This window comes from Pogona vitticeps, chromosome 1, assembly GCF_051106095.1.
Source record: "Pogona vitticeps strain Pit_001003342236 chromosome 1, PviZW2.1, whole genome shotgun sequence".
NCBI lineage: Eukaryota > Metazoa > Chordata > Lepidosauria > Squamata > Agamidae > Pogona > Pogona vitticeps.
In genome coordinates this window covers 344,634,102-344,922,459 of record NC_135783.1, presented here as the reverse complement: position 1 = coordinate 344,922,459, position 288,358 = coordinate 344,634,102, and the positions used below count along the sequence as shown (strand labels likewise).

The following is a 288,358-nucleotide window of genomic DNA, read 5'->3' as shown; positions in this document are numbered from 1 at the left end:
CCTTGCTTGCCATCTGTGAGTGATAGTAAGCACAAGAGGGGATTCTGTTGACTATCTTGATTGCTAACATTGATGATGTTGTAATTCAAGTTGGCCTTTGCTATGTAAACCTTGATATTTTTTCCTCCTCTGCTTGGAGTTTAGGCACAAATGATGAACATGGAAGTAATATGTCATGTTCATAAACCAGAGGTTTGTTGAAGGATTTATTGTTTTGCTGTTATTCTCAATGATATGGCTGATGCGGGGTTTTTTACAAGTTCTTGCTTGCATTGTGTTATGCCTAAATATGTAAGAGGCTGAGGCAAACAGGATTGCCAGCAGCAGTAGGGATAAAATTCCTGTATGTTTAATGAATGAGCTGGAATTGTTCTCAGTATGGTAGTTCTTCTCATTCTGGTACCACAGAGGCACAGCAGGTTGATATACAATGATTAGAAGTAGAAATAGATTATTTGACTAGAACTTCAACTCTACTTATTTTTCTAGAATCTTTAAATCTAGAAAAAGGTAGAACAAAAATGACAGATTTATCCATCCCTAATTACTTTAAATGAGTTAATTGCTTAAGTTGTGGGGGTAAATTTTACTCAACAAATGAGGTGAAAACAAAACAAAAAACGTAAAAAAGACAAAAACTTTGTGGCACCTTAAAGACCAACTGCTGTTTTTTAATGAGCTTTCATGGATATGTCTGCTCCCTCAGACCCTACCTGCAAGTGGACTTGTCCATGAAAGCTTACATTAAAATATATCAGTTAGTTTTTTAAGGAGCCACAGTGTTTTTGTCATTTAAAAAAACCTCTTTTGTTCTGGCCTGATCTACTAGCACAGACTATGACAGCTATGTCTTCTAAATAAATTTGCAAAATGCCAGTCCTGCGCACAACCTCATTTTGTGAATTTGCTGCTGTTTGCTTCCTTGACTTATACAATTTCACTTACTCTGGAGTAAAATCTTAAAATGATTCTAGCCCATCTCTTGTATTCTTATTGGCCTTCTAGCTAGGAAATGAAAAGAGAGCGTGCTTCTGAGCCTCATCAAACTTTCTTTCTGTCTCTAATTCTCCCTGTGCCCCTCTGCAAGCCACCGGTCCTTCTCCCATCTGGCATTGATTCATTCCTTTCCTCACTCTTTATAGTCTTTGCCAAGATATTCTAAATTAAACAATTGTAGTTCATGCATTCATTTTCAACTCTATTTGTGTGCTGCTTTTTCTGCCAAATGCATGGTATCCAAAGAAGTTTCCAACAAAAAACACAATAGTAGAGGTATGTGGAACGCCTCCCTCCTCACACAAGCCAGTCCATCCCCAAATAAGGTCTCAAAGATAAGTCTTCAGCCTGTCCTGCACCCTTTTGGTGACACACCAACCTGGTTCCTTATTGAAATCTGTGACAGTTTTTGTGCATTTCTGAAACTCTGTTAAAATACATTTGTGTGAATGGAGGGACACAAATAACTAGTACCTGGAATGGGGCTCGATAAGCACTGTCGTTTTAGAGGACATGATAGACAAGTGAATTTGACTTCTGACCATAGGCACCATTCTAGCATTTGTGCACTAGCAATTGCTCAAAAGCAATTTTAGCTTTTTGTGCAAAAGCAATTGCCCAAACGCAAATCATAGGATTTGCACCAATACAAATGGGAGTATATACAACTAATGTGCTGTACTAATGGTTAGTTGTGGCTTTTTTGTTTTGTTTTCCAGAACGGGATTTCAAAGATTTGGGACTTCATGAGGTCACATGACAGGTAAATTTCACAAGTGGTGTCTGATAAATAAACATTCCTTTTTTTCAAGTGATCCATCCCACTCCTTCCTCCATCTTTTTAATATATGTATGAAACAGCTTTTAACATTATGATGCATCTAAACATGTAGGCTGTGAAGTTTGTGCCAATAGAAATTTATTATTGCTTAAAGTACCATATGACTCTTGGTTTAACAGTGAATTGACATTTATACGTGGCACTTTTTGGTATTGTCTTACATCTTGATATAATCCTTATTCCAACTCTGGGTAGTGTGTATTATCCTCATATCTGGACTTGAACTGAAGCTGAGAGAGAGAGAAGATGAAAGCCTTGCAGCAATATATCTGCTTTGGAATGTTCTTGCTGGTAAGCCTGTTCCACACATGCTCAGTTTATTACAAAGCCACTGTTTTTCTTTTTTGAATCAATACTTCAGCCATTGCAGCCTGAACTCTTTCTAAATTAACAAGAGCAGGTTGGACCAGATATTGTTTTTGAAGATAAGCAAGACTGGTCTTTTCAATTTAAATGAGCTATTTTAAACCTGGAGACATTTTAGGGTTACTTGTTTCTACATGGGCAGGGGAACAGTTTTACTTTAAAAAATTCATAACTTGAAAACTTTCCCAGACTTCCCCAAATTTGTCACAGAGCAAGAACAAATTATCTGCTGCATCTTTGCCAGCTTTGGTGCTGATCCAAAGTCCAGTTTCAGACTTGTTTAAATTTTTGTTTGGGTTGTCCCATTTTTAGAATTGCCTTGTAGAATGTTGATTTCCTCTGCTAGTGCAAGATCATTGATGCACACTCATGCAACAATAATAAGAGTTTCAGAATGAGCGTTTGTTTTGTTTTGTTTTGATGCAGTCTCTTTTTCAAAGGGCTTCTTCATAGGACATTTTTAAAATAGCTGGGAACATGATTGCATAAGGTGCACATGTCATGCCAGTCAACTCTGGTCACACAACATTTGTTGTCTTTACATGTACTGCAGCTGTCATCCTGTAACTTTTTTAGTGACTGCAGAGCAGAGCTTTGAGGAGAGAGCGTGCCAAGCCATCTTGCTGTAAGCTACAGAAGCCAGGAGCCAGAAAGGTTTTTTTCACTACAAGCACACCCCTAATTTGTCATCTGGAAAAGTTAATGTTAGATGAATTTTGTATTCAGCCAAACCCTGCTGTAAATGTCTCCTACACTGGAAGCCTCCTATGTTTTTTCTTAGTTTGTTGGATTACATTTGTACCCTGCCCGTCCTCAAAGAGTGCACAGGCTTATCTTTTAGTGTGCATGGGCTCATCCTGTTTTATCCTTGCAACATAGAGTTAAGAAATTTCAGGGTGAGATGAAGAATGAGATTGCAAGCAATCCCGAATAACTTGCGAATACTGTTCTGATGTATCATGTGAACCTAGATATCCTAGATCTGAATGCAGTGCTGTACTACTACAGATGTTCTGTACTCACTTGGGACCAAGAATATTCAGAGTAGTAGACCTGAGATATCTCAGTTCATGTGATACATTAAAACAATACTTAACGAGTGACTCTGGATTACTTACGATCTCATTTCTCTTCTCACTCTAACGTTTTGAGGCAGAACACTCCTGGCTCTTCTCTGGTGATGAAGCTACCTGTGCTTTATCCACTGTGCCATACTGGTGCACAGTTTTATTGTATGTTATATAGAACTGTACAGTTAAAAGGTATCATTGTGACCTGCTCCATGCATGGAAGTTGCAAAGCCAATCTCGTGGTAGCCAATGAATCACTCCATTTTTCCACCATGTTACTGTACTGCTCAGATAGTCTTGACATTGTTTTATGGCACGTCCTCCTGTACCTCACATTTTGGCCACAGTGCAGATTGTGATTGACAGAGGTAGCATCATGTGCCAGTGTTAGAGATGAGCCAGTGTTGAACCCTCCAGTGTGTGATCTGGGCAGGCCTCATTTGAAATAACTGCTTCCCTTACAAAGCTTGGAAACATGCCATTTATGAGCTCTAGCTACCAGAATCCTATAGCTGTGGATTCTGGGAGTTATAGTCTTTAATGTATATGCAGCATAGCATACACTGAAATTATCCACATCCAGAGATCTAAGCAGTCTATTGGATAGGGAAGGACTCTCCTTGCCTCCAAGTATAGCTGCTGTGCACACTAAACAGATAAGATTGTGTCCATATGATCATTGAAGTCCTTATATTATAGGATTGTATAGTTACAACTGCATTTCATTAGGAACTCATATTTGTTCCACTTCACCTTACACAAAATATATTGATGATGGATGGTGCCCTTAGCCAAATCAGCTGTGGCAGTGATGTTTTAGAGGTCAGTGGCCAAAAACATTGTTCTGAATTTTTATAGATTCATTCATGAGTCTTTCCTACTCTTCTTTTTCTTTTCCTTCTTTTCTACAACTGGAGGTTGGTTGCTGACAGGGAATTATTTAGTGGTTGTTTCTGCCTTTTTGGTCTTAGTTGTGACGCAGTGTATGTTAAGCTGTGGGTCCCTGTTGAAAGAAAGTTTCCTTTTTTAGTAATGATCCATTAAGATGGCAGTGAGTTATTTTGACAGTGCCTGTAGCATTCTGAATTTGAATAACGAAGCTATACCATATCATGTACTCATTTCTTTCACTCGTGCCCTAAAACACATAGCTCTATTCCTATAAGATGATAAGTTCAAATAACTTTGCTTCTTCAAAATGTTTCAGAAAGGTTGTCCATCTCGTGTCAGAGATGGACACGAACCATAGTTCAGCGGTTCAGCCTGGTTTGGCATCACGCCCGTACAGGTGTTTCACAGACATTGCATGCTTCTCTTCTCCTCTTCCTCCATATGATCGCCTACTCACTGGCAGCAGCATGATTCCATGCTCTGCTTTCTCTGCATGATTCTTCACTCAGATGAGGAGGTGGGGAAGAAAAGCCTGCAGCGCTACCGATGGGTGGGCAATCACATGGAGAAGGCAGGGGAGAGAAGTGTGCTGCTGATAGTCAGTGGCTGATCATGGGGGAGGGACGTGTGCTGCGTCTGCGGAACACCTGTGTGGACACCATGGTGAACCAGACCGAACCGCCAAATCACAGTTCGTGCCCATCTCTACATTGGAGGTGCTTTGCCTGTGGATTTCTTGCAGTGCAAAGGGGGTTGAATTAAATGATCCTCGGGATCTCTTCTAACAGTTATGACTATAGAATTAATAGCAAACCTCAAACTGGTGTAAGACTAAGGATATTCGTACTTAAAACCACGAAAAATAGAAAAATCTCAATAAAAATTAAGTTTCAGACTAGGGCTTTTTCTTTCTAGAATTGTTTAGGAATCTTTATCTGGAAGTTTCCTCACACTTATATATTTGAAATGACACCTGTAGGCTTTTGCATCCTAAACTGTTCACAGAGTTAAACAGGGACTACAGTAGTCATGGCAGTCCTATGTTTCATGTTCATCCCCCCCCCCGGCATCTTTGTGGGCCTCAGGGTTATCATGTGATTCAGCTCAAGCTCCCCTCCCATGCACAAAAAATTCTATTGTAAGAAGAGTTTTGGCATCCTGTTTTATGAAGCAAGTTGATAAAATGTTTGCATCTTTGAGTAACTCAAAATATTTTCAGTGTGTTTCACAGTGTAGAGGTCTAAAGGACAACAGCAACGATACAACAACAACAAAAGTTGAGTTGTTGCAAGGCACAACTGGCTGGCTGGTCAGCATGTCGGGTATCTAACTATGGAGCCAGAGGCTAGGAGTTCAATTCCCCACTATGCTTCCAGGGAGAAGAGCCAGTCTGTGTGGCCTTGGGCAAGCTGCACACAGTCCCAGGATGCCCTCTGAAGAAGGAAACGGTAAACTACTTCTGAGTATTCTCTACCTGGAAAATCCTGAAAAGGTTCACTGTAAGTCAGAATTGACTTAATGGCACATTACTATTAAGACATGTTCATACTTGGGTAGTAAAGGCTTAAGGGGAGAAGAGAATACTTTTAGTAAACATGTAAAGGAGTCTTTAAAAGAGGCAGATATCAATTATCTTCCTTGGGCATTAAGTATAGAACAAGTAGACATCTAAACCTAAAGACAGAACATTTCAGTTTAAGCATTAAGGAATTACTTTTAAAACAAGCTGTGAGAGGATGTTGTGCAAGCAGCATTATTGATGCTAATTGAGTCTAGACGTGACACCTCTTTGTTAATGAATCTTACTCTGCCTTTGTGAGTGAAGCTACCCATCAACATTTTCTTTCAGTTCAGATAATTATCTGATCTATTTGAGCATCCTAGTCACAACTGTCATTGGGAAAAGACTTTTGATTCAATTTTGATTGCCCATTCCGTAAGCAGGTTGCTTTTCCTTCAGGTATCCTGTTTGACTGGGAGCAGAAATAGGTGAATTTAGGTACGGGTTTATGAGTTGCAGTGTGGCCTTACCCGAGCTGATCACCTTCTAATCTGGTGAATGACAACTCCCATCACCCCTAGTCAGCACAGTGAAGGGCGAGGGACAACGGTGGTGATGTCCAATGCACTGAGGTTCCATGTGGGAATTATCCATTCCAGGGTTTGATGCAATGGTGAGAACTGATCATTTTTATATAAAGGTGGGGCTTGGCAGGGGCATATTGATTTGAAAATTCCTATGTTTTAAAAAAGAGCTCCTTTTAAATTTGAATTGTAGCACAGGAATAGTTATGCCCTGTTATGTTACCTGTTCTTTAGGATTTTCGAAACCAGGCATTGGCTAACTGGGGAGAACACTGATTTTCCTTTTGTTTTGTTTTATCTTTCAAGATTATCTCCTGTGGAGAGCCAAACTGTATAGTCTGATTAATTAAAGTGAGTGGCTTAGAGATGTAGGTATCGGGTTTACAAAGGGTCAGTGTGGTGTAGAGACCATCATGTTTAACTGGGACTTTGGAGATGTAAGTTCTAGTCTACCCACAACCATGAGACTCCCTGGCTGACCTTAAGTCAGTAACCCACTCTTAGTATGACGACCTCAGAGAGTTGTTGTGAAAGCTTACCAGGCACCAAGCCAAAGCAAGGTATGTATTTGCGAAGGCAAGGTAATTTACAGTTTGCAGAGCCAAGAAACTGCACTAGAATAAACGGACAGATTTAACTTCTGAAGGGAGTTAAACTTTTGGTGAGAGGCTCACTAAAATAACCATCACATTAAAATAGTTTGGAAACAGTTTTAAAGCACATGGTATAGTAAAATGTAAGAGCCCCTTTCTTAGTAACTGCTAGTCCATTGCCAAAAGCCACTCTGGTGGAAGGAAAGCAAAGGGAGGCTGGCCAAGCCTTTCTCTGCAGGGAGCTCCACAGCCTGGGAGCAAGCACTGGGAAGGCCCTTGCTTCCATACACATCAGACATGCCTGGAACGGCAACGGACCTCCCTGAAGTATTCAAGTCTAGGGAATCATGTATGGGGAGATACAGTCCTTTCAATAGCCTGGACCCACACTGAATTTTCACAGTACACAATTCAAGAATTGCTGGGGTGGGATTTAGGTTGTTGCACTGACATACCATCTTAGGAGCATTTCCAGTTCTGCAGAATTCCCTGAGCTTTAAGTATTCACGACTGCAACCCAGCAGGCAATGGATCAGATTAGCCAACGCAGCAGCAGCCATGGAAGCTGTATTCTGTAACCCAGCTTTGAATTCCTAAAAGGTTAGGATGTTTGTGTAATATCTTTAGGTAGAAAGCACGTTTGACAAATAATTAAGGGCCATTACAAAATATGTTGCAAACATCACCCTCAGGGAGCTTAGCGAGACTATAAACACAATAGGTTTCAAATTTATTTAAAATCCCCCTGTGGAGCAGTTTTGAATTGTAAGGTCTCCTTGCCTTGTGGATCCTGGGATATGGGCCAAGGTATCTCATGAACACAAGCACAGAGAGTATATTGTACTTTAAAATGCTCTGACTAATGCAGTGAATTGTATACCAAATGTTGGCTCGACAGTTCATTTCCTTTTGTTGTTGTTGTTGAATTTTTTACACTCTATATTTTATCCATTATTACATGTTGCTGAGCATCTGTTTATTTAAAATTTTCTCTGGCACCTCATTCTTTTCTGTGCTGATTAAATAAAACACTGTAGGCAGCTCAAGCCACTGTAATAATAAGTAGCTGTAGTTTATATTTCAAAGATAGATGCTTATAGGATTGTTAACATCTCTTAAAATTTATTGTTACTTCTTGCAAGCCTGATTGTTAAAACAGCGGGATTTGTTGCTTGCGGTGTCAGAAGGAATTTCCTGCTACTGTAGCTTTTCCTACCAAAAAAAAGTGGATTAAAAAAAAGCCTTCCTATGCCATTGATTCCTGACTCCGGGCACAGCACAACTGACAAATAAAGCTAAAGGCAGACCCAGGGAGCTCGCAACCAGACCTCACGAACAAGAGAGTGAACAGGGAGTTTGCTGCGAGAGTTCGGCAGGGGAGGCCAAGTGGGAGGCCCCTAACAAATTTTTGGGTTCCTTGGTTATACATACGTACAATTAGATTTAAACTAACAAAACAAGAGGGACAGGTATCCTAAACAAACAGCTGAAAGTAAAAAAAAAACCTAGAAGGGATTGTGAAATATGGAGACAGCTCAGTTGTTGTTACCTGCAAAGTTTGTGCTATGTTTGTCTTTCTTCCTGAGTGCAAAATGCTATATACATGTAACAAGTGTAAACTGATGGCACTGTTAGAAGAGAAAGTCAGAGACCTGAAGCAGTAAGTAGCCACACTCAAGAGTATAAGGGAAAATAAAGCCTACATTGATAGAACTCTTGAGCAGCAGTAGCTGTCAGAGGGGGCACTGCTGATGGAAGGAAACCAAAACATTGCAGTGGAGGAAAATGCTATAGATGACCTGGCAGCGGTCCACGGCCTATCTTAGACCAGGCTGTGGACACAGATCTACCATCCCCGCAAGCACCCCCCGTGAGCGTTGTCACACACATTCATGTGAGCATGTTCCACCTCTGCGAGCGAGATGTGTGCATGTGTGTGTAGGCCCCCCTGTGAGCGCGACGTGCGCATGTATGCAAGCGCGCTCCACCCCCTGCGAGCGTGACATGCGCATGCATGTGAGCGCACTCCACGCCTCCTGCGGGTGCGCCACACACACCCAACCAGTCCACGGTTGGGAAAAGGTTGGGGACCACTGCTGTAGAAGCTAGAAACATAGTGGAGGAACCGCCATGGAAAAGAATCACACTTAGGAGCAAAAGAAGGAGAAGACACTCTTTCCCGGTGGAATTACAAAACCGCTTTCAATTACTTGAAGAAGAGTCTGTTGGACAGGACGCAGAGGAGACCAAACAGGACATGAGTACAGCTGAAGCACAGCAGAATACAGTCCCTGAAGGCACACTCTACAAAAAGAAGAGGAGAGTAGTTGTAGTAGGGGACTCCCTGCTACGTGGAATTTAGAGTGAAATTTCTAGGGAGGATCCATGGACTCACCAGGTGTGCTGTGTCCCTGGAGGACAGATAAGAGATGTGATGGAAGGATTGCCATCACTCATAAAACCTACAGATACATATCCCTTTCTTCTTGTCCATGTGGGAACAAACAACACAGCCAAGAGGAGCTATCGAGAAATCACATCTGACTTTGAAGCTCCGGGAAGGAAACTCAAGGACTTTGGGGCCCAGATAGTTTTTTTCTTCCATCCTACCAGTGCTCAGAAGAGGAATCGAAAGAGAAAGGAAAATCCTCTGGGTTAATGACTGGCTACGAAGGTGGTGTCGACGAGACGGATTTGGTTTTTGGGACCATGGGCTAAGTTTCCTGGAAGAAGGAATGTTAGCAAGAGACGTCTTGCATCTGACAAGGACTGGTCAGAATGTGTTTGGCCACAGCATGAGTAACTTCATCAGGAGGGCTTTAAACTGAATTGGAAGGGGGAGGGAGACGCAAGTGCAGAGTTAAGGGTAGATGAAGCCTTATACACAATAAGAGGAATCTTTGAAAGGCTGTCATACAGAGGAGGGGCAAGATCTGTTCTCGATCATCCCAGAGTGCAGGACATGCAACAATGGGCTCAAGTAAAAGGAAGCCAGATTTTGGTTGAACATCAGGAAAAACATCCTAACTGTTAGAGCAGTACAACAGTGGAACCAGTGACCTCGGGAGTTGGTGAGTGCTCCCAACACTGGAAGCATTCAAGAAGAACTTAGATAATCACCTGGCAGATAATGCTTTGATTGTATTCCTGCATTAAGCAGGGGGTTGTACTTGATGGCCTTGTAGGCCCCTTCCACCTTCAGTTTTCTATGATTCTGTGATTGGGATCAGAAGTTTTCCTCTAACCCATGCAGTTTATATTTCATGACTTGTCCTTCAGAAAAGAGGTTTATTATGTTTTTGAATATGTGTGCGCGCGCAAATGTACACACATGCACATGTGTGTGTAGACACACTTTGTGTTTATATGCATGTTTTATAAAAGCAAGCATGAGCATTTAACTAAAAGGTCTCTAGAGTCAAGTTCCAGTAATAATGAATAAGGAAGCGGAAAGAGACTATAACCCAAAATAATGGAAATCTAAATGAAAATTTCTGATTTAGCTATTTCTACTTTATGTGAAAATTCAGAAAGCGAGGCTTTGAACTTGCAGTTCTTTTTTATTCATACATCCAGGATACTTTGAAGAGAAGGAAAAATTACATGAAACAAGATACAATATAAAGAGTATGTGACCCAGTTCCGATGTGAAAGCAATCAAGGGCTACTTTATTTCCTTTCTTCTTTGCAAGCATAGTTTCAAATCTTAACTTTTTAACTAATTATGGTGTGAACAAGCCACAGTTTCCCCTTTCGGAAAACTAGGAAACTATGATTTATTACAAACTGTAAGGAGTTTAAATTTGCTGTCCTACAAGAAGGGAGGGCAGAGCCAGGCCTATGAAATACTACATAAATTAGTATTGGGGGGTCACTGAAGACTTCAGATACAGTATAATCACTGTATTGTATTGCTGTACTTTAAACAATTATCCTTTACACAATTTCATGTCATTTACATTAAATATGAATATAAATGTATCTTGCATTCCTTGGTATGCAAGTATAAGTATAACTTCAACTATTATTTAACAGGGCATTTGACTACAATAAATGATTGGTCGTGTGCTTTTTAATAGCATGGGTTTCTAAAGATACATTTTGATCATTTCTCTTTTTTTAATTCCACCTCAAAGTTTATTTAACATTAAAGTGCATTTTTAAAAAATATGTCAGGGCAGTGCAACAAAAAAGTGTTTTAGACCTCTCTAATTATCTTTCCCCTCCATTTTTATGTCAAATCCACTTTATCTGTGATTAATATGAAAGGCTGAGTGTTTTTGTCAAGAGCTTATGGCTTTGCTTTTGTGATGGGCTGCATCTTAAGTAGCCATTTGGTATGGTGTTAGCCTTGGGCGGGGGGGGGGGAGAAATGCAGTGTGCTTTGAAGGAGCTCAGAGTGAGCCAATAAAGAGTGTGCAAGCACGCACACATTTAATCTTGGGCCTGCCCGCATTATAGTTAATGCTCTGGGAAAGTAAAGGAGTTATACCAGAGAATAATCAAAGGCTGTAGCTTTAGTACATCTGCCCTGGAATTGAGCGGCTGTGTTTTCTCCAGCATAAGCTACTTGATATGTCTTGTCTGATAAAAGGAAGTAGTGCTGCTCCATTTATCACACAGTCAGTACATTTGGAAGGTGTCATTCTTAGTGTTCTTCAGAAAGTAGCATTGATTTTGACTTGATGAGTTAATTTATAGATCTCTGTTCGGGTTCTCTACAGTCCCCTCCCCTTTTTCCTATTACAGTTGTCATTCTTAGGAGGTGGAGTCATATGCAACACCAGTGCTGTCATATGACAACTACTTGGTGAGTAAAGATGGAAGCCAGGCAGAGCAATGGAAATTGTGTTAGGTCAAAGCAGACAGGAGTTTTAGTCATGTTTTTAGTTTACCCTAGCAAAGTTTCCCAGCTCCACATGTTGCAAATTACCCAGCTTTTGTTTGGTGCCCAGTGAACTTTTATTTGCAAGCTGATTATTATGCAGGTGCACAGTTTTGAAGGGCTAAGTCTCTAGAGGGAAAAACATGTTATCACCTTCTGATTGCAAAGTTGGCATGTTGTCTAGTTTGATCCTTAGCCTGAAGGAGTAAGAGTTCTGTATCAAGCTCTGGCATCCCTGACAGCAACTCAGGGAATTCAAGAGGCTTTATAAATACTCTTTTTTTAAAAAAAAAATGTAACAAACAGCAATAAAAGGAATATAAATACAGGGGGGGGGGAAGGAAGATAGAACACAACACAACATAAACATAGGGAAGTGTTTGCAATAATGCAATATCTAGCTAATATATGTTATGGATTTTTGTATTGTAACACAGCCATGGAGTCACGATTATACTAGGTATTTTATAAACACTCTTCATGCACATAAAGATCTGACTTTACAGGATTCATGGGGGGAGGGGCAGGTCAAAAGACTGAGTACAGAAATCCTGATTCTTGGCAGATGAGTGGCCTCTGCGTGCAAATTAGAACAGGAACATCAGGGAAAGAGTTTCGCCCTTCCCCCACCTCAGCGCCTCCACTCCAAAATGATTCATGATTTCTCAGTATCCAGTTGCACCCAAAACAAAGTTTTGTTGACTGTATTCTCCAGGGAGGGAGAGGGAAAAATAAATTGTAAGCACTTCTGGCATGTTTGCACATGAGACCTATTGTTTAGGGCCTTTTGATGTCAATTTCAGATTAAATTCTTGTATGGGCCTTGAACATTCCAAGGAAAAGGTACTCTTTTCCTCCTCTTGTGTTCTGTTTTAGCATAATACTTTGTGAAGATGTAATCTTTCATGCATTACGCTGCCAAATATGTTGCCACTAGTGTAAGAGGGAAAATATCAAGTCACTTATTTGGTTTTAATACATTTGACCTATGGGTACGTGGGTGGATTCCAGTGGTAGAACCAGTGGTGGATTTCCAGTGAAGAAATCCATGCAATACCATGCTGGTTATTTTGTTACAAGAAAGGATGACTGAAGACTTTAACTGCAGTGGGGAATCTTAAAATGTGGATAGCCTCCTTTCACAAAGTCTAGATATGTTCATAATTTAGTTGCATAAGTTAATTTTATTTGTATTATTTAAAATACTTCCGCCCCGCCTTTCTCCTTAAAAAAGGACCCAAGGTGGCTTACATCATTAAAAAAGTGCATAGATAGATAGATAGATAGATAGATAGATAGACAGACAGACAGACAGACAGACAGACAGACAGACAGACAGACAGACAGATCAATCGATCAGTCGATCAATCTGAGATTACCTATTGTACACCACCCTAAGACTGATTGATGTAGGGTGGCTTACAGATACTTGAGTCAAAGAATTAATCTGTTCCACCCTCTGCATTTTCAACTCCGATATACATTCTCACCCCACTTCTTGTCGCTACCCAACTTGTCACATTTGTTTCCTCTTCCCAGCTTTCTCAAGCAAAGCAAAACAAAACACAGTGGCATTTTTAGGTAATACTTGGTTGGAAGGACTTCCTGTCAAATAAAATAAGCAGCACAAATCCTCCAAACACGAATTACAGGGGGGAAAGGGGGTTGCAAATCTTTTCCTCTCTTATGGTGTTTGGGTGGTGGATATGTTGTTTTTTTATTTTAGTTTTGGTTTTGGTTTCTTGAAATAAGCCTAGTAAGCAGGGTAACTTAGCAATTTTAAAAAAAAATTAATGTGAAACCAAAAAAAACCAATAGTTCCTTTCAGGGCAAGCTAATGGCAGCTATGATATTTGCTTTCTCAGTTGCCTGAGATTCTATGCAATATATCACATTTCAAAATTTTAAAAGAGTATACAGAAATGTTTATCACAGACTACAATTTCCAGCACCCCCAGTCCAATCGGACCTGTGGTTTTTCCAGGTCCTGACTTTATAATGGAATATCTCATTATTGATCTTTGTAAGCTGATCTGGAAGCCTTTTTCTTCTGAAGAATGGGATGAAAATGACTCAAACAAATAAAAAACAAAATTTGTATGATACACATATATAAGTGACTTTATAAAAATAGAAGCAAATTGTGTTAATTTTTAGATGTTTAAGGTAGCTCTAGTAATTAGAGAACAAATTATACATTTATATTTAGAATATGTTCAGATAGAGAGAGAGAAAATCCCTTTGAGCTGCTTTCATTAGTTCTCAGGAAAACTAAAGAACTAATTGAAATAAGGAATAATTTGGAGTTTTTACAGATAATTTTATAAGTTTCATAAATCTAACATTCCAGTGTTCCCTATTGTCTCAAGATGGCACAAAAAGAAGACAGCTATGATAAAAACACAATTTAATTCAAGTTTGACTTGATCTTGTTCCTTAACTTTGACAGCTTGGTTCTGATTGTTCCATCTGTTCGATGCATGTCTTTAAGTGAGTGAATCTTAGGAAGCAAAATAATAACCCATTTTTCACTGAGTTGACACATTCATTGTTTTCAAGTAATCCTTATTCTTGCTCTCTTCGTTGGAACATACATTCTGTTTGCATGAGCTTTTTTGAATCAATTACTACTGAAGTCATGATGGTCATGGTACAGAGGGGTAACCTCTTTTAAAAGCCCCTAGGTGGGATAACCTCTTCTCCATGGGATTAGATGTGCAGTCTCTGGGAAATTTGAAGCCATATGGGTGTGTTATGCCCCAATTTTTCATTTTCTTCCATTAACACAGACATTATAGCTCATAATTTATGTATTCTTACCAGACACAGAATTACGAAGAGACATTGTTATTGCTCTCTGATAGATGAGGAATTAAACATAAGAAAAATATGTGAGTGAATCCATGATTAAACATATTCCCCCAAATTTGTGTCCTCTATCCACAGATCTATGCTGATACTCAGTTATAACCCTTCAGCCATCTGTACACATTCCCAGGTTTTTGGTGCACGACAAGGTATCAATCAAAATTAATGTAAGATAGTCAGCAAGCTATCATAGAAATCTGAAATATACGCCAATTAACAAACATGGTTGTCAGGATGTTGGCATTAACATTGGCTGAAAAACAAAGGAGGATAAAATATCTTCCATATTAAAAAAGGGGGAAATATCTTCTAATGTATTTCCCTCACCATTTGTAAGAACCTTTTTACCATAGTAAAATGGTGAAGAATATGCATGTGAAGGTACAGTTCCTATTACTAGTGGCCCAGGAGGCTCACGTCTACCCTGTTTTCCCGAAAATAAGAACTAACCTGAAAATAAGCCCTAGTATGATTTTTCAGGATGCTCATAATATAAGCCCTACCCCAAAAATAGCCTCCAGTTAAGTGAAACCCCACCATTGTGCAGCAACCAGAAGATACAGTAACATGACTGTATTTGAATAAATGTAGATACAGTAGTTGTACGAGGGACATGATGCTGCTGTGAATGCAAGGTCAGAAGACCAGCAATTGTAAGATCGAATCCACGCGATGGAATGAGCTCCCGTTGCTTGTCCCAGCTCCTGCCATCCTAGAAGTTTGAAAGCATTCAAATGCAAGTAGATAAACAGGTACCATCCCAGTGGGAAGGTAACAGTGTTCTGTGTCTAGTTGCGCTGGCCACATGGCCATGGAAACTGTCTATCGTCAAAACGCTGGGTCTACGGCTTGGAAACGGGAATGAGCACCATGCCCTAGAGTCGGACACGACTGGACTAAATGTCAAGGGGAACCTTTACCTAGATAGTTTGTACATGAAAAAAATAAAACATCCCCTGAAAATAAGCCCTAGTGCATTTTGGGAGCAAAAATTAATATAAGAATCTTATTTTCAGGGAAACATGGTAGTTTTTGAGGGCACCTTCACTCTATCTGTATGTGTGTGACATCAAGGAACACCCAACTTATAGGGACCCTAATAGGGTTTTCAAGGTGGGTGAGATATTTAAGGTGTGGCTTTACCAGTGCCACTCAGCAAGTTTCCATGGCCAAGTGGGGATTTGAACCCAAGTTTGATGGATTGATTTATTAATTGACTGATTGACTGATTTTTATACCACCCATCTGGCAGCCAAGGCCACTCAGGGCAGTTTACAGCAAAGTTAGCAGTAAGAGTAACATCATGATGAGGATATATAACAACAGACTAAATGAAATATTTAAAAATACAAAATGAATAACAGTAAAAATCCACAGTTAAAACATCATAAAGTAAAATTTTAATGGAAACATGGTGGATATTAAATTATTGAGGCACTATTGTATCATGTTGTTTTAAGATCCAAGAAGGGGTGTGTGAATAGCCACGTTTTAATAGTTTTTTGAAGGTTCCCAATGAGGGGAGTCCTATTATGTTACTCTGTATATTGCAACACACTGGGTAGCCCATCATTTTGTGCCAGTTGTGCTTTGGTCTGTCTCTTCTGGAACGTAGGACTCCTTTCACAAGATCTGGAATGAGAGGAGTCACATTTGTCTCATTCCCAGTGATGTGCACTATTGGGAGTGTCTTAATACACAAGTGTGCTAAAATTCACATTTCTCAATATTATGAAAGCATCAAGTAAATCAAGCACCTCCAGAAATGACCTAAGTCAGTTTCTTTTCTGAGTTGTTAGATAGAATGGAGCTTCCTCCTGGCTAAACTGACTGTTAAAAAGTACTTCATTATTAGCTATGCAATAGTGCCTTCTACTATGCCAGTATCCTTTCCTTTGAAAACAAAAGTATGCATACAAACAGAGGGGACAAAGAATGGCTGGCTAATTGTTTAAAAAGATACAAACAACCCATCTAGTGTTTCAGGTTTTTGACTACAGCATCAATCATCCTAATTTTGAGCAATTCACATAATTACTGCAAAAGACACACAAATCAACATTTTTTTGCAAAACATAATTCTCATTAATGGGAATGATCCTGTCAAATGCCCTAAGAAATTTCTCAGCACTGAAGGACAAAAGTTAAAATTCTTTACCCTTGCCTGTGCAGGTGAAGAATTTGGGCTCTCCCTCCTTTCAATCCCTGCTATATACTAAATGTGAGTGTGATCCTGTAGCCCAAAGATTACAGTCCACGCACAAGAGGGAGCTATCACTAGAGTTGCCCAAGTACAAATCTTAACCAGGGACTCCAGAATAGTCCAGTGAGTCCAGGACTCAGCATCAATTGTTGATGGTCTCTTGGAAGTGGAAAAAAGGAGAACAAGAGAAATGGAATTGAGTATTCTGGGAGAAAGCCTGACTAGTTGGCTAGTTGGAGCCCGGCCCACATGTGTTCATTCTAATTACTTTACCATATGAACCTGCCCAAATGGTATTGCATACTTGATAAGATGATTCCAACTCAACATAGAAGCCCCCTTTAAAACCCTGGCTGGTATTGTCTTTCTGGTTTGGTGAAGGGGTATAGGGGGGCACTCCTTATATGTGACAGTTCCAAAAAGCAGCTGCTTTTGAGCATTTGACTGCTTTCAAAATCAGGTCTTGACTTTCATAATTATGGTCGCAGCTCTTAACACTTGTGGCCTCCTTCTCCACCTAAAGTCATTAAACTTATGCCTACATAAGTTACATTACATTGCTTTCTTACATTGACCTGTGTTTTTCCCCCTTTGTTCCTTCCCTAGTGTGTCCATTTTGATCTTTAATACTTCTCGTCAGTGCTTTGTTGTGGTGAAGCAGTTCCGTCCAGGTAATCCTCTTCCTTTGCTTTACTTTTTACTCTTTCCTGAAGCAAAGCAGTTAGAGGTTTTGTGGCAAAATACAGGTGGGCTCATGAATAGTTGTGGTGTTAATATTTTCTTCTGCAGCTGGAAGAATTTGCACTTAGCCTCCTGGTAAATTATCATGCACTAATATTCCCAACCAGCTGTTGCCATCCTGAGCCCTTTTAACTTCACTGTCTGTGTTATGCTCTTTAATTTCAAGAGGAGGGGCTGGTTTTCGTTCAAAAAGAATACCTGTCATAGTTTTATCCTAGATATAAATCTAATTGTTAATCCCAACTAAAGTAGATTGATTAAATGAATGGGAACTTGGTAAGACAAAACTTGTGGTTGTTCTATTGATTCAGTTGGTCTCTGCTAATCTAACAATGAGATGTAGACCTTACACTTCTTTTGAAGCAGAGTGGGTTGAGAAACAGTGATTCACTTTAAGTCACTGAGTGGGCTTCATTTGATTATTTAATGATTGTACACATTTAAGGATCGTACACCTATTGTGTGGTGGTGTCTTCTATTTACAGAGGACAGTTTTAGGTAAGAACCCATATTAAGGACATTGAAGTTGTCCATCTATACTTTGCATTTGCGAGAAATTCGTAGGCTTTGGGAACCTGTGATAGATTGTGACTGCCCAAAGATCTAGGAAGATACTGAGGAAGAAAGAGAGAACGTGGCCAGGAACAGCAGAAATAGCGGGCAAAGATTTAGAAAAGATTTAGAGAAAATCTCAGGGGGGGGGGAGGAGATCATTGGGAACTACCCTGTTTCCCCAAAAATAAGACCTAACCTGAAAATAAGCCCTAGTATGATTTTTCAGGATGCTCGTAATATAAGCCCTACCCCCAAAAGTAAGCCCCAGTTAAGTGAAACCCCGCCCTCCACCATTTTGCAGCAATATGCAGCAACCAGAAGAATATGACATGACTGTATTTGAATAAAAGTAGATTCTTGTACCTGAAAAAAATAAAACATCCCCTGAAAATACCCCCTACCTTGGTTTTTGGAGCAAAATTTAATATAAAACCCTGTCTTATTTTGGGGGGAACATGGTAGAAGCTATAAAACTGGGCTTAGAGGCTGCAAAGGGAGGAGGAACCAATGGAAGAAGAAAAGAACTATACAGGTCTGTCCAGATTTCCCCCAAATTGGGTGAATGGGTTGATGCTGTCGCAGTTCCCGTGATGGAGTTTCATCAGTTGGCCATAGAGAGCCTGAAGGAACCTGAAACTCCCAGGGACTGGGAGTATGTATTTAAAGAAGGCCCGTAGACTGAGGAATTGGTTCCATCTGAGGGTTCCCTGGGAGGAGGCAGAGAGGCATACTCAGAGTCACTCTACAAACCATCTCACTGGGCAAAGAAGAAAAAGACATGGCCAAGCCAGGAGGGATTTCCTGAGGAATCAGCAATACCTCAAGCTAAGTCTGGCAAAGTCAAAGCAGATAACCCAAGTGTTCTCAACTCAAGGCCCTTGTGAAGCCAGATCCACAAGGAGCAGGATCCACCTATCAATTAGCAAGCTGTCAATGTGGGGTTACAAGCCATCCCTGCTATGCCACCCCATGCACCAGCCTACAAAGATATACCCCCTCACAGACTCAGGAGTAAGTCTTCCTCATCTGGAGTCACTGGTGGGAAACCCTTGAGAGAGGAGGAGAAACAAGACTTTATGATCAAGCAGTGACAGGAACTAGCTTGAACTCATTAGACATTGTTAAAGCTATTCAGCATTCTCCTTGTTCAATCAATCCTGTTATGTTCAAAAAGGCATTCATTTCTAGATCTTAGAACAAAAGACCAGAAACTGACTGATTTGCCTATGTACATTTTATGCAAATTTCTGTCCTGTTTTAGTTACTGCAGAAGTGTCCCAACTATCCTGCTTTTCCTGTGACTTGGTTTTTAAAACCTTCAAAGCAGCATAGCATGATTTAAAAAAAATAATGCAGAAATAAAATAGGTTGAAACAAGAATACACAGAAAGTGGCCAGGATCTATGCATTTGCAATAGGAACCATGGACTTTGCCCCAGCTAATTTATAGTGTGCCAGTCTTATGACTGTTGCATACCTGACACCTTGAAAATTAGTTGCAGCAACTTCCAGAATTCCTAGTAAGTACATATATATCCAAAAGATGTTGGCTGGTGTAGTTTGAAAATAAAACAACAAACTGTAGAAATAAAAATAAGAGTCCATAGAAAGATACAAACGCTAATTTTTAAAAAGCTATAGGATAGCCTATAGGATAGTCTTAGTTTACTCCAGGCAAATGTCCCTAGAGAAGCAGTTCCAGTTTTGTTTGTTTGTTTGTATATTTTTTTTGTTTCCTGACCTATATCATAGGATCTTAGGGTGGATTACAAAGCTGTATAAAACAATATTTTTAACTAAGATATTTGAAAAACTACACAAAATTAAAAAATTTAAACATTAACATTGCACTAAAATCTGCGCAGACCATGATCCTCAGTTCCCAAAGTTTCTCATAAATAAGTACTTCCTGACTTCCCACCAAAAGGATGCCAATGTCGGTGCTAATCGTGCCTTCAAAAGGAGGGCATTCTTCTGTTGTAGTGCTATGGCAGAAAAAGCCCCATGTCTCCATGTAACGAACTGTTCTCAATGGTGGGACACAGAAAAGAGCCCTCTCAGTAAAATTTAATAATTGGGTGTGTTTATAAAGGGAAAGGCACTCCTTCAAATAGCTAGTTCTCACAGTGGAAGCATATTGACAACCAGTGCAAATCCTTCAGAACTGGTGTCATATAGTTTCTGAAGGATGTTCCTGTTAGCAGTCTAGCTGCTGCATGTTGCACTTGCTGCAGCATCCATGTCATCTTCAGTGGTAGCCCCATGCGGAATCCATTGCAGTAGCCTAACTGGGAGGGTATCGGGTCATGGATTATTGAGGCCAAATTGTCCCTGTCCAGGCATGGTCATAGCTGGCAGACCATTTGAAGCTGACTGTGGGCACTCCGAGCCACTGAGCTCGTATGAGTTTCCAGTGACAAAAGTGAATCCAGGACCACAGAACTATCCACTTGCTTTTTCAGAGGGGAGTGCAATTTCATGCAGGACAGGTCTCTTACCCATCTCCTGGACATGGGAACCACTGAGCCACAGAGCGTCCATCTTGTCCAGATTCAGCTTCAATTTATTGGCCCTTATCCAGCCCGTTTCAGCTTCCAGACGTAGACGCAGCATCTGCACAGCTGAGCCGATCCTGATGATAAGGCCATGTAGAGCTGAGCGTTGTCAGCATATGGATGGCACCCAACCCCAGAACTTCTAATGACTTCTCCCAGTGGCTTCATATAAATATTAAACAGCATGGGAGATAGAATGGAACCCTGTGCGTAAGAGGGTTACCCACAGGATTCCGCCGTGGGGCTGAGCAGAAGTCCCCCAGTGCCACTCTTTGGAACTGGTTCCAAAGATAGGAACGGAACTACTGTGGCACAGTGCCTCCCATTCCCATTCTTTGGAGCCTGTGACAGAGGATGTCATGATCAATGGGAACAAAAGCTGCAGAGAAGGTCAGGAGAATTTACAGGGCTGCTCTCCCCCTGTCGTTAGGCCGGAGCAGATCACGCCAGTCAGGGCAGCTAAGATTATTTCAGTACCAAATTCTGCTTGAACCAAACTGAAATAGGTCCGGATAATCGGTTTTGTTGAAGAACGCCTGATGCTGCCCAGCCATCACATGCCCCAAAAGGGGATATTTGCAATGGGACAGTAGTTGCCGCATGCCTTGTGGTCTAGGAGTCCTCTTCTGGAGAGGGTGCACCACCGCTTCTTTCAAGGCAGAAGGCACCATCCCCTGCTATAGTAAGACATTTACTACTACCTCATTGACAATGTCACCACAGAAGAGGCTCTCTCTTGAGTAGACCCTAGGTTCTGATGACAGGGGCACCTATAGACAGGGTTTGACTATAGTTTCTGTATACATACTGTATGATAGATGGATTCTGTGAGAGAGGATAGCCCTTTATATTTCCAGTCATTTCAGTTTGATGTCCACTACTTTACCCTGGGATTACAAGGTACAGGTACTACTTTTAGGTTACTACTTTTAAGAGAATTTTTTGTTGTTCTTCCTGTTTGCCAGGGACTGCCACACATCCAGTTTTCTTGCCAAAAATTTAAAAGGCACACCACAAAGTGAGATTGTGACCGCCTTTGCTGGACATATTTCTATGCTTTTTAACAGCATTCACATAAGTCTTACAAGCTTGGCAGGTGATATTTTTCCTTCCACTTGCTTCCATGTCATCTGCTTAATTTGCACATGTTTAAGGCAGCTGTTAAAAACATAGGAGCAAGGGCAGTAATAATGATGGCAGTCTAGAACAAAAGCTTCTAGTAACGGTAACCCAGACTGGTTAGGAGCTTTCACAGTAACATATAAACCAAATCAATAGTACAGATAGAATCTATTCTTTTGATGTCCATATGTGGCTGTGGGCATTTCCTTCAGGAGAGTATTACCACAACAGCTGCCTCTAGATTAATGCAAAGGATCTTTTGCAAATTCCACCCAGCAATCTGCGCAAGGGGGTAGTGTATGTTCAAAGGGGCAGGGGGGTGATCAAACAAATATGCATGCTTTTCATAACTCCGCTGAAAGAGCAGCTGAGTTGACAGGCTGAAAGACTCATCATTGTTCACATGGTACATCATGTACAGTCCAGCATCCCAGCGGGTAGCGTGAATCCTGTGAAATATGCATGTTGGCTGACAAGTGAAAGTTGCCTTGAAACAGAAGTTGCTCCCGAAGTAGAAGAAACAGTGGGAGAGAAGACTCACAAAAATCACATTTTGTATAATATTCTCCTCCAATTTTCTAAATGACATTGATTCATCTTCCACTTAACTTCCAACATACTAAGTGGTCTTTTGCGTTCTAAATGCAGCAGTGATGTCTTACTAAAACTTCATATTGTAGAAATGACATTAAATTGGTTCTAATTATTTATATGTATGCCCCAAAGATTCTTTAAAATCCTTCTGAAATCTGAAAGCAAGGGATTGAGTGTTACTAAACTATATTTATTTCACGTATTGTACCATTTGGGTTAGTTTGCATTAGCGTTAGATTTCAGAGAAAGTGATGGATAAATGCCTTATACGGTGGCTGTATTTTTACCTGTTCCTGTACGCCTTTTGGTTCACCACCACCAAGAAACTGAAGTGCTTAGCCATCAGTCTGGGTAGAGCCAATTATCTCATTAACAGATCTGTTTTTACCTTTTTGTTTTAAGACCAGCAGAACAGTTGCTAAGTGAAGAAAACTTAAGACCTACATTTATGTTATCTTACCTAGGAAAGAAAACATAGAAGCGTTTGAAAAATCCAATTAGACTAAGGTATCAATGAAAGGTTAGGATCACTTTGACGAGTGCAGTTAGTTCGATGTCACAGGATCTGCCTTGTTCTTTCTCAACTTGAGAAATTGGATATGAGATGGGTACAATAGTTTGGGTTGGATTGTTTGTTTTGTATTGTTTTGTTTAATGCAGAGCTCAATGAGCCTGTTTCTGATCCTATGAATGCCATGTTCACCCAAGCTCTGCTCCACTGATGTTGTTCTCAGTGCTGGCCCTAGCATTAGGGGGAGTGAGGCAGCTGTCTCAGCCTGATATTCTCAAGCATTAGGCTTTCTCAAAAAAACAGGATCAAGTTTTAGTTAAGGACTTTGGTATTATTATACCGCCAGGAATGGAAGAGTCATGCTGTTGATTTGCATTTCATTGTAAAATGTACAGTTGGATTTTCTGATTTGGCTTTACGATCTTTGAATTGCTATTGACCAAAAATGGGAAAACTGCCATAAAATTGGGCAAATGGGTTGAGAAATTAAATCAGAAAGCTAGAGTGACCCCTGTAGAGATGGTGCATAGGCAACAAAATACCTTGTATCGGACCTCATCTTTATTTCATTTGTTTCATTTTGCATTAATATAAGAGCAGCGTGCCGGTGTATGCAAAAGATAATGGTGATTAACAAAGGTTTCCTTTTCACTTTTCTTTCAGCTGTCTACATGTGTGAGATGGAGCAAAAGTGTCCCCAAAACTTTGAGAGGAAGAAACAAGAAACCTGGAATCCACTGCCAAATTCATTGCCTGCCTCAGTGGGAGTAACCTATGAACTCTGTGCTGGTATTGTAGACAAGCCTGAGCTCTCTTTGGAAGAGATTGCTTGCAGAGAAATTTTGGAAGAGTGTGGCTATGAAGTCCCTTTAGCTACCCTGAAGAGAATTACTTCATACAGGTAAGTAGGTCAAATTGAATTTAGCCCAGACATGTGTTACACTCTGCTACTATTTGGAAAGCCATCCATTTCAGGCAGAGAAATAAAATCAAAAGAGCTACTTATTGTGTTCTGTTTTCTGTCCATTGGTAGAACTGTAAGAAGCCATACTGAATGAAAAGAATTGACTGTTTTCCATTAAAGCCCTGATGGACTGCCATTACTTTGGCTTGTAAGCTATGGTTCCCTGGGTTTCTAGGTCTGTGTTAAAAGGCCTTCCTTTACTTCATGGAGGGGTGAGTTTAGTGGCTCTTAGCACTATTTTTTTGCCAATGGGACCACTAGGACCACGAAAAAGAAATGAAAAACCTGAACATGTATAGGCTCTACACCAGGGGTCTCAAACTGTGGCCCTCCAGATGTTCTTGGACTTCAACTCCCAGAAATCCTGGCCAGCAGAGGTGGTGCTGAAGGCTTCTGGGAGCTGTAGGCTAAGAACATCTGGAGGGCCACAGTTTGAGACCCCTGCTCTACACAAAAGTAGAAACCCTGATTTTTTCAGGATTCTGGCTCCCATGTAGAGTCTAAATATATGTGGGAATATCTTGCTATAGGCATGTTCCTTTCCATGTGTAGAAAGTGGCAGTAGAGAAAAGAGGGGCTAGTTGACCGCCGTCAAGTCTGACAAGCTTATAAACTCAAGACAGACTTTAAAAATAAGAATATATTAAATGTGTTTAATATTTGATTAATATCACAAAAACATCATTTTAAGACTATGAGCAAGTTTCTTGTTACTTAAATATTTATCTTTTTATTCAGAATAACTACTGTAAATCATGGAGAGAGTCAATTATTGTGTGCTGCCTTTCTCAAGTGTACTGTTTAGAAAAGAAGGTTATAAATCTGTGGTCAAAATCCCACTGCTTAGCTTTTCTCTGGCAATTAACTAATCAGTGCTTAGATCTGGAGGGGGGGGGGAGGTTACATGCTGGCTTTGCTTATGCCCAAAAATCAAAACAGAGATTCATGGCTTGCCAGCCAGAAGCCACTGCAGATTGTGCTGTTTGCCCTCCACTGGCATAACTAAGCAACAGGATAATATCCCTCTTTTGTAAATAGGGTACGATGAAGGCAGTATGTAGTAACTATGACAGCAGTCATCGTGCTGATCGTGTGAAGCCATCCTACCTATATTAAATCAGACTGCTGGGCTGCGTAGCCCGGGACAACAATAGCCTAAAAAAGGAAAGTTATCACCTTTCTTTATCTGTTACTTTTACGTAACTGATAAACACCTTTAGTTTTCTGCCTCACAGAGAAATAAACCCTCTTCCTGCAATTACTTTACAACCTAACCATTATAAATTCCATTTGGTGCCATTCATTCTTTATTATTATTTTTTTCTAAAATATAAACTACAATATAAAGTACATAAAACAAAATACAAATCAATTGTGTCCCCCACCACCCTAGTTGGGAGTTCTTGCAATAATCTTCTTCTTCCATTGTCTTTATTCTTCTTCCTTTCTTGTCTTCTTCTCCAGAACTACATTGATTCCTGATTTGGAATTTTCCCTTTCCTTTTGTTAGCAGATATTCAATAAATCTACCCCATATATCATAAAAATTATTATTATCTCCCCTTTCTTAGCCTTTAAATTACAAGTTATCATTTATAGCAATGTTCCATATTCTATTATACCATTCTTCCATTTGAAATTCAAATTCTGACTTCCAATTCCTAGCTATTATTAATCTAGCTGCTGTTAATAAATTGGTAATCAACTCTCTAGTCATCATATCATCTTCCACATTTACAAATATTGATAACGAAGCTATCTCAGGATTAAGTTCTATATCTCTTTCACATATATCAGTTAATTCCTTAAAGATTAGTTTCCAAAATCTTTGTACTTTTTCACATTCCCACCATATATGAAAGTATGTACCAATTTCCTTCTCACATGTCCAACAGACATTCAGATAAACAGAGTTAATTTTATTCAATTTTGGGGGACGTGGTGGCGCTGCGGGCTAAACCACAGAAGCCTTTGTTTGCTGCAAGGTCAGAAGACCAGCAGTCGTAAGATTGAATCCACGCGACGGAGTGACGTCCCCTCGCTTTGTCCCAGCTCCTCGACAGCCTAGCAGTTTGAAAGCATGTAAATGCGAGTAGATAAATAGGTACCACCTCTGTGGGAAGATAAATAGCATTCCGTGTATAGCCGTGCTGGCCACGTGACAACGGAAACTGTCTTCGGACAAACGCTGGCTCTACAGCTTGGAAACAGGGATGAGCACCGCCCCCTAGAGTCAAACATGACTGACTAAAATGTCAAGGGGAACCCTTACCTTTACCTTTATTCAATTTTATCGGGGTCAAATACCATCTTAAACTTAGTTTTAAAATTTCTTCTTTTATTCTCACAGACATAAATTGTGAAACCCTCATTTTGGTGTCATTTATTCTTAACACTGTGTGTGTGTGTGTGTGTGTGTGTGTGTGTGTGTGTGTGTGTGTGTGTGTGTGTGTGTGTGTGTGTGTGTGTGTGTGTGTGTGTGTGTGTGTGTGTCTCTTCCAAACACCTTCAAGACAATATAACTCAGCAGCATGAGGCACAGTAGTTGAATCACATGATATTCCTCTTTCACCAGGTAATGAGGTAACATCACTACAATGGTATAGTTGTATTGCAGTGAAAGGACATTATCCACTTGCTTGGCCGTAAATGCATTGTAACCTAGGGATACCTTACTGGCTGGGAATAGAGATGGGCATGAACCACCAGTTCCATGATTTGTGCTGGTTCATTCTTTGGCCGAATGGTGGTTCCCAACCCCGCCTTCTCCGGTGGGCACCCATCTAGAGACAGCATTCCGGGCTCTCTGCCCTACCTCCTCCAGGTGCTGCCTCTGAATGGGCACCTGCTGGAGGAAGCAAGCCTGGAAAGCGCTGAACACCTGTTCGGCTGAAAAACAAACCAGCACGAACTGCAAAAACCAGCAGTTCATGCCCACCTCTAGTTGGAAAGAAGAACAAATTACAAGTAACAAATTCTTTTTACCTTGTTACTTCCAGGCTCTGGCCATGATGTCAATGCATTGTGTGCTTCCCTTCCAACAGCATCCATGGATGCTGAGCACGGATGGGGAAACATACAGTGGAATGGCATCATTTTACAAGTAAGTGGGGAAACACAGTATTGAAATACTATTTTCAGTAACATTCCCTCTCTGATGATGGCATACTGTACCCCTCCATGGGCTGTATTTCCCTTGTCCTTCTTTGAAATTAAAAACCAGAGGCCACTCTAGTTGCACTCTATGCAGATCCATGCCTGAAATACTTGCCTCTTCCACAGCTGATCAATGTGAGACAGTGTCAGACCACTCAGTTATGTAGGCACATAACAGGCAAACTCTTTTAAGAATAAATACATTGCGCTCCCCGAAGATTTGTCTTTTTAAAAACTAATTTGTTTCTCACAGCACACCTATGAACACCAATATTAATCAAGAATTACTGGAGTCGATATTTTTCCACGGAGCATTGCAGGATGATTTAACACATAATTTATTGCATGCAGTTTGGGATAATCTTTTTAAAATTTTTCATCATTGCTGTTTTAATGAGAAGGCCTTTAAAAAGAATTTAATTTTTTTGTTTTGTTTTTTAAAGTTGAAATCGAGTCAAGATTGAAAACAGAAGCCAACTCTGTGTGTTTGTGTGTGTGCACACGCATGTGTGTAGTTTGTGTGTGTGTGTGTAGTATTTGGATTTAAGGAAATGTCAAAAATTAAATAATCTAAAATGAAAATGTGCTCCTAGCCTTCTGCCTCCCCAGATTGTAGCCTTGTAAAAAAAAAAGCATCTGTTCTCATACTTAGAAATGCATATTGAAGTGAATGGAGAAGTGGGGACTTTAAAAGAAAAAAAACTTTCTTTGGCTTTCCTCTTGACAACTCTATTGAAGTGGACACTGACATGCATTTAAGAGAAGAAGAAAAAGTTTTTTATTTAAAAAAAAGCACTTGGAATTAAATACGCATCCACAGCTGTCAATCCTGGCAAATGTCGTTTCCTGCTGGATTAAGGAGCTTTTGCTAGAAGGAGGGGCTTGGAACAGAGGAGATGTCTCTTGCTACTCCTTGGAGTCAGATTAGAGGAAGTGGCTTGCTGGATGAAAAGGTGCTTTCTTCAGCCTGAAACAAAGACTGCAGTCCTAGGCATGCTTACTTGGGAATAATCCTCACTGAACTCAGCAGGATTTGCTTCTGAGTAAACATACACAGCATCAGGCTGAAAGTTGTCCCTAATATTTTTGTCATCGTTCTGCCAATGGGCCTTTGTTGCCTGCTTGTTGAAGGAACACATGATACTAGTTTAATCATGAATGTTTGTGTCTGGTCTCTCCATTATAGCAAAAGGAGGGGACGTGAAGGAGGTTTGTGCATCTTTGGAGTTATTGAAAATCACCTTGGGGTTCTGATAATTCTTTTGAAAAGTGGGCTAGGGTTCTGAAACTCTGAACAATGAAGAAATATACTTGAGGTCCAATGAATATTTGTTCTCCCTCTTCCCATATCCTTCTTACCTTCTCTGCTATACCATGTAATCTGCCTTCACTCTGTGACGTGTTCTGTGAATGTATAGGACAGTGATCACCAAGTAATGACCAAATGACATGACATCACTGACATGAAAAAGGGAATATGAAACCGCAGTTCTAAAGAGGAACTGTGTTACAAACTAAATGCATTTGAATGCCAGAAATAATTAGAGGCTGAAAGCATTCACTTTTCCAGAGTACAGGTCCAGACTAGAACTCCTAAATCTCTCAGTCATCATTTTTTATTTATTTATTTATTTATTTATTTATTTATTTATTTATTTATTTATTTAATATCCCGCCTAACTGGTCGGTTCAGGACCACTCATCATGACCTTGCTCACTGGAGGATTCTAGAAGTTGTAATCCAAAAAAGTAATATTTCCAACCTCTAGGGATAATTTCTTTCTTGAAATGTGGCACTGTTATTTTAGGCTCTGCTAGCGTTCAGATTCTGAAGAAAACTGAGAAAACAGTAATCATATACTTCAGAGAACCTTAGATTTGGTAGCCCACTTTAAGATTCAGTCCAGAACCATGCCAGTAAGTATCTCCTACAAGTGAATCCACCAAACTGTTACCTTGAGACTGTATTGTAATAACCTGGTTGCAGAACAGTAGTCTCACATCACTGAGGCAGGTCAACCTGGACAGAAATAGATCTTGACTGGATGATTGGGATGATGCAAGAGGAGTGCACAGTCCTAGGGGTATCAAAGAATTCAACATGAGATTATACTGGCTGTGGTCGTACTTCACCTGGAGTATGATTCTGGGAACCCTAGTTTAAGAAGGTTGTTGGCAAGCCAGAACATCCAGAGGAGGGCAGTCAAGATGTTGAAGTATCTAGAAACCAAGGCAAAGGAGCCATGATTGAGAGATGTGCATTTTTAGCACGGAGAAGAGGAGACTAAAAGGTGGTATGGTAAAAGTCTTCTAATATCCTAATTAGAGATGGGGGTATGGGTGGACATAACAAGGGTCCAGTCCTCTAGGGCTGGACCATCCACTCACCTTCCGCTGTTGCCACGGGCTCCGCGCTCCCGTCCTATCACTCTGAAGCTCACAGTCTATGAGCCACTCTCCGACCTTGCAGCAAGGCTTGTCCTTCCGCCTCCTGCCAGGAGTGGCTCGCAGACCATGAGCTCTAGAGCGATAGGAAGGGAGTACGGAGCAACAGCGGAAGGTGAGTGGACAGTCCCTCCCCGGGGGGCTGGACCCTCGTTATGTCCACCTGTGCGGAGGTATTCATGTACGAATACCGCCATCTCTAATCTTAATGGCTGTTGCATGGAGGATGGAGCAAGCTTGCTCCCTGTTTCTGCAGAGGATTGGGATTTTATTTATTTATTTATTTAATTTATATCCCGCCTATCTAGTCAATAGACCACTCTAGGCGGCTGACAACATGGGATACCACAGTAAAAACAACAGAATTACATAACCAGTGGATTCAAAAGACATGAAAAGAAGTTCTGACTAAACATGTGAAAGAACTTCCTGAAGCAGAAAAGGCTGTTTGACAGAAAAGGCTATCTTAGAAAGCAATGGATTCTTTGCTGGAGGTTTGTAAGATGGAGATCAGGTAGCTATCTCTCAGGACACTTTAGCTGTAGATTCCTCCTTTGTCAGACATTGGATTAGATGGAGAGATTGTGAAATTAGTGAAACATTGTGGAATGCTAAGTTATTGGTTCATGAGCTTTTAGAACTAATTACATTAGTTTTACATTGAAAAGGGGATGGTTTTTATATGGATGCTGATGATAGTTGCATCTACATTACTACATTAAAATCTTATCAGTCCAGAATGAAGATGAAAAGTCTCATTTGTGGATTTTACTTTCCTTCTCTCATTTTAAGCTTTAGTGGAGAAAACAGCTGCATGAACTTTTGAAAGCCCTCTTCTCTTCCACTCCAGCAAACTCTTTCTTTCCCAAACAAACAAATACGCACACAATTTTTTTCTCATTGATTAATGAATTTCAGTTTCTAAAAAACAGCCTTTCATCCTTTAACCTGTCATCACCACACCTCACTTCCTCACTTGCAGCATCTTCAGCAGAGACAAAACATACCTGCACTCACATCAGAAATAATTGGTCTCCCCCCCCCCCCCTTCTACCCACATAAACTGGTTTGGCAACATTCCACCGCTAACTCTTTTCATGCAGGACTCCCTGGGAGCAACAGGAGGATATTTCTTTATTCATATAACTAGCTAGCTGCTTTTTATTGTGGACTGCACCATTCATTTGCTTCCATTTTTGTTGTCTTGACAACAGCCTTTCCTACACCTCCCCTTCCTTGACTATCACTTTATCTAAGTTATTACTGAAGAAATATTCATGCAAAAAACAGACTTAAGTCATGCATTTTCATTTTAAAAATACATTGCCACTTACGTTGGCTAATGTCCTAACTTAATTGAATTTAGTAGGTTAACAGTAATGTCCAGTTCGATGTCCCAACCACCCCTGTAACAAGTTAGACTGTTGGACGATCATCTTGGTTGTTGTGACCCAGGATACCGGATAAATATAAATTATGATATTAAAAATAGAATTAAATAGTTTATTATGTTAGAACAACCACATTTAAAAACAATTTAATAATAACTTCTTAAGCACATGGGGAGAAGCCAAAGTCCAGCACTCACTCCTGACAAAATCCCCTTTCCCAACAGGCCCTATCTGACTGGAAGAGTGCTTGCTGGCAGGAGGAGAAAAAGGAAAAGCCAGCCCTCTTGATCTGCTGCCAGTTTTGGCCAGTGGAGAATCCTGGGTAAAGTAATTTTCCAACCGCTGCATTGTATGAACAGTAACCTAACTAAGGCCTTCTTGGATCAGGTTAAAGATCCACCGAATTCAGCATCCTGCTTCTTACAGCATCCAGCCAGATGGTTCTGAGAAGCCTACAAGTGGCTGGAAAAGTAGGAGTCCTGGCTTGTTACTGCTCTACAGTCAAGTCCGTTCAGTGGCATAACACTGTTAGGAAAAGACAACTCTGTTTTTCTCTCATTTCACGGGATAGAAATATTTTAAACACTAATGATAACTCTGTTCCATTGAATTTCTGCATCATCCTGCACCTTCATTGGCATTTAGTTGTGTAAAACATTCATAAATATACTCATTTTGTAGACAATTTCCCTCAGTATATCCATATTTTATGCAGTTTATGAAATGAGAACTATATTTTAAAACTTGGAGAAGTCCGGGAGGTTGACTGAAAAATGCAGACCAAAGGAGAGCTTCCTCAAATTCTGACTCTGGAGATTTCAGATTCATTAATCATAAGGCCAGCATGACTAACAATCTTTAATAGAGCTCTCTCCCTACATGAATTTGTCTAATCCTCTCTTAAAGCCCTCTAAGCTAATGGCAAGCATCACATCTTATGGCAGCAAATTCGATATATTTAATTATGTATTGTATGAAGAATTACTTCCTCTTATCTGTCCTGAATCTTTGGTCAATTAATATTGTTGGCTGACCTAGTATTACAGGGGAGGGAGAGAAATCTGGCAACCTGTAGTATTCGAAGGTTTTATTAACATCTTAATGTCATCATTTTTGGGAAACAAGAAAGTAAGGCATTGGCTGAATCCTGTTCACATGGCTATGCCATGTAACATTGATGGCATCATCAGCCACTACAGCTTTTTAGAAATTAAAAATCCCCAATACAGTGGTGCCTCGCTTTACGATTGCCCCGCATTACGACAAATCTGCTTTACGACGATCTTATTGTGTTTGCAATTGTGATCGCAAAACGATGGTCTAAATGGGGGAATTTCACTTTGTGATGATCGGTTCCCTGCTTCGGGAACCAATTCTTTGCAAAACAATGATTTTTAAACAGCTGATTGACGGTTTCAAAATGGCTGCCGGGTAACTAAAATGGCTCCCTGCTGTGTTTAGGGACGGATTCCTCGCTATACAGGCAGCGAAAATGGCTGCTGTATGGAGGATCTTCACTGGAAGGTGAGTTTTAAGCCCATTGGAACGCATTGAAAGGTTTTCAATGCGTTTCAATGGGCTTTTTATTTTCGCTTTATGATGTTTTCTCTTAACAGCGATTTTCCTGGAATGGATTATCGCCGTTAAGCGAGGCACCACTGTACTCTCTATCTGAATGTCTCAAAGCTCCTATAGAATCCATTTTGTTGTGCGGAAGTCATTGTGCGTAGATGGAATGGGGAGAAATCTTTTTTAATTTCTGAAAATCACTGTCAGTGGGGTTACTTGACCACCAACAGCAGTTTTTGAAAGACTAACCATCACCCCATCCTGCTGGATAGCTCAGTGGTTTAGGCCTCTGGCTGCAGATCCAGAGGTTGGGAGTTAAGTTTCCCACTGTGCCTCCTTGATAAGGGAGCCTCAATGATCCATAGGGTCCCTTCAAGTTCTGCAGTTCTCAAATTATGATGATGATCCTGTGACCCCCAACACCTTCCCCATGACAACAGGGATTCCATTGGAGCCACAAGACCTTCAGGGGAGAAATCTGAATTTTTTTATTTCTGAAAATTTGGTCTGGAGCATTGAAGTGTGTGTTTACGCAATGCCAAGGAGGAAATATATCAGTAATGATCACAGAGAAACATCAGTTCTCATCTATCTGGGAAGGGTTATAAGGCCATTTCCAAACAATTTAAATTCCATCATTCTACAGTAAGGAAGATTATTCACAAGTGGAAAACATTCAAGACTGTTGCCAGTGTTCCCAGGAGTGGACATCAAGCAAATCAACCCCAAGGTCAGACCATGCAATGCTCAGAGAAATTGCAAAAAACCCAAGAGTTATATCTCAGGCTCTACAGGTCTCAGTTAGCATGTTAAATGTTAAAGTTCATGACAATACAATTAGAATAACACCAAACGAGTATGGTTGGTGTGGGAGGGTTGCCAGGAAAATGCCTCTTCTCTTTAAAAAGAACATGGCAGTACAGCTTAGATTTGCCAAGTAACATCTGGACAAACCAAAAAACTTTTGGAACAATGTCCTTTGGACAGAGAAGATCAAAGTGAAGCTGTTTGACCATAATTCACTGTGACACCTTTGGTGAAAACCAAACACAGCGTATCAGCACAAACACCTCATGCCAACTGTCAAGTATGGTGGTGGAGGGCTGATGATTTGGGCTTGTTTTGCAGCCACAGGCCCTGGGCACCTTACAGTCATTGAGCCGACCAGAAACTCCTCTGTATACCAACTTACTTTAGAGTCAAATGTGAGGCCATCTGTCCAATAGGTAAGGCTTGACCGAAAGTGGGTCATGCAACAGAACAGTGATCCCAAGTGTACCAGCAAATCTACAACAGAATGGCTGAAAATGAAAGAATCACAATGTTGCAATGGCCTAGTCAAAGATCTCAATCTGATTGAAATGCTGTGGCAGGACCTTAAGAGAGATGTGTATGAACAAATGCCCGTAAACCTCAATGAACTGAAGCAACACTGTAAAGAAGACTGGGCCAAAATTCCTCCACAATGACGTGGGAGACTGATAAAGTCATACAGAAAGGTTATTGCTGCTGAAAGTGGTTCTAAAATCTATGTAATCATAAGATGTACTTACATTTTATGTCAGATGAAGTGGACTTGTCCATGAAAGCTCACATTAAAAAAATATAAAAGTTCATGTTTGAAGTGCCACCATGTTTTTGTCTCTCTTTTTAACTATTTTTATTTTAAAGGTGTACTTAGTTTTTCACACATGGCGTCTCCATTTTTGGCTTTATTTTTGTAAATTAAATAATGAGATGACATAATAATGTCATGTGTTGTTCATCTAAGGTTGTAGCCACCTAATTTTCAGACCTACTAAGAACCAGATGATTTTTATTATGTCCTGATACGTAAAACCATAGAATTCAAAGAGAGTGTACTTTTTCACGTGACTGTATATGTATGCAGAGGACATAGATGGTGCTCCATTTGCTTTTAGCCATAAGAATAAAACACAATATTAGTGATCTAATAGCAGACTACAGATTATATATCTTCAATAATGTCAGGATAGGGGAAATTCTAAAGAAGTCTCTACCTTGTCAACTTCATGATGATTTGATAATAAATTTATGCAGAATTTTAAATTTTATTTACCTATGCTAGAAATTTAGGTTTGTCAGTGTTAATTTTTAGTCTACAGATATGTAGTATCCTTTATTAAATGTTTTGTACTGATCTGATGAATGCATAGAGTCAGTCTAGATCAAAATTCTATATATATTCACTGTGCATCTATATCTATATATTGATCTTTCTTTTTCTTCTTTCTTTGTTTTACATCTGTGAAGATCTGGAGTTGGTGTGACAGGCTCAAAGCAGACATTATTTTATGCTGAAGTGACGGATGAGATGAAAGCCAGTGAAGGAGGTGGTCAGCCAGAAGAAGGCGAGCTGATTGAAGTTGTAGAAATACCTCTTAAGGATTCCATGGACTTTGCATATAACGAATCCTTCCCTAAAACCATGGGTGTGATCTTCAGTTTCATGTGGTTTCAGACCAATGTTGCTCCAAATCTTCTGGAAAATTAGGGAGAGGAACTGAAGTATATTGTGAACATGAAAAATAATAATAAAAGGGGGGAGAAGGGCGAGAATTAACCATCTATATGAAACCTTTTGGGATTTATATACTTCAGAAACATATTTTGGCAAGAGTTAAGCATTTGTCAGCATTTGCGGCTGTTGGCCTTACACACACACACAAACATACAGATTTCATTGGCAGTGAGTTTCAACGGACTTCATTTTATTATTGACTATCCGCAATACCTGGCTTCATTCAGGTTGAAATAGATCTTGCACACTGAAGTCTTCAGAGTTATACAGCTGTCAGAGTGAAACTACATGAGATGTCCATCGTGACTAGATAGGCGGGATATAAATTAAATAAAATAAAAAAAAATTCCTTCGGAGAGGAAGTTCTTGCCAGTGACAGTCATATTTGCATATCAAGGGTTTGCCTCCTGATGGCCAATACAAAAAAAAATTTAAATGAATTTGCATTGTGCAGAACAGAGGAAACCTCATCTTAGCTAAGCACACATCTTTTAGTACTTAAGGGAGCTCCACTTCTAATAACATGCTAACTGTATTGCATTATTTAACCCTCACAATTTGGTACATTGTGGCTCCTTCCCCCAATCTGAGTGCATCTATGGCCAGAAGGACCCTTTGGCCTGCCCATATTTTGCCCCTCCACCCTCTGAAGAAGGGTTCTGCCCATGCCATGCTGCTGAGGAAGGACTGCCCTAAATATCTGTCCCTTAGACTGTTTTCCGTTTATTTCAGACTACTCTAATGACAAAACTATAATTAGAGGCCTGGACAGCCAGCAACTACAAGTGATATCGCACTTTCAAACAAATGGGCACATTTCAATGAGTTAATCTGTTTTAAAAACCAAGCAGTCTCCATCAACACCTCCTGCCCCCTTTCAATTTTCTCCCACATCTCAGCTTTCATGATCTTGGAACTCTTTAACTCCACCAGAAATACTCGTTCCTTTTCTGTTTTTCTAGATCAGTTAGAACTAAAGGAGGAATGTAGTATATAAACAGATAGACCCTGGACAACATGGAAGCTTTTAACGCTTTGAATAGTGGCTACCTGGTAAAGACATCAGCCAGACACATAATGCCAGTCTTAAAAGGTTTGCCCTATGACAGACTAGGAAAAATCCCAGGGGGGGGTACTCTTGCAGTAACTGAAAACTACCTTTCCTGCCCCAGCCAGAAAAGCTGTTTTCCTCACGGTGTATCTCAACATTCTATGCAAGTGTGCAGCAAAGCATGAAAAGACTTGAAAAATGAAAGTGAGAGTGGGGAAGAAAGTCACTCTGGGAAGAGGCAATTTAAAGAAGAGAAATGCCAAAAGCAACAAGGTGCTTAATTCTTTCCCTTCCTTGCCACTTGAAGGCTTCCTCAACACTGCAGAGTTCTGAACATGCATTTGCAGGTTCAAGGCAGCAGAAAAAGGCATTCAGGAAGGGCAATTCAGAATGGTGAAACAGCAAAGAGGGAAGGCTGCTGTTCACACATCCTTCTCATATTCTCTGCTGCTAAACGTTAACACTCACATACAAAGCCCACATGCTGGATGAGCATACTGAAAGACAGACCAATTAAAACTGGAGTCGCTGTTCAGTCTTACAGAAAGTTTACTTTTATGCTGTGTTAAGACTAGGAATTGCCAGCCTTCAGATAAACAAAGGCCTTTATCTCTCCCCTCTCCATATTTTGACCGTGGATCTTTGATTCATACGAAGCCACCCCACTATCAGAGACTCACACATAGATACAGCAAAGAGTCTCCATGGACAGCCGGTTCTACAACATTTGTGGAATGATTATGCAAACCGTCAATCTCAAGGGAAACTCGCCCAATCATACAAGTGGTCAGGGAAGTATGGCCTCTCCAAGTGGAGATACTTTGGCATCCCTTTAAGTTAAGTTAAGTGTTCTGGTCAGAGGTTGGATGCTACAAGAAGTGCTATTCTGTGCTCTAGAGCAGGAGTCCCCAACCCCCGGTCCGCAGCCCTGTACCAAGCCGTGGCCTTGGCAGGACTGGGCCATGGAGACAGATTCCCCCATGCAGACACGCACATCCCCCCCACATGCATGCCCCACAGACATGCATGGACGCACACCCACCCATGAAAGCACACAGTGCCTCCCCATGCACGCACACACTCCAGCCCCCAGGCATGCACAGACACCCCTTGCACGCATGCTAAACTGGTCTGCGGTGCCAAAAAGGTTTGGGACCACTACTTTAGAGGTTGATTTCTGCCTACTGTATGTTCCCCCTTTCCCAGTGTTTTCAAGCTTCAATGACTTTCTTATGAGCTTCTCCATAAAAACTGATTTCTTTTTATTTATGTTCATGTGAATGCTGCCTTTCTCCTAATTAAGGGACCCAATGTGGCTCATGAGTTATTAAAAAAAATAAACCAAGTATTAAATTTAATCCTACTTTTAAAATGTTTCCTGTTATGAAAAACTTCCTTGGATTTGATCATGATTCTCACTTTTTTTTGGAAACACCTGATTTCTTCCCTGAAAAAAAAAAAATCTGTTCCTCTGTACCTGTTACTCATTTTAGGAAAAAAGTGTAGTTCAATCCAAATCTGCACAGACTTCCAGTTCAAGTCTGCAAAATTTGCGCAGGGTGGTTAGTACAGGACCTTTTAGATCTCATTCACACATGGTGTCTCCAGAAACTGGAAGTTACCTCACAACATATGCATACTTCATTGACAGGTTGCATGTTTGACAAAGGCTCTACGTCAAATCCTTGGCATCTCCAGGTAGATCAGGAAGGAGGTGCTTGGATCAATTCTGCTGCCAACCCAAAGGATCTATTGTTAATCCAAGTGGACAGTACTGTCTTGAACTGATACATAGGTCAGAAGCAGATACAATAGATAGCTCATGCATGTTTATTTTATTTCTTTATTTCTTTGGCTTTTGTACCGCCCATCTAGATAAATCTACTCTGGGTGGTTTACAATCCAAAAAAGCAATAAAATTTAAAACCATCAATAAAACAAGCAAACATAATCCAAGATGGAAAAACTAGGGGAAGAAATTTAATGTCAGGACGGAAGGCCTGCCTGAAGAGCCAGGTCTTCAGTTTATTCTTATTCTTGTTTGTTTGACTTTGATACCACCCAGCTGGCCACTCTGGGCAGTTTACATGTTAAACAGCTATAACATCAAACAACAGTTTTAAAAAACATAATAATTATAGAATCAAAATTAAACACATATACACAGGCAAATTTAACCAAAAACAATTAAAATGAAATTTTAACACGCGTTTAGCATAGAGTGTGTGGCAGATGTAGTGGTGCTGCAGGTTAAACCGCAGCAGCTTCGGTGCTGTACGGTCAGAAAACTAGCTGTCGTAAGATCGAATCCACACAATGGAGTTAGCTTCCCTCGCTTGTCCCAGCCCCTGCCAACCTAGCAGTTCTAAAGCATGTAAAAATGCAAGTAGATAAATAGGTACCACCTCGCTGAGAAGATAATGGCATTCCGTGTCTAGTCGCACTGGCCACGTGACCACGGAAACTCTTTGGACAAACACTGGCTCTACGGCTTGGAGACGGGGATGAGCACCACCTCCTAGAGTCGGACACGACGGGACTAAATGTCAAGGGGAACCTTTACCTTTACCTAAAGGTATGTTAGCATGGGTTAGACTGGACTGAGGCAGTCTTCTGTGTTTGAAAAATCAGACTTCAGAGGAACCCTGTGCTAAAGTTCCAAACACCAGTCACAAAACAAAGTGAAACCTCTTGCTGTGCACTCATATTTTCAGCGGTTAAGGAACTCCTTCTGATCATGGGCTGCCTGTAAGGTCTGTTTTTCCGCTCCATAGTCTTAGCTAGAATACAGTTCAGTGAGTTACAATTACTATGCTACATAATTCCATCAACTTCAAGAACTGGCATAAAGAACATATTAGGATTATGAACATACTGTATTTTTAAATAGTAAACACATTTTATAGAAGAAGCAACAGTTAAGTACCATGATCTAGTACATAGACCCAACATTGCTGCTATCTCAGGCTTGTATTGGGATCTACATGCAGGATTTGCTTCCTTTTCCAAATAGTTGTATTTTACAGTTTCATCTTTATGTTAATATTTAGTAATTGTTGTATTTTATTCAGAGCATATATAAATCACCTTTTTGGACTGTAATTCCCAGAATCACTTAGCCAGCATGACTACTATAGAGATGGGAGTTGCAGTCCAAAATAACTAACTTTCCTCACCTCTGTTTTCACTGTCAGGCCTGCTTCTTCCATTTCTTTTATAAAGCACTTTTGTCATCGCGCTAGGTAGACGATAAAAATTCGAAGGAAGACCCCCCAGAAAGACCCCAGAAGTGCAACAGGCCTAGAGTAGCTGAAGAAACTAGAAGAGAGTCTGAGATTGTTTTAAACTAGATTGTAAGCCTCTTATTCCTAAGGGTGCAGAAAACAAGAATAATCCCAGAAAAGCTGGGATTGGAAGGGGGTTGACAGGAATGTCTGGACTGGGTTTGCAGTTGCCAGACAATATGAATATCTTTTCTATATGGAATTTCCTACCCGTGTCTGTTTTCCTCTGCTGCTCCCTATTCCACGTACAGTATGTCTGGCTTCTCTTCCTCTGGGATTGCTCTCAAGCATCTTCTTGACATACCTCTGTTCACCCTCATAATCTGTTCCTGACTGGCCTTCATTTTCTCTCTCCTTCCCTTCCCAAAGATAAATCAGGTCTGTCCTCTTTGCTTTTCTCTCACACTACTTTCTCTCCCGTACAATGCAAAACAAAAATAACTTCTTGTTGTTTTTGAATGGAAGATTTAATGAATGGTCACCAGCAGCAGTCATAACAATTTCCACCCTTTGATCAACAGAAGCAAATTAAAGAAATCAAGATGGACCAATTTGTTTAATGTATAGAATTCACCATTTCCTGATGCTGAAGTTGGCTGATTTTTATGTTGAGTGTTTAGTCTTGGAGTGCCCAGTGTTGTTTTGGTACCGAGAAACTACTTAAAAGTAATGTTGCCTTCCAAAATAGCCCGTTTGTTTTGATTTCTCCCTGTGGGTGTTGCCAACTTTGGAGGTTAGATATGTGACTATTTATTTATTTATTTATTTATTTAGTTATTTAGTTATTTATTTAGTTAGTTAGTTAGTTAGTTAGTTAGTTAGTTAGTGTCATTTGAATACCGCTTTTCTCTTGATGCTGTATTATATTATTCTATTACAGTATATTTTTTATAAACAGCTCCCAAGGATGCTATATGATCAGCTCTGTTCTGTTGTGGCACCAGTTCTGTAAATTTCTATCACTTTATTTTACCAGTTATATTTATATTGATTTTATTCTGTCTTATGCTATTTACTCTTTTATTTGGTATCCTGATTTGATTTTCAATCATACCATTTTTAAAATTTTGATTGGTCAGCCACTTGGATAACTTGATGTCTTTGAAAAGTGTAAGATACAAGGTCTGCATATAAGTAAAACAAAAGATCGCCAGAATTGTGCTTGCACATTTTGAACAAGTTATATCTTGTTCCTTGTTCTTTCTAAAGGAAGCCTCTGTGATTGTTAGACTTTTACTTAAAATCACATTTCAGCCCTAGATTTGCAGCCTTTAGAAATCTGACAAGAAGCGCCAGCACTGTAGGCCCTGAGTTAAGCAATCATCCTTCAGAACACTGGAAATTCAAAATGATCTATCTGCAAATGGAAGAAAAATCTTCTCCCATCTTAAGTGTGCTGTTCATTCACAGCATTAGCATTAATTACCATGGCAATGCTATCTGTGTCAGTGGGGCGATTTAAAATGCATGTTCCAAAGGAACTAATCTGGTAGGATGCACTGCCAGCTAAGGCCATGCATTTGGGACCTTATTCTGCAGCTACAGGGAAGGCTGCGACATAGGACTGAATGAAATCTTACATGCCTCATCATATATTCCCATCAAACCTATAGACGGCACATGTCAGCCAAGTCCTGTACAAACAGTGTCTTATACAAATGGATTGTGCAGTGGAAACAGTATTTTGTTATGCAATCTGACAAAGCCCCCATCTTCCCTAGGCCTGTGATCACTGGTTTATTTTCAATCAGGTGCTCCAACCTGGAGGAAGGTGGGTGGTCGCACAGATCAGTGGCTCAGCAGATGTTTAAGCAGTCTTTTGGGGAATTATAGTTTAGGGTCAAACCATGCATTAAAAAGAGCATGTCACTGGAAGAAGGAATTCCTTAAGTGTTGAAAGACAGCTGATTATCACAGCATGATCTTTTTCACACCTTTAGTTTGCAAATTAGCTTGCTTTGCTTTGTGATTGGTTATGGAATGGTGAGCACATACGACGTGTATCTACATCTTTGATATGGTCCTACCAGAGGATAACAGGTAATCTGGCACCCACAATTCTGTCTGAGAGTTTGCTGCCATTCCCTCATTTCACAGGAGCTACTTGCCTGGGGGAACTGCTTCATTTTCAGCCACCTATGAATGATACCTGGATATGATTACTGTATACGTTTGTTCCTCTTATTCCATCCCTCCCAATACATACATAGGCCTGCCAAAGAGTAAATTATAAAATGCAGGCTTAGGTATGCTTTCCTAGGAATAAGGCACACTCTGCTAAGGCCTGCGTTGCACTTTACTTTGCTTCTAACCCATACATTTACATACTTCACAGATGGAAATCAGAAATGCTTATGTTGCTGTCAGTTACTGCTGTTGTGAGTGGTCCCCGATCTTGTTTTGCATACACTGATGCTTTTTAATTGAATCCTTGCTCCCCGTTGGCATTTGACTCTGCTGTTCATAATTTGTTTCACAACATCCCGCCAACGTGTTAAGTGTATGATCCTGAAGTGGACTTTAATCCGCAAAAGCGTATGCCATACTAGCCCTTTAATATGCTACGCAAACATAAAGCTGTGTGTTTTTGCTGACACCCAGCCTACTATGGCTACTTGCCATCTGGAAGGGTTGTAACACAAACACGCATGTTCTGTAATTATTACTCAGTGCAAGCCCACCCACAGTATTGCTGTCCAGTCATTTTCTCAAGCAGCAGCTGGACACTGTATCCATTATCAATGGCAGTGCAGCCTACCTAGAGCATTTTGTTTACCGGTACTTTTAGAGATTTCTCTCTTTTTTGTTTACTTTTAGAGATTTGTGAATTTTCCAAAATTCACAAATTCCTGCAAATTCCAAATGAAAAAAGCTCGATTTTTAAAAAGCTTTTAAAAAAATCTCCCAACACTCAATTGGAGTGGATGCCCCCTGGTTTTGGTATTGCGTGAGAGGGAAAAGAGCTTCCCTCTATCAACTTTATCCACCCCCCTGCATCATTATATATGTCTCAATCATGTCCCCCCTCAGGCGCCTTTTTTCTAGACTAAAGAGCCCCAAACGCTGTAGCCTTTCCTCATAAGGGAGGTGCCCCCAGCCCAGTTATCATTTTAGTCGCTCTCTTTTGCGCCTTTTTCAGTTCCACAATGTCTTTTTTTTTTTAGGTGCGGCAACCAGAACTGTACGTAATCCTCCAGGTGCAGCCTTACCAGCGTTTTCTACATTGGCATTATAATGTTGACTGTTTCATTTTCAATCACCTTTTTAATGGTCCCCTATCGCTCTCCCATGATGAAAGGGATTCCACAAGGGCCTCAGGACTTTCAAGGATGGGGGGGAGAATTGGAAGTGTTTTCTCCCCGCCCCCCAAAAAATCATTGCAGCTGATGATATCATCCATCTTATGCAGCGCAGCTTATGGAACAGGATATCAGCCACTTTGCGAAACTCAATATATACTTTTTTTTCATGTAGCAATAATTCCTTTTTTTAAAAAATCAATTGTTCTTATTACAAAATAACATTTCTGGTTTTAAAAAAACAACAACCTCTAACTCTCACCTGTAGAATCTGGCTACTGTTGGCATTCTCTAAAGTGCCCTGGTTCTGAGCTTACCTCTGGAGCCATATTTTGTCTGCACTGGTGGCTTTGGGGCCAGATGGAGCGACAGCACTCATTCTTCCCAGGATTCACTGGGTTGCAGAGAGATGCTCCCACCCAGGTGTTAAATCAGCCAATGAGTGGGAGCAGTTTTCCAGATAGACCAGGTTTCTGGGCTGTGACATCTGGTCAGCTGGGGAAAACTGAAGTTATCCTTAGTGAATAAAGATATTGGCTCAAATCCTGTTGTGAGTTATGGAAAGGGTGTAAATTTTCAAGGTGAATCATAAATGTTAAGAGATCTCCATAGACATGACTCAGCATGCAAAAGATAAAGTATAGTTTCTTAACGTATGTCAATTTGCTTTGAATAGGTACGCCATTTGTGTACATAGAAGGATTCTAGGCATTAGCTGATAATTTTTTAAAAAATTAAATAAAATGGATGGTTTGGAAATACACGGGCCGAGGGGTTTTTCATTATTTAATCAAGATGAATCATGTCGTGTATAAAAATACATGTTAAAATCCTTGCATACAGAGTCTCAAATTAGCATTCTTTTAAGAGTGTGTAATTAGTTCTAATTAGATTTTAATCTGCTGGATGTGAGAAGAGGAGCAAGAGCACAGAGCACTATTAATGCAGTCCTCCCTCATACTGGTAAACATGTTCTTCTTCATGGCCTCTCTGAATCACACCCTGGGTGATCCGCACCTGCGCGGAGCTTCATCAGAAAGTTTTAGAGCTTCTGTGGTAGCAAAATTAATATTAAAATAAGGCCCCTCCCCCCTCGTATAAATACCTTGGTGCCAAGGCTCCCCTTTCAGTTTCTTTCAACCGCCACATTGAGAGCCTCATAGTTCTGCTTCTGTGAGTAAAGAGAAAGAGAATTTATTCTTGATTCCTTCCTGTTATTAATCTTTTTTCCCTTTAAACCTTTAGATCAAACTCATTTTCTTCAGAGATTTTTCCTATTGGCTTCGCTCGGCCTCTGGCGACAGCCCCCCACACACACACTCATTGCTTTTTTTCTCCTCAAATTATTTTTCTCCTATTCATGGCCCTTTTGGACCTGTTTAAATATTGTGTGGTCTGTGATAACAAAATACCACTTTCCAACGGCCATGCCAAGTGTCTTTTTTGCTTGGGAGAGTCACACCAGATGTCCTCCTGCCAGCATTGTAGGAACTTCAAGCGTGGAGTTCTCCGCTCTCACTTATCCAGATTAAAACTCAGTCTTTGGGAACAATCCCTTCAACCAACCAAAATGGCCAAACCTCCTTGTAAGGCCACCTCACAAACCAAAACAATGGAAAAGGATCTTTTTCAAGCCTCAAAACAACGTCCATCAACCACACCATCCCACTCTGACGCTCCATCCACTTTGTCTAAAACTTCAAAAACTCATAAATTGAAGCGCTCGATACTGAACTCCTCGATATTGAAGACCTCCACTAAACATCAAATGTCTCGACCTCTTCGCATCCCACATAAATCAGAAGTGCAAACGATACTGCTCTAGAGCCGGCATTGGCAAACACCCCGAAAGAGATGCATTCATCGGCCAATGACCCAAGACCCTCACTGACCTTTTCCCACCGCTCCTGCTTTTCCACAAAGTCATGGTTCGTCTACAACAAGACAAACCTGATGCCATTGTTATAGTCCCTTGGTGGCCGAGACAACCCTGGTTTCCAGTCCATCACAATCTCTCAACAGACATTTACCACCTCCTTCGCCTGCCCCACCTCCTCACTCAGAACAACGCCCAAGTACTCCACCCAGATTTACCTGTTCTGCACCTGGCAGCGTGGAGGATTCTGCCTTGTTAATGAACGCCCTCCGTCAATCAAATAAGCCCTCCACTAGAAAGGCTTACCTGTATAAATGGAACAGATTCAAATCTTTCACTGAAGCTTCTTCATTGCCTTCTATCAACCCATCATTTGCTACTATACTGCGTTTTTGCTTCATCTCAAATCTAGCAGCCTTTCCCTCTCTTCCTTGAGAGTTTACCTCGCTGCCATAGTTTCTTATCAGTCCCCTAACTCTCTGGCAACTGATTTCTTCAAACATCCAACATTGCAACGTTTTCTTAAGGGTCTGTCTCATATCTACCTAGATACACACCCGCCTTCCCCACAATTGTCACTAACACTAGTACTGCAACAATTTACTAAAGCCCTTTTCAAACCTTTAGCTTCAACTGATGTACGGCTACTTACCTTTAAAATGGTTTTCCTTGTCGCCATCACCTCGGCTCAACGAGCTAGTGATTTAGCGGCCTTACAGCACGACTATTCTTATTTACAGTTTTTTCCAGACAAAGTCAAACTATCCATGGATATTTCTTTCCTCCCCAAAGTCATATATCAATTCCATCTCTCTCAGCCGTTTATCCTTCCTTCCTTCTTCCTTCCTTCTTTCCATCACCATCCACAACTCAAGAAAGAATCCTCCATAGTTTAGATGTAAGGCAAGCTTTTGCCTTTTATGTCCAACGCACCCAACCGTTCAGGTGTTCACCTCGACTTTTCATAAGTCACCCACCACCTACTAAAGGTTGCCAGGTGATGTCTCAAACTATATCTAGATGGGTGCCTTCAACCGTTCACCTCACGTATCAGCTGGCATGCAAACCAGTCCTGAAGGAGATTCGCCCTCACTCCACCAGAGCAGTGGCGACCTCTACGGCATTCCTATGCAGGGTACCTCTTCCAGATGTCTGCACCTCTGCCACCTGGGCAGAGCCGTCCACTTTCATCCAACATTATAGACTTGATCTCCGGCAAAAGTCCTATGCGGCCTTTGGACGTGATATTCTAGCCTCTGCCTTGGCGTGACACCCTGCCTCTGGGTAAGACAGCTTTTTAGTCACCCAGGGTGTGATTCACAGAGGCCACGAAGAAGAATGACAGGTTACCCACCTGTAATTGTAGTTCTTCAAATGGACCTCTGTGATTCACACATTGGATGATCCGCACCTGCGCGGAGCCTCATCGGAAAGTTCTAGAGCTTCTGTGGTAGCAAAAAAACACATTAGAATAAGGCTCCTCCCCTCTCGTATAAGTACCTTGTCACCAAGGCTCCCCTTTCAGTTGTGTCAACTGCTGCTACATTAAGCAGAATGGCGTGACAGTGGGGAGGACAGGCGGGATGTGTGACAGGTTAACCTGTCATTTCAACCTCAACTTTCTGCAAGGCTGCGACACATGCCACGTAAAACTCTGGAGAGTTAGATGTTTATGATGATTGACTTGTTTGGCAAATTCCTTTCTCAATCCGGTGCTGGTTTCTGCAATGCAAGGAAAAGCTGCAGCGCCAGCAAAGGGAAAGAATGAATGCCCATTAACTCCATTCATTATTTTTTAATTAGCTCTTCAAATTTTCCATATTGCACTTTCTTTTGCATAACTAATCTGATCTCCAGATCACACTCTTGCCAGCTATAATTCTTTAATAAGGCTGAATATCCTTCCCAGTCTCATTAGCATCCCAACTGGGTTCATCTTGAAGTATCTTTAATATTTATGGCCATCCCCTTGAAAATAAGTCCAATTTTGCAAGGCTTTACAAATAAGAATGCAGAGTGATCCATTGAGTCGTCTTCCCACAAACAGATTACTAATATTACTCTCATATCTGACACTCTAACCATTGCACCACAATGTTATATTCCATCACGTCACCTCTGACTTATTCCCCTTGACTTTTGATCCAGTAGTGTCCGACTCTAGGGGGCGGTGCTCATCCCCGTTTCCAAGCCGTAGAGCCAGCGTTTGTCCGTAGACAGTTCCTGTGGTCACATGGCCAGCACGGCTAGACATGGAATGCCGTGACCTTCCCACCGAGGTGGTACTCACATTTTTACCTGATTTCGAACTGCTAGTTTGGCGAGGAGCTGGGACAAGCCGATGAGAGCTCACTCCATTGCATGGATTCAATCTTACGACAGCTGGTCTTCTGACCTTGCAGCACAGAGGCTTCTGCGGTTTAACCCGCAGCGCCACCACATCCCTCTGACTTATAGAGACCCTATAAATGAGGGATCTCCAAAACACCCAGCCCTCAACAGCCCTGTCCAGCTTTTGTAAACTCAAACCTGTGGCTTTCTTTGGGGAGTCAGTACATCTCTTCCTCTTCTTTCCCCGCTGCCTTCAAACTTTCCCAGCATTATTGCCTTTTACATAATCTTGCCTTCTCATGATGGGCCCAAAGTAGAACAGCGTCAATGTTGTCATTTTTGGCTCCAAAACAAGTTCAGGCTGGATTTGACCTGGGATCCACTTGTTCATCTTTCTGGCAGTCCGGAGTATTCACAAGCTTTCCTCCAGCAACATATTTCAAATAAATATTTTTTTTCCTGTCAGCCTTCTTCACTGTCCAATTTTGACACTTACAGATAATGATAGGGAATAAAATAGTGTGAATGGTCTTGGTCTCCAGTGGCACATCTTTTCATCTGTCAGGCAAAAACAAAGCAAAAATAAAAATAAAATAAAGAAGTGACACCTTAAAGACTAATTACTGCATTTTAATGCAAGCTTTTGTGGACAAGTCCACTTCTTCAGCTAGCACAGTCTAACAAGGTTACCTCTTCTAATTCTTATACTTCTTTTTCTAATTCTTTTATTATTGCCCTTCCAAGCCTCAATCTCCTTTTTTAACAATTTCAATTTCTTCTTAATCAACATTAAACATGAGTGTAATTCTTCTGTAGTCATAATTCTTGTTTCCTGAATGTTCAACTGCAGCCCTGCTTTGGTAATTTTTTTCACTTTGGCTAAAAGTTACAAGATGGGGGACGCCTGGGTCAGCAAAACTATGACCGAGAAGGATATTGGAATTGTCGTAGATCACAAGCTAAATGTGAGCCAACAGTGTGATGTGGCTACAAAAAAGGCAAATGCTATTTTAGGCTGCATTAAAAGAAGTATAGTTTCCAAATCCCTCAAGGTGCTAGACCCCCTCTATTCAGCACTGGTTAGGCCTCACCTTGAGTATTGTGTCCTGTTCTGGACATCACACTTCAAGAAGGATGCTGACAAATTGGAACAAGTTCAGAGGAGGGCAAAAAGGATGATCAGGGGGCTGGAAACCAAGCCTTATGAGGAAAGGCTGAAAGAATTGAGCATGTTTAGCCCTGAGAAAAGAAGACTGAGGGGTGATATGATAGCACTTTTCAAATCTTTGAAGGGCTGTCATACAGAGGAGGGGCAGGATCTATTCTCCAACATCCCAGCATGCAGGACACGCAACAATGGGCTCAAATTACAGGAAACCAGATTTCATTTGAATATCTGGAAAAACTTCGTAACTGTTAGAGCAGTACAACAGTGGAATCAGTTACCTCGGGAGCTGGTGAGTGCTCCAAAACTGGAGGCATTCAAGAAAAACTTAGATAATCACCTGGCAGATATGTTTTGATGGTATTCCTGCACTGAGCAGGGGATTGGACTTGATGGCCTTGTAGGCCCCTTTCAACTTCACTTTTCTATGATTCTATGATCTCTTTTCCACAGGTCTTCAGTATACTGTGTCCAGTTTATTTTCTCCCAGATGGTCTTTCAACATTCCTAATCTGGGATTAAATTTCTCATTGATTTTTTGGATCTTTTGGAGATGTCTTGTTTTTCCTCTATTTTTCTCCTTTATTTCTTTGTACTGATTACTGTAATAGTCCCCTTTGTCCTTATGTGACAGCACTGGAAAACTCCTTTCAGGGTTCTGACCCTATTTCTGTCACCTTTCACTTTTGCTTCTCGCCTCTCGATTTTAAATGTTTCTTCCATCATCCATCTAGGTTTTTCTTTTCTTTTTGCTACAGGAATTGTATTTTTCCATTCTTCCCTAATAATATCTCCAGTTTTAATCCACAGTTCTTCTCATTCCTAGTCAATTAAGTTTGGTAATGAAAATATGTACCATATGTGGACTTTAATTTCATAAAGAATATTATTTGAATTATATTTTGGCACTACAATTCTTTCAGTATTCTTTTTCAGCCTTACTCTGTGTTGGATAGTAACAGTCCATTATCAGTATCAACATCCATTCCTGGCCTTGTTTTGTCAGAGGGAATACAGCTTCTCCATCTCCTGTTCCAATTATGTAGTATACAGTGGTGCCTCGCACAACAAGCGCCCCGTAGAGCGATCGCAGAGCGATGCCCCCAATGGGCAAAAATCGCAAGGGGTAAGGAAGGGGAGGGCGCGAAAACGCTGCCGGAACAGCCGAAATGGCTGCGCGCAGCGTTTTCGCGCCCTCCCCTCACTTACCAAGGGCGCGAAAACGCTGCAGCCGGCCATTTTGGCTGTTCCGGCGGCCATTTTCGACCTGCCGGACAGCTGATCGCAGCCATTTTCGCGCCCTCGTTCAGCGAGGGGAGGGCGCGAAAATGGCTGCCGGCCATCGGAGAAACATCGCTGAACAGTGAGTACAGCAGCTGATTGGAACGCATTAAACACTGTTTAATGCATTCCAATGGGCTTTTCTGCCCTGCTCAGCGACGTTTCACACAGCGAGGGTTAATCCAGGACAGATTAACCTCGCTGTGCGAGGCACCACTGTATTTGATTTCTATATTGACCATATAGTCCACATGTATAATATCTGTTTGGTTGCTTGAAGCACATGTTTGCAATAAACAGATTGTTGACTTCACAGAACTGTACGAAAGAAGTGAAAGGAAAGTTTGATGCTGGATGAGACAAGAGAATTGGAATATGGAATGTGAGAAGTATGTATCTGGAAACTGGAAACCATAAAGCAAGAAATTGAACATATAAACATGGTAGTGCTTGGGGTGCTTGGGGTAAGTGAATTCAAGTAGACTGGAATAGGAGATTTTCAGTCAAAGAACTACTACTAAGTGTTTTCCTCTGGAAATGACAAACTCAAAAGAAATTGAGTGGTTCTAATACTGTGGGAGCACTTCCAAAACAGGGCTGTAGGACACACAATCGCCCTAACATAGGCATCCTCCAGTCTCGAGAGACTATGGCAATGTGCTCTGTATGGAGGACTTTGATGCTGTATGCGAAGCTGGAGTGTCCTCTCCAGAGCACAAAGCCTGGGTCGAATAATATGGAGGATAGGCTGTTACCCAAGCAGCAAATCCCTCCTCTCCACGTTGCTGAAATAGTCCAACAGAAAGGCAAGAGCCAATACAACTGGTTCCAGCGACTGCCATTACTTTTCAAACCCCACCCAAACAACCACCTCATACACATTTTAAAAAGGTGTGCACGGCTATTTGATTAGTTTCACAATGCTCAAATTATTTATGGATATACTTACCAGCTTTTGTCTCATTATCCCAATCCCAGGCTTCTATTATCAATGCGAATGCTCTCGAACCTTTCCCTCTTTTCATAATGCAGTTCCTTTATCAGCATGATTTTGTTGCTTGGTCATGCTACAGCATGATGGAACTCTAGCAGGAAAGGGCAGAATCCTGGAATCTAGACTTTTATACATTGCTATGACTCAGCCCGCCAGGGGCAATTCACTTCCATGCCATCTGGTAGCTTAAGCACAATGCATGGGTGGATAAGAGTGCATAGCACATCGTTCCCAACATAGGTATTCTCATCACCATCACTCAGTACTCATCCACTCAGCATGCTATCCCTCCTGCACAATGTATAGTCATGCACTTTTAAATTATATCAGTCTGATCATACCAATCATAAATGTTTGCTCTGTCTAGACTTAATATCCTGATGTGGAAATTTTGTGGAAATTTTGACTAATTAGGAAAAATTAGTCCTATGATTTTATGATTTTGCAAGTAGTTATAAAGAGGCACTTGTGTCACATACCCCGGTGCCCCTAAAAACTACACCAGTAGAAGGAACCCATTTAAAGAAAAAAGAAAACATTCAAAGCATTAAATCTATTTCAAAATACATCATTGGAGTTTGCCAGCAAAATTAAGTAACAAAAAGGGGGTGGGAGGAACGAAAGAATCCAGAATCCAATTGTATTTGAATCTTAAAACCAAAACTATGTAAGTACTGTAGTGAATCTTTCTTACTTTAAAATGAGACAATGCAAAATGAAAAAGAGATAGTGCTAGAAGATGAAACTCCTGTAGCAGAATCTACAATCATTCTACCTAGCTATCATGGGCTTGGACACACCCAGCTTGTGCTCTCTGTTGTGAGCCCAACTACATGACAACTGGCTTGAAAACTGCAAAAACCACTTTCACAGTTTCTCCTTCCAGTACTTGTGCTGCATTTTGCAATACAATTCTGATCCCCAAATGCTCACTTTAAATGGGTTATCGTCCTTTGCTGTCATAAGGTAAAGGCGAAAGTTCCCCTTGACATTTAGTCCAGTTGTGTTCGACTCTAGTGCGCGGTGCTCATCCCCGTTTCCAAGCCGTAAAGCCAGCATTTGTCTGAAAACAGTTTCCATGGTCATGTGGCCAGCGCGACTAGACATGGAACACCATTACAGTACCTTCCCACTGTGGTAGTACCTATTTATCTACTCGCATTTACATGCTATCGAATGGCTAGGTTGGCAGGAGCTGGGACAAGCGATGGGAGCTTACTCCGTCATGTGGATTCGATCTTACGACGGCTGGTCTTCTGACCTTGCAGCACAGAGGCTTCTACGGTTTAACCCATAGCGCCGCCACGTCCCCATTTTGCTGCTATATTTCAATAGCAAATCCCTACAATGCAATGAAAGTAAGCAAATGGATTTCTTAAATCTCAGCCCCCTCTATCCATCTCCCAGGGTCATCACAAAATTTCAGGAGTGGAGCTGCACCCACTGTCGGCACTGGTTGCCCAGCCTACCGCGAATGATCAAATGGTTTCCTGGCTGCACGAATCACCTTGGGGCCTCATGTCTGCAACTGTAGAATCAAGTCATTTTCTCCCTACAAGCAAAGAGTGCCTTCTCTGCCTTCTTCTTCTTCTTTTCTCTAGGCTGTAAGACCATCCTACCTATCGACCCGGGTGTGAAAATGTTTGGCAAGATCTCCCGCAACAACGGGAGCATATGCTGCGCATTTGAGGAATATTACTCTGGATTCACTGGTGACTCTGTGCTTCTAAAAATACTTTTGCGACACACCCAGCAATAAAAGTTGTCTAAAACAGCACACCTGGTGCTGTCTACCATCTGCTCCCAAGCAGTTGGAAGGTGTGACTCAGCCGCTGCCGCCGTACACCAGACACACTGGCCTTGAAAAAGGGCTTGTTTAGCCCTTCTTATCATGATGGATAAATTTGGCCCTTAATAAGCTGGAGCATGCAGCATGTATATGTTTTGTTTACTTTGCATACACAAAAAACATACATGTGTATGTGCCCCCACGTGTGCATGCTGTTAAAAGCACGGGAAATAAGCATTCAAGGAAAGAAAGAAATAACAGCAGAGGCTCGCTGGGTTTCCAGCTAGAACCAGAAATGGGAAAACTTTGGGTTTATATGGGAGAAAGGAAGTGCTTTGATGTTCTCATCAGAGATGGGAAAATGTCTGGAGTGGGCGTGGAGTCATTCGTCATTGCAGCGGTGTAATTCTTGGGAGTTGTAGTCCAAAAAGAACCGAGCAGTTTTGTGGGAAAACTGCTAGGAAATCCAGCAAGACTCTGCTGTTATTTCTTGGATCTAGGGTGAAAAAGGGAAAAAAAACGTAATACTTGGTTGTGACTAGAGATGGGCACGATGGGTACATTCAGAGTCTATGTGCTTTCTCTTCAGCAAGAAAAACAACTGGATCCATCTGGCAGCTGGTGCCCCAACTCCCAATGAAGGGCGTGCAGGTGGAAAAGGCCACCTGCTGCCTTCAGAAAGCTTTCTCTTGACCCTCTGGCAGGTGTGCCACCATCACAAGCACCACAGCTATCCCTGCGTTTGGCACTGAAGCCCTGGCCAGTTGTTTTTGGGAGGGGTGTTCTTTCTTGACCTCCTTCTGTTGCTTTGAACAGAGAGCGGCTGCTACGCCGATTCTCCATGGGAAAAGATGAGTTCCAACTGGCTGTCTCCTCGCAAAGCCGCAGCTGCTACACCTGCTCCTATGAGGAAGAGAGGGGGTGAGGAAACTCCAGAGCTGTCCACGGAACTGCAATGAACTTGGCAAAAGGGTACAGAATCCAAAGGGGCAGGCAACTGGCATGGAAGAAGCTGGAACGCGATTCTGATTGACCAGTTCACAAAGAGGAATGAACTCGCTCCTCTTCCCGCTTTCAGTCCACAGCTTTGCACTCCAGCTCTCCCTGTTTAGCAAGGAAAATGCAGTGTAACTGAGTGCCGCTATTAAAAGAAAGAAAAGTTTGTGATGATTGTTGCCGTTACTGCTGCTGCTGAATTGCTGTGTGAGTTATTAGAGTTGTCACTCGTCAGAGTTCAGTTCCCACCCAGGAGCTGCAATCATTCAGCAGGGTAAGACAGCCACCTCAGACACCTGAAAGGTATATTTTATATCAGTGGTTCTCAACGTTGGGTCTCCAGATGTTCTTGGACTACAACTCCCAAAAAACTTGGCAAGCAAAGCTAATGGTGAAGGCTTCAGGTAGTATTAACCCAAGAACATCTGGGGGCCAAGAGTAGGGGGAAAAAATTCCGGATCTTACCATTCTATAAATTGTGTCATGCATTTCTGGCCCTAAAATGTATAAAAATGTACTAAAGACTCTCTCTCTCTCTCTCTCTCTCTCTCTCTCTCTCTCTCTCTCTCTCTCTCTCTGTGTGTGTGTGTGTGTGTGTGTGTGTGTGTGTGTGTGTGTGTGTGTGTGTGAGAGAGAGAGAGAGAGAGAGAGAGAGAGAGAGATTGGAAAACCTTTGAATGCAAACCCATTTCAAAATTTTTATATTGTGAACAAACACATTCAAAAAATACATACATCCTGAAGTGCACATTTCCAATGCAAATGTTCAAATCTTATTAAATACTTGCAAGGATGGCGAGAACTACCTTTTTGGCACTTGGAATTATAGCTGTAACTATCTACAGAGGAACTAGAGATGGAATTGCTAACATGCGCTAGATTATGGAGAAAGCCAGAGAGTTCCAGAAAAACATCTACTTCGGCTTCATTGACTACACAAAAGCCTTTGACTGTGTGGACCACAGCAAACTATGGCAAGTCCTTAAAGAAGCCTGACCACCTTATCTATCTTCTGAGAAATCTACATGTGGGACAGGAAGCAACAATTAGAACTGGATATGGAACAACTGATTGGTTCAAAAATGGGAAAGGAGTACATCAAGGCTGTATATTGTTTCCCTGTTTATTTAAATTATATGCAGAATACATCATGCGAAAGGCCAGACTGGAGGAATCCCAAGCCGGAATGAAGATTGCCGGAAGAAATATCAACAACTTCTGATACGCAGATGATACCACTCTGACGGCAGAAAGTGAGGAGGAATTAAAGAACCTTGTAATGAGGGTGAAAGAGGAGGATGCAAAAAACGGTCTGAAGCTCAACATCGAAAAAACTAAGATCATGGCCACTGGTCCCATCACCTCCTGGCAAATAGAAGGGGAAGAGATGGAGGTAGTGACAGATTTTACTTTCTTGGGCTCCATGATCACTGCAGATGGTGACAGCAGCCACGAAATTAAGACATCTGCTTCTGGGAGGAAAGCGATGACAGCGACAGCATCTTAAAAAGCAGAGACATCACATTGCTGACAAAGTTCTGCATAGTCAAAGCTATAGTTTTTCCAGTAGTGATGTGTGGAAGTGAGAGCTGGACCATAAAGAAGGCGGACCACTGAAGAATTGACTGTAGCGTTCACCCTTATTATGTTAAGTAGTTATGAATATTCATATTGCAGGCTAATGTTGCTAGCAGGCAGAGCCGAGAGAAATGTAATAAAGAGTCAGAGTCAGAGAGTGAAAGCAGTCGGTCAGAGTGGAGTGAGAGAGAGTAGAGAGATAGGGTGTGTATTTGGGAGATCTGAGGTGTGATAAGAGTGAAAAGTGAATAAGAACTGTAATGACAAATAGAAGGTTGAGACTGATGATAATAAAAGTAACCTCTGATTAATATTCAGATATCTGTAATCAATAAAAACGTTTCTGGAAAACCTTTTCAGTAGCAAAGGTATAGCTAACCTACATTATAACTGAACTACAGCCATGTACTGTTTTCAAACAAATGAGTGAAAATAAACCAAATCTCTACCCAGCCACAAGGACCAGGGATCACTACACACAAAAAAACAGCTAATGACACCCATCAACCACAGTGACAGATAATTTCTCCTTCTAATCACAACAATACATCCACAACAAGACACACTAATCACCCATATACAGAAAAAGACAAAAGCCCGTCTCACAGCCATTAATACTCCATTCCCAAGCCAACTACACCAGAGCACAGAGTGCTGTCCTCTGAAGATGCCGGCCACAGAGACTGGCGAAACGTTAGGAAGAACAACCTTCAGAACACGGCCAAAGAGCCCGAAAAACCCACAACAACCATCAAATCAGGTTTGTTTCTGGAATGAAATATTTCTGGGACAACCATGAGGCACTGCAAAGAGGCCATAGACAGAGAGAACAGGTCACAGCAGCACCCTCGCCGATCTCTCACGTTAATTCTGTTGTTCAGATGTTATAATTAGAAGTGGAGAAAAGGAAAAGAAAAACTCAGGAAGATGAAGGAGGTCATGTTCTTTGTTTTAGAAATAAACCTACATTGCGTTCCCTGCTGTGATGTCAGTAAACATCAAATTATTCTAATCATAGCACCATTGATTTAATATCCAACAAACAGAAATGGTGGGGGCACAAAGAAAAAAATGGGAAGTTCAGAATAGTAGCCTATATTGCCCTTTTAAGACAGGATGAAAGAATGCTGTGCCCGTTGCCTTTTAAAGGCCCTTCCTGACTCCCTTCTGGGCGACTGCCTTAGGATGCTAATAGGGGACTATCTTCTGGCAGCCAGAAGAAAAAGAAAAAGAAATCAGAACACTCCACTCTGCAGACTTCCACTTTTGTCCTGCCTGCACCATTCAGTCCATGATCTGTCCTTGTTGTGTGTATTTTCCCATTTGTAGTAATGGCGTCTTCACGCAGGAACCATACAAACACCATAATGGATGCAGATAAGGCTCAAGACTTTCATCAAAATGATACAGAGCAAGTCAACCCAAATCTAGTATCTGATATGCTGGCATGGACCAGCTCAAGGGGTTCTTTTGCACCGCCTTGATTCTAACTTAACAGGAGATAACTTTGCGCATTTGAGAGCATAATTATAACCTTATGTATATATGTATATATGTATATATGTATATATGTATATATATGTATATATATGTGTATATATGTATATATATACACATTTAAAATATATATATATATTTTAAAAAGCCCTTACTGTTATGGAGGTATGGTCTCACTAAACAGCAGAAGAGGTTAACCATGTGAAAAAGAGGATGAGACTCCTTTGTCTTTAATAGCTGTAAGGAAGAAGGAACTTTAGCAGATGTAACTTGTCTTGCAAGTGATACCTGCACCAACTCCCTCTTTGGCATAACTACTAAAGAGACAGGAAGCCAGTTCTCCATTTCATGTGGCCATTTTGAGAAGGAATATTGCACGGACACCAGTGCTGTCTCCTGCTGTCATGTAAGTGATTCAGGAAACAAGGAGGGAACCAGGATAAGCGTATCTCTTTGACAACAGCCTAGAAGGTTATAGCATTCAGATTTTTTTTCTTTTAGAAAGTAGTAGTAATTTCAATTACTTTTGAGAAATGGGGAAAATATACTGGTGTTTTTTTTAATTGTAACTTAGTTAATTAGTTAGTTAGTTAGGCATCCTTTAGTCTTGAAAAACTATGGTAACTTGCTCTGTATGGAGGACTTGGAACAGCATCTAGTGTGGCTGAGAAGGCCAATTCGAGGGTGGCCATCCCTTCTACACTGAAGACAAATCCAATCTGTCCCCTGTCCAGCTCCCTGATTTTGCTGGTTTCGGGACTGCCTCTTTGCCTCAGCCTGCTGGACAAGGGTCTCTTCAAATTGGGAGAGGCCATGATGCAGATGGTAATTAATTTTCTGGCTTTTTTAGTAATGAATGAATTATCTTCCACCAGGGATTTTTCCAAGCTCCTGTTAGGTAAAGGTAAAGATTCCCCTTGACATTTAGTCCAGTCGTGTCCGACTCTAGGGGGCGGTGCTCATCCCCATTTCCAAGCCGTAGAGCCAGTGTTTGTCCGTAGACAGTTTCCGTGGTCACGTCGCCAGCGCGATTAGACACGGAATGCTGTTACCTTCCCACCGTGGTGGTACCTATTTATCTACTCGCATTTGCATGCTTTTGAACTGCTAGGTTGGCAGGAGCTGGAACAAGTGACGGGCGCTCACTCCGTCGCGTGGATTCGATCTTACGACTGTTGATCTTCTGACCTTGCAGCACAGAGGCTTCTGCAGTTTAACCTGCAGCGCCACCACGTCCCTGTTAGCTCATGTTACCTCTGCCTAAACTCCAGAACTTCAGAGCAGAACCCATGACAATGATCTCTGGAATTTTCTGGGCTCATTCAGGGTAATCATACCAGGAGGGCAAGGTTCTCATGTTCTTTGAGGATTTATGTTCTGCCCTTATACAATGGTTCCCAACCTTGGGTTTCCAGACATTCTTGAACTTCAACTCCCAGATATCTTGACCAGCACAGCTAGCGCTGAAGGCTTGTAAGAATTTTAGTCCAAGAACATTTGGGGACCTAAGGTTGGGAACCACTGTTGCTTCTGCCTTGAAGAGGACATTGAAATCAGCATCTCTAAGAATAGGAGGAAAGGGATCAAAGTGAACAATGGATTTCCTGTGGGTTCCTTCCTTCCTTCCACCAAACATTTCTGATTTGCTTTTAATGGGGGGGGGGCATGAAAGGAGTCCTCCCAACAAATGTGAGGACTCTGAATACATTCAGGTATTCCCAAGACAATTGTAGCATGCTGTTGGCTGATCCTTCCACTCTGGAACCACCAATGGATCACTTCTGACACAATGAGAAAAGTAATAAACTAGAGAACATGATTTTATGCCCCTTTCTCCCAATGCTACAATTGTCATAGTTAATACATGACAGTGATCACATGGATTAAAAAAAAGGAGTGCTATAGAGTGGGCTCTAAATCCTCCAAGTTTCATCCAATTTTTGGAAAATATGCAAGATTGGAATTGGTTAGTAATTAAATGGGGGACCATGAGGGATCTCCAAACAGGGCTTGAAAAGAATTCTTCCCAGAGCTGCTGCCAGCCAGAGTTGACAACACTGGGTTAACTGGATCCATTTCAATATATAACCAGCTTTCCATCTCCTTATGTTCTCTCAGCGCTCTCGATTACTGGTCAAACTGTGGAAGGAAGTTTGACACACAATATCAGGACCCCTTCACTGTAGACTACATACATACATACATACATACATACATACATACATACATACATACATACACACACACACACACACACATACACACACACACACACGCACGCACGCACGCACGCACGCACGCACGCGCACACACACACACACACACACACACACACACACTGGTGACCCTGTGGATAGAGCCAGCTGCTGCTATGGGATTGAGTGAAGGAGGAGAAAGAACATGGCTGGCAACTGAAAAAAAACAGGTGGGCCCCCTTCCCTGCCAACAAGCGGAATGTCTTGTTTTAGCCTAAGGGTGCCAATTACTGGCCGCTACTTTATGTCTTGCACTGTATCTGTGGAGAAAAAGTGAACATTTGTTCTTCTCTTTCCTTCTCTATTGTATTATTTTTTTTTCCAATTCAGTGTTTGGTCTGGCTCCGTTTATTGGCTCTTCTCTGCAAGGCTGCTGTTGTTGTAAAACTCCATCTTGCTTGCGTGGCTGTCAGCCTGCCTTCGTAGCAACATTTATTCAATAAGCGCAGGGGGGATAACAACAGGCGAGGGGGGAAAAAGAGGAGATTTAAACTGTCCTGCTGCCAGGTGGCGATTCATAGCTTATCCTCAGGCCTGGACCTCTGTCCGACCTCAAGATGGATCGGGAAAGCTTTTTAATTCAAGTCTGTAAGCAGGATGATCAGCGTTTACTTAGCTAGCCGGTGGCTCCCACGGCAGCAGTCTGCTGTGCCACGAGATATCATCGGAAAGGCCAAACCGCCTTAGAGGAGATAAAGAAACCAAGATACCCGCACAGCCTCCTTCGACCTTCTAAGAGTCCTCCAAGAATCTTATTTCTCTCGCAGTTTCCTAAGAGCACGACAGCAAATAACCGTGTTTCATGCTATAGCATGAGTGATCATGGATACAAGCCACTTTCTCCGACTGGTTACCTTACTTCACCAGGCACTGTGGGTACAACATGTAGAACAGCCCAGGTTTCTTGGTACGGGGAGACTGGATACCCACAGAGCCTCCGTGCCAGTTCCCTGAGATGCTGGCTTCCTAGATCCATGTTTGCTTTCTCATAGAGAAGGAACACAAAGGCAAGCAAGCAGACCAACAACCACTCACACCTACATCCTAGTAAGGAAAAGAGGGGTAGCTAAAATGGCTCTCAGTTGTGTGGAGGTGGGTGGGGGCGCTGTCCCACTTGGTCCAATCCGAAAGAAGGAAGGGCTTCTCTAATACTGGGCGCTGTCCTCAGCCTCCTCCAGGCTATGCTCTGTGATTCCATTCATTTTTATAACCAACCCTGGAAAGTAGAAGTGAGGAGGAGATTTGGGTGTTGAACAACCCCGGCAATCATCTGCTCCAAGGTTTAAGTGCAATAATCTCATGTGTCACTTATAATTGGCTTAACGGTCATTATTATTATTTTCAGCTCTCCATGTTTTGAACAATGGATGAAATCCGGTAGGAAGTCGCAACTAGAGTAGGCCCATTGGATCAGTGGGACTTACACAGCTGTTGACTTACCCACTGATTCAATGGGTCTACTCTAGCTGGGACTCACTGCTGGATTTCAGCAATGACTACGGAAGAAAGTAAAGATGGATGCAGCCTCGTTTGGGGACAGCAAGACGATGGGATTCCGATTCTGATCTGTTTTTGAAATTTTATTCCTGTCTGGGATCATGTTGTCCCCCCTCACTCCATAGAAATATGCACAAAAAAATTTATTTTATTTTATTTGTTTAGAATTATACCCCGCCTATTTAGTGGGCGGCTTCCCAAAAAATAAGAATATAAATAGAATTTTTTAAAACGAACTTATAAAACATAAAAAACTCTTATAAAACTTCTAGTCTAGCAAATAGTCCAAGACTCAGATTACGGGCCTGAACCTTCAAAATGTCAGCAGAAGATGTATACACATAAATACCCTCAGTAACACACCTATGTCTGAATGTGCATTTGTGCAATATAAATAGGCTTCTTTGCCCTGTCTCATGACTGGTACAGTGAAACCAAGGAAAGGCAGGTGCATCTGAACAGGTTACAGCTGTCTTTCTCCCTCCTTTTGAGACAAATCAGGTTCACAACCTGAAGAACAATATTTTAAAGGCAACATGGAGGCATCCCACTGTAGTGCACCTGCAGTGGCATGTGATAAAATCCTGCACCGAGGTATTTGGTGTCATGAAGCAATACACTTCTTAGCATATCCGTTGGCCATCTGTATGCAGATTAGCAAGACCTCCAATCAGATTAGCCACTGCATATATCCCATAATTTTTAAATAGTTGAATGTATGTAGGAATGAGGGGCAAGGAATCAGCAATTCTGAAGCACTGTTAATTGAAAATTTGAAAGATGAGATTTTAAAAGGCCAGAAATGCATTCCCTGTCATCTGAAGCAGGCATTCTTAATTATAGGTTATGTGTTTCACTCTTTTTCCCTTTATTTCCCTGTATTTTTTTTTCTTTTTAATAGAACATTCTCCCTGGCAGAATAAAACTGCTGGAGCACTTGAAGAATTTATATGCACTGGTAGGAATGAAAGCTTTATTTTGAAATATCCATTTTTTTTTTAAATCAAGGCTGATCTTGAATCATGGCGAGAGCTTGAAAACTGCCCTCTGTAAACAGTTCTGGCGAAAATAATATTCTGTCGTGTGACGTGTTTTTTGTGCTGTTTTGCACATTGATCCTTCTGCCAAAACACCCAAAATGTCGTGCACATATCAAATCCAAGAACATATTCTGCAAATGCGCCTTATTAAACTGGTCTGATTTCTGGTACTAAGAAAGCTGCTTATCTCGTTCTTGAGGCTTAGACAACTCAAATGCTTTTTAATTATTAAAGGAACTGAATGATTGTTTGCTCTCGACCCAAAGAAATCTCAGGAGCCCATGAAGCATCTTTCTTTTTGATGCTGACTGAGTGCAAGAATGCTATTTAACTGATAAGTTTCTGTTGATGTTTTTGGAAAGAAAGCAATTCTACCTTTAAAAAAATTACTTAATTGTTATTTTAATGGTAATCCATTGTTAATCACAGTGCACAGTCCTTGGCTAGACAGAATAATGATCTGACTTACAGCTACCAGATCAGCTGTTTCCTAGACCATGAAATTTTAGGATCAAAATCTAGATCCAGTGGGGACTCAGTAGTGTCACAGAGCTGTGCAGGTAAGAGAATGCAGGTGGGTAGGAACTGTTTCTGGGCCGTCTGAGCATGGAACTGTGCATGAAGGGATTCTGGTCAAATGGGATCCGAATCCAGGTTCCATTTGATGTGGCAACCCAGAGCCCAATTAGGGGAAAACAGTTTTAGGTGAACGAACTTGGATTCTAGCTGGGAAATGGTAGAGGTAAGGACCCCAGATTTAAAGCCACTCCCCCCCCAACTTTATCCTCCTCCTATGTCACTTGCTTTAAGATTTTCCTCCCTAGCTCGACAACGGGAGAAGCTCAGCAGTTCCTGGGACTTTAGCCGGTGGCCAGGCTAGGAAGAAGAGGGCAGGAAAATCCATTGAGTGAGTTGCCTTCAACTTTTTGCAAAATATTGGATTTCAGCTTTAAGAAAACTTGTTGATTGATTACTGATGCAGTCATGAGCATAGACACACATTATTACGCAGTTCTTTTTTTAAAATTATTCTTAGCAAGAAGTTATTCCATTCCTGAAACGAACAGAGCACAGGATGCCTCTTCTACAAACGTACCTGCTGGGACACAAATGTTTATCACAAAGGAAACAGCATCATAAGAGTTCCTTTTTCATTGCAACTCTGTTTCCCACCCCTGATGTGGAAAAAGATGTAGATAACTTGTTTAATTCCAAATTCATGACTCCTCCAGATACATAGTGCAAAGAATTCTCTGATACCATGCAAGTTCTGATTTTCACACGGAGAGACTTCTCAAGAGACATGGATCCAACCCAAGGCAGTTTGCTGCCTGAAACAAAACAGCAAATGGTACCTTCCGCTTCAAGTCGGAGGGCTTAGAAACAAGGCCAGCCAAGTTATTTTGGCACATGAAAGACAAAATGGCCCATCCCTAGCTAACCATTTCACAGTCTTTTATGGGGGTCACAGAAGGAGCCTCTCCAAAGAATGTGAGGATAAGCATCCAAGTTTTGAAACCATTCACACACAAAGATGACAGCGCCTTGTCAGCTGATCCTTCCACTCTAGAAGCCCCATTGGACTGCTTCTGGCACAAATGAAGAAGATGGCCCTTTGTGATGTGTCGATTATGCTGCCAGAGGTAGAGACGTCATTCTGCCTAATAGGAGGGCTGGCCCTGCATATACAGTTAAACTGCTCTTAGATACTTGAAGCCCTTGTGGCAAGATTCTCTACAAAGGCAGAAGGCAGCAGGAAATGAGGAAGACCAAATACAAGATGGACTGACTCGCTAAAGGAAGCCACAGGCTTGAGTTTACAAGAAATGAGGGCAGTTGAGGATAGGACCATTTTGAAGGTCATTAATTCATAGGGTCATCATAGGTTGGAGGTGGCTTGACAGCATATAACAAGAGTATGATACAGGCAGACCAAAGCAAAGAGTTCTCATCTTTCTGTCTTTAGACTTTAGAAGTGCGCCATTAGCAGTTCATTATATAGCAGCAGAAAGCCTGTCTCAACCCCTTCCATTGATTTTTTTTCCCACCAAACTTCACCATCATCACTTTGCCATAGTGTAGCAGAAAAGCAGCCACGGTGTTGTCGCATCATCAACCCTTTCCCACTGCTCAGGACTCCTAAGTCTTTCCACTTTGCTCACCAAGCCAAGCAAGTGTCATCATTCCCCCCCACACACTCTGCTGCTTCCTGGCATTGCTCTCTCTTTGAACTTCATTATTTGAGTGCTTCTCTCTCCTACATGCTGAAACAAACCAATATGCCTGTTTGGAATGGTTTTCCAGAGCCGTCTTGCCAGAATAGCAAATACCTGATGAAACCAAGTATGGCACGGTAGTAACCTAATTCATTATTGATGTGCAAAGGGAAACTGACCCTACAATGCTCCAGACTCGACACCTCCAAGAAAGTAAGCTGTCAATGGCCATAGTCGCTGCCCATCCATGCAGGTCTCCCATGTGCTACCTTGGCTTTGTGTCATGCCTCCGCCCTCCCCCAAGATTCGCCAAGATCAAACAGCACCTCCTGCTTTTGGATGGCTTTGTTGTTGTTGTTGTTTAGTTGTTAAGTTGTGTCCGACTCTTTGTGACCCCATGGACCAGAGCACGCCAGGCTCTCCTGTCTTCCACTGCCTCCTGGAGTTTGCTCAGATTCATGTTGGTTGCTTCGATGACACTGTCCGGCCATCTCATCCTCTGTCGTCCCCTTCTCCTCTTGCCTTCACACTTTCCTAACATCAAGGTCTTTCCAAGGAGTCTTCTCTTCTCATGAGATGGCCAAAGTATTAGAGACTCAGCTTCAGGATCTGTCCTTCCAGTGAACACTCAAGGTTTGTTTCCTTCAAAATGGATAGGTTTGTTCTCCTTGTGCTCCAGGGGACTTTACACACACATTATAAAGGAAACAGAAAGGCCTTCAGGAGCATCCTTGCTGGCACTGACCCATGTCTCAAATAGAGTAAGTGATTAGGCAAAGCAAGCTACAGATTAGGGGTATTGAATGTCCTTCTCAAAGCCTGTAGGATCCAGGGAGAGGTGGTAACCAGGCAGCACGGGAACAGCTCTCTGCAAGAGAAGAAAACCAAGTGGCTTTAACAGCAGGCAACAGCCTTCCTTTCCGAGTTTCTAGTGATGGTTGACAGATGGCAAGGCGTGCCCAGCTCATGGGGTGATGGTGGAAGAGAAGCTGAAAGTTGCAGAGGACACCATGATGAGTAGAAACTGGCTCACTGGAATGGGAGCAGAGCCTGTCTCTCAAGTAAGGCCACTCAGCTCCCCTGTGCCCTAGGATCCATGTAAGTTGGCAGAGTAAGTATGCAGTGGCACAGGGACGACATTTAACTTGTGGCTCCATCCCTCTGAAGCATGGAGTGAAGCACACTTGCTCCTTTGTAAAGGAACCACAGTCAGATGACTTTGCAAGAAAATAAGAAAGAAAATAAGAAAGAAAGGGGTCAGCTTTGGGGTGCCTTTTTTTAATCATTGGATTAGGTTTTTGAAGGGTTTTCCATAACACAGAGTTCTGACTCCTGTCCTCTGAAGATGCTGGCCACAGAGACTGGCGAAACGTTAGGAAGAAATATCTCCAGAACAGGGCCAAAGAGCCTGAAAAACCTACAACAACGATCGGATCCCGGCCGTGAAAGCCTTTGAGAATACATTGCTGTTTTTAAAATTATTATTTTAACATGTGATTGTATGGTTTGTTTTATGCTATGTAAACCACACTGAATAGTGATTTCACTTAGTCAGGTGATCTATAAGCCGAATGAATGAATGAATGAATGAATGAATGAATGAATGAGAATAGCTTTAGAGAATATCACTTCCATTAAAAGGGCCATTTCCGTGCAATCAGGTATCTACTTTTGGAGCTGTCTGGTTGCATCCTAAATTGAAGAAGCCCTGGCTGCCTCTTTCATGTCTAGAGAAAAAAGCCAAGATGTCACCTCCTGGAAGGGAGGATGAGAGAAAGATGTGAGAAGGAATAATGTGACATCAGAGACCCTAAGAAGGAAGATTAACATTCGGCAAAGCATGACACCTAGCAAGTCTTCCTTCTAAAATTTCCCCAAAGGGGAAAATGTGCATCTTCTTGAATGTAAGCTGAGTTGCACCATCATTTCCAACACTTACTAGGATCCTTCCCCACACAGCATCCAGGGCAAGTGGCTGCCAGTGAGCAGAACAGGGATGGAAGTGGCCTTGGCAGCCATTTTCCTTGTAGAGAGGTGGTTCCCAGCCTTGGGTCACCCAGGAATTCTTGGACTATAACTCCCAGAAACCCCGCCAGCACAGCTGATGGTGAAGGCTTCTGGGAACTGCAGCCCAAGAACACCTGGGTGACCCTAGGTTGTGAACTACTATCGTAGAGGATCCAGTGAGGGGTGCCAGTTGAAGAAGGAATGCCTGACTCATGAGGGAGGAAGGCAAAAGGCCTATGGCTAAGCCCACCTCATTATTCCCTTATCTCCCTTGATCCATGCAAGCACACAAGCCAGACAACAAGTACCCATATGCTGGGGAGGGGGGAGGTGAGCTGCATTGCCTCCTCAAAAGGAACTTGTCAATATGAGCTCCCTTGGAGCAGGCTAGTGTAGGCGGGCTAGTGTAGGCTAAACAGGGTTGCTTGGGGTCGGATGGAAGTCCGGTTCGCCATTTGGTACTGTAACATACAGCCCCGCCCTCACCTGTCCGTCACAGCTGGGCAGTGGAACATCAGCCAATGAGGGGACGGAGGGTGGTGCAGAAGGGGGAGGAGCTGAAATATAAAAGGGGTGTGTGAGGTGTGAGAGGAGAGATGGAGAGATTGAGAGTTAGTGATTAGCATGTTAGTAGGCCTGTGAGCCAAATAGTCAGTGAGGGGAAAGTCTGTGTGTGATTTAATGAATGAGAAACAGTGATTTACAACTTGATTATCTACCTGTGATTTACTCAGTTTATTTTATTATATCAATAAACAAGTTTTGTTTTGGAAGAAACACTTGTCCTTTTTGAATATTGATTATAATTGGTGGCAGCAGTTGAAGAGGAAGAGTAGTGAGCGCTCCTGGAGGCCTGAGTGGATAGAGGCTTCAGAGAGGCCTGCTGCAGGTACAATCCTTATAAGCAATCCTGTTTGGTCTGCCACTTTCCACTGTCGATTTCCCATATCATGGAATGGCTTAAGAAGACAGCTATTTCAGGGAATTGGCAAATTAAACATTGCTTCTGCTCTGCATCTAGAGTCGGACACGACTGGACAAAATTGTCAACGGGAACCTTTACCTTTTACCTTTACCTCTGCTCTGCAGAGGGGCAGAGGAAGTGAAGACATTTTAAAAGATTGTTTTAGGGCAGCTGTGGTGCACTGCATCACTTTAAAAAAAATGAAAAATCCAGAACTTCCTCCTCAAAGCTGGAGGAGACATGAATAGGCAGGGATGGGATTTCCCCCTTTTCTTGTGAGTTTTCTTAAAGGTCACATTGAGAACCTTCGTGCTGTCAAATCCACCACCAAATAACATCCACTGACCCAGACAAGGATCAGGTTGATGAGTCCCCAGAAGGGCATAAAATTGATTGGCCCAGATCTCCGTACTCTTTATTTGGGCTTAGAGCGAGTTGGAAGGGGAGATCCTGTACATATATGTTGACTGGACATTTTTGAAAGGCATGCCAAGAATTACAGAAGAGTAAAAATCTTCAACACCATCAAAAACATTAATTAAAAAGGGTTTCAGCTCAGCTTTAGTCTGTTTATAAATGCGGCAGCAGCATAACATGGATTTAGCAGATATCACACAGAATGCTGTTGATAAGGGAAAGGATTTACTTCATTCCACTCAAAGTCACTCATCCACCCCATTTCCAGTTTAAAGACTGCGGTTTTACCCAATTTCAATCTGCTTACCAAATCTGATCTCATGTGCTAATGTAATCCTAACAGATCCTGACATCTAAGGTAATCATTTCACTTATAAGCTTGAGAATTCTTGCTGTGGAAGAGCTTCAGATTTTGGGCTGATTTTTTCCTTGCCTTCTTTTCTTTCTAGTTTCATTTTTTTACCCCTGCCAGGCTGGAAAGATCCAAACTGCTTAAGGTTAAAAGGCAACCCACCCAGCAGGCCTTACGAGACAACAGTGGACCGCATTAGCTGATTTATGCTTGTCTGCTGTGTGGTGGGTGTTCTTCATCATGTCTACCATTGTAAGTGCTGTGTGTTTGACAGCAGAAATCAAGGATGCATAGAAATGAAAATCACAAGACAAACTGAACTGCCTGGACTTCGTTTATCTTAAGCAGCAGTTTTACTTGCCCTGTACTCTTTATTAGCACAGAAATTAACCATAAAAGAATAAGAAAGACAGAGATCAACTGCAGAGAGAACAAAACCAAACAGGCCTGTTTAGAAACATTTGTAAGATGTACATCTGTGCCTCTATTTTAACTTGTGGTGAGAGGAAAGTTTGGCATAAGAGATTCTGAGATCTGGTATATGTTTATCTCCTGCCCTGTTCCCATATTCTCTGTTTGTCTGTCTGTTTTCCATCCACCCATCCCTCCATCCCACTGAGGCATAATATCAGAAGTCAGAAAATCACCTTTTGCAAACTACAGTCTAAATGCCCAGTCAACATTCATTACTATGGGTTCCCTGCTTTCTATACGTCATTTACAGGTAGCTGTTCAAGGACCAAGAATTCAGAGAAGTTGGAAGGGGCCTATAAGACCATCAAGTCCAGCTCTCTGGTGGTCAGTGTCTATAAGGACCTCTATGAGCATAGCGGATGACGTCACTCATTGGCGAAGTACACAGAGAGCCTAGCTTCTTCTTGCAAAACAACTGGCTCAAGGAGTGATTGCATATTCAAAGTGCTTACTTTGACATATAAAGCCCTAAACAGCTTAGGACCTGGTTACCTAAAGGACCGCCTTCTTCCATACGAGCCCGCCTGTCCTCTAAGATCAGGCCAGGAAGCCCTTCTGACGGTGCCATCCCTGTAAGGGGTGAGGGGGATGGCATGCCAAAATAGGACCCTCTCGGCTGTTGCCCCCCAACTTTGGAACGCCCTCCCTATGGAGATCCGCCTGACTCCAACACTTTTGGCCTTTCGATGCCAGGCAAAGACCTTTATGTTTAGCCAGCATTTTAATTAAATACTATAGTATTCTTTAGGATTTATTAATATTAATGTATAATGACTGTTTTTAATATAGGGTATTATTATAATATTGCCTATTTTTAATGTTTTTAAAGTTTTAATATTGTTGTATGCCACTCAGAGACAATTGGTAATGGTGTGGCTAAAAATCTTGTAAATAAATAAATAAATAAATAAATAAATAAATAAATAAATAAATAAATAAATAAATAAATAAATAAATATTTTACCTTTTATCGCTGGTTCTAATAAGGGATGGGTGTCCAGTGTAGTGCAGGGGATAAGAGTGTTGGAGACCTGGTTTCTAATCCCTGCTCAGCCATGGAAACTAACTGGAGGATGTGTGCGGACCTGGTCCAACCACTCCTTACATGTCTCATTTAACTTGAAAATCATAATTGGGTCACTATAAGTTAGTTTTGACTTGATGTCATGCAACCCTTATTAAATATCGGTTTAGCCCAAAGGGGTGGGGCTGTGAGTAAGAGATTTGAATCTCAAAGAGCAGGAGAACTAAAGAGACTGGAGCTGCTGCTCCCACTTAAACTGCTAAGGGCCTTGCCAACTTGGTCTAGGTATAATTCCTATATGTTTGTATGGAAGGGGTGAATCCACCTAGTGAATTCATGTACAGTGGTGCCTCGCTTAACGAGTGCACCGTACAACGAAGAATCCGTATAGCGATCCCTTTTTGGGGATCGCTATACGGAGCTGCCCCAATCGCCGCACTCGCTTTGCGACGATTGGGGCGTCCGGCGGCCATTTTGGAGCTGCCGATCAGCTGATCGGCGGCTCCAAAATGGCCGCCGGATGACCCGAAATGGCCCCCGTCAGTGTTTTCGCGCCCTCCCCTTGCTTACCGAGGTCGCGAAAACGCTGCGGGGCGCCATTTCGGGTCATCCGCGGCCATTAAAATGGCTTTCTTTCTTTAAACAGATTACACGCCTTGTTTTAAATTTGAAGTATTACTGGTTTTGCCACTGCAACAAATTTGGTGATGGTGGCATCAACAAAGAGTAGGCACATGATCACACACCCTCTCTTCAGAAGGCAACAGACATTGCCCAGACCAAACCAAGACAATGCAAACATAGTTTTAAAACTGTAAAAGTACAATGAAAAATAGACTAAGAAACATCTCTCCTGTTAACATTTATTTCACAAAGCCCCTCAGCGATGGAAGCAGGACCATCCCCATTCTCTCTCCTCTCTCCCCTCCTTTTCTGTTACTTTCCCTTTTAAAATTTTTATTTTTGTTTGTTGATTTGTTTCTTTTTACCTATCTACGTTGATAACAGCGACATGGGGATTCTGTTCCGGTCTAATCACTCTGCCACGCCTCTTATAAGAAAGAAATCCACACCTGGAAGGTACAGATTGAGGACCATTTCAAAACTATGTCCCTCTTTTCATGGAAAACCTGACCCAACATCTCCCCTTGCATTTCTCTGAAACATTCTTACTCACCAGGAGCAGACGTGCCTTCAACTTCCTGTTCAAACATGCCCTTTACCAGCCCAATCTTCACATTCCTGGCTAGGTAGGAACACATGCCAGGAGATGTTCGGATTGACAAGTTTAACTGTCTCCATCCATCCTTTCATTCTCTCCTTCCTCCACATTCTCCAACCCTCCTTAATGAATCATCTGTTGCGTATGCACTTAAATCCTTATCCCTCCAAGGTGTGTTTTCCCCCTCCTTTTCTCTAGTGCATTCTTTTCTTGGAAATGTTTTGCCTGAGCGGTGGTACGGGAGAAATCTGTGCCACTTTCCTTTGCCATCCTTCACCTCTCTAATGCATTATGACAATTGTCCAGAGGAAAACTCACAGCAAAAAGGTAAAATCTGCACCACGAATATATAGCCAAGGTATGGTTGATAATAAACTAGGAAGATTCTTTTTAGGATATGAAGCAAATCCTTGTAGGGAAATGGCAATGATATAAACAAGAAGCAAGGATAGACCAGGGAAATTAAATTTTGTCACAAAGGTAAAGGTAAAGGTTCCCCTTGACAATTTGTCCAGTCGTGTCCGACTCTAGGGGGTGGTGCTCATCTCTGTTTCCAACCCATAGAACTAGCGTTTTGCCCGCAGACAATCCTCCATGGCACGTGGCCAGTCCGGCTAGCCACGGAACACCATTTACCTTCCTACCGAGGTGGTACCTATTTGTCTATTCACATTTTTGCATTTTTGCATGCTTTCGAACCGCTAGGTTGGCGGGAGCTGGGACAAGCAACAGGGGCTCACTCCGTCGTGTGGATTTGATCTTACGACTGCAGTTCTTCTGACCTTGCAGCACAGAGGCTTCTGCAGCACCACCACGTCCCTAACCCTAACCCTAAATTTGTCATAGTCAGAGGTAAATATTCCAGACTTTTGGAAACTCACAGGATACTGGAAGTTGTAGTCCAAAAAAGGAACCTTTCCAAATGATGTTACTCTAACAGTAAGGCTCAACCAAAGAAATTGTCTCACCAGTTCAGATTATGTACCCATGGATTATCTGTTTGTCTAGGGCAGTAGTTCTCACGCTTGGGCCCCCAGTTGTTCTTATACTACAGCCCCCAGAAAGCCTGGCCAGCACAGCTAGTGTTGAAGGCTTCTCGGAGTTTTTCATTTATTTATTTATTTATTTATTTATTTATTTATTTATTTATTTATTTATTTATTCATTCATTCATTCATTCATTCATTCATTCATGCATTCATGCATTCATTCATTCATTTATATCCCGCCTATCTGGTCAGTTATGACCACTCTAGGCAGCTTACAACATAAAATACATGAATAAATTTAAAAAGGATTATTATACAGTAGACACATTAACAAGATCTCGGCGGCCTTTGATACCGTTGACCACGGTATTCTCCTGGGGAGGCTCTCTGAGTTGGAAATTGGTGGCTCGGCACTCGCCTGGCTCCATTCCTTCTTGGGGGACCATCCCCAAAGAGTTCAGCTTGGGGAGAGCGTCTCGGCCCTTGGAGTATCAGTTGTGGGGTTCCACAGGGGTCGATTATCTCCCCAATGCTAACATCTATATGAGGCTGCTGGGTGGGGTCATCAGGGGGTGTGGAGCGCTGTGTCATCAGTATGCCGATGACACCCAGCTCTACATCTCCTTTTCACCAACTGCAGGTGATGCTGTCCTTTCCCTTCAGCGTTGCCTGGGGGCCGTACTGCAATGGATGCAGGAGAACAGACTGAGGCTGAATCTGGATAAGACGGAAGTTCTGAGGGTGGGTGCCCCCGTGGTAGGTGGCTTGGGTGGCTCTCTCACATTTGGGGGGACCACCTTGGCCGCGAAGAGTGGGGTCCGCAGCCTCGGCATATATTTGGACCCGACGCTCACCATGGAAACTCAGGTGGCGTCGGTAGTCCGCACCACATTTTTCCATCTTTGGCGGATTGCCCTATCTCGACATGGGGGCGCTCACTACCTTGGTGCATGCGCTCGTAATCTCAAGATTAGATCACTGTAACGCGCTCTACGTGGGGCTGCCTTTGAGGCTGATGCGGAAACTTCAGGTGGTGCAGAATGCGGCGGCCAGGCTCCTTACAGGAGTGAGAAAATATCAACACATCTCTCCAACGCTGGCCGCATTGCATTGGCTGCCCATCTGTTTCCGTGTCAACTTCAAAGTTTTAATGCTTACTTATAAGGCCCTAAACGGTTTAGGACCTCGATATTTTGCGGAACGCCTCCTCCCACCAAGGTCTACCCGGATCACCCGCGCGAGTCAGGAGGTGAGGCTGAGGAGCCTGACGCCGAGAGAGGCCCGGAAGGAGAAGACACGAAACCGGGCCTTCTCGGCGGTGGCTCCTTGCCTCTGGAACAATCTCCCTCCGGCGATTCGCGCGGCTCCCACGCTGGGCACCTTTAAAACCCAATTAAAAACATGGCTGTTTATTCAGGCCTTCCCTCCAGCCAACTCTTGATTTTTTCTTACTTTTCCTTTTTATCTTTACTGCTGCTGTTGTTTGATTATTATGTATTTGTCTATGTTTTATTATTTGATTTTATATTTGGAAGCTGCCTAGAGTAGTCCGGTGGGCCAGATAGGCGGGTTATAAATTAAATAAATAAATAAGATGGAGAGCAAACAAAGTGAGTCACGATAGAAAAAAACAAGGAAAACATTAGGAATTAGCTGGAGGGAAGGCCTGCCGAAACATCCATGTTTTTAATTGGTTCTTAAAGATACCCAGCGAGGGGGCCGCGCGAATCTCCGGAGGTAGCTTATTCCAGAGACGAGGAGCCACCACTGAGAAGGCTCGGTTTCTTGTTTTTTCTTTCCGGGCCTCCCTCGGCGTCAGGCTCCTCAACCTCACCTCCTGACTCGCACGAGTGACACAGGTAGAACTTGGTGGGGGTAGGCGCTCCACGAGGTATCGAGGCCCTAAACCGTTTAGGGTTTATACGTAAGCATCAAAATTTTGAAGTCAACGTGGAACTGAATGGGCAGCCAATGCAACGCAGCCAGAATTGGAGAAATGTGGTGGAATTTTCTCGCTCCACTAAGGAGTCTGGCCACCACATTCTGCACCACTTGGAGTTTCTGCACAACCTCAAAGGTAGCCCTACATAGAGCGCATTGCAGTGGTCTAATCTGAAGATTACGAGCGCATGGACCAAGGTGGTGAGCACCCCAGTATCGAGGTAGGGTCGCAGCTGGGCAATCTGCCAAAAATGGAAAAAGGCGGAACGGACCACCAACGCCACCTAAGTTTCCATGGTGAGCGCCGGGTCCAGATGGACCCCAGGCTGCGAACCCCACTCTTTGCGGCAAGGGTAACCCCCCCCCAAATGAGAGAGAGTCACCCAAGCCAGCAAAAATGGGGGCACCCACCCTCAGAACCTCTGTCTTTTCCGGGTTCAGCCTCAGCCCATTTTCCTGCATCCATTGCAGTACAACCTCCAGGCAGTGCTGGAGGGACAGGACGGCATCTCCTGCAGTAGGTGGAAAGGAGATGTAGAGCTGGATGTCATCAGCGTACTGAGTGGGGTCATCAGGGGGTGTGTCAATGCCCCACACCCCCTGATGACCCCACCCAGTGGCCTCATATAGAAGTTAAACAGCATTGGGGAGATAATCGACCCCTGTGGAACCCCACCATTGAGACTCCACGGGGCCGAAACACTCTCCCCAAGCTGTACTCTCTGGGGGCGGTCCTCCAAGAAGGAACGGAGCCAGGCAAGTGCCAGGCCACCAATTCCCAGCTCAGAGAGCCTCCCCAGGAGGATACCATGGTCGACGGTATCAAAGGCCACCGAGATGTCAAGGAGGACCAACAGAAATATTTTACCCCTGTCAGCCTCCCTCAGCAGGTCATCATGCAGGGCAACCAATGCCGTTTCTATACCATGGCACGGCCTGAAGCCCGACTGAAACAGATCCAGGGCATCTGTTTCATCTAAGAGAGCCTGAAGCTGGTCGGCCACCACCCTCTCCACCACTTTGCTCATGAAAGAAACATTGGCGACGGGCCTGTAATTGCCAATCTCGTCCGCCGCCAAATTAGGTTTCTTTCTTATAGGCCTAATGAGTGTCTCCTTGAGGGCAGGAGGAACCCTCCCCACAAGGAAAGACCCATTAATTATCGCTGTGGCCCATTCTGTTGTTATCGGCCTGGCTGCTTTGAAGAGCCAGGCTGGGCAAGTCCAAGAACGCCTGGGGACCCAAGGTTAGGAATATACATGGGCATGAATTGTTGGTTTGGTGGTTCGTGCCAGTTCAGCGGAGACGGCTGAACTGGTTTTCCATGGTTCAGCACCTCACCCGCTCCATTGGGAGCCCACTCAGAAGCAGCGCCCAGAGGAGGCAGGGCCGGGAAGCTGGGACACTGCTTTGGAGTAGACGCCCACCAGAAGGGGGTGGGATGCCAAACCACAGAACTCCTGTTCAGCTGTTTGCCAAACTGGCAAAGACCACCAAACTGGTGATTCGTGCCCGGTCTAAGGCAGTAGTTTTTCCCTGATTGTCAGTAGTTCTTCGATTTTCATTGTATCTGCCCATGACTTTTCCTATCACCTGCCACCCCTCTGAAGATTTCAGCAACTGGACCAGAAACTGCCTGCATATAAACAATGGACTCTCTAGCTGAGCTATTTTTCCTTCACTGAGACTTTGTTTGATTTATTTCCATTCTTTGGTGCATGTCACATTTGTGTTTATTGGCCTTTCCCACAAAGTGGAATGGCGTTACCCTCTTCCCATTGGCTAGCCTCAGTAGGACTGAACTCCACTGGAAAAAAATCCTTGGGGATGTGCCTTAAAGCTAGCAAAACTGCTCGAAGCTCATATGGCCCCAATGGCTATCCACAGAGTGGCCTCTTTGGAGGAGAAGAATCCTCTGTTTAAAGATGTGCCAGATGACAATCCCTGTCATCCAGACTTCAGGCACGTAGGTGCCACCTTGTTTTTTTCTGTTGCAATAATCCAGTAGCCGCCAACCATGTGTGTGTGTTCTGTGTTCCATCAGGTCAGAATTTATAGTAACCCTAATAGGGCTTTCTAGGGACGTGGTGGCGCTGTGGGCTAAACCGCAGAAGCCTGTGCTGCAGGGTCAGAAGACCAGCAGTTGTAAGATCGAATCCACGCGACAGAATGAGCACCCGTCGCCTGTCCCAGCTCCCGCCAACCTAGCGGTTCGAAAGCATGCAAATGCGAGTAGATAAATAGGGACCACCTAGGTGGGAAGGTAACAGCGTTCCATGTCTAAGTCGCAGTGGCCATGTGACCATGGAAGATTGTCTTCGGACAAAACGTTGGCTCTATGGCTTGGAAACGGGGATGAGCACCGCCCCCTAGAGTCGAACACTACTGGACAAAAATTGTCAAGGGGAACCTTTACCTAATAGAGCTTTCTAGGTAAGTGAGATATTTAAGGAATGGTTTTAACAGTTTCATTCCTCCACCGAGTTTCCATGGCCGAGCGGGGATTTGAACCTTGTTCTCCAGGGTCCTTATCCATCACTCTGTATACTACACCACACTGGGAATCCTCCAGCCCTAACTAGGTGCAAAATGGTGGCTGAGAAAGAGACTACAAGGTACAAAATCACAAACCTCCAGCATCCTTATAGGCCATGGTGTGGCTGAGGATGGTGGGAATTGTGGTCCTATACAACTGGAGGGCATCAGGTTGAGGAAGGCTGACCTACTACAGCTCCCAAGTAGAGAGGAGCACGAATTGCTGGTTCATCAGTTCGTACCTGTTCGTTTTTTTGGCCGAACAAATGTTCAGGGCTCCCCAGTCCCGCCTCCTCTGATGGGTGCCCACTTAGAGGCAGCACCCTGGGTCCCACCTCCTCTTGGTGCTGCCTCTGAGTGGACGCTCACTGGAGGAAACAGGGCTGGGAAGTGCCACCTATTCGGCTGAAAAACAAACCAGGATAAACCAGAAAAACCAGACGTTCAGGCCTGTCTCTATTGACGAGTCCCTTCCTGGGAGTGTGTGAAGGTCCAAACTGCATCTAAAGGCCTGTTTAAAGGGAACATCTTTTCAGACCAGGAAGACGGAGGCTGCAAGATGAATGATGGCCACAAGCCATGGGAAAGATTTTACTAAATGCTGCAGCAAGTGCAACATGCAGCAGCTAGACTCCTAAGAGGAACGGCTTTCAGAAACCCACATGATTCCAATTCTGAAGAATTTGCACTGACTGCCAATACATTTCCGGTCTTACTTCAAGCTGTTGACAATGACTTATACAATGGTTTGGAACCTAGATATTTGAAGAAGCACCTCTCCGTATATACACCTACCTGATCATTAGGGTCTACTGAGGAGGTCCTTTTCCACGTCCAACCAAAGACAATACTTCCTGTGGAGACACCAGGAAGGGCTTTTTCTGCCATAGCACCCCAACTGTGGAATGACTGGCAACCAACATTGTCATAATTTTAGTGCCAAATCAAAATGTACTTATTTATTAGAGCATCGTTTTCAACCTTTGGTAACCCATTCTTGGACTTCAACTCCCAGAAACTCTGACCAGCACAGCTGGTTTAGTTGCATTCATTCTCCCATTTTCTTTTCCAGACCTGCATCTATACATCATTTTGTGCCCAAGATGGTGGTGGCAGACGCAGCAGTAGCAACAACAGTGTAGCTGATTGAGCTCTATGATTCCCAACTGTGGGTCCCCAGAGGTTCTTGGACTACAACTCCCAAATATCTTGGCCAGCACAGCTGGTGCTGAAGGCTTCTAGGAGTTTTAGTCCAAGAAATTCTGGGGACCCAAGGTTGGAAACCAATGTCCTTGGGGATGCTGAGCATGCAATCAAATGAAGCAGCCAACATTTGGTGAGAGAGATCGTTAGCTGCCCCTTACTTCCACTGACTGATTCAGAAGCAGAACGCAGACACAGATCTTCAAAAACTTTAAGCAAAAGAAAAGAAAAGAAAAGAAAAGAAAAGAAAGAAAGAAAGAAAGAAAGAAAGAAAGAAAGAAAGAAAGAAAGAAAGAAAGAAAGAAAGAAAGAAAGAAAGAAAGAAAGAAAGAAAGAAAGAAAGAAAGAAAGAAATTATCATAAATTTAAAAAATATATGCTATGAGTTTTTCTGGACACAAAAAGCTAACAACAATTTAGCTTAAGATAGGAGAAACAAAACAATTTAGTATTATCAGGACTCTTGCTGCGTCTTACAGTCTCATGCACCCGCTTTAATGTTTTCCATGCCCCTCCCCTGGTTTGGGAACCAGTGCTTTAGAGCTTTAAAGCTCCTGATGAGGCAGGACAGAAGGTAATGCAGATGCAGCTTTTTCTGGCAGTTCACCTACGCAAAACTGTACTGATTGATCAGGGCTCTAGGTATCCCCCCTGGCAAGCAGAGAAAGAGGCATAATTTTTTTAACATATATATATTTGGAGGTGGTGGTGGGGAGACTAAAACTCCCTGAAGACTGCCCATGCTGGCTGGTGTACTCTGATAGATAAAATATGGGTGGGGGGATTTCTGAAAAGGTTGAACAACTGACTGTGAAAGAAGGAGCAAGAGGCACACAGATAACTCAATGGGAGATTTTAAGGTGCACAATTCTTGTGCAGGTTATATCTACAGCTTGTCTCACATATTCTTATTTATGAGGGTCCCTGAACAGGTCAGGGTGATAGTTACACTAATCTATCTTAATCACATAGAAAGCAGGAAAAGTAGGAATACGTAAAAGCACACATGCATTTAATTTGTGCAGACTAAATGTTACAAGGCACATGTCAGAATTCCCAGTTTGATTTAATTTCTACTAGTCTAGGATCTGTGTGCAAAGCGTGCTGGGCCAGTTCTGGTCCTAAATTCTGTACTTCACTCGTAGAGGTCATAAGGGTTGGAGTTTTTTTACAATCTTGCATGCTGCCCATGGTTTCAGTGACTGGGAGGGACTTCTCTGGGCTGGGGTGACTGTCAGTCTATACAGCACTAACTAATAATTCCCTCCCACCTCTGAATTTAAAAAAAGAGTCCCGCCTCTCTGCTGAATGTTTCTTTCCCTCTCTTTAATCTGTTGGATGTCAGTGTGTTTGCTGTTGATCTGTTCACAAATGTAGGTAACGAACCATTTTTATCCTTTCTGCTACAAATTTCTCAGACTGAGTTACTGAGACCTAGTGCCACTTAATAAGAAAGAGGTGGACTACCAGGGAACCTGGAGCTATTCTCCTCTGTGAATCTCTATACTTCTACTTCTAAAGGAATTTTAACCGGAAATTCAAAATTCTGCAACGGTAAGTATGGAAGAACATTAGACAGCCATCCTCCTTGGATATATAACAGCTGAGGCCAGCATTCAAGAGAGCGATGGCACAGAGGTACAGTGCCTGCATCGTCTGTTTAAATTCCTGTTTAATTTTCAGCACTTAAAATCGTAGGAGCCTTTCCAAAATAGAAGCTGGATCCTTTTCTCTAGGCTTTCATTCCTGCCGGATCTCCAGGTCTAAATGATTATGTTTGCATTCTCCTCCTGCACCAATTACAGGGCAGCATCAAACAGGCAAACAGCAAACCCCATCGTTGTTCCACAAGAGAGAATCAGAGGAAGAGTTAATGACACAACTCTATGAAATCTTGCTTATAAAGGACGATGTTTGGCTCAGCCCACCCAGGCACACGGCTGCCCCCACCCTTGTCCTGTCTGTTAGTCTGTCAGCGTCTTTGCAGCTGCTGCTGTGCAGCCAGCTTGTTTTAAAGCAAGGTCATGAAGTGCGCCCCCCACCCAAGCCAGGTTTCTCAGAAAGTGCTTTAAAAAAAATGCATGCAAAGTGGCTGTCGTGCAGCCACACTATGAGAAGAGAGAGAAGCCAGTGTAACAGCATCAAGAAGCTGAACCACTGAGAAGCACACTCTGGCTCATAGAAAATCAGGTCATAAAAACTATTCAACATCATTTGAGCAGTCTGAATTAGTGCCACGTTCAGCAAGAATCTTGACAGACCATCACCTGCTATGAAGCTCTCTCTTTGCATCATTGTCTCACATAGATGCATAGCTAGAAGCCACCGATATTTAGAGGAAGACCAAACTGGGATGGATATACCTGGTGTTTTAAGTTAGTTGGGGTGGGGGAGATAGAATGTTAGCACTCCTACGGGTTCGTCTTGCAGTCATTCACCACCTAGCCACCAGACTTTTACATAACAAGTAGTTTACCTAATCAGGCCATTTGCTACAGGGCTGGTCCAATATGTTCCACCACCCCAAGATTATTTCAGAGAGCCCAGCTACATACTTAAGGAAAATGAACAAGAATGAGGGTGTGACTAGATGGCCAAACTATTCCGGCCTGGATTAAGCTAAACAGATTGAGCTAAACAGAGTCACTTTGAGGTGTGGAGTGTCGTTTAGGATGATCCTTGCACTCAGTGCAATCATCAACCATGCTGTGCCTCAAGTGAACCATCTCTCTTTGTTCGCTCCTTTGTCCTTCTGTTTTGCTTCTTTCATGATTTCGGGAAATGAAAGTTTCCTCCCACTCCCCCATTAAGAGGAGCGAGGAAGCTTTCAATTTTCCCTCTAAGTGGCATATCATATCAGTGCTACCTTACAAGGGTTTTAAAAAGAAACAACCTATCTCTGGGACGAAGGTTTCAATTTTCCAGGATTTGAATATCCTAAACAATGGAACAGCTTAACTCATCCACTTTGGTTCAATCCCAGCAATCACACATGCTGGAACCAAACCAAAAATAGAACAATCCTACCAGCACTACAGAAAAAACACCAGCCCCTGACAGGGAACTAAAAAGGTGTAAAAAAAAGCATGGATCAGGGATAAGCTGGTTTATGATGCCTGCATATCATGTGGCCACAGGAAAAAGTAGAAAACCAGCCAGTCTCCATCAATTTACATCCTTAGACACAGCAATCAATCAATCTGAGCTGGCAGAAATGTGCTCAGTACCTAAAATACAGTCAATGAATGAATAGCAAAAAAAAACTTTATTGCTTAAATATGTATTACAGCTATGTCAGGGACAACACAAAACATATATGACACTGACATGATGATAGATAGATAGATAGATAGATAGATAGATAGATAGATAGATAGATAGATAGATAGATAGATAGATAGATAGATAGATAGATAGATAGATAGATAGATAGATAGATAGATAGATAGATAGATAGACAGACAGACAGACAGACAGGGAATGTTTTTTTTCTTAAGGTGCTGTATTCAGACTGATGAAATAATTCTCCAAACCAAATGACAGAAGATACCAACAAGAGGACACCGACAAGAATAGCAAAATTGTGAGACAGCACAACGATCGGTCCACTTAAAGACATATTTATTTTCTTTAACCAACTGCTTACCTCTATAAGAGGCAAAGGTGGGCAAGGACTCTGTTTTAATGCCTTAGCTCTGTAAAATGGGTCTAACTGAGTTTCCCTAGAACTCTCAGGAAGGGTTCTGGAGTTGTGGTTTATAGCACTTCTTTCGAAGGTGAGAATGGTTCATACAGGCCAATTTCAGCCAAAACATAGGAAGGGCAATGTGGGAAAGTGTTTTGATCGGGTTTAATCTCAATGCAGACCATAAGTATGCAGCAGGTGTGCAACAGGGGACAGTTAGGAGAAATTGTATGAAAATGTTTTGAGCCAATTCTTGAGTGAGGGGTCTTTGTCAGAGATGGGCATGAACTGCTGGTTGGGCGGTTCATGATGGTTGGCCCTCCCAACAAGATACCCAGTGCTTCCTAGCCCCTCCTCATCACCGAGGCGCCCACTCAGAGACAGTGCCTGAAGGAGGAGGGGCAGGAAAGCTGGGGCACTGCCTCTGAATGGGTACTCTCTGGAGGAGGCAGTATTGGGAACTGCCAAACATCTGTCTGTCTGAAAGATGAAACAGCATGAACCTCCTAATTGGCAGTCCATGCTCATCTCTAGCCTTTGTATATTTTTATATCTCTGCCCCATATGTTGTTTGGGGAAATACTGCGTTCTTCCAACTATGTTCTTCCACCGATGGAACAGACATTGCTGGTGGAAAAGAAGCCCATCGTCACCCTTCATCCCTCCTCCAACCTGGTCCATAGATGGACCACCTGATGCATATTGGAAAACACATGGGGGGGAGGAGTTGGGAAACTTGTTAGCACAGTATTGGAAGCTATCTTTCACAGATGGAAACAAAACTTTGTGTTGGCTTCCAGTTTCTGTAAGTTTTCAATGGCTAAAATGCAATAGTAAGTCGCAACTAGACTAGACCCGTTGAATCAATGGGATTCATGGAGAAGCTGATTGAATGGGCCTACTCTAGTTGTTACTTACTAATGGATTTCAGCCACCACCTGCTGTTGCAGCTTTCAACTCTCTTTTTAAAAAATCATGATTTACTCTTTTTTACATGTTCTCAATTTGTACCGTTTGATGCTGCTTTGAAGCTGTACAATGTTGCCTCTGTGTTGTAAGCCACTGTGAGTGTTCTTTGATCAGAAAAGATAAGACAAAATGTTGAACAACAGCAATATTGGAAAGACAGGTGGAGGAATGTTACACTCACTCATTCTGGGCACTGATGAGACATCTATAAACAGTTGCCACAAGGAAGAGAGCAATAATTTATATGGATCTTCAGCAAGATACTTGTTATGTTTCGGTTTCTGTATATAATATTTTGATTTCCTTGGTCTATATATCTACAGATTAGATTGTTTATGCTTCATAGTTTTGATCTTTTTGTTTTGTTTTTTAGCATTACAGAAAAGCTTCTAAAACACTGCAGAAAATGAATCCAGTAATGACAAGCTGGTAGTGTGTGTGTGTGTGTGTGTGTGTGTTTTCAGAGTGCATGGCTGTAAAAGTGACATTGCATGCCGTGAGAAACCATGTGTAACAGAGCCTCCAGCAAGAATGCTTAGCTGTACTATTTTGGTTTCCTCATCTGTTGCATCACACCTGACCAAGTATTCTATTTCATAGCTGTCATTGTTCATCAGCAACTGAAATTCATACCGCCATAATGCATTCGGATTTCGCTTCTCTGTCATTTCAGTGCTCTAGGATGCTAACGTAAAAGCATATCTCAGCAGTATTATTTTTTAAAATAGATATTTCATATCCTGCTTTTGGTAAGCTGGGCTTTAAAGGCAGACAGAGATTTCTACCATGACTTTGATGCAGTTGGCTCTTTTCAGTATCTCAGTCCTGGCTTTAGAAGCAGCCTGAAACAAATACGAGGGGGGAAATTATAACTTAATGATGTTAATTCGTTCCAGCGAAATGACTGTAGAGCGAAAACGTCGTAAAGCGAAATTTAAAAAAAACCATTGAAACGCATTAAAACCCGGTTAATGTGTTCCAATGGGCTAAAAACTCACCGTCCAGAGAAGATCCTCCATAAGGTGGAAACATATGCAGCACTCATTCTTCAAGTTAAACAAACACACACAGAGAGAGAGAGAGACTGAGAGAGAGAGAAAGAGAGCATTTGTTGTGTGATGAGATATTTACTGACTTCCAAAGCATTGAGGGTTAGCAGTAGAGTTAAGCATCGGATGTATACATCTATTTCCTTAACCCGATGGCAATTCCATCATCCACCCTAAATGAGGCCAATCTACTGATAATGACAGTATGTCTCATGTTTGTGTTCAACACCATGATTCAGCAAAAAAATAAAAATAAAAAAAGGCATAGGAGATTTTTTTCCCCTCCTGGCTCCATATATTTCAATTCCAGCTGTTCTTTGTTTTATTTTCTTTTGTTTCTCTAAAAACAATTTACATGGAAAGTGGATGAAACTATGAAGAATCCTGCTAGTGATTTACGCATGCATTAGGTTAATTGCATAATTGTGAGAAGTTGCTGCTAACTAACAAGATGCCAGTCATGTTGTGCACCTCATAATATAACCAGCACCCCATTAAACAACAATAATTCATCAAGAAATCACAATACTTTTTTTCTTGCAGTTTTTGAGGGCTCTCAGAACAACATCTTGGCACCCCTAGACTGATGATTAATCTGTCCAGGCAAATACTGTTGTGATTAATGGTAGGCCTCCCTGAGCTGAGACTATTTCCTAGTCCTGCTTATCTGGGGTTATTCTAACTGAGCTTAACCTTATGTATTCGAGTGATGTGTTCTGCCCAAGAAGATGTTGGTCTAAATGCCTGGATGCCAATGCAAAAATGGAACTCGCACATTGGGTCTTTGCGAGCTCTGATGGCCTCGGTCAGGTTCCTGCCTTCCATCTCTGAATCTACACAACCAAGAATAAAATTCAACAGGATTTCCCGGTGGGAAGGTAATGGCGTTCCGTGTCTAGTCACGCTGGCCACGTGACCACAGAAACTATCTACGGACAAACGCTGGCTCTATGGCTTGGAGACGGGGATGAGCACTGCGCCCAAGAGTCGGGCACAACTGGACTAAAAATGTCAAGGGAAACCTTTACCTTTACCTTGCCAATATGGTTTAGTAAATGGGGTACTGGAGCACGGCCTGAGAGATGCAGTTTCTAGTACCCACTGAACTACAAAACTCACTCAGTGACCTTGAGCCAACCGTTCTCCCCCCCCCCCAACTTACTCAAAAAGGTTGTTGTGAGGATAAACATGGAGGACAGCTGCCTTGAGATCAGTGGAAGAATGGCAGGATGTAAATATAACTAATGAATAAGCAACAATTTAATTGCTATTATTAAACTAAATCCTATTTTTAATCCCAGCTAGATTTATTGGATGTACTTGTGCTGCTTAGCACAGTAAGTTGCACTAGAGTAGGCCTACTGAATCAGTGGCTATTTTGGCCAGTCATCTCCTCCATAAGTTACACTTGTTTAAACAGGCTTACTCTGGTTGTGGTTTAATACGTTTAAGACTTACGTACTACACAGCTTACACAATTCATTAGGAACATAAGCACATCCATGGTGTGTTTGCATGGAGGGAATCAGGGACCTCGTCTGACTTCCACTTGAATGTGTAACTCCTTCTTATCTTTATGAGAGGAAATTTCCTTCCATGCCACCACCCTACTTCCAAAATTATGCACACGTGCATGGAGTATGTTTCTCTGAAACCCCCTCCATTTAATTAGTTTTGGGGTTGTTTTTAAAGCCTGTGTGAACGCAACAACCTAACATAACATCTGGCATGATCTGACTTTGCATCAGCAATTCTGGCAGCAGGCGCTACGAAGTCAACATCCTGCACAAAAGCCATATCTGAAAAATTAATAAAGGAAAAGCAAAAAAGTGTGGGGTTTGGTTTCAAAAAAAGAGAAAACAATAACAGCATAATCACAGTGTGTGTTTTTTTTTTAAAAAAAAAGTTCTTAAAAGCCAGCGAAAGAGGTACTTTAGGGGAAGAATCAATGATACAGCTGAATTTTCAAATTAGTCATCGCAAGATGTGGCGAGTAATGGAGATTTCATTGATTTTCAGACACTCTCCCCAGTGCCACTGCATTTCCATTTACTGTAAAGTAACCTGGAGAAGGATTGTAACAGGAAACTTACAAATGCTCTTCATGGGAGCTATATTTAGGCAGACACACTGACATGATACTGCAGAATAAAATAAACATGCAGGAGACGGCCGCTCCTCAGGGACTTGCAGCTTCGTCCTCCTGACACACTAGGAATGAACAAACGATTCTGCAGCCTTTGATGTGACCTTTGCAATCCCAACCTGTACAAATTAAGGCTCTTGCAAAGAGAGAGAGAGAGAGAAACATAAATTGGACCCTGCCTCTGGCCAGCCAAAATCTTGGAATAAATGCATCAATTTGCTCTGATGAAAATTTTAGGAAGATGGCATTAGCAAGCTCTATGCAGGGCAGGGCAGGCACAGCAAAAACATCCAAGGCATTGTTCTACGAATATGCCTGCACTTCATTTTCAAAACAAACTTCTGACGGATGGATGTCATTGGCACCACTTCCTGCCTTGGGACAATCTGAACTGTAGACTGATGACTTACTCTGAGCACCTCTATAATTCACATACACTTACACAGAGATAACTTGGTACCCCTTAAGCTCTCATGGCGCTACCCGAGTGAATTTTGGGATGCGTAGCGTTAAAATTCTCTGCTCTAGTTTATTAGGGAAGTACACTGGAGTGCTCTAGCACACAATTCTAAGCACTTCACCAAGCCACCAATCCCAGTTCTCAAAACTGCTGCAATCCAGCAGTTGCTAAAATTTATAGCAGGGACCTTGAAAGTTAAAACAAACTTAATTAAAACAAACAAAATTAAACAGTTTAATTTCCCACTGTAGATGGAACTGTCCCTTCCGAACAGCAGGCAGCGAGGACAAATTTAACATTTTATATGTATTTAACAAACAAACATGTTCAGTGCCTAGCTTCCCTGTGAGTGGTCTCCCCCAAAAAAACTGAAATTACATCTCCCAGAATCCCTCTAAACCAGCATACTGATTCTTGGACATATAATGCAAAAGAAGTAAATTTTCAGGTTGTAAGTGAAGATGGGACGCAAGCAACGTGAATTTCCATGAAAGGTGCTGCTCCTTGCAAGAATGGAAGAGGTAAAAGCAGGAGACCAATTTTCTAAATCAATCTACTCATGTTGGCCATCTTTGCCTTATAGCAAACCATTCCGTTTTCCCATGTTTTTCCTAACAGTAGCTTCTTGTCCAGAGTACAGGTTGTGCAATCTGGCAACCCAGTTCTTTTAGCATGATCTGTAGCTTTTTATGATATACACAATCAAAGGCCTTATTATAATGTATAAAGCCCAAATGGATTTTCTTTGGAAATTTCCTGATACACTTCAGTAGCCAATGACCAAATTCTTGTTGCATAATACTCCTGAGGATGTCACAGTTAGGAGATTTTTTTATTTTTATTTTTGTAATTAAACTCTTCCTCATTCTTTTGCGTGGCTTGTTTGACTTGCATACATGGAAGCCATGGGAATTGTGGGACAGAAGGAAGAAGTCTTGAACTAGCAATATTTTCTCTCTGCTGGAAATATAATCTGAGGAAGGAGATTTTCAGTAACTAAACCTTTCCATCTTCTACCCTGTGGCTCCTATAGCTTCTACGCAGTGATACAGATTATTCATGAATGAGGCAAGTTGTGGGACAGAAAGAGGAAATATTTAACGACCCAAAATCTGCACCACCAGATTTTGAAGGTTTAATTAATGCAACAGGATTTTGACCAATGTATATTTCCCATAAGATCTCTAGTGCCCCTTGCTTTTTTTTTAACCCAGATTAAACATTTGGCATTTCTAGCTCCATATATAGTAGCACATGCTGTAAAATATTAAGCACCAATTTACTCACATGGCAAATTAATGCAATGATCCTTTAGTTACAGCAGTCTTTAGTATCTCATTTATTTAGGATTGTGATGTATACTGTACATGTTCAGTCTGTGGACCAGTGTTTAGTCTTCCATATATGTTAACTTATTCTTGTTAGGATTTTGATAGATTTAGTTTCAGTAGCTTCAAATACCTCTGCTGGTATCCCATGCATTCTTGTGATTTCTTCCAATTGCTTGAAAGACGTTTTCACTTCACTTTCTAAAACAGCAGTGTTTTCAACAAAGAATTATTTGAAGAGCAAGATTTTTGATGTGGTAGCAAGGCTGTAACAAAGTTACATTTGAAAAGTAATATTATAAGTGGGAAGTCACTTTATTTGACTAATATGTAACATTTTGTTATACTATATTACTCATAAAAGACATTTTAAAACACTTGTAGAGACATATTGGTGGAATTTTTCACTTTATGCAATTATTTTATGATTCCTCAGGTTTTTACTGTAAAAAAAAAGGAACAGAAAGGAGCGAGAAAATAATGGGGAGCCCATCAAGAAAAACGAGCTGTTTTCTTACATTTCTAACAAGTAATAACAACAGATTGTTTTGGAAGCGCTGGAATGAGGAACAGGAATTGCTTTTGAAAGTAACTTTCCAAGCTTTGAGGAAAGCCAGTCCAAACAAGTTTAGGGCAGGAAGACACAGCAGTGGGCACGTACCAAAGCTGATCAGATTAACATCCTCTGGGAAACTGTTGCCTTCAAGGGACAGCAGAAAATCTACTCCAGCAGTTCAAAGCCTAGCTGACTCTTGAGGTATCCTGCATTCCTGATGACTGCCAGAGGCATATTACACACAAGTAAAGTGCAGCTGCAAGGGGTTTAAAGAAGTACCACAAAAGTATGACACTCTTGGATTGGGTCATGCTTTATCTTCTTTAATCTTGGACCTTTAAAAGACTAAACTGTTTTGGGCCGTTGAAACATAGCTTCCAGAACGCTGAAGAGAGTTGTTCCACAAAAAGAAATTGATTGTCATTATGGTTCTGGGTCCTCAAAAGTACTTCGTTCCTGTTACAGTTGCAATTTTTGAAAGCGAAAGTCTTTTTCTGTTCCTTTCCTTTTCGAAAAACAACATCTGAATGTTTTTCTGACACACTGTGATCTAGAACCTTTGGACCATGGGATGTTCTCCCTCCATCGCGTATCAAGGTCACAACTGAAATGTGCTTTGAAGTAGCATTCGAATGATTAAGATTATTTGCAACAGGAGTGAAGTTATCCCTCATTAGATTAAAAACACAAGGTAAATGTAGTTAAACCTTAGTTGCCAGGGAAGGAAGGGCATTTATTAACAAATTACTAGATATTTGTAGGAAGCTATTTCCAAACTGTTATTGATGTTAACTCTTCATCTGCACACACAGCCTCTACCTCATTTAGAGTTGGAACTTCTAGCATGTCTTCCTCCTCTGCCAGGAGTTCCTCTTTTGTAAGTTAAGGTGCAATCAGTGGATCATTGAGTCCAGTCCCTCTCAAGGAGGCCCTCTCCTAACCTCTGGTTCTGCAGCCAGATGCCTAAACCACAAGAGCTATCCAGCTGTTCTTGCTAGGAGCCAGTCAGGAGAAAGGGCCCAAGACAGCTCACAGGTGATTTTTAAAAGGTTTGGGCTAAAAACACATTAAATTACAGTGGTGCCTCGCTTAACGACGTTAATTCGTTCCAGAGAAATCACTGTAGAGCGAAAACGTCGTAAAGCAAAATTAAAAAAACCATTGAAATGCATTAAAACCCAGTTAATGTGTTCCAATGGGCTAAAAACTCACCATCCAGTGAAGATCTTCCATACGGCGGCCATGTTCAGCGCCTGTATAGCAAGGAATCCGTCCCTAAGCACAGCAGGGAGCCATTTTGAGCACCCAGTGGCCATTTTGAAAACCCGGCGATCAGCTGTTTGATTGTCGTAATGCAAAGAATCGGTTCCTGAAGCAGGGAACTGATCTTCGCAAAGCGAAAAAACTCATTTAGACCATCGTTTTGCGATCGCAATTGCAATTGCAAAAACATCGTGAAGCAGTTTCATCATGATGTAGGGTAATCGTTAAGCAGGGCATGACTGTACGTTTAAAAAACAATTGAACATATAATAAGGATTAAAAACGACGATCTCAAACTTTTAAAAACTTAAAAACCAGACTCAAAAGGAATGTATGTAAGAGAGACTAAACCTTGTAAACTAAATCTTGTAGAATGCATCTAAGAGAGACTAAATCTTGCCCAAGTTAGTTATTAAAAGTCTACCTAACAAGGCAGGTACTGCATTTAACTGCTACTGAAAGGACAAGAGGTGGGGGGGGCAACCTAACCTCCCAAGGAAGAGCAGTCCACAACCTGGAAGCAACCACAGAGAAGGCATTTTCTCATATCTCCATTAAACATGCCTGTGGAGGCAACAGGACTGAGAAAACAGTATCCTCTGAAAACTGTAGGAGCTGAGCAGAGAAATACAGTATTTCAGACAGCCCTTGTCTAGTGGATTCTGTATGCTTGATTGTCGGAGAGATCCCCAAAGCCTTCTAAGGTATGGTGTTGGTATTGGTGATGATGATGGGGAACGAATAATAATAATATAATAATAATAATATTTATTTATATTGCGCTCTATACCAGAGCGCATTCCAATAGTCAAAAGCAATTAAAGTACAACCATAACATAATTACAATGATAAAACATACAGTGAGCAATTATCATTCAATAAGACAACAATCAAAAGAACTATGATAACAATATAATGATTAAAATACAGTAATTCTATCACAATAATTGCCTATTTCCATGGGCTGAGATGCACATGTCAGGATTCATCAGATATCTGCTCTCAGTGATTGGGTGCTCACAATGAACATGGTCCATGACTATGGCCCCAGGGGCCCCAAAGAGCAAGGACATATTCCAAAGAAGCCCAATGAACGGTTATGTGATGAAGGAGGAAATGTGTGCCTGCTGTACCTCTTGTACACTCCTGTACTGCAATGAGTCCTGGACCCTTTGTGCACGGCAGGAGAGGAAGCTGAACACCTTCCATATGTGTTGTCTCCGACGCATTTTTGGTATCGCCTGGCAGAACAAAGTTCCAAATAGAGTAGTCCTAGAATGAGCTGGAATTTTTAGCATGTATAAATTACTAAAAGAGCAACGTCTACATTGGCTCAGGCATGTCGTGAGAATGGCTGATGGTCAGATTCCAAAAGATCTCCTGTATGGAGAATTAGTGCAGGGAAATCGCCGCAGAGGGAGACCACGGCTGCGATACAAGGATATCTGCAAGCAGGATCTGAAGGCCTTAGGAATGGACTTCAAAAGATGGGAAACCCTGACATCTGAGCATTCAGCCTGGAGGCAGGTGTTGCATCATGGCCTCTCCCAATTTGAAGAGACCCTTGTTCAGCAGGCCGAGGCAAAGAGGCAGTCCCGAAACCAGTCAAATCAGGGAGCTGGACAGGGGACAGGTTGGATTTGGCTTCAGTGTGGAAGGGATTGTCACTCTTGAATTGGCCTTCTCAGCCACACTAGACACTGTTCCAAGTCCTCCATTCAGACCATGTTACCATAGCCTCTCGAGACTGAAGGATGCCTACTGTACCTCTTTGTAGCAACCCATGTAGTGCTAAAGCTATGTAGCACTTCATAGACCTGAATGAACCAGAGCTAGCTTTGGGGCGGGTGTGTGTTTGTGTGTCACAGCTTGAAGGCAGTATGGATGGTGCCTTTGCACACAGTCAGGTTTGCAGGAGACAAGGGTTACCTCAACACATTTTGCTGACTGAAACCGAGCCACAAATGTTGCACACCAGCTTCCCAAGTCCAAGCCCACGGTGAGAAAGGCCATGCTACGTTGAGTTCCACACACTCCTCTTCCTAGCAGTAAAAATGAACAATCATAAACTAAATTATTATCAGTTTGCTGACCTTCCATGACAACCAAAATCAGATGCCTAAGGAGGCTGCCATGAATAGACTGTGGATTTTAAAAAAAACGTGTACAGCTTCTATGATTTTAAATGGTTTTAATTGTCTTACATTTATACTGTTCACATTTTTAACAATGAGCAGTCACACATCTTTGGGGAGTTAACATAAACAGCCCAGCCGTCTTGAGTTTAAAAAAAAAATCCAGAAAGAACTTTTAGATGCTCTTCAGTTCAGATAAACATACTTGCTAATTTTTGTTGTTCTCTGCTTCTCATTTTCTCATTCAATTTTGCCTCAACCTCGTTTCCACATCAGTTTTTGACTTTCTATTTTACAGTACCAACATTCTTGCGCATGTTCACAGCTTTTTCTCATGCACATATTTGTCTTTAAAATTCTGCCAAATACTCATTTTTACCTTTTTCTTCACATATGATTTTGCTCATTTTTTAAACCACAATCTATATATTTTTCCTGCACATTTCCCTTCTATATGAACTTTGTATGAAGTCTCTGGGTTCCAAAAACTGCATTGCAAAATCTTATGTATTGGGAAAATCAAACCATGGCTGAAATCTTGTTACTTAGGGTATTAATTCATAAGTATTACAGGCCCAGACTGGCTAGATGGCTCAGTGGTTTAGGTATCCAGCCATGGAGCCAAAGGTTGGATGTTTGATTCCCTGCTGTGCCTCTTCTGAGTATTTTATACTCAGAAAACTCTAGAAAGGGTGATTAGTTGGAATCAACTTGATGGTGTGCAATTATTGTAGGGCCAGTGAATCATTTGGGATTTGGCAAAACAACTCCTCTGCAAGTTCCATTGATTCAGTAGGTCTACTCTGGTTGCAACTCACTATGCTAAGCAAGAGGATTTCAGTCACTGTATGTATTCCAGTTTGCACAGTAACTCAAGAAGCATACATTTTCTACACCCTAATGTGCATGGAACAGTACTTCCACTCATCCATACCTCTTAGGAGTAACTACACATGGCTTGAAACACAGATTTTCCAGTATAAATTATTCGTTTCAAATCAAATGAATCAAAATATATGCATATATGTTTCTTTTAAAATATCACTTTAAAAACAGCATCTGCTTTTTCCCCAGATCCATAGATGAAACATTAATTGTACCACCACATCCAGATCTTGGAAAAATTATTTTTTTGCTCAAAAGCACCTATTGGTCATGCTGACTGGGGGATTCTGGGAAAGAAGTCCTAAAAATAACAAAACAGAACATCTCCTTGGCTTTTTACAGAATTTCACAGGAGGTCCAGAGATGCTGCCTTCTAGTTAGAGCTTTCCAATATTTCCCCAAAACTTCTCCCATTTTGTTTCTTACTGGGGAAAATAAATAAATCTGAAGTTAAAAATAAAGATGGCATAGATGCTCAGTGCCTTTTGAGTCTCACCAGTAAGACGCCTCTGCCTGGGATTACCTGGGAATATGAGTGTTAGTCTTCTGGTTTAAACCTTACTTGCCTGAAACGGATAGGGAGAAATAATTTTAAAACCACAGCCCTTGTCACAGCACCTAATTAGTTAAGTGCTAAAGAAAAAACACAAAACTCAAGGAAGAGTTAATGTCCCATTTTCTTCATTGTGAAAGGAACAGAGCCTGTGGAGAGAGGGAGGTCGAAAGCATGAACCTTCTGTTTAAAATTATAGCTGTAAGCAAAGGGTACATCGACCAAGCCTTATTAGGCAAAGTGCAACCTTTTCTTGTAAAAAGTCTGGAAAAAAGGAGCTCTGTTGACCCTACTTGTAATCAGCCCACTTGAATATCTGGAATAAGGGAAGCAAGCGGCAACGTGAGGCGAGGAGAGCCTTTTTTGTTTGGCTGCATCTCCCACAGGCCACACGAAAGTAACCCAGGCGGCATGATTCGAAAGGCTGTTGCAAAGTGGCAGGAGACCCTCATGCCAGGCCATCAATTTACATGTATTCAATTTAATCCCCTTTGCAGTTCTAATTCCAGAGACACGAGGAGAGTTATTTTTGCACTACATCTCCCAGAATCCCCCAGGGTGATTTTTTTTTTCCCACCATGAAGGATTCTGACTGGCTCAGGGTTCCCGTCGCAACGGCCTCACTGGCTGGGGGATTCTATCGTCCCCCAGTTAAAAACAAAACAAAACTCCCACCTTTGGTTTCTAAAGGCTCACAGCAACAAAAGAGAATTTCAAATATTTTTTTAAAATATTCTTTAAAAGAGAAAAGAATGAAGAGAGGAAACAACACTCATCATGATCATCCCTGACAGACCGGCTGGGTGGGTGGGAATCCCTCACCGTTCAGTCCCTTAGCAACACCATGGAAAACCAAAATGTTTTGAACTGGCAACAACATACATATCCTAAAGAGAAGCCAAGGGAAGCTCCTTCAACAGGTCACTTTAAAAAAATAAATAAATAGGGATCCTCCTTCTATTGTCCTCTTCTTTTAATCCTCTCCATTGTGGAAGTGGAGCTCTAGGGCCGGCCCTAACTTTAGGCAGAGTGAGGCCGTGGGAGGGAGTTACAGAATCTGGGAGCAGCAACAGAGAAGGCCCTCTTCCTTGTCCACACCAAATGTGCCTGTGATGGTGATGGGACCAAGAAAAAGGCCTCTCCTGATGATCTTAATACCCAGGCAGGCTCATAAAGGGAGATACAGTCTTTTACATAAAGATAGCTCAGTGGTTTGGGTGTCTGGCTGTGGAGCCAGAGGTTGGGAGTTTCTGTTCCTCACGGCGCCTCCTTGAGAGGGGCTGGACCTGATTATCCACAGAGTCTCTTCCAGCTCTGCAGTTCTAAGATGATGATTATTAAAGAGAATAAATTTGCTTCAGCAAGTTCACCGAGTACATGAAGGCCACAATTCCACAATACGTATTGCCAGGTATAAAGCAATATTATTTTTCCATAGTTTTGAAAATAAGGAACACCAAATCATGAGAGAAAGAGGCTCAAAGACTTTTCAACATGCCCTCGTACAATAACTAGCTGTCTCAAATGTCCGTCCATCTGTTTGTCTCTCTCCTTTCTTGGAACTGTTTGCCAAAACAAGTGGGAAAAAAAATACTGTGTACAAGTTGAGGAGATGTCGTTGTGGTCAGCTTTCTTGGCACAGAACCTACCATTTTTCTGCTGCAGAAATAAGAACAATCTCCCAGGCTCTCAGCCTCTTTAGGAAGTAAATGGCTGACTAGGTTGTGAGAAGAGGCCCTGGAAACAGAGGTGAAAATAGTCTGGTCCACACCTGTTCTCCTCACTTTCATGGAGAATGCAGGGCTGCAATAGATGCATTGTGTATGAAGAGGGTGTGGATGTGAGAAGGTGAGTAGACTGAGAGTCTAAGGGTGTTTGATGCTTATGCTAGCCAAGTGCAATGTGTGTTTATAGCTATTAAACACAAGTAATTATGCTAGAAAGTGTGTGTGAATTGCTTCAGGAAACCCATTCCAGGGGGCGCTCACTACCTTCGTGCATGAGCTCGTAATCTCAAGATTAGACCACTGTAATGCGCTCTACATGGGGCTACCTTTGAGGCGGCTGCGGAAACTACAGGTGGTGCAGAATGCGGCGGCCAGATTACTTAGTGGAGTGAAAAAATACCAACATATCTCACCCACTCTGGCCGCACTGCATTGGCTGCCCATCCAATTCCGCATCGACTTCAAAGTGTTGATGCTTACGTACAAAGCCCTAAACGCTTTAGGGCCTCGATACTTGGCGGAACGCCTACTCCCACCAAGATCTACCCGAGTCACTCGTGCGAGCCAGGAGGTGAGGCTGAGGAGCCTAATGCCGAGGGATGCCCAGAAGGAAAAGACAAGAAATCGGGCCTTCTCGGTGGTGACTCCTCGCCTCTGGAACAACCTACCTCCTGAGATTCGCGTGGCTCCCTCGCTGGGTATTTTCAAGAATCAGTTAAAAACATGGATGTTTCGGCAGGCCTTCCCAGCAGATAATTCCTGATGCCCTTTTCTTCCCTCTCCTATAGTTTTTCCCATCTTGTTTAATGTTTTTGCTATGTAAAAATTGTTTTATATATATATATCTATTGTACTTCCCTCTCCTATAGTTTTTCCCATCTTGTTTAATGTTTCTGCTATGTAAAAATTGTTTTATATATATATATCTATTGTACTATTTTATGTTGTTAGCCGCCTAGAGTGGTCCTGATCCGACCAGATAGGCAGGATATTAAATAAATAAATAAATAAATAAATAAATAAATAAATAAATAAATAAATAAATAAATAAATAAAATACTGCAGGAAAAAGAACCCCAAACCTGGTTAGAGAAGCCCTCAAAGGTGATCTCTATGTCTTCAGTTATGCTTAGTCATGATGCTTGCCTCGCTCTAGCTAGAAGGGAAAAGCAGGAAGTAAGCTCAGAGAGAAATGGAGGAAGGCAATCTGTGGATCTAGCAAAAACAAGAGAGAATAAATACCTGGGCTGACTTACCTATCTATCACCACCACTACACCATACATTAGAGCAGTGGTTCTTAACCTTTGTTACTCGGATGTTTTTGAACTGCAACTCCCAGAAACCCCAGCCAGCACAGTTGGTGGTGAAGGCTTCTGGGAGTTGCAGTCCAAAACTCCTGAGAAACCCAAGGTTAAGAACCAGTGCATTAGAGTATTGTCATGGCTTAATGGGGGAAGGCAGGGGATTGCCTCTGTGGAAGTACCAGATATGACATTAACTGCCACGGACTTTGCTGACCTATTTCTATGTCTAGCAACCAAGGGCCAAAGGTCATTTATATCAGCAACTCTGAGTAAAGAATAAATGTGCACACACATAGGTGAGTTGACTGGGCATAACAAATAGAAGTCCTTCTTTTGCGTGCTTAAAAAACCAGCCCTTCTGTGGAAATGACCTACAATTTATACTTGACTTTTCCCGTCTGTCCATCTGCCAGCGATTCTTGAGAGCTTCACATGCAATACATTACAAGTGTGCTATTGTACCACAGGAATAAACAATCGCTGCCGCCTGTTCTTTATCCACCCAGCATTTGCTCTCGAGCATGTCCCTCTTCAGTCAGCCTCGAATGTACCATAGCACATTAAAAAGTGACTGCATAAACAAAAAGTAAGCAGCCTTCTCCGGGATGAGGGTGGGGAAAAAAAAAACATAAATTATCAGGCTTTTAAACAAATGGTAAAGACTTTCCTTATTAGGCTTGAGGGTCGTGTGTTCTACATACACATGCCTTTAAAAAAAGTCATTCCAAAGCCTGCTGAATTATGCATTTTTAAATATTTTCTTGCCCAGATACAAGCAGCCATGGCTTAGAATCCCTCAGGACTGCCAGCTGTCTGTCAGAGTATGACCTGGATTGATCTGTAGAATGATTGTCTGAAAGAACTGATTTGTTCCTGGATCGTATATCAAATTTCTCCTGGGGACAGCATAGATGGAAAAAGATTATGTGGTGTATCCATTGACCACCACCACCACCACTGTAGACCAAAGGTTCACAGACTAGAGTCCAGAACTTGACCAGTTACTTTTTAAAAGTAATTTGTGTCTGTTGCTTGTTACAGTGTTGGATAATAATTGAATATAATAATGAGACTATCAGGAGGTGAGGCTGAGGAGCCTAACGCCGAGGGAGGCCCGGAAAGAAAATACAAGAAATCGGGCCTTCTCGGCGGTGGCTCCTCGCCTCTGGAATAACCTTCCCCCTGACATTCGTGTGGCTCCCTCACTGGGTACTTTTAAAAAACAACTAAAAACTTTGATGTACCGGCAGGCCTTCCCGTTTATCAACTCCTGACCCCCCTTCCTCCTTCTTCCTTAGTTCTGTCCCATTTTGTCGTAACCTTTCCTTTGTATAATTATTTTAACTGTACAGTGGTGCCTCGCACAACGGGCGCCTCGTAGAGCGATGAATTCGCTCTACGAGGCCGTTTTTGCAATCGCAAATGCAATCGCAAAACGATGCCCGTATAGGCTGTGATTCACAGAGCGAAGGTCGGTAAGCTGCTCGATTACCGACCTTCGCTTTGCGACCCGCCGATCAGCTGTCCGGCGGGTCCAAAATGGCCGCCGGAACAGCCGAAAGGGGCTGGGGCACAGCGTTTTCGCGCCCTTGGTAAGCAAGAGGAGCGCGCGAAAACGCTGCGGAAGCCCCGAAATGGCTGCGCGCAACCATTTCGGGGCTTCCAGCAGCGTTTTCGCGCGCTCCCCTTGCTTACCAAGGGCGCGAAAACGCTGCGCCCCGGCCCCTTTCGGCTGTTCCGGCGGCCATTTTGGACCCGCCGGACAGCTGATGGCAGCCATTCTGGCGCCCTCGTTGTGCGAGGGGAGGGCGCGAAAATGGCTGCCGGCCCCTGGGAAACATCGCACTACGGTGAGTATTCTATGGCATTGGAACGCATTAAACGCTGTTTAATGCGTTCCAATGCCTTTTGGTGTTCCGTAGTGCAATGTTTCCCACAGCGAAGGTTAATCCGGAACGGATTAACCTCGCTGTGCGGGGCACCACTGTATTGTTGTTGTTTTATTGTTGTAAGCCGCCTAGAGTAATCTTAATTGATTAGATAGGCGGGATATAAATAAATAAATAAATAAATAAATAAATAAATAAATAAATAAATAAATAAATAAATAAATAAATAAATAAATAAATAAATAAATAAATATAAAGACGACCCATGGAGGTGGGTGTTGGTACCGTTGAGAATCCACAAGGAGAAGGGTTTGAGAAATTCAAGAACCCAAAAGGCCCCATACCACCTTGGTACTGGGGGAAATGAGAAAGGAGAGAGCCCAGGAAGGCAGGAAAGCTGGGTCCCAGTCCTCAATGACCCTGGCATAGCAAAGGGACTCAGGAGTCATAATGCTGGGGGAAAGAGCAGACTCTGAACCCCATAAGTCAAGCTCAGATGGGTCTACAATCAGAAGACCATTCAGAAATCTGTCCACCTTGTGGGCATACCGCTTCTTCTCACAGGATACACCCAAGTAGTGTAACAGCACCAGCTATTGTTTCACAGGGATTTGGGGAGAGAACTGTGCCCATCTCTGTGGAGGGAACAGAGGTGTTAAGAGGCAGTTTACGGGAAACCAAGAGCAGTGATGGGAACTGGAGACCAGGCTGATGGACTGAGTGCTAATTCTGTTGGTGTTCCTTCATTACCTAGTTAAAAAAAAACCCTGTTGTGCATATTCGCAAAGGCTTTCACGACCGGGATCTAATGGTTGTTGTGGGTTTTTTTGGGCTCTTTGACCGTGTTCTGAAAGTTGCTCTCCCTAACGTTTCGCCAGTCTCTGTGGCCGGCATCTTCAGAGGACTGTGCTCTGGTGCAGTTTGTTTGGGAGTTGAATATTTATGACTGTGAGATCAGTTTTTGTCCTTTTCAGGAGATGGGTGATTATGGTGATCAGTGTGTTCTGGTTCTACCCATTGGAGTGGTTTATATGGACTCTGGAATGGAGGAGGGGGTCCTCTACATCCCAAGTGGGAGCTGCAGGCAGTCACAGGTACACATGTATTTGGATGTCAATATGGGGGAAAGCAGTGGTGAGGGATATGGGTTGGCAGGGGAAAGTGTTTTTAATTCATTTGTTTGAAGCACATTTTCCCTCCATGCTTCAAAGGGAAAGACTCTCAAAGAGGGTTAACCATAGTAATTAGCTGCCATCAAGTCTTTTCCAACTTACTGCAATCCTTTGAGGATTTTCTACTCAGTACTCAGATGGAAATTCACCATTCCTTTCTTCTGGGGGCGCTCTGACCCTGTGTAGCCTTGCCCAAGACCACATAGACTGATTCTTCTTCTGCTAGGCACCCCGGGGAATGAAATTTCTACCCCCTTCTCCTTCTCCCTGGGCCACCGAGCCAAGCTAAATAGCTCAGTGACAAAAAGAAGCACTTGGCTGAAGATCCAGGAGTCGGGATTTGACTTCCCACTTCTTCCTGGAAGAAGAGCAAGTCTATGTCATTTTGGCCAAGCTACACAGCCACAGAACATCCCCAGAAGGGAGGAGGGAATGAATGGCAAATCACGTCTGAGTACTCTCCACCTAGAAACATCTGAGAAAGATTGTCAGAAATCAGAATTGACTTCTAGGCCCAGACTTATAATCTAGAAGACAGGACACAGAAGGGAGAAATGATGGGAAAGGAGGAGGGAAAAGCAAATGGAGGCCCAAATTCCCTAGAACAACCAGCTGGATAGAAACAGCGCAGGCAACCCGATGCAAGGACAGGAAAGACAATTTATCAAAGCTCACTGACTCACCTTTTAGCCCTCTGCTGTAGCCTGATGGAGTACCTCCTTCCAGTAAAAAATACCCCTTCTTTCCATCACCTCTTCTGCTCAGAACTGCAGTCCTATTCAGGACTGCTGCTTTTCTCTTTTTTAAAATATATATTTTTATTTTCTATAACTGTAACATAAACAAAAACACATACATACAGTGGACCCTTGACTTACAGATGGCTCGACTTACAGACTTTTCGAGTTACAGACTTCTCTGGCCGCAAAATTTAGGTTCGACTTGCAGCCGGAGATTTGACCTACAGACCAGAAAAAAACCAAAACAAAATGGAACAAAAATGGAACAAAAACGGCCGGTTACGGGGTTAATCAGTTTTCAATGCATTGTAAGTCAATGGAGACTCGACCTACAGACTTTTTGACCTGCAGCCACCGTTCCAATACGGAATAATTCTGTAAGTAGAGGGTCAACTGTATACACTCAAATACAATAACTGTGTTCCCCACCACCATGTACGGGACCTCCTGCCATATTCTTCCTCCTCCTCCTTCTATTGTCATCTTCTCCAAAACTGCACTGATTCTTGATTTGGAGCTTTCCCTTTCCCCCTTATTAACACATATTCCAAAAATCTACCCCATATTTCATAAAAATTATTCTTTTTCAACTCTATTCAGTACTGCTGCCTTTCAGTAAAAGAGAAAAAACTTTATTCTGTCCATTAGCATGGGACATGTGGTTTGATCCCATGTATTGCAAACACTAAGGTTATCCAGTTTCAAATAATTGTGCCTACAAATGGCCAGACATTAACAGAGGCTCCCTTTATTGACAGATTAAACATAGCCTTGTTTTACGTCTTGATCTGGTAAAATATAAATTTCTCCTTCTCTGGGAGAGGCATATCTAAGTGCTAATCTGAGGGGTTCTACTATTTTCTGCTACGTGGGTCTGCCTGCTGTCATGCTCTGAACACACACACACACACACACACACACACACACACACACACACACACACACAAATGCCATCTGACACTAAACAGGCGAAGACTAGGAAGGGGGCCTTTTTGGTTGTGGCACCCCATTGGTGGAATGTTTTACCAGAAACAGCTGACCTAGTGCTACTTTTTATGTCAAAAGTTTTCAATTTGCCCAAGAATTTCAGAATGTAATAGTGAATTTTCTACACTGGTATTCAGTGATGAGTCATGAGAATGGCTGATGGTTGGATTCCAAAAGATCTCCTATATGGAGAATTAGTGCAGGGAAAGCGCCCCAGAGGGAGACCACAGCTGCGATACAAGGACATCTGCAAGCGGGATCTGAAGGTCTTAGGAATGGACCTCCACAGATGGGAAACCTTGACGTCTAAGCGTTCAGCCTGGAGGCAGCCGTTGCATCACAGCCTCTCCCATTTTGAAGAGACCCTTCAGGGCCGAGGCAAAGAAGCACTCCCAGAAAGCAGCAAAATCGGGGAGCTGGACAGGGGACAGATTGTTTTTGTCTTCAGTGTGGAAGGGATTCTCACTCTCGAATTGGCCATGTCAGCCACACTAGACACTGTTCCAAGTCCTCTATTCAGAGCACATTACCATATTCTCTAGAGACTGAAGAATGCCTAATCTATTCATTGATTTATTTGATTTTACACTGCTGTTATATAGATAGGTAAAAGTAAAGGTTCCCCTTGACAATTTGTCCAGTCGTGTCCAACTCTAGGGCACGGTGCTCATCCCTCTTTCCAAGCCATAGAGCCGGCTTTTGTCTGAGGACAGTTTCTGTGGTCACGTGGCCAACACAACTAGACACGGAACGCTGCTACCTTCCCACCAAGGTGGTACCTATTTATCTACTCGCATTTTTACATGCTTTTGAACTGCTATGTTGGCAGGAGCTGGGACAAGCGACAGGAGCTCACTCCGTTGCGTGGATTTGAACAGCTGGTCTTTCAACCTTGCAGCCCAGAGGCTTGGCAGTTTAATCTGCAGCGCCACCACATCCCATGTTATATAAATAGACATGCACAAATACATAAAAGGCAACATAGACATTTTCCAACTAAAATAAATCCCCAGCCGGTCTCTTCACACCTTCCTTCCCACACCTATGTTTAGCATGTGTTAATCTGTATTACCCCTTTCTTCTAGAACCACTTCAGTGTCATGGGTAGGAAAAAGTTTATACAGCTGTCAGGCCATGTTTAGAGAGTTGCTGAGCCAAAATTTAGTAGGAGAGATTTTCTAGCAAAGAAAGAAAAAAATCTGAAATATTCCTGGAAAATAAATACTCTTTTCCCAGAATTTCTCTGATTAGTCCCTAAATTCTCCAGTAGGTGGTAACTCCCATTTTAAAAATCCCTCACAATATTCCAAAACAACTCTAAGTCTGGGTATTGTTGTAGAAGATACAAAATGGTGGCCAACCTGTTGATACAGCTGCTGTCACCTGAGTGAGTTTTGCACCAGTATCAGATAAATAAGATCTCCTTTAGCAACAAGAAAAACAGTACTACTTCCACTGCTAAAGATGGAAAACTAATAAGAAACAGGTTTCCCTCACAGGCAGAGCTTGGAAAATTCATTATTCAAAAGTAATGTTTCAGTTACTTTCTAAGAGCGTTGTAAGCAGCTGGCTTAAGTAGGCAGGACACTCTCCATAATTATAAGAAGTAACAATGATAGTTCAAGATGCAGAGTAGCATAGTGGATAAAATGGCATATTAAGATTAAGGAGACCAGAGTTCAAATCCTTGGTTGGCCATGGACACTCACTAGGTTTGGTGGTGGCAACAGTAAAGCCTTCTTTGAACATCTCCTATACTTCAAACATCCAATTAGAGTCACCATAAATCAGAAGCAGTGTAACAACAACAAGACAGTAACAGTTACACAGTGAAAGGAGGGATATATTATCCACCATTATATTACTGTCGTAATGTAGATTAGATATGCCTTAGTTTTATCCACAATTACCGCATTTTTCCGTGTATAAGACTATACTTTTGTCTAATATCTTTAGACTAAAAATTGAGGGTCGTCTTATACACGGAAATAAGCTGAGGAGAGAACAAAAACAAGTGGAGGGGAAAGCAGGGATCAAAGCGATCCTGCACCACTTTGATCCCTCTCCCCTGCACTTGCTAAGCCTCACTTAGCTTTCTTAATTTTGGATTAGAAAACTGGGTGTGTGTGTGTCTTATACATGGGGCGTCTTATACACGGAAAAATACGGTAACGTTACTTCTAATGAACTACTTCCATGATCTCTCCCTAGACCAGTGGTTCCCAACATTGAGTTCTGAGATTATCTTGGACTAAAACTCCCAGAAATCTTCACCACTAGCTGTGCTGGCCAGGATTTCTGGTGAGCCGCAGTCCAAGAACATTTGACGACCAAGGTTGGGAACAACTGACCTAGAGAATAATACTGAACCTCCTCTTGCAACTTCTCTGTCCACAGAAAGCCTGACCATTTTTAAAAGACCATTGACAGAGAATAATTCAGTGATTCCATGGGCTTTCTGGTTCTTGCCCAAAAGTGGTATTTATATTTTAACATCCCAACTTCTGCACTGGCCTTTGGGCTTATTCCTTTGTCAGTCCTCTCTTATCTGCTCTTCTTTGTCCTCTGATCCATGCAGTTCATAGTGAGGTAAGTTTCCACCTGCAACATATGAAGACACATGTCAGTTATGAAGAAAGAAAGGAGGAGGGGGAGAGACCAACAAGTCCTCTTCATTTTACAGGCACCATGTTCCAACTTCAGGAAATAGTTTATGAACTACAAACACAGAGGTTTATCTTGTGTTAAATAATTCCTTAGTTAAGTACCGAGAGAGGCACTGAAGTTCCCATTATTGACAGACTAAACATTGTCTTAATTCATGCTTTAATCCCATTATACTTGGCAGAACAATGCAGCTGAATAGTTTCCCATGTGGTTTCCCACACATCTTAGCAAGAGTGGCAGAAGGGCATACATCTGAGTGAGAGAACAACTTTCCTCTTCTAGTAGATATGTAGGAATTGCCCAACTGAACTGCCCTGTAATTTTTCATCAAGTAGAACAAGTCCTTACGCATCTGAAGTCCTTACAGATGATGGCACATAATGGTAGCACCCGTTTCCTCCTCAGGCATCAGGTGACTTTCCAAGCCAGAAGGATCATGAGCTGTGAATGGACTAGAATGGCCTAATGACAAAAGCCATTGTTAACAGTCAAGCCCTCAGATACAATCGCATCTGCTTGGACCCACAAAACAGAGATTCCAAACTACTGTATACAAAATGCATTTCTCAGACTATAATACCCATCTACACTGAAGGAGGCAAGGAAATCATCTACCAGAAGCAGGGCCTTCTTTGCAGTGGCACCAATGTTATGGAAACATCTCCTGGTGGAGCTGCACCTGACCCCCTTCTTCCCAATGTTTAAAGGATGCCTAAAACACTGCTTTTAGATAGGCCTTTTCTCTGTAACCCGTCTTTTAAATATGCCTTGCATTCCATGTTTAAATCTGTAGATTATGCGTCCTTGAGTTTATAGCTATTCTGTGTGCTTTTATTGTAATGTGCTTTAAAACATTAGGGTCACTGAAAATTGGTTCCAACGTTAATGACACATAATACACATAAAGTGTTGTAAAAGAGGAGAAAAAAATTCCACAAGTTTGTGTCTGCTTTTCCTTCTGTAAGAAATCTAGCTTTCTCGTATTATTTATTGAAGATACATTCACAAGTATCCTAATTCTTTCGCCTTCTCTGGGATCTAAACTAAAGTAAATTTGGGCAAAATTCAAATGAACAGTCAATTGGATACAATAGATAAAAGAGAAGTGTTGTTCTATTGGCTCAGATATTAGCCAAATAGCTGGGACTGGGCAGGTAGGAGCCTGCCTTACTCTAAGTCCCTGGGTTTAATTACTGAGGTTTGCTTTTTGTTAAATTAGCACTTCCATCCTTCATCCATAAGGCTAAGGATCATTTAACCACCCTCTTTCTTCCATAATCCCGTTGTTCTGATATCTGGATTTTGTCTGTCTGAGGATTCCTTCCCTATTTAAAAGTTCAGGCATACCACTGTAGTTGTGATTATTTCTTGTTTAAATGTTGTCACACTATAATATGAACTGCCTCTGCAGGAAGTAAAAGCCTATTTTTGGCCATGCTTTTTTTCATTCATGAAGTTATTATTATTATTATTATTATTATTATTATTATTATTATTATTATTATTATTATTATTATTATTATTATTATTATTATTATTATTATTATTATTATTATTATTATTATTATTATTATTATTTTTATTTATTTATTTATTTATTTATTTATTTATTTATTTATTTATTTATTTATTTATTTATTTATTTATTTACTGGCCAGGTATGTAAACCATACCCAGAATTTAATATGGCTGCCGGCCACACTTAAAAATACTACACACGGCCACACTTAAAAACACTACACACACACACACACACCATAAACAGTGAATACACAAGACAATAAGAGCAAATTTCTACAAAAAACCAATTGCCTCAACTCCCAGTTGCATCAGATAGTTACAAATTCAACAATTTGATGGCACAGGGAAAAAAGCTATTTTTGTGCCTCGATGTTTTAGTATATAGCGTCTTGTATCGCTGACCAGAGGGGAGAAGATTAAACAAGTTGTGACCAGGATGCCGTGGATCTGCTGCAATCTTTTCCGCTCTCTTTTTAACCCGTGCAATGTACAACTATTCCATTGATGGCAAATCAGCTCTGATTATTTTTCCAGCAATTCTGACAGTCCTTTGAAGCCTGTTCTTGTCCAGTTTGGTTGCCGAACCGAACCAAACAGTTATGGAAGAACAGAGGACAGATTCGATAATGCCTCTGTAAAACTGGACAAGCAGCTCCTGAGGCAGATTGAATTTCCGAAGTTGTCGTAGGAAGTACAGACGCTGGTGAGCTTTTTTGATGATGCCATCAATGTTAATTGACCATTTCAGATCCCGAGAGAGTACAGAGCCCAGGAACCTGAACGACTCTACTGCAGAGACCGTGCTGCCTAAGATGGAAAGTGGGAGTATACAAGGGGGGTGTTTACGAAAGTCCACTACCATCTCCACCGTTTTCTGTGGGTTGAGCACTAAGCTATTACTGTTGCACCATGCGACAAGATGCTCAACTTCCTGTCTATATGCCGACTCGTCACCGTTCTTAATAAGTCAATGACCGTCGTATCATCTGCAAACTTTAGAATCTTAACAGAGGGATTTGTAGAAATACAATCGTTCGTATATAAAGAGAAAAGCAATGGGGAAAGTACACACCCTTGGGGGGCTCCCATACTAACTGTACGGATATCGGATGTTGTTTTCCCCAGTCTCACTTGCTGTTTCCTATTTATCAGAAAGCTATGTATCCATTTACAAACAGAGATGGGTACCTTTAGTTGAATCAATTTAAGATACAATTTAAATGGTACAATTGTATTAAACGCGGAACTGAAGTCGACAAAAAGAACCCGTGCATAAGACCCTGAGGAATCCAGATGTTGTAGGATATAGTGCATAACCATATTGACAGCATCATCTGCTGATCTGTTGGGCCGATATGCAAACTGAAGAGGGTCTAACAAAGGGTCTAACAGAGGGTCTAACAAAGGATCAGTGATGTCCTTCAAGTGGGTCAGCACCAATCTCTCAAAGACTTTCATCACTACAGATGTTAAGGCGATGGGTCTGTAGTCGTTCAGTCCGCTAATAGAAGCTTTCTTAGGTACTGGGATAATGGTGGAAGTTTTAAGACATATAGGGACACTACACAGCTCCAACTAGCTGTTGAAAATCCGTGTTAGGACAGGCGCTAATTGTGCAGCGCACACTTTCAAACAAAAGGGAGTCACCCCATCTGCTCCCGGAGCTTTCCTGACCTTGATGGCAGAGAAGGGGTGGGGACTGATGATGTGCTAAAAAGTAGTTCAACCTTTGAAAATAAACCTTTCATTATTTCTGAATGACAAAGCTGTTGGGGGGTGGAAAGGGTGCCCTAAATTCTGCTTTTGCCCATGACGAGTTAATAAAATCATTTTCAGGCAAGTGGAGTATTTTCTCAGGTCATTATGGCTCTATCCCAGCCCCCATATTGATTAGTAATGTAGAGGTAATATCCATTTTTGCGAAACTGACTTTGTAACCCCTTTAGATATGACGAAATGTTCAACTTTCAAGCTTGTGGTAAAAGGTACAAAGCACAAGCTATGGGTGCTAAATTGTGGAAGGAAGCATAGTGGAACATGACACTGGCAAGAACTCTCCCCTATTGTGTAAAAATGAACTGCATGCATTGCCTCAAAGCTTTCAGTAAGGAGTAGGGAAAATCTGAGCCTCCTGATATTTTGGATCATGACTCTTACCATCACTAACCAGTAGCAGGGAATATTGACAGCTGATATCTCAAGGCCCCAAGGTTCAACCTCCATACTTGACTATCATCATTAATCAGTTTAAGTAACTTACTTTTTTGGATGACGACTCCCCCACCCTGATCCCCTAACCAGGATGCCCAGAGCACACTGTGTCATTCCAAAAAAGTAACCTTTCCAAGGTTTGCGAGTGACTCTACGTGAAGACGTAACTCTTTCATGATCTGTGGATCCATCCCCAGCTACTGGTTGGTTCCTGGCCTTCCAGAATAGCCACAGTGCCTTGTTTTCTGCAATTGGTTTGCATGACCCATTCGTTTCCTCCTTGGTGCTTCTGAGTCCTACACACCCAGTTCCTTGCTTTAGCTTTTAGCATAGCTCCTTGTCCCTTGCCTACCAGAACTTGACAGTAGCCCCCATTCTGGTGTGGCTCCGAGGCTACATAATCGCCGCCAAGATAGCAAGGTTCAGTGGTACATCTGCTTATCACAGAAGCAGCAACCGTTTGCGAAAGCATCTTTGCCATGACAGATTTGTCTCTCCAAAAGTAGCGCTGACAAATGCAAATGAAGGCTAATTAATGTTTTCCTGCAGTCATGTTGGCAATGATAGCCCCATATTCATGTCATTTCATTGCTAGTGACAGTGTTGCTAATGGAACCGAGTACAGATGGGTGGAATGTTTAGCAGACCCACGTGATAATCATTAAAAAAAAAGTCATTCATTGAACTGAGAGGGTTGGGTTTGTTTGTTGCTGTGAAATAGATGCATTGCACATGCCGGGTGAGGAGAGGGCATACAAAGCAGAGAAGGGTGATACAATTAGATTTGCATGAAACAGAGCACATGAGAGCTTGTCTCTGATAAGACACCTTGTTTTATAGGACACCTCTACTGATTAAACAGAATTCCCCGTAAAAATCTGTGCCAAAGAGAACACCTGCTCTATCATAAAAAGGACATATTATTGGCTCTTCTTGTATCCTCTTCAGTCTGTTTTGTGCTTTGTTGCCACCTAAAACTATTGTATCACCCATGTCTCATTCAAAAGGGTTCACTGTAGTTCAAACCAATGATGGCAAAATCTGTTGTTTCCAACCTCCTACAAATTCAGCTAAAGGTCCATTCTATGTGGCTTTCATATCCGTCTGAGATTCAGACACAACTTCACACAAATCTCATTTGTTCATGTCCAGTTTTCCCCACATGCATTTTGTATTGAACTTTCCCGAATATGGATATTATTATAGAGAGATACATTCCTTAAGATAAGGGTTTTTAATGCAATATTTGAGCCAACAGCATTACAAAGTATGGAGAAATGTACCACCTGAAGGATCAATGGTTTGGGATCAGTAAATTAGAAAGGAAGCACAAATTTATCAATTTTGCCAAAAATCTGCAGACCCAACCTTATTCTCACCCATCTCTATTCCATACTACCAGGAGAGCTTGCAAAAGTTACTCTTTGGACTACAAGTCCCAAAATCCCCAAACTAGCATGGAGGATTAAAAGAGATGTCATCCAAAAGAATGCATTCTCTAAGCTCTGACCAGCAGTCATTTTTAAATAATTATTCATATTTACTGCTCCACAGTCTTAACCAAGGATCAGTATTTTTGGCCAAACAAAAAATAGTGTTAGTGCTTCCAAAATTTGCAGATGACACAACATTGGGTGGAATAACGAAAACCCTGGAAGACAGAAACAAAATTCAAAATGACCTTGACAGGATGGAACATTGGGCCGAAAAGCAATGAAATTAAATTCAACAGGGATAAGTGCTGCATCTCGGAAAAAGAAACCAAACACACAGTTACAAAATAGGAGATACCTGGCTGAGCAACACTATGAGTGGGGAAGGATCTTGGAGTCATTGTACATCACAAGCTGAATATGAGCCATCAGTGTGATGTGGCTACAAAAAAGGCAAATGCTATTTTAGGATGCATTAACAGAATTATAGCCTCCAAATCACTAATTCCCCTCTATTAGACAATGGTTAGGCCACACCTTGAGTATTGTGTCCAGTTCTGGATACCACACTTCAAGAAGGATGATAACAAATTGGAACAAGTACATAGTATTCACATAAATTAAAATTAAGTTATATTGCACTTCAAAAAGAATGTCAACAAACTGGAACACGTTCAGAGGAGGGCGACAAGGATGATCAGGGGACTGGAAACCAAGCATTATGAAGAAAGACTGAAAGAAATGGGCATCTTTAGCCTTGAGAAAAATGATTGAGGGGAGATACGAGAGCACTTTTCAAACACTTGAAAGACTGTCATACAGAGGAGAGGCAGGATCTGTTCTTGATCATCCCAGAGTGCAGGATGCATAACAATAAGCTCACGTTATAGGGAGCCAGAGTTCAGTTGAATATGAGGCAAAACCTCATAACTTTTAGAGCAGTACGCCAATGGAATCAATTACCTCGAGAGCTGGTGAGTGCTCCAAGACTGGAGGCATTCAAGAGAAACTTAGACAACCACCTGGCAGACAGCCTTTGATTTGTATTCCTGCACTGAGCAGGGGGGTTGGACTTCATGGCCTTGTAGGCCCCTTCTAACTTCATGATTCTATGAAAGACAACTCCTGGTTGTTGTGGGTTTTTCAGGCTTTTTGGCCATGTTCTGAAGGTTATTCTTCCTAACGTTTTGCCAGTCTCTGTGGCCGGACAACTCCTCTTGAGATACCCACAGACACTGAACATAGTGCGTCAAACCATTCTTTACCATTGCCTACAGTGGCTCTCCAGATTTCTCAGTCTTTCAGTCTTGCAGCTTTACCTGGAGATGCCCGGAACTGACCCCTGGGACATTGTTTGTGCAAAGTAGATGCTGAAACACTGGAGATGGCCCGGTCCTCGTGGGCAGTCCAAACTCAGAATTCTGACACCAGAGACCATTGGTAATGACACAGCAAACAAACAAACAAACAAACAAATAAACAAACAAATAAATAAATCTCAGAGAGTTGGGCTAAAGGAACAGCCAAGTTCCTTCCAAGTTTATGAGTCAACAGAAGAACCTATAATGATTGTCAAATTTCATTCAAAGGCAATGAAATTTTCAGGGACCCCTTGCTGGTTTCCACCTGCAACTCATGGCCACCAAAAACAGCTGGGAGTGTTTTAGAATGGATTTCAACTCCTTGGTTGGCATCCATACTCATTTATTACCTATTGGCCAGGCAGTGGATTATTTCAACCATATCAGTTCTTCTTGCTAATTTCACACAGGAAATGCAAAATGTAGCAATATATATTGAGCAAAGGAAACCATTTATGATGATGCCATAAGCTTTATGATGATGCCATAAGCTTTTGTGGACTGTGGCCCACTTCACCAGATGCTTGCGATAAACCTATTATCCCATAATGCTCCAGATGACTGGTGTCTTTTCCAGAACAGATTAAGATGGCTACCTTTTGTAAATCTAACATTTTTTCTTCTGGAGGTAAAAAAAAAACAACCCATCATAGTCTGCCTCTTTTCCTGGAACAATTTGAATAGAGCATTAGTCATGGCATATGAATTATGAGCCCATCATCAAAACAAGGTTAGATGGGAGAGAGAGAGCTATTAAAGTGGAAACTACTGCTGCTGTAATTCTGTTACAGAACATGGTTGCAGTTAAAAGCCTTTTAAAAGTAGGTCTTTTTACATCTTTCCCCTTGATAAGGAGCTGCCTTTGATTCCGAGCTGGATGCAAATGACTGTTGGATAACAAAGTCAAGTCGCATGCAAGTCTGATCACTGGCACACTGGCCTTTTAAAGGAGACATTATTATTTTTAATTGCATCTCTCTGAGCATTCTTGTGCTGAAAAGAACTATAAAAAGCATAAAACATTCCAATAGATCATTTTAATATCCATACCTAGTATGATATCAATCTACTCATCAAAAATACACAAGGCAGATACATAGTCAAACACACCCAATCATTGCATCACATCTGAGATAAAATCAATGAACAGTTAATTAAAGCATTCACAAATTCACACTTGACCCAGTCCCTGTCTTCTTCCTCTAGTTTCAATTCTGTTTTCCTAGTATTCAAGAGGCTCTTTAGCCCTCTTTTTTTCAGGACATCTATTTGGTTCTACATTGTATAGCCAGCCTGTTCTCTCAACCAGGTTTCCCCAGTTTCCCCCTCAGAGATGACAGCTATGCTGGCTGGGGCCAATGGAAGTAGCAGTCCAACCTCAGGAGGCCACATTTTGCCCGGACCTGAGGCTTTTTCTCCCCTTCACGGATTGCTGCTGGAGGAGGCTCTTGAGAGTCCCCTGGACTAGAAGGAGAACAAACCTATCCATTCTGAAGGAAATCAACCCTGAGTGCTCACTGGAAGGACAGATCCTGAAGCTGAGGCTCCAATACTTTGGCCATCTCATGAGAAGAGAAGACTCCCTGGAAAAGACCCTGTTGTTGGGAAAGCGTGAGGGCAAGAGGAGAAGGGGGACAACATATGGCTCTTGTTGAGAATGCCTGGTTTGGAGGGCTACCCTCTGCTCACTCCAGCTACAAGCAGACTCATAGATGGGTTCTTCTGAAGGAGGCACATGATGCCCACGTGGACTAAAAGCAGAACATACCATCAAGGGCAGCATGGCAGAGTTAACCCCAAAGAACACGAAGACCTCTTTCCTCATGAGCAAAATGTCCAGAATGGAGAATCACACCGAGCAGCCAACCTCTATAGGACCAGCTGTCTGGATCTCTATCAGTGTTTCCCCTCAAGCCGGACGGCACTGTGTCCCAGCACAATTCCTCCTACGAAATATATATTAAAAGGAAGAGGGAAATATATATTAAAAGGAGGAGGGAGATATAGATAGATATATCTCTGCTGGCGAATGTGGGCTGTGCAAAATGTCATCAGATGACTCGATGCTGGGCTGTAACTAGGGTGGAACAACGGGGGAAGGTGTGCCATAATTTAAAGGGTACATGAATTTAGAGGTAAATAAACTGGTATATCTTGGAAGAATAAATGTCAGCACTAGTGATATCTAGTGAATATATATATGCTCTCTCTCTCTCTCTTTTTAAAAGGGAAGTCAAATATGTTCCTTTCACATGACATCCTCGCACCCCCACTGCCCCATTGGAGTGTTTGTTCACATGTTGAGCATGCAAGTGGAGCCGAACTTGCCAATCCAGCTTCAGGTCCCCAATGGAGACAAGAAATTCCCCAGGGTAACCTTGGGCTAGTCACTCTCTCCCCGTCTGCTCACCTTACAGGATTGTTGAGGAGAGAGTGGACAAGAAGGGGGTCATGGACTCTGTCTTCAGCTCCTCCAAGGAAAGCAAGGTGGGAATGTAGCTAATTGCATAATGAAATGGTGGCTACTGTTGTATGGCCATTGCTGGGACATCAGCCTAGCATAAGCTTCACAACTAAGTCCCAGAAACAGAGAGTACAGCTTGAAAGAATGTTGTACATTGCAGAAGGGCGACTGAAGCTGTCTTTTCATGTTTATGAAATCAGACTTCGGAGGAATGCCACGGTTAAACCCTGAAGACCAATCACCAAAGCAAGGTAATTTGCACATTTCTGGAGGTCCTTCTCTAACACTAAAATGCTTTCATTAGTTACAGAATTTCGTCTTCTAATCATAAGTGATCTCTAATGTTTCTTTTCTAGCCTGAGACAAAGTAAAGAGGGAGAATCTTCTCTGCCTTTTCCACAATACTAGAGCCTGTGGCTATCCAGTGAATGGTGGCAGATTCAGGACAGATGAAAGGATTTCTTCCTGCAGTGCATGGCTATCCTGTGGAATTCACTGCCACATGATGAAATTATGAGATGACAGTCAATGAGGATGAGATTAAAAGACAATAACATAAATTCTTGGAGGCAAAGGTCAACACTGTATATATATGATGTCCACTATTGGAGACAGACTGCTGCTATGTATCGGTTGCTGGGGTACGTGAGGCAGTAAGTACAGTTACATTCACAACCTGCTTGTGAGTTTCCCATAAGGAATTGATTCGTGACTGTATGAATTGTGTATATGGGCTAGATAGGCCTTTGAACTGATATGACATGATGCTTCTTACATTCCTCTTCTTTTGATGAATTATGTGGACTTTTCACATCCAACCCTATAGGGCTACTAATGAATGGGTGGACCTTGCCATGGCAGAGAAGTACAGTATTGAGAAATCTTGCAGGGATCTGTTGCAAATCATGTCAGGCTCCCTGCTGAAACAAATGCAGGAATGCCTGGAGAATTCTAACCTTGCTAAGTATAAGGGGTGGGGGGTGGGGGGGTGTCCCTGCAGAGCTGACCCAGCACAGCTGCTCCTTCAGATCAATGGTAGGTCATTCCTTTGGAAACCCTGTTCCTACCGCTCAGAGTGACTTCCTTGCATGCCTGTCACATATATTGTCTGCCTGCTTGAAAGGAAGAAGAGATAAAGATGATTTCTAAAGGCCTCTGGACATAACGGCTGGCCTCGAGGAATAGAAAGCTCCCTGCAGTGCACAGCCTTCTGAAACAGGAGCAGTTACAATGGTAGGTAGGTCATTTGAAATGAAACTCAGGCACTGATCTGGCCTGGTGCTTGTACAAGGCAATTAGGGAGGGCAATCTGAGATCTGAATGTGGCCCTTGGCTAAATTCAAAAAGTTTCTGCAAGCAACACTGGAGGCATTCAAGAGAAAAATGGACAACCCTCTGTTAGATCTGTTTTGACCTGGATTCCTGCATTATGCAGGGGGTTGATCTCGATGAACTTGGAGGTCCCTTCCAACTCTGTTATTCTATAATTCTGTGCTTCAGTCAGATCTCCGTACCAATGACCTGTCCTTCCCCAAGAGAGGAAGGAGGTGAAGAAGGAGAGAGAAGTGGGGAGGAGAGACAAGGAGAGGCAGCGAGAAAAAGCAACGGGTTCAACTGCAGCAGCTTCTGATCCCAGATACAAGAAAGCTTATTTTGACCAGTGGACTTCCCTGAATACCCCAGCCAGGATGAGAATTATGAGACTTGTACTCTGCAAGAATCATTTTCCCCATCATCCTCTTCCACCGCCACTTCATCTCGGTCACAAGCAGCATGTGACTCCCCAGCAGTTTACCTCCAAGGAAAGGTACTCCTCAAGAGTTGGGGGAAAAACCCCACCAAAAGCCATCAAAGGTAATGGGCTTGAGAGGAGCCAAGCAAAAAAACCTTGGCTTGCTCAAGGCATGAAGCACAGGGTGCTCTCTCCCTCATTCTCTCCCTTGTTCCTGCAGGTCTTCACATACTAACCACCAACACCCATTGGCATCAAAGAGGAAAATGGAATTAATTATACTAGCTCTGGAGTTGCCTAACTAAGAGGATCGATCCATCCCTGATTCAAGTGTGGTCTTCTCCATTTTGAAGCACAAGCTGCAGGCAAAAACAATGGCAGGTGGGCGATCTATGACCAGAGAACTTGCTAGCAACAGGACCTAACAGGTACAAACATTCCCAATGTTCATGAGGCTCTTCTCCCTAAGCAGGGCAATCCCTCCACCCTTCCCTATCCAACCCCTCTCCTAACAACCTTACCCAGCCAAAGGCTCTGGGGTTTAGGAGAAATGGTCTGCTAGCCATTTTTAAGAATGATGGGAGGAATGATACGTTTGTACTTTATCTCTGACCTAGTTAACCTACAGACACTTTACTATTCTACTTATTGCATCTTCTTCGTTTTGTTCAAACTTCATAATGAATTAATTAACGTTTTCCTGAATGGTAATTATCAATGCTTGGGGGAAAAATTAATTTTTTGCACTGGAGTGCCCAGAATCTTCCAGCCACTGATCCTGCTAAATGGAAAGATGATCCATTAGAAAAGCCTTATGGGCACCCATATTGGAAGGAAGCTGAATTCTAGAGATGACTCTACTGGTGAGTGATAGGAAACGAGGCAGCAATGGCTCCTGGCTCTATTCACATTCCTCTTTTTTGGAAAATAGAAATGTTCTGCTTTTTGAAAACAGAAACTTTGGGGATAGGGAAGGCACTGGATTCTATTTATTCTATTTCTTTTTACACCAACTTTCGCCTTTAAAGAAAACCCAGCACTGCTTACATCAGTAAAAGACAATGTTTAAAAGCTAAAACCAGTAAGTGTACAAATGTTACAATCAAACACCCCCCTAAAATGTTAAAGTCAACACCAAAACACATTCAATGCAATAAGGCACAAAAATCCATTTATAAAACCCTACTCAGCCTCCAATCACTCAGTGAAAAGACTGCCTGAAGAGAAAGCTCTTTGCCTGCTTGCGGAAGGACAGCAAAGATGGGGCCAAGCTGGCCTCCGGTGGGAGGGAGTTCCAAAGTCTGGGAGCAGCAACAGAGAAGGTCCCTCTCAAATGAACCCACCAAACACACTTGTGAGGGTGGTGAAACCAAGAGAAAGGTCTCTCCTCGTGATCTCAATATCCAGCCAGGCTCACAAAGGGAGATGTAATCCTTGAGATATCTTGAGATACCCCAAGCCATTTGGGGCTTTGTAGGTTAAAATCGGCACTTTGGATCATGCCTGGAAATGGAAACAGATCAGCAGCCAGTGGAGCTGCTGTAATGGGGGCCAGGATGGTGGCTATGTGACACCTGTAGCCAGCCCTAGTTAACACTCTGACGACAGCATTTTGGAGCAGCAAAGTTTCCTGACATTTTCCATCGGCAGCCCCACACAGAGCGCATTACTGTAATCCAGCCCAGATATAACTAAGGCAAGAGTCACCGTGGCCAGATCAGACCTCTCCAGGAACGGAGACATTAGCACACTAGTTTTAATCTTGTTACTTACTATATTAAGTCACAAGTATTATAGACCCAGGCTGGTTGGTTAGCTATCCGATTTAATTATCTGGCTGCGCAGCCTAACGTTGGGAGTTTGATTCCCCACTGTGCCTTTTCAGAGTACTCTACCTAGAAAACCCTAGAAAGAGTCACCCTAAGTTGGAACTGAGTTAGTTTTTTGGTGCCGTGTTTTCCCGAAAATAAGAGAGAGTCTTATATTAATTTTTGCTCAAAAAAATGTATTAGGACTTATTTTCAGAGGATGTTTTATTTTTCTTCATGTACAACAATCTATATTTATTCAAATTCAGTCATGTCTTCTTCTGATTGCTATACAATGGTGGAGGGTGGCGTCTCACTTAACTGGGGCTTGTTTTTTGAGTAGGAGTTATATTATGAGCATCCTGAAAAATCATACTAGGGCTTATTTTCAGGTTAGGTCTTATTTTCGGGGGAAACAGGGTATAACAGCCAATATTTTGATAGTTTTGATTGACTGTGTCTGGTGTTTTTTACTACTACTACTACTACTTAACAACAACAAAACAACAACAACAAAACAACAACAACAACAACAACAATAATAATAATACAGTGGTGCCTCGCACAACGGGCGCCTCGTAGAGCGATGAATTCGCTCTACGAGGCCGGTTTTGCGATCGCAAATGCGATCGCAAAACGGTGCCCGCATAGGGCGAAAATCGCTTTGTGACCTGCCAATCAGCTGTTCGGCGGCTACAAAATGGCCGCCGGAAGCCCCAAAATGGCCATGCGCAGCATTTTCGCGCCCTCGTTAAGCGAGGGGAGGGCGCGAAAATGGCTGCCAGCCATAGGGAAGCATCACTGAACAGTGAGTATTTGGCCCAATTGGAACGCATTAAACCATGTTTAATGCATTCCAATGGCTTTTCCTGCCCCGTTCAACGATGCTTTCACACAGCGAGGGTTAATCCGGAACGGATTAACCTCGCTGTGCAAGGCACCACTGTAGTAGTAGTAGTAGTAGTAGTAGTAGTAGTAGTAGTAGTAGTAGTAGTAGTAGTAGTAGTAGTAATAATAATAATAATAATAATAATAATAATAATAATAATAATAATAATAATAATAATAATAATAATAATAATAATAATAATAATAATAATAATAATAGCACCAGGCTGGAAAAGATCTGGGCAATTTAAATTTATATACTGTAAGTGTATTTAAAATGAACAAATGTTTCATTGCTTTATTCCTAGAATGTTCTCACATATGGAATAAAGGCAGTTTCAGTCTCATCCTTTGAAATTGTAGAGGTAGGAGGGTTGTTCCAGGTATTGCAGTACAGCACAGAAAATCTCACCATAGCAACTATATGAGTATTGTCAGAATTTTTCTACTGGTACAAACAAAACAAAAGCAGCATTCTCCCCCCCCCTCCCCAAGCAGGCTGTTTGCTTACCTTAGAGATGGATGGGGGGGGGAGATGCCTAAGTTGCTAGTGGTCGCTGTTGGGCTTTAAATTGACAACTTGGTTCTAATACCTCTGAGCACAGTTATTGCCTTTTGCAAGGCAACACAGGCAGGCCACCTTATACCATTAGCTGTGTATACCTATATACTGTACGTATATAACCTATACCTTCAGCAGGCACTGTATTCTCCCGCCCAAGGAAGCCTTGGAAATCAGAAGTGGCCATATTCCTTTCATTTAGTAGTAAGTGCTTTCCAGGGATGGAGTTCAGGCATAATGTAATGTATTATCATGCAATATTCCTCATCCAAGCAGATGAGACATTGTATGAAATCATGCTTCGTTGCAGAATTTGCACAGGGCTGCAGATGAGCAGTCGTTGCAGTTTGGCACTTCGGCAAGTTGGGCCCACAAGTGCCACATGGTTGGTCCAGATTCTGCACCCTGCCTCCTCCTGTAGATGCCCCATTAAAAACAGTGTATCCCTGCCCCACCTCCTCACAGGAGGAAATGGAGCATGAAATCCAGGGTGCCTGCGCAACACCTGTGGGCCCTGATCTGCCTAATTGCACCAAAGCGCCAAAGTGCGGTAAGTGTAAGCCTCTCTACACAAGAATAGAGATGGGCATGAACTGTCAGTTCAGTGGTCCGTCCTGGTTCATTTACTGGCCAAACAGGTGTTGGGTGCTTCAATGCCTGCCCCCTCTGGCAGGAGCCCAACTCAGAGGAAGTGCCCAGAGGAGGCGGGGCTGGGAAGCCAGGGCACTGCCTCTGAGTGGGTGTCCACCAGAGGGGGCGGGGCACTAAACCAGTGGTTCTTAACCTTCGTTACTCTGTTGTTTTTGAACTGCAACTCCCAGAAACCCCAGCCAGCAAAGTTGGTGGTGAAGGCTTCTGGGAGTTGCAGTCCAAAACTCCTGGGTAACCCAAGGTTAAGAACCAGTGCACTAAACCATGGAACATCTTTCCGACTGGTAAACGAACCTGGACGAACAGCCGAACCGGCAGTTCATGCCTGTCTCTACACAGGATTAGACCTGCAAGGCATTTTAGAACATTGTTGTTGGCAAGGAAGCACAGACCAGTACAGGAACAAAACTAACTTATGGTTTCAGCCCTTTCAAACTTAGAATTATTATCTGAACACACTTTCCTCTCGGTAAAGAAATCAAGTCCCTACTTCTTTTCGGGGAAAATCAGAAAGTTTGTGTTTATGAGAAAAATACCCTTGGGAAAGACAACAGAAGCCCTAAGTTGGAGATGGCAGGAACCAGCCTTTCAGATCTAGAGAACAATGGCAAGATGCATCCACTTTGGAGGAGAAAGAGAAGGAAGGAAGTGACATCAGCAGCCCTAAGAATAGCAATCTAAGGTTGAAGGAAGGTCAACACAAGTCAGAGTAGGTGAAGGGCAATCTAGGAAACCTGAGGAAGTCCTCTATTTTTCCACATGCAAAGACATATACTGTATCTTCTTGAGCCAAGCAGAGTTGCACTTGATCACTTCAAACAATTCTTATTGGAAGAGCTGTAAACTATGCCCCCAGTTTCTAGACATCTGTCATGTATAAATTTAGTATGTTTTTCAGGTGTTCAGGTTTTAATTTTAAAAAGACACTAGTAAGTGGTTGTAACAACAAAAACTGTTCTAACAAATCTAGAGTATTTTGGCATTAGAGTTGTTGGGTTTTTTTTTTTAAAAAAAAATATTTCAGCCAATGTAACGTGTTGATACAAAAATATGTCCTATGCTGTTTTTGGCAAGTGATTCAGAGAAGCAAGAGTGGTATATGCACCTCCTTTTAGATTTTTTTAAAATGGGCTCAGAAAGTAATTTCTTGGGAGAGGCTTAGGGGTAGAGATGGGGACGAACGGCCAAAATGGTGGCTCGTCCTGGTTTGTGGTCCATCAAATTTCATGAACCACGAATCTCCTCCCCATGAACTGACTTCTGCTCGCTGTGATGGCCTCCACCGCTATGGCCTGTCTAAAGGGAATCTAGGCTGCCCTTTGCAAAGATGGCGGCTTCAGCTTCCTAAGAGAATGGATGGCGGTGGCAGCAGGTGGTGGCAGATGGCGGCAATGGATAAAGTAGGGAGGGGAAAGGGGTGGGGTACAGGCTTTGGGGCTGGCTGGCTACCTATGGGCCCACTAATCAGCGGGCCCATAGGCAGAGTGAGAAAGCCATGGGCAGTTCTCTTGCTCTCTTCTCTTTTCTTTGTGGTTTATTTTTCATTTATTCCCCATCTTGAAGCTTTTACTATTCAATGTAATAACTCTTTTCTTTTTTTAAAATTATTATTATTATTATTATTATTATTATTATTATTATTATTATTATTATTATTATTATTATTATTATTATTATTATTGTACTACTGTATTATGATTTTGTAAGCCACCTAGAGTGGTCATATTGACCAGATAGGCGGGATAGTAAGTAAGTAAGTAAGTAAGTAAGTAAGTAAGTAAGTAAGTAAGTAAGTAAGTAAGTAAGTAAGTAAGTAAATAAATAAATAAATAAATAAATAAATAAATAAATAAATAAATAAATTCCTATGGGGGAACGAATAAAAATGGGGCAATATTCATCCCATCATATTCGTCGGACTCTCTGGAACTCACAAATACAAAGAGATGAATATTTAACGAATCAGCAATTTTTAACAAATATCACAATTTGTTTTTTTAATTCATCCCTATGTCTATTTAGGGGCAATTTTGCCATGTCTTGAGGGCCCCCCAGCCCCTTTAGAACCCACCAAACACCTCCATTGTTAATATATATATCTTGGCCACTTGAGGGTGCATGGGACCTTTTTTTAACATTTAAAAGGAAGGGGGAAATGTAGGGCTGAAGGCCACAGGAGTGGGTGCAACCTTCAAAAATCCAGGGATGGCTGTGTACACTCCCCAGACATCTGAAGATTGCTGCTTCCCCCCCCCCCCCTTAACCCCATCCCTTCTGCTAATTCTCAATCTTCATGGAATTCCCTTGAGGTCAGAAAATTCTCCAGACATCACAGTGTTGTGAATAAGGTTAAAAAGAAACAGGAGTAATTGATGCTGGTTCAAGATAGTATGCTGTCTGAGACAGAGCAGGTAATTGTGCTTCCCCCCTCTCCCTAAGTATCTAAAGCCAGACAAACTATTTTGGCCCATGAAGCAAAAAAGACCTAGAAGCGCCTCTTTCCATTCATGGAAGTAAAAACACTGCAGAAACAAATTAAATAACTAACAATTTGCTGCCTTTTTATAGTGCCCCAAATCTGCTGCCTTGAGCAGTCACGTCACTCTGCCAAATGATAGGGCCAACCCTGCAAGTGATGTCATGTACAGGAGATCTCTGTTTCTTGCAACTTAATAGCAGTGTTGTTTTTTCTTAGAGAGGAGGGCAAGGTTTTCCCAGACCTTGGTTAAAGCTAGAGATGCCGCCAAAGCTTGTAACCAGCTACTATGAAACCTGTACACTTATGGTGTCCAGCAGCATGTCTACACAAGGATTTAAAGGATCTGGTTCAGAATGACGAATCAGATTCTGCCTGTGTGCTGTCAGCATTCAGCAGATCATATCCGTAGTGTGAATACTTTGTAGACGTATGGGCACAGATGTTCTCATATGCCAACATTTAATGACTATTATGAATTGCAAAGGCAAAATCACTCAGCCAAGCAGCTTTTATTGCTGGTTATAGCGAAAGAGAACCTTTGGCCCTCCAGATGTTCTTTGGCATACAGTTCCCATCAACTCCAACATACAATGGCGTAGTGGTTAAACTACAGTACTGCAAGCAAAACTCTGTTCATGACCAAGGGTTCAATCCTAGGTAACCGGCTCAAGGTTCACTCAATCTTCCATCCTTCCAAGGTCAGTAACAATGACCTTGCAACGGGGTGAATAAAATCAGTAAAGTGAGTACCCAGTTTCCTGGTGTGTAGCATGTATAATTGAATTGTAAATCACCCAGAAAGTGCTTTAAGCGCTATAGGACAGTACACAAGAAGCCTGCTTTGCTTTTTTTCTTTTCTTTTTTTCTTTTTTTTCTTTTTCTTTTTTCTTTTGCTTACACTTGAACAGGAAGATCTCCTCTGTTGTTCGCATGGAGAAAGCAAGGAGCAGTCTCTCACTTCCAACTGAGATGACAACACCAGATGCCACAATGATCTTGTCCTCTTTAGTTTTAATTTTCATTTTTTTATTTTTTATTTTTTGCCTGATATGCTAGCACAGACTCACACAGCCACCTCTTCTAAAACATAATATACAAGCTTCTGAGAGGCTTCCCCCTTTCCTTTCTAAAAGCCTGCGAACAAGCAGAGAGCCTTACATTGCATAAAACTGCACGCGCAGAAACGTCCACATGCCGGGACTGACAGATGCTCACCATTGAGAGCAAACTACTTCTACATATGGACTGGAAGCTCATATCCAAGCACAGCTTGCCTTCAGGGGGGTGGGGAAATCCTTATGCGTGGTGCAAATGAACTGAGTATGAATCACTGAATGGCTCCCTCTCTTGTGAGTTGTTATGTTTTCCCTCTTGGGCCTCTGCCATCAATTTATGGAGGCTTTTTGGGAGGATGGGGGTCCTTGGCAGATGAAGGGACCTGTTTCTCACTCCGCAACTGCCTGCTTCTCCCATGGTGCTGCACTGTTAATGTTTTCTCTAACCACATGCTGACATTCTCCCAGCAATCTGGCCTTGTGTAAACACCTTCACGAGACTGTTATCCATCTTATAGGAGAAATCAGAAGAACAGATAGGGCACAGTTCTTCAGGTGTACATGCACCGAATCTAGTGGAGCTTACATATAAGTAAAAAGTGCACAAGACAGCAGCCAGAAACACGGTTTCTACCTGTCCGGTGTTGTGCTGGTTGTAGGATACATATGCACCACATTGATGAATGAACCACAGTCTTGCCCTGTCCTTATTAAAGTATGTGTCTTCATTCTTCCCAGAAGCAAAGTTCTTCCCAGAGCCTGTTCTATCTGTTTAGTCTTTCTAGAGGAGGCAGAACATTAAAAAAAAAATCCAAGTCTTAAGCCCTATGGAGAGTCTATATAACTTTTCTTTTCTTCATGTCTTGGTGAAGAACAATAGTTTAGCTCTCATATATCATGCAATTGATATCTGAAGATAAATATCTTCATTTTCCCCCTTGTAAGTAAGAATTTCTCACGTGGATTGCGAGGTTTCACCCATTTTTTACTCTTTAGGAATTTTGTAGCAAACAATAACAAAAAACAGTTTTTGTGCAAAATCTCTGCTTTTTGCACACAGAGTTACTTATTTGCTAATTCACACAAAAAGGTGTTTATCTTGTGCTTTCATCCGGGAGTGCAAAAATCTCGCAGGCGCTGACAGTTTTAATGTGTCCACTTGTTCAACTAGACAAGAAAATCAGCCTGTTTGTTATAGGCATGATACATAGCTAAAAAGGTAAAGGTTCCCCTTGACAATTAAGTCCAGTGACTCTAGAGGCCAGTGCTCATCCCCATTTGTCAGCTGAAGAGCCAACATTTATCTGTAGACACTTTCCGTGGTCATGTGGCCCATGCAACTAGACATGGAACACCATTACCTTCCCACCGAGGTGGTACCCATTCATCTACTTGCATTTGCTTGCTTTCGAACTGCTAGGTTGGCAGGCGCTGGGACAAGCAACGGGAGCTCACCCCGTTGCATGGATTCAAACTGCCAACCTTTCGATCAACAGCCCATAGGAACCCCTACCCAAGATGAGACAGTTGCAGTGAGGTACCTACTGTGGGTGTGAAGCCTAGTAGAATGTCAGGGACCACTGGAACAGGGGCATAACTGAATAAAAACTTCATTAGATGGACTCGGAAAAGTGTACTGGGAGTGGTATTATGCCATGTTCTACATCAAAGAGGGCACAAGGGCACAGAAATATCAAAAGGGACAGGTTCGTCTATAATCCCAGGTCGAGGGACGTGGTGGCGCTGTGGGCTAAACCGCAGAAGCCTGTGCTGCAGGGTCAGAAGACCAAGCAGTCGTAAGATCGAATCCACGCAACGGAATGGGCAGTCGTAAGATCGAATCCACGCGATGGAGTGAGCGCCCGTCGCTTGTCCCAGCTCCCGCCAACCTAGCGGTTCGAAAGCATGCAAATGCGAGTAGATAAATAGGGACCACCTCGGTGGGAAGGTAAACAGCGTTCCGTGTCTAAATCACACTGGCCATGTGACCACGGAAAGATTGTCTTCGGACAAAAAAACGCTGGCTCTATGGCTTGAAGAGCGGGATGAGCGCTGCCCCCTAGAGTCGGACACGACTGGACAAAAATTGTCAAGGGGAACCTTTAAAAAAAAAAATCCCAGGTCGAGGAAATCTTGCAAGGTTTTGGAAGTAAATCCTGTTTCACTAACCATTTTTCCAGTTCTTTGTGACTTTTAGTCACAGATATTGTCATCGTTTAGTCATGTCCAACTCTTCATGTCCCCATGGACCAGAGCATGCCAGGCCCTCCTATCTTCCACTGACTCCCAGAGTTGTGTCAAATTCATGTTGGTTGCTTCGATGACATTGTCCGACTATCTCATCCTCTGTCATCCCCTTCTCTTGCCCTCACACCTTCCTAACATCAAGGTCTTTTCCAAGGAGTCTTCTCTTCTCATGAGATGGCCAAAGTATTGGAGCCTCAGCTTCAGGATCTGTCTTTCCAGTGAGCACTCAGGGTTGATTTCCTTTAGAATTGATAGGTTTGTTCTCCTTGTAGTCCAGGGGACTCTCAAAATCCTCCTCCAGCACCACAATTCAAGGCAGCAATCCCCTTCACGGATTACTGCCTTATCTTGGGAAGAGGCTTGAGTAACTCAGAGAAACTATGGGCTCTGACGTGCAGGGACACCGAAGACGGACAGGTCCTAGTGGAGAGTTCCAACTAAACGCAATCCACCTGGAGTAGGAATTGGCAATGCCACTCCAGTATCTTTGCCAAGAATGCCCCATGATTAGAAACAAAAGGCTAAAAGTCACAGATATAACTACAATGATAAACAATATTCAATGTGCAGTAATTGTTTCCAAATGAACATCGTACAAGCAAGATACCATGGACGAGAAGGCTATCTCTATCTCTGGTCAATGCCTGTGTTAACTCAGAAGACATGGGCACAAGGAAGAGTGCCCCCAAGATTATAATAGTGTATGGACAGGTTGACATCAGCATTTAGAAGTGGACAGGGAACCAGTGGAACTCCTTCCTGCATGATGAAATGGTCTACCACTAGTTGGAAGCACATGTATCGGGCTGCATTTTCTTCCAGGTAGTGGTCAAAGGCACTCTCAGAAACACACGTTGTAGCAGTATAACTATGAGGCTGCTAGAGAATATACGACACCTGTCCATGAGGGGTGTCAGATATTTGGCAGACACACATAATGCTATTGAGATGATTTGAGCCTATAATGACAAAACTAAATGTGATTCCCCACAAACTGTAACACTATTTTTAGCAGTGTTGGGCAAATTTTAGAATGTGGTAAGATATGTCCCACTTCTCTCTTTCTCTCTCTCTCTCTCTCTCTCTCACACACACACACACACATATCCCTTCTTACTCACTGGTCCCCAACCTTTTTGCCTCCACAAACCTGTTTAGCATGCGGGGGGGATCCGTGTGTGTGTGTGTGTGTGAGGGGCCGTAGGAGGTGCTGTGCGTGGATGGGAGGAGCGTACACGTGTTTGTGCATGCAGGGGGGCAGGAGATTTGTCTCCGTGGTCCAGTCCTGGCAAGGACCGGGCCACAGACCAGGGGTTGGGGACCCCTGTTCTAACGAATGTAAAACTAAATAAATAAATGGAGAAAATAAGAAGAATTGTGCTCCTTGTGCCTTTAAGAAAAGCAGGAGGATTTGCTTTGCTGAAAATATATGGTCTGGGCTTTTAAAGATGAAATTGAAGTGAATGTCTAGCCGCTTCCAGTTTTTAAAAATGGGAATAATGGTGCTTTTGAAAATGCGTAGTATGCAGCTGACTGCATGTGTATATATGTAAACGATGCCTGAAGGTCCCCATACCTTTTTTAGCGGGGGTTCGATACCATTTAGGACAAGCTGAACCCTACTTCTTTTGACAGGCAAACTATTCTCCCACAGAAGCCTCACCCAGTCAAGATGAAGCTTTAGTTTCTTGGCCCTCATCCAGTCCATTACTGCCTCCAGGCATTTAACAAGAGGCACAGAACCCGACTGCAAAGCAAGTCTTGTGGAGACTGTAGACTTCCCTCCAGATGACTTAGTGATTGATTTTTAGCGCGTAGCAGAGAATGTTGGCTCCAGGCAACTTATGCCAAAGCATCTGATAAAAAATAAATAAATAAAACTGACAAAAGTGAAATCAAAAATAAGTTACAAACAACTTTTATATAAGACAGTAGAAAACAGGACTTCTTGAAGCCAGAAAAGTCTTCATTCATCACCTAGATAGAACACAATTTTGCTTCCATGAGGTGGAAGAAATACAGACCATTAGCTCTTTCTACTAGAAGTCTAAATATCACTCTTAAATGTTCCTTAGGTTGTATCTGCTCTCTCTGCTGCAATAAAAATTAGGGGTCAAAATCTTACTGCCTTTTTATGACAATAGAATACTATTGGCATAAATCTCAATGCTGCAATTGAGGAAATCAGTGTAGGCATTTCCTGTGGCATGTGAAGTCAGCACACAACAGAAAAGGCTGACACTGACTTTTTAATTTGTAGAAATTCAACAATGAGATTTATATTCATTGCACTACACAAATGGACGCATTTAACAGGATTTGGGCCAATAATGTTATTTTTTAAAAGTGGGTACATCAGAGTTTGAGGCCTCCTCTCCTCCTGACACACTTCCAGCCCCATAGATCTTTTTGAACAAAAGAACACTGAAGTGAGATAGTTAAATCCCCCAGCTCATTCTAGTTTCGTCTGTAGATGCTGCAAAATGAAGTGGAATCTTATGTACCATTTTTAAAATAAGAGCCTTGTGGGACAATGGTTAAACTGCAGTACTGCAGTCAAAACTCTGCTCACAATCTGCATTCGATCCCAACAGATTCAGGTAGCCAGCTATGCTGACCTGTCTCTCAGTTCCACCATCTTCCAAAGCTCATTTGGTGAAAACACTTCTTAGTGGTTGCTCTCAGGCTATGGAATGTGCTACAGTAAGAAGCCAGGTCAGCCTCCCCACTCTTATCTTTCTGTCATCACACAATGACCTTCAGGCAGACTTTTAAGACAAGGAGGGAAGGTTTCTCGTGAATGTTACACGGACTGAATTTAGAGATTTTTTTAAAATGTTATTTAAAATGTTTTTCATTCTGGTTTTAATATTGATGAATGTTTAATTGTTTTAGTATAGATTTTAATGGAACTTTTAAACCTGTGGTTTTTGTATCGTTTTAATGGTGGGAGAAAGGTGGCATATAAACAAACAAACATAGTTGTGTGAAGCTTTGAATTTTTAAAAAAATCATTCAGTGTGATAATGACATATGTAAATACATATGCATGCATGTGTGCATGTGCACATAGCAATATATTCCCATTTCTAAAAGGAGAGGATATGTTTCTCTTCCCCCCCCCCCATTCCTCCCCTGCGCATTATACTCCTTGCAGAGAAGGCTTTGGATGGGGTATGAACCGAACATCTATAGCTGCCCCGCAACAGCTGGAGGCCCCACAACAGCTGGAGCATAAGGGATAAGAGCTCTGTGAAAGGTCAAAGAGAATGGCAGCAGGTACGGAAAGGAAAAGGAAGATCAATAAATAAAAACAAAGCAGGTCAGGCGTGCATTGCGAAGGTGGTCAGGACGGAAGAACTGCAGGAGCAAGAGAAGCCGAGTGGCCGGCCGAAAGGGCTTTGGGTGAGCAGCTGGCCAGCTGGTGCTCCTTTCGCAGCTGCCGTTGTGTCAGCTGAAGGAGGTGGCCCTCCGCAGCTGCACCCTGGCCATGAATAGCAGAGGAGTGGCGTGCCGGCTGGCAGTTTGAGGAGTCAGGCTGGGTTTCTGTAAAGGAGCAGGGAGGAGGGAAGCTCAGCTTTGTGAAATGGTTCCCAGCCCCAGTGGGGAGGCTTTGAGTCCTTTGACTTCTTGGTTATTTGTTCCCTATGAGCCTCTTTAATGGGGCAGCAGGGATGGAAGGGTTAACAGGGAGGGGAGGGGCCTAGGGAGCAGCTTTCCAAGGCCCAAAAGATGAGAGAGGAGCAAGTGTAACACAACAAGGCTGTTTTGTGTGCAGGCCTGCAGCAGCTGGCCGGCATCAAAGTCTCTGTCTGCTGCAGCTCCAAAACTGCTGGAGCTGACGGAGGTGCACTGTGCTGGGTTTCCTCCTGGTGCTTGGGCAAACCTTATAAGCAACACACTGCAAAACTAGACAGGATGATTAACACCTAAGGATGTGAAAAATACTTGCGTAATTCACCGTTCTTGTTGATTCAGGCTATCTGGACTCAACATACTCTTGATGAGGAATTTTAGATTCCTGTGAGAGGCCAAGCTTTTTTCTCGTTCCGTATTTCTGAAGTTTGCACAAAATGTCTCTGTGCAAAACTGGTTTTCCGAGACAAGCAAAGGACTTGTTGACTCCTCCAAAAAAAAAAAAAAAAAAGACACAAACAACCCAATTCAGTATTTATGATCTTGAAAAGTCCATGCAAAAAAGGTAGCAGCTACTGTCGTTTACCTATGCTACTAACATGATGTGTACAAAAATCCTGCTAAAAAATGTGAACATTCTATCAGATACAGAGCCTCTCGCTTTAGTTTTCTGTTTTTGCCCATACAACAAATGCGGATTTACTCCCTTGTAAAGAAGAACAATCACTGCCTCTAACAGTGAACTCTTAGTGTTCTTGTGGAGACAAAAATGGAATCAGAATAGGACTGAGACATTCTGGTTGACTGGGGGAATCCTAGCATTTATAGAGTCACTGTGATGCACCGTGTGGAATGATGGCCCAGGACTTCCGTTCAAATACATGTTCGGTCATGGAAACTCACAGTATGTGTGCATGTGGCAATGGTGAAACCACCCCTTTGGTATTTTATTAAGAGTCCTACGTGACTTGATGGCATTCTAAAAAATAAAATGGAAACGTGACGATAGGATGAATAGACTGACTTTCCCAAGACTGCAAGAACATACCGTATCCCAGAGGAGGGGATGGTTGGGTAGGTAGAACACTTAGCGGCTATTCTCCTTGGGGGTGGGCTTGAGGATATGCTGCAATTTTTTGTTGCAGGTCCCACTATATATTTGATTGAGTATATTGAAGTCTGTCTTGCCAATAGGCAAGGAAGTGGCCTGCTCATATCTCCTAATTGACAGACAGAATTGCTGGCTGGGGTTAAGCCAGAGCCTGGGAAAAATTCCTTTTCTGGACTACAATTCCCAGAGCCTTTCTGCCTGCGTGGCAACTGTTGGGTAAGGAACTCTGGGAACTGGAATCCAAAAATAACATAAATAACCTTATGCCTAACCTGGGTCGTTGTAAGCATCCCATTAGATGAGAAAAGGTAGGAGAGGATTATACAGAGAAGGAGGAACTGTTAACAACACCTTTAGTAAGAGATGCTGTTTATAGCTCACTGGCTCACATCCAATTTGGTCCGCAATCTTTATGCATGTATTTGATATGCGCCGCCCTCTACTGAGTAGCATATTATCCCAAATCTGGGATTGTTAGTAAGTCTTCTGGGGCAGAAGGAATGATCTAGAGGCAGACAAAACCCTCCAATACCATTAATTCGAAGTATTATGCACTGCATTTTCAGTTTGATTAGGGCAGTGGTTTCCAGCCTTTTTTGAGTCCCAACCCCCTATTTCAATAGCCAAGTAACCTGCAGCCATCCTGCCATATTTGCATTTTAAAAAAGCATTTTAAAGTCATTCCTTCTCAGAAAGTAGAGGGTTTTTTCTCACCCAAAGGGCCTGTTTCTCAGACATGCACATACATGCTGTAATATCTGGATCTGAAAGGTCAAGGAAGACATTATTTAACAAGGGATGTAACACATATGAGGAGACCTTCAACACACCTGAAAATACTTGATTTTCTTGTGGGAGTCCTGACTCCCAAGTCAGGAAACACTGAATTAAGGTGTTTGAACACTCATGAAATTTAAGGAAGATCTTGCTTCAGATGAGGTGTAATGTGGATGTTAAACCTTTAATAACCAAAAGGCTCATCTGCATTACAAACATCCTTCCTTCTGCCACTACAGTATCTTGTAACACATCACTTAATAAAAAGCAGGGAGAAAAGACATTCGAAGACAGAAGTGCAAAACTGGGAATTAGATCTGAAAAAAGTTATTTTTCGATGAAACTCCCAGAATCTGCTGGCTAATATGGCCAGTGTGGGTGTAACATCCAGCACAATAATTCAATTGGCTAGTGGCCTAGTGAGAAACAGAGTCCTAATAGTCATATAGCACCATGTGCCTAAAGTTGCAAGATTTAAAAACTTGTGGGAGAACATGTCCGCCTTCTAGGTTATTCTGTCACTGTTTTAGCTATTTTGGAGCAAAGGCACATCACAGCTTAGGTAAAGAGACCACCATATAACTTACAATTCATCTGGAAGTTCTAGCCTATCATTAGGGAATTGAATATGGAAGAAGGATTCTTATCAGGTTAAATGTGTTAATTTGTTTACCTAACACCAGGATGTTTGCCTTAACTCATGTTGTGTGGTGGATGGCTAATCTCAATATAACTTTCCATCTCAATTCTTTCTGGATTGAATTCTTCTAGAGAAATTATCTGAAATTCACTTAACCATTATTAGACTGCAGAACTTGGGGAAGTTACTTTTCCTAGAAAACAACTCTCAGAATCCCCCATGTTAGATCAGAATTGGACAAGGGACCATCTTTTTGACTGCAGTGGACAGGAAAGAAGGTTGCAGGATGGAAAATCTGAAATTTAGCATTTTTATATCGCCTTATCTCCTGTTCATTTCTGGCTATGGTTCCAAATCCATTTTTGGAAGCAACTCCACCAACCTGACTGAGATTTCCTTCTGAGTGAACTTACATTTTTAATGTGACTTTAAAAAACTCAACACTGTTTCTTCTAATAATAATGAAACCAATTACCCTCAAGTGAACTGAAAGTCTGTCAAATCGTCTGCACTGAAGGCTGTGGTACATCCCAGACAGCTGTTCTTTATATAGATGGGTATACATTTTGTTTTTCTGTTAAGAATTTTACCATTTGTTTCAGATTTCATCATACAGTATCTAGAATAGAAATAAACCTGACACGAAAAATTTTCAAACTTGGCAAAACCAAAAACTTAATGGCTTTGTCCATCCAGGTTCAAAGCTTTGAGTGTTTAGCTGTAAAACATCAAACCACCATGTATTCAACTATACTAGTGCTGAATTTGAAAAACAGTGAGGTACTGCATAGAGTGATGAACTAGGATTCAAAGACCCGAGTTCAAATCTCCCTCAACCTTGACAGCTCTATTAGGGCTCCAACATGATGAATTAGGATTGTTACGTATCTTTTTTCCTTAGCCTTCTAATGTTTAACACCTATGTGGCTTCACATAAAACAGTCCCCAACACACTGAGAATAGTATTTATTATTTTTTTTGTGTCTGATGCCATTTCAATTCAGTTCTGAAGAATTTGATAGAACCATAGAATTACAGGGCAAGCTTGAAATGATCCAGGGATCAAGTCCAAGCCCTCCTGAAGCCATAATCCATAAATAAATCATTTCTTGACAGGTGGCCATCTAAGCACTACTTAAAAACCACCAGGGACAAAAGGGCTACATGGCTATTCACTCCACGGTCAATAATTTATTTCCAATTCAAAAGCAAAATCTTCCTTCTAATTTCTTCATGTTTCCAGACCACTCACCATCCTGGTTGACTCCCTCTGGACACATTCCACCTTACTGATATCCTTCTTAAACTGCTCCTGATCTGGAAGTTATATTTCCATTGATACAAGTACATACTGAATTTGTGTTTTTTTGCTGCACCACCACATTGCTGACTCGTGTTTAGCTTGTGGCCTACTATGATTTGCGAATACATACATTACTATCAAGCCAGTTGTCACCCATCTTATACTTGTGCATCTGTTTTTCTTTTTCCTGCCTAAACGTAGAATGTTACCTTCTTCCCTGCTGGAATTCATTCTCTTTGTTTTGGCCATCTTAGATCCTGAGTTGGTCTCCTGAAGATGGTCTAAGATGTTGACGGATAGGGGCCCAAACAGAACCCTATGGCACCCCTCGTCACTTCTCTCCAGAATGAAAATCATTGATGACCACTCTTTGGGTATTCCTTGTTAGAAACCTACATATCCACCAACAGTAGTCATGAACATCTCAGTTTTATAAGTCACAGTCTCACATTCTGTTACTAAGTAGTTCGATCAAGATGTTTTGGGTTGTAATTGTCATCATTTCTAATTGCTGGCTATAATAGTTGGTTCTCCTGGATCTCTCAGCATCTTTCTATGATATTGACCACGGTGTCTTTCTGGGGTGTTTTTCTAGGATGGGTCCTCGAGGCACTGTTTTACAATGGTTCCAATGGCCAACCTCAGAAGTTGGTATGGGGGGGGGATCCTGTTCAACACCCTGACCACTGGTGTATGGTGTCCCTCAGGGCTCAGTCTTGCTTCCCCCCCCCCGCCGCCATGTTTTTAACGTCCACATGAAACCACTGGGAGAGGTAATCCAGAATTTTGGAGGTTGATGCCATCGGGAACCTGATGTCACCCAACTCTCTCTCTCCTTCCCATCAGATTCCAAGGAAGAGGTTCTGTGCTTAGACCATGGTTCATTGTCATTGATGGACTGGATGAGGGCTAACAAACTAAAGCTTAATCCAGAGAAAACAGAGGTGCTCCTGGTTAGTTACAAGGCAAATCAGGAGATAAGGATTCAGTCTGTACTTCTCCTAAAAAGTCAGGTCGGCAAGCTTGTGTGAGCTTCTGGATTCAGCCCTACATTTAAACTTACAGATTCTTAAATGTTTTTCAATTGTTTTCAAATCTTAATGTATGTTAAATTGCTTGTTAAATGTGATATTTATATAGTGTTCTTAAATTTCTTATTTTATCTTTTGTGAGCTGCCTTGGTGGCATAAACATAATTTACATAAATAGTGGCTGCAAATTATGGGAATTTTAAATGGAAACACCTGTAGGGCGCAAAGATTTCCACCTCTTTCTCATTTATGGTCAAGACAGACTATGTCGACCCAGCAAGATAACCTGCTGTTCCCATGAAAAATCCCCAGCCCAGGACATAAAATACTTTTTAAAATCTTGTCTAATGTATCCCTTCTTCTTTGATACTGACTGATACTCTCTGGAATGACTTCACTTCCTTTTCCCACATTTCCTTTCCAGCTCTCTCCCACATACCGCAAGCACAGCAGTAGCATCCTCCATAAATATCTTATCTTAGATATACTGTATTTCCACAATAAAGTAAAAATTCCTTGTTTCTTCTCATGGATAATACCATTTATTACATTAGAAATCCGACATACCTTCAAGAGCCCATGAACAGAGGGGTGAAAACATGTCTACGTCTCTGGACAAAGAATTTAGTTTGTTTGTGATGGGGTAAAATTCTTCTTGAAATACAAGGCTTACAGCTGGGTAGATTCTGCCGTGGAGCACAGCATGCTCGAACACTGAGAACATCCCTCTCAAGTGAGTGCCTCTCATCTTTCTTCCTAACGATTTTGTTATTGTCCAGTTTAGCGCTATGATGAAAACTGTTGCTGTTTCACAACCTTACTGATCAGTTCAGCACTATATCACTTGCTAAATTTTTTTTAAAAAAGAGACAGGGAAGAAGGCACTATTAATGACAGAGGAAAGTGAGCACCTTTGATCCCAGTGAGGAGTGCAGTAACCTGAGATGCGGTATCGACTCTCGTCCTGAAACCTGCCTGGGAAAATTAAACATCTTGTGTGAATGACAACTACTGAATGACAACTATAGAAAATTTCAAGTCTATCCAAGTCTAGCCTTGCTGTCTAGTTACACCTGTACTTGTTAAAAAAAAAACAAGGGTCTGCTGTTCCTTCAGGGGAAAGAAATGCCAATATTTCTCAAATTACTTCCCTGATAAATCTTCAGTACCTTTTTCTTCTCTTTATTTCTATCCTTTACCCATTCCTACTGCACTCCCGCAGGACTTCTCCAAAGGCAAATTCACAATTAACAAGATATCACAACCGCCAAGAAAAATGCATTAATTTTAGATCCCCCAGCTTGATCACAAAGATGACTTCTCCCCCAACACTTTTTTGTGTGTGAATCTGAGCTGCAGTAGGAACTTTTCTACATCTTGCTTTTCAGGTAAAGCTTTAAACCTCTGTAGACTTTTAAGGCTCAACAGCTGGGACTAAAGGAGGCGCTTACATCACAAAGTTTTAGCTATGGAAAAGTTAAAAAAACGGACATGGGAACTAGAAGACCAACACTAGGAATTTGATCTACTCTTTAGCTTAACAATGCAACATCGCTACAGTGTAAAGATCAAGTGCCTTAATTGGTTTAATCTCCGGTTTGTAAGGCTGAAGGGATGGGTACACTTTCACCGGAAAACACAAATTTGGAGCCTCAGGAATCATCTCGTATTGGGAGGTGTTCCAATTTCCTCCTTCCTGCTCCCTCCATCATTCTGACACATCTAAAACGCACCCGCAAGACCTTCCGAGTAATATGGGCTTTTGAAGGGTTTTTAGCCTTAGGCCCTAAATAAAAGTTAAAACTGACGATGCGTGTGTTGGGATCCTTGTTAGGGGGAGGCTGGTGAGATGAAAGTGCAGAAAGCGGTGAACTACACGGAGAGGAGGGCTCGCAAGCTCTTTTTAAGAAACCCAGGAGAAAGCTTGGGCTGAATTCGGGGATATTTACATCGGAGTAGCCGCTGCAAAGCGCCCGGGCTTTATTTCAATTGCACTCAAATCACATACCGTCCAATTGCCAACTGCCCTCAGAAGGGGCTCTTCAAAACATGGGAAATATACCTTCGGGCCGCCCTAAGTCTCATTGAGGGGCTTGGTGAGTAAAGCGGGGAGCCGGTGGGTGGGTGTTTCCCATCAACCTAAGGGAGCACCGGCCATCCCGACGACCGGGCGCCGCGTCCCGTGGCACGCGCGAGGCGCGTGGAAGGGAAGCAGCCGCGCAATACCTGCGACGGCGGCGTAGCTTTTCTCTCTCTCTCTCTCTCTCCCACCCCCCGTCCACGGGCCGTGCAAGGAAGCGGGGCACGCCCGCGAAAGGTGCAAGCACGCACACGTCCCTTGTTTTTCCCGACACCCACCCACCCACCGACACGCACGTGCCGGGCCGGGCCTCGGCCACGCGAACAGGTCGATTGCGCAACAGCTGCGGGGCGGGGCGGGATGCGGCGGGGGGGGGGGGCGCTCGCAAGCAACAGCAGAAGCAGCAGCAGCCGCCGCCGCCGCCTCAGGGCCCTTTTGCTGCTTTGCAAAGCTGGGCGGGAGCGCGTGGAAGGGCGCTGCCGAGGCGAAGCGGCGTCCAAACGGCGCACGCTCCGGCGGGACGAATCCAAAAGGAAAGCGGGCGCGCACGAGCCGAGCCCAAACCTTTCCCCCCCTCCCCCCGCGTTTCCACGCCGCGCTCCCTCCCGGCCCTTTAAGGAGCCCGCGTTGGCCACACCCTCCCGCGGCTCTTGGCGAGCCCTCCCTCCTCATTAATATGAAAGCCGAGGCGCTGCTGTCTAATGGGCGATGAAGCTGTCACTCCGGCACCTACTTGTTGGGTGTTCTCGCCGCCGAGGGCGCACAGAGGAGCCGGGCGCGGAGTGGCGGCAGGCGCGGCGGCAGCAGCAGCAGCAGCAGCAGCGGCGGCAGGGGCAGCTCCTCCCTCCCTCCGCCTCCCTCCCTCCCTCCTTCTTTCGCGGACCTTTCCTCTCCGTCTCGGCTGCCGCGGGGAGCGCACGGGTCGGCGGCGGCGGCTGAGCGGCGCGCGGCCAGCACCTCCGCTCGCAGCTCCCGAACCCTTTTCGGGGAAATAAAAAGCATCGAGGATTTTTTTTTTTAAACCGGAGGGAGATCGGGAGTGAATCCCAGGAGAGAGAGAGAGAAAAAGAAGGAAGCGGCGGCTGCACCGGAGTGGGTCCCTTGACCTCCCCGCTCGCGTGTGTGTGTCTGTGTGTGTGTGTTGCCGGGCGTGCAAAGCCACCTCCCTTGGTCCTTTGCCGCCGCCGATGCTGCGAGCCGCGGCCGGTCGATGGCTTGTCGGGTCCGGCTTCTCCTGCACCGCGCCTGTCTTCCCTGATCCCGCGCGGCGTTCGGCTCGGAGCAGCAGGCATGCGGGATTGTGGCGCCCGGCGGCACGGGGCTCTTTACGCGGCGGCGGCGGCGCTCCGGCTGTGCCTGCTCCTCCTCCTAACTTTATGGGTGCAGGTAAAGACCACGCCGGCTTCGGATTTGGGGGTTAGGGTGGGGGAGTTGGTGAACATATACATATATTTATGTAGATATATATATTATCTTATAAGGTGTGGAGGGGAAAGTTGCAGCCGGCTTGTCGGAGGCATGCATTAATTTTCTTGCAAAAGGAAAGGAGGCTGGCTAGGGATGGGCACGAACCGGGAGAACATTCTTGCCATGCCCGCCTTACCTTTCCACTTCAGCCGGCTGTGGGGGGGGGGGGGGTTGGGACTACCTTCCGCCCTTTTTTCCCCTCCCTCCGTTTGCATTTAATTAATTAATTAATTAATGGACCCCAGGGCTGCTTTTTTGGGGGGGGGTCGATCTCCCTCGGTGGACAGAGCGGGGGGGGATTCTTCTAAGGGTCTCGCTGATGTCTCCTCTTAGCCTTACCCTTCACCGTTTCCCGGCGCTGCGTTTGCTTTTGGACGGCGAACGCAATAGCAAACTTGCGCCGGGGGACCCACGGTGATATTAGGGATTAATTTATTTAGTCGATTCCCCCGGACCCTGGCCTGTTTCGAAAGCAAGTTTTTCCCTGGCTGCTGGCCGAGCGCCCTAAGGAGGTTGTGTTTATTTCTCCTTAGGGAACCTTTTTTCCCCCCAAGGGCTGCTTTCAGTTGCAAATGTCCTGCAAGTTTCTTGATGGAGACACAGCGAAGGTTTTCTTTGCCCTCCTCCTCTTTGTACACCGCCCCCCCCGTACGTCCCGACCATCTTTTAATAGTACGTATAGTTTTAATAGTTTTATCGGAAGGCTGCTTTGCCGTAGGGAACTCCTTAAGAGTGGCGGCGGCTTACCGATCTCGCGTGCACTTTCTTCCCAAGACCCTGTGCCGTTTAATGAGGTTCGATTCCCTCTTTCTCTCGCTGTCCCCTTTTTTTTATTTTTGCTTTTTTATTTTTAGGTCTCCCAGTCCACGGGCTATTTCGAGCTGCAGATTAACTCGGTGAAGAATGTAAACGGCGAATTGTTCAATGGGGAATGTTGCGATGATGGCATGAAAAGAGGCCCGAATCTGGACTGTGCCCGGGACGAGTGCGATACTTACGTGAAAGTCTGTTTGAAGGAATATCAGGCCAAAATCACGCCCACGGGAGCCTGCAGTTTTGGCTCCGGATCTACTCCCGTTCTTGGTGGAAATACTTTTTATCTCAACAACCGACATTTTCATCCGGGAAAAAGTCAAGACATGGGCCGGATTGTGATACCTTTCCAGTTTGCATGGCCGGTAAGGTCCCAATTTTAATTTCCTTGACCCTAAGCCATGATTATTGAGCCGCCTTCCTTAGAAGTCCCTCCTTGATCAAGGGTGCGTCAGTGCGCCCTGGTACTGCAGGGAAGGAGAGAGATTGATTTTAATGGTCCTTTTCATCTCCCGCTTTGTGAGTAACTTAAGATCTGTAACTCGAGGTAGCTTTTTCTTCCGCGCTTTGTGGTTTTATAGTAGGATATGGTGTCTCGTGTGCGGCTCTTGGCTTTGCCGTCCCTCCCACCCCGCGGAAGGAGGGAGGGGAGGCGGAGGCGACCTCGCTCAGGTTTCACTCTGGATTTGCAGGCGGCTTTGTAGTAGCAGCGAAATCCCCCGAGCGCCGTTTTGTAGGGCGAGATCGGTGGGGTGCAGATCGGTTTGAGTATGGGTGTTGTGTATAATATTTTTTTTTGTCCATGGGAGGGGGGAGTTTAAGCTTAATAAAGACTTTTTTTGGTCAGATCCAGTGGCTGGAGCCCAGCTCCTGGTTTAATCATGAGGGTGGATCCGGGTGTCATTTTACCTTTAAGGGGGAAAACAACAACACCCGGAGGCATCTCCTCATAGGGGTGTGTCTGATCCTCGTAGGAGCAGCTGCGGAGAAGAGGAAATCTGTTGCTTGAAGGCCTGCTTTTCTTTGCAAGAGCCAGGTGTGAGCGGCCAAGTCTGTGCGAAGCCTGTTTGGTTTTGCACGGAGCTTGTGTGTGCGTGCGTGTATGTGGAGTATAGATAAAAATCATTGCGGCTTACAAGCTCTTGAATCTACCCTTCTGGGGTGTGTGCGTGTGTGGTAAGGTACTGCTCCAAACTCCTTTAAAAAAAACAGAAGAGCAATAAAGCGCATTAATTCATCTCGAACTCTCCGTACAATAAATGGAAAAAATGGACGATGTCTTTATAGACCCTATCGCCTTTTTTTTTTTTTTAAATTTGGATTTTATTTCGTTTGGACCACACGGCTACCCTTTCCTCCATAAATGGGTTATTTATTGCATTTGCAAGTAGTCTTTTTCCAGCAGGGGGCGCGTGCGGCCAGCTTAGCGCTTGTGTACTCCCTTAAAAAAAACACCAAACACACAACTATTTCTCCTTTAAAAAAAAATAAAGAAGGAAAAAAAATAGGCAAGCAAACAAACGTGAAATGTATATAGCAGGGCGTGTTTAAAAATAATAATAATTTTAAAAAAGCACGGAGCAAGGAGAACGAGGCCAGCGGGGCGTGGAAAGAGGCGTCGGTCGGGGCCCGACCGCCCTCGCTTGGCTGGTGCAATTGCAAGCCGGCAGCTGCTCTTCGCCCCGGGGCGCGAGGGAAGTGCCGGGCGCGTGCTGCTGCTCGCGAAGGGCGCGAGCGGCTTGGCTCCTGGGGATGAAACCTGGCGGGGCGGGAGGAGGCGTGGCGGGAACGGCTCGCGCGCCTGGGCAGCGACCGTTGGAAGAGGGAGCGTGCGAGGGAGGAGGAGGAGGAGGAGGAGGAGAAGGGAGCGCGTTCGCTCTTTCCTCTCATTCCCATTAGAGCCTTAGGGTCAAAATACTAGTGCCTCCTTTGAATGGGCCTGCCGCCTTCTGAGGGGAAGGACTGAGGATACCATTTATTTCCATTGGGTTTTTAAGATTGGTTTTCAGTAGGATAGCATTCCCCCCCCCCATAAAAAAGGCTTTACTTTTACCTCAGAGTGTTCCTATGTAATGGGGACACCTGTGCCCACCTTTCAGTTGAGGAAGGCGGAGGGCTTTTTTGTTGTTTGTTTGTTTTGGGGTTTCTCCTCATGTTTTAGCCTGTCATCTCTCTCAGCCCCACCCTACATGACCAGTGAGATGAGGGGAAAGTGCCAGTTCCAGATAGCTTGAGGGCCCAGAGTGCCTCGCCCCTGCTTTAATTGATACCAGGGTTTAGCCTAGGGATGGGAACAGACAGCAAAGCTGCCTTTTAGGAGGTAAAAAATTAAATTACACCAAGGGCTTGTAAAACTTTTGGGGGGGGTCTACACCTCCCATGTTATCTTAAGCAGCATATTAGAGTGGTTTGCAGCAGTTATAGTCCAAAAAGTAGCTTTGGATCCTTTTAAAGAAACAAGGTGAGGTAGAAAATGTGTAAGTAAATAATATTTTAAAGTTCTGGTTACTATTCATACAACCCTACAAAGAATGTCATTTAACAATGGGAATACATTTGTATATATATATATTTTTAAAAGTCATGCTACATTCTGTTGTTTTGAGCCTCCATTAGGTGTGGGGAGATGGGCAAAGCCTGTTGTCCCCTTTTGGAAGGATTATTGGCTGAGGGGAAATATCCTCTTAACTTCAAGTTGTCCTAACTGCCAACATGTGCATCTGAGAATGTCTTTTTGACATCTGATTGTCAAAAGTATTTTAGATAGGACTGAAAAGAGTTGGGTTTCCATAATTTCCACTGCCCCTTTTTTCCTTTCTGAAAGGGTAACCCTTTAAAAATCTCTGCCAGGCACCAGCAAGAAAGCAGATAGACAAAGAGCCCAACCAGCAGTACTTTACATGTTCAGTAAAGTTCTTGGGGTCTGGAGATCTGAGAGCCATGGTTTAGTCTGAGGCTGGTTGGGCACAACTTACTCAACTCCACAGTTCTTTTTCTGCATGCAGTAGACAGCTTTGTCCTCATACTCATTAAGAAGTGAGGGGAAGGAATTACGATGTGAAGTGCTGTAAGTAATGGAAAGGAGTTAGCTAAAAGCAAGTTATTTGATCTAAATAAGCCTATAGAATGTGTTCTCCTGGATTCTTCATACAAGTAAGGGGGAGGATATGGCTCTATACTGTAACTTAGGTGTTGAAGGCAAGCCGGTTGGTCACATCTTCATTCATGAGAAATCTCGTGAATGAAGATGTCTCATGAATGAACAAACAAGGACATTTACCATTTCTTAAGGACTGTGCCAAACTGAGGAAATCTTGTTCCAGTGACTGGGTAATATTTCAAATTTGGCTGCAAGTGATTGCGCTACTTAGTACTGTATATAAACATAATTTTATCCCAACTTGTCTAATAAGGTATTTGGCATATTTCTGTCTGGTTTCATTCCATTGAGGTGTTCTGTATTAGGTTGTGGGGGATGTTGAAGGATTGGCTGCTCTTTGCTCACCAAGAATGGGAAGAACAATTAAATTTACATTGCCTGGAAACCTGAAACCTATTGCCCTAGTCTGATTGCAGGGTTGGAGATTGTGTTTTGGAAATGGCTTTTAAAAAAAGAAAATGGGTGCCAACTGGCCATGATTTTAAGGATTTGTTTTCCTTCTGTAACACCCAACCTGATGATAAGTCCTGTAGAACTTGAAAGCTAGTGCCTGTTTGTGAGATTTTAGTGATTTAATAAACATATCACCCCGCCTCTTGAGCTTTGGGTTGTGTATAAAGGCCACAAGGCTTTTTTCTTCTCTGTGTATGAACAATGCTTTTCATGCTTCTTGCTACGAAGGGGTACATTTTTTCAAAAAGATTGATTCACTCTCCTGGATTGTTAGGGAGGTAGGAATTTGATAGCAAGATGAGTTGGAAGAAATATGGTGCTCATAGCTTGTTTGCCGGAAATTGAGTGCTGAGTTTAGCAGTCTCGTGGCACAATTGATAAACTGCAGTACTGCAGCCAGAACTCTACTCACAGCCTGGATTCAATACCAGGTAGCTGCCTTGAGGTTCACTCAGTCTTCCATCCTTTCAAAGTCGTTAAACTGAGTACCCAGCTTGTGTAGCTTGCGTAATTAAATTGTAAACTGCCCAGAAGTTGCTTTAAGCATATTGGGACAGTATGTAAGCAGCATGCTTTGCTTTGCTTTGAATTTGAAAACCAAAAGCAAGAATTCTGTGAGTAATTCAGGCACTTAAGTACAAACTGTGCTATTTTCTATATACAGTAATTTAAGTAGCAACTTTTACTCTTTTGAATTGGTTGTATTGATAGGCATTCAGTAGAATTGGTTAAGGTATTGCTACCCAATATCTTTTGGGTTTATATTGGAGGTTAATATTCTAATTTGATTTTCATAGTCAATTTCTTTAAAGTACATTATCTAATAAAGCATGTTATTGGCATCATCCTCACAGCAGGGGGAGTGACCTAAATAAATGGGGAAACAGTTTAGAATCTTTGCATTTGTTACAGAAAAACAGTACATTTATCAAATTTGTGAGAGATCCCGATGACTTTCCTTGGATACTAGTTTTGTTGCAGGGGTATTTCTTCCAAAAAATAAAAACAGTATTCAGAGTAATTTTATTATGTGAATATGATGGATACTGGCTGGGTTGCTGTTACCAGTCACCATGGTGACCAGAACTTTTCTTTGCCTACATGAATCCTTGTGAACTCTGAAAAACTATACTTCAGTCAAAAGGCTGAACATAATCCCAGTATATTGAAATATGGGGGGGCATTTGTATGACCTGAAAAGCAGTTGCTGGTAGCTGATGTGTAACCTGAAAAAATCAAGCAGCTCCCAATAGCAAGACTTCTATCCTTTGTTCAGTAGGAAGAGCCCTATTGTAAATTTTAAGGTGTAAAACTTGTGGTACAGTACTCCCTTCTCATGGCATAGTGGTTAAACTGCTATACTGCAGTCGAAAACTCTGTTCATGACCTGAGTTTGATCCCAATGGTCTCAGGTAGCTGACTTGAGGTTGACTCAGCCTTCCATCCTTCAGAAGCTGGAGGGAAAGAGCAATGTGTATCCTGCATAATTAAACTGTAAATTGCCCAGGGAGTGCTTTAAGTGCTACGGGGTGGTATGTAAGCAGCACACACTTCTGTAATTCCTCTGCTGCATGTATCCACTGTTCTTAGGAGCAATGAACTTGAGGTGTAGCTTTGTGTCTGTATCAGTACTTTTTCTATTTTGAGGCCACTCTTTCTGTATCTGATATGGGGAATACATTAAGGAGGTGTTTGGGATATTTTAGAATGCATTTATATGAATCACTAAGAGGACTTTTTTGTATCACTTGCATCCTATCTTAATAGTAAATGTAGTTGCGCCACAGATTTACACCAGTGTTCATTGGCAGTTGTGCATTACAAAGAAACTTATTGACTATTTCAGATTTTACTGAGAAACCTCAGATTCTGAAAAGACTACAGGAACTTTCCTGGGACCATTTGGAATAGCCTTACCATCAGCCAGTTGTTTCTGTTATCTTGTGCTTGCTAGTTCAGGTATATTACAGAGAAAATTATGGTTTTTTCATTGTAATATTGCTTATCTTTTTCTTAAGGCATTTCAAATGTATTTTCATTTTAATAGAGAGAATATTGACTCTAAACAATCTGGTTAAACTCTTGTTCTACTCATATCAGTTCTGATGTGGTCCCCAAGCAATTTATTACTGAGCAGCATTAGTTTTTGTTCCTTTTTAAAGGAAGGACAGTTTACTTCTAGAGCTTGAGTAGGAGCTGTCAGTCTGAGTGATGTACTATTTTTTTGCATGTGATTAACTGGCTGGTAGTAATTTTTCAAGATGGCTAAAATTTGTATGTATGTATTACTAATGGAGTGATTAGGCATCCTTCAGTCTCGAGAGACTATGGTAACGTGCTCTGTATGGAAGACTTGTAACAGCATCTAGTGTGGCTAAGAAGGCCAATTTGAGAGTGGCCATTCATTCCTCACTGGAGAAAGATACAATCTGTCCCCTATCCAGCTCCCTGATTTTCCTGAGTTTGGGACTGCCTCTTTGCCTTGGCCTGCTGGACAAGTGTCTCTTCAAAATGGAAGAGGCCGTGCTGCAGTGCCTGCCTCCAGGCTGAACACTCAGATGTCAAAGTTTCCCATCTGTTGAGGTCCATTCCTAAGGCCTTCAGATCCTGCTTGCAGATATCCTTGTATCACAGCTGTGGTCTCCCTCTGGGGCAATTTCCCTGCACTAATTCTCCATACAGGAGATCTTTTGGAATCCAACCACCAGTCATTCTCATGACATGCACAAGCCAACGTAGACATCGCTGTTTCAGTAATGTATACATGCTAAAAATTCCAGCTCATTCTATGATTACTCTGTTTCGAACTTTGTCCTGCCAGGTGATACAAAAAATGCGTCGGAGGCAATGCATGTGGAACATGTTCAGCTTCCTCTACTGATGTGAACGAAGGGTCCAGGACTTACTGCAGTACAGGAGTGTGCTCAGGACACAGGTTCTGTAGACCTAGATCTTGGTATATGCCGTCAGCTTGTCATTAAGCCATACTCTCTTTGTGAGTCTGGAGAATGTGGGAGCCAATGCGTTTATCCAACTCGACATCTAGGGAGAGAGTGAGCCAAGGTACACAAAGTCATGAACAACCTCCAATTCTTGTGTGGAGATGGTAATAGAGGGAGGTGAGTCCACGTCCTGGCCCATGACTTGTGTTTTCTTCAGGCTGATTGTTAATCCAAAGTCTTATTTATTTTATTTATTTATTGTATTTATACCCCGCCTTTCTAGTCATTTCGACCACTCTAGGCAGCTTACAACATAAAGGATAACAAGTTCAAGAAAAATTTATAACAATTTATAAAAATTTCTAAAACAATTCACGAGTTGTTGGAGGTCTTCAGCAGAGTGGACAACAGCAGCTGCATCATTGGCAAAGAGGAAGTCCCACATGCATTTCACCTGGACTTTGGTCTTCGCTCTCAATCTAGAGAGATAAAAGAGCTTTCCATCTGATCCAGTCCGCAGATAGACATCTTCTGTCGCAGTTCCAAAGGCATGCTTCAGCATGACAGCAAAAAAGATCTCGAACAGGGTGGGCGTGAGGACACAGCCCTGTTTCACTCCGCTTTGGTTGTCAAAGGGATCTAATGTTGAGCCATCAAAAACTATGGTGCCCTTCATTTCCTCATGAAAGGACCTGATGATGTTAAGGAGTCGAGGTGGACATCCAATCTTGGGCAGTATTTTAAAAAGGCTATCCCTGCTAACCAAATCAAAGACCTTTGTAAGATCCGTGAAGAACACAAAGAGTGGCTATTGTTGATCCCAGAGGGAGAATACCATGTCAGTGGTCGATCTATTAGCTTGAAATCCACACTGTGATTCTGGATAGACTCTGTGTGCAAGCACCTGGAGTCTCTTCAGCACAACATGGGCAAGCAGCTTCCCTACAATGTTGAGAAGAGAGATGCCATGGTAGTTATTGCAGTCGCCCCTGTTTCCTTTGTTCTTATACAATGTGACGATGTTTGCATCCTTCATGTCCTGTGGTACTCCACATTCCCTCCAGCAAAGACAAAAGATTTCATACAAACTTGGTGGTGGTGATCTCTTTGCTGTGGAGGTCGTCAACCCCCGGTCCGCGGCCTGGTGCCGGTCCGTGGCCTGAGCTGGACCGGACTGCAAAGACAGATCTCCCGCCCCTGCATACACTCTCCTCCCCACAGCTGCTTTGTGCGTGCCAGCACTGGCATGAGCGCTCCCCCACCCTGTTAAGCATTTGCCCAAACGCCCACAGGTGTGCAGGTGCTCCTGCACATGCACAAAGGGGTGGGGGAAGCACTGACGCTGGTGCATGTACCCCCCACTGCTTCAAGCATGCGCCAAAGAGCACGCACGCATGCCGAGCACGGGAGTGCCCCGCCTTCCTCAGAGGCTCAGCTGGTCCGTGGTCCCGAAAAAGTTGAGGACTGCTGCTTTACAGCACTTCAGCAGGGATGTTATCCTTCCCAGGTGCCTTGCTGGAGGCGAGGGAATCCAAGGCCACTTTTATTTCTGCTAAAGTGGGTTCGCTGTCCAACTCTTCCAAGACGGAAGAGTTGAACATTTAATGCCTCTTTGGTTACTACATTCTCTCTGGAATATAGCTCAGAGTAGTGCTGCACCCAGCGTTCCATCTGCTGTGCTTGGTCCTGGATGATCACGCCTGTAGCAGTCTTCAAGGGAGCAGATTTCTTCTGTATTGGACCTAAAGCCTGCTTGATACCTTCATACATTCCCTTGAGGTTACCTGTGTCCGCTGCTATCTGTATCTGAGAGCAGAGCTGAAGCCAATAATCATTAGAACATCTCCTGGCAGCCTGTTGGACTTTGCTATGAGCAACTTGAAGCGCCTGCAAGTTGCACTCACTAGAACAGGGTTTATATGCTGCTAGAGCTCTCCTCTTATCCTTCATGGCTGGCATCAACTCCTCTGAATGGGCTTCAAACCAGTCTGCCATCTTTTTGGTCTTTTTGCCAAAGGTGAACAAGGCGGTGTTATACACAGCGTTCTTGAAATGTTCCCATCGTTCAGGTGCATCAACCGGGCCTGGAAGGGTTTTCTCCAGCACTTGGGCAAATTCCTCCACTTCTCTTTGATCGTGAGTCTTGCTGATGTCAATATGTGGTTTTCCTTCTTTTTTCGTTTGATGTAATCTCTTTGTTCACAGTTTTACTCTACTACAAACCAGGGAATGATCAGTGTCGCAATCAGCACTCTGGTAACTGCGTGTGATCGTAATACTAGGAAGGCTAGAACATCTAGTGAGGATCAAATCGAGCTGATGCCAATGCTTGAATCTTGGATGTCTCCAGGAAACTGTGTTGAAGCTTCGTATTAAAGAATGTATTGCTGACACAAAGACCACAATAACAGCAACACTCCAGCAAGTGTTGGCCATTTTCGTTCATCTTCCCAATGCCAAAACAGCCTAGACAAGTGGACCAAGAATTGTGAGCAGCACCAACTCGAGCGTTAAAGTCTCCGAGAATGAACAGTGGTTCTTTCTCAGAGAGTTTTTTGATAGTAGCTGCCAGATTGTTGTGGAATTTGTCTTTGACTTCTGTTGTGGACGACAGTGTTGGTGCATATGCATATGTCCCGCTGATGAGTGGAGTTGCAAAGACAGGTTTCTTTCACTCCCCACAGTAGATGGAACAAAGGATCTCAGCAGAGTATTTCTGACCGCAAAGCCAACACCATGTTCCCTGGTCTCATTCGATGGTTTTCCCTGCCTGAAGAATGAGAAGTTTTTTTCTTTGACAGATCCCATGTCTGGCAATCTCATCTCTTGCAGGGCAACAGTGTCCATCTACAGTTTACTCAGTTCCATGTCGATGACAGTTGTCTTGCACACGTCATCTACAGTATTTTCTGCAGGTCGTCAGAAAAGCCAGGGGTCATTGTCCAAACATTCCAGGTGCCCAACTTTAGGTCAGACGTTTGCTTACAATTGTTGCATGGTGCAAAGTTATCGATCTGCTTGTCGGCTTTCACCCTAAACACCACGCACTCCGTGAAGTTAACAGACCGTGGTGATATAGCACCTTACTGTCTGGGGACTGCCCATCTTAAGGCGGATGGTAGCTACCTAGTGAGGTGCAATGACCTCTCCCACCTTTGGAAGTAGCCCCTGGCTATGCTCTTCCCCCCCTTTCCCTTCCGAGGCTTGCTGAAGGCTGGAGGAAGAGGCGGGAACTTTAAAATTGCTTTCAGTCAAGCCTCTGCAAATGCCGATCGCTGGGCAGAGGGACCTGCGCAAGTCCTCCCATGGTGCAAGGTAAGCCCCAGGGGACCCCCAAAGCCAGGGAGTGTGGTTTCGGGGCACCCCCACCAGGTTTCTGATGACTTCTCCTGCACCATCAGAGCCCTGGCGGGGGTGCCCCAAAACCACCTACACCCGCTTTAGAGCACTTTGGAGGCTTTTCCTGACTGTGCAGGAAAAGCCTGCAAAGTGCTGTAAAGTGTGGTTTCGGGGCACCCCCGCCAGGGTTCTGATGGCTTCTCCTGCACCATCAGAGCAGGAAAAGCCTCTGAAGTGCTCTAAAGCGGGCGCAGGTGATTGTGGTGCGAAAAAGCCCCATTGGAACAGTCGTTTTGTGATGGGTAAAATGAACGCAAAAAGATCATCGTAAAGCGATTTCATCATAAAGCGGGGCAGCCCTCTAGCGAGGCACCACTGTACAGTATATGTATAAAAGTATACTGGCAGTCCATGGGTTTAGTTGCATTTTCTTTTGTGATGTTAAACATTTTACTGTGAAAATGATCAAGTAGAAGTAACATTTTCAGTTCGGACAAGCTGCAGGCTAGGGGTTAACAAATACTTGGTTTTATTTTATGGAAAATTTATACTGCCTTTCAACAAAATTGTGAAAGTGGTTTACAAAAGTAAAAAGATAGCTTATAAACAATTTTAAATAAAGTCTTTCTGTGTGTGTGTGTGTGTGTGTGTTTTAGTTTTACATTGCTCCTGTTCTCTGCAGATTCTGGCAACCTTAGAAACCTTCCCCTACCCACCCATTTGTGATTGTATTGGGACAATAGAGTTTCTTTTGCTGTACATAGCTACAGTTGTCCTTTTGGCTGTTAGAAAATGTGCAGGAGTTGCCGTCCTCCCCATCCTTCCTAACTGATGCTAATGCCAGTTCTTGCTATCTTGGCCTTAAAAAAGATACAGTGTTCCCTCAAATGGCCCCTTTCCTTTTCAGATGCAGTAGCATATAATGGTTTACAAGAGGTGTACAGAGATGTTTGTGTTTATTCTTTGTGATCTTATACAAACCTGTGGGCCATATATGCAGTAATGTACTGGCTTCAATTGTATTTGCAATAGTCCAACTGGTGGGGGTGGATTTGATTGAAATCAAATTTATTTCAGTCATGATTTAAACTTTAAAAACACAGATTTTTTTGACAATTTAAATTTAAAAAGTTTTTTTTTAAATTTACATCGGGATGATTTTTTAAAAAATAACTCATTTTTATCCATCCTGCCCACTGGAAGAAAGAAAAAGAAATAAGCCCAGTCCCTCATCCACCCAATTCTCTGCTGTGCACCAACTGTTTGGGTGATGAATATTCCTTCCCACTTAGGGTATAGAGTAGCATGAATTTCTTGCCTGTGAACCTTGTACTTCAGCATGAGCTTCATTATCTTTCACTATATGTCAGTGTGGAGGAATAGCCTTAGTTTACTGCACTTGAATTGAGGCATGAGTCGGGGCATTTTTATGTTTTGTGTCTTAATTTGTAAAAAGTAGCTTCCAGTGGCTGTGTGGCTCAAACCTTTGCCGTTATATTAATCCTTGATTGTTTTGCAGGTGTCAGAGCTTCATGTGTTCTGACAACCATATCCATCTAAAGTATGCTAATTGTGCAGTAGTGTTGAGGAAACATTGGTTTTCCTGTATTACAGCATTTAACCTATCTGTACTTTCTAACACTTTCTCATTTTAAGGAGTTTTATCTTTAGGTTTGTAGTGCTAACATGCTGTGAAACATCTTGTATTTCTTGCACGGTGTTGCCAATTGCAAAGTGGTATCCTTTCAACTTGAATGAAGCTTTTACTTTGCTTTAATACTAAAGTACTCCCAGTTAATTAAAGGGTCCATGTACTCTTGATTTAATCCCAGATTGAAAATACGGTAGTCTGGAAAGTAAAGTGTTTCCGCATAGGAAAAGCAAGCCCCCCCCCAATAGCTTGTCACAGTTAGTTAATGTAAGTATGTGTAAACAGGTGGCTAGTCAGATTGATTCTTGGTGAGAAGCTTTGTAGCTTATTGGAAGGTTTTTATAATGTCTACATTTTTTATTCCTTAAATTTACTTTGAAGTGGATATCAAGGGGACTTGTTTCATAGTGACTGTAGTAGAATCAGACCAAGTCATGCGTGTTGAATACTCCTGTTTGAATATAACTGTGAAACTAATTTTGACTTCTAGATATTGGGCAAATTAGAAATAAATGAAACATAGATTATTTAATAATATATTGGTAAAATGACTCTTCAGGCATTTTGCTTGTGTAAATTTGGCTAGGAGTGCTCGTAACTACTGAGGATAATGTTAAGAAAAATTGAAAGCAGCAGGAAAAGAGTAAGAGTTAAGTATGAGATTGACTCTATGAAAGAAGAAGTGGCCTTGGGCTGGTAGAAGCTGAGTAGGGCTGTTATTGAGAGGGCATTTGGGGAGGCATTCATTTGTAAGGTTACAGTAAGCTTTCAAAATATATTTTTTAAAATCATTTAATAAAATTTTCAGACACAGAAGAATTATAACTAAAACAGAAATAACACAAAACCCTTCACAGCAACACAAGGGAATATTGTATATAAAGTTAAAATCTAATTTATTGATTGCAGTTAGCTGAAGGTGACTTGAGGGGACGTAACAACAATTTCCCCTAATGTAACTTTCAGCTTCCTGTGATCAATAATTAGGTTTTGCAACAATTGTTATATGCTGTCAAGATGCCTCTGACTTACAGCAACGCTTTGAATGAGTGCTTTCCAAAATGTCATGTCCTCAGCTGCTCTGCTCAGCTCTTGTAAACTCAAGCCTGTGGCTTGCTTGCTTTAGGGAGTTGATCCATCTTGTATTTAGTTTTCCTCTTTTCCTGCTGCCATTAACCTACTCAGCATTATTGTCTTTTCCAGAGAATCTTGCCTTTTCGTGATTTGCCCCGAATAGGACAGCCTTGGTTTTATTTATTTTTTGCCTCCAGAGATAGTTCAGCCTTGATTTGCCCTAGGACCCATTTGTTCATCATTCTGGCAGTCCAGAGTATCTAAAATATTCTTTTCCAACACCATATTTCAAACAAATATTCTGTCAACTTTCTTTACTGCCCAGTTTTCACACCTGTACATGGTCACTAGAAATATAAGAGTGTGGATGGTCTTGGTCTCCAGTGAAACCTCCTTACACTTGATGATTTGTTATTCCCTTTAAGCAATGACCCATTTTAGATGGAAAAGACAATTCATTTTATTCTTTGTTTTTTTTTATTTCATTCTTTAATACCTTTATACCCCATTGTCTGACAGTCTGGAAGTTAGAATGCATGACTGGTATTAGTAAATTTATGTTTCGAAATTCACTCTTCAAAGGGCAGAAAATCTTTTACATGTTTGTTCTAGCACACACTCTTCCATCCCCAAAATCGAACACATCCTGTGACTCAGGTTAACATACCACCACCAGAATACAGGAAGATTGGTGGGGGCACAGAACTAAAGGTTCTTCAAGGGCAAGGGATGTGTTTTAACAAAGCTGCATGACTCAAGGCAGAGGCAACAGCTGATGGAAAGGGAAATGGGTGATGTCTAAAAATTGTCAGGCATTTTGTCCTTAGTAATGGCAGTGAGGAGAATGCAAAGTTCAAAGCAAAAAGGGGAAGATGGAACAGTGGATGTGCTACTTTGGACAAGTCTTTTCAAAATTGTCATGTCTTGCATTACATTTCAGATTAAAATCTTGGGGTTGGATTTACTATCCTTTATGGCTTTTAACTATGATTGGCCTTCCGTTCATTCTTGTTTTGTACATTCCTTCTGATGAGTAATCTGAAAATAATGGAATTTCTATTAGCTTCTTTCTACATATGCATAACACAGTCGAAGAGAAGTGGGGTCAACCGTAGTACACTGAAATAATATTATTGTTGGATTGAGTTCAGTCTACAAATTAAACTCTAATTTAGGAATTCTCCCAGGATTTCATGTTTCTACAATCTTAGCTACTAACTGTTACACAATCAAAGAAGGGCTAGCTGGACTTAGTTTCCTTTTCAGCTATTACTTCCCCCATTCCCCATGACTGGAATATGAAAACTGTAATAATTGACTCTGAACCAGTAAGGATCATATTTGTAGTGTGATTCCTTTGTATGTCCCTAAAAATGTATGCACTGCACCTTGTTTTTAACTTTGAGAGAAGTATACGTGTTACTGAAGGTGTCATTCCTCATGATAAAATATGTTAGTGGGCATGTGTGTCAGGCAGCTGAAGTAAGCTGGGCCTGAGCTACCCTACGCTTTTTCTACCCATTCATATTTCTCACTCTTTTTCATTTGATCAGCAGTTAATCTTTGAAACATCTCGCTATCATGGAAATGAGGATTTTTTTTCCTGAGACCCACCTACTGTTGTCTTAAGAGACTAAGGACATTAGGCCAAATGGGAAAACCTTGTGGCCACATCTGTCCTGGGGACTGCTAGTTCCCCATCTATGACCTACTTCTAGTAATTGATACAGGTTCTTTCTGTCTGTCCCTCTCAGCCAAGTGGTCAAATCTTCTTTTTGCCCAAAGAAAATACCTGTATGTCATAATGTAGTATTTCTTAAGAGTCTTTTCACTCTTCAGTTGTGTTGCTCATTTTGTTAGTATTCAAATCCCATTCCTTTCGGAAAGCAAAAATGTGTGATGACTTATCCACTTGTGGTATCTGAAAGGCAGCCAACCATGCTCTTGTCACTTTCTCTTTTCCTTCATTTACTTTTAAAGTCTCTTTTCTCAAAGCAGTAAACGTTTATTTGTTTCACTTAGGCCACTGTTACTATTCATAAATCTTTTTTCATGTCATCCATCAAAAGGGAGATGGCTGCTTCTGGGCCCTTTTTTATAACAGCCTTCGTTAACTCAAGATCTTGCTGTTATAATTGGACTACAACACCTGTCTCCTTAGTCATCGTTGGTTTTAGTTAGAGTTCAGTGAAACTCACTTCTAGAAGGGTGGCCTATTACGTAGTTGTATCTCTGGTTGCTACAAGGATTCCCTTTTTCTTCAATCATTATTGAAGTAGGTAATAGAACAGCATTATTCTAAAGCCAAATATTTTTCTCATGTGTTCTTTTTGTCTGATTTCCTGTTAGTCTCAGTGAGAGACAGCTGAGTTCTCTGATGATTACTTGCAAAAATGTCTCACTTCCCAAGTTTGTTTGATAATGTTTCTTGAGTGTGTGAAGATTAAATGAATGTTACTTTTATTGCATAATTAGCACCATGCCTGGGATTTAAAAAAAATGTAGTAGACATCCTTTCTGAAAATTTCATTGCATCTGAGAGTGTGTGTGTTTGTGTGTGTACACACACTCTCTCTGTTGTTGTTTAGTCGTTTCCAACTCTTTGTGACCCCATGGACCAGAGCACGCAGGCCCTCCTGTCTTCCACTGCCTCCCAGAGTTGGGTCAAATTCATGTTGGTTGCTTCGGTGACATTGTCCAACCATCTTGTCTTCTGTCGTCCCCTTCTCCTCTTGCTCTCACTTTCTCAACATAAGGGTCTTTTCCAGGGAGTCTTCTGTTCTCATGAGATGGCCAAAGTATTGGAGCCTCAGCTTCAGGATTTGTCCTTCCAGTGAGCACTTAGGGTTCATTTTCTTTAGAATGGATAGGGTTGTTCTCCTTGCAGTCCAGGGGACTCTCATGAGTCTCCTCCAGCACCACAATTCAAAAGCATCAATTCTTCTGCGGTCAGCCTTCTTTATGGTCCAGCTCTCACTTCCATACATCGCTACTGGGAAAACCATAGCTCTGACTATGCATACCTTTGTTGGCAAGGTGATGTCTCTGCTTTTAAAGATGCTGTCTCGGTTTGTCATCACTTTCCTCCCAAGAAGCAGGTGTCTTAATTTTGTGGCTGCTGTCACCATCTGCAGTGATCATGGAACCCAAGAAGGTAAAATCTGTCACTGCTTCCATATCTTCCCCTTCTATTTGCCAGGAGGTGATGGGGCCAGTGGCCATGGTCTTAGTTTTTTTGATGTTGAGCTTCAGACCATTTTTTCTGCTCTCCTCTGTACCATAAGAATAAACCAGACCACCCCTTTTGCAGCAGTTCTAGTTAAAAATGAGAGGGGTAACATTTTGTAATCAAATACAATTTTCTTTTCTTGAAATAGTTGAAAGAAAGCCAAATTTTTGGAACAGTTTCTGAAGCTATTACCAATAATCTCCAACATTAAAAAGTTTGTTGTGGTTTCTTAATTTTAGTATTGGTGGTGAGTGATTCATGCACTGGGAGAAAGATTCTACAGTTAAGCTGATTTGATGAAAGCACTCTGGGATTAAAGATTGCAGTTATATTCCATGCACTACAAAAAGTTCAGTATAAATATCAGGTCAGTTTAAAAAACACTTTGATAAGACACATCTGTATAGTGCTCTTCTATTAGAAATGAATATTTCCTTGGGATTCATTATAACTTGCCTTTTCTTCTCATTGGATCTTATTAAGTAACTTACCAGAAGATTTTACACTGTTCAGCAGGAGTTGTCCTAAATTTCCTCTACAATTTGTAGTTAGCTTGGCTCACATCGGAGGCGGAACTAAATTTCAGACATCCATACATTTTTCACTGTTCCCAGAATCTTCAAGGGTTTGCTTAAATGGAAGAAGTTGCAACAAATTGATAAGCTTCAGGCAGTCTCAAATGATACTTTAATTATTGCTCATGTTCCTAACCGATTAGGAGAGTGATTATAATGAACATCAATGAAGTGGAAGAATGGTTAATATCTTAAGATTACTTTATACAAGATTAAGTTGGTACACAGCTATTCTTGGTGTAAGACATGGATCTCTAAACTATGGCCTGTGAGCCACATCCGGCCTGCCTTGCCTTTTTATCTGGCTCAGGTCTTTTCCCTTCAGCCCATGCGCATGTGTGTGTGTGTGTGTGTGCACACACATGTGTGTGTTCCTTCAGCCCTCAAAAATGTGTAAAATATATGATGTGGTCCTCATGCTGAAAAGTTTGGAGATCCCTGGTGTAAGAGAATCAATTTGCATTTATGTAACCAGTAGTATCACTGAAATAAAATTATAAAGTGAAGCAGCTCAGAATTGCCGTGCATCTTCAACAATTGTTCTACAGTTGTGGTGTTACTACGTTTTGGAATGAAGTAGATAATAATATTTCATCTGTGTTCTGAAAGACATCTGCAGTAAACGGAATAATTTTTCAGCCATAATTGTACAGAAATGAGTTTGCAATCTAGTTCATAAGCAAATGTAACTATTGAAATGATTTTCTTTTATATAAGAATAGCACTTGAGTATCACATTTCTAGACTTTCAGACAGATAATCGTTCAGTTGTGATTTAGGACAGCAGGTCAAAGTTCTGTTAATAGACTTGCCTTTTCCTGGGTCTGGATTTGTGAGTTGGATGTTGGTAAAGTCTTATAGGTAGTTAATCTGCTATCTGTGTAGCATGTTTATAGACTTATTAAATACAGTATGTTTCTTTTAAGAAGAATAAATAAGTCTTTATTTCTCTTGTGCCAAAGATGAAAACTTCATTGGGAACATGACTATTGAAAATTTTCCTGCAATTTAAAGGAATGTGCAAATTGGTTGTTTTGTTCAGAAATGAAAATGGAAGCTAGCAAGGAATTGTTTAAGGGAATTGCTACTCCAAAAATTATCATGATGGCATTTGCTATTTGGGAAAGTACTTGAAGTACATGAGGGGGAGGCACGTTGACTTAAATGCTTGCATTCTCTTGCACTTGAAAAGAGAAGTTAAAGTGGTTTAGGCAGTTTAGGCATCCTTCAGTCTCGAGAGACTATGGTAACGTGCTCTGTATGGAGGAATTGGAATAGTGTCTAGTGTGGCTGAGAAGGCCAGTTTGAGAGTGGCAATCCCTTCCACACGGAAGACAGATACAATCTATCCCCTGTTCAGCTCCCTGATTTTGCTGGTTTCGGGACTGCATCTTTGCCTTGGCCTGCTGGACAAGGGTCTATTCAAATTGGGAGAGGCTGTGCTGCAGTGCCTGCCTCCAGGCTGAACGCTCAGATGTCAGGGTTTCCCATCTGTTGAGGTCCATTCTAAGGCCTTCAGATCCCGCTTGCAGATATCCTTGTATCACAGCTGTGGTCTCCCTCTGGGGCAATTTCCCTGCACTAATTCTCCATACAGGAGATCTTTTGGAATCCGACCATCAGCCATTCTCAGAACATGCCCAAGCCAACGCAGACATCACTGTTTCAGTAATGTATACAGTACATGCTAAAAATTCCAGCTCCATCTAGGACTACTCTATTTGGAACTTTGTTCTGCCAGGTGATACCAAAAATGCGTTGGAGACAACGCATATGGAATGTGTTTAGCTTCCTCTCCTGCCCTGCGCAGTTAAGGTATTAGACATGATTTCAACATTTTCTATGCTTTGTAACTTCTTTGAATAGCAGAATCTGTTACATCCTGTGGAAACTCATTGTTGGGGAGGGAATTGAGTCCTCATTGTTATTGTTACACCATTCATGTGAATGGTATAAATGTGTCAAAAAAACCCTCAGAGAATTGTTGAAATATGTGCATAGGATTGTGTAGAAATCAAAGCAAACATTCCATGTTTATATCTTTTCACCCATCTCACTAGGTATTTCTTATTAAAGAAATTGATGTGCTGTGTGTGTTTGTATCAGTATATCTGTCCTTTTACAGAAAAAAGTATTTACAGTGGTGCCTCGCATAGCGAGGTTAATCCGTTCCGGATTAACCCTCGCTATGTGAAAACATCGCTAAACGGATGCGTTCCAATGGGCCCTAAACTTACCGTTCAGTGAAGTTTCCTCCATAGCGGCAGCCATTTTCGCGCCCTCGGTAAGCGAGGGGAGGGCGCGAAAATGCTGTACGCGGCCATTTCGGGGCTTCCGGCAGCCATTTTGTAACCGCCGAACAGCTGATCCGCGGGCATCTCAAAGTGAAGATCGGTAAGCGAAACGCTTACCGATCGTTGCTATGCAAGTTTTTGCCATAGGGACCGACGCTATGCCTCCGCATTAGCGATCCTGAAAAAGGGATCGCTATGCAGATTCGTCGTTATATGGTGCGCTCGTTAAGCGAGGCGCCACTGTATAATGGTGAAGGAAGGGGCAGAAATGAAGAAAGGTAAACAGTATTTAATCTTTCATTTCATTTGCCGTCATCTAAACATTTTCTCTGTTGAGGTTCCATTATTTTAAGCAAATATAGAAAGAAAAATAACTCATTCAGTGCTTCTGATTTTAAAACCCCATACAGTAGTCTAGCAATGTCATACACAGTTTGGTCAATTGGTTCAAGAATAATTCTCTCAAATCTTCTCCACACTGACAGCAGATTAGGTACAGTACTTAAACACCTTCTCACAGGATGGGAGAAATACTTTTAGTTACTCATATACAAATACAGTACAAGAATCAGACAAGCAAGGATTTACATTAATTGGAATTGGTGTGTGAACAGTGAATTTCTTAAGAATTATTCATGGTTACTAGTACCAATAAAACAAAAGTTGCTTTAAAGCAGTTTACAAATTTTTCTGGAACTTCTTGGAATATCTTTGTTGCACAGATTGGAGGCACTGCAGTTTGGTCAAATCTTCCTTGTTTTCTGAGTCAAGTTGCTGCTTGTACGTAATCTCCTTCTCCTTTCTAGAACAGAATTACCTTGATCACAAGTGTGTAAGTCGATATATGCACCCAGTATTCACTGTACTGTTTCTTTGCCTGAATAGCTTGTCAGAAAACGAAAAAAATGTTCAGTGACTTAAAATCATGGAATAATTGTGGAGTAGAATGTAGACGAGGGCATGGGGTCAAGAGAGGAGGGGAGGAGAAAGAGACACTGGCCAATTGCCTAGAAATTTGTTGCATACTAATAATGGCCATGTTCAGGCATGATAACTATCCACTACTCAAGAGAACTGGCGCTTATGAATGATTCAGGATTCTCATGTATTTTGCCCAGTTACTTACTTTTGCAGTGGGAGTTGTGATTTATTTGTGATGTATAAACCTGGCAGAAAACTGTCCTGTGGCTTGTTTCACTGTCAGTAAGGAGCTATCCGAAGTTTGTTCTGTGCTTAATTATCTGGCTTTTGTGAGGAAACAATGCAGAAAGCTAGAACTTCAAGTCACGTTGAATATACTATGAACTGAAAACTTATTTTTTAGTGTTTCTTATTGCACGAAGGGGGTGATCAGAAAAAAACCACCATTGCAGAGTTCAACCTTGATCAGCCAGGATTTAGCAGGAGTGCAAATATATTTTGATGTCCAAATGTGCTAGTTGTCTGTAAACTGATCAGCTAGGATATCAATGTTTCTGTATTAAATTGTGGTTTAAATTACTACTCAGAAACATTTGTCCTGTCTGTTTTTTTCCTTCTAGAAAGGGCACTCCTGCTTGTTATCTCTGTAGTATGTATTTTGCACCACCTCCTTGCCTATATTGACTATACCTCTGTTCTTTGATGCTTCCAGTGTCACTGACTAGAGTATGCATATCCACAGGCAGAATTAGGAATGTTTTCTGTAATTTGATATTTTGAATTGTCACTCATTTTAAATTGAAATAATCTTTTAAAATACAGAAAAGCATTTTAACAAGAAAGTTTGACTTGAATTAAAAAGCTATTTAAACAGAAATCATTCTCTCTTTTTAAGGAAAAAATCATTGATTTTTATCCAGTGATGACTACAGATTCTGGAAATTGGTCCAATATATTTGTAAGGCAAAAAGTTGAGAATGATTGCTTTAATGAAATCTTTATTATCTGGATATATCTAAAAAAATAATATTCGGGTTAGTTTCTTGCTGTGTCTAAATATACATTGTTCAGCCATCTGTAAAACGTGTCTAGAGATACTGCGAATGTAACTAGATTCAGGATATATTCTTATTGTTCAGTTTATAAACTACTTGATGTTTAGAGAAACTATTTGTGCAGTGTGCTTATTATATGTAAAGCAGTATGAATTGTTCCAGCATTTGCCTTGTGGCTATAAAAGCTCCTGTTGTGTCTTTTGCAATTTTGTTGACTTGTTAGTTAGAATTGCATGACCCATTAGTTGAAATGCAGTGGAAGTTGCAGCTAGAGTAAAATCAGTGGCACTTACATTGGTGTTCACTCACCAAGTCTGCAACTGATTCAGTGTATGTGATTTAGTGGCCTACTACTGGATTTCAGTCACTACCTACAGTGGTGCTACCTGTATGTCAGGCTGTATCCTAGGGTATGTTTATATGCATGTGGGTAACACAATAAAAAGAAATACACTTTCTTTTTTTTTAAGGGCTGCTTTCTTCCTGTCTCTATGTGTTTTTGCAATGCTGCAAATAATGTTGTAGAACGTTTTTCTGATATTTTTTCATTTTCTCAATCAACACTTCTCCCAGCAGCTTGGCCGTGTTGTACATAATCTCTTGTGTCATGAGATACCATGGGACAGTTGGACTGCAGTAGGGGTTATGGTGTTATGAAACTATTCCTCTGTGGATAATTTTTTTTATAATAGTGAATAATTTGTTGACTGGAAGAAAACATGTTCATACCATTGAACAGTTGGGCTTGAGTAGGGGTTATGGTGCTACAAAAGTATTCCTCAATGGATAAATCTTTTGATGATATTGAATCATCTGTTAACTGGGAAAACATAGCAGAAGATGTACAACTAAATTACAAATTTAGGTATCCTTGATAGGGAGGTTGCTAAGAAACTGATGAATAGTCTCTGGTGTAAATGATTATGTGGTGTTGTTTGGCCAGAGGCATAAGAAGCTTGCTCTCTAAAGGTTTTCCCTTTCTGACTAGTTTGTAACTTGCTTCACATCTAAAGCACGACCTTATTCTTGGCTTTGAATAAATAAAAATATAGATGTTTGTTCCTTACTATTGTTTTTGGAATCTTAGTCTTCCATGTTCCAGTTCCTTTTTCTCAATGTACAAATTACTTTACAAAATCTTAAGCAGAGAATTTGAGCACTAGAAATAGATGTAATTAAGTTTAAAGTGTGGCTGCTACAAAAATATCATAATTGACCAATAAACATTGTTTCAAATAACTAATGCCCCCATAGTTTCGATTATCCTTCTTTTACTTTAAATAAACTCTTCCTTGCAAATATACAAAGGGACATTTTTCATTAAAAATACTTGGAAGGAAAGTCACTCTCTCCAAATGCGTGCATCAATCTTAATGTATAATATATCCAGTAGAATTTATTTCAAAGTAAGTATATTTAGCAATCTACTGTGAATGTGAAGTGGCTTAGAATAGAATAGTAAGAATAAAATAGCTGCCTAGAGTGGTCATGTTGACCAGATAGGTGGGGTACAAATAGAATAAGATAGATAGATAGATAGATAGATAGATAGATAGATAGATAGATAGTTAGTTAGTTAGTTAGTTAGTTAGTTAGTTAGTTAGTTAGTTAGTTAGTTAGTTAGTTAGTTAGTTAGTTAGTTAGTTAGTTAGTTAGTTAGTACTTTCAAATTTTTCCTTAGCCAATAGCAAATTTTTGCTCATGGCAAATGTGTTAGCATGCATGTGAATTACTAATTCTTGGAATGGTGTGATGCAATCTACATTTCACTAATGTTAAGTGAGTGTACTTGCACAAGTGTTGTGTCATTTCAGTACTGTACTGTGTTCTGAATGAAGATGAAACTAGGTTAGAACAGCTTATGGTAACAATAATAGCATATGCATAACTTGATATCCTGATACCTCTGCATCTTATATTGGCAGTAGCAGATGGCTTCCTTTTTAAGGTGCCCTAGTTGGAGGCATTACATTGAATATAGTTGCATAGAACAGGTTTTGATAACGCAGGAAATACAGAACTTTTCTATCTTCCTGCTGCTGAATAAACTAGAATATATTATTGGTCTCTGGGTCAAATGACATGCAATACTGTGGTTGCTTTGGTACCTTATGTTCTGTTTTAAGCTATCTTAAGCTTAGGCACTCAATTTAAGTAGCTGGCCACTGCTAATTTTTGAGAAGAGAAAAAGAAAAACCAATAACCAAAATAGATCAATACCAAAAAGTGTGGGATCCTCCTTTAGGACATCTCAGCAGAATAACAGCTTACTCTGTATAGACTTAGTATATTATATCTTTAGATTTACTATTAGCTATGTGCAGAGAAAGAAGCATTGTACGAATGCCTTGTTTTGGTTGCAAAAACCTTCTGCGTGAGTCCTGCAATTACAGATGATTCCACTTTGTTCCCCATAACAATCATTTCAGAGAGTCTAGCACCTAATTAGTCAGACAGTGTACAATCTGTGTGTGGACTGCCTTGCATATTGGTAACCTGCTAAGTTTTAAAAAGGAAAAAAACAATCATTTCGGCTCTCAGGACCTGTCTCCTGACCTTTGATGTCCAGAATTAACTCTGTAAAAGGCTTCTCCCACCTTTGAACAGCTTTTTACTGCTTTGAAACAGAAATACAGAATCTGCCTATTGGAGACACTAGAGTAGACAGGAAAGTGTATATTCAAATTTATTTCCCTGAAACTCTGTGGCGAAAGGAAGCTTTGGATTGTGTCATTATAACAGGACTCATAAGTCCATTGTAGACTATTACCTCTTTTAGAAACCTGGATTGTGGAGCACAGAAACTTCCACCCTCCTCATTCTGTTGCTTGTGGCTGATCATGGCCTCCACTGTATTTGGGAGATGAAATTTTGACCTCAAAGTTTGCCCATCCTAGGCTTTGTTCTGTGGTTTCTTTTATTATGGTATCTGAGCCTAGGCGTAGGTGTTGCTATGGCTTTATTCTTTTCCAAAGAGTATAGAGTTATTCTCTGCTGAAGAGAAAAGAAACTGTGATTTATTTTAGGATTCTTTATGGACTTTCTATCCCTCATGAATTCATTCCACTTGTTATATGTATTGAAATTTCTAGTTTTTTCCTCTTCTTTCAGTTGCTTCATTTGTCATGAACTTGTATTTCATCTTTCTATGTTGAAGTTCTCCACTAACTTGCAAAAAGTGTACTCCAGTGCCAGCATGGTCACTGCCACATTCAGAAATCATGGGCCTTTCGCGAGATGGGTGCAAGAGTATTTCCTAGAAGATGCCCTGACAGCAGATGTTAAGAAAATCCAGTCATTCTAGCCTGCTCTTGGAAAATCAGAGAGAGGCTCCTTAAAAAATGGACTAACAATGAAAGAGGTAAATGCCACAATTGTGATGGGTCTACATTTTCTCTGTTGCTGTGGCAGTGTCACAGCCTGTTTAATGGTGGCAGGAATGCAGATTGCTCAGCAGTAGCAGCTAACATCTTCTATAGCACTCACCTGGCGTAAGGGGGGGACGGAAGGGCTGTGCAGCAATGAGAACAAATCCTCCCTGAAAGAGATGGCATAGCAACAATTTTAAAAAAACAATTCTTGGTAACAGTGAGTTGTTAAGTGTATATAAAGGACCAGAAGACAATTACCCTTGCTATTATGACCAACCACTGGTCGTAGGGCCGTCCTGGGCAGGGAGGATTCTGGGAAACATGGTTTTGCTGCCCATTAGAACTCCAACTCCCTGAAAGCGTGTTGTTTAATATTAACAACATATATGATGGGAATGCAGTAGCATTGGAGATAACTTGAAATCTCTTCTTCAGATTTGTGTTTTTGGGTAGAGGTGGGGGGTATACGAATACCCCCACACAGGTGAACATAATGAGGGTCTGGCCCCCTGGAGCTGGACTGTCCACTCAACCTTCTACTGCTGCCGCATGCTCCATGTTCCCTTCTTATCACTCTAGAGCTCACGGTCAACTAGCCACTCCTGGGCAGGAGGCGAAATGACAAGCCTCCCTGCCAAGTCGAAGAGTGGCATCTCTATTTGTGGGCCACAACTCTCAGAATTCTCCATGGATAATTCTGTATGTTGCAGTCTAAAAACCCAAAAGCACACACCACTAATTGAAGGCTTTTATTTGACCTCTTGACTTAGTATGGCATTCTACAAGATTTTTATTTCCCATGTACATGAAACTGGTTGGAAAGACTATCTATGTACTTGGAGTGCACAGTTTTCAATATGAATATGGCATGCAGGATCTGTTTAGTGGTATGATGATAGGAAAGCTCTTCATGTTCTAAACCAGTTTTTACAGACAGTAATGGGGTGGATGACAGCTAACAAATTAAGACTTGATCCATACAAAACAGAAATGTTCCTGGCTAGATGATAAATAGACTCTGGAATAGAATTTTTAAGGTCAAATAGCACTCTCCTCCAAAAACCAATTTCTCATGGGGAATGCTTGTGGTCTTAACTGCTCTTCCATTGGGATACTCACAGACCTGTCCAAAGATTACGTGATTTGTTTTCCTGGAATCTCTGTGCAATGACACTGGTGTCATCTTGGCTAGAACTCATCATAAAAGAATTTGCAGACTCTGTATTCATTATCATTTTCAAACCCACATGCAGAAGCTAGAGCAGGATGTTGCCATCCTTAGCATGCCAGTCGAGTGCTGTTCTATTTGCATTAGGACATTGTCCTGATCCTTAAGCCCAGAAGCTACTGTCACACAAAACCTCCACCTTGTTGGAATTCAGATTCAGTTTATCAGCCAACAGTCAGCCCATACTGCCTCCAAATACCAGCCCCACATTAATATAGCATCTCCTGATATAGGTGGGCTTGAGAAAGAGAGAAATAAATGTTATGTGTATTTATGGCATTACACCCCAAACTACATGTGTCAACTTACATAAATGTTACAGAGGTGATAAACGGTATATTTTAGCTACATTTTTAATAATGATATCAGTAGTATTAATTATAACATAATAGGATACAGGATTCCCAGTGTGCTGTAGTGCAGCGGTCACCAACCTTTTTGGGACCGCGGACCGGCTGAGCCTCTGAGGAAGGTGGGGCACCTCGCCCGCCTGCACATGTGCAAAGCAGTGGGGGAGTCTGTGTGCCAGTGCCAGCGTGAGCATTTCCCCACCCCTTCACGCATGAGCCGGAGTGCCCGCCCATCCGCGTGCCCACCCTTCTGCGCGGACGCTTGGGCGCATGCATGAAGGGGTGGGGGAGCGCTCATGCCGGTGCTGCCACGCACGTGTGTGTGCAAAGCAGCTGTGGGGAGGGGAATGTATGTGGGGGCGGGATGTCTGTCTTTGCGACCTGTTCTGACTCAGACCACGGACTATCACTGGGCTGCAGACCAGGAGTTGATGGCCTCTGGTGTAGTGGATAGAGTGATGGGCTAGGACACCTGAGAACATAGTTTGAATTCCTGCTCAGCCATGGAAACTGACTGGGGGAGTGGAAATGGTGAAACCATTGCTGAAATATCTCACTTACCTTGAAAACACTATTAGGGTCTCTGTAAGTCATTTCCAACTTCTGACACAGAACACACACACAATAGAATGAAGGTTTATCGAATCCTAAAGAACCCCCTTCACGGATTGCTGCCTTGACATGGCGAAGGGGCTTGAGTAATTCAGAGAAGCTATGGGCTATGCTGCGCAGGGACACCCAAGACGGACAGGTCATAGTGGAGAGTTCTGACTAAACGCGATCCATCTGGAACAGGAACTGGCAAGCCACTCCAGTATCTTTGACAAGAAAACTCAATGGACAGAAACAAAAGGCTAAAAGATATGACGCTGGAAGATGAGCCCGTCAGGTCAGAAGGCGTCCAACATGCTACTTAGGAAGAGCGGAGGACAAGTACAAGTAGCTCCAGAGCTAATGAAGTGTTGGGCCAAAGTCAAAAGAACGTTCAGCTGTGGACGTGCCTGGAAGTGAAAGGAAAGTTTGATGCTGCAAAGAAAAATATTGCATAGGAACCTGGAATGTAAGGTCTGTCAACCTTGGGAAGCTGAGTGCAGTCAAACAGGAGATGGCAAGAATCAACATTGACATCCTAGGTGTCAGTGAACTAAAATGGATGGAAATGGGTGGATTCAATTCAGACAATTACCATAACTACTATTGTGGACAAGAGTCCCATAGAAGAAATGGAGTAGCTCTCATAGTCAACAAAAAAGTGGGAAAAGCTATAGTGGGATACAATCTCAAAAATGATAGAATGATTTCAATACGAATCCAAGGCAGACCTTTCAACATCACAGTAATCCAAGTTTATGCATCAACCACCGATGCTGAAGAGGCTGAAATTGACCAATTCTATGAAGACTTACAACACCTTCTAGAACTGACACCAAAGAAAGATGTTCTTATTATAGGGATTGGAATGCTTGAGTATGGAGTCAAGAGATAAAAGGAACAACAGGGACGTTTGGCCTTGGAGTTCAAAATGAAGCAGGACAAAGGCTAATAGAGTTTTGTCAAGAGAACAAGCTGGTCATCACAGACACTCTTTTCCAACAGCGCATGAGGAGACTCTACACATGGACATCACCAGATGGGCAATACGGAAATCATATTGATTATATTCTCTGCAGCCAAAGATGGAAAAGCACTATACAGTCAGCAAAAACAAGACGTGGAGCTGATTGTGGCTCTGATCATCAGCTTCTCATAGCAAAAGTCAAGATTAAACTGAAGAAAGTAGGAAAAACCACTGGGTTAGTTAGGTATAATCTAAACAAAATCCCTATGAATACACAGTGGAAGTGAAGAACAGAATTGGTGGACAGAGTGCCTGAAGAAAAACATCTACTTCTGCTGCATTGACTATGCAAAATCCTTTGACTGTGTGGACCACAGCAAACTATGGCAAGTTCTTAAAGAAATGGGAGTGCCTGACCACCTTATCTACCTCCTGAGAAATCTATATGTGGGACAGGAGGTAACAGTTAGAACTGGTTATGGAACAACTGATTTGTTCAAAATTGGGAAAAGAGTATGACAAGGCTGTATATTGTCTCCCTGCTTATTTAACTTATAGGCAGAATACATCATGCAAAAGGCAGGACTGGATGAATCCCAAGCCAAATTAAGATTGCCGGAAGAAATATCAACAACCTCTGATATGCAGATGATACCACTCTGATGGCAGAAAGTGAGGAGGAATTAAAGAGGGTGAAAGAGGAAAGCACAAAAAATGTCTGAAGCTCAACATCAAAAAACTAGATCATTGCCACCGGTCCCATCACCTCCTGGGAAATAGAAGGGGAAGATATGGAGGAAGTGACAGATTTTACCTTCTTTGGCTCCATGATCACTGTAGATGGTGACAGCAGCACTGAAATTAAAAGACGCCTGCTTCTTGGGAGAAAAGCGATGGCAAACCGAGACAGCATCTTAAAAAGCAGAGACCTCACCTTGCTGACAAAGGACCGCATAGTCAGAGCTATGGTTCTTCCTGTAGTGATGTATGGAAGTGAGAGCTGGACCACAAAGAAGGCTGACCACGAAATAATTGATGCTTTTGAATTGTGGTGCTGGAGGAGAGTCTTGAAAGTCCTCTGGACTGCAAGGAGGACAAACCTATACATTTTGAAGGAAATCAACCCTGAGTGCTCACTGGAAGGAGAGATCCTGAAGCTGAGGTTCCAATATTTTGGCCATCTCATGAAAAGAGAATACTCCCTGGAAAAGACCCTGGTGTTGGGAAAGTGTGAGGGCAAGAGGAGAAGGGAACGACAGAGGACGAGATGGTTGGACAGTGTCATCAAAGCTACCAACATGAATTTGATTGAACTCCGGGAGGCAGTGGAAGACAGGAGGGCCTGGTGTGCTCTGGTCCATGGGATCACGAAGAGTTGGACATGGCTTAACGACAAAACAACAAAGAATAAGTGCCAGTGCCAGAGGAATAGTTATTTGCTTTTAATGCTTTTCTTTAGTAGACCTGCATATCAGAAACACCGTAATATCATGCCTCCACCTTGATTTGCAGAGTTTTGCCAAAAGGACTGTATTTCACAATACAGAAATCTGCTGAGAAATCAAGAGAAGTCCACAGAATAATGTTCTGCCTGTTTCTCTCCCATGTACAGTCATCTTCCATAGCGGATAGGATTGTTTTGTACAGTGGTGCCTCACTTAACGGGCGCCCCGTTTAACGATGAAATCGCATAGCGATTAACTTTTTGTGATCGCTTTTGCGATGCTCCCTATGGGGAAAAATCGCTTTGCGATGATCGGTACCCTGTTTCGCTTACTGATAATCGCAAAGCGATGATTTTTTAACAGCTGATCGCCGGTTCCAAAATGGCCGCCGGGTTAAAAAAAAAAAAGGCCGCCCGCTGTTTTCTGGGACGGATTCCTCGCTTACCGGGCAGCGAAAATGGCCGCCTTATGGAGGATTTTCGCTTAAAGGTGAGTCTGAAGCCCATAGGAACGCATTGAAGGGGTTTCAGTGCATTCCTATGTGCTTTTTAATATCGCATAGCGACGAAATCGCTTTGCAGCGATTTTTGCTGCACGGATTATCGTCGCTATGTGAGGCACCACTGTACTTTATCCAGGAGTGAAGCAAGAGTGAAATGGCTTTTTGATTATCTACTGCTTCACCCAAAGAATCAGTGTAGATGGCTTCCAGCTATTTTCTCAGTTACCTTGGTCAAGAATATTTGTGATTGAAAGTTATTCTCTCGGAGGAGGTTCTGCTACTGTCTTTCATAAGAATGGGCATTATTGTAAATCTTTGCATAAGTTGCATCGGATTCTGTATTTTTACACCTGATTTGTGTATGTGTGATGGGAGCAGTCACTGATCTAGTTCTGACGATTGGAAATGTCAGTCTGACTGGCATTTCTATAAGGTTTTTTTTTTAAAGTGAATTCATCTTTGTACAATATGCAAGTGGTAGAATTCTTCATGTTAGCTTAGTTTGGAAACTCTTTGAAGACTTGGGGCTCAATGGTTCAGCGAGTTGAAGTACCTGGCTAGCAGAGCCAGGGGTTAGACCTTAGATTCAACCCCATGCTTCAGAAGAAGAGTGAACCTGTGTAGCCTTGGGAAGCTGCCCGGTATCAGAGCATCACAAGACTTGTGGCCACTTTTGAGTACTTTATACCTAGGAAGCTCTAGCAGGGGCCACATAAGTAAGAATTGGCTTAATAACACCCTATCATCATCGTCGTCATTGGAACTCAAGTGTTGCATATGGAAGTCTTGGAAACTCATACAGTAGTTAAGCATGTCTGACTCTGAAAAGGTGAGGATGCAATAAAACTGCAAAAAACAAACAAAGCCATAATCTTTACTTGTATGTAATATAAATGTGTAGCCTTGGGTACAGTCCCAGACCACCCCCAGAAGAAGGGACCTTTAAACTATGTCTGAGTGAGTATACCTAGAAAACCCTGGAAAGGGTCACCACAAATTACAATCAATTTGTTGCATGTTCTTATCTCATAGCAAAACTGGATGGAGTTGAAACCAGTGTTCCCTCTAATTTTCTGCAAAGTTGTGCAGCAGCTACACCCCCTGTGTGTAGGATTCCAGTCACATCCAGAATCAAGTGGGTGGAAACACTGGGTCAGCTGCACATTCTCAGTGAAGCCCGACATACCTGTACAGCTTAGAGGAAATGTTGGTTGAAATTTTGGGAGAGTGAAAAAGATTCTTGGCAAATTTTATGTTCTTAAAATATTTGAGAATACAGTGGTGCCCTGTTTGATGGTGATAATCCGTTCCGTTAAAATCGCTGTAAAGCAAAATCGTCGTCAAGCAAAAGTAAAAAACCCATTGGAATGCATTAAAAACTGGTTAATGTGTTCCAATGGGTGAAATACCTCATCATCCAGCGAAGATCCTCCATAGGGGAAGCCATTTTTGATCGCTCTCTTCTGAAAATAGGTCCGGAAAACAGCGGGAGGCCATTTTGAAAACCCGATGATCAGCTGTAAAGATCGTCGTCATGCGAAAAAATCGGTTCCCGAAGCAGGGAACTATTCAACGTAAAGCAAAAATTGCCCATAGAAACGTCATTTTGCAATCGCTATAGCGATCACAAAAATGTCGTAAAGCGATTTTGTCATCTAGCCGTGTTGTCGTCAAGCAGGGCACCACTGTATAAATTTCATGTGGGAAATGCCACATGATCTATCTGAGGCTGGTGCCCCAAGGTTCGTAACAGCGTCTTTAGTAATCTGTAGAATGAATGTATGAAATAGCATGGTACTGTACTACCTGCCATACAAATGTGGAGTGCCATGGCTGAAAGAACAGTAGTAATGCATTTGCAGCAAGATCAAAGCTCAACCATCCTGGCACTTGGATTTTCCTTCTAGACCAGGGGTCTCCAAAATACAGCCCATGGGCCACATGTGGCCCGTCCTGCCTTGCCTTTTTATCCAGTCCCGGCATAGGAAGAGGAGGGAAGGGGGACTCAAGCGATCCCTCACCCCCGCTGTCTTTGCAAAGACAGCGGGTGTGGGGGATTGCTTCTGTCAGGCTTTGCTCCTCTTCCTATCGCCACCCAGGCATAGGAAGAGGAAGGAAGAGGGATTACTTGGGGTCCCCTTCCCTCCTTCGGCCCTTGAAAATGTCTAAAATATATGAGTGGCCCTCATACTGAAACATTTGGAGACCCCTCCATTGCTGATCCATTCTCTATGTAGAAGGTGATGCGTAACTTTGAAAGACTATTCTTAACAGTTGGTGTCTTTAGCCGTCAAACCTTTTTCAGCTTTACTCTGCATTGTACACTTTCATACATTTATGAAGAGCCAGAAAATATTTTATTGAACTTACCGATTTACTGCACTTTTGAATTCCTTGTGTTTTTCAGAAATAGATATGCTCTTTTGATCTATTCCTTAGTGTTTGTTTCTTTTTCTAACAGCCTTTAATTACTGAGGAGTTAGTCAAACTAGCTTTTCACACTTTTTGTTTAAATGTATTGGTGGTTTCTGCCTGCAAAGCATCATTCAAAATGTTATAGAGCAGAAATTTTTTAATAACGTCTGTCTCCATTCCAAGTGCACACATTCAGAAGGCATGTCTTCACTTCTTCCTGCTCAGTTTGTTTTAGCTGCCACAGAGACATTGTTCAGGAGTGTTCTCCATCACTTCTGATCAAATTTGCCAGAGGCTAATTGAGCTAATTGGTTTTTTCTTAGTTGCTGTTTATTTTCTTGTTTATATCTAGCTACTACTGCTTGATACCTTTATTCGTTGATCTGTGTTGTCACTTTGTTGCGATTCACATTGTCTGCTGTAGGTCTTGCAAATAGAAGAGATGCTACTGGTTGTTTCTCACCATATTTGGTTGTGGTGTTTGTGAGAAAAATGACTAAAACAGTTCTGAACACATTTTTTCTGGCAGTCCAGTATCAGTGGAAAAAGTTATCAATATTCATCTTATACAATAGAATGCACTTTGGTTGACGGCTACTTGTTTCATTTGCTTGATTCTTTGTTAACTTTGGCTGGTTGTCCTCAGTTGTTATGAATAAGGGTACAAGTGCACTGAAAGCTGAATCAAAGTGACTTGGCTTTGCAGCAGTTTGATTCTCAGCCTGTAATACATTGAAATCATAGTACTCACAAAGGAAATGCAAATTGATTTGGGAGTTCACGGTTCATATTAGATGCAATGCAAATTGAATTCCAGCCCACAGCCCCCCTTCTTTCCTTCCGTCCTGCCTGTGCCAATCCTTCCTTCCTCCGATCCAGCCTCAATCCAGCCTCTGCCGATCCTTTTATGGGGTATAAATAAGAGAAATAATAATAATAATGAGGACCCACTAATAAGATGATAGGAATCATCTAGTGCTAATATATATGGAAGAATATTTTTAAAATTAAAATTTTGGATGACGATCAAGAGAGAGGAAAGAATGCAGGGATGTGTTCCTGTAGCCCTGAGCATCAAACCCCAACTGCCTACATCAGTTAGACACAATTCCCCTCTCCCCCCCTCCCATTTTCTCAGGAATATCAAATCTAACCACATGGGGCAAAGCCAATTTGAATTGTTCAGGCCCAAGTGGCAGAGAAAAATAGCTGCTTTGGTAGTGAAAAGAACTGGGCCAACTTTCCCTCTAATTTTACAGAGTGTTGCGTATGCAGAGTTCTGGCCACAACTGGAAGCAAATAGGCAGAAACACTGGGGAGGCTGTGTGCACCTGATGCAGTGCTATGTAACCATGTGGCTTAGAGGGAACGTTGGAATTGACCAGTTCAAATCAGCCTTTGCAATATGTAGTCAGTAAAAAATACTTTGAATTCACCCGCGTTATAAGATGAACAGATTCTATGGTATTTTGCTGTGTAGTCACAGCTTAAGCAAGGTAATCCAAGTATAGGTTCACCTTTTTTCCTCTTCTGCTCTGGGGGAAAATGTTCAAAGTATCATCTGTTCTGTGGTGCATGCCTTGACCAGTTTTCACTTGAATGTTCTACCTATGTCAGGGCACAGAGGCTTTGTGTTAGAAAGACTTGTCAGTCTCATTCTGTTCAATTTCTCTTTTATTTTCATCCATTCATTTATCTATCCATTAATTTAATGTTTATACTGTAACTAGTGACACCTGAGTCAGCTTTCTTCTTCCCTAACATTAGCTAACCTCTTTATTAGTTTTATTCAAGAGAAATACTTCAGTAGTCATCCACCACTGGACTGAACTCCTTTCTGATTGCTGAAACATCATGCTGTGTGTGTAAACATGATTTATGCAGAATCAATTCATTATTCTTTTTTACTTCCAGCTTTTTGCTCATATAACATTGAAATGATTCACTCCCTAAAACATCAGGTTCTTCAACGTGGTTCTCCATGAATTCACACTAATGGGTTAAACAGCACTTGTGCTGGGCCCCTCGGAATCTTCTAGAGCTGTAGGAGAAAAGTAACAATATTTAGGTTGCCCTGTATAGCGCATGCTCCGCCCGCCAACGGCTCAGTTCCTTTTTTCCGCTTGTGAAAGTTGGAACCTCTTGGACTGAGCTCCTTATTTTGGCTATATTTCGTGTTTTACATTGACCGGATTGAAAATCGTTTATCTTCCTGTTGTTGCCCTGACTCTGGACTGGTTTTGACTTCGCTTTTGCCTCTGGCGGCTTTGTTTAGACCTGTTTTGGCCTAATTGGCCTTCCAGGCCACCCTCTGAGGCGCCACGCGCCAGTTGGACTTACCGATCAACGGTAATTGGCCTCCTGCGGGGCGCCACGCGCCTACCGGATTTCTTCAATTTTCGGTATCCGGCGTCTTGGCCTACCTGCCTTTACCTGGGACTCCTAGTCTACTTGCCTTCACCAAGTCCGTCGAAAGCTCCATAGCCTTCGAGACTCCTGGTCTACCTGCCTTTACCAAGCCCATCAAACGCTCCGTAACTCGGGACTCCTGGTCTACTTCCATCCACCGGTTAGTCTATGCCTCCGAAGGACAAACCATCCCCAAGGAGAGGACCCTTTCGCCTCTGTACCGCCTGTTCCTGGAAACTTCCTTTCCAGGACGGACATTCTCTTTGTCTGTACTGCCTTGGAGAATCCCACTCGGTCTCCAACTGTCGGCACTGCAAAAGATTCACCAAAGTGACTTTAAAGGCTCGGCAGCAACGTCTAAGATATTCCCTTTGGAAACAAACGTTGTCAGCCTCTCAACTATCGGAAATGGAGGTAGCGCCTTCCTCCTCCACCGTGCGGTCAGAGATCAGAGTAGTCCAATCCACCTCCTCGGACACTCTTAAAGATGTTCCTAAGAAGGCGTCTAAAACCAAGTCCAAGGCGAAAACTTCGTCCAAGAAAATACTTACCTCCACATCGACTGGCTCCATCTCTCCATCGAAGCCGGAGCACCTAAAAAAGAAGAAACAGAAGCTGAAGGGAGTGTCGACATCGAAGGAGGTTACTCTTGTGGTTCCTCCTATCTCCACCTCACTCCCTTCCCCTTTCCTGGAGGACTCTTCTCGGGACCGAGAGTCCGCGTCGGAACCTGGAGCCTCTCTTCCACCACGACAAGAACCATTGGTCGTTGTCGAGAGGTCTCCCACGGCAAGCCAGATTGACAAAATCATCTCTGGCTTGACCGATGCGCCCCGGAGCCCTATTCTAACTGGGCAGGCGTCTCGATCCCGATCGTCTACACCGGGATCGCCGGCCACCAAGTCTCCGACACCCTCCCCGAGGAGACCTGGGGAGCCGAGTGCACCAGTCCCTCCTCGACGCCCAGCGTCCGAGACCGAGGAGGAGACTCTTCCTAAGAAACCTAAGCGCCATCGCAAGCGCAAACGTACTGCCGATGTCGATAGGCGAAGGAAACATCGCCGTCGGGATTACTCCTCCTCGGACTCTGACGACAGCCGTGAGAGACGGAGGTCTCGACGCCGTCATCGGCATAAGAGAGACTACTCTTCTGATTCCTCCTCCACGTCGAGGGATAGACGGTGACGACGAAAGAGGACCTACTATTCCTCATCTTCTACTTCCACCACGCCGCCTCCAAAAAAGGGTCGACGTCGAAAGCGCCCTCTTCCCGACAACGAGGAGCGCACTACTCCGGCGGAGGGACGGCCTACCAAGCACGGCCCCCCGACGTCGGCACCTCCTGACAAGCCTTTGGCGCCCTTCCCGGCCCCGAGTAGGCCGCTACCCACTAAACCTTCCAAGCCTACAGAGGGCATACCACTGCCTGTTGCACCTCGGCTTTTGGAGGATGAGGATGAACCTGACTCAGTTCCCTCCTCTGACCAGGAGGACGAAGGCACATCAGACGCCTCCTTGGAGACTCCAGTACCAGCGGAGCCACTGGGGTCTGATGCGGCGGATATCCATCCCTCATCTCCATCAGAGGATTTTTCATCCTATCCTCAGATGGTCGCGAGAATGGCTGCTACCTTGAGGATGGAGGTGGGGAAATCTCCTTCTCGTGAGGATGACCTAATCTTTGGGGACATTCACAAGGACAGGTCTCGTCCTATTAGCCTTTCTTATGTGCCAGAGCTCATGGACCTCATCACTGGCTACTGGGAACATCCAGCTGATTCTCCCACTTTTTCAAGGAGGACTGAGAACATGTATCGGGTCCATGGCCCAAAGACGGAGTGCCTTCTCAAACACCCAGCTCCTAATTCTCTGGTGGTGGAATCTAGTGCGGGGCGTTTGCCCACTAAAGGTCATCCGACACCGACTAATAAAGAGGGAAGAGACCTAGAGGTGCTCGGGAGACGGCTCTATTCGATGACCACCTTTGCCCTCAGAGCCCTCAACTACCTGGTAGCCATGGGGGCCTATCAAAAACAGTTATGGGCGAGAGTGCTCCCAGCGCTCCAAGTGGCACCAGAGGACATCAGACAAGTATGCCTTGATGCTTATGCTGAGGCACAGACTGTGTCTAAACACCAACGTCTGGCTTCACGGCATGTGGCAGATGCCAATGCTAGAAATCTGGCATCTATCATCACATTGAGACGGCACGCCTGGTTGCGTTCGGCCAATATAATGGATGACATCAAAGCCAGAGTCAAGAACCTAGCCTTTGACGCCACTGGTCTTTTCAGTGAGAAGACCGACGAGAACTTGAAATCCCTCCATGAAAGTAAGAAAACGGCTAAATCCTACGCCATACAGCAACAGCCAAGGCCGTCTAAGCCTCAGTGGCGTCCTAGGACTCAACAGCAGCCGTACCAGCAGGGTGCAACCTCAACGTATCGGCAGTTCAGGCCACAACCACCTGCAAGATCTTCTCAGGCCTCTTCCTTGGCCTCTAGTTTCAAACCACACAGCAAGCGCCAGTCATTCAAGCCCTCTGGCCGGAAGTTTAAACAATACCTTTGACTTCCCAGTCAGCATCTGGATCAACCACCATCTTATTCGCCTTTCTCCCTACCTTCCGAACTGGTACAAGATCACTCGAGACACCTGGGTCTTGAAAATTATCAGCTCCGGCTACCGCCTGGAGTTTATAGAATTACCTCCTCTAGGATGGGTCAGGCATACATCCTTCGACCCCGTCCTAGAGGAAGAGATTCTCACTCTGCTACAGAAGCGAGCCATCCAGAAGATACCTCACAGAGACATCCTGAACGGCTTTTACTCCCGATACTTTGCCGTACCAAAGAAGGATGGAGGGCTTCGACCCATACTGGACCTGAGGGATCTCAACACCTACCTCAATCCTCGGAAGTTCAGGATGGTTACTCTGGAAGGAATCGTTCACCTGCTGAAGGAAGGAGATTGGTTTGTAGTGGTGGATCTGAAGGATGCTTACTTTCACATAACGATCCACGAGACCTACAGAAAGTACCTTCACCTGATTTTCAAGGACACTATATACCAATTTGTAGCTCTCCCATTCGGCCTTTCCACCGCCCCGCAGACCTTCACCAAGTGTATGGCCCCGGTAGCAGCTTATCTACGTCTAAGAGGGATTCAGATTTACCCATATATCGACGATTGGCTGATCGTGTCAAAGTCCAAAAAGCAAGCCTACCAAGACACTCATCAAGTCCTGCAGACCCTACAGGCCTTGGGCCTATCCATCAGTTACGAGAAATCTCATTTACAACCCTCTCAGGTGATGGACTACATAGGGGCCAGGCTGGATGCTGTGCAAGCTCGTCTGTTTATACTTCCAGAACGTATCCAGAAAATAAGGAAAGCAGTTCTGAGGTTCAAACCTCGGAGGACAGTATCTGCAAAACTAGCGCAACATCTGCTAGGCCTCATGGCCTCGACAACGGCCACCTTGTCTCATGCGAGACTCAAAATGCGTTCTCTCCAATCCTGGCTACTGGCCCTGTTCAACCCTATGACAGACAGTCAGCACAAGCGCCTCAGGGTCACTCCAGAGCTTGCAAGGCAGCTGCAGTGGTGGCTTTTTCTTCCACATCTGCTCATCGGGAGGCCTTTTCGTCCTCTCCAACTTACCATACAAGTGACAACAGACGCCAGCCCAGTGGGATGGGGAGCCCACTGTTCACAACACCAGATACATGCTCTCTGGCCCCCACAGGAAGCGTCCCTACATATCAACCATCTAGAGATGCTAGCGGTAATAAAGGCATTCAGGGCCTTTCTCCCTCTCCTCAGAGGCAAAGCTGTACAGGTAGTAACGGACAATACCACCACGATGTACTACCTGAACAAGCAAGGGGGCACGAGGTCGAAGTCTCTTCTGTTTCTGGCAGTACACTTCTGGGAATGGTGCTACCTGATGCACATTTTCCCAGTGGCTATCCATGTGGCCACATCGGACAACCAGTTGGCAGACGAACTCAGTCGTCGCCCGTTTCAATCCCACGAGTGGCAACTGGACCAGAAAGTGTTCACCACCCTTTGCCAACGGTGGGGTTATCCACTAGTGGATATGTTTGCGACACAACACAACAAGAAGTGTCCACTCTATGCGTCCCGCGCAGGCAGAGGAGAAGACTCTCTCGGGGATGCGTTCATGGTACCATGGACCAGGGGCCTCATCTACCTCTTTCCCCCTCTACCACTTCTTCAGAGGGTCATAGTCAGACTGCTACAGACAAGGGCAGAAGCAATACTAATTGCCCCTTGGTGGCCACGTCGACTGTGGTTCTCCACACTGTCTCAAGCGTCAGTGGACAAGGTGACACTTCCATTGCAGCCCGACTTACTCACTCAGAGTGGAGGGAATGTTCTTCACCCAGACCTCGATACACTCCACTTGACTGCGTGGAGGATTTCCCATCACTGACAGAGGTCATAGACAAGGCACGGAAACCTGCCACTAAGTTACTTTATAGCTACAAGTGGAGAAATTTTCTTAGGTTTGCTGGGGAACGTGGGCTGCATTCCTCACCTGTTGCCCTATCGACTTTGCTCTTATACCTTAGGCATCTTTTCGATTTAGGCCTGTCTAAGTCAACCCTGAAGGTATACACTGCAGCTATTGTGGCCTTTCAACCTTCGGGTTCGGAGTCATCCAGATGGTTCTCTCACCCAACCCTTAAGGCCTTTTTCAAAGGACTTGGCAACATGAGGCCTCTGGCCAAAAGACCGATACCTCAGTGGTCTCTGCAGACTGTCTTGCACTGTCTTACAAGGCACCCCTTCGAGCCCATGGCCTCTTGTGACTTGAAATTCTTGTCCTTTAAGACACTGTTTTTGGTGGCCATTACCTCGGCTAGGAGAGCTAGTGAGTTGGCTGCTCTACGTGCCGATCCTCCCTATTTACAATTTTTTTAAGGATAAAGTGGTTCTTCATCCTGATGTCACGTTTCTCCCTAAGGTTGTTTCTGACTTCCACGTTAACCAGCCGTTGATTTTACCAACCCTTTTTCCAGATGCAGTTACAGAAGTTGAGCGCATGCTCCATGCTTTAGATGTGCGTAGAGCATTGGCCTATTATGTCACCAGGACTAAAGACTTCAGAAAGGCCCACAGACTGTTTCTTTGCTTTTATGGGCCTCGTAAAGGTTCTCCTGCTTCCTCCTCTTCCCTTTCTAGATGGCTAGTCTCTACCATTTCTCTAGCATATGAACTGCTGAAGAAACCTGTTCCTGAAGGTCTCAAAGCCCATTCCACCAGGGCCATGGCTACTTCTACGGCCCTGCTCAGGGGAATCGACATTCAAGAGATTTGTCGGTCTGCTACTTGGTCCAATGCTTCTACCTTTGTTACCCACTACAAGTTGGACCTTCGGGCTAAAGCTGAGACCAAGTTTGGAAGGGCTGTTTTAACTTCATTGCTTCAGTGACGGCCCACCATCCAGTAAGTGTGCTTGCTAGTCACCCATTAGTGTGGATTCATGGAGAACCACGTTGAAGAAGGACAGGTTACTTACCTGTAAACATGGTTCTTCAAGTGGATTCTCCATGAATACACACGTCCCGCCCGGCCTCCCCACATGTTCGTCACTGAGGAGTGTTCTAGGTTCCAACTCTTCACATGGCGGATATGTGGAACTGAGCCGTTGGCGGGCGGAGCATGCGCTATACAGGGCAACCTAAATATTGTTACTTTTCTCCTACAGCTCTAGAAGATTCCGAGGGGCCCAGCACAAGTGCTGTTTAACCCATTAGTGTGTATTCATGGAGAATCCACTTGAAGAACCATGTTTACAGGTAAGTAACCTGTCCTTTGATGGTAAATGAATAATAAATTAATCAACAACTGCTTCATCCAAAGCATGTATTTTATTATCTTAGAATGTGTTCTTACCTTCTGACCTAATACTGTACTTTGTTTAACATGTTGAGTTTTATGTATCTTTATGAAGATTGTTAGTAATAATATGTGGTTGTCTGTGGCTTCTTATATTAAATAAATCTCTACTCAGGGCAAGACAGGATTGTTTGAGCTGCTGGTTATGTGCAGTATTGTCTGTTCAACAAAGTTTTCTAGACATTATGTTGAACAGATATTTAACAAGCTAGAAACTTCACCAGGCAGTGAAGACCAGAAGGGATTGTAAAGAGCTCCAGAAGGATCTCTCCAAACTGGGAGAATGGGCAGCAAAATGGCAAATGCATTTCAGTATAAGAAAATGTAAAGTGATGCACGTTGGGGCAAAAAATCAAAACCTTAGTTATCAGCTAATGAGTTCTGAGCTGTCCGTGACGGATCAGGAAAGAGATCTTGGTGTGCTAGTGGGCAGCTCGATGAAAGTGTCAAGCCAGTGTGCGGCAGCAGCGAAGAAGGCCAATTCCATGCTAGAGATGATTAAAAAGAGGATTGAAAATAAAATAGCCAACATTATAATGCCATTGTACAAAATGCTGGTAAAGCCACGCTTGGAGCATTGCGTACAGATCTGGTCAGCACACCTCAAAAAAAGACATAAAGCGGTACCTTGCATTACAAAAGCTTTGGTTTAAGTAATTTTCAGTTTACAAACCAAAATCCATAGAAAATTATGCCCCGGTTTATGTTCTTTATCTTTACCCCCCCCCCCCCCGCTGTACGAAATGGTTTCCTCATGACGCATTGCGCCTGGAGATTTCTAGTGCCACCCCGTTCCTAGCACAATCCATGTATCAGTTTACAAAATTTCTGCATGACATAAAGTCCTGGAGGACGCATTAATTTCATAAACCGAGGTTCGCCTGTAGTGAAACTGGAAAAGGTACAGAAGAGAGTGACTAAAATGATGAATGGGCTGGGGCACCTCCCTTATGAGGAAAGGCTACAGTGTTTGTGGCTCTTTAGTCTGGAGAAAAGGTACCCAAGGGGGGGAGACATGATGTAGATGTACAAAATTATGCAAGGGATGGATAAAGTGGATAGAGGGAAGCTCTTTTTTCCTCTCCTTTCCTAGAACCAGGGGACATCAACTTCAATTGAATGTTCGGAGAGTGAGAACAGACAAAATAAAATATTTCTTTATTCAGTGTGTTGTTAGTCTCTGGAACTCCTTGCCACAGGATGTAGTGATGGCATCTGGCCTAGATGTCTTTAACAGGGAATTGGACAGATTCTTGGAGGAAAAGTCCATCACAGATTACAAGCCACGATGGGGATGAATAATCTCCAGGTTTAAAAGGAAATTACCTCCAAATGCCAGATGCAGGGGAGTGGTATCAGGAGACAGGGATCTAGTTTTCTCTTATGCTCCCAGAGGCATCTGGTGGGGCCACTGTGAGAAGCTGGACTTGATGGGCCCTTGGCATGATCCAACAGGGCTCTTCTTATGTTAATATTGTATAGTTGTCCATGTGAAGTGTTCTATCATCCTGACAAACCCTCATTTGCATGAATTATATGTTTAGTCCCAGCTAGGCCAGATTTATTGAAATTAATAAAGTATGTTAGTGGTGTGGAGAGTGGTGGGATTTTTTTAGTGTCTGAAAGGATGGAATGGAGCAAGTATAATAAAGATCAAATGTTTTGCACTATGTTATTATAGAGAGTTGATGGCTGGGAACAGACAGTGTAAGTTATAGTTTCTAATACAGCATGTAAAATAATATTCCTTTTTGCATGGAGAGCCTATGTAGAAGTTGATGGCAGAGGAGGACAGGGTTAAACATTACCTGCTCACATGGTAGATAAAACAATGTAATATCTGAGCAAGGCTCTTGTGATTATGTATCCATGCGTATTTATTCAAAACATATAGACCCTGCTCTTCTATCCAAGTCAGGTATTCAGTCATAAAGAAAACCACAAAAAAACTGCCAAAAGTCAGCACTCAACAGTCCATATGAATAATTCCAACAAATAGATTTATATTTTGATCTCTAGAAAACAAGAATACTGTATGGCCTGGTCTAGGCTCATATATTAGTAGACTGGGCTAAAGTCTTGGAGAATTTCTCAACGGTCTGTGGCAATATTCCCTTTAAGCTACGCACACTCACTCAGAGCTCTCTCAGGATTCCACGTGCATGGCTGATTTGTTTACTTCCCATTTTGAATGAAGCCCAGCCCACCCAGACATACAAAGTTTCAAAATTTAGAGGGAATGTTGTCTGGTGGCATTACTAGTGTTGATACCATTATCTGGATCAGATTGCAGGAAGGAATGTCTTGCATCCGCTCTGAATATGTTGTTCCACTGCAATTACTTGCAGGTACATGTAATATTTCTGACTTAATGCAAACTGTTCTCTAACCTAAAATAGCTTTAAGAACAGATTCATACAGTATGTAGGTATTATCTATCTATCTATCTATCTATCTATCTATCTATCTATCTATCTATCTATCTATCTATCTATCTATCTATCTATCTATCTATCTATCTATCTATCTATCTATCTATCTATCTATCTATCTATCTATCTATCTATCTATCTATTTATCTATTTATTTATATATATATATATATATATATATATATATATATATATATATATATGCCTCCCATCCCAATGGCATTTCTGCACTCACCCAGCTCTGAGGAGCTCCTCTGTCCTGCAGAGCAGAATAACTTGTTGGGTAAACATGAACAACCGAGTGTTCTGTCACAATATTTCTGGTTACCTGTGATAATTCTTGTTGCTGTTGCTATCATAGTAATTTCTGAGAAAATATAAATGGTCTGCTTTCATTGGGAAATTTGTCCTAGAAGTAACTCAGACCAGTGATAATACAAATCCTAGAGGTAGTCCTTTTTCCCCATGATTATCCAGTGCCCCAAATTAAAACATATTCTTAGCTTTCTGCAATATGCATTACCACTTCTGTCATGATTGGCAAACATAAGAACAGATTTGGAAATAATTTCAGTAGATGAAAACATTTAATTGGAATGGCTACTGATGCAGTCTGGTTAAACACATGAGCAAAAACTAAACATAATTTTTAACAATGTAGAAATAGCTTGGGGTGGACATACTAATCATTTGCCTTGATTTAAAGCAGAGGTAGGCAGATAGCAGGTTGGTCACATTCAGCCCCCAGTGGCATTTCTGCACTCCCCCAAATCTGAGAACCTCCATGTGCCCCAAATCTGAGAAGCTCCATGTGCACCATCACCACTGGTAATGGTGCAGCTAAAAATATTGTAAAATAAAATGACTTGGTGGGCAATAATTGCTTTTCACACTCCTAGAGGCCTGCAGGAGTAGAGAGTTTTGTTTTACATATGTGGGAAGCTCCTCTGCAGCCCCCCTCCAAAGTCATTAGAAGTAGCTGCTCAACCACTTTCCATTAGTGTTCCTTCCTCTCCTCCTCCTCCTCTCTCTCTCTCTCTCATCTGCCCTATGTCAGTTGAAGTTGCTTGTTGCACTGGAGTTCAGGGAGTGTTCATTCTTAAATCTAATGGAGATACCTGGCATTAGCAGAAAATCTTCCATCCAGGTATCGACCAGACCCAAACTCGCTTAAGTTCTGCAGGGAGATGAAATCAGTGTGTTCAGGATGGCATAATAGTCCCTCCTAAGAACACAGTGATGTGCATACTGCTTTATGACAAAACGAGGCAGCCAGAGCTTGTAGTCATCATCTAACTTTAAGGAAATTAACATTTTACAATGTAAACATAAATAGTGTAGCAGTTTGGTCTCTATTATATTTAGTTGGGGGTGTGAACAAAGAAAAAAATTCAAATACCTCTGGACATAACTATAGAAATGATAAGGTATAAATTGAAAACTGTTTGAATTGGGACAGTATGGTGCAGACGGGAACAGTAAAGTAAACCATTTTTTCTCAAACTATGTCACAATGTTGTTGCACACATCTCAAAATACTGTAGTCCAGTTTTTATCAGATCTATTTTTAGCACAAGTTCCCAGTTCAAGGGGATGTCTATTGGGTCATGACTCAGGAGAACATGTTCCCTAGGACTTCATAGGTCCTCTGATTCCAAATAAAAGTGGAAGTTGAGTTTATGTTTATCATGTGCTGCTTTCTGTGTTTTTGAAAATATTTTTTGCCATCTCTGATATTAATAGAATAACCAATCATGCTTCGTAGTTCAAACTATTAATGTTTTTTCAGTAGTTTGACATTAAATATGTGATAATGCTCTGAAATGGTGAGGACTAGTTTCTAGGATGGAATTTAAAAAACTTCATGCTGAAAGTGAGCCCTTGACACTGTTGTTCATATCATCAAAAAGCCTGTGTTGGTATCACATTGCTGGGAGGAATCACCCATTTTACATTATGTTTGAGGGACTTGGCTGACTAAAAGCATTTTCTTGGAAGCATAATGACGTGGATCCATTTGGATCATTCCACTGATGGAGCTTCTTCTTTTAATGCATTGTGATATATTATTTCCCCTTCACCACTCCTTCAGTATCTTCTCTGGAAGTCTGGAAAATGTTCTACAACAAAATTTCGGGAGAGAACAGAAGTAGGGGCACAGTTCAAATTGCTTTTTCAGCCAGATAATATTGGATTTCCATTTGGTCATTTAGGATTTGGACGGATCACTATTGACATGCACTCCAAAATTATCATTTGGCTAATGAAATGGTTTATGAAAATTATAAAAAATCAGAGAATAGCATATTCTCCCATTATATTTAATGGGAGAACATGACTGCATCTGAAAGAACTCATCTTCTTTTTTTGGGACACATATCTAAAGAAATGTTTCTGGTATAGCTTACATCAAATGTTTAAATTTCTTTTTTGCTGAGGTATAAACGTAATACCTCCAGCTTTACTCGTTCACACTCTGAACTACTTTTCAGTTCCATTTCAAATTGAGAAAAATCTAATCTATTTTATGTCACGATGGATGTGGGTCTGTCTTGACTACTTCTACTTGTGACTGATCGATAAGCAAAAGATTCTGTTAAATAGAAACAAGTTTAGCAGTGCATTTGTTAGTACATTCCTTTTTTGTGTTCATTGACTGAAGGCAAGTTCCTTTCACAAGGAGTTGCTATTGATGGAGTACAGTACTTAGAATCCTTATGGCAATTCAGGACAACAGTTGGATGTTGCAGTGTCCTTTCCACCATTTGAAAGAAGTATATATGGTATGGAATTTTTCCCCAGAAAAATATAGCATCAAAAAATTTTCTGCTGGGGAACATTTTTCATCGCATATCTTCACCAAAGTGACCTCATTCCTTGACATCTGTCAGGCTGGTGCTGGAGTCGAGAATAAAATCAAGGGACAAAAATCTGTGCAGGATTTTGTTGGGATCTGCAAGATGAGGGGAAGTAGGGGTCTTGCAGATGAAGCCTGTCTCGGGATCTGCAGATGAAGCCTCCCTCCCCTCTTGACCAGCAAGGAGAAAGGAGACGAGCGCTCAGGGGTGTGTTTCAGGGCGGGATCCGGATGAACAAGGACAGCCTGCCCTCAGGCATCTGTCCAGAGGGAAACTCCTGTTCCTCCGCCTCCCTTTATTGCTTTCTCCTACTACAGCACTAGTTAATCAATACAGAGGTAACTAATTTCTTGAATACACAACAGAATAACCAGAGTGCTGGTAAACAGAGACAAGTAATTTCCTTGAATACAAAGGCATCAGTAAACAGAGTGGTTGGTAAACAGACAGGCTGGTAAACAGACAGTTAATAGTAAACAGACACAGCTAACTTCAAATACACAGCCAATGTAAACATTCCTGAGGTAGACACTTTAACTACATTATCCAGAGATAGGTAAACAGCAGGTTAATGAATCATGTTACTGGAAGCTAGTGACTTCCAGTTTTAGCATGAGGCCTGCCATTGCCATAGATATATACATTTGCTACTGCCACAGACATATACATTGTAACAGCATAACAGCATAAATTTTCCCCACAGGATTTCAACTTTGTGTGAATTTGTTTAGAGAATTCTCCTAAACTCTGTTCTTAGGCTCCAATTCTCTCCCTGGAGATCTACAGGAAACAGCAAAAGCAGCAATCCCTCTTGGCTGTGTGCTGTGGCCCATGCTCCTTGCTGCCCACTTAACACTAATCTACAGTGATACCTCGACTTACGAACTCAATCTGTATTGGAATGACGTTCGTACATCAAAAAGTTTGTAAGTTAAAGTACCATTTCCCATTGAAATGCATGGGAATTGAATTAATCCGTTCCAGCATTTCAAAAGGCAAAAAAGCAGGGGGAAAGGGCTGGACATTCGAATTTCCAGCCCTTTCTCCCTGCCTTTTTGGGTTCGGAGGTCTCAAAGGGCTTCCTCCGATGTCTGGGGGAAAGCCCTTTGAGACCTTTGAGTGCAGATCGTGGCAGCGGGGATCCCCAGGGAGGTCTCCCAGGGTTTGCCCGCCAACCTGGGGGATCTCCCTGGGGGTCCCTGCCACCGCAATGGGTGCCTTCGGAGCTCCCAGAGGGCTTCCTCCGATGTCGGGCAGAAAGCCCTTTGAGAGCTCCAAACCCAAAAAGGCAGGGAGAAAGGGCTGGAAATTTGAATTTCCAGCCCTTTCTCCCTGCCTTTTTGCCTTCGGAGCTCTCAAAGGGCTTTCCGCCCGACATCGGAGGAAGCCCTTTGAGAGCTCCGAAGGGAAAAAGGCATGGAGAAAGGGCGGGAAATTCAAATTTCCAGCCCTTTCTCCCTGCCTTTTTGCAGGGAGCCATTTACGAATGGCTCCGTTGGCAAAAAATGGCATTGACTTGTGAACGGAGCCTCGATCTTGTTCGTAGGTCGAGCTCCATTCGCAAGTCAATGCCAATTTTTGCCAGAGGAGCTGTTTGTAAATAGAAAAGTTCATATGTAGGGCTGTTCGTAAGTCGAGGGTTGACTGTACTTCAGTGCTGAATTCATTAATTAAAAACAAAACATACAAAACCTGTAATATTGCTGCTGGGTGGCAAAAGAGCAAGAGTTCACTTCCACATCTAATGTAGTGTGCAAACATGCATTATTATCTGAAGACATGCTCACCATGTTCAATCACATTGTGTGGTACTAGCACAAAACATGATTTCTTCATTGTCAGCATTCATGTTATGTATTTCTTCTGTAGTAAGGATTTCTGTTGTCCTAATGTTCCAGCTGCAGTCCTGCTCTCTTTCTTATTTCACCTTCATCGGGAGTAGTTTCAAGTTATTGATGCTTTCGGTGTCATTTACATATTTTAAATTATTAATGTTTTTCCATAGAATTATAGGGTAATGGAATTATAGGGTAATCCCTTGCTCAGTGCAGGAATCCAAATCAAAGGATATAGCAAAATGCATTTATATGCTAAAGATACAAGTATTCCAACTTCTTGATAAGTTTGTCGTGAACCAGAGAACTTCAGCTTGTAAATATGGATTGAAGTAGTAGACCTAAATTCTGTAACTAGGCAGAAGAACTTGTTGCCAGATAGAATTGCTTAATGTTGTGTTCTTAGCAGTAAGACTTTTCACAGCTCAGTAATGAAAATCTGTGATTAAGGAGCTTTTGCTGGACTTGCAGAACAACTCATTCATGGTGCACTGAACTATTCCCTCCTCTGGAGTGAGTTTAAAATAATACCAGATATTCCTAGTGAAAGATGAGAAGGCAGGTTGCTACTGTAAGACTGTGAGGATCTTGTAACCAGCTGGTACTATCTGTGGCATCTTAAACTAGCACAGCCAAGTACTCAGGTTGGCCGCCAGTCATTAGCTTGTTTCAGCCATCCCATTCTTTCTCCCAGCCCCCACTTTACTACAGCACTTGTGCCATTGCTCACAGCAGGAAAGGGAAGAAACAACTATGACCACATGTATTAGTTTTGTAGTGCTGGCTTCTCCCCATCCCACTGCTTCAAGCTGCCACTCAACATGCAGTGATCATGAGTGTCAGTCAGTTTATTGAGAAAGGCAATTGTGGGCTTGCTGTGTTTGATCTGTAGCTAGAAAGGCCACAGGAGACCATGTGTGGTAGCCCTGTTAATTTGCATAGATTATAGGGAACAAATGACACAGTCAAGAGAAGCTACCAAGAAATCACATCTGACTTTGAAGGTCTGGGAAGGAAACTCAAGGACTTTGGGGCCCAGATAGTTTTTTCTTCCATCCTACCGGTGCTCAGAAGAGGAATCGAGAAATAAAGGAAGATCCTCTGGGTGGGCTACAAAGGTGGTGTCAATGAGAGGGATTTGGTTTTTGGGATCATGGACTAAGCTTCCTGGAAGAAGGACTGCTAGCAAGAGACGGCTTGCATCTAACAAAGACTGGGAAGAATGTGTTTGGCCACAGCATGAAGAACTTCATCAGGAGGGCTTTAAACTGAATTGGAAGGGGGCAGGAGACACAAGCACAGAGTTATGGGTAAATTAAGCCTTACACATAAAAAGAGGAATGGACCAAACTGATGAAAAGGGCAACAATAATAACATGAACAATAATAATCACAATAAACATAACAACGAACAACAACAACAACAATAATAATAATATTCATAATAATATTCAAAATAATATTCATAAAAATGTACAAAGACAAACAGGCCACAAATCACACATCCTGTATATGAATGCCAGGAGTATGGGAAACAAACAAGAAGAACTGGAAATTTTAATTCAGGAGGGTAAGTGTGACTTAATTGGAATAACTGAAACTTGGTGAGATGATTCCCATGACTGGAGGTGGAGTTGCAGTATATGTCAAAAACACACCTTCCTGCACAGAAATAGGGAGAGGACACTGGTTGTCCCATCGAGAGCATCTGGATCAATCTAGTTGGGGCAAAAAACAAAAGGGAATGTAGTAGTTGGAGTCTACTACTAACCACCCAATCAAAGAGAGGAAGCGGATGAAACTTTTGAAAAATGAATTGCAGGGTTTTCAAAGAGACGCAATGTAGTAACGATGGGAGATTTCCGTTATCCAGATATATGTTGGGAGGCAAATTCAAGTATGGCCCTTCTAAGAAATTCCTGGCTTGTGTGGCTGATAATTTTCTTCTACAAAAAGTAGAGAAAGAAACTAGAGGATTTGCTATCCTTGACTTGATTCTGACCAAGAGAGATGATTTGGTGGGGGAAGTAGCAGTAAGGGGAACTCTAGGTGAGAGTGACCATATTCTTCTAGAATTCCTGATTTCAAAGGAAACGAAAGCAGAGGAACATAGCAAGGAAACATAGGGATGGCATTAGGAGGGCAAAAGCTGAGAATGAGCTGAGATTAGCTAGGGACACTAAAAGCAATAAAAAACATTCTTCAGATATGTGAATAGCAAAAGACAAACAAAAGACATAGTGGCACAGCTTTGCAATGGAGATGGAAAAATGATAACAGAGGACAAAGAAAAGGCAGAGGTGCTCAGTTTCTATTTTAGTTCAGTCTTTTACCATAAGACAGACTATGAACTTCCAAAGAAATTGGAAGTCCAAAGGGGGGCAGGACTGCAGCTGGAGATAGAATAACAAATAGTCAAGGAATCCCTTACCACCTTGAACAAGTTCAAATCTCCAGGGCCAGATGAATTACATCTGAGAGTACTGAAAGAACTGGCTGAAGAACTCACAAAACCATTATCCATTATTTTCTTGAAATCATGGGAAATGGATGAGGTGCCAGAGGATTGGAGGAGGGCCAATGTTGTCCCTATCTTCAAAAAGGCAAAAAAAAAAAAAAAGAGCAACCTGGGAACAATAGGCCAGTCAGCCTGACATCAATCCCAGGCAAAATTCTGGAACATCATAAAGCGGTCATTGTGCAAATACCTAGGAAACAATGCAGTAATAACTAGAAGCCAACAACGCTTTGTCAAGAACAAATCCTGCCAAACTAATTTGATTTCGTTTTTTGATCAGGTCCCTGATAGACAGGGAATGCTGTAGACATAGTAAATCTTGACTTCAGCAAAGTTTTTGTCAAAGTGCCGCATGATACCCTGATTAGCAAGCTAACTAGATGTGGGCTGGATAGATCAAGTGTCAGGTGGATACATAGTTGGCTACAGAATCGTACTCAGAGGGTGATGACTAATGGGTCCTTCTCTAATTGGGAGGAGGTCACAAGTGGGGTATCCCAAGGCTCAGTCCTGGGCCTGGTGCTCTTCAATATTTTTATTAATGACTTGGATGAGGGAGTGTAGGGAATGCTTGCTAAATTTACAAATGATACCAAATTGATCGGAATAGCTAATATCCTAGAAGACAGAAACAAAATTCAAAATGACCTTGATAGGCTGGAGCACTGGGCGGAAAGCAACAGAATGAAATTCATTAGGGATAAGTGCAAAGTACTGCATCTCAGAAAAAGAAACCAATTGCACAGTTACAAGATGGGGGATACCTGGCTCAGCAAAACTATGAGCAAGAAAGGTCTTGGAATTGTTGTAGATATGAGCCAACAGTGTGATGTGGCTACAAAAAGGGCAAATGCTGTTTTAGGCAGTATTAATAGAACTATAGTTTCCAAATCCCACAAGGTGCTAGTCCCCCTCTATTCAGCACTGGCTAGGCCTCACTTTGGGTATTGTGTTCACTTCTAGACACCATAGTTCAAGAAGGATGCCCACAAACTGGAACAGGTTCAGGGGAAGGTGAAAAGGATGATCAGGGGACTGGAAACCAAGTCTTATGAGGAAAGACTGAAAGAATTGGGCATGTTTAGCCTTGTGAAAAGAAACTGAGAAACTGAAGGGAGATATGATAGCACTTTTCAAATCTTTGAAAGGCTGTCATACAGAGGAGGGGCAATATCTGTTCTCGATCCTGCCATAGTGCAGGACACACAGCAATGGGCTCAAGTTAAAGGAAGCCAGATTTCAGTTGAATATCAGGAAAAACTTCCTAACTGTTCAAGCAGTATGACAAGCAGTTACCTCGGGAGTTAGTGAGTGCTCCAACACTGGAGGCATTCAAGAAAAACTTAGATAATCACCTGGCAGATATGCTTTGATTGTATTCCTGCGTTGAGCATGGGGTTGCACTTGATGGCCTTGTATGCCCCTTCCAACTTCACTTTTCTGTAATTCTGTGATAGCAATAGCTCTTGTGTCACAACAAGATAGTCATTGAAAAGTTGCAATCAGAGGCTCTGGCCCTATTTTTGTCACTCTTTATTTTTGCTTCTTGCTTGTCCTTAAATGTGATCCTTGGTTAATTAGGTAACTTGTCTTTGTGAATAAATGTTGTAAATAAGTGTGTAACATACTACAGTGCATAACTGGGTGGATACCACAGAGTGTATGTATAGTCCTATGATTATTTGGCAGATTTTTCATCTAGCCTATTTATCTGTTGAGCAGGCAGAAGTGCGGGCGCAGCAGCAAGCAGTGTGTATCTTGTTAAGAACATAGGAAGCTGCCCTAAGAGAATAAGTTCATCTAGCCTGTGTTAGCGGTTCTGACTGGCAGAGACTCTAGGGTTTCAAGTCAGATTCTTTTCTGGCCTCATGGAGTAAAGTATTAAGTAGGCTGAAACCTGCTTAGCTTCCAGCCTCAAGCAAGACCAGGTATATTAAGGATGATTATGCAGTAGCTAGGTTTACCTTCTTTCTCTCTAGGCATGCTCTAACTCAGTTGATGCCGTCAGGGCAAAAGTACAGGTTCTCTTGCAATGAAATGAGCAGTAGGTCCTCTGAGGACAACAGGATTGGATGACTTTCAAATGCAGTAATATGTATCACAATCTAAAGAGGGGTCTCTATAAAACAAGTTTAGAATGACCAAACTGCACCATTAAGATATAGATTACTATATAAGTGCTACATGATAGAATACCTACGATATAATATCTCCTGATTCTATTCAGACAGCTAGTCTGCAGGCAACAAGCATATTTCAACTTAGTTTGTAAAATATGAAATCTCAATCTTTCCTTACCTTTTCATCACTGGTATAATAAACTGACATTTCTGACTAAATTTAATCCTTCCCAGTTACAACAAAGTGTTGGCCAAGAATTGCTGCCGCTGCCACTGCTCCCACCACAACTAGTACCTTTCCTGTGTGTTCTTCTATTCCCCGGAACTGGCCCTGTGCCTAATCAGCAAAACCATTTAAAGAGGGAAGTTGTCCTTGAAAAGAGAACTAAACTACCTCCCACATCACCACCTCTGTACTTTCAGGGTACAAACCTCCCTCTCCAGTATGATTCCATAGCCACAGATCTTTCCTAAACTTTTGCTCACGTGAATCCTTCACTGCTTCAAACAGTGCTGAAAATAAGAAAAAGCGAGAACAGTAAGCCAAGTCATTACATCATGGTAAGCCTAGCCAAGCAGCTGCTGGGACAGCAAAAACAGAGTCACCCTGTAGATGCTGGAGACTGTCTACCGTAGTGTAGCAGCCAGCTTCAGTGTATATTTTTCCCCTTCCTATCTAGAAAAAGCATGCACTTTGGTTTGGTAGCCTAAGGAAGGGAGACAAGTAATGAACCTTTATTTATTACTGGTTAGCTTTCATTTCCCTTGCAGGTAGTTTTTGTGGGGTTTTTTTGTTTGGTTTTTTAAAGCAATCCTGTTCATCCCTTCTGGTCTGCTTGCCTAGCTCATAATCATCCTATTGCTTTAACACAGCTGAAGACACAGCAACCGAGCTCATAGAATAATTGAGTTGAAATGGACCTATAAAACCATTGAGTCCATGTGAATGGGTTCGTTGTTTGTGGAATGCGACCCTTGTCTTGGCGCCGGAATAAGAGTCGGAGCCTGTTCCATTTTAACACAACTGGATTTATTCGTGAACAAACTTAATTCCATGGGCTCGAACGGGTCCATTAAACTTAACTCAGGTAACTGGTGGTAACGCCGCACCTTAACCTCAGGCATCTGAATGTCAGTCCTCACAGAGGGGCCGGACCAAATCGTTCCTTGTAGGTCATGGGCCTCAGGGGGGTACTCCTCACCGCGCACACCATCCCACAGCAAGGGTGTCTCGCCCAGTCTCCCTCTCGCTGGGGCTGGAGTAAAGAGGGACTGGGACGGATCACCGTCTCCCCCCACGCTAGTTGCGGGGGCACACCACCACCACCGTCCATTCCAGAGGCTCTAGTTCACCTCCTCCCGCGCGTAAGTCTTTTGGATCAGGTAAGAGTCCCCCGCCAGCTTGTAGGTTCGGGAACTCACGTAGCAAAGTAGCAAAGCCTTCTTGGCCAGCACTCCAGTCGGTCTGCACCGCACGATCCTTCTTGTCAGGGTGGGTGCCCGTTAGGATGCTGAATGTTCGTGCCTCTTTGCCCTCTTTTATATCTCCCTGCCACACGATTAGGTCTAGCTCCTCCCCTTTCTCGTCAGCTAGACACACTTCCAACCTTTCCTGCTTCTCTACTGGTTCTGGCTCTATCTCCACCAGTACTCCTTCCACACATCCTCCCCCTTCCACTGCACTTGATTGTGAGGAGGACAGCGCACTCTCTCCTTCACCTTCACAGTCCAACATCCTGATTAGTGCAGGAATCCAAATCAAAGCAAATGTAATAGATGGTTATCCAGTTTTTCTCTTGAATGCCTCCAGTGTTGGAGCATTTCCCATTTCCCAAAGTAATTGTTTCCATTTTCATACTCTCTAACAGTTAAAATGTTTTCTTCTGATATATAGCTTAAATCTGGCTTCCTGTAACTTGAGCCCGTTATTACATGGCCTGCACTCTGGATCATCCTGCCCCTCCTCTATGTGACTATCTTTCAAATATTCGAAAAGTGCTATCCTGTTTCCCCTCAGTCTTCTTTTCTCAAGGCTAAGCAAGCCCACTTCTTTCAGTCTTTTCTCAGAAGGCTTGGTTTACAGACCACTAATCATCCCGGTTCCCCTCCTCTGAACTTGTTCCAGTTTGTTGGCATCCTTCTTAAAGTGTGATGTCCAGAACTGGACACAGTACTCTAGATGAGACCTAACCAGTACCAAATAGAGGGGGGCTAGTGCCTCATGAGATTTGGAGTCTATACTTACATTAATGTAACCTAAAATAGCACTTGCCTTTTTTGCAGCCACATCACACTGTTGGCTCATATTCAGCTTTTGATGTACAACAGTCTCAAGACTCTTCTCACTTGTAGCATTACTGAGCCAATTATCTCTCATCTTGTAACTGTGCATTTGGTTTTTCCCCTCTAAGTGCCATAACTTTGCACTCATCCTCTTAAATTTCATTCTGTTGTTTTCAGCCCAGTTTTCTTGCCTATAACATATTTTTGATTTTTTTCCCTATCTCCCAAGAAATTAGGTATTCTGCCCAATCTTGTGTAATCCACAAATTTGATAAGTAGTCCTTGTACCCCCTCATCTGAGACATTAAGAAAAACATTGAAGAGCACTAGGCCCAGAATTGATTCTTGTGGTGCCTCGGTGTTAACCTCCTCCCAGTTTGAGAAGGAGCCATTGATAAGCACTAGAGATGGGCACGAATCAGAAAAATGGTGATTTGTTTTGATTTGTGATTTGTCAAGTTTGATCAATTACAAATTTATCATTATTTCTGATAAATTGACAAATTGATTTATCAGTTTGTTTTTTACTCTAAAATCCTATATAATGCCTCCCACACACCTAGAGACACCAGAATTTTAAGGAAGATTCCTGTGACTCTTCTCTACAAGCTCTGCAAGTTTGGTGAAGATTGGGTTTCTGATGTCCGAGTTATACACCCACAAAGTGGGTCCACCCAGGAAACTGCCTTTTTCAACTGACTTGGAGGGATTGTAGAGAAGTAGAAGCTTCTCTGTGATTTTGGTGTATCTAGGTGCTCTCATGTACCTGTTGTTACTGAGAACATGTGAAAGACTTACACCAACAAAATTTTGTGGCTGAACCTCTGTCTGGAGTAAAAATAATCAGGGAAGGCCACACGATGCATGTTGCCTGCCCTTGAACTATAGCAAACAATTTTTAATGTACTAAACTAATGTTTTAAGAACTTTTAGAGAATTCTTTATTCTAAAACAGAGTTGTCATATCTTAAAACATCATTAAGAAAAGCTTTCCCAAATAAAACTTTATTTGACTGTGGCATTTAAATTGCTTTAAGTGCACTTAATTGATTTTTTTTCTAAACAAATACATTTGATCAGCTGTTGCCAGCTATTAAGAACACTTTAAGAGAGTTATACAGCACATAAAAAGTACATTGTGTTCTTTATTATTCTTTTTAAGTAATGTAAGAGCTTCAGAAAATGTTCTGGAAAATTTCCAGCTCCAGTATTTTCGAGAAAGCACACTACTGGAATAAAGCCAATATGATCTGGCATACCATTATTGTGGACAGTGTCAGTAATGTCTTGAGTACCATTATTAAGCTAATTCTAAGAATGTAAGAGCCACCATGTTGGATCAGATCAAAGGCTTTTATAGTACAGTGGTGCTTCGCTTAATGAGGATAATCCGTTCCAGCGAAATCACTGTAGAGCGAAATCCTCCTTAAGCGAAATAAAAAATCCTATTGAAACGCATTGAAAACCCAAAAGCGATGGCAAAACAGTCATTGTATCCCGGTTTCGTCATTTAATGAGGCAATCGTTAAGTGAGGCACTACTGTACAATATTCTGTTCCCAAAAGGGCTAACTGGGTGTCTATGGGAAATCAGAACAAAAAGCAAGCCTTATTCGCCAGCTACTGGTAATGGGGTATCCTGGCTCTGATACCTTGGAAGATGCTGAAAAGGAGACCGAAGCCTGCAAACTTCCAATTTCCTGCCACTTCATCCAAAAATGGAGGATATGATCGTGAATAAAACATTGTCTTTGATTTGACATAGCACCAGACCCTCATGTAGCTTTACATGGCCAAGACGTAGACTTGTGTCTTCAAAAGTTTCTTCCTTTCTTGATTTGAGATGTCTTGTGGCACCTGAAAGAGTAATACATTCCATTAGGCATAAGCTTTTTGGACTGCAGCTCTCTTCTTCAGCTGCAAGGTGTTGGAAGACTTTCCTGGTTCTTCATGGTCTCTGTGAATGCACGTTGTAGGGTGCAGAAGAAACCCTAATGTGTGAATTCACAGATGGCCATTTAAAGAACCAGAATTACAGGTAGGTAGCCTCTCTTTCTTCTTCATAGTCTCTGTGAATGTGCACTTTAGGGTTTCTTCTGCACCCTATTGTGTGAATTTACAAATGACCGCTTGAAAAACCAGAGTTACAGGTAGATGACCTCTCTTTTTACTGCAACACAGCTGGAAATTTCTACATTGACCCCAAGGCTCCTATGTTTCTTTCTCTCCCATGCATTTGGCTTAGAACTGGATGACAATTGCATGAGCGAGAAAGAAACATAGGAGCCTTGGGGTCAGTGTGAGATTGTGTAGGCTTTTATTTTATTTTATTTTATTTATTTTATTTATTTATTTATTTGATTTATATCCCGCCCATCTGGTCTATACGACCACTCTAGGTGGCTTTTAGTAACAAACCACTTTGGGATTGTGTAGACTTTTCGTAACAAACCACCTTGTTTCAGAACAAAGTTTTAGATAGCCGAGTCAGTTACATTTCTTCTTGTGGAGGTAGAGGGTGGGAATTTGATTCCTCGCTGTAGCCTTGGGAGTAGAGCCAGTCTGTGTAGCCTTGGGTAAGCAGTACAGTCTTAGTGTATCACTAGAAGAAGAGAATGATACATCACTTCTGAGTACTCACAACTTGTAAAACCCTGGAAAGAGTTACCATAAGTCAGAATTTATTTGATGGCACATTGTTGTTATCAATGTAGCCATCTTCTTCAGTATGACTTAAAAAAACAGTGTTTGCACAGTATGTGCTTGTATGTGTGTGTATTTTCCTGCTTTTGCGCACCCCCATGCATAGTCTTCTTGGCCTGCTTTCCTTCTCTACTTTAAAAATGTTGTATTTGCATGGATTCAGTGTTTTATTTTTAGCAAGAATGTATGGTAAGTAACAGAATATTTAGGAATCTTAAGCTTTAGGTTAGAGTTCTTCCAGTAAGACTACCTCTCAAAGCAAAAATAGTACCCTCTTTTGCATACCACATATATGGGAGGAGATTGCTGTTGAAGTCTAATCCCTGAATGTAAAATTACTTAAGGCAGCCAAGAATGTTATTAGTTCTGTATTCTCCAAGTAACAAGTACTGTAAACCTATTTCTTTGCATATAAAAAGAGCAAATATTAAAACGTTTAACTGGAAGTGCCTAGGTGAATGAAGTGCTGGGTGTTTTTTGATTCAGTGACTTACAAAAACTAGCTCTCTCCATAAGGTAATGGGAGAGTAGTTCTGATGATTGAATTAGAAACAGAACAGTTTTTAACCACCTCACTAACAAATATCTCTGAAATTGATTCAGTGTTGTAAATCCCTTTTCTTGTATTCTACTAGCTGTTCATCCTTTTTGAAACAGTAATTTACTAAGCTCCCATGTGCTTCCCAAAGAATTGAGGTTGGGCTCTTGCATAGCAAGTTTTCATAGTCATAGAATCATGAAGTTGGAAGAGACCTATAAGGCCATTGAGTCCAACCTGTATTCTTGCTCAGTGCAGGAATACAAATCAAAGGATATCTGCCAGGTGGTTGTCTAAATTTCTCTTTAATGCCTCCAGTGTTAGAGCACTCATCACCTCTCAAAGTAATTGATTCCATTCCCATACTGCTCTAACAATTAGGAAAGTTTTTCCTCATATTCAAACAAACCTATAACTTGAGCCCATTTTTACATCTGCAGTCTGGGATGATCGAGAACGGATTTGGCCCTCCTCTATATGACAGCCTTTCAAGTATTTCTATAGTAGTTGTAGTTGCTGAAGTCATATACACTGGTGCCCCACATGATGACAATAATGCATTCTGTTAAAATCACTGTACAGCGAAATCATCGTCATGCGAAAATAAAAACCCTATTGGAATGCATTGAAAACCAGTTAATTTGTTCCAGTGGGGGAAATACCTGCTTGTGCAGCGAAGATTCTCCATAGGGTGGCCATTTTGCGATCCCTGTCTTGCAGAAATAGGTCTGGAAAACAGCGGGGAGTCATTTTGCGAACCGCCGATCAGCTGTTTTAAATCTTCGTCTGGCGAACAATCGGTTCGTGAAGCAGGGACCTAATTGTCGTTTAAAAAAAACCCACAGGAAACATTGTTTTGCTATCGCTATAGGCATCGTCAAGCGATTTTGTCGTTTAACGGGGTAAGCGTCTAGCGGGGCACCACTGTATATTGTTACTTCTTCATGTTTCTCCTTGAATAAACTCTGTATTCCACCGGATAGGGCAGGAAAAGACTATTTGGCTATATCTGCTATCAACTTAACTGATTATTTCATGTTTATTAAAAACTCCTTTTCTCCACTTAAATATCCAACTTCAAAGTCAACCCTCAACTTATGAACGTCCCTAGATATGAACTTTTCTATTTAGGAATGGCTCCGTTGGCAAAAATTAGCATTGACGGAGCTCGACCTACGAACGAGGTTGAGGCTCTGTTCGCAGGTCAGTGCCATTTTTTGCGAACAGAGCCGTTCGTAAATGGCTCCCTGCAAAAAGGCAGGGAGAAAGGGCAGGAAATTCAAATTTCCATCCCTTTCTCCCTGCCTTTTTGCCTTCGGAGCACTCAAAGGGCTTCCTCCAATGTCGGGGGCAAAGCCATTTGAGACCTCTGAAGGCACCAATTGCGGTGGTGGGGAGCCCCAGGGAGGTCTCCCAGGGCTTGCCAGCCACCATGGGAGACCTCCCTGGGGGTCCCTGCCGCCGCGATCGTCGCCTTCAGAGCTCTCAAAGGGCTTCCTCTGATATCGGGTGGAAAGCCCTTTGAGAGCTCCGAAGGCAAAAAGGCAGAGAGAAAGGGCTGGAAATTCGAATTTTCCGCCCTTTCTCCCTGCCTTTTTGCCTTCAGAGCTCTCAAAGGGCTTTCCCCCCGACATCGGTCATTCAGGTGATTTTTGTGAGACTGGATCTATCTGGTATGTGCGTAGAAATGTAATTGGGACCAACATTTGTCAGACTGGTCAGCTAAAGACCATGAAGAAAGAATTGGATTGTTGGGTGGATTATATGATGTCTCCAGGAGGCTCAAACAAACACATACCGTCTTCCTGTGATTCCTGGTACTGTGAGCCCTAACTAAAAACCCTGACTAAAAAAACCAAGGTGCATTTTAGCATACAGAAAGCTGGACTATATTCAGAAGGGGATGTGAACATTAGTGAAAGAAATATCAATAATTTAAATAAGCAGGGTACACCATCTCACTGGCAGAAAGCAGCATTGACTTGAAACATGAAAGTGAAAGAAGAAAGTGCTAAAGCTGGAGTACAGGCAAAGTAAAAAATTACTGCTGAAGCAATAGCTTTAATATTACTTTCATTGTAGCTTTAATATTGACAATGAATATATCAAAATTGTTAAAGATTTTGTATATCTTGTTTCAATCATTGATCCAAATGGAGACTGCAGCCAAGAAATCAGAAGACGGCTGATACTTGGAAGGGCATCAAATGTAAGAAGAATGTGTCACTAGCAACCAAGGCCAGGTTCATCCACAGTCTTGTATTCCCATTCGCTGTGTATGGCTATGAAACCTGCACTGTGAAGAAGGCTGATGGGGAAAAAATGGGAAGAGAATTTATTCATTTGCAGTGTGGTTCTAGACAAGAGATTTATAGATACCCAGCCTGCCAGAAAGACAAGTAAGTGGGTTCTAGATACAAGTCTGTACTCTCACTAAAATGACTAAACAGATCTTGTACTTTAGAAGTATCTCAAGAAGGCAAAACTCACTGGAAAAGAATAATGCAAGAAGCAGCAATGTCAATAAAGGCAAAAGCTGAAGGTACTGTAGTAGAAAGTTCTAACATGAGTGTGATTGTCTCAATAAAGGTAATGTTGGCCTTGAACTTTCAAGATCTAAATTTGACTGTAAATAACAGCACCTTTTGAAAATCATTAAATTGTAGAGTAAACATAAAGTGGAGGTGACTTAATGGCACATAACAGCACGGTTCAGTTCAAGGCAATGTTGACATGAGACTAAGTTCTTTCTCAATTGGCTTCTTAGTTCATCTGTTCCTGGTATGTGAAGGAACTGGCCATGAGCATTGGAGCCCCAGCAAACACTTTCCAGCAGGCAAAGATATTTTATTGATTGATTGATTGATTTGATTTGATTTGATTTGATTTGATTTATCTGGTCTGGTGAAATGACCCAATGAAATCCCATCATCTGTATTATGGCTGGGGAAATCTGTGTCCTGTGGGGCAAATTTGGCCTGCCAATCCTCCCTGTCTGGCAATGAAAGATCTCAGGGAAGGATGGGACAGGACTATGGTTCCCAGCTAAGTCCTTTCACCATAAGAGAAAAGCTCTAGAATACAGTGGCTCGCAGATCATCTAAGCCTTTTGTCTTTGACATTTGAACAATTCCTCCAGTTTGTTTGGAAATTTCATCAGCCTTGATCCATGCAACAAATAGTGCTAATTGCTGCTAATTCAGACAGTGTAATCAAAGCTGTGTAAGTGTTACACAAATTGCAGTTTTAGAAGAGGTAGCTGTGTTAGTCTGTGCTAGTATAACAGGCAAAAACAAAAGAAAAAAGAGAGAACACTTTTTGTTCTTCTGTTTTTGCCTCATATACTTGCTACGCTAGTCCTGTTCTTCCATGTCAACTGGATGGGCCAGTATATTCCTTGTAGGGCAGCGTTGTTGTTGTTTTTTTTTAAAAAAAAAAACCTCTCAGAATCAGATGGTATAATCTGTTTGGACATGCACTGCAAAATTAAGATCACATTTTTCTTTCTTTAAATAATTGTGCATGACCCTGATCTGACTTGGGATCAGTATTTGTTTTTATTCAAAACCTGATGCACCATGAGAGAATTATCAGAAAGGAAAAGAAGACTTCTTTTTTGTTGGTGGCTTTTTCTCTCTCTCTCTTAATGGTGGGAAGAATATTTAGGTGGAAAAACAGACAAGTGGAATTGCTTAGCATACCATGTCCGGATGCAGTGGTCCTTATCTGAACCAGGGCCATGTGTGCTTATTTCCCAAGGGCAGGAGGAAGATCTTAAACTACACAATACAAATTGAACATACTGTGTCATTCGATGATCAGCAAAACTCATTTTGTTTTAATAAGACTCAACTTGCATGAAGTGGTTTATTAACTACTTTATGTAGTTATTTCCTGCTGGCAAATAATAGTTCTCAGATTTGTCTAAAAGTTTGTTTATATTTCTAGCACATTACCAAATGCTCCTCAACATTTTTAAACATGTTAAACAAATGACCCTGATCTGAGTACTGGAGACTTATTTCGTTATTTGTAACAGAAGCTCTGCAGTGCATTTAATAAATGCATCAAATAATTTAATGGGTCATGTTAAGTGCATTGGGGGCAGCTAAGATCATATCTTCCATAATTCATGTTGTGGGGAATAGAGTACACTGTAACAACAGGTGTAAAGCTGCCTGTTCTTCTCCACACTCACAAAGAACTTTGTTGGTGCAAAAGCTGCTCTATGTTAGATTCACCATCATTTTGCCAACTCCAGTATGTAGCCTATTTAGTGATTTCCAAGTAACCCAGTTCTCTCCGTGCTTGGGGGCTGGGCTTTCTTGGGCTTTCATCCATTTTAAGAGGTGGGTAGTCCTCTCCGCCCACCCTGCCACATTATACTCCTGACTTTCTCTACTGTTTCTTTCCCCCCATGATTCACATAATTTTTTTTCTTGATTTTAATCTGGGAGGGATGGAATGGTAGCCAAAGAGTGGATAAACATTGGATATAGATATTTTGAGTCTTTCACTATTACTTGCTATGTCTCTCCATATATCATTGGGTGCAGTGCCTCCTATGCAACTGATTTTAAAAATAGGGTTTGGCTCTAGGCATCCAATAATGATTCTACAACTTCTGTTCATTGTTGTGTCTACCTGTTCTGTTCATTGTTGTGTCTACCTGTTTTGCATGGTCTTAACTATACCATACCAGGCTAGAGTATTCCCCCTCAGAGTAGCATAAGACTAAGGCAGTTGTTCTTAGTGTTTGAGATTGTGTGCGCCAGCTGGTTACCAATAGCTTTTGAAGGATGTTGTACCTTGTGGAGACCTTTTGCTTTGTAAAGTGGTGCCTCGCAAGACGATTGCCTCGCAGAACAATTAATCCGCAAGACTATTGTTTTTTGCGATCGCTGTTGCGCTTCACAAGACGATGTTTTCTATGGACGATTTTTGCAAGATGACAATTTTTCCATTGGAACGCATTAAATAGATTTCAATGCATTCCAATGGGAAACCGCGTTTCGCAAGGCGATGTTTTTGCAAGACAGCGTTTTTCGCAGAACGAATTAACATCGTCTTGCGAGGCACCACTGTATTTTGGCAGTGTTCTTGCAAGTCAGCATAAATCCAAAGGAACACCTAGTTCTTCTTTGTGGCCTCTGTGAATCCACACAAATGGGTTTTACTGCACCTGTGCAGGACTTCTCGAAATATTCTAGACTAGAGCTTAAAAAGACGTGATTAGTAGGACGTTACCCCCGTGGCGTGCATGCTCCACCTGCCCATATAACCTCAGTTCCTTTTAGCCACCTCTGAAATTGGACTTCCTTTTACTAGAGCTTGTGATTTTGATTCTTTGATTGTTTACGGTATACTAATTTTTGGACTGATTAATGACTACTGTTCTAGGATTACAAACTTTATCAAGTTTTTCGTTTTTGGACGTTCCCTGTGAATTATTTTCTTTGTTTTCCCCCTTTCCCCCCCTTCCCACCCCTTTTTTATGGCCTCCTCAGGCCTTTTCAAACATTGCGCGATGTGTGCCAGTAAAATTCCATTCTCTGATGGCCACGATTGCTGCTTATTCTGTTTGGGTGAGAGACATCAGACTCATAATTGTTTGGAGTGCAAGGAATTGACTAAATCAGCCCTAAAACTCCGACTTCAATGTCTGAGATCCCGTTTGTGGGAGAAATCCTTGGCACTGTCCAGTCTACCGACTAGCCCTACAATGGAACTCACCCCAATTCCACCAACTCTATCCCAGTCTTCTATTTTGGTGATTCCCGTACCGTGTGGAGACCTTTTGCTTTGTATTTTGGCAGTGTTCTTGCAAGTCAGCATAAATCCAAAGGAACACCTAGGTATTTGGAGACCCTTTCAGGTAATCTGAAGTCTTCAAGATGCTTGTTTGTTTCTCAAATGGAAAATGCGTATTTGAATCTTAATAGGTTGGGTTTAAGTTGATTGCTATCATAATATGTTCCAAATTCTTCTAATGCATCTGAACAGGCATTGTGGAAAATACAATACAGAGGCCAGCTTGCCAACATAGTTGTTGTTGTTACCATTTTTATCTCCTTCCTGGAGAAAAAAGAAAAACTGTCCTGTTCTTACTTTTAATGGTGAGCCCTGTCCCAGGAAATAGTTGGAAAATATTATCTCATCTTTTTGGATAATATTTGGAAAAACAAAGTATCTATCTACTTTCATCAGTGACAAATAGCATATATATTTCCACTCAGATTCCCCAGGATCTGATTATACCTAGGCTTGCTTAGTTTCAGCTTGCGTTGCTGCATTATTAGGGCTGCTTCAGTTGCTAATAGGTTTTTTCATACAATCAGGAATCGGTGGGGTGAGGTTTCCACAATACATAAAGCAAAACCACCAAGTCATGCCACAACTCTTTTTGCAGTTCACTCACCCATTTTGCTTCATTTTAGGATTCTTTGTAAATCAATAAATGTTGTTAGAATCATGAATTAGAGTACTATTTAAAAAAAAATTGACACAGTTACTTTGGTCATAACTAATGCACTTTCTAAAGCAGTAAGACCAGTAGATTTGTACAGTTAGTGCACACATCAACACAAACATATTTCCTGTGTCATATTTATAAACTTGCTTCCTACTGTATGTTGTTTCTTTTATTTGAGCAAGTTAATCAGTTGCTCCTGGAAGAGTCATAATGTCATATTTCAGAGAAAGGGATGTTTCTGCAAAATGCACTGCATCCCACTTCTAGAATGATAACTCTTTCCCCCCTCCAGTAATTGCTTTGTGTGTTTTGTTTCAGAGAGCATTCACATTAATAATTGAAGCCTGGGATTGGGATAATGAGACAAAAGCTGGTAAGTATATCCATAAAGAATTTGAACATTGTGAAACTAATCAAATAGCCTTGCACACCTTTTTAAAATGTGTATGAGGTGGTTGTTTGGGTGGGGTTTGAGAAGTAATGGCAGTACAGGGTCGTGCACACCCCCTATTCCACTGTGAATTTATTCAGGTGGTGTGTTTTTAAGGATAGCTAGTGCTGATAGCAATTCCAAGTTTATAAATTTTGCAGATGATGCAAATAAATTCCTGTCTTGCTGATTTAATTACATGACACTTTATTTACTCTTATACTTAAAGATGTGGTGGGAATACAGTTTGGACTGAAGATTAAGAGCCATTTAATACAAGTTTTTACATTCTCTATTATTTTCAATCTGCTCCTCTACATATTAATGCAAGAATGAAAACCTGGAGGATCTAGAATGCTATTTTCCCTTTTCAAATAATCCCTCCTTTGGTTTTGCTGACTAAAGGAAAATAGGAAGCCTTTTTAAATTGGAGAATCATGGCTGTTTCTGGGGGAAAATGCTGCTGGGGTTCTCACTGTAGCGTTGAGGACAGCAGGTACACCACATGATTCTCACTCCTGCTCAGGTTTATTTTCACATAGGTGAATCGAACAACAGAGCTGGATTCTTAAGCATACATTCAACTGTGTCAAAGTTCAGCCATTGTAGCCTTCCTTTTCTGAACTGCTTGGTTGTGGGTTTTGCCATAGTTCTATCATTGATCTATAACCTGGTTGACCATTGTTTAATTTATTAACTATGTGGGCTGAAAGACAGGTGGTACTGCAGTCGTGGGATCTTAATGTCTTTTTGAACCAGCTCTGTCAGATTTATTTATTTATTTATTAGATTTATATACCGCCCGTCTGGCAGCCAGGGCCACTCTGTGCGGTTTACAAGCATATCTCTGAAAATGGAAATCTGCACACAGGTGGTTTCTCCTCCTCCTTTTCCTGCTTCTGTTTCTGCTGCTTGTGCTTCTCTTCCTCCTCCTATTTTTCCTCTTCTATAATTTATATTCTGCTTTACATCAGAGTGCATTCCATTAAAATCAATAATGTACAAACATGTATTTGTGAAGTAATTATGATTGCTTAGGACAGTTTGGACCTCAAGTTGTTGTTGTTGTTTAGTCGTTAAGTTGTGTCTGATTCTTTGTGACCCCATGGACCAGAGCACGCCAGGCCCTCCTGTCTTCTACTGCCTCCCGGAGTTGGGTCTAATTCATGTTGGTCGCTTCGATGACGCTGTCCATCCATCTCCTCCTCTGTCGTCCCCTTCTCCTCCTGCCTTCACACTTTCCCAACACCAGGGTCTTTTCCAGGGAGTTTTCTTTTCTTATGAGATGGCCAAAGTATTGGAGCCTCAGTTTCAGGATCTGCCCTTCCTTCCTTCCTTCCAAGACCTCAGGTAGTAAATCTAAATACACTCCCTCACCTCCAGTATTACAGATACCTATTACAATAATTTAAGCAGATGGGCTCTCGCTCTTGTCTAATCGTAGACCTGACCCCTGCTATGAAGAAACTCTGGAAGACTGTTGTAGCCTCATGTTAAATGTGTCCTGACTGAACTTTAGTCATGAGTTCACCTAAATGTGTTCATTGTATTCAATATAGCATTTGTAGTTTTAGGAACAGCTAACTTCAGTGAGGAGTTTCTATAGGTCCTACTTAGTTGACATTAAACTGAACCCCATCTCACTTCTCAGATGTTTCTCTGCCACTTTATGGTTGGGTTCCTGTTTCATGGAAGGAATGGCAGTAGGAGCTTGCTTTGTCTAAACAAAATTCTTATCTCTCTTAGGCACTGTGGCTTAAATTTCCAAGAAACTTAGATATAGTGCGATTAAAACCCGTCAAATCTCCAGAATTGTCAATACGCAGAAAGAGGGGGGGTGTTTCATTAGATTTTTCCTCATTCTTGGCCACTGATAAATGTTTATTGTATATTCTTAGTATAATAAAAAAGCATGTCCTTATACACAATCTGAAAACAAGGGTGGGTAATAACTCCACACAATCCATAGTTTTTGCCTTTGATTCTGGGACTTCCACACTTTTTTGTGTGTTTTGTTTTCTTTTTATATCAGATCCATTCACATTAGTAAAAGCTGTGTGATCCTGTGAACCGGTGCAGAATGATCCTTCATTGCCCACTGTTCCTAAAATGGTTGATTTGCAGGTTGAAGAGAGAGAAAAAAGATTTATTTTCTTTTACATTCCCTCACCACCCCTCCTCAAAATACATCAGAAGAAAACTCACTCCTTATACTAGGAATTACAAAGCTGTGTGCTTTCGTGTGCACGCAGAAGTCCTAAAAATCTTGCCCTGAGATGAGGGTCAGACTCTGACAATTTAGTCTACAAACCTGTAGAAAGCAGCTGAAGGTAATAGGTTCCTATCTGATAAGGGGCCATGTGCTTCAAAATAAGATAGGGTGTGTGCTGAGTGATTGCTCTTCGTCCATTTACATTGGGAACAAAAATTAAATTTGCTTTGCCTGATGTGAATTTTGGCCTACTACTTTAATAGGATACAACATTTGCTTAAAATGAAGAAGATAATAAAGGCTAATATTCTGTTGAACTTTTTCCTGAGCAGAAAGGCCTACCAGATTATTTACATGGGGTTGTGCTATTGCACAAGCAGTTATCTCCATAAAAAAACACTTCCCCCAAACATCTATAATGGTTTCACTTGTACAAGCAAGTTGATCCAGTGTTATTATGCTGGCAGGACTTTCCACTCAGTGGAAGCTCATCAGGATTTAGGCCAAAGCATTTAGCCTTATTTTAGATAAGACAGTACTTAGTAATACAAAGCCTATGCACAGATTAATACTTCTACATTTGTATACACATGAGGATGGGAATCCCATTGAAAAAAGCATAGCTTCCATTTACACCTAGATGTGTTTTTGTGCTTGTGATCCTTTTTCCGGCAAGTGACAGAGGTCTGGAAGACAGTTTGTGTGCTTTAACCCACATAGCTGTGTAAATAGGTAATTTGGGTTCATGGAGTGGAAGGGACCTCAAAAACTGTCTACTTCAAACCCTTGTCAATGCAGGAAGTCTATTGCTGTAGCATCCTTTAAAGATGACTATCTAGTTTGTGCCTAAAATTTTTAATAATGGAGGCGTCATCACCTTCTGAGGATTGATTTGGATCATATTCCTTTACAATTGAAGCAACACAGAACAAATTTGATTCACTCTCATGATAGCCATTATATATGATATGGTGGCTGTCATGCTGTGCCTGAGAAATATGAGACACCATGGATCATACCAAAGGCCTGTCTAGTCCAACGTTCTCGTCACACAAAGGACAACCAATTGCTGTTGGATAGCCCATGAATACCATAAGTACAACAGTGCCCTTTGTCTCCTTTCCCTAGTAGCTCATATAAAGAGGTATATGCTGGAGGTGATATATGATCATCCTGACTAGTAGTCATTAATGACTTTGTCTTTTGTGAATTTATCCCATCTTTGAAGCCACCCACTGTCTGTTTTCCATCCTAAACAGAGCCACCTCCTTAAATCTTTCCTTCAGCTTCTCTTTTTGTGCTAGGATTTGGACACTTTTCTCATTTATCTACAAATATTAGCATGAGCCAAACAATAGAAGCAGATTTATCAAAACTAGTGCCTCTTCTCTGAACAAAGAGGAAAAACTGATAAACCATCAACATAGGCCTTTTTCTGTTCTAATAGGAATGAGATTGACAGAATTACTGCGAGAAGCACTCCTTAGCTGGGTTGTTGAGGATGGGGAGTAGAACTGAACCCGGTTAAAATTTTGTAGAGATATATGGGGAAATAATCATTTGCAAAGCAGATTTCCTACTGTCACAGATAATTGGTCCCTGTCTTTCTAATTAGTCTATGCAATTTCTGACTCTGAAGTTTTAGTGATCCAGTGTGTGGGTAGGAAAGGATACTGACAGTTGCAGTGTGGGATTGAGAGCTAAAAGGGATGTGAGGAAATTACCTTTGGCTCCTTGCCAGGATCTATTAGTAATAAGACTGATGGAAGGATGAGGGAAAGCAGTTCAATACCAATGCCTGGTCTTGCTATAAATAAATAAAATAAATAAATAAATAAGAAGGAAAAAAAAACTGGTTCTAAGCAAATGAAACTCTTGGCAGATGGGATGTGTGTCAAAGAGGGAAAGTGCTTTGCAAAGCCTTTCCAAGAACTCAACATTCTACCCAAGAGTGATATGGGAAAACTGCTGACTTGTAAGGAAGCTTCTTTTTAGCGAAGGAGATTTATCAAGTTTAGATTTGGATTAAATACAGCAAAGACCCTCTCAGAGCTATCTATCAAATGCTGATTCTTTCCTGAGTCTGTTCATTTTGGATTCCCTCCAACCTCCAGGCTGCACATGCTTCCAGTTCCAGAGGCTAGGCGGAAGGTTGCATAAGTCAGGGAATATTAGCAACAGAAAGAAGTGTAAAGGATCCCCTCCTGTCTATGATTCCCTTTTTGAATGCCTGTCTCAGCATTTACTTCTCTAAAGTTGATAACCCAGTGTTGGTGTCTTAATACTGAATTTTATTATCCAAACCACTGCTTGGATTTAAATTGAACTGTAATGTACTCTCTATCAGCTGGAATTATCTAGTTCCACTGGAGATTGGAATGTAAATGCATGGTGTGTTTCATTAAATTTTACTCAGCTTGAAAATCTAACTTCTTTATTATTTTTATTGATCATGTGCCATCAGGTTAAGTTATGGTGACCCTCATAGGGTTTTCTAGGTATAAAGTACTCAGAAGTGGTTTATAGTCTTCCCTTTGGTGAAATTTTTGAACTGCAATTTGCTTAAAGCCTCGTAGGTGGCAGGGCATGTAACCCCTCCAGGCGCACAGGCTCTGTGTGATGTCACTGACCCTCTGCCAGGAGATGCTGCAAGATTTGAATTCTGCTGATGTGCTGCATCTCATCTTTCTACTCCCACCCATGACCAGGAATATATACATTATTCACTCACTTTTCAAACACCATTGATTGTTTAAGAAAGGATGACATGTTATTTAAAATGTCTGAAAGTGTCCTTTAAAAACAACTGCTTAAACCATTGCTTTGCAACATTTCTTCCTTTCCTTCAGTGAACTTAAGCCAGCACATATGGCCATCTGTCATCCCCAGACTGGGGTAGGTCAGGCTGAGAGGCCATGAATTGCCCAAGATCACCCGCAGAATTTCATGGCCAAGTGAGGATTTAAACCTAGCTCTTCCACATTCCTGTAAAACATTTTAATCCTGATGGACCGTTATGTCTAAACACTTAGTGTGTGTGTGCATGAAACCTTTTAACTTTCATACCAGTCTAGTTACATAGTAGTATAAAGTTGTGCAGCAGGATTCCAATCATTGTTTTTTTTTCTGAAATGAAACTCCATTATGCCCTTTTTGCATGTGCCCCACAAGCTTGCTACAAGTAATTCGGTAGTTCATTATTTTCCACCGCCTCTGGACTTATTCCCTTCAGGCAGAGCAGGCTTTATATTGGCTCTTGAGCAATGAATTTGAGAAAAAAAATGTGTCTGTTACTACAGTAGTAGTATTGCTAAAGTTGTATGTTTAACTGTCAAATGCACAATGATTCTTTTATGTGAAGCAGAATGTATTGATAGTTTCCCTAGGCCCAGTACAATAAGTAAAGAATACAGTGGTGCCTCACATAGTGATGTTAATCCGTGCAGCAAAAATAGCTGCAAAGTGATTTCATCACTATGAGATTTTAAAAAGCCCATAGGAATGCATTGAAATTCCTTCAGTGCGTTCCTATGGGCTTAAAACTCACCTTAAAGCGAAAATCCTCCATACGGCAGCCATTTTCACTGCCTGGTAAGTGAGGAATCCGTCCCTAAACACAACGGGCGGCCATTTTTTTTACCTGACGGCCATTTTGGAACCGCTGATCAGCTGTTGGAAAATCATCGCTATGCGATGATCGGTAAGCGAAACAGGGTACCGATCACCGCAAAGCGATTTTTCCCCATAGGGAACATCGCAATGCGATCGCAAAATCTTCATTGCTATGCGGTTTCGTCATTAAACAGGGCGCCCGTTAAGCGAGGCACCACTGTAGTTTATTCATCTGGTGGTTTGTTTGTATACAAGACATGAGCCTCCTAGCAGTATGAGAAGAGGATTGCTTACAATGACCAAGAGGGTGAGAGGACAGCTTTTGAAGGAGTATCCTCTACTCAGGTCTCTTCTGCCCCATACACAAAGGTCATCACCCATATTTAGTAGAAGACCCTTGCCTTATTAGTAAAGGGAACGGTACCCTAATATGCACACTGGAGGTGAATATAGATTGAATGAGAGCATTGAAAGAGAGCATTCTGCTAAGCAATCTGTTAAGTAGCAGGTATCCTGCCCTCCCCCAACCCTTATAAAAAGGGCTAATTCTGGTTTCCCTTCTCTGCTAGCGCAGGTGTAGAGTGGGTTGAAAGGCAAAGTGCCAGTGGAACAAGAGAAGGTCAGACTGGAATTAACCCTATGGCACGCAGGAATCCTGAACAGACATGGTTGAATACCATGGACCTTTTGGGATATATATTTTTAAGGGGCTCACTCAGTCATCTCTCTTCTTTGTGATATTTACAGTGGTCCTACTTGCCCCTGTTGTTCTTTTTCCCCCCTTTCTGATCTCTGTTCAGACTGGCAGCAGCCTCTTAGTTCACCATTTACTTACAAGCTGGCTTGTTATGAGCAATATTGTGCCTCCTGCATTTGGGAAAATATTTATTCACTTCCTTTTCCTCCCACTAAACCTATCGAAAATAGTTTGACATTAAATTTAAGTTCAACTCTAGGTCTGTGTAGCTGTCAATTTCCAAGTAGGTAGACTGAGAATCTGCCTCCAAGAATTGGACTATGATTTTCTTTGTGGTCTCTGTGAAATCCCATACGGTATATGGGATCACTTTCATGCTTGGAACCTTCCAGAGCCTAAGAAAAGTTTTAAGATATACCCTCTCCCCTGTGCATGTTCCCCACCCCACATCAAGGCCTCAGTTCCCTTCTTTGCTGCTGCTGAATGAACAACTAGGAGCTTTCTCAGAGCCTTCATGTTTTCCTCGGCTTGCTAACATTTGCATATACGTAGTGCTTACTTTTCAGCCCTTTGCCGAAAAAAAAGAGACCACGACTAAAAAGACAAAAGACTCCTCATGCATCAGCTCCTAAGACTACACCAACCTTTCCTTTGCCTCAAAGCAAGTACCAAGGTGATTGAGATGGTTGTTGTAGGGTTTTTTTGGACTGTTTGACTGTTTTCTTAAGAACATGGCCAAACAGCCCAAAAAACCTACAACAACCCTTGGATCCTGGCCATGAAAGCCTTTTGAGAATAGATTGAGATGATCTTGCTTATTTGAGCTTGATTTCAGAAAGAGAGATGTCCTGAAGACAGGCACTCCCTAGAATGGAGCCAAATAACCCATCAAGCTCTGAGCAAGTTCTTACCTCTTTGCCAAATTCCTGGAGGTGCTCAAACTTAAAAGTCTTCTGTTCTTTAGAACTGGTCTCCTGAATCTGCATCTGCCTCTCCTCTCCTTTCACCCTGAAAGAAAAAAGGGCCCTCAAGTGACAAAAGACACACCAAATGGCGACATCTGCAAACAGGAAGTTATGCCTCCTCCTCACTACTACTGTGGCATGGTACCATACTTCTTTTTAGGGACCTGAGTGGCCACTTTCCTATCCGTACTAACCAACACAATGAGACAAGTCAGCTTGTGCTATTGGTATTGATAATTAAGTGTTGGGTAGCCCATTTCATTGGCTTTCAATGCACTCACTGCTGCTGTTTCCATACAGCCATCAGCCACATGGGTGAGAGATCTCATAAACCCAGTCACATGAACCAAAGCACTCCCATAGAGCCTTGGTTCCAGAAATCTCCCCTTCAAATTCCAAGAGATCTCATGATTCCATGCTGCTCAGTATTGAATTGCCCCCATGAACTGCACACCACACCAGCCACCACTCTCTCTTTTCAAATTGCTCCAGCTTGCTTACCTCAGTGGGTTCTCCAAAGCTCTAGAGGTACATCAGTGGACAAACCACCATCCAAACCATTCTCCATCACAGTCATCCTCCACATTTCCAACAGATGCAACTAAGCACTGACACAGGCACCAGGCTAAATCAGCATACCCAAAACTCAAACAGAAGCTCCTTCAATACCAAAATCATCAGCATCATTGGTCCATCACCCACGCTTCCTTCCTAAGAATCAGCATCTCCAGTTCCACAACACAGAGCTGAGAGCTAAATCATCTAATCAAAACCAAAAATCTCGAATCTAGTCATTGGTATTGGCAACAGTTTCTTCCACCTCAGTTGAACAATCTGTTGAACAAGATGCACTTGTTCAGCAGATTGAACACACACCTCTCAGTTCCAATACTGCATCACTTCACCCCAAGGATCCCCACACAAAGAAACACAAAACTTATCAGGTATTTATCTAATCCTCCTCATCCAAACATGAATCGCCTGGGTAAGAAAACAAGGATGTTGTCACTGACAGTTTCCATCTGAAGAGGAAGACTCCAGCAATTCATCATTTATTTGTTTGTTTGTTTGATTTATTTGATTTATACCCTGCCCATCTGGCCTGTAAGACCACTCTAGGCGGCTAGTGTCCTAGTGACAACTCTGGAATTGATGCAAATGACAACAACCCCCCTCCTTCCAAAGACTTCACTTCCTATTTGGATATAGTCATTCATGTGATAAAATCCATACAGTTGAAGGTATAACAGGCTCCTCTGCTAGGGTCAGACCCTGTATATGACCAGATTAACAAAAATGCTACTATCACAGACCAGATCCAAGGGCTGCCACAGTACAGCCCAAAACAACAGGAAGGGAAGGAAGATGGATATGACTAGGAGAAGGATCTATTGTATAAGCTGCTTTAGGAATCAGGATTGCTAAGTGTCGGGAAGCCATGGGGTGATAACACAATTTTATCTAGGAGTAGATCCAGCCTTTTAATAGTCTACCTACCGTAAGGACAAAAGAGTACTGGCCCTCACATTTCCGCAGGCCAGCAGTGGTAGCTCAGGAGATGCATATTGCCCATCATGCCATGGGCTGTGCTGCTGTAGTAGCCATCAGTTAATCCACTTGGTTTATATCACATATATATCAAAGGGTTCTGTGAGGGCCTCTTTAATGAGAAAATTGACAATATAATGGATAATGCTTACAAAAAGCAAGCTGCAGTGAAGCATATGGGTTTCTCATCTCAGTCCTACCAAAATTCTATCGGCCTCTTACCTGCAATCCACCAGATACTCCTCCAACAGGCAGAGGACTTCACCTGTGGCCTCCTATCAACACTTGCAGAAATCAGCAGGAGCACAAACCGAAAACTGAACTGCAAACCAGTTTTCCGGTTCGCTACGAACCGTCATAACCCACTATTTTTTCAGGTTCATGCCCATAACTGCTCACCTACCATTGTCCTTGACCCGGACTCACAACAAAAGGACACAGTCCCTCACCCCAACCTACCCAACAGCTTGGAAAATTCAGCTGCCCTGAAAAGTATTTTATTTGAAGCAAAAAAACAATCTAGCAGGTGCAACTGCACATATAAATGGTTTTGCTAAATCATGGCACAAGTCTTACCTCCCGCCTAAGTTGCGTATCATACTATGTTTCTTCCAAAGGAGAAAGGTCTGTCTCATTCCTCCATCAAAGTGTATTTATTGGCAGCTGTTGCACATCCATCACCAGGTTGAGCAGATTCACATTTCTTCTGACACCCAGTCCTCAAGAGGCTTTTGAATGGCCTGAAAAATTTAACCAGACATCAAACTCCTGATACCACAGTAGTCACTCACCATGGTGCTAAATGAACTTATGAAACTGCAGTTTGGACCTATGGCATCTTCAGATCCCAGGCTGATGACCTACAAGACTGTTCCCCTGGCTGTGGTCAGTTCTGCATACAGGGCTGGCATATTGGACACATTCAGGTGTGATCCACCTTTTCTAAAATTTTATAATATTCCCCATCCTCTCTTTCATACCTAAAGTGGTCTCAGAGTTCCTCCTGAATCAGTTCTTGGTGCTTCCTACCTTTTCCCCATCATCTAGTTTAGAACTAGAAGAAGTCACTCCACACTTTGGGCATCTGCAGGGCATTAACCTTTTACACATCAAGAATAAGGAGTTTCAGAAAGTTCACCCCACTTTTTGTTAGCTACGAAGGCTCAAAGAAGGGTCAACATATTACATCTCAAAGATAGTCTAAATTACTACGGTCCTAATGTTACCAACTAGCAAAGAGAACACTGCCCAGTTTCTTGAAGGGGCACTTTACCAGAGCTGTCACTGCATCAGCAGCACTTCTCAGAGGAGTTCTGCTGAGAGAGCCCTCAAAATCAAACATTGCAGATTGGATGTTGGAGCCAAACTTGATGCTGCATTTGGCAGAGTACTGATCACCTCTGTACTAGTGTGACATCCCACCAGCTGGTAAGTGAGCTTACTAATCACCCATATGTGTGATTTCACAGAGACCATGAAGAAGCTCATGTTGCTTTCCTGTAACTATACTTATTTGAGTGGTGATCTGTGAATTCACACAACCCATCCAGCCTCCCATGCAACTCACATTTCCTTACCAGCAGTGGACTTGGGGAACTGAGGACCTGAAGCAGATTGGGGAGTCTGTAGAGTGGAGAGGGCATGTCTTAACACTTCCCTTATGCTCTGGAAGATTATGAGGTCATTCAGACAGGAGAAAAGGGAACCTCATGTGTGAATTGAGATATGACCACTCAAGAGAATCACGGGGTACAGGTAAGCAACCTGTCCTCCTTCATGCCTTTGCTGTCTTCCTTTAAAGTAAGTAAATCCCAAAGGAAGATAGAGTATTAATCTTTTTATTCTTTGTTTCAGAGGAGTTTTTAAGAAGTTGCGCAGGGCACAGAGGGACCTTGTGTGGGTGGATGACAAGTCCATTGCACCACTGCAGTCCTAGTCTGAATGAGGCTACAAGATGCAATGAGACAGAAAGCTGTTGTTTTGCAAATAGGATTTTTCCTTTCATTACAAGCTGATGTGAAAAGTCTTGGTTTTAGTTGGGAATGGAGCTGAGGCAGAGTTGAAGCCCACTCCATAGTCCTAATCAGTTTCTCCCTTCCTGACCATCCTATTTATATATTTATTTAAGTGTAAGGGCTAGAGATGGGCATGAATTGAAAAATGAATCACCAAATTCATTCCAAAAATTTGTTGATTCATATTCGTATGAACCAATACCCCCAATGAATATGAATCAACAAATTCTTAAGGATTTTTGATTCATCAGTTCATTTGGCTATAAAATGCACACACACCCCAAACCCGGCACCTAGAAACATGAGAGGAAAGCTTCCTCTGACACTCCTCGACAAACCCTCCAAGTTTGGTGAAGATTAGATTTCAGATGTCTTGAGTTATACACCCACAAAGAGGGCCCTCCAAGGAAAGTTCACCCCAGGCACCTATCTGTTCTGGGATAAACAGCAGTAGCTGTTTTGGGATAAAGATACATTTCAGATGTTGGGGTTGCCATGGTGATCTTCATGGAACATTTGTATGTAGTGTTGGTAAATTTACAGTGGCATCATAATTTATGTTGAAGGCACACTGCTGTGCTCACAATTAGAAAATGCTGTACTATTAAAAATGCATAGTGAGAGAAAACATGTAAACATTTTGGCCCCCACCCAGCTGTGAACCCAGTTCAGTGAGAGCAAGTTTGCTATTTCCACTGTAAGAAACTATTAACACAACTGATGTTTATGTAAATCCTGCCACATTTATTTTGACCTCTTTATCTCTTAACAGAATTGTTTTGCAGCACCACCCTATCAGGATTGTGATTGCTGATTGCCATTTTTATTGATGGCTGTTAAGCTACCTTTGTGTGTGTGTGTGTGGCAAATCTAGAGGCAACTTGCGTTACTATGACTATCATATTCATGTTATAAAATATACTTCTGTCAGAAAAATGTGTGTACTTTAACTTTAGCCTCTTCTCTCTTTACTTTTAGATGAGGAATTACTAATTGACCGAGTGACATATGCTAGTATGATTAATCCAGAGGATCGATGGAAGGCATTACAGTTGAATGGCCATGTTGCTCATTTTGAAGCACAAATACGAGTGAAATGTGATGAGAACTACTATGGCCCACAGTGCAATAAATTCTGTGGCCCTCGTGATGACTTTGTGGGCCACTACACCTGTGACCAAAATGGAAATAAAGCTTGTATGGAAGGCTGGATGGGTGAAGAATGTAAACAAGGTATGATACTTCTCATATTCTGAAATTTGAATATTGTGCTTGACTGTTAAAGTGCTGGATGCTGTCTGCATGATTTCTTCAGGATGTAGGCTACAATCATATTGTTACTAAAATAATTATACCAGTGTTTCCCAAACTTGGATAACCCAGGTGTTCTTGGACTGTAACTTCCAGAGATCCCACCCAGCAAAGATGGTGGTGAAGGTTTCTGGGAATTGCAGTCCAAGAACACCTGGGTCACCAGAGGTTGAGAACCACCAAGTTAGACCATTATTATACCTAGCCAAATATTGGCTACTTCAACTAGCAGTAAGTAATTGGTACTTTAGAAGTCTTCCATGGCTGTGACTTCTGAGACTGACAGCTGTTTTAACTGAAGATGCTAGGGATTGAACCTGCATCTTTTGTATCCAAAGCAGGTGCTTTACTAGAGTCTCATCATTCTCTCTCTCTCTCTCTCTTTTTTTTTCTTTTTGCTGAAACAGCGAACCTTCCTAAAAATAACTAACTACTGTTGTTATATCCATATATTTACTTATTTGATAGTGTATTTGTACTACTTTTAATTTTTAAGAATCTCAAGACTGGTTTATAATAAAAGCAAATACATTAAAACTAGTAACTAAATAAATGATACATTAAAAGTCATAACTAAAAAGAGCAAATGATCCATGCAGAAATATAATCAAGGAAATGCCTTGTTAAATTAGTAAGTCTTCAAGTAATACCGTATTTGCCGACGTATAAGACGACCCCCCAAAAAACATTTCCACTCAAAATGTAGAGTGGACGGGTCTGCTGCGGTGGCGGCTGCCCGGGACTCTGCCCGGGCTCGCCCTTGAAGTTCGGCTGGCAGCGGAGAAGGAGGGGAAGCGGCTTTCCGGTGGCGGGCAGGCAAGCGGGCAGTTTGCTCAGTGTCGAGGAGGAGGGGAAGCGGCCAGGCGGGCCCAAGGAGGAGGGGAAGCGGCTGGGCGGGCGGCGGCAGCGGACGAGGAGGAGGAGGGGAAGCGGCTCTCCGGCGGCAGACTTTGGCCGCTCAGGCATGGCCAGCTCTGCTTCCCTCCCTCCGTCTGGACCAACTGCCTCCCTGCCCTCCTGCCTTCCTCCCCGACCAGCGCGACCCCGTGTCACTCACTCAACGGTGGCGATGATGGCTCCTTCCTGGCCCAACTGAAGTGCACCCAGCGTATAAGATGACCCCCCATTTGGAGGCATGTTTTTTGGGCCAAAAAGTCGTCTTATATGCCGGCAAATATGGTACATAAGGAACTTATACTGGAAATGTCCCTGGTCTTGCTGGGAAAGATGGTCTTCTCTGCATCATAGCCAGATATTCCTAGCCTGTTTTATTGTAATATATTTATACCCTGCTTTTTTACTAAAAGATAGCACTGAAGGTGGCTTACAAACAGGTTAAAACAGATACTGTAAATCCAGATTTAACCAAAAAGTCATATAACCAAATCAAATAATGTATTAAAAACAGTTAAACCAATAAAGGGTACAGCTGAAACAATACCACAGGCAGGTTAGACATGAGAAGCCAATCTAAAAACTCATCTTGAAACCAGTCAAAGTAGAAACAGATTGTAGCTTGGAAGGGAGTGCATTCTGTAGTCTATGAGCCACACAGGGGATGGTCCTTTCCCATGTGCTTTTTTGATGATTTAAATTTTTAAAAATGATTTTTTTTTAAATTTAAATCATGATGTAAATCAATTTGATTTTTTTTAAAATGATTTTTATCCACAGTGTCTTAATGTCTGGATAGATCCATAACAGAACAAAGCAGTCCCTTAAATAGCCAGGGCCCGAGTCATTTAGGACCTCAGAAGTCAAGAGCAACACCTTGAATTGGACCCAGTAATCAACTGGCAACCAGTGCCTGTCTTTAAGTATTGAGGGCGGTATGTGAAAGTACTCAAGGCAGCTTTCAGAATCAGAGATCTTGCTGAGTTTGGCATACTGTACTTTGTGTGATGATGACCTTGCAGTTCTCTTTGTTGTACTGTGGGTTAAATCGGGAGCAGTGTTTTAAGTTGCTTTCTTTCCAGTGTAGTACAAACTTAATGACTGTATGAACAAATAAAGCAAGCTCATGTAGTCTGTAAAGTCTGAATTTGCACTTAGGGAGCAATTTGTAGACCAGCTATGGTTCAGCTACTTCATATGTATATGAAATTAACTCTAGTTTACAGTGGACTGTTGTTGTTTTAAGCAAAAAAGTGTGCTGCTTATAAATCGCCTCATAGCGCTTCAAGCACTCTCTGGGTGGTTTACAAGTTAATTATGCAGGCTACACATTGCCCCCTCCCCAGCAAGCTGGGTGCTCATTTTACCAACCTCGGATGGACAGAAGGCTGAGTGAACCTTGAGCCACCTGGGATTGAACTCCGGTGAGCACAGTTTTGGCTGCAGTACAGCAGTTTAAGCACTGCGCCACTATGCATAAGAAGTCATGGGGAAGTTACACATTACAGTATAGCTTTATAGTATCTAATCTGGATGTTTCCTGAAATTGAAAGTTTTCTGGCAATGTGCTGGAATCTGCTTTTATTTCATAAGAGGAAAGTGGAACAGGGAGCACAAAGTCCTGTTCATCTGCACCATTTGACTTTTTTGACATAGAATGTTCATGTCTTTCCTGCCTGTACAAAATATGTATCTCCTTTTATATTCAGATGATTATTCTCCATCACTTGCAATTTGAGACTTTCAGCTATGTTGTAAGATTGTTTGACTATATGTTATTGAAAATACATTTCAGAGAGCAAATGTGTATAAGAAAATACAGTTGTTGAACTATTAGATCAACTCTTTCTAAAGTGCTGAACTAACTGATGTTTAACCCTCTTTCTATTCCTAGCTGTATGTAAACAAGGATGTAATTTAATCCATGGGGGCTGCACTGTACCGGGGGAGTGCAAGTAAGTATACACACAGATTTGGGAGTTGTGTATGTTTTCCAAAATAATATTTTTCAATGATATGTCCTAACAGTTGTAGGAAAGATATAATGGCTAAGTAGTCTCCCTGAATTTGAAACATAGAAATTTATCTTTGGGAGGACTAAACTGTGTTATGTCAAAGATACAGTTTGACTCCAATGTCCGAAGTTACCAGTTAATTGCAAAATCCTGAGCAACAGGACACAATTGCTGTTATTTAATGAGAAAACTCTGGGACTTAAGGTGCTTTTCTGACTAATCTCAGCCTTATATTTTAGAAATAGGTAAGACAGGATGGTCTGTGTGTCTGAAAGACCAGGAAATTTTAGGCAACACTTGAGATGCTCACAAGGAAGATACTTGTCATGATAAGCCAGATATGGTTTGTGGTAGAAAGACCTGGAATTTGTAGGGATGCTGGAGGAGGGAGGGTGTATGAATTGAGTTATTTTTGCAGTGGAGATTAATTATCTCTGTGTGAACAGTTTTGTTAAGGTCGTATAAAATACAGTACTGTCTTATCTTATCTGCCCATGTAGAGTAGTTAGATCATCTTATAGGTGCAGCAAAAATTCTAAAATTGTAACAGAACAAAATGATACCTGCAGCAGCTCAACATAGGAATGTTGCATATAAATGTAATGGAGTGAATAGGTTGACCCCTCACTACAATCATGTTACAATGTGAGTACTGTGAAACACATTCAGGCCTCCCCTGGGCAACCATGTCGGCTGATCTGTCCAGTCCAGAAAAACTATTGGATTGCTTCCAACACAAATGAAGATTGTGTTATAGTCAAACACAGTATTTTTGTCTTCTTTTCCTCTTGCTCCCTTTGTTTGAAAGCACTGAATATTTCATATGGGGAGTTCAATTCCCTACTGTGTCACCTTGATGGGGCTGGACTCAATGATCCATAGCATCTCTTGCACCTCTGCAAGAGGTTCTATGGTTATGAAAAATTTCATAAGGTTAAGGCAAAATAAAGGGTATGCTCGAGGACCTTTGAGAAGAGGGCTAAACCTGTTCAGGCTGATGTTTGTGTCCCCAATTTTAGGGCATTTAGTTTTTTCCTGAAGAATGTACTGACAACCCTTGAAATCAAGTTATATCCTGTCATAGCCTCATATTTCCAGCTTGATAGGTCTAGCCTAAATTCTCTTTCTGGGTATACTGTAATATTATCAAATGTAGTTAATTCTCTTCCTTTGTATTTGTGGGAATTGTTGTAAAACTGCTACCTTTATCACAAAGACGTAATATTACTCAAAACCTGCTGGGTTTCCCAAGGGTAGCCTTCACTGATCTAGTGCTCTCCAGGTGGCTTGGATTATAATTTCCACAAGACCTAGTTCAACAATGCTATCCAAACATTTGGAGGGTAGCAGATTGGGATAGGCTGCCCTAGCATTTTACTTCAGATTTATTGAAAATTAATACACCTGGAAGAGTGAGCCACGGTTCACAGACATTTGTGCCTGATATAATATGTCAAACTTTTAGGTGTCAGAAGCCTCTACTGTTTGTTGTTCAATATTAACACATGTGGTTCAAACTATGTAATACCTTCCCCATCTGTTTGAACCGGTGGTAATTTCATGGCAGTAAGTAACAATAAGTTCATAGGGCAAACAGCAGGATAATTTAAGGAGACTCAGCCTCTTTTCTCCTTTTTTACTATCCAAAACTCATCCAGAGATTCCACCAACCCTCTGGAGATACTATTGTTTGTGACAGAAGTCTGTAGGGGTGGGGGATAATTGGACATAACCCATAGGGAATTGCTCATGAGAATTACACCTTTCTTCCATGCACCTCCCTATCAAAGAATCCTTTATGTAGTTATGGATATTTTTTGTGGGTTGAGGGAAGGAGAAGAGGGAGTGGATGAGTTTTAAATTTAAATTAAATGACCTGTATTTTAAATTACTTGCACGCTGACTCTCACACAGTCAGCTACATTTTTCTTCCATTGTTATCCTGTATTCCAGAGAAAAACTGAAAACAAGAGGATGTTAGTATATTGAAATTTTATTTTATTATTTATTTACATATTTTACCTCACCTATTTCCTTAAAAAGAACCCAACACAGCTAACATCATTGAAAGAATATTTGAAGCTAAAAGAAATAACTGTACAAATATTAAAAAAGGAACAAACAAAATGCCACTCTGAGAAATGGTAAACAAAAGCAATACTAAAAACACATTCAAAGCAGTAAGACATAACAATCCATTAAAAAATCCCACTGAGGCAGCCAGTCACTGAGGGAAAGCTCGCCAGAAAAGAAAGGTCTCACCTCCTTGCAGAAGGACAGCAAAGATAGGGCCAGCCTAACCTCCTGTGGGCGCAAGTTCCAAAGTCTGGGAGTGTTAACAGAGAAGACCCTCTCCTCACCAAACACCCGTGAAGGTGGTGGGACGGAGAGAAAGGCCTCTCCTGATGATTTTAACATGTGAGCAGGTTCATAATAGAAGACACAGTCATTGAGATTACTTGGATGCATGCAGTTTATGGTTTGCTTTCTCAGAGAATGTAGAGCATAATGTACTCCATATAGCATTAAAGAAATTAAATGATCTAATCCAATGTTGGCGAACCTATGGCACGCGACGAGTTAGTGGCACTCTCACTCGCCCTTGTGGATAGAAACCTTTTGAAGTGGCTGCAGCCGGGATTCCCCCTTTCGCTTCCTGTTCTGCATCTGTTGCCATGATTCCTCCCCCTTTTTCTTCCTGTTCTGTATCCGTCACCATGATTCCTCCCTCTTTCACTTCTTGTTCTGTGTCTGTCGCCATGATTCCCCCTGCAACTGCCACTTCCAGTTCCAGTCTTCCGGGTGGCACGACAGTCACTGGTTTCTCTCCCCCCCCCCCATATTGGGCACACGAGCCCAAAAAGGTTTGCCGTCACTGATCTAATCCCTCATGACCCTTTCCCAGTGGGTAGCTGTGTTCATAACTGGCTAAAATTGTGGATTGGAAGAAGTTCCTATCCGTCATTTTAAAAAAAGTCAGGGTATACAGTAGAGTCAGAATTACCCTGACTCTTCATTGAGATCTATTTTTGTTTCTTGTATGTTACTTAGTATCATCTTAGATGTGAAAACTAAAAGACTACCGTATTTGCCGGCGTATAAGACAATCCCCCCAACATTTCCACTCAAAATGTAGAGTTTGTTATATACTCGCTGTATAAGACTATCCCCTCTTCCGCATGTGTGATTCTGCTTTGGCTGCATCATGGGGAGAGTTCGTTTTGCCGCTTTTGGTTCTTTTCGCTGGGGGAGAGCGAGGGTGCAGCCCCCTTCTCTCTCTAGCCCCACCTGGGACTTGGCCCTTTAAGGGAGGGAGGGGGTGTCCTATGTCATTGGAGGGGGGAGATGAAAGGCTGCTGACTTTGCCGGCAGGATTCAGGGAAAGGCAGGGTCTCCTTACCCCCCCTACACACACATACACCCCCACACACTTGATGAAGCCTTAGGGCCTTGCCGGGGCATTGGTCGCTCTGCCTCTGGGTGTAGTATCTTTGAATCCCCCTCCCTCCGGAGGAGACCCAGAGGAAAAAAAATGCCTTACAAGCAGGTTGAGCAGCGCAAACCAGCAAACCGCAACGAGACTGGCGGGGAGCTGGCCTGACTTCTCGCTGCGGCACCACGGTTTTGCCACCGCGCCCAGGGCAAGCATCCTTAAGTGAGCAACAATCAAGAGGGCTGGTCCGTGGAGGTGCGGAAGCCTTTAGCTACCCCCCCCCCATTTGTGTGTGTGAGTGTGTGGATGTGTGTATCTATGTGTGTATGTGAGTACGTGTGTGTTGCTTTTGAATTTTGAAGTGCACCCGGCGTATAAGATGACCCCCCCCCCACTTGGAGGCATGTTTTTCAGGGCAAAAAAGTCATCTTATACGCTGGCAAATACGGTAAAAGTAATTTCGGTCCTCAAATAGAGAACGAAACCAGGCATTGTGAAGACTGAAGAGGGCATTCCTCATGTGCTGAATGTGTTTGATGGTCAAAGCAGGAGATTTTCCAACTTCCTGTCATTTGTAAATTAGCTTGCTTTGTTAGTCTTTTGAACATTAGGGATGAGCTAATACTGTAAAAGACCCAAAATACAAAAGAAGTTCTCCTTTCTGTAATTTGTGTTCTTTTGAAGATTGTCAGAAGAGAGCTCATAAAACACACATGATTTGTGTTTTTTTTTTTGTTGGTTTTTTTTTTAAAGGAGAGACACATAAAAGTTTCATATTTCATGATTGCCTTTCAGATCTCGTGAGAAATTTTTCATCCAATAGTGTTGTGAAGGCTGTCATCAGCCAGCCAGTCAGAATGTTGAGGGGTGGGTGGGAATTTTGAAATTATAACATGGTTGTGCAAACTGCATAGTTCCAGGGTATACCCAGATGAAGGGAATGCGTACTCAGAACCACTTCAGAGCATTCTTTACCTGGAAAATCCTGAAGAGGGTCATAAGTCAGAATTGACTTGACAGCACACTGGACTGTGTAGATGCCTACATAGGTCCGATGATTTTGTTGTTGTTGTTGTTGTTGTTGTTGTTGTTGTTGTTGTTCATGCAGAAGCGCCTGCTTTTGGAATTGATTGCTTCTCCCATTTCTCCTCCTAAGGCCTCCAGGCTCCCATGTAATCATTCTCATCATTTGGAAGGCAGTGGAGGCTAAGGGAGGGGAGGGGAAGTTTTTTACTTATTGAAAATTGCCAACAGCCAGGGATAGAAAGACGGTCCTCCCACCTAATGGATCCATGTCCATACCAAAAGCCCACATTGCTCAAAGCTATGATGAAAAAAACCTATAGTTTCCGTCACTGCAAAGTAACTTCTGCTGTAATGCCAAGTAACATGTACACAAACTGTATTAGAGATAAAATGTTTTATGTGCCATCAAGTCATCTTATGGCAACTCTGTGAATGAGGGTTCTCCGAAATGTCAACAGCCCTGCTCAGCTTTTGTAAATTCAAGCACATGGCTTCCTTTAGGGAGTCTATCCATCTCTTATTTGGCCCTCTTTCCCCCCACCTTTTTTTTCTGCTGCCTTCAGCATTTCCTAGCACTATTGTTTTGTCCAGGGAATCTTACCTTCTCATGACATTCTCAAAGTAAGATAGACTCAGTTTCAACATTTTGCCTTCTAGAGATAGGTCAGGCTTGATTTGCTCTAGGATCCACTTTGTCTTTCTGGCAGTCCCAAGATATCTGCAAAGCTCTCCTCCAGCATTACATTTCAAACAAATCAATATTTTTCCTGGCAGCTTTCTTAACCCGTCCAGCTTTCACACCCATAAATGGTGGTTAGGGATAATGTTTTATTATATTTTTTAACAATGCAAGAGTGTGTAAGGACTTGGTGTCTAGTGACACAAGCTTACATACACATGATGATTTTTTTCTGGTTGCTTCATTGCTGCCCGTCCAAGTCTATCTTCTGATTTCTTGGCTGCAGTCCATTTGGATTGATGATTGAACCAAAGTATACAAAACCTCTTTAAGTTTCTTCACTTTCAACATTAAAGTTGTGTAGTTCTTTTGTAGTCATGATTTTTGTCTTAATGTTCTTATGGCACTTTCCTTTTCATCAGAAGTTGTTTAAAGTCATTGCTGCTTTCTGACAGTAAGATGATATCATCTGCATATCTTAAATTACGAATGTTTCTTCCACAAATTTTCACTCCTCTTTCATCTGAATCTAGTCTGACTTTCCATGCGATGTATTTTGCATACAAATTGAACAGATAAGGGGATAAAATACAGTCTTGTCTGACACTTTTGCCTAGAGTAGCTTCTTGTCCCCAATACAAATTTCACATTGGGACAATAAGTTCAGGACAATCAGATGCTGAGGCACACCAGTTTCTTTCAAAAAAAAAAAAAAAAAAACACCATAGTTTCTTATGATGTACACAGTCAAAGATTCTGCTGTAGTCTATAAAGCATAAACTGATTTTATATTCACGAAGGCTTTCATGGCCGGGATCTAATGGTTGTTCTGGGTTTTTCGGGCTCTTTGGCCGTGTTCTGAAGGTTGTTTTTCCTGACGCTTCGCCAGTCTCTGTGGCCTGCATCTTCAGAGGACAGCAACCTGTGCTCTCAGGTTGCTGTCCTCGGAAGATGTCGGCCACAGAGACTGGCGAAATGTCAGGAAAAACAACCTTCAGAACACAGCCAAAGAGCCCGAAAAACCCAGAACAACCAATAAACTGATTTTCTTCTGAAATTCTTTGGTCGGGTCCAGTTGTGCCTCTTCCTTTTCAGAATCCAGCTTGAACTTCAGTCATGTCCAGTATCTCTTGTACTCTGCTTAGGAAGAGTGAGGAAGAGACTATGAGACATGTTGACTTCTTGAGCTGGTAGTGAATGTTTTTCTGCTTTGGTGAATGATTTTCTGCCCAAGGAATAGACTGCTGTTCTCATGTCCACCCTTTTCCAAAAGCTTTTGGGAAGCATTTGGGGCATTCAGTCACAAACACTAAGAAGTACAGCCTTGGCATATAGTAATCTGTAGGTGAAAGTTACAGAGCAGAGTTGACAGAAACAAAGTGTACTTCAGAAAATGAGGGCTTTGCACTGATAGTCTTTTGCGAGGGTGGAATAGAACAGGTAACGTCACACCTACTGTGTATCAGTATGCTCTATGCCCCTCAAGAAGCAGTGCACTGTGGAAGACTTGATGCTAGCTGCCCTAGATCCTTTTGATGTTGCCTATAATTGGGTGAAAATGACCTCATGTATTTATTAATTGTACTGTGGTCCTTCTTACACAAGCCATCTTGGTAACCCCACTCCTTTCAGGCAGACAGTCCACTAGTAGTTGGCTAGCCAAGAAGAGGCACATGGAGGCACACAAGCTGCAGAACCAAATTATGTCACAATTTGACAATGCTACTAAACTCAGAAAGGGTTTTTTTTTTTTTTTAAGTTTTTATTTTGTTGATACTGATTGCAAACTTGTATTGTGTGAACACTGGGATGCGATGCTGATATTATTTGTGCCAGGAAGACTGAACAAATGTTCATTGTGAACATATACAGAGATCAGTTGCAAAAAGATTTGGAATTATTTTTAAAATATTGTTTGGTGAAGGGAAGAATAGTCCTGTTTTTGCAATATATTAATGTGGAGAAGGCAGGGACACTCTAGTCCCTGAAAGTGGGCTGTCTTGCCTCCAAAGCGGGGAGGACTTTTCTTGTTCTCCTGTGGACTTAGGGGGAGCCATGTCACATCCAGAGCAAGGGGGGAGGAGGAAGAAAAGGAAGAAGGGCCTCCAGAGAAGGGGGAGGAAATAAATTAAAAGGGGGTGCAAGGAGAAGGCAGGAGTAAGTCAAGAAGAAGAAGGAGTGAACACAGAGAGAGGAGAGGAAGGAAAAAATGGGAAATATGCTACAGAGGAGTTGGAGGTTGAAGCTTGTCTGGTGGAATTGAAAGCCCCGAGAGTATCTGAGCCCCAAAAGAATTGGAAGTTCATTTAAAAGAAGATCCATTCTGAAAGTCCCCAAGGCTGGAGTGGAATGACCTCCCTTTAAATCTTCCTTTGGGATGAGAGAGAAAAGAGAATTGCGAGAATGGAGAGAGAAATTTTCCACTATTTTATCTTTCCATTCCTGGCACAGTAACCAGGAGAAACCTCTTGTCAAACCAAGAAGGGAAGGAAGAACAAAGAAGATATTTCCTCCTGTAGGACAAATGGCACAAATCCACTTGAACGTCTGACACACAATTGCATACCTTTTTTGAGGTAGCTAATAAGTCATTTGAAAGTAAATTCCAAATGTGTAAAAGACACAGCTTTAAAAAGTTACTTTTCTTAGCCTACAACTTTCAGAATCTTCCATCTCGCATGGCCAGTACCCGTATTGGTTGGGGTGATGATTCTGGGAGTTGTAGTCTGAAAAAAGTAACTTTCCCAACTTGGGTCTGAACTAGCAAAAGACAATACAGTGGTGCCTCACTTAACGAGTGCCTCGTTTAGCAATGAATTCGCATAACGATGTGTTTTTTTTAGAAAATAATATGCACCATATAACGATGTTTCCTATGGGCAATTTTCGCTTAGCGAAGTTTGGGACCATGCTTCGCATAACGAATGCGATTTTAGGTCCCCTGCTTCACTTAACGATGTTTCTTTTTTCAGTTTAAAAAGTGTCTTAGAAGGGTCAAAAACGTTTCTAAATGCTTGGATTCGTTAGAGGACCCCCTAAGTCATGTGCAAACCTGATTTGGCTTTGATCTGACTTTTCGTTAATTTATGGTGAATTTCTTTTTTCCGGCCCATAGGAACGAATGGACCTGTCAAAATCTGACAGCTCCATGCTTTCCTATGGGGGAGAAAACAATTCACCATAAATTAACGAAAGTTCAGCTCAAAGCCAGATCAGGTTTGCACACGACGTAGGGGGTCCTCTAACGAACCCAAGCATTTAGAACAGTTGCTGAGTCTTTGTTAATTTTTTGTGAATTTTTTCTTCCCCCATAGGAAACAATGGAGCTGTCAGATTTCGACAGCTGTCAAAAGTTGGGGGGGAAAATTCACCATAAATTAACGAAAAGTCAGATCAAAGCCAAATTAACTTTTGCATCCGTTTTAGAGGGTGCAGAAGCTAATCCAAGCATTTAAAACCATTTTTGACCCTTTTATGACACACTTAAATTTGCAAAAATTGACTTCGCAAAGCCATTGAAATGTATTGAGTCGGCTTCAATACATTCCAATGGAGGAAACATTGTTTCATTTAACGATGTTTCCTATGGTTTTTTTCGCTTAAGGACGGCAATCCGTGCCTATTGGAATGGATTAACCGGTTTCCAATGCATTCCTATGGAAAATGGTGTTTCGCATAACGATGTTTCACATAACGTTTTATTTTTTGAACCAATTAAAATCGTTATGCGAAGCACCACTGTATAGAACATAGACAGTAACCTGTGTGCAGAAGCAAACCACTGGTCAACTAACCCCAGGATTGACTAGAGAATGTCATTGAAAATGTTTCTCCAGAACTTGGTAAGGAAAATTTTCCCTTCCTTCCTTCTACCATGTGACTAAAACTGGATAATGTTACGCTTTTACTGGCTGTTTCTCATCCTTATAATTCAGTTTACTTTTGCTATTAAGATAATGCATCCTGGAAGTTCTTTCCTGCCACAGATGTTTTGGCTAAAATTTCCGGGGGAAGTGTACGGACATATTCTTTTGTCAGGCTGGTTGTGTTCTCTTGTTTTTAAAGATAAAACGCATTCATATACATGAGACATAATTATGATCTTTGCCCTTACAGGACATGGAGGCTCAGTAATATTGTAGGGTATTGTTTTGGGAGCTTTTAAAAAGAGTCTCATAAAGCTTGCGTCATATTGATCTTTCTAGGATTCTTATTTTAGACTTAAATGCATCTTCCTCCTTTTTAGGAATATGGTGGTTTTGTCCTTTAAAATGTTCTGAGCAGAACTTCAATATAGCTGTGCTACTTTTAGATCAGGGTGTTATTTAAAGAGCCCTGCTTAATCAGAACGCTCAAATAGCTTCTTAAAGAAATACTGTTGAGAAAAGCAACATGCTGTGAACTGTAAAAGTTCATTTTGTGGACAAGGAAAGTTCTTGATTTTTTTGAAAAGCTGTTTTTTGTACATATGCAGTGTGCTTATAGAAAATCAAATACAACATATTGTGGAATTCTGCATGTGCATGTATAAATGCAGTGGGATTTCCTGTGTAGGTGTCAACTGCTACCTCTTTTTATCTATCTGCTCAGCATGGTGCACTGTGGAGGAGTTTTGATTACAACTTCATGGTATATAAGATTATTTAGAACAGGGGTGTCCAACCTTTCACCTTCCCTGGGCCACATTAGAAGATGAAAAGTTCGTTTGGGCCACACATACATTTGGTTTGGGCCGCACGGGGGGGCAGCCCTCACCGTCCTCCGCAGGCCAGCTCCAAGCGCGCTTACCGGCAGCTGTAATCTCAGACAGCAGAGGCTGCCAGCTTCGACTTCGGCGGCTTTATGGGGCCGGGAGGGGTTCCACCTATTGACGGGGACGGCGCAATGCAGTCACGCAGCCCCCCTGTCCCCTCACCTCCCACTCCTTTCTTCCTTCCCTCTCTCTCCCTCTACTGTTGTGACATGCCCCAGCCACATTTCGGCCGCAAGCGCTGGCAGTATAACTTGAAACTTTGGAATTTCTTTAAAAATAAAAAATTGCCCTGGGCCGCATTACGAGCTGACCTGGGCCGCATGCGGCCCTTGGGCCGCAGGTTGGACAAGCCTGATTTAGAAGTATGTGTATATCCATCCACTTTCCCCTCACCAGTGTTATTTATCCATTAATAGCTGAAAAAATGAGCTATTTGTGCTCCCCCTTTTAACTTAAAAATTATTCAGTAAGTTTCAATTCATGTTTTGAATTAAGAAGGCTGCTTTTTGCCTTACCTAAGCCAGTACCGTTTCTGCACAGCTCCCTCTCAAACATGTCCCAGCTTTCTTGCAGTTTTAGCTTGTTCTTTGCTTGTCCACACAGCTGGCCCAGGCACATAAAGCAAACTGGATTGTACCACCTCCAAATGCAAGTTGGGATAATATGCCAGAATTTTCTCCTTGTAGCTATCTATCATGTCATTGAAGACTGGAATCTGGCCTTTTGCCTTGATATGCTATGCTTTTACAACTGTGGAGCATTTTTGATTAAGTTGGAGCATTCAAAAACACAGTCTGCCCCATTCATTTGTCCTTTTCTGAACAGGAATGAACTGCATATCTCAAGCAAATAGGAAACAGTTATTCATGGGAGAATTAATCTTTACATTATCACTTTATCCCTACTGTCTTTATTTTGATGTTGCCTTGACTAAGTCACACATTTTTCTGTTCTGTAAGGGCAACCAATTTTGCTTATAGACAGAGCATCTGAATAGCTAGATGGTGGGTAGAATTGAACAGATAGCATTTCTCTATGCAATAAAGAGCTTTTCTTGTTTCTGCTGGTTGTACTTCTGTGAATTATACATATGGGTTGTTTCTGCACCTGCTCAAAACTACTTCGAACATTCTAGCTCTTAAACAGAGAACCATTAAAGTAGCCCCCTGCTGCGCTTATCCCATGCTCGGTGATCATCCCTGAGTTCTGATTAGCCACTGCTGAGGAATGTTGACTAGAGCTTATTTCATTCTTTTTTCTAATATTTTGAAAGAAATACTGGTTTGGTTTGGTTTGGTACGTATTTCTTGTCTGGTTCTTCACCTCTAGTCTTCTATTTCTGAGTCCCTGCTGAAAAGTAATGGGCCCCTTTAAAAAGTATATCTCTTAAGATAATAAAATTCCCCTCAGCAATGGACATTCAATGTGTTTATACTGCCTTGGTGTGGGGCATTAACCACATAAATTGAATTAAACACCAATTGAATGAAAGCTGTTTTGAGTGCTTCTTAATGTTGGATACAAGCAGGCTTCCTGTTTGGCAGGAAATCTTCATTTATCCTTCCTTGTAAATGTGAGAACTGATTAGTTTACTGGACATAACTTTTTGATCTTTAAACACCCTGTTCTTTGGATGGATGGATGTTATCTTTTATTAGTACTACAAAGTGAGGCTCACTTATTTTTAGCAATAAGATCAGGCCTCCCACTAGTATTTAGCATTCACAAGCAGCTTCTGAAGACCCGTGAGTGCTGGTGCCTACACTGAATTGTGTCCATCTATTGCCCATGCTACCCCATTTTTATGCTCATTGGCTTGATTCTCACTATAATCAGTGAATTCAACAGTGTACTGTATTCCAACCTCAGGAATGTGGTAGATTACCAGTCCAATGAGACATAGTCAACTAAGTACAATCCTTTGATCAGCCGGCTGAATTTTCCATATAGAAAGCACAATTAATTTCATATGTTTTATTGTTTCTGCCATCTGACTGGAAGTTTTAGAAGTGACCAGAAAGTTTTTCATTATATAGTATATATTATTCACTCTGAATCCTTTTGGGTGTTTTTGATATTTTTGATTCCCAGATTAGAAGAAAATTCAAATTAGTTTTTTGGTGATTAGTGACTTCAGAAATTGAAACTCCTAACTTGACCATTTTCTAATCTGAGAATCAAAAGTTTGCCATCTGTTCTTTCCCAGTTCTCAGATTTGTAAATTAGACATAATGGCTTAAGTCAGGTTTTCAGTCTCAACTAGAATGTTCCCATTGAATCAGATGTTGCATAAGCACTCTTTCAGTTTCCATTGATTTAATGGCTCTACTCTAGTTGGAACTGTGATAAGAATTTAGGGTAGTATTCTTCATGACCTCTATGAATGTTTATTTGATTTATTTGATTTATATCCCGCCCATCTGGGTTTTCTGCGCCTGCGCAGGACGTTTTGGAACTTTCTGGAGCTTAGAAAAAAATTGACAATGAAACATGCCCCCTTGGAGCGCAAGCCCCGCCCTCCAATCTTCCTCTCAGTTCCTTTTTTTCCACCATGTTGGAAAGATGTATAGGAACACACGGAGCTAACAGCGAGTATTCTCACATTAATAATATCCGTTCTCTGCTATCTTTATCATTGTATTGGACTATAATCATCTTTATTTTACATCCCTTTCTGATTATCTTCTATTTTACCCTCAATACGTTTTTTCACCTTCCTGCTTTTTTTCCTGCCCCCCATCCATCACCGTTACCGGATCCCTTCTTCCCGCCTTTTATGGCCCCTCAGGGACTGTTTAAACAGTGCATTATTTGTAAAAGGAAAATTCCTCTTACTGACGGACACGACAAACATATTTTTTGTTTGGGTGAAGAACATCAAACCCAGTCATGACCTGAATGTAGGAAGTTGATGAAACCAGCCCTTAAACTCAGAATATGTTTAAGATCATTCCTGTACGAAAAAACTCTTCATCCACACATGGAAACACTTACCTCACCACGTCCAGAGCCAGCTTGATCCCTACAACCCGCTCGATATCAAGCCCGACTCCAACACCTGTAAAACAAAAAGAATCATGAAAACCATCATCAAAGTCTAGTTCTACAACCACCTCTAAATCCCGAACTCACTCAGATAAATCTAGTAAGAAGAAAAAAGACAAAGATAAACCATCTAAACCAAAAAAAGCATTCAAAACCTATGACTATCGACCCACCACAAATGACTCCACCTTCAACAGTCTTGGAGGAATCTTCAAGAGAGGTACCAACTTCTACTCCTGATAGAGATGATTATGCAGTAACCTCCGCACAGGCTGCACCCCCAGTCGTTAGCCTATCAAATGCAGGCTGTAGACAGGCTGTGACCCATTCCAGCCCGGCCTTGACCCCTTCTAGCCCTCACTCATCAGGGCGGGCGCAAAGTGAACAAACATTGGATTCAGAATCATCCCAACATTCTCCAAAAAAAGAGATGACATATATTGCCACCCCGAGATGCCTCTCCACATGGGTATCCATACCACTATCCAGAATACTATCAGTGTTGCCCACAACCAATGTATCATCACGGTCATCAACATTATGACCCACACTACCCAAGCATGTGCAATGACATGATGCACTGCGAACCAACAAGGAGAGTTCGATATGCCTCTCCACCAGCGCAAACGATGTCCAGATCTCCATCTCCTGTGACTCAACACCATAAAAAACGAGAATCTACTGCATCTCATACACATAGCTCATCCAGATCGGCACTCAAAAGATCTATTTTGATCTCACATACAGAAATACCTACCAAAAAATAGAGAACATCAACACAGCAACCTCTACCAGCATCCACAATATATCTGGATCCTCCCATGCATACCGATATCAAACCATGATTGAAATCGACCTTATCATCTTGACAACCATTCCCGGTTTCACCAATATCCACATTACAATGTTCACCATCAACCTCTTCCATATCATCCCAGGAGTCGAACTCATCTACATCTTCTGAATCAGACAACAATTTTCCATCTCCCAATTCTGATATTGGTGAAAGTCATCCTCCATCCCCCTCAGAGGACTTCACCTCATATTCCCAATGAATTTTGAGAATGGCTAAAATGCTACAATTAGACATCGAGGAACCACCAGCAAAAGAAAAGGACTTACGTTTTCATGATTTGGACCAGGACAAACCCCCTCTGCTAAGCCTCAGTTTGATTCTGGCCATGATTCAACTGGTCAAGGAATCTTGGGAGAAACCTCCATCATCTCTCCAAATTCCACGTAAAGTGGAGAACCACTACAAAGCCCATGGACCTGATGCTACATTTCTACTTAAACACCCAGTACCTGATTCCATTATTGTAGAATCAACACAATATACAGCGCGCAACAAATAATCTGTTGCCCCAACAAATAAATAAGGATGAAAAATTGACATATTGGGAAGAAAACTTTATTCTCTTTCATCTCTGCTCATAAGAGTTGCCAATTATCAAGTGGCCATGGGTGCATATCGACAATACCTATGGGATAAAATCCTTCCAGCCCTACAAACTACTTTGGAATCAAACAAACCAGAACTACTAAATACGTACACAGAGGCGACGACCCTTGCAAAATAACAAAGAGTAGCTGCAAGACATTCTGCTGATGTAGCATCTAAGGCAATGGCCACTTTCATTGCACTTAGATGACACGCATGGCTTAGATCATCCAATACCTTAGATGACACAAAAACTAGAATTGAGGACTTGCCATTTGATGCCACAGGACTGTTTAACGCAAAAACAGATGAACTAATGGAAAACATACATAAGCTACGAAAAACTGCGAAATCATATTCTCCCCAACAACCATACCAATACCAAAAAACATCATACCAAAGGCAATCATACTGTCAATATCATCCATGTCAGCACCAACAGCCTTTTCATCCATACAGATCTCAAGCTCAAGATGGACCTTACTATCCGGCATTGACATCTCAAACTCTTTGAAACTAACAATCACAATCCAGAAAGCAACTCTTTCGTAAACAACAGAGACATGGTAAGCAATACTCATAATCTTAGTCAACCTACTTTCCAAACAGGATTGCATTTCTTTCTACCAATGTGGAAATTACAAATGATAAATGGGCCCTCTCCATAATCAAAGGTTACAAGATTGAATTTTTCAAGACCCCACCACCTAGTATTATTAGGAATACTCCATTCTCTCTTACACTTCAAAACGAAGTGTCATCCCTTTTACTAAAGAACACAATAATTATAGTTTCCCCATCATCTCCCAATGATGGATTCTATTTGTGATACTTTATTATCCCTAAAAAGGCTGGAGGACTTTTCCCCATCCTTGACCTCAGGAAATTCAATAAGTTTATTCAAGAAAACTTATAAATTATGCCAATTTGATAGAAGAATCCTACCAACTGGCCAGTCTACATACTGTTTTGCATTGCCATTTAAAAGAAACGGGCTTATCACATTTGTTGATAAAAGTTTATTCATCAGCCGTTGTGGCACGCCAATCTCATCTCTATTCCCTACGAATCCTACTCTTAAAAAATTGAAAGGCTTGAGGAATGTCTACCCTCATGTCAGACCTCCAAAGTGGTCACTTACCTTGGTACTCAGCCAGCTCATGAAGTTGCCATTTGAGCCAATGGCATCTTCACATTTGAGATTGATATACAAAACAGTGTTTCTAGTCATAGTAACATCAGCAAGGAGGGCAAGCAAACTATACACTCTTAGGCATGATCCAGCTTTTCTCCAATTCTATAATCATGGTGACAGTTTTTCTGATTTGTCATTCCAGCTGAAAGTAGTTTTTGACTTCCATCTCGACTAAACTTTAGTGCTGCCACATGTTTTCTCTTGCCAGCTTCTGATTTGGAGAAATTGCTATACACCTTAGATGTGCATAGAGCTTTGGCATTCTACACCTCAAGAACAATGCAGTTCTAGAAATCCTTCAAATAGTTTGAGTTACCAGGGACCAAAGAAAGGTGAACTTACTATGTTTCAGTGTCTCTCTAAATAGATAGTGAACACTGTTGCCCTATCTTGCTAGTTAGTGGAAATACCATTACCTACATCTTGGAAAGGCAGTTCAGCTAGAGCAGTTGCTGCATCTACAATGTTCCTAAAAAGAATTCATGTGACAGATGTCTACAGAACATCAACATGGTTCCAGCCATTGAGATTTGTCAAACGTTACAGGTTGGATGGCAGGGTGAAATGGGATGCTTCCTTTGGCTGAGCAGCTATTATTTTCTGGATTGACACAACATCCCACCAGCTGGTTGGTGAGCTTGTCAGTTACCCATAGATGTGAATCACAGAGGCCCCCGAAGAAGAACAGGGTGCTTCCCTGTAACTTTAGTTCTTTGAATTGTCATCTGTGAATTCACACAACCCACCCATCTTCTCCTTGTTCTGCCATGCAAGTGGTTTTATCAGTGGTGGACTGTGGGACTGAGGATTAAACTACAAGATGGAGGAAGCATTTACAGTGTAAGGAGGGTGGATTAATGAATTTTTAGGTTCTGGAATTTTCCAAAGATGTCTGTGGAGGGACAGAAGGAACCATAGGTGTGAATTCACAGATAATTATTTGAAGAACTGCAGTGGCAGTTAAACAACCTGCCCCTTCCCAATTCAAGAGTGTCTGCAAGATATTTTATGGATGAAGGAAAAGGAATATATGCACATATCACCATAATTTGTCTTATCACCCACCCCACTGTGGACACACATTCCCTAATAGAGATCTGCAGACTGTATAAACTTATTTTCTGGAGATAATGAAGGGCTGCTTTTGGGGACAGAGTTTACTTCTCAGGGCTAAGTAGAAATTGGATGGCTTATTTTTTTTCTTTTTAAGTCACCTCTTCTGTAGTTTTTTTCCCCACTAAGCTCTGGGAGCAGGAGATAAAATGGTAAATAATAAAGGCAAGGTGGTATTGAACCATGTTCTCTAGATTATCTCTTAATTTACAATAAGATACTGTGAGCTTTGAAAACATGATTGCTACTGCAATCCTGGGCACCTGTACTTGGGAGTAATCCTCACTGAAGCTAATGGGATTTATTAAAGTTTTAACATCCTCGGGATTATAGCGACTCTGACACAATCTGTTTTGATCCCATTGAGATACATAGGGTTTGAGAGACATGCTTCACAAGAGTCCAGCATCTGACTATCACAGGCTTAAGAGAATAAATAATAAAAAGTTGGGGGAGGGGGACTCTTTGAACAAAAGTCCCAGTTTGCTCGTATTCATCAGCACATTGTGCATAAGCAAGTATTATGTGCTTAAAAAAAATTTTTTAAACCAAAACATTGCGGAGTGTTCCCCTCCGCACACTGCTGCAGGATGGTATCTATTTATTGTATTTGTAAGAATGTTTCTCTTTCTTTACAGGAGTCTTGCTGCTGGAAATCATTAGATTGTTTTCTAATCCTCATGTTGTGTTTAGCTAGTGGAAAGTGATACACTTTCTAAAAGCAGGAGATGCTATAATACCCGAGTATCCTGTTGCATGCTGAATAATTAGCAGGCTTTAAATAATAAATATAATGTGTGTATTATAGATAATTAAGTGTCAAATTGCTAACATTTTACGTGGACTTTTGTCTAGGTGTAATTACGGTTGGCAAGGACAATTCTGTGACGAGTGTGTCACCTACCCTGGCTGCGCTCATGGAAGTTGCACCGTCCCATGGGACTGCAAGTGTGAAACCAACTGGGGTGGTCTGCTCTGCAACAAAGGTACCAAACTTCTATTCAGACTTTTTTTTTTAAAGGTACCAAACTTCTATTCAAACTTCTTTTTTTAATTGGATGGATGGATAGATTGATAGATTACTAATGAGTAACCTGATAAAAGTTCCTTATACAAGCATGTGGTTAGTGGAGATCATGTTTTCTGACTCCCTGTTGCCACTTGCCTGCATACTGTAATGCAGCAGGATAATTTCAAAGCTTATAAACTTATTGAGTGAGGGTCTAATGCATTGAATCATATGGCATTGTCTCAATCTTATCTTTACTTTTTGGACACTGGTAAGACTACCGATACAAAATCAAAATGCATTAAAGTTGACATGAGGATGGGAATAGCATGTACATTTTATTCAGAGCTTGAAAAAGATATTTTAAATTATATCTACCAGATGTCCGCCGGTATGGCCATTGCCTGTTCCGGGGAGGGAATTCAGGAAGTTGTAGTACAAAAAAGTAACATTGAGCTCTGATGTTCTGCCCCCCCCCCCCCCGAATGCTCTCTCAAGTGATGCTAAGTAATAATTTTTTGTTCTCTTTATGTCTCATATGACTGCTTTCCCTCCATTTTCTATCTAGATTTAAACTACTGTGGAAATCATCACCCATGTGTAAATGGTGGAACCTGTATGAATACAGAACCAGATGAATATAGCTGTGCTTGCCAAGATGGTTACTCTGGAAAGAACTGTGAAATTGGTACTGCCAACCATTTTATATACTTTCTTATCCACGTGTTTTATCTGAAAGTAATAAGAAGCTAAAGGGACTGAGCTTTCATAGCGTCATAGATATGCCTCATGCCCACAACTCAAACATTTATATGTTGTTGGAAAGAGTGGAATTTCTCAGATGGACACCAAGGGCTCATTCAGATGGGCATTTTTCCTGCTGTTTGGTGTGTTGTGGGGCAGATTGGTTTTCTCTTTTTGCTGGTGACCACACAATGTAATCACTAAAAAGGACCAATTTGCCATCAGAACCCAAGCCCACACCTTTTTGAGCCCGTGTCAGGAGCTTCTGCTTTTTTGATATGGTTTGGTGCACTCTAGTTTTAATCTATTCCCAGCAAGTGCAGTTTCTGGGAATGGACTGAAACCAAGCCTTGAACCTGTCAAATCTGCCAAGACTCCTTCCAGTTTCATTTTCTGGTATCGTAAAATGTCTTAAGTGAGCCACTTCAGAATGTCAGCAAATTGAACACTTCCTCTACTCCTCTGTTCAGGTATTTCTTTTAATCTGCTAGACCTTCACTGTTGCACTGAATCACTTAGACTAAATTATATTTTTTCTTTGCCTTTGTTTGAAGTGCTGATTGAAACCAAGGCTGCAGCAGTTTCTCAATCAGGGCTGTCAGGAATACTCCTCCTTAAAGGTGTTTTCCACTATGTGAAGAAGCCTCTGTAGTTCCAAGCAGAACCCAAGCAGATAAACGCTGCCTGTTTAAGTCCTGAGAAGAAAGTACTACATAACCCATTCCCTCACAAGGACTACACACAAGGCAAAGAATTTTTTTAAAAAAAATGTAATTAAGTAATTCAATGCATCAGTGATTGTCTATCACAGAGGAGCAGGGATTGATAGTGAAAGGAGCCAGAGGGTTGCATGAACTCAGTAAGCCATTTGGATGCAAGGATCATGCCAAATGGCATATGACTCTCCCCCCTGACCTCAAGTAACCATATTGATACTGCACCAGCTGGCACCAAAAGGGCCAGTGCAGTATAACTGTACATATTTACAGTTGGTTTGTGATTCTGTCACTGTATTCTTTTTCCAGGATGCAGGGAATCACCTGTTTCACCACATAGTCACCCTTGCTGTCTAAATCCCAAACCAACTAAATTTAGCTTCTCTTCTCTTAGCTTAATAGAAAAGATTTGCGAAATTTTGTGTCTGTGAGCTTGTTCAAACCCAAGCTCAGAAATTTCTCACTTTTCATTTTTAACAGCTAATTCATAACCTGTTGTGCCATTCAGATACATAAACAAGGTTCAGAAAAAAGGAATGGCTCCATTCAAGTGTAGTGGAGGCACATCAGCTAGCAGTGTTTGAACCAAGGTCTTTTGTGGCTCATCTATATACTTCCAGCCTGAGTTGGCCCTTCTGTGATGCATAAGAAATTAATAGGCTGGGGGATGATTTACTCAAGAGCAGACAACTATGTTTCTAAGGATACCAAGTTCTCTTCCTCCTTAGTTGGACAGATGAAAGCTTTCAAAAATAAGAAGCCATGTCTTCATTACGTACTCAGAAATAAGAGTTTAAACTTGGATTCAGGTGCTGTTCTTTCTTTTCTCATTAGCTGAGCATGCTTGTGTATCAAATCCTTGTGCTAATGGTGGAACGTGCCGTGAAGTTTCATCAGGCTTTAAATGCCAGTGCCCTAGTGGATGGAGTGGACCAACATGTGCTATTGGTAGGTCCAGTTTGGTTTGCATCTTGCTATGAAGCTGAATATAAAAACTCTCTGATGTTTCAGTATTTATCAAATGAGTATTCATGGATTAGCCCTCCTTCTTCATGCCATACTGTTACTAAGTTGGAGAAATCATAGCCATGAATTGATATAAATAAACCTGCAAAATAATAGATCTGTAGTAAAAAAATTAGTTGCCTTATCTTTATCTAAAGAATAATTTAATATATCATAAGAAACATAATCTCAGAAATAGCACTGTTTTATGTGGGAGAGTTGTGAAGATGTCTTGTAAGAAAGTGACTGTTATATGTAGCTTTTATAAATACAGTGGTGCCTTGCATAACGATCGCTCCGTTGAGTGACGAAATCGCTTAGTGATGGAGTTTTTGCGATTGCAAAAGCGATCGCTTTGCGATGGTCCCTATGGGGTTTTTTCACTTTGTGATGATTGCAGGGAAGCGATCATGGCAAAGCGACCCTTTTTTAACAGCTGATCGGCGGTTTCAAAATGGCCACCGGGAAAACAAAATGGCCACCCCGCTGTTTTTCCTCGCTTAAGAGGCATCGAAAATGGCAGCGCTATGGAGGATTTTTGCTTAAAGGTGAGGTTTTAAGCCCATAGGAATGCATTAATGGCATTAACCTGGGAATGCACAGTTAAGTTTTAAATGTCATATTGAGACAACACAACATTTATGTTTAAATCAGTCAGGAATCCAAATTACCTTACTTTTGAAGGCTGCTTGTCATAATACCTGTTAATATCACAAGGTGATTTTGCAGTGCCCTACATTTAAAACCATGGGTATGTTTTAGTACTACACATGTCCATGTATATTATATATGAAGTGTTGGCAACAGTTCTGAGCATGTATGACGTCTCTTTCAAACTTCCTAATGTATTCTGTCACTGTATTCTTTTTCAATGAGTATGGAAGATGATCCTATATCAGAGTTTAGTTTGTTTTAGAACTGTGCATTGGATCGGACTACCTTTTCCCAGAGCAGGGTGGGAAACCTCTGATCCACCAAGTGTTGTTGGACTGTGACTCACATCCTCCTCCACAAATTGACTGTCAGTGCTGGCTGGAAATAAAGCCTCTTGCAATCCAAAGCATCTACCATAGCAAGAGATCTGTTTTCCAATTCTGAACAGATCTCTTTTCCTTTGCTTTGAAATCATGTTTTCTCTAAAGTTGTCTTAGACTACTCTTTCCATTCCCAGATATAGATGAGTGTGCATCTAATCCTTGTTTTGGCGGCGGAACCTGTGTGGATCGCATTAATGGGTTTGAATGTATATGTCCACAGCAGTGGAAAGGGGCAACATGCCACCTTGGTAAGTCTCAACAGTTAAAAGTTGTCTTGGAAGGAAAATAGTTTGCATAAATTTTGCTTTAATCATCTTTTGTAAATAGCTGTTTGAATGGAATCTTTCGCAGCTTGGTGTCCTCCAGATCATGTTGAACTGCAGCTCCACAGCCATCACAATTGGAGTGCACCAGACTGTAGTAGGGTGTTTCATTCCCTTGGCTACTGCTTACTCAGTGGGGAAAACTGGAATATGTATGAATTGTAGCTACCTCTTGAGCACAGACAATGTTTTATTCTATATTGTTTCCTGTCTTGATGCAAGTTATACTTGTGGGTGAAGGCGTCCATAGCATTAAAGCAGCAATCTTAACTCTGTGGTGGCTAAAATTACGGGATGTTTGCACTTACGAACTGCTGCGCATCTTTGTGGGGTACATTTTGGTTCTGTTTGCCTCTCTGTGTGGTCGTTGGCTCCTCCCTTATTCCTGCATCTTGTTCATACCCATATGGCATGTGCATGCTTCCAGGATATGCAGAAGCACCTGAGCTAGATTGGCAGACATGTAAGCAAGTTGGAGTTGTCTGTCTATCCTTGAAACCATTGGGAGAGGATGCGGTATAGCTGGATATGAACTTTTGTGTGGATTGTGTCAGGGTCCTATGAGAACAGGACAGAAAATGCGTATTACTTTTTTTTGCCAGTGAATAGGCAATGGTTCAACCCAAAAGCAAGTCAGTAAGGACACAGGTATATGCTGTTTGATATGATAATAAAAATGGCAAGTTTCCACCATGAATAAGGGATTTGGCTGAATATTCTTAAATTGCAGTAAGTTGTAGTGAAGATGGAAAAAGCTATACATTCTTCCCAAATGCTGTATTTCCATCCATTTTGGGCATGTTGCTCATTGTTCCTGGTGCAGCTGGTTTCTGTATTGCAAATAATCCGCATTTAAACAGCCGGTTGAAAACTACCAACTGCAAAAAGAGTTGCTGCTCTGACAGTTTCTTCCCAGGCTTCCCTGTTTTCTCTGAGTTTGGCAATTCTCATAGTAGCTGAGAGTGAAACAGATTTTTCCAGGATCACTATATTGTTGCAAGCTATTCCTGCTGTAATACACAATATTTGAGGGTGATTTGGTCTTGAATGATCAATCAAGAACTATTGAATTGACATAAGACTCGCTCCTCATTTGATGATATGGACTGACCCAGTTGCCTCCATTTTTAGTGTCTCCATGTGGGAGGCTGGCTAAGGTGACTGTCATGTGCTTCGTGCTTCAAATTTACCATTCTGCCACTATTCGTATTTACTACCTTTTTTTTTCTTCATGAAGATTTGGATAGATAGCCTGTCCAGACAATCTCTTATAGTTATTTCCGAAGTTAGTTTATTTATTAAAATCTAAATCTTGATCAACGCTTTCTTAGGAAACAGCATACACATTGAAGCTATGAGCAGATGTATCGGTGGAGAAACAGTGGAGTCAGGGACATGACACTGTTCTTTGGAAAGCATGAAAGCTTTGCTTTGGTGCAAGGGCAATCTAGTCCTGGGTTTGTTCTTCACTCTCTGCTTTTCTTTCTCTTCTTTCACAGATGCTAATGAGTGTGAAGGGAAACCCTGTCTTAATGCTCATTCTTGCAAAAATCTTATTGGTGGATATTACTGTGACTGCATTCCAGGATGGAAAGGAGTGAATTGTCACATCAGTCAGTATTTAATCTTGAGTATATACATAGACTAAAAATGGAACATTTTTCTTGATTCCTGACTAAAGGCTTCTCTGTCATTTCTAAACATAACTTTTAGGCCTTTAAAAAAAGAAGCCATATATGGTGACTCCTTTAGCAGATGTTTCCTTGCATCTAAAGCTTTAGCTTTTGGGTTGTGGAATGAACTAACTGCAAACCCCTAAAGAACTCCTTGTCTTGGGGGAGGCTTGCATTGGGCATTTTCTTCTGCATACTGCCTGAAATTATCATTTGCTGTCTCTCAAACTTGCATCAGCCACACAACTTATCTTTTCTTTCCTCTGGAAAACATCATAGAGACCTGAACTAAACAGACATTAGTAGTTAGTATTCAGTTTGTTCAGTTAAGTTCCAAACTCTTACTTTTAATCTTGCATATTTTATCCCTAGAAATTAGTGATTGTCATGGGCAGTGTCAAAATGGAGGAACTTGTAAGGTAAGGCTAAGTTAATTTTATTTACTTTTGTTTCTTAAAATAGTTGAATTGAGCTGCCGTTTAAAATCTGCACTCTGCAAAGTAACAATTGCTAAGTGTCAGATTTGATAAGGGCTAACTTCCATTTTTCAGGACCTCTGTTGCTGAAATCACAAGCTCACAAATGTGTGAACATCAGTTGCTACTCTCAAATCAGATACAATTTCTCTCTATGTGTCTCATTGTTTGTATAGAAGTTGTCCATTCATATACTCCTTTTTAACAGTTCCCTTTAAGTACTAAACAGGTTTTTAGCCTGATATTTTTTAGTAAGGCGCCCTTGCAAGGGGACAGTATGAACTAGAGAAACCATTATATTCTAAATGTATGAGGTAGCATCCAGGCAACTTGAACATTTTTAAACTCCCACTGATTTTGTTTAGAGGAACGCAAGAACGCTAAATGTGTAGCTTTTGCCAGAACATGTTCACGTAGTTTGTTAAATTATACTCCTCTAGCTTACTGATTTAAGTAGGTATGTGGTGACACTGTGGGTTAAACCGCAGAAGCTTCTGTGCTGCAAGGTCAGAAGACCAGCAGTCGTAAGATCGAATCCACGCGACGGAGCGAGGTCGCGTTGCTTGTCCCAGCTCCTGCCAACGTAGCAGTTCAAAAGCATGTAAAAATGCAAGTAGATAAATAGGGACCACCTCGGTGGGAAGGTAACAGAGTTCCGTGTCTAAGTCACACTGGCCATGTGACCATGGAAGATTGTCTTAGGACAAACACTGGCTCTATGGCTTGGAAACAGGGATGAGCACCACACCCTAGAGTTGGACATGACTGGACTAAATCTCAAGGGGAACCTTTACCTTTACCTAGTTTACTGATTTAATTTTTTTCCCAGTGTGTTCCATTTCCATCATACAGACTCCTGGGATTTGTAATTTGGTGAGGTATTTAGAATGCTCTGCAAGAGAATTTTAGCACTCTTCTCTCAAGAGAATTCTAAGTATTTCACCAAACTACAAACCCCAGGACTCTGTAAGATGAAGCATGATGAATTACCCTTTGTGACACAGTAGCATGGTACCCTTTTAAATATCAGTTCCATTCTAAAGAATCCTAAGATATGTAGTTTGGTGAGGGACTTAGAAATTTCTGTTGTATTCCAGCAGAGTACACTAACTGTTTAATATAGATACACTTTAAAAGGGCTAACTCCCATTAGGAATGTAGAAGGTTTGTCACCATACAGGTCCCCTAGGATTGAAAAGAATTTTTGAGCAGAGTATCTAAATCCTACTGCATGTGAATGTTCTGGATGGCAAACAGAAATAACTGTCCTACTGAACTGTTCATAGGGTGGCTTTGGAGCAAAACTGATTAAGTAGTAGTACCAAATGGCACTTGTCCAAGAATTCTAAAAATTCAAACATGAACTGCTGAGCTACTTACTCTGGTATGTGCTTCACTGTGACATCAGGCTCCGTAGTAGAGGTTAGAAAACAACTGTTGAAATTATTGGCTTCCTTTCTGAAAAAGTTGCAGCATTTCCCATGGGATAATAAATTCATTTTTAAAACTTAGCTTTTTAACTTTGTTCAATCAAATTGGTAAGTATATGGATAAATAGTAGGTACGATGAACATGAGACTTGATGGCAGAAGGTAGCTAATGGAATTCTGTGGATATCAAATTTGGATGTATGATCAGTTTACCATATAAAATACGCTTTTCAAAGTCAGTGTTAGGTAGTCAAAAGTGTCTTCTGATAATTTTAAACAGCAAGAAGCAGAAGCAGCAGTCTACTGCAAGAGAGTGGCATCGTATTGAAAACAGGAAGTAGTAAGAATTAGTAGAAGAATGGATATCAGTAGAAGAATGGATGTCACTAGTCTCAAAAGCCATTATAGATTATTTTGGTTATATGTTCCCATATTGTATTGATTATAGTTTTTATATGTTTTATAATTCATTTATGAGATCTGTTTGACAGTGGGAAGTGACTCACGAATGAATGAATATTTTCACCATCTTTTAAAATCAGTGCACTCAGTTTCGAATCTTTCCCTTTCTTTAGGGTGAAGTGAATGGCTACCACTGCATCTGTCCTCAAGGTTTCATAGGAAAAAACTGTGAAACAGAAGTTGATGAATGTCTGAACAACCCATGTCAAAATGCAGGTCATTGTGATAAACTGGTCAATGGATTCCGTTGTCTATGTCTACAAGGCTACTCAGGAGAATTCTGTGAGGTGAAGGATATTTTGAAATTGTTAATAAATTGATGTAGGGTTAAATCTAATGTTAGTCTGAACTTGAGTTACACCTACTGAATTGACCCCTTGGTGACTTGTTGGTCGCCAAGTGTAAATCCTGTTGATTTCAGCAGGCCTGAAATCAAGGGACTTACTAGGACTCAAAAGACACATTCAGCTATTCATGAGTGGAAAGAGTCATGGTCCACTTGGCTGTGTAAAGTCACTGGGGTAGTAGGCATCCTTCAGTCTTGAGAGACTATGGTAACGTGCTCTGTATGGAGGTCTTGGAACAGTGTCTTGTGTGGCTGTGAAGGCCAATTCGAGAGTGACCATCCCTTCCACATTGAAGACAAATACAATCTGTCCCCTGTCCAGCTCCCTGGTTTCGCTTGTTTCGGGACTGCCTCTTTGCCTCTGCCTGCTGTACAAGAGTCTCTTCAAATTGGGAGAGGCCATGATGCACCGCCTGCCTCCAGGCTGAACGCTCAGACGTCAAAGTTTCCCATCTGTTGAGGTCCATTCCTAAGGCCTTCAGATCCCGCTTGCAGATGTCCTTGTATCACAGCTGTGGTCTCCCTCGGGGGTGGCTTCCCTGCACTAATTCTCCATACAGGAGATCTTTTGGAATCCGACTATCAGCCGTCCACTTGGCTATGTAAAGTCACTGGGGTTTGGCACAGGTAAAACCACTCCTGATGTATGTCACATACAGTACCTTGAAATTTCCATTAGGGTCATTGTAAGACATAGGTGAATTGATAGCACACTACATAATATAGACTAAATCTAGTGCTAGTCCCAATTAAGTCTGTTATTGCTATCCACTGGAAAGGACCTACTGTATTTTTCTGTGTATAAAACAAAACTTTTTCCTAAAATAATTAAAGGAAAAACTGAGGGTTGCTTTATACTCAGAAGTAAGAAGGGAGGAGGGAACAAAGTGCTTTTCCCCTCCACATTTTGCAAAGAAAATAGAGGGGGAAAGCAATTCCTGGTTTCCCCCTACATTTTCATTGCAAAAAACAGCTTCCCCCTCCATTTTTTGCAAAGAAAATGGAAGGGGAAAGCAATTACTGCTTTCCCCCTCCCATTTTCATCATAAAACATTTGCAACAAAAATGTAGGGGGAAAGCAGGAATCACTCCCCCCCTCCACTTTCTTGCAAATAAATAAATTTTGAATTAGAAAAGGGGGGGAGGTATCTTATACATGGGGACGTCTTATTCACTAAAAAATACGGTAGGTGGTACTGAGACTCCCAAGTATGAGTGCTTTCTAGTATTATTAAATTCTGTTTCTTTCTGTTAAGAACTCATGTGAATCCTATTAGTTTACTCTCTGGAAGTCTCATTAATATGTGTCTGTGTGTATCTCTATGTTCAAATGAAAATAAGTATATCTTCATCAAATGTAATGGAGTATACATGAGAAGTAATGTGACTTCTACATCGTTGTTAATTGCATACTGATTCCTGGCTGTTGCTATGATTTGTAACTTTTGGTAATCAGTTGAATAAGGAAGGAATTTGGCAGAGTGCCTTTAGTATTGCAGGAAGTGTCTACCTCCTGTTCCAAGAGATTTTTCATCCCACTACAGAAGCAGTGCTGTAAAAGGGAAACTTGTACTAATGGAAGGAAACAAGTGGGGGATGTCTGATATTTCTGACAGAAATGTTTTCTCGACCTTTCTTTTGACAGTCTGCTTCTTGAAAAAAGAACAACTTTTCAAGTATTGGAGACCAATACAGTCTTCAGTATAAAGTGCCTTTCAAGGCCAGGAGGGCCGTAGAAAAAGCCACTGCCCCCCCCATGAAATACAGTATAGATGTTTTAAACTATAGGTGCTGTTACATCTGTCTTGTTGAACACCAGATGCTGTTTTAAAGCAAATGTAGTTGACAAATGTAGTTAACTTGTATTAATATTAGTTATTTCCTTAAAAGGATTTGTCTGTGGAAAGGTTTATGTAGGCAGGACTTGTTTAAGTTTGGCAGTTTTATCATCATAATAGTAACAAATCAACTTTAAATCACTTTGTTTCACTGGATGCATTCAAAAAGGCAGACCTGCTTGCTACATATGGAAAAAAATAGGTAGCTGATAGACAACTGTTTTGACGGCTTGTTTGTGTTTTTGTTTGTTTTTTAATACTTGGCTCCATACTAAATCCATAGGCAACGTTCTGAACAGATACGTGTCTGATAAGAAACAGTCAACATATGACTGTGCTATAAGTATTCTAAAGATCTTAAAAGAAACTTTCACTTGCAGAGTTCTTCAAGGGTTTCTTTGAGATGTTGCCTTTAAACATTACTCTTAGCAGAAGAGAAGAGACAGTCCAGAGAGCATTTTTCTTAGCAATTCTGCCAAACATGCATCTTCTTTGGAAATCCTATCTAGTTCTATTTGCATAACCTAGGGGGAAGAAGCATGGGTGCTACTTTGATCTCCTTGGAGAAAAGGGTGGCGGGGGGTGGGGAGATCATGAACCTTAAGCAGAGCTTGGAAATGTTTAGAGAGTACAAATGGGGCCTGCAACTTCCCTTTTCCTGTGTCAGGGAAGTTGCAGTTTCCTATTCCATATTTCCAGTGTGGTCTTACATTCAAGCATACACACCATCATTGAACATTGAAGCTGACTGCTATCCTGCTCCTAGCCCTTTCCTCTCTTTCTCTGTAAGAGTATCTAAGGCCTGCACAGGCCCACCACTTTGGGTTTGAGATAGGGAAAGATCCTGCGTCACTCCTCCTTTGCCAGCGTCACTCCTCCTTTGCTAGAAATGGGGGCTGAAAAGGTGTGAACAGGACAGAAAGATGTTCAAGGAAGAGCAATAGGGGAAATGACAGATTAGATACATGTACTATGTATGTGGTAGAGAAAAGAAGCTGGTATCATTGTGTCAAGAGACCTGTGAAAGGGCAAAGCGTGGAGTGGCTTGCAGACTTGTCATAATGCACAGCATGTGTTTTTGGAGGCATATCGCAAAGAATTATGAAAGGAAAGACAGGAGAGCTATTTATTGATTTACCTACTTTATCAGTTCCAGTTGTACTCTGGCTTTTCCTCCTTCAGTGAGCTCAATGTCACGTAGGGAACTCTCCTCTCCGCTTTATTCTCACAACAACAAGATGTATCAGGCTAAGAGACAATGGCTGGCTCAAAACTTACACGAGTGATTTGTGGGTCAGTGGGGGCCAGCACCTGGATCTTGCAAATTCCTATCTGATATTCACCTGACTGGCTCTCTAAAGATTTCTGAAAGGAATGTACACAATAGCCTTTTTCTTAGTTATTGGTCCTTTTTGTACCTCATGTGTTACTATAAATCCAAATCATATTTTTTTCCAGACTGCAGCATTCTTGTGTCTTCTTCCCCTGGCATTGTCCTGGGGTGGCTATTTTATTTATTTTCATTGCCTGCCATTTCATTGAAAATTTTCAGATGGGAATGGAATAGGTCAGTTTCTTGTCTGTTTTGAAATAATATATTGTTTAATGCACGATCCTGCCTGGTGGTTCAGTACAGTATTGTCAGTTTCCCAAGGGTTAAACCATTTTCTGTTCTGCTGTTTTAGAAAGTAGTTACTTGCTTGCTGTTGTATTGGTATGCAAAAAAAACCCCTCTGAGGGCAAGGTGTTTGATGATTTGCTAAAAAGTCTCAGAGAACTGACCTGATGCAAAGAAAGGAAGTCGACATATTAAATCTTGCAAAGTGAGAGGTGTATGAACAGTATAGATTTTTTTTAAAAAACTACTGACTAGGTTTTTGCATAATGGTAAACTAAGTTATTGTTTGTGGAATTACGCCTTGACTTTGTCTCCAAACCATAGTGGTTGGCCATGGTTAATCACAAGTAGAAGGCTTGTTTTGTTTGCATAGAGGCTTTCATTTATTTAGATCACTGGTTCTTAACCTTGGGTTACTCAGGAGTTTTGGACTGCAACTCCCAGAAGCCTTCACCACCAACTGTGCTGGCTGGGGTTTCTGGGAGTTGCAGTTCAAAAACATCCGAGTAACAAAGGTTAAGAACCACTGATTTAGATGATAACTTGTTATCTAAATCCAGAAAACCATGGCTTGCTCCTGATTTATTTTTCCGTTTCCTTACCGTGAAGCAGGAACTTACAAAAATGTTGGAAGAGAAACAGACCAAACATGGGGCAAACAAACAATGGTTTGTTGGTCACATACAGGACAGTTTGCGAACAAAGCAGTAAAATTGCAGCTTAGTGTGGAATCCAGACGTAGTCACTGAGTTGGAATAAGTAAGGTTTTCTTAACATAGCAGTCCATCCCAGGGACATTGGTAAAGATCTGTCCTTGAAATATGCTGGTGTGTATTTTTCAGCTTAGAAGAGCTCTGTTTGTCCAGCTGTTCACAAACATGTCAATTTTTAGCTTTTATTGTAGGATAGGAACAGAGCTCTTCTAAGCTGTCATCTTGTCTGCAGTCAAGTCATACTCCCTGGGAGAAGTAACTTAGAGCTTTAAATTGTGCTGCTTTGCTATAATTGGGAAAATAATTTGGACTGCAGTGCACTTCTGTAAGTTCAGAAGTGAGTTCTAAGTTCTGTTAGCAGATAGAATTAATTGGCAAAGGTTGAAGAGCGTCAACTCCTGTGGAATTTTAGATGGTGACATACTTGAAGCAAACTTGACTGAACTTGTCTAAATCTTTTGCAGATTGATATTGATCTTTGCAAACCAAATCCTTGCCAAAATGGAGCTAAATGTTATGATCTGAGAGAAGACTATTACTGTGCTTGCTCCGATGATTATGATGGAAAAAACTGCTCACACCTCAAGGATCACTGCAAAGATAATTCTTGTAAAGGTATGTTTCTCTTATACAATGTTTGCTTTTAAAAATCCAGGTACTTAAAAGCCATTTGAAAATTGTTGTCATGCAGAAAAAGCAATCATGTGTTAAATTGTATTTTCCTTAATTGGCATCTAACATATTCCGCAATAATATATGGGTTTAAAAAAAAAAAAAAAAACCACTGTTATTTTAACAGAAAGATAAAATGAGAAAGAAAGTAGAATACATGCTGTGAAAAATAAAAATATGAGAAAAACATGGCATTTTCTTCACCTACTCCTATAGACCGTATGCTGTCTATTTTAAAAATGGGGCAGCATCCATTGTCACTTAATCAAACCTCTGCTTAAGTGATGAGGCTTTCTCGTCCCTTCCAAAATCTGCTCCATAAGATCTCCCCAGCCTTCCAGAGCAGATTTTCAAGGCTTATGGGTGATACAAAGTATAGGTGGAAATCACACACTCACTGAAAATATGAAATCAGCAGGATGAACTACTACGATTCCATCCATCCTCTCACTCCAATTATATTATCAGGCATGTTTGCTGACATATGTTCCTACCTACAAAATGTTGAGCAAAACACTTAGCCATCCGTCTAATCCACAATAGCTTCTCCCATACTTAAACCTGACTACCTTTGCCATGTTGCAAATGCTACTCTTATATATATACAATAAAATACTTTTACATTTATCACTATTTAGTAATATATATATATATATAACTAAATAGTGATAAATGTAAACGTATTTTATTATATGAAGAACTAAGAAATCAAATTTCTATGGTGGGCTTGTCTTTTTTTAAAAAAGACAAAAACTAACCCATCCCCATGTTTCTTATTCTTAGTCATAGACAGCTGTACAATCGAGGTCTTCACAAATGCTACCCGGAAAGGCATCCGCTTAATCTCTTCCAATGTGTGTGGGCCTCATGGCCGATGTGTCAGTCAACCAGGAGGCAATTTTACTTGTGCCTGTGAGAAGGGCTTTACTGGAACATACTGTCACGAAAGTAAGTAGTGAGAAAAACATTTTATTAAAAACAAAGCTCTGAAGCATGGACTTATTTTAAGGAACTATTTAAAGTAAGAGTTAAGTGCCTGATGGGATTAAGAATCCTCAAAGCTTCACCATGACTGGCCATTTCTCTGAATAGTAACGGTTTGCTCTCTGCAAGACACTGAGCAAGTGTCATACTAAATACAATGTTTGTGTAGGGCAAATGATAAATAATCCTCTCATCTATAACGTCCCCAAAGAACCATTGGATAATGAGTCAGATGTCAGGAGGGATGATATGTACTTATAGGAAGTTGTTTAAACGTTTGATAGATAGATAGATAGATAGATAGATAGATAGATAGATAGATAGATAGATAGATAGATAGATAGATAGATAGATAGATAGATAGATAGATAGATAGATAGATAGATAGATAGATAGATAGATAGATAAAGCCAGTTGTTGAGGCATGTAATGGTTAGGAAGTCCCATTTTATGAAGTAAAACAGGATAGTCATAGGATATTCAGTTTTAATGTCTACTTTGACCCGCAAAGTCCACTACACTCCAGTGAGATTAATTCACCAATGGAATTTATAAATATGTGCAGTATGATCTTGGTAAACATCAGTGTAATCTCTTATTGGGCCAGACAAAAATGATTCTACTCAATATGTATTTTGTCCTTAGATATCAATGACTGTCTTGGAAATCCTTGCAAGAATGGTGGGACTTGCATTGATGAAGTAAATGGTTTCAGGTGCTTCTGCCAGGGTGGCTGGGAAGGAAAACTGTGTGATATCAGTAAGTACAACTAAATGTTAATGGAGTTGAAGTAGCCAAGGGACTTTTCTTTCATTTGTAATGTAGTTCTGAGATGGCTTTAACAGTTTGTTGTAACGTACTTGAGAAAATATTTAAGATTATAAACTCAATTTTGAGAGCAACTTGTTTTTCATCTGAAAAAAAAGGTGGCCATAATGTGTGCCTCTTTTTTTTAGAGGGGGAGGGAATTAAAGGGCATGGCTCTGTTCTCCAGATTGCATTTTAAATACTGAGTATGAAGTCTTCCATCTCCCATGGAAGGATAGATTCCAGACTGTGGACATAGCCACAGAGAAAGTAAAACTGCAGTGACAGTAGTAGTGCCTGCACATTTCTAACACTGCCCTTTTATATTGGCAAAATGTATCCAATTAACTCTGTGAATGAAAGACTACTCTAGCACTTACATATCACTGTAATTACATGCTACTGTAGTGCTTTGATAGTATTGTGCCACAATGAAATGATACCTGTGTTCAAGTGTTCCATGCAGTTCTTAACCTTTTGAGGTGATGCATTGTGCTGAATTCTGCTGCTGTTTTATAAATGCTAAAGTTGGGTCTGGCTTGAACTGATCACATTCTGTGTGGATAAAATAAAAAAATGCCTTAGACTGAGTCAGACCACTGCATTGACAGGGTTACATCTTGTAATTGCCTATGGCTCTATCAGTTTGGCCAGAGATCCGTTTCTAGCCAGCTCTGTCATGGAGCAGCCTTTAAATTGGAGGTGACAGGGATTAAACCCGATCGCTTCTGAATGTGAAGCAGATGTTCAGCAAACTGATCTGTGGTTGCTTCATAGAAATGACAGGATTGAAGAAGTGTGCTGTGTGAGAAAGGAAGGTTCCAAATTGTAGTTTGGTACTTGTTCCATGTGTCTGTATGATAAAGTCACATAGACCCTTTTTCTCTGGCTGGTTCTTACAACAGTCGTGCTGGGTGGCACATTAAAATATTGATGATTCATATTAAAATATATAGCATTCAGAGTCCCATTCCAGTTACATTTCAGATCAGTGGCCAGAATCCTACTGTAAACATACACCAGCATCACGTATAAGAGTTTAAATTGCTGGGGCAAATTGCCATTAAATTGCTGGGGCAAATTGCCACTAATTAACAAGTTGCTGTTTGCATTTCTAGTGACATGAATGCAAGCAGCAACTCATTTAGTGACAATTTGCTACCACATTTTACACCATTACCCATACAGTATATTGGTGTATTTGCAGCTACCTTGTTCAATTGATTGCGCATGATTTAGCCAACACTTTCTGGTTTGATGCCTAGCAGACCTAAATAAAATTACTCCAGGTTGCAGTCTGTAGTTAATAGTTCATTCACAGAGTCTATAGTTAAAGTAGCATGTAAATCCAGGTGAAAACCTAGTACCTCAGCTTAGCTTGTAAGTTGTTTTTATTGATGTATATTTAACAAGTGCAGTCTCAGGTGAGATCATCCTAATGTCTCCAGTGCATTTCACAAAAATCTTGCCTTTTCTAAAGTGTTTTCCCTTCTATTTTTTTAGATGTTAATGATTGCTCACCAAACCCATGTCATAACGGAGGCCAGTGCATTGATTTAGAGAATGACTTCCACTGTGAATGCACAAATGGCTGGAAAGGCAAAATATGCCATTCAAGTAAGTGCATTCTAGACAGTATATCCATGAAAATAATGAGAAATTGGAAAGGAAGTTCCATTTTGCAATAACAAGTTTGATGATGGAAGTCATGCACAAACAAGTCCAATACCTGGCTATCTTTCGGCAAGTGAAATCACAGATATTTCGGAGGCATATCAAAATAAGCTGGGGCTGTTTCAAATCACCCTAGCAATTATTTGTTGAGATGAAAAGTTACTTTTTCTGTCTGATAGTAGTATTTTATTAAAAAATGTTCTCAATTACAGCTTTTGGAACTATTTGTTTAAGAAGTAGTAGGTAAAATCCTGTTCTCATAGTTATGCTGGATCTGGGTGCTAGAAATAATCAACTGAAATTAATTAAAAGATTCCTGTCATCGTCCCCCCATGGCCCTTCAGGTTCACGAGCGGTCTAAGGCTCCTTTTTGCTCAGGGAAGCCTTTGGCAACCTTGGGACAGGAAGTAGGAGCCTTTTATAATTAAAAATCACTGCCACTTGTAATCAGCTGGTGGTGATCAGGCAGCGGTTTTTGGTGATTGAGGCTCTGCCATCCAGTTTATGCTGGGGTAATTAGGAGCACAGGATTTTGTCCAGTATTTAGTTAATTTATATGTATTCATTCATGTTCGTTTCTTATCCTAAAAAATCTTGGATTGTTCATTTTGAAAAGTGACAACCCTCGTGTTTGTTGCTTATTTAATATCCTATATCTCGCCCCATAAAATAAAAAAATTAAATTCTGTTGTATCAAGCAAAGAAAAGGAAGGGAACATACATATATGACCACCTTTTTACATTTGACTGGATGATCTTTAGGTGAATACCAGTGTGATGCAAATACTTGTACCAATGGAGGGACGTGTTATGATGATGGTGATACTTTCCGATGCTCTTGTCCCCCAGAGTGGAAAGGAAGCACTTGCAACATACGTAAGTGGTTTATCTCTTCAGACTGGAAGTGCATCTGCTTTGCTCAGGAAGCCAATTATAAGCAGTCTGTGTTTCTTCCTCTCCCAATCTCACTGAATGACCAGGAGAAAGAAGAGGAATAGTCTGCAGGTTTACTGTTGATTAATTTTGTTTACATCTAAGTATGGGGTGTTACAAGAAAGAAAGAAACAAAGGGAGAGAGGTAACACCAATAAACAGTTTTGTAGTATAGTGATAATTGTGATTATTTTAATGGTATTTTTGTTCTATTTCTTTCATTTTCAACCACAACAAGTGGAAGGGGGGCAGAATATTGAATTCAAGAAGTAAAAAGATGGAAATAAATCATGACATAAGGCAATGTCCCATACTCCAATGAATGAAAACTAGAGAGGACATGGCTAGATTCCCAACTTGACAGATATTACTCTGTCTTCTTTTCAAGCTGCAAAACCTTTGTTGGGAAGAGGCCTTTGATCTGTGTTGGTTGATAGCTGCAGTTGCATTATTTCATATAGTTAAAACTGTAGACTAATGATCAAACTAGACAAAACAGGTAGTGCCTCTTTAGAAGCTGGAAATGTGTTCCCAGTGACATGATTTCTTTCCAGGTGTGATGCTTGAACAATCATACTTGAGAATAAATCCTGTGTTTAGCATCAAATTGTCAGTCACAAAACAAAGCAAGTTGATCTGTAGGCGAATGCAAAAAAGATCACGTTATTACTATCAGACATCTTTCCTTATTTAAGGAGTCTCTGGTTCTAATGACAAACTATTGTTTCAGAAAGGCAGAATGCAAATGCTCCTAAGACAGTGCCTACTCAGGATGACAGCTGAACATTTATATTAAAAACCGGTGGTGGAAAAGTTTTATTTTTGTTTGTTTGTTTCTCCAAAAGCTAAAAACAGCAGCTGTACTCCTAACCCGTGTTTGAATGGTGGAACCTGTGTTGGAAGTGGAGATTCCTTTTCCTGTATTTGTAAAGAAGGTTGGGAAGGGCGCACATGCACTCAGAGTAAGTTGTATATTTTTCCCCCTTTGCTGTTAATTCTCCCATTTTTAATGGCTGTAATCCTTCAGAATAACCTACTGTTTTCTTATGAGGCTCTGTTGACTGCCTAAGAACGGGCGTACGCACCCTAAGCTTTGTACAGACTGAGCTATATATCTTGTTAGTACAGTTTCTCTTAGTATTGCATTTGGGGATTTTACTAGCATACCGATATGCTGATTTTTCTTAGGTGTGGCCCGCTTTAGTTTTTAACTCAAGACAGAACATGCACAAAATGTTGCATTTCATCTAAATCTCTAATACTGCTTTGAAATTATCTTTAATAACATCTGTCTCTTGGTTAAATTGTTCTGAGCACTATAAACAATGGTGATTACTGCCGTTTACTTATACCTGAAATGGTTTGAGGGTGGGGACGATGGCACGGGTTGTTTTTGTCTAAAGGGCTGTTACCCCAAATGGGTTACTGTTCTTTATATCATGGGGAGAGGGATATTGAGAAGAGAGAGAGCCCAGCCACACTACTGAAAAGAAGACCGTACACCAATATTTATTTATTTATTTATTTATTTTATTTATATCCCGCCTATCTGGTCGTGTGAGGACCACTCTAGGCGGCTAACAACATAAGAATAAACAATAAAAATACATATAACCATATTACTTAACAAAAATAACAAAAAAAAATTATTAAACAGGATAGGAGAGCTATAGGGTAGGGAGGAATCGTCAGGAATTATCTGTTGGGAAGGCCTGCCTAAACATCCAAGTTTTTAATTGTTTCTTAAAAATACCCAGCGAGGGAGCCGCGCGAATCTCAGGGGGTAAGTCGTTCCAGAGACGAGGAGCCACCGCCGAGAAGGCCCGATTTCTAGTCTTTTCCTTCCGGGCCTCCCTCGGCGTTAGGCTCCTCAGTCTCACCTCCTGGCTCGCACGAGTGACACGGGTAGATCTTGGTGGGAGGAGGCGTTCCGCCAAGTATCGAGGTCCTAAACCGTTTAGGGCTTTATACACAAGCATCAACACTTTGAAGTTGATGCGGAAACGGATGGGCAGCCAATGCAAAGCAGCCAGGGTGGGGGAGATATGTTGGTATCTTCTCACTCCACTGAGTAATCTGGCCGCCGCATGTAGTTTCCGCAGCAGTCCCAAAGGTAGCCCCACGTAGAGCGCATTAATTTTGGGTTAAGCACTGTTCATGTAACATTTATTGATAGAACATAAGACAAAAGGTACCATGAGGCCTCTCATTCATACTTCTCATTCACACAAGATACTCAGTCATCCAGAAGCCCCTTCTCTGGCGGGGACCAGTCCTCAGAGAGGGTGATGGGAGCAATCGTTGCAGCACTGTCAAAGCCCACCGTCTGTTCCTGGGTCATCCCCTTTACAGGCCTTTTCCTTGTGAGCTGTGTCAGTGGGCTAAACCTGTGCTGGCACAAGCACACAGGGGCAGACCTTGACTCCCTAGGCAGATCCAATTTGCTGATGTCGAGCAAAACTGCTCTTCACCTGTATCTCCCATCGCAGCTGTGGCCGCTTCCCTCTTCCATAAACCTGCTTTCTCCAGTTTTAGTTACCCGTATTTTTCGCTCCATAAGACGCACCTTTCCATAAGACGCACCAATTTTTTAGGAGAAGAAAACAGGAAAATATAATCTGTTTTCTTCACTCCATAAGACGCACAGACTTTCCACCCCCGTTTTGTGGGGAAAAAGTGTGTCTTATGGTGCGAAAAATACGGTATATTTGGACTTCTTGTTCCAGTTCACTTCCCTCTTGTCTGGGCAAAACAATTGCAAAAGTCCAAACCTTTGCCCATGCAGCAGTCTCTTATTAATAACGAAACTGTCTTTGTCTGCTATTTGCAACTTCTTTTGCAGCTCTGTATTAGGCACCCTATCCCATCTTTTGTTTTAAGCCTGTGGTGCTAGTCTTTTCTTATCTATCTATCTATCTATCTATCTATCTATCTATCTATCTATCTATCTATCTATCTATCTATCTATCTATCCATCTATCCATCTATCCATCTATCCATCTATCCATCTATCCATCTATCCATCTATCCATCCATCTATCCATCTATCCATCTATCCATCTATCCATCTATCTATCTATCTATCTATCTATCTATCTATCTATCTATCTATTTAATTATTTAATTTGTTATATTTATAGCCTGCCCATCTAGTCATACCGACTACTCTGGGTGGGTAACAATATATCAAATCTAAATACAATTTAAAATCATAACAACATATTACTAAAAAACACAATGATCCGGATGGGAGAAGGCACAAAAAACAAAATCAGACGGTGGATGAAGGAAAGGCTTGCTTCAACAACCAGGTTTTCAGTTGGCATTTGAAGATTTTCTGGAACACATACACTCTGTATCACACACTACCCCTCATAACAGGGCCGTACATTTGCCTCATTAGCTATTCCAGAGCTTTTTAACCTATTCTTCCCCAGTTGAGAGTTTGTTCAGTTAGGTGAGAGGATTCCTCCATTTACTTCAAGCTGAAGTTTAGCTTTATAGTCAAAAGGCAAAGAAGGGATTTGCTAATTGTAGCCCAATCATTAGTAAACAAAAACGTGTGTATAAGAAAGATCTGGCCTGAGGTTTCCAATCATGAGAATTTATTTAAAGTCAGTTTTTGAAAAAGGGAATAAGAAGGAGTAAAAGGGAGAAAATGAACAATGCCCAATAGTACTGTCCCTAAGTGGCTTGCATAACACTCAGCATCATGCCTGCCAGAAGCAAGTTTCTCTTCCCATATGTTCCATGTTAGATTGGAGTAACATAAGAGCAAATCCCCATGTAATCAGTGGGGCTATTCTAGTGGGTCTCACTGTGTTAAGCAACAGGATTTCAAGCACTGTCTGAGGAGAAAATCACTCTTCTGAGAGCCAAACCAGATGTTCACTTTTAATTGGACATGTGTTTACCTATAAAATGAGGTGATGTCTATTTCTAATGTCAGAGCTAGTATGGGGATTATTGGACTTTCATCATATAAGAGTTGGGTTGGAAGGGGACCTGTAAGACCATTTGAGTCCAGTCCCCTTTTCAGTCTTTTAAGTTGGACACAAACTTTATGCAATGCACTATGGAAAAGAATTGAAATAGTGATAGAAGTAAGGTTATTGACGTGCATAAGACTAAAATTGTGGCATATGATAGTATAATGTATTAGGGTATAGATTGCGTGCATAGTTTGTATTGTTTATCTCCTGTTATCCTTAAGGATTGTCAATAAAAATCAGTTTTTAAAAGTATCTAGAGGGGGGGAGGGCTTGAAATCTGCCTGCTTCTCAGCATGGTCAGTAATTGTCACCATTCTGGCATAACCCAGCTCTGATGTTGAAAATGAGCTGGGTTGGGCGGGGGGGGGGGGGGGAGGGAAGAGAGAGGGGATGTTTTATAGTTGCAGGGCTGGGCAGTTTAAAAAGGTCTGGGAGCTGCATCTGGCCCATTCCTGTCCCCACCCCTGATCTACATAGGCCACACCTGTAGATTTTGAAGAAACCTTGAGGAACATCATTTTAGGATTCCCATTTTTGTTTGGGACCAGAACAAAGGAAGAGATTAATTAATGAGCAAAGATAGCATTTAATAGTATAATCATGTGTCCTTTAGAACAGTCGTTCCCAGCCTTGGATAACCCAGATGTTCCTGGACTGCAACTCCCAGAAACCTCAGCCAACACATATGGTGGTGAAAGCTTCTGGAAATTGCAGCTCTGGAACACTTGGGTGATCCAAGGTTGGGAACCACTGCTCTAGAAAAAAAAAGTTGCCAGTCCATGGGCATGGGGGAGGGGGGTCCCACAAACTACACATGGACTACATGTGGCCTATTCTTTCCTACATAAAAAGTAGATACACCCTAAGTTTGTTAAAGCTTAAATAGACAAGTACATCAGCCCTGTCTGTCTGGTTTGACCTGAAGGTTAAATAAGATGAGTGTGCTGTTGTCATTCAAGTTATGGGGAAATGTTTTGCACACACAAATGTGCCTGGATCTACTAAATCAGGATCCATATCTAATATTGTCTGCATATTTCAATGGAGTAATCTATTTTTGTCTTCTCTGTTTAGATATTAATGACTGCAATCCTCACCCATGGTAAGTACTCAAGGACATACTCCTTTTTTAATGTCATAATACAATGGTTGAATATAAATAAACTTTTGAATCAAGGCCTTCTAATCCCTCTACTCTCAACTTTTATCTTGGTCTCGTGGAGCCTGATTTCTGCTCCACCATGGTATATGAGATTTGTAGCTGTGAAGATTCTGTAAATATTAGTTGTCTGAAAAAAAATTGAATATACCCACTAAAACTGGTAATATAATTTAATTCTGAGTATTTGTAATCTATATTAAGAGTGAAGGGGAAACTAGGAATACAGTAATGAAGTGGATGGCATGGAAACACTGTGATGCAGAGTAGTTTTGCAATATTCAAGATTACATAATGTCTTAGGATATATTATGTGTCCATTTTGATAAATCACAGACTTAATTGTGCTTTAAAAAGGGAAGTTTATCTGCAAACTTATATTCTGCTCCATATTTTCAAACCCCTTCGTTTAATGCATTCCTATGGCTCCCAAACTCACCGTTGAGCGAAGTTCCTCCATAGCGCCGCTATTTTCGCGCCCTCGGTAAGCGAGGGCAGGGCGCGAAAACACTTGCGGTGGCCATTTTGGGCACCCGGCGGCCATTTTAGAACCACCGATCAGCTGTTTAAAAAAACATCGCAATGCTAAGATCGGTAAGCAAAACGCTTACCGATCATTGCAATGCAATGTTTTGCCTATTCAGAACATTGCAATGCAATCGCATTAGCGATCTAAAAAAATAGATCGCTATGCGGATTCGTCGTTAAACGGTGCAATCGTTATGCGAGGCACCACTGTAATAGAAATTTTCATTTCAATTAGCTATTTTGTCTCTTAGTTTATGAAACTACTCTCACAACCTTCATTGCAATGATTGGTTTGTCATTTTTACAGTTACAATGGAGGCATTTGTGTTGATGGTGTGAATTGGTTTCGCTGTGAATGTGCACCTGGCTTTGCTGGTCCGGACTGCAGAATTAGTAAGTACCTACACTATATAGAGAAAGGGCTATGGAGGTCATGCTATTAACCTAGACTCTTTGTCATATGTAACCCTTGACTTGCTGTGCATTAAACTGTATCCTAAATATGAAGGGGAGACTAATTATTCATAGGTGGTGATGCTGACCTTAATAGAGAATGGTGATTTCTTTGTCTGAGGTCAGAATCCATTTCCTCATTTGATGAACACAACTAGAATGACCTGATTTAAATGGTATTGAAACTCTACAATCAATTTCTAAGCAGATTTTTCATGAACCTTTTCTGGCTTGCTCATATTGGTATAGTTGAAGAGGATTTCCATATATAATCTCTTAATACTTCCGTAAGACTTTCCAAAGTGTGTATCTATGTGTACTATAAAGGGACGTGGTGGTGCTGCGGGTTAAACTGCAGAAGCCTCTGTGCTATAAGGTCTGTAGGTCTTCAACTGTAAGATCAAGTCCACGCGACTGAGTGAGCGCCCGTCGCTTGTCCCAGCTCCCGCCAACCTAGCGGTTCGAAAGCATGCAAATGCAATTAGATAAATAGGGACCACCTCAGTGGGAAGGTAACAGTGTTGCGTGTCTAAGTCACACTGGCCATGTGACCACGGAAGATTGTCTTAGGACAAACACTGGCTCTATGGCTTGGAAACAGGGATGAGCACCGCCCCCTAGAGTCGAACACGATTAAACAAAAATTGTCAAGGGGAACCTTTACCTTTAAGTTATGTGTACTATGTGTCCAAAGTACAGTGGTACCTCAGCTTACGAACGTCTCCACTCACGAACATTTTGAGTTATGAACAGCTCTGTTTGGAAAATGTTGCTTCGACTTGCAAACGGAGCTTTGACTTATGAACGAAAAAAAATCTTTCCTGCCATTTTTTGACCTAAGTTCTTGTTAGGTCAAAAGAAATTTTTTTTTAAAAAAAAAATTGCTCCCTAGTGGTAGAGTTTTGAATTGTGGTGCTGGAGGAGACTCTTGAGAGTCCCGTGGACTGCAAGGAGAACAAACCTGTCCATTCTAAAGGAAATCAAGCCTGAGTGCTCACTGGAAGGACAGATCCTGAAGCTGAGGCTCCAATACTTTGGCCATCTCATGAGAAGACTCCCTGGAAAAGACCCTGATGTTAGGAAAGTGTGAGGGCAAGAGGAGAAGGGGACGACAGAGGATGAGATGGTTGGACAGTGTCATTGAAGTGACCAACATGAATTTGGCCCAGCTCCGGGAGACAGTGGAAGACAGGACGGCCTGGCATGCTCTGGTCCATGGGGTCACGAAGAGTCGGACACAACTAAACAACTAAACAACAACAAGTGGTAGAGTATGGATTAACCGGCTTTGCTTTAGTTCCTATGGGAACTAATGCCTCTACTTGTGAACAGCGCCTCAGCATAGGAGGAGCCTCGTGGCACAGTGGTTAAACCGCTGTACTGCAGCCAAAACTGTGCACACGAGCTGGGGTTCAATCCCAGGTAGCTGGCTCAAGGTTGACTCAACCTTCTATCCTTCCAAGGTCAGTAAAATGAATACCCAGCTCGCTGGGGGGGGCAATGTGTAGCCTGCATAATTAACTTGTAAACCGCCCAGAGAGTGCTTGAAGTGCTATGGGGAATACAAAAGGTAAAAGGGAGTGCAGGGGATGGAAAGGAAGGTTTGAGGATAGGAGAACACAGAGTATATAATCATCCGTTCTATTCATATTAAGTATGTATGCCTCTGATCCACTCATTTTCCAGTACAAAAAAAATCTTTGTATTCTTTTATTTATTCATATATATATATACACACACACTATTTGATTATCCTCTGTATAACCGCTTATATTCATGTTTTAATGTAAGTCTAAGTTATTCCAACTCTATCATAGAATCGAGACCAATTATAGAACACATCCCCTCTTTGATTTTCCTTCTGCCATGGACATATCAGCCTATCTGGAAAGCTATCCATTTCTGGCACTTCCCATATTTTCTCAGTACATTTTTACCGTTTCTGTGCCTCTATTTTCTTCCAATCTTGGGGAGATAAAGTTAAATCCAAAACAGTAGTCTGATTTTTAAAATCACCTTTTCTGACTATTATAGCTGGGTATCCCACGTGGAAACCTCCAATCCCCTCTATGTTACCAACCATGTTACCTGGCATCTCTCTCAATAAAAACTGTTCTGGAGTTTCAATTTCATTCAATTGCTGTTTAGCCTCTAGTGGTTTCCCCTTCATCAGGTCTTCTGTCTGCCCAAGTTTCTGACTTATCTGCTGAAATCCTATTATTGCCATTCGCATGGTAACCATCCATTCTTTGTCTGACAACATTCCCACTAAGTATGTCCTCCTCCTCCTTGCCCAGAAATTATCACAGTATACTCAGAATCCACACAGTCCAGCCAAAAGAGGGTCCAAAATAAACGTCAAACAGGAAACCAGTCTCTTCTAAAAAGAAAAAAACGTCGTAGTCCTGTAATAACTCCAGATCTAATTTTCTTCGGTCCTCCGTCTGTTCTGCTGAGTTCCTCTCGCTGCTCAGTTAATAGTTGCCTGTGCCTCCTGCTCCAAAGCTGTGGTTTTATTTTCAGAGTCCACTCAGTTAGTAAGGGAAGTCCAGATTGCACAACTTTGACAAGATTTCAGTCCCTCTTGAGTGGTATTTCCTCTGGGATTTTTTCCAGAAACACAAAGTTTTTCTCGCAATGTATCTAAATGACCTTGGCCACCTTGCAATACACTTTCTATTTATCAGATAGTTCGCTTTAGGGGAAAAAAAGCAAGCTGGTATGCTGGCTTGCCGCTTCCTCTCTCTCCTTTTGGTCAAATATTTTCGCTTTATTTTCTTCCAAATATTGATGAGGTTATTCATAAATCAGAGGCTTACTTTGCTGTTGTTTCTGTTCTCCTTCCTCGAGAAGTTGGGGGTGGAGTTTTCCCACAGCTCTCTGCCATAAGATATGGCTTCCCGTCTCCGGTCTGCGCGTAGGTGAATTTTCAGAGGGAAGAAAGACCCGGTTGCTGCCAAATCTTCTACCCTTCTGGGCTCACCTGCTTGGGGGTGCCTCTCCTGGCCCCCCTTCCGTTCCCCCCTTCTTAGGGGGACGGGCAGGCCGGACGGTTCCAGTTTTCCCCGGAGCTGTTCACCGGGTGCTGCTGGCTTCACTGCAGTCAAGCTCCGCCTCCTCAAAATTAAGTGCCCCCATGGGAGGCATTATCGTTCACTCCTTCACATCATTGAGAGAATGGATGTCTTCTTTGTTAATGATGCATTCAAAGGTTAGTGTAGGGAAGCTCACAGATTCAAGAGGTTGTTTTCCACTAAGCTCCTTATGATCTCAGTCTTCCTTAACTTATCTGGTAAAACCTTGAGACAAAAAGAAAAAAATGGAGATTGGTGAGCCAAGGAAGATGCTAAGAATCAAGACACGAGCGAGAACTGAGAAAAAGATTAAATGTTTGTGCTTAAAAGCAGAATTATGGTGCCATCAACATACCCTCTAACTTTCAGCTCTTCTGGGCGGGCTCCCCCTCGCTCACGCAACTTTGCCCCTGTGCACATCGCACACACGCGTGTGCACACACACACATTCTGGGTTCTGTTGCAACTGGAACCTAACATGATTGCTGCACGAAGGAGGAAGACAGCTGCATGGAGGGAGGCACAGGAGCACACCCAGCTTGGAGGGAACCTTTGCTGCTATTATATTCATATAAGCATATTAGTATTCTTAAGTGCAAAATTCGGATTGGAAAAGGGTACTTATAGCTCTGGTTGGAATTCTCACTAATCATTAGGTTCTGACTCTTGTTGGAATCCGGAGATCAATAGTAAGTGAGCGCTACCTTTTTGAGCTACGTATCTATTTAGCATCTTCTCAGAGAAGACAACTCAGGATTCCTTGAAGATAGTAAGCTACTTTGAGCAGTACATTGTAGTGGAAAGGCAAAGTTAAAACACTCTTTAAAACATTTTCATTTTTGGAATACTTTTTGAGTGAGTGACTCTGCTAAAATGATGATGAACTTTAATTAAGCTACATATATGCAAAATGGCTGCTGCATTTGTTGCTGTCTGAATAAATGTCCCTTTATGTCCAATTGAGATCTAGTTGGGCTGAACTGCATCCTAGAATTGTAACAGTTTACACCCTAGGAATTATATTAAAATGTTTCTGGTGTTTCTTCGATTTCTAGATATTGATGAATGTCAGTCTTCCCCTTGTGCATATGGTGCTACTTGTATTGATGAAATAAATGGCTATAGATGCACGTGCCCTCCTGGGCGAGTTGGCTCTCGATGCCAAGAAGGTAAGTCAAAGCTTTTAACTAAGACCAGTACCAAATGCTACTTGAAGTTCAGTGTCCTGTACACCACAGCATATATTATAGTTTAGCTGTAAACTGAAATTGCTATTCTCTTTTGTGGCTTAGATCTGTACATAGATCACATTACTGCTTTCTCTTTCCTCCCACACCCCAGTGATAGGCTTTGGGAAGTCCTGCTGGCTGAAAGGAACATCCTTTCCACACGGCAGTAGGTGGGAACAAGAATGCAACAACTGCCACTGTCTGGATGGCCACATTGACTGCACCAAGGTGAGTATCTGACCTCAAATCTAAATTTACACTGCAACCTTCTCTTCCTCTGAATTCTGCAACTCTGTTGAGATATTTCCTCCCCTGTTAACTAAGTTAATGTGTTTCTATGACATGTTAACCATACAGCTACATTAAGAATTGTTAGTTGCTAGCTGATCATCATTTGATACTAATATGATGTTTAAGAAAATAGCTTCAAATGAATGAGAAAGAAGGATAGTTCCACACTTGCATGTTCTAACCAGGAATTTCTGCTTTAGAGAAAAGTGAGTTTGAATTCTAAGGCACCTCCACTGCCGTTTTGATGATAAATGTAACAAAATCACCTCCAACTGGTGTCTCCTAAGCCTGAAAATACCGAGGCTGAAATCCCATACAATGCTGGTTGGAGATGAGGGGCCCTTTCCCATCCTCATGACGCCATTAGAGCTGCTCAGAAGCCAGTTTTAGAGGGTCCTATAGCCCTCTTGAACAAGTGTTTGGGAGGCTACAGTGGAGATGGGGAGTTGCACCATCCCCTTTTGCCCTGGATTCCACTTTTGTGTGGTTTCAGCCCCAAGTCTTAGAGCTTCCTAATACTAAGCTCTGATAGGATAGGAGCACTGTTTTCTCTTATGTCTTTGAATAAAATTCAGGCTGAAGAAAAACTCCCACCTCCCCTTCTGCTTTCTCTGTCTCCCACCTAACATACTACTTTTGTAGTTAATGTAGGAGAGAAAGGAGAAAGTCTACTAGTTGGAAACAAATTCCATTACTTTCATTGGAACTTGGACTGAACATCTATTATAGCAGAGGTCCCCAACCCCTGGTCCGCGACCCAGCAGCGGTCTGCGGCCTGTCCAGGACCAGGCTGCAGACACAGATCTACCCCCATGAGCGTGTTCTGCCCCCTGCGAGCATGCCATGCACATCCATGTGAGCACATTCCGCCCCCTGAAAGTACACTGTGCGCATGCATGCAAGCCTCCCCCCCCACAAGTGCAAGCTCCACCCCCCCTTGCAGGTGTGCCACACACCACCAACCGGTCAGTGATTGGGAAAAGGCTGGGGACCACTGTATTAAAGCTTCCAATGGTCATGCTGCTCAAACACGTAAAATCTCTATTTTGCAGTTCCAAATAATTAGTGGCTTCCAGATGGCTGAAAAAGTATTTCTGTTTTCCCTTACTCTAGGTCTAAGGAAGACTGATCTCACGCTCTTCCCTTTCTGCTTTTTCAAAGTCATTAGAAGTTATTGTGATCACAGTGTGGAAAGTATCAGTTTGTTTCTCCTTAGTGAAGGAAGCTGTTGGACTCAGCAGTTCTGTTTGACTTCATGCCCTATCTTCTCAGACTTTCCTGGACCATGCAAACGATTTCTTAGGTATTTTTGGACTGTATCTGCCAATAGCTGTAGCTAGCATAGCAAGTGTTGAAGAATGATAGGAGTTGCAGTCCAATGACATCTACACGGCCACACTTTTCCCTTCCTTGACCTAAGCAAACTACTGCAGTCTCTTTGCAACAAAACAGCTGCATAACAGATGCTTTTGCATGTGAATGAACAAACATGCTGTCTCCAGCTGTTTCTTTGACTCTAAAGCAGTTGTTATACCCTAAAGTGAATACAATTATCTTGACTTCTAGGTGTGGTGTGGGAGGAAACCTTGTTTGTTTTCCAAACCTGTGGACCATGCTAGCTACCAGTGCCCCAGAGGTCAAGAATGCCAAGAGAATATGTATATCAAATGTTTCCAACCACCTTGTGCTGACTGGGGAGAATGCAGCGAATCGGAACCCCTGCTTGCCAACATCAAGTGTCCTCCCAATTCAAACTACTTGGACAATAGCTGTGCAAGAATTACTCTGATTTTTAACAGAGACAAAGTACCTCAGGTGAGAATGTTACATCTTATTAAGACCTTGACACCTGGAATGAATCATTCTGCTTGCAAGAATCTAGCTTTCTGTTAATTGGAATGTCTCAGTAATGGAATTTTGGGAAATAAATCTGTCCCTATAGGTTTTTCTGAGCCAAGAACAGGAGGTGCTGCTCCTAAACATGTGAATTGTTTTGAATTCACTCTGTAACCATTTATTTTGTATGATTGCGATTTTAAAATACTATTTTAAGGTACATAAGCAAAGTGGCATTATGTACAATCTGTCCATTTGTGATTTCTTGAAATGTTTCTTCATCCTGGGGGTTTTCATGTGTTCTGCTTAAAGTTCTCACTTTATGCTTCTGTGTGTTTTAAGGTTGGGGTTGGGTTGTATTTTAAATGTCAGATAAGAGATGGAGAAAATTAATATTTTTACTACAACTCAGTAAGCATGGCTACTGGCCATACTGTAAATATCTTCTGGTTGCCAGAAAGCACCAAAGTAGTTCAGAAGATCAGTCTATATTTTATAGACTACAACGAAGCCTTTGGTTGAGTAGATCATAAGAATCTATTGGTTGTTCTGAAAGGAATGGGAGTGCCTCAGCACTTGATTGTCCTGATACATGACATTTTGTGGACAAGAAGCTACTGTTAGGATAGCATATGGAAAAACAGAATTGTTCTGTATAGACAAAGGTGTCATATAAGGGTGCATTTACCTGTTCAATACATATGCAGAACATATCTGCATATGTATTGAACTAGATCCAGATGAACAAAGAGTAGAAATTGGTGGAAGAAACATTAATGTAAAATATGCAGATGACAACTTCTTACTGGCAGAGAGCAGCAAAAACTTGAAATGTTTTTTAGTGAGAGTGAAAGAAGAAAGTGCCAGAGCAGTTCAAGTTGAACGTTAAGGCCAAAATCGTGACTACAGAAGAACTACACAGCTTTAACATAGGCAATGAAGATATTGAAATAGTTTGAGATTTTATATATCTTGGTTCAGTCATCAGTCCAAACGGAGACTCGGAGGTGGGGCATCGTTGAGGTGAAGATCGGACATACACAGGTCTTGCTCCTGGGACATACCAATCCCTACCCAGCTGGAAAGATCCCAAGAGGGATCTGAAGACACCTTTCAGGAAAGGAAGACATTGAGCAACCAGTGACTTCAATTTGAGCTTGGATGTTCTTCTTCGTTGCAATTTGAGCTTGGATGATTGTTGAGAGCCAAGAGATCCAGCTCAGAGGCAAGCATAATAAGCACCAGCTGGGAAAGGGCCATCTTGGCACAAAGCCTGCAACGCCCCAAGGCAGAATGTGAGTGAGAACGAAAGAATTCTGAAAATATACTGCAATCAAAATCAACATAAAAGAAACAGTAAGCTAAAACAGTTGTTGGATTTAGGGGGTATTGAGATTAAAAACAAACAGAAATTGAAGAAAGGGAGGAGGGGAGAGGCACATGAATATGGGTTGAAACTAAATGAGACAGCTTGAAGCGGGTCCTCTACTTCCCCAGCTACAAAATGGTAAGGAAGATAATTTCTTAAAACAAAACTATAAAGAAATAGCACACTCGCTGTCTCTGTAACATCATCGGAGAAAGTTTTCAATGTGTGAAGTTCTTTATTCTATCTGTCCTCCCACCACCTCCACCTCACATCCACCACCTCCACCCCACATCCTACCTTGTGTGAGAGTGTCAGACTATGCTGGACTATGATCAGACCCAAGGGAGAAAGGGGAGATTATTCAAGGCTGGAATAAAAAGGCATCTCTGTGAATTATTGGTGAAGGAGTGAAAGGACAGAAAGGCTACTGATAACAGACATTGCTGAGAGGAGGCTCTGGAGACATAACTAACTCATTAAGTTTGGGGAATTTGTGGACTATTTTACAATGGTGTCCCGCAAGACAACGTTAATCCATTCCATTGAAATCGCTGTCTTGTGAAAACATCGTCTTGCGAAAACCGTTTCCCCATTGGAATGCATTGAAATCCGTTTAATGCGTTCCAGTGGGGAAAAATAGTCGTCGTTTTGCAAAGATCGCCCATAGGGAAGCCATTTTGCGAAGCGCGGATCAGCTGTTGAAATGGCTCTTGCGAAGCATCGGTCCCGAAAACACCCGTTTTGCGAAGCGCTGATCAGTGTCAAAATCGTCACCTTACGAAAAACGGTTTGCGAAGCAGGGACCCAAACATCGTCCAGTGAAAATCGCCCATTGGAAACACTGTTTTACGAAGCACTATAATGATTGCAAAACCTCATAATCATGCAGATTCGTTTTGCGAGGTCATCGTCTAGCGGGGCACCACCAGGAGGCGGAAGAATCAGAGGGAAGGAAGAGAACTACAAGGAGGAAAAAGAATATAAACACAGGACATTTAAAAAAACAGATTAAAAGAAAAACATTAATAGTGACATCTACTGCATTTTCAAGAGAAAACAAAAGAAAGAAGAAAACAAAGACTATTAACTTAATTTCCATTCTTACCTTAACAGAATATAGAGACATTGGAACATTAATGGGTGTGATATATTCTTAATTCAATATTGAATTATCTGATTGTCAAATTAGATTTTTGTTTTAGGAGGAGTATATTAATTTTGAGATACCTTACACACAGCTTAGTTAAAATGGCTGCAAAAGGATCTAATTGGGGAAAGACACCAAAGAGTTGTCCTCAACCGATTCAGCCCTGGTCAAATTAATGAGTCAAGAGTCTTTGAGAGATTGGCAGCAGAACCTCCAACAAAGTCTTGAAGCCCTAATACAAAAGGGATTGCAGGAAGTTTTAATACAACTTTCTCAACAAATTAAAGAATTTAGGAATCAGATTATAGAGACAAAGAAACAGGTGGAAAAAACCAGAAAGATATCACAAACTGTCAGAAAAACAGGATAAACTAGTAGAACTAGGTAAAGAATTACAAGAGGAACAGATACCAAAACCAGGATGAGAACATACTATTAAATATGGAAATGGATAAAGTAACATTTCTACTTAGACTCCAGAATATACATGAACAGAAAGAAGAAAACATAATCAATTGTGTATCAGAAGCGCTTGCACCAATCCTAGAAGTAAAACAGGAGGAAGTGAAACAAAATATAGATAAAGCGTTGAGAGTTTCCTCAGCTTATACAAAGAGGCATAAATTACCGAGAGAAATACATGTTAAATTTATAAAAAACACCTTTAGAAATACAATTCTGAAATCTGCTCAAGGAAAGAAATTGGAGATAAAAGGAGAAGAATTTAAGATTTTGAAGCACATTCTGTGGAAAATACAAGAAAAAAAATGAACACCTGACAAATTATCTCAGACAAAATGCGATAATATATAGGTGGCTAACTCCAGAAGGGCTTACTTTCCAATTCCAGACCCAAAGATACTTTATAAACAATCCAAAGAAAGCAGGGGGATTCATGGAGAAAAGAGGGGGGAAACCAGAAAGAAAGGAGGAAAAAAAGAGTAGAAAAAGAAAAGTAAAGCTGTAAAATAGAGGAGTCAGAGTCAAAAGAGAAAAACAGATTCAGAAATAGAAAAAGAGGAAGAAGAAATAGAAACCAAGTCAAAGATGCAGACAAGAGGCATTTTAAAAAGAGAGGGAAAAGCAGATAGTAAAACCAAGTCCAATGAAACTTGTTTCCATGTAGTACAGTACAAGCTTGTAGTACCAAAAACGTGGAAAATTAATGGGAAATAATCAAGTCAAACAATACAAATATTTGGACATCTGGTTTCATCAGAATTTTTCTGATTCTGATGAAACCAGAGGGGAAGAAGTTTTAAATCTCTCGAGAGCTTGGAGGATCCCGGTGAGTCTCTGGTGTAAGGCAGAGTTTCCCTTCACTAGGGCTTATTTTCAGGGTAGGAATTATACTACAGTCATCTTGAAAAATCATACTAGGGCTTATTTTCAGGGAAACATGGTATCATTGAGATTCTCATAGAGAGAATCTGAATAGTGTACTGTTTTTTCTGCCTGTGAATTCACAAGTACATGTACCAGACCATCAACATTACATTTTATTTCAGTGTTAAGGGAGAGTGAAATTCCTAAGTATTCATAGGAGTCTGGGGAGGCAAAGCACCCCACCCATGCCCCTTCAGGTCTTTATTAACATGAGATCGATTTATCTGATGAATATGTGGAGAATTTTAGCTTCTTTGTGTATCCTTCCTGCAAGATAGGGAAGAGAATTTAATTAAAAAGCAAACCAGACCAGTGAAACTGGTGAACGCTTGAGGAGAGCTTCTAGTGTTTCTGTGTACCTGTTCACCGAAGAGCTAGTCAGGAAGTCTACCTTGCCCTCATATATTAATTATTAATTGTTGTAATACTAGGATTTGTTCTGATATCAGAATACAGTTTAATTTTATGAAAAATTGTTTTCTTCTTCTCACAGGGCACAACAGTTGAAAATATTTGCTCTGAAATCAGATATCTACCAGCCACTAGATCTATTTCTAGTGAAAGAATGTTTCTTGTGCTGTGTGATCTGTCCTACTCTGTTGAGAATGCTGTGGAAGTTGCTGTTGTAAGTAGAAATTCATCTAGGAGTAGAAAATATCTTGGGCTGAAATGTGCTGGAGGATGGCCATGATCTAACTGAGAAGAACAAAAAATGAATGTTGCTGTGGGTCTGTGGGATCCCTTCTGGGTCTGCAGTCCTAAGAAATATATAATCCTTTCCCTCAAAGAATTAATCCCAGCAGGGAGAGGGGTGTCTATGTCTGTATTGTTGTTCCTATGGTGCCGTTAATAGTAGTTTCGGGTAGAGCAGTTTACCTTTTGGGGGAAATACTGCAGGATGAAAGGCTTAACTACTTAATTATAAATAAAAATAAATTACCATATTTGCCAGCGTACAAGACGACTTTTTGGCCCCGAAAAACATGCCTCCAAGTGGGGGTCGTCTTATACGCCAGATGCACTTCCAGCAAACCCTCCCTCCCAGTGAAGTCACTTACCTGGTAGTAAGACCGAGTAGACTTAGCCCGCCCCTCCTTGGTAGTTTGGGAACAGCCTGACTCTAGCGCCGAACAGCTGACTGTCTGGAACCAGGGCAGCCATTTTGAGATAACCACATGGCTGCTGCCTCTCCAAAATGGCTGCCGCCTCTCCAAAATGGCTGCTGCCTCTCTGCTGTCCTCCTTCCAGCAAACCTTCGCTCTCTCCCAGTGAAAGGAACTAAAAACAACAAAACGAACTCCCCATGATGCAGCTAAAGCAGAATCACACATGCGGAAGAGGGGGTAGTCTTATACAGCAAGTATATAACAAACTCTACATTTTGAGTGGAAATGTTGGGGGGGTCATCTTATACGCCCAGTCGCCTTATACGCCGGCAAATACGGTAACTTATATGATTACTTTTTTTAAAATGAGAGATCTGATCACAGGCCTTCCTCACAACTGCTGCATCTGAAGACCAGTTAGAGCAGACACAAAACTGGCTCTCATTCGTGAAGGAAATAATGTTAGCTTATGCGGGTTAATCCGCAGAAGCCTCTGTGCTGCAAGGTCAGAAGACCTGCAATCGTAAGATTGAATCCATGCGACGGAGTGAGCTCCTGTTGCTAGTCCCAGCTCCTGCCAACCTAGCAGTTCAAAAACATGCAATTGCGAGTAGACAAATAGATACCAACATGATGGGAAGGTAATGGCGTTACGTGTATAGTCACGCTGGCCACGTGACCACAGAAGATTGTCTTCGGACAAACGGTAGCTCTATGGGTTGGAAACAGAGATGAGCACCGCCGCCTAGAGTCAGACACGACTGGACATATAGTCAAGGGGAACGTTTACCTTTACCTTACCAGAAAAGAACTGAACACACTTATCTGTATCAGCCCTTTTTCTTGTTATAGCTAAGGCCAAAAAAGAGCAAGAATCATGCACTGTTACCATTGGAGTTGAGCTCAGAAGAGTTAATTTGGGCACTTCAACTCCCCATATCCCTAAGCTAACTTAAAAGAGCAACTTAGAGACTTCTTTTCTAAATTAACTTTTTATTCTTGATACGCGTTATCAGTTTGCTTCCAAATTATGGCAACCTAATGACTCAGTGACTTGCAAAAATTCCTATTTTAGGTCCCTGCTAAGATCTTACAAGCTAATGACTGTAACTTCTTTTATTTGAGTCAGTCTATTTGGTATTAAGTCTTCCTTTTTTCCTTCCTTCCACATTCTTTGCTTTCCTAGTGAGTCTTGTCTTCTCATGATACGTCCAAAGTACACATGCCTCAATTTCCTTGTTTTAGCTTGTAGCAATAATTGATGCTGAATTTGTATGCCTTTCTGGTGGTCTATGTTAGCTTAACGTCTCATCCAATAACACATTATGAATGAAATGTAGTTCCTCCTTACTGTTTCAGTCATCTGAAAAAGAAGCAGTTGCTTAATCCGAACACTGCTATATTTGAACTGAAAAACCCAACAAATTTATAGCAGGCTGCCCACTCTGTTGCTCATGTTGAAAATGAGTTGAGTGAATCTATGCAGTTACTGAAGCAAAATGCCTCAGATACTCTTAGCCTGAAAGGTAAAATGAGTCCAACTTGGAAGCTAGAAAGGATGTTGGGAGAAGATTCACTAACGATCAAAGTCTGTTCCATGCCACACATTTGCTATGGCCAAGGGGGAAAGGTTCTTACACCTTTTGGCACAGTGTGGGTCAGATATTCTTAGCTGGGCTATCTTTGCTTACTAGTACAGCTGCAGAATGATCTCAGTTATGATGCAAACTGAGGGAAGTACACAGTTATTTATAACAGAGTCTATCGTTAGTGCAAAATGCCTAGCCAGATAATATATCAGAAGACTCCAAACGATGACTGTCTTTAGTTAGTGGTGTAAATAACATGGAAGTCTGCTGTGTGTTGCTTACCATACAGGTAATAGGTGGCGTGTAGGGTACTAGAATAATGCTTCCGCACATTATTTTATTATCAACCAGCATTTGGGCTTTAGCAAAAACTGGGAATTCTTAGGTCTCCAGACTTCAGTTTGGTTACCCAAAGAAGTTGGAATATACATTGTTGTGAATCTAAACATCACTCTTGCTTTCTCTTCTCAGTCTTTCATCTCACCTCAAGATGAGACTGATAACAGCCTCATACAAAATGCTGCAAATACTATAGTAAATGCCATCACAAAGCGACAGAACAGCACAGTTATGCTGGCAGTGACTGAAGTCAAAATAGAGACTATTGTGATTGGGAATCCTCCTTCAGGTATGGAAGAACATTTGCACCCTTTAATAACATGGCTTTGAATGTAACTGCAGGTAACATGATTCTCTTGTGGGGGGGGTGCCTTTTTGGAATTGTTCCTTCATCTTTTTTTTTCCTATACTGCAGCTATTTGAGGCTGCAACATGAAGTGAAAGAATCTGAGGGTAGAACTAATTGAAACCCTTCCCTTTGCACAGTTTTCCCCTTTGATGCTGGGGAAAACATACAGTACTTGGATTAGGAGAGAGCACAATTCAGAAAAAAAATAGTGCAAATAGAAAAAAAAAGTTAGAAGCTCCTTTTCAACCTCCTTGCTCCCATAGAGGTGGTTGTCAGTTTCAATTGGGGGGAAGGGAGGTTGTTTGCTTGCTTGCTTGCTTGGCAAACTGGGAACAGGGAAGGCTGAAGAAAGAATTATGACCTGTATTATCAAGTTAAGCCCTTGTTCCTACAAGTGACGAGATCAAATTTCGGTCCCTCTTCCTGGAAGAAGGACTGTGTGGTTCAAGAGAGTGACCTCAGTGCATATTACTGCAATACAGTTCTTGCCAGCTGTGTGGCCCACATAGCTGCTTAGTATTTCAAATGCCAGGCTTGATACCAACAATAGTACAGCTTTCTCCTCGCTCAATTTTTGTCTAGGTTCAGTGTCTACAATTTTCTCTGAGTGCTGAGAAATATTTTCCTATTCGTAAACATTTACTAATGTTGTCATATGAATAAATGAACATTTTCACTTGGGGCAGTTCTACCAGTGATTTTTGGGGGAATGTGGGAGGTCGCTACTGTATTAGGGAATACACTAGAATTATTAATCTGAGAATTCTAAATTCTTCACCAAACTACAAATCCCAAGATTCTGTAGGACAAATCCACACAGTTACAACTGCTACAGTCATGTGGTGTAGATACAAATGCTTTTGAAGGCTCTGATTACAAATATGAGCCCATCCATTCTGTCTCGATAAGCTTTTGCTTACTTCTATGTGTATTTGGCTTGTTTTCTAGATTACCTGGTTCCAATCCTCTGTGCAGTTTGTAGTATCGTCTGTTCAACCTGTATAATAATCTGTGTGTGGTGGACCCGAAAGAGAAGAAAAGAGCGGGAGAGAAATCATCCATCCAGAGAAGAAGCTGCAAATAACCAGTGGGCACCTCTAAATCCCATATGGAATCCTATAGACAGACCTTATAGTCAAAAAGTAATTCATTATGAACACAAAAACTTTACATCTAAAAAAAGAACTTTTGATGGGGTAGAGGAGTATGCAGAATATGAGGAGGAGGAGGAGGAGGAAGAGGAGAGAGAAGTAATGGAGGTGGATAAATTTCTTTCTCACAAACTCTCAAAGCCTTTGTCAAGAAAGACGGCGGACTCATTAGACAATAGTCCTGTTACAAAATCTCTTCAAACAGCCAAAATGGACAATAGAGCTGTAAAAAATGTGAACACAACCAGTCTTGAAGGCGGAAGAGACTAAACCTGTGCTTGGACCATGGCTGCACTGTCTGTCTTGACTGAGGGGAGAGATTGGCTTCTCTGCTTTGCATCAAGGACTTAATTGTCTGGAGACAAATGTTGATAGTTACTTTATTTTGAATAAAAAAAATAAAATAATAAAATAAAAATTTTATTTGTTTCTTTTAGCCTTGTATAAATTATTTGATGATGACTGTCAGATGATAGAGTAATCTTTGATAGTTGCTATTTTTGTAAATTTTACTTAGAATCCACTTGCTGTATGGCAGACGAGGGAAGTTTCTATTTCCAATTATTTCATAACGTTTATCACCCAAGACTTGACACTGTTTACAGAATGGGTTCCTTTATACAGCAGTGGCTTTAAAAACCTCCTGGTTGAGGAAGTTACTGAAGGGGGGGGGCATTCACATGAACTGCTCTTTGGAATCCTTATTAAGAAGTTGCTCCCTGCACTTAATTTCTAAGTCTCCCCCTCAGAAAAAAAAATTGCCTTATTTTTGGGGAGGGAAAGTCTATAGAGATCTTTCAAACTGTGGTTGGAAAAAGTGACCTTTTTGATTTGAATATGTCAATTTGTTTTAATTCCTTAGGACTGCAGTATTGATGCACGGGTCAAGTGCCTTGAAATTTCAGCTTTCTTTTTTCTATAGCAACTGTCAAAGACTGCCATGGCCATCTAGGTTTACCACAATAGGATACTTGCTATCCTCAGGCTGATATCATTAATTTTCACATTGTGTGACTGCATTTTTTTGTAAATATGTACATATTTAAATGAATTACTTCTGTATATTTGAGTTAATAACTTAAAAATATTTTGGTCTTTTTAAACGTCATTCCTTTTTAATTTATGTCGCAGAAAGGGAAGTTTTATGGCAATTTCTAAGAAAATATATGAATACAAAAAAAACTTATTTTGGTATTATGTCCATATTAGAAAGTGATGTGAATACAATCAATGTTTGGTCACATTTTTGTACTTTTTCAATGTATCACAACCATTTCACGTGTAAATAGATCCAGACGTTTTCCTCACTTTTCAAGAATGCAGAGAGTAAGCATACTGTACAGTATAAAGATAACAAGGCAATATTTTTTTTCTTCTCTTGTGAATGTCTATTACATGTGGTATTGCTTTTTTTTTTGCATTTTTTAAATACAGGCCTAATGAAGGGAACAATATTTTTCTCATTTCTTGTTTCTGTTACACTTATTCACCTCTTTGGGGGAAAAAAGGTTAACAGACTCAGACTGGAACTAGGCATTACTGTAGACCCATAACCAAAATTAGTACTTCTGAGTCTCTTCCTCTCTTTCCTCTAAGAACTATGAGTTATTCAGAATGTCGACACAGTGCTACCACCATGTTGGGTTTCTCTGCCTCTAATCCACTTCATTGGCTGCTACTTGTTTAGGGGTGGGTAAACTTGCAGGATAACAATATCATAACATATATATTGTGTCAGTAGATCCAAATAGGGGAGAAGGAGGGGGAGAGTTGGGTTTCTCTGTTCCCCAGCTATTATAATAACTGTTTCATCTGCAAAGATGGAATCCCTCATGAGAAATGGTTATTCATAACGGAAGGCTTGTGCGTTATTTGTGGGGTTGTGTTTTTTTAAGGCTTTATTATTACAGAAATGAGTTACCCTACAGTACTCAGCTATCCTGTCATTGCAAAGAAAATTGATATTTCTCTTTCAGCATTTTGGCCACTCAGTGTAACCCTAATGATTTTTTTAAAAAAGAAACATTTGTGTTTTGTACATGAATGCAAGAATTGCTTTGCAGGAACTTCCATGCAGTACATTTTGTTTGACATGTTCTATAGCTTTCGGAAGAAAACTATTTATTAAAGCATTTTATAAGAATGTTGGCATTTGAAACTTTTTTTCACTTCCCTTTTCTTTTTCTTTCTGCTTCAAGGTTCATAATGGTTTAGGAACAGCTCGTCCCTTCCATCCTAATGGGTACTGCCCAGCTGTCCCAACACAATTTTGAAGGGTTCTCTTACACTTCATTTCTGTTGCCCTCGTGAAATTTGTTTATATTGCAATGCTGCTGTCTTCCAAAGGCTAATAAAGTTCTTTCCCTCGTAATGTATAACATTTCAAACTGTCTGCTTGTCAAAGCCCTTCTTACCTACATCCTTAGCCAGGTTATGGATCTGAGAGGATAAGATGCTTATGGGCAGTAACCCTCATGCACCAAAGCCAAGATATTTTACTCCCACAGAGTCACAGTGAATTGCAGAATTCACCCAAGAGTATACCTGTAAGACAGGCATTTTACAATACAGTATTTAATTCCTGTCTCTTGTCATGAACTGTGACCTACTTTGATTCCTGCCACTAGGATAAAGGTGACAGAGAAGTGCAGCAAATAAATAAGCATTCTCAAATGAAAAGTTAAAAGCTTCAGCCAACTGTCCATCCAGTGGAGTTGGGTTTTTTTAGCAGATACAGAACAGCTGGGACAAAAATTGTCAGGAGAAACTTGAGTTTTTCTCATTTTGGTTACTTTTTTTTTGTCCCAGCAAAAATAATCCATGTTGAAGAACCAGAAGTGATGTACTTACTGAATTGTCAGTAATTTATCCCCATTTGGAGACAGAGTTGGGGGGACTGATTGTGGTAGAGGAAGTACAAGATGTCAACATTTAACTTTTGATTGTATTTCTGCATTGAGCAGGGGGTTGGACTTGATGGCCTTGTAGGCCCCTTCCAAGTTCACTGTTCTATGATTCTGTGAACCTAAATTATCTTTCTAACCTCCAATATGCTGAAATGCAATGGTATCCAAAAATTTCTTAGGAACCACCCCTTTTTTTAATCCTGGTGGATAAGGGTTAATGGAGTCCCTCTATTTAAGCTCCAAGTCTTAAACAGAATCTCAGCTGCGTGCAAATATAAATCAACCTGTCTGTTAGTAGTAGATTTTTAAAATTGATTTGAAGTCTGGTTTTTAGTCTATTCCAAGTTGAGATTTCCCCTCTAAGAGTAGGGTGAAGATAATATTATCATTTACTAATCTGATCCCACAAGCAACTGGGCTGGCACTTTTTCTCTGAAAGCCAGCCTTTCCACTCTACAAACGAAACCTCTGTGTTCCGGTACCAGCTAATGCAGCCTGTAGGTTTTTTTCTGGCCATTTGCCAATTCCTGTGTTGTTTTCTTCTATCGGCCAGCTTAATTAACCCTCAGGAGACCTTATAGCACTTGAGTGAGGCTGTTGTAGCAAAGTTGAGAATATGAAGGTTCCCTCCTTCTAAGAGAAGATTATTAGGCTGTTGTGCCGTCAGAATTCTACTATGTATACATTTTGGGAAGAGCATATGAAATCAATAGTAGCGGCAGTGCCAAACCCAGTGCCTGCAGGACGTCCACAAACAAAATGAAAAATCAATGCTTCTTTCCTACTGTATTTTCCCAGCAACGAACGGGAACTTGGAGTTATAATGATTCTAATTGTGGAGGTACAAGTATAAAGGTCCCAGCTTTTGTTCTAAGCATCTCCAATAACAGTATACTATAACAGTATACTACATCAGATAATAAGGGTATTTGTACTTGAGATGTTGGAAAATTGCTGCCAGTTAGAGCAGATGCTACAGGCCTAGATAAGCAACAATCCAATGTACCAATGAATAGAGGCACACCTTCCTAAGTACCTTTCCAGATGTGTTGGTCCCACTTCTGTGGACTGTCAGCCATAGTCTGATACTTTAATTTAGGTGTCTCAGAAGTGTGGCCTTCCATCTGGCGTTACATTGAAACTCATTAGCCTTAACTATTATAGCCAACGATAAGGGATATGAGATTTGGACTTGTCTGTTTATATGTCTTTGCATTCTAAAGTTGTTTCTGGGCTAGATCTCCACCTTAAGCTCCATCTTTCCAGGATTTACCTTTATATGTCAAAGCATTTTAAAGCAGGTTTAAAAAATGGGATTAGTTGCAGTTTCCTGACTTGATTATCACATAGGATTATTGCGAGGATGAGGTGAAAAGCACAACCATGTACAAAACTTCACGCTCATTTGGAGCAAATGCAGAATATAATTTTATGTTTCTGGAATTAGCAGTGGGGTGGGGAATGTCCACCCAGATGATGATGGACTACTGTACCTGTCATTCCTCACTAATGGCTAAATTACCGTGAGCCTGATGGCCATTGAACTCCGACATCAGCTGAGAGGCCTTAGTTTTCTGACTGCCCTACTTTTAGAATCATCATTTAAATCAGGAGCACAGTGAGATGTTGGTCTGTAATACCTATAATCCCCCACCATTGACTGTGTTACCAGACACTAGAGCTGGAGGCCAAGAATATTGGGATGGCTGCAGTTTCCAGAGTCGGCTTTTCAAAAAATCCTTAGGCCAGGCTACTTGCTCTCTCAGTATAAGGGCTGCATTCTAGAAACAAGAGACTTCCTCTTACAACTTGCAATCAGCTACATTTCACTTCCCAGATTTGTCAATTTAAGGCAAATCTGGCAATATTATGGTGGAAAGAGCACAAAGACATTTAAGTAGGTGAAAGAAGGGAGTAGAGCCTGGCATATGGCAGGCTGGAGGGCACCGTGGGCAAATCTAAATGAAGGTCAACAAAGGGCATTGGGTGCAGGAGCAGAGATGGGGATCTACTTGGGTCCCAGGTGGGGCACCTGTTCTTCCTCAGCCTCTGCAAGCCTCTGCAACTGCAGACCACATATGATACTTTTACAGGCATCCAGGTATAGCTGACCAACTTATCTATTGCATGTGAAATACTGTACCTGTTTGGCCAATAAACAAACTGGCCATGCCCATGACTAGTGCCAGAACATTCCAAAAAATAACTTCGCAAAGATACTGCATGTTAGAAGATACTGCAGATCTGTCTTTTCAAAATACTTCTTTTTCTTAAAGTGCTTTGAAACATTATTTTTAGATATACACCCCCAACCCAGCAATTAAGGAACTGTAGTTGAATGGATGGAAAAGAAACAGTTTCAAGCTTCCTTCTGTGTTATACTCAAGAGTGTCCGTTTTACACCTTGCCTCTGAATTTTCTTGCACTTCAGATTTGTGTGTGTCCAAAAACCAACCTTAATGTCTTTTGATTTCAACCTAACGCATGGGTGAGATCCAATCAGAGCCATAATTGGGCAGGGTAGCCGGAATTTTGATTAAAAGATCCAGAATTTAGAAATCACAAAAATTTGCTCCTGGAAGGGCACAACCCGCCCTGTCTCCCGTTCCAGACGTATATAGTGTCTCCAGCCACTTCTCCCCAGGACACGTAGTACCACAAAATAGGCATTATCACCATGGAACCAATACAATCATCACATACTCAAACCCAGATGTTCCTCTGTTCTTTTTCTGCGGATGCTGATCTCTTATGACCCAGGGGTTCAGTATGAACTGTACAGAATGTGGCCGAGGTGCTCGGCCTTATCCTCCAGATAGGCTCTGCACTCTGGATAGGTCTCGTTATCAGACTAAAACCCAGCGCATGTAGAGCTCCTGAGAAAGTGATCTCAGCAACTCGTACTGGTTCCAGATGTCAAAGACGGTTTCGTTACGGAGAAGGCTGGAGTAAAAACTCTCTTTGGGATACAACAGCTTTCTGTAAAGAGCAGATCTAAACTTGACTATGTCACAGTGCTGTGTTTTTAGGGGCTGGGGGAGCTGAGCAGAGCCCTGAGCATTAAAGGGGCAGACTGGCATGCCCCATAGAGCATTTCTGTGAAATCTGGCACTTTGTGGGGTTAAAATGTTAAAATAAAACAAAGACAGGATGAGTGGAAAACAAGAAAATGGACACTGAAAAATGTCAATATCTTATAAAGGAATATGCTGAATAGTGTGTGTGTGTATGTCTATGGATGAATGCCTGCATTCTCAAATGGTCTTTTGAGTCATTAGGTAAAAAAATATCTTCCGGATATCGGGGCCTACCTTCCCCACCATCATCCTTAGGTTGTTTCCCTGTAATACTGGTGCTGCCGGAGACCATAATAGTTGTTTCCGCCTTCTCTTTTTCTCATGATCCCTGAGCTGGAAGTGGACCAGGAACCCTGTTAGCTCTGTGTAAATTCCTTTCCATATGAATAGCCATTTTGCTTTCCCCTTCGGTGGGAATTAGCCCTCACCCCATCCTGGGATATTCAGTAACAAAAATACTAGCATGGACACCTATCAGATAGGAGTATTCCCAAAAGGCCACAGAGTAAATCAGGTATTTAGCTCCCTCTCCCTCTCCCTCCCTCCCTCTCTCTCTCTCTCTCTCTCTCTCTCTCTCTGTGTGTGTGTGTGTGTGTGTGTGTGTGTGTGTTTGCAAAACATGGTCGGGGGCAGTGGTTGAGCTTTGTTTACAACTAACTCTTCAGGTAACAGTGCTGTAGATAGAATGTCTACCTTGATATCTGGGGGGGGCGGATTTTGAGAAGTCCAAGGACAAATTATCCTGCTTAATAGTCTGACCAATATTCCAGGAGCCTTAAAGACAGTCAAAAATTTTGCGGGGTGGGGGTGGGTGGGAAGGGAACAAATGAAACCAGAAGCAGCCACAAGTCAACTTACTGTTTTAAAGATGGGTGGGTATTTTGTTTTATGTCAAGGGTATCAGAAACCTATTTGATAGGCTTCCAGATGTAGCCATTCATCTTTTTTTCCCCTTTTTCTGCTGGGAATTTATTTATTTATTTATTTATTTATTTATTTATTTATTTATTTATTTATTTATTTATTTATTTATTTATTTATTTATTGGGGAGATGAGGTGCAAAGATGACCTTGGGGCTGCGTGCCATCCAAGGCAACCTTTTGATCATGCCTGTTGTACATCTATTTCCATGTGAATTCTGCAGGAAAAAATGTGACTCTGGGTATTAAAATGACCCATCTCGGAGATTAAGCTGCATTCCCCACAAGAACAGTGACATAACTCCACCAACTTTTGGAAAGGGAGGGGGGACTTTTAAATTGAATGCAAGAGGTTTGTTTGGGAGGGGAGAGAGACCTTTTCCCTGGTTTCTAAATTTAGACAGGCAAAATCAGGGACACTCGCTGACTCTATGGCAGAACTGCTTAGTTTCCATGGCATCCACAGTGGCCTTCTGTGGTTTTTGTCTCCTGGCAGGTCCCATTGTAGGTGGCTCATCATGCATTTGAGAGGTATTTCCAATCCTTCTTCTGTATCACTCATCTAAAGGGTTTGAGGTGAGGATTCTCTGCAGTGACATGGTGCAAATTGGTTTCTTTTCACACTTGAAGGATGATATCCTTGCACTTCAGAACCTCCTGGGTTTATCTCCATTAGAAGCCACGCCATAAGGCCATCAAGAAATAAATCACATTTCCTTATTTATATCTCTGGTTCTTAAATTATACTCTCCTTTTGAAAGCAAGATTGGTTTTTGAAGCAGAATTTGGAATTGTTAATGTTTTGTACTACAGCTCCCAGGATCCCTCAACCAGTGTTGTCACTGGTCATGCTGGCTGGGAGGTTCTGGTTGTTGTAGTCCAAACCGTTTTGCATTCTCTCCCAAAACAAAAAAACAATGCAAATAAAAATAAAATCTCTCTGCTTCCCTCCCCCCCACAATAATTACCATATTTTTCGCACCATAAGACGCACTTTTTTCCCACAAAACAGGGGGGTGGAAAGTCTGTGCGTCTTATGGAGTGAAGAAAACAGATTATATTTTCCTGTTTTCTTCTCCTAAAAAATTGGTGCGTCTTATGGAAAGGTGCGTCTTATGGAGCGAAAAATACGGTATGTGTTTGTTTATAAATGGCCATCTGTTCTATTCTCCAACCTGGTTGACCGAGAGTAATGGGAGTTGTAGTCCATCACATTTACCGTCTTGCAAGTATCCTGACCTAGGCACTGTCTTCCTGATAGAGGTGGGATGAAAGAGGGGTTAATGGATGTACTGGCAAAGATGGAAGCAGACTTTTCACTGGTAAACTGAATCAATAGCCACAGTTCTAGAATCCTATGTGTCAGACAAGTTTTGAAGAGTCTGTTAAACAGGCCAGCAACATTGGAAACGTTTGCATGCTCACTTTAGTCATCACGGCAGGCTCTTAAAAAATTAATAAAAGCAAGAACACTGATGCTCGCAAAGTTCAGTCCTCAGCAAAGCAGTCCACCGTGGAAGCTTTTAAAGGCCTTAAAAGTCTCCTCTTGAAATGACTATAAACTGCTCTTTATTCATTATTCATTAGCACTGATGGGCAAGAGCAAGACCCAGTGGAAAGGATGAGATGATCGAAGCCAGCCATCAAAAAAAGGGCACAGGTAAGCTGGTGAATGAATAGAATAGCCATTTCTCTTGGCCTTCTGACAAAGAGCCCACGTCCTCTTACTTGGTTGTTTGTTGCCCAAAACACCTTCTCCCAATGTTTCACAGTGAAAAAACAATGTGCTGTGCATCTTTTCCTTTGCTTTCCAAACTGCCAATACCAAAATGTCCTTGGATTTTAAACCTCTTTGCAAGACATTGGGTCATTGTTTATACCCAAAAGGCAGCGATCCTGGGACTTGCACTCCCAATAAAATCTGGCCACCTTGACTGAGGAAGATGGAAGTTGTTGCTGGACTAAATCCAGGGAAGACCTGACAACAGAGGTCTGTTGGTAAAATGTTTTAGGGATCTCTTCTGCAAAGCAGCTCCCAAGATTGTGCGAAGATACCATTTCAAATCCCAACCAAGCGACAACAGCTCATAGGAACCTACAAACAAAAGAAGAGCCCTGCTGGATCAGGCCAAGAGCCCATCGAGTCCAGCTTCTCACAGGGGCCCCACCGGATGCCTCTGGGAGCACACAAGACAACTAGATACCTGTCTCCTGATACCCCTCCCCTGCATCTGGCATTTGGAGGTACCTTCCTTCGAAGCCTGGAGATTGTACATCCCCATCATGGCTTGTAACCTGCAATGGGCTTTTCCTCCAAGAATGTGACCAATCCCCTGTTAAAGGCATCAAGGCCAGAGGCCATCACCACATCCTGTGACAAGGAGTTCCACAGACTAACAACACGCTGGGTCAAGAAATCTTTTCTTTGCTCTGTTCTCACTCTCCCAACACTCAACAGAAGTAGATGTCCCCTGGTTCTGGTATTGCATGAGAGGGAAAAGAGCTTCCTTCTATCCACTTTATCCACCCCCTGCATCATTTTATACACCTCAGTCATGTTCCCCCTCAGATGCCTTTTCTCAAGATAAAAGAGCCCCAAACGCTGTAGCCTTTCTTCATATGGGAGGAGCCCCAGCCCAGTCATCATTTTAGTCACTATCTTCTGCACCTTTTCCAGTTCCATGATGTCTTTTTTTTAGGTGCGTCGAGCAGAACTGTAAGCATTTTTAACAATGGCATTACAATGTTGGCTGTTTTATTTTCGATCCCCTTATTTTCAATCCGTCCTCCTGGATGATCCTGGTCTGGCACTCTGCATAACCTACTTCACAAGGTGGTTGTGAGGGTCAAATCAGAGGGACAGAGAATTTTGTGTGCTTCTCTGAGGCACTTGGGGAGGGGGAAGAAGACAAGCAGAGTTTATCAGGGTTTGGCTTGGCTTGGCTTGACTTGTTTGTTTTGCATTTCACAGAGAAGATTTTTGTTTGTGCCAGGGAGAGAGTTCACTTCCCCCTTCCTTGCCTAAATGGTCAATAGATAGCTCAGACTTTACTTTTTTAAAAAGCCAACAACAAAGGGCATCTTAAATTCAATTAATGGAGTGGACATCATGTCCAACTTGGCTACATCTACCACTGGAAGCAAGCACATTGGGCAGGTCTAGGTAAAGGTTCCCCTTGACATTTAGTCCAGTTGTATCCAACTCTAGAGCACAGTGCTCATCCCCGTTTCCAAGCCGTAGAGCCAGTGTTTTGTCCGTAGACCGTTTCCATGGTCACGTGGCCAACGCGACTAGACATGGAATGTCGTTACCTTCCCACCGAGGTGGTACCTATTTATCTACTCGCATTTTTACATGCTTTCGAATTGCTAGGTTGGCAGGAGCTGGGACAAGCAACGGGAGCTCACTCCGTCACGTGGATTTGAACTTATGGCGGCTGGTCTTCTAACCTTGCAGCACAGAGGCTTCTGCGGATCAAAGCTTGGAATAATTACCTTTCCTTTTCCTTTTCTCTCTCTTTTGGGGGGGATGGGTGGGGAGGGAACTGCTTCCTGAGGAGGAGGAGGAGGAGGAGGAGGAGGAGGAGGAGATAGCACCTGATTTTGTTTCATCAACATGAAAGCTGGCTGGCTGGTCATCTGAACCTTTAACACTGACAGTTGGGCAGCATTCTCTGCTATGCAGGAGATCCCCAGACAAATTTAGGAATAGCAGAGGCTGCTGACTCTCAGTTTTGGGCCAACAATATGGATCCACTCTGGATTTTATTCTGAGCATTGAAGGAAGTATTCAAAGTGCCTGACTCTATGCTGAGTTGAAAACATTGCATATTAGTATACATTGATATTTGTTGTTGTTAGGTAAAGGTAAAGGTAAAGGTTCTCCATGACAAATTTTGTCCAGTCGTGTTCGACTCTAGGAGGCAGTGCTATCTAGCATGCATTTATCTGATGTTGCTGTTGCTGTGTGCCACCAAGTCAGAACTGAGTAATAGTGACTCTAACAGGTCTTTCAAGGTAAGTGACATATTCAAGGCTTGCTTTTAGTAGTTGCACTTCCCTAGTGAGTTTCCATGGCTGATCAGGGATTTGAACCAAGGCCTCCTGAGTCCTAGTCCATCACTCTATCCCCTACACCAGTGATCCCCAACCTTGGGCCTCCAGATGGTCTTGGACTACAACTCCCAGAAACCTTCACCACTACTTCTGCTGGCCAGAATTTCTGGGAGTTGAAGTTCAAGAACATCTGGAGGCCCAAGGTTGGGGACCACTGGTGTAGGGGATAGAGTGATGGACTGCCCTACACCATACTGAATATCCACATATATTTGAGAGTTGGGGTATAAACAAGATTCTCAAACAAATGCTGAAGAAACTCACCAGAAGACCTTAGAAAGAACATTGTCATTTTACAAAGCATTTATATCCAATAAATGGATTGGATAAATTATCTTTCTGCCTGTCTTTGAGGAGGAGTGAATGTCAACAAGATAATCAGTAGTACATACATACAATCTTGGACAAGAAATATGATGTTCTGTTATGCATGAATGATGGATAGTGGAATAGTGTGTCAGGATACAACTTAAGAATATCCTGAACCATTAAACTTTTTCTTTCCTGACCTTTCGTAGTGTCAGAAAGTAACATGGCCATGCAGAGTGTGGGTCTCCAGTTTACACACAATGTGCTTTACTTTTTACGGGACATCCAGGAAATAGCTGGTTGCTATGAATTGCAGAGAAGCAGCAACAAATACAAGTCCTTTTATCGAGGATCAGCTCTGTCAAACATTAAACAGACCCTCTCATTTTGTCTGGTAGTCCATCAGTCCAAAGGCAGTCCGGACAGGAAAACTTTTTCTTGTTTTTGTTTTGATGAATATTAAGAAAAGAGAAGAAAAAGAAAAAGCTAAATAAAAATAGCTGACAAGACTTTAGGGGATACAGCCACAATTCAACCCAAAGCACTTGGGGGGAAATGCTGTTCCAGCTCCAGAGGAATGTTAGGCCAAGCTAACAATGGACTCGCTTTGCATAGAACTGTATGATCTGCTGCCAAGATCAGCGAATAGAAAGGAACTGGAACGCAACCCTAAAGAGTGTGGTGGAGGAGATACCCGACAGCACATCCTGCTCCCTGTCTCTAAGTCTGCTTTGGAACCGACTGTGAAATATTTAAACCATCATTAAGTAAAAAGCTTCAACGAGAAGGGGGTAGAGGAGGAGAAACTTGCCATCTTTGCCTCAGCAGTTTGGAACTCTCCTTACTCTCTTTCGTTACTGACAAAGAAAATGCTTTGTTCGTTCGTTCGTTCATTTGTTCGTTTCATTTCTGTCCTGCCTAACTAATGAGCAGGCAGTATTCTGGGCACCTACCAGCAATATAAAAAACACAACAGTCCAAAAAGACATACCGTATTTTTCTGTGTATAAGACACCCCCATGTATAAGACGCCCCACCCACTTTTTAAATCCAAAATTAAGAAAAATAACTTGGGCTTAGCAAGTGTAGGGGGAAAGGGATCGAAGCACTGCAGGATCGCTTTGATCCCTGCTTTCCCCTCCACTTGTTTTTGTTCTCTCCTCAGCTTACTTCCGTGTATAAGACAACCCTCAATTTTTAGTCTAAAGATTTTAGACAAAATTATAGTCTTATACACGGAAAAATACGGTAAATAATGAAATCCAAACCTTAACAATAATTACAGCACCCCATGCCTGTTGAAGGGGATTTTATTCATGAAAGCTTGCACTGAATGTCTGATTGTTAGTGGTCTAAATAAAGGTATTACCTCTTCTACTTTGGGATCATGTAAAGGAGCACATGGGTATCTCTGTTGGTCTCTCTCTCTTTTTGGAGGGAAGCAATAAATGTAACAGTAATAATAGCTTAATGGACCCTATGATGTTTGTGTACAAAGCCAATGAAAACAGGGTTCTGCATAGCAGAAAAAAGCACCAAAGCAAACTTTCCTGCCATCTGAAGTGGGAAGAAAAATGCTACCAGAACTTGAAAGTAACGCGTGAATCTTAATACATTAAGAATCATTTTGACATTTGTTTAGCTCAACTTGGTGGTGGTGACTATAAATAAAGGCAGATATAAAAGCCATGGTTTAAAGGTAATAGTAATGTGATTTTAAGCCAGTGGGTCTCGACTTACGAACGGCTCGACATAGGAACGTTTCGACTTACGAACTACTCTCATAGGAATATATGGACTCGACTTACGAACTTAGATTCGAGTTACAAACTCTTTTTTTCCCTTTTTTTTAAAGCTAAGTCATCTTAGGTTAAAAGGAAAAAAGAAACTAATCCCCCTCTAGTGGCAGAAGGCAGAATAGCAGCTTCCCATTAGTTTCTATGGACGAAAAGAGCAGATACGGATTAAATGGTTTTCAATGCATTCCTATGGGAAATGCAGATTCGACTTAAGAACTTTTCGACCTGAGAACTGCCTTCCAATACGGATTAAGTTTGTAAGTTGAGACCCCACTGTATTGCTATGCCCGTTACAGAAGGAATAAGTATTTGTACACTTTTCCAGATAAAGAGGAAGTACCCACTCGACTCTCATAAAGAAAAGGTATAGAAAGCACTATTTCCCCTGCCACTTCAGCTGCCACCTTCTGCTGCCATGTGGCCTCATTTTGGGAGGGAGGGTGGCATAGGATTTGTGGGGAGGGACACCCTACCCCATCCCATATACACATCATGCCTTGGCCCCTTGAACTTTTAGAGCCAGGCATTTCTTCACATAGCCAGCCCAAAAGCACACATGCTGTGGATGCTGGCTAGTGATAACAGGGCAGTGGTAGCAGCAAAGTTGCCATTCTTCTCAGACACTTTTGCATCCGCATGGAATCACCCAATGGAGCTTTTCCGAATGGTTAGGGTCCTGCTACATGCTAGCCCCCCAGGCAGATAAAGCAAATGACACTGTCGCTTGCTGTGAAAATTTTGCACAGCACTTTACGGGCAAAATGGCTCAGATCCGCTTCAATTTGGACGCTGTTGCTGTTTCTGGTCCTGTGATTGACACTGTGGCCCCTGCTTGCCCTGTGCTGATAGATGAGTTCCCATTGCTGCAGCCTGATGAGGTGGTCAGAATCCTTGGGGAGGTGAGGGCTACCATGTCCCTGCTGGATCCTTGCCCTTCCTGGCTCATAAAAGCCACCAGAAAGGGACTGGTTGATGGGTAGGAGGACTGGTGAATGCCTCCTTGCAACAGGGTAGGATCCCATCTTGCTTAAAGGAGGCAATAGTAAGACCATTGTCATAAAAGCCCTCTTTGGACCCCAAAATACTGAATAATTACCGACCAGTATCTAATATCCCCCATTCTTGGGGAAGGTACTAGAGTGGGTTGTGGCCTCTCAGCTCCAGAGGTTCGTGGATGAGACACAATATCTAGACCCATTTCAATCTGGCTTCAGGCCTGTTTATGAGACAGAGAAGGCTTTGGTCACTTTGGTAGATGACCTACAACGGGAACTGGATACGAGATCTGTGTCCTTGTCGGTTTTGCTGGATCTCTCAGCAGCTTTTTATACAATTAGCCACGGTATCCTCCTGTCCTGTCTCTCTGGAATGGGACTGTGGTGGTGGTGGCCGTGGTTACTAGTTCCTAAGGTAGTTCTCCAGGAAAACAGGTTTCTTGCAGAGCAGTAGAAATGAGTGTAATTGACCGAAATTGGAATCTAGTCAATTTCACTTATACTGGCCAGGAAAGAAAGGAAGTAACCCTGGAGAGCCATATTCGTTTCTTGAAGGAGCAAAAGGGGCATTGGTGGATGAACACACAATCCTTACTGTATTTTAAGAATTAAAACAACTCCAGTCATTGAGGAAAACAAGGGCCTGTGTCTGATCCATTAGGGTGGCCACATACTCTCTTTCAAGGAGCGTGGTCGTCCATTTGAAGGGTTGTCAAGTCCAAGTCCAAGGTAAAGATAAAAGAATCACAAGGAGAGAGATCAGGGACCCTGACATTGTCCGCACACCATTTGCAGCCCCTTGAGAAGAGACCCAGCAGCAGAAACACAGGGCTCCTGATCACAGTTTCCTCCGCTTCAGTGACATACATTGTACCTCTGTTTAAATTTTAAAAGCCATCTTTAATTTTGCATCAGTAGAAAGAGTTAACTCCCTCCTCCAACAGACAAGCACACCTGCTGAAAGAACAGCAATCCATACCTCTTCACCTTCTATCCAGTGGTACAGTGAAGTCATGGTTAGCTGTGTCAAAGTCAACCAGGACTTTCTGAGTAGCAGAGACACCTACATCATCTACCATCACCCTGCCTGCCCAGGCGTCTCTGTTCCCTCTGACCTGAACTGCAATGTTCACAAGAGCTAGGAGAGAAATCAGTTCATCTAGGACCAGGATATTGTTGGAAGTTATACTGTTGTAATGTAAAACGTCTGAGGGTGGTTTGGTCTTGAATTGACAATTAAGAGGTGTTAGGTTGACAAAAGACTTGATCCCCATTTGGTGAAATGGACTGATCCAGTTCTGGTGGTTGTTGTAGGTTTTTCGGGCTGTTTGGCCGTGTTCTAGGGTACAGTATTTTTCTTCCTAACATTTCGCCAGTCTCTGTGGCCAGCATCCTCAGAGGGCAGGAGTCAGAACTCTGTCTGTGTTTTGGTGCAGTTTGTGGGATAATTCAGTATTTAAGTGGTGGCGCTGCGGGCTAAACCACAGAAGCCTTTGTGTGCTGCAGGGTCAGAAGACCAGCAGTCGTAAGATCGAATCCACGCGACGGAGTGAGCTCCCGTCGCTTTGTCCCAGCTCCTCGCCAACCTAGCGGTTCGAAAGCATGCAAATGTGAGTAGATAAGTAAGGACCACCTCGGTGGGAAGGTAAACAGCGTTCCGGGTCTAGGTTGCAGAAGAAAAACCTCAAGACCATGGCCAGACAGCCCGAAAAACTTACAGCAACCATCAGATCCCGGCCGTGAAAGCCTTCGAGACTATACTTCTGGACTGTTCTTATTTCGGGAGGGAGGGGCCTGACAATGGAGGTCCTCTTGATCAGAACCTGCGCTTCTAGATCGACCACTGTCCTCCTCTCCCACCAGCAGTTCCCATCTGCATGACCCTAGAAGTGGCTGTTAACCTGCATGCTTGTTGCACACATCTGTAAAACATGGATAGGGACTGGGAAGTCTCCAAAGAAGGGTTCTGTTATTTGTGGAATTGCCAGCGCTCAGGAACTGTTTTGTCTGGTGATGTGGAACATTTTCAAACTATCAAGAGAAAGTTAATTAAAGAATTCAGCCAGTGGCTCTCTAGGTGGTTTTGTTGCTTCTACAAATACTGGGAAAGCACCTTCTCAGTCATTTCCAGATGCCTCCCAAAGACAGGCACCTAATTGTCTGAAAGAGAAAAAAAAGAGGGAAGCATCCAAGGAGTTGGGTCCTGAACAAGAGACCAGGAGGCCCACTTTTCCCCTAAAAGATCATATCAGTGAAAGGAAACAAAAGGGGGGAGGGGGTCTTTAAAAAGAAAATAAATAACGATCCATCCCTTTCAACTCAAAACCCTGGCTGCATATCCAAATGCCATTCAGAGAGTTAATGTCTGATATAATAAAAGAGATAACATCTCTGCATGGGGGTACAGGCAGTGGGCAAAAGCTCCAGGGAACGGCATCGCTTCTCGGCATGCTGGTTAGCATTCCAGAGAGGAACGGCACTGCCTCTGCAACCTGGGCCGGGCTAGACGAGGCATGTTGGCCAGGAAGGAATGTTGCCCCCAAACGGTGGTGGCCTGGGTGCTCTTATGCAGAAAATGAACCAAAGCAAGGGCTGGTTGACCTGTTTGTAAGACTGAAAGGAAGGCGAGCGATGGCAAGGCCTCATGGATCGTGTTGCCTCCTCTGTGCCAAAGCCTGGGAAAGTTACTTTCTGGACGAGGAGTCCCAGGGCCAGTGAGGGCCAGCTGTAATGTAGTAGTTAGAATGCTAGACTGGGATGTGGGAGATCCAGATTTTAGTAGCTACTGAGATACAGAAATCTCTCTCTCTCTCTCTCTCTCTCTCTCTCTCTCTCTCTCTCTCTCTCTCACACACACACACACACACACACACACACACACACACACACACACACACACACACACACACACACACACACACACACACACACACACACACACACACGGGGAGAGAGAGAGAGAGAGATCTTGTGAGGATACAGTATGGAGAAGGCAAACTATGTATGTTTGCCATGAGCTCACTGTATTACAGTACAATGATTTTCCAGTGCACAGAATCTGTGCTAATTTCCTGGATCTCTTGTTTGGTGGACATGTGCACTAGATTTGTGTCTTTACACAAAAATCCCAGAAGGGTTGCCTGGGGAATTGTGGGGAGTGTAGTCCAAAACCAGAAATCTATGGAACTCTACATGATACAAAGGACATTGTTTGAATACATGTGGGGAGCTGGGTGGAATATAGATCAAGTCAGTAAGATAGATGAAGAAACCTATAACATGGGGGATACCTGGCTCAGCAACAGTACAAGCGAGAAGGATCTTGGAATTGTCATAGATCACAAGCTGAATATAAGCCAACAGTGTGATGTGGCTACAAAAAAAAGCAAATGCTATTTTGAGCTGCATTAAAAGATTTACGTATAGTTTCCAAATCCCACAAGGTGCTAGCTTCCCTCTATTCAGCCCTGGTTGGGCCTCACCTTGAGTACTGTGTCCCGTTCTGGACACCCCACTTCAGGAAAGATGCTAACAAATTGGAACAAGTTCAGAGGAGGGCAACAAGGATGATCAAGGGGCTGGAAACCAAGCCTTATGAGGAAACACTGAAAGAACTGGGAAGGTTTAGCCTTGAGAAAAGAAGACTGAGGCGTGATATGATAACACTTTTCAAATATTTAAAAGGCTGTCATACAGAAGAGAGGCAGGATCTGTTCTCAGTCATACCAG

At 41.9% G+C, this 288,358-nt stretch overlaps 2 protein-coding genes across 7 annotated transcripts in view; both read left to right on the top strand.

The window, feature by feature from the left end:
* Positions 1–37,352, top strand: part of NUDT14 (nudix hydrolase 14) — a 69,525-nt gene extending 32,173 nt beyond the window's left edge. The window contains exons 2-6 of one of the 5 annotated variants that reach the window (XM_072986762.2): positions 1,716–1,759; positions 17,405–17,469; positions 23,540–23,777; positions 33,048–33,131; positions 34,676–37,352. In XM_072986762.2, the coding sequence (XP_072842863.2) occupies positions 1,716–1,759; positions 17,405–17,469; positions 23,540–23,777; positions 33,048–33,131; positions 34,676–34,916 (672 nt within the window). In that variant the 3' untranslated portion in view covers positions 34,917–37,352. Of the gene's footprint in view, positions 1–1,715; positions 1,760–17,404; positions 17,470–23,539; positions 23,778–32,293; positions 32,357–33,047; positions 33,132–34,675 lie in introns of all 5 variants that reach the window. The other 4 variants (XM_072986763.2, XM_072986764.2, XM_078383585.1 and 1 more) reach the window with 4 other exon arrangements.
* A 96,533-nt stretch (positions 37,353–133,885) lies between these two features.
* Positions 133,886–272,649, top strand: JAG2 (jagged canonical Notch ligand 2). 2 transcript variants are annotated; one of them, XM_020800753.3, is made up of 26 exons: positions 133,886–134,113; positions 135,049–135,372; positions 198,983–199,037; positions 211,122–211,376; positions 214,243–214,303; positions 231,904–232,034; positions 232,626–232,745; positions 234,352–234,465; positions 235,694–235,807; positions 237,382–237,495; positions 237,928–237,974; positions 240,037–240,210; positions 244,903–245,053; positions 245,894–246,058; positions 246,740–246,853; positions 248,405–248,518; positions 249,338–249,451; positions 250,354–250,470; positions 254,575–254,602; positions 255,495–255,580; positions 259,770–259,883; positions 260,056–260,171; positions 261,801–262,049; positions 266,466–266,597; positions 269,139–269,295; positions 270,304–272,649. In XM_020800753.3, the coding sequence occupies exons 1-26, from the start codon at positions 134,018–134,020 to the stop codon at positions 270,774–270,776; spliced, it is 3,735 nt and encodes a 1,244-aa protein (XP_020656412.3). In that variant the 5' UTR covers positions 133,886–134,017; the 3' UTR covers positions 270,777–272,649. The 2 variants fall into 2 exon arrangements, with proteins under 2 accessions (XP_020656412.3, XP_020656413.3); XM_020800754.3 differs by lacking the exon at positions 237,382–237,495.
* The last annotated feature ends 15,709 nt before the right edge of the window (positions 272,650–288,358 follow it).

Coding starts and splice junctions, on each gene's coding strand:
- JAG2 (XM_020800753.3), top strand. CDS start 134,018: ATGCGGGATTGTGGCGCCCGGCGGCACGGGGCTCTTTACGCGGCGGCG. Junction 199,038..211,121: donor GGATAATGAGACAAAAGCTG/GTAAGTATATCC, acceptor CTTTACTTTTAG/ATGAGGAATTACTAATTGAC. Junction 259,884..260,055: donor TGGCTCTCGATGCCAAGAAG/GTAAGTCAAAGC, acceptor CCCACACCCCAG/TGATAGGCTTTGGGAAGTCC.